This window comes from Ambystoma mexicanum, chromosome 8, assembly GCF_040938575.1.
Source record: "Ambystoma mexicanum isolate Mex_15411 chromosome 8, UKY_AmexF1_1, whole genome shotgun sequence".
NCBI classification, from domain to species: domain Eukaryota; kingdom Metazoa; phylum Chordata; class Amphibia; order Caudata; family Ambystomatidae; genus Ambystoma; species Ambystoma mexicanum.
The window spans coordinates 576,756,970-577,045,327 of record NC_090929.1 but is presented as its reverse complement, the minus strand read 5'-3'; positions in this window follow the sequence as shown (position 1 = coordinate 577,045,327).

Genomic DNA, 288,358 nt, shown 5'->3' with positions numbered 1-288,358 from the left:
CCGCTGCACGGAATTGTCTATAATTATGACCTGCTGTCTGCTGTCGGAAGAGGGCTGGATGCTGTAGACGCATCTAAATTGTCCGTCAATCTTACTCCAGGAATGAGATGAAGAGTTTGCTCAGGGAACGACTCTTGACACAGAGGAGAGACGCAGAGTCAGCTTGACTGTTGTCAGGCGCATTACTCATTTGTCTAATACGCATGCAGTCAGGCTGCCAAGCTAAGTGTTCTCAATTTGAGTCAGTGTGCAAATTAATTCCGCCTCACAACCCTAGCTGTTGCCACCTTTTGAGCATTGTGACAAATAAACCCGGTGAACATAAACACGATACAGTCACGCTATTGAGTACATCTGAAACTCCTCTTACCAGTGCTACTAAGGACGAGTTTTTGTGCTTCCTCGTAGTGTATTGACACAGGCAGAGCTAGCTGCATAATAAAAGACCTCCACGTACCAACTGCACAATTATCAAACAGAAGTAATCCAAATGTGGCAGACGTTCAGTTTTCCAAATAACCACTCGGGCAATTTCTTTTTTTTATCGGTTCATGATAAATTGAGTGCAGGATTGGAATTGATTTGAGCAGAATGAAGAAAGAAATCCCACCTGGAAAATAGCCCATCAACCAATTGTGTTCATCTGCAAATTACAGATTCGAAGACTCTGTCATTGGCCGAGCCATTTTGACTTCTTATTGGACCTGGGTGAAAGGCACACTTAGGCCTCCCCTGAAAGTCACAGGTCCATTGCAACCAACAAAACTAAGAGGTCTCATAAGATAATTTCACCTGTTCCCCCCTGCCTTCCCCTTTGCTCTCTCTCCATCTAGTCATGAGCCAGCTTTGCTTTCTGCAGGAGCAGCTTCAGATAAACTGGCACAACTTTTCTGTGCCTTTTGCCGTATATCGATTGCTAACATAGACCGATGTGTCTTCGCAACTCACGAAGCCCGTTTACATAACCTGTGTTATATATTTTTCATCCATCTGGTGAGATTAGTCGGTCGGCTGAGTGTCTGCCTATTGCAGAGTATCTGTGTGAACGTTTTATGACTCTTGTTTGAATACCAGTAATAGAGCTTGTGAGTTGTTTCACCTGTTGCAGCGATCTTTGTGTGCTGTGCAATAAAAGGCACATTTACAGAACAACTGTCACATTGCCTTTCTTAAGTGTTAACTTAAGTGTTATAACAAATTTAGCGATGCCCGTAAAGATGGGTTTCATTTAATCGATGTGCGAAAGAAATATTGGTCACTTAGATCCCTGAGCATACCTTCAGCCAGATCCCAGACCTAACATGCCATTTGAGGTAGCCTTTGGCTGGGCCCAGAGGACAAATTAACAATATTGTAAGTCTGTGAGCCATTAGCCATGGCAGCTCCTTGGTCCTTGTCAGGGGTATCAAGCATAAAGTAGCCACTGAGCCTGAACTGTGGCAGGGCCCAGTGGGCATTTGGCTCCATTTTAGATCTGTGGGCCATGGCATACAGCGATTGTTAGTGGCCACTTTGACCGGGCATTCCCTTCTTGCCATGGCCCAGGCATGCCAAGCAACAAAAAGCTGTCACTTTGCCTAAGAACATGACCTTTGGCCATGCCTCGGGCCCAGCCAAGCCACCCAAAGTAGTGACCGGGCCTGGCACGTGGCCACTTTGCCCCCATTTCAGGACAATGACCTTTGGGCATGCTCACAGTCTCACAAGCTCACCTAAACTGGCCACTGCATCTGGCCAGTGGTCAGACCCAATAACCACTTTCCCCCATTGCGGGTCTGTGGGCCACTGACCATGACTAGTTTATTCTATATCTCTTTATTGTATATTATGCATTTGATAAAGCACAGATCTGACCTGAGGTTATACGGCAAGCAGCACAATTATAATGTTCATTATCATCATCATCAACCAAGTTTATTTTGGAAATAGATACAATTCCATAAAAACACAAGTACATACAAAAGAGGGCATTACACAATAGGCAAGATTGATTTGCAATATCAAGTTCCCAAACAGCTATAATGGCTCTAAGGAGGAGGCCGTTAAAACGAGCTCTGGCAATCAAGATTCTCTGAGAGGGGTTTTCAGCCCATAGTAAATATTTTTGAATACCAAGAGCACATATAATTGGTTCCATGTGTTAATATCCCTGCAAAAATATCACAATACAAAAATATCACCATATTTTTGCTGCAATATTGACCCATGGACCCTGCGGGGTACACCCCTGCAACTCCTGCATTATTTTAAAATGTGCGGGGGACACCCCTGCAACCCCCACTCCCACAAATTATCCCCCCAAAAATATCACCTATGGCAAGACAAACACCTTTCTCATAGATAGGTTGAATTAAGGGAATGCCCATGAAGAGGGTACCTCACCCCTCAGAACTAATTGCATCAAAACCCATAGTCAAAATGGGTGCACATAGATCTACTTCAAGCTGGAAGAGGTTAGCCGATATATTTTCCAGGCCTGGTGCCCTTCTTCGACTGTGAGGAGAAGCTTGTTACCCATCTCTGCCCCCAAAGACTGATACATCATATGAGGTTCTGAAACTGGGGGAGGTCCGGAGAACTCAAGGGGTTCCCGAACTATATAGATGGGACAAATTCTCTAGCCAACCTTGGTCCGAGACTATGATATCCAAACCTTGGGACTTGTATCTGTCGAATGGTCCATGATTTACAATCTCCCAAAATACTGTGGAATCAAGATTTTCAGAAGCTGTCACCAGGTAGGACCAAGCTGCCACCTCTATCTACTCTTTCCTGTTGACTATAGTTTTCTTATAATATGCCCTTGCTTCAGTGAGTTCACCTCTAGAAGAAGAACTGTTCCTTAAGGTTGATAACAACCTAGATTTTGCCTTTGTGCAAGCCAAGCTTAACCAACCCGGATAATCCTTCCTTTTCCTACTGCTGCCAATGATGGTAAATACATTTGAAATATTAGGCCTAAGAGTAGAAAACCCAGCCAAATTGTCACTCTGAATACACAACCACTGTAAGAGAGTATCAATCACTTGACTATTTGTCAATATTATTCCCCTTGTTATTTCCCCCTGGTCAATCGAGTGCTATTTCAGCTTTCTCTTTTGGTTATCCACTGAAATGTCAGACAAAAGCGGGATATGGGGAGGCATATGCCTTAATGTTTTTTTTTATTTCTAGTATAATTTGGAAATGATCAATGACTATATCCCTGGCAATATAAAAGCCCAGCACCTGATCCCAAGATTTCACAGGAACACAGAGGTAATCTGTATTAGTACCCGCCAATGGTCAATGAGTTTGTTGCAAGCAAGCTCATTGGCCCTCGCCCAGGCCTTATCTTGCTGACCAGGCTCTGAAGCCTCTGCTTCTCTGCCACGGCATCCGGTGTGGCCGCCATGGAAAGGGAGAAGGAACTACGTGTGCTCCCTTTGCCCCTTCCATGGTGGCCATTTGTTTTGTTAACCTTTTTTTTTCATTGGTTTTAATGGCCGCCATGGAAAGGGAGAAGGGACTACACCTAGTCCCTTCTCCCCGATCCCTGACAGGAATTTGTTTTGCTTTTTTTTCTCGAGTCGAGAAACGGTTGCATCGCCATTTCTCCACTTGAGAAAAATTGCTATTAGTACCTCAGTACGATGTGCTGGGTTAGTAATGGCAATATGACCCTCGGAGATACAGCATTACCATTCGCTTAATGCCCCCAGGGCTCCATTAAAGCCCTTGCTTCACTCAGGCTTCTAACTATGGCCCCAGGGGCATTACCTGACCAGTAACCCCCCCCCTCTTCGGGTCATTTTGCCTAAGTAGGACATCCTTGGGCTGAAGAGAACGATTCCTTGCAGCCATTAACTGATAGCATACCCCAGTCATACAGGCTCTGCAGTAGCCTTAAGCCCTCTGCACAAATTCAGGGATACAACATGATCGGTTTAGGTACCCTCACCAGGCTATCTTCTGTTTCATCAAAAAGACCATTATCTGGCTTCTCCCCCATTTTCACATTAAAATCCCCATCCAATATAAGAACCTGTCAGCCCACCCGCATCGTTGTGCTGGGGCCGGCCGCCGTTGCGGCCGTAACGTAGTGACGTCCAGGACGTGACGTCAGGGGAAGGGGAGGGACGGGAAGGGAGTTTGGCAGTTGCCGCCATGTTAGAAAAAAGGAAGGTTATGCGCATACCTGGCTCCCGCGTGTTATTGCAGCAAGGCCTGCGCGCGCGGCGTAATCCTTGTGCTGCGGCTTGACAATGGCGACGAAGATGGGACGACCAGGCAAGAAAAGGGCGAATCCATAGACAATTTCGTTATGCGCCTGCGCATAAAACTAAAGCATTGTGAATTCCACAAATATTCAAACGAAGAAGCCCTCAGATCGCAAGTGATCGCGGGATGCCTCTTGCAACCTTTTTGCAAACAACTCCTGCAGAAACAAAGGTCACTTGAAGAAATTCTAGCACTGGCTCGCATGGAGGCCGCCGTAGATTCGCAACTGGACAATCTGGGGAAAGTCTCCATACAACAGCTAGGAGAACACACGAAATCTGTCAACAAACTCCACACAAACCCCAGTCAGGGAGGGAGGCGCACAGAGGCCACCTGCTACAAGTGCGGATACGAATATCTGCACGCCGGGGAGTGCCCAGCCCTGGGACAACAATGCGCGGCATGCGGCGGCATGGACCACTTTAGGGCCATGTGCAAGAACGCCCCAGTGCACGCACAAGGCAGACCCCGAATACAAGAGAGGCGCCGATACAGTCGACAGAGCCCGCCCAGGTCCAGAGGAGAGAGTGACCGGAAGCCGACGAAAAGAGAAGACAGCAGCAGATCCAGCCACTACTCCCGGGATGACAGACGCTCGTCGGAGGACACGCGGCGCTCCCACAGAAGACGTTACGTCCGATACATAGAAACGCGATCCCCCACCAGCAGCGACACCCCGTCCTCAGGAGATGACCAGAGGAAAAAGGGCTACGTGTGGGCCGTCAAGACCAACATGGCAGCCACACAGCACAGCCCTATACTCACGTTAAACGTAAACAACACGCCGGTGAAGTTTCTCATAGACACCGGGGCCACGGTGAATATCATTAACGAACAAACCTATGAAGCACTGACTCCACCTCCCAAAATCAAGAAAGCCGAGATAGACATTTACCCGTATGGATCCACGACTCCCCTACCGTGCAAAGGCACAATTACAGCGTGGTGCACCCACAAAGACCACTCCGCGAGAATCCCGCTACATATCCTCAAAATGGAAGCCGATAGCGGCTGCATCCTAAGCTTCAGGACAGCTGTGGAAATGGGCCTGGTACACATTCTCTATCAGCTGATGGCTCATAAGTACTTCGCCAAACCGGAGATTATTGAACAGACCTTCCCTAAACTATTCCACGGCCTAGGAAAGCTAACACACCGGAAAGTACACCTGCATATAGACCCACTCATCAAACCAGTAGCCCAACACTACCGTGGGATTCCATTTAACATTCAAAGACAAATGGAAGAAGAACTTGATAAACTGATCAAGATGGACGTTATTGATTCAGTATCGGGGCCCACCCCCTGGGTCTCACCCATCGTCCCTGTCCCCAAGAAGGCACCGGACGGGTCCATCCGTCTGTGCGTCGACATGCGCAGAGCAAACACCGCCATCGAGAGAGAGAGACACCAGGCGCCCAGGATCACAGATATGATCCATCTCTTACACGGATCAAGAGTTTTCTCAAAACTGGACCTGATGAAAGGATATCACCAGAACGAAATCGCCGCCGAATCCCGATATATCACCACTTTCGTTACCCACCTTGGGTTATTTAAATACAAAAGACTCAGTTTTGGCATTTCTTCAGCGGCTGAAATTTTCCAAGAAGAGATTCACAAAGTAATTCGGCACATCCCAAACTGTCTGAATTATTCAGATGACGTCCTGGTATATGGCAAAACGCAGGAAGAACACGACAGGGCGCTCCACAAAGTGTGTCAGGCGATGGAAGAGGCCGGCTTCACACTAAACAAGGTGAAGTGTGAATTCTCCAAGGGATCCCTGAGATTCTTCTGTCACATATTCTCAGGGAAGGGCATGAGGCCGGACCCAGAAAAAGTAGAAGCTCTGAACTCTGCCACCCCTTCTCCCGTGAACACAACGGATCTGCGCTCGTTCCTGGGCCTAGCTAGCTATTGCTCCAGATACCTAAAGGACCATGCCACAGTCAGCAACCCCCTTCGCTTACTCACGCGCAAGGACACACCGTTTGTCTGGTCGAAGGAGTGTCAAGAGGCGTTCGAAGCCATTCGGAGCGGCATTTCACAGGCATAGAACATGGCGTACTTTGTTGCCCGACGAGACACCGAGGTGATTGTAGACGCCAGCCCGGTAGGCCTTGGTGCCATCCTGACATAAAAAGATCCGGAAGAACCACGAAATGTCCACATAGTCGCATACGCCAGCAGGAGTCTAACAACCACAGAACAGGCATACTCCCAGGCGGAAAAGGAGAGCTTGGCTGTAGTATGGGCCTGTGAGTACTTTCACTTGTTCCTCTTCGGCAAGAGATTCACAATAGTCACGGATCACCAGGCTCTCCTAACCATCTACGGAAACCCTAAATCCATTATGCCACCAAGGATAGCCAGATGGGGCCTGAGGCTACAAGACTACCAATTCACGGTAAAACATCAGCCCGGAAAGGAGGACAATCCGGCCGACTATCTTTCCCGTCACCCCGCGACATCCACGGTGTCTCAACCCTCCATTGCAGACGCGTACATCAACTACGTCATTCACCACCTACAACCGCTGCCCATAGGATGGGCAGAAATAGCAGCTCATTCGGAATCGGATCCTGCACTACGCATCGTTAGACACTGCCTACTAACAGACAAAAGGGCCCTCATGAGGCAGCAAGCGAAGGCGGAAGCGGACGAAGTCAAGGAAGAGGTTAAAGGGCTGCATCTAGTCCGTGACGAATTGACAGTGGTGGAGGACAAGGTACTACTAAAAGGGTGCAAAGTCGTAATTCCAAGGACACTCCGGGAGAGGACGATACTCCTGGCCCATGAAGGACATCGTGGGGTAGTGGCCACGAAACGACTTCTCCAGCAGAAGGTGTGGTTCCCACAGCTCGACAGCCTAGTAGAAACCATCGTAGGGGGATGCCACATCTGCGCACAGGTAGCTCCGTCGCCACACCCGAATCCGCTATAAATGTCACCGCTTCCCACTAAAGTATGGGAGGAGCTAGCAGGGGACCTGTTCGGACCATTGAATGATGGCACGCACGTCGTGGTACTCATGGAGGAACATTTGAGATACCCCGACGCCCAGATCGTGGAAAGCAGTGCAACATCGAGTGTTATTCCCGCCCTCGACCGGATGCCATCAGCGTACGGGATCCCCAAAATCATAAAGTCAGACAACGGTCCCACTTTCAAAAGTTTGCACGAAACATGGGATTCCAACATCAAAGGATAACACCCCGATGGCCTCAGGCAAATGGCATGGTCGAAAGATTCATGACCAACGTCAAGAGAAAACTACAGATCGCCCACATCCAAAACAAACCCTTCGAGCAGGCCCTCAATCAACTGCTCAGGGAGTACCGCCACACAGCACCACAGGCATATGCCTGGCGGACCTGCTATTCCGGAGGCCGATCACCACAAGGCTACCCGAGGACCCAAGACCCGAGGGCGCGACAAGCCTTGAACGAGAAGCAAGAGTCAATGACGAAAGGAACAAAGCACAAATGAAGGAAGCAACAGACAGAAAGAGAAGGGCGCGAGAAAACCTCATGCAGCCAGGTGACGAAGTATGGGTCAGACAACCCAAACACAGAAAAGAAGAAGCAACCTTCGCACCCACCCCTCTCGTCGTCACCCATAAGAAAGGAACGATGGTCACAGCACAAAGAAGTGACTGTACGTCCATAACTCGAAACAGCTCACAGTTTAAGCGGGTAAGGCCCCACCACAGAGAGCGGTGGGAATGGGACAAAGACAGTGACGAGGGTGGTCCGTCAGAGGAACCCTACCATGGAGACGCCGAGGAGTCGGAGACAGAAAGGGACAGCGCAACCCCTGTCAGAGACTGTGCAACACCGTGCGGGGCGAGCCGTCCTCAGAGGAGCCGCATCAAGCCGCTTCGCCTCATAGAAGAAAAGGGGTAAGGAGACAGGAGCATCTCACATGTGAAAAAGGGGGGAGATGTCAGCCCACCCGCATCGTTGTGCTGGGGCCGGCCGCCGTTGCGGCCGTAACGTAGTGACGTCCAGGACGTGACGTCAGGGGAAGGGGAGGGACGGGAAGGGAGTTCGGCAGTTGCCGCCATGTTAGAATAAAGGAAGGTTATGCGCATACCTGGCTCCCGCGTGTTATTGCAGCTAGGCCTGCGTGCGCGGCGTAATCCTCATGCTGCGGCTTGACAGAACCAAATCCTGCAATCCCACCATAGGTAACAAACTGTCCACCATGCTCCCCTCAACTAACATACATCCATTATTGTATTGTTGAGGAGGACTATTGCAAACATTCACCAGCAAGATATAATTTGCCTGAGCCATCTTGATCCTAACCACAAGGATTTAGAAAACTCCACAGCGATCAGTTTGCTAGAGTGAACAGATCTGACCAATATGTGCATTCCACCAAAGCAGCAGCCCGTGCATTTTTCTGTGCTGGTATACAATGTGCAACAAAACCATCTCCTCCAATTACCATGTTGTCTGGAGGAGGATAACATCAGCCTGCCTCAGGAAAACCAGAACATCAGGCCTGGTCAGCCCCATTTGCGTCCCACCCATTTCATTAAATAAATACCAGTGTCTGGGCCGTGGAAGTGTCAGCTAAAGATGTCATACACCCTACTGGTTATGGATTGATCATTGGGAGGTAAAGAAGCCACATCACAAATAGGACCAGAAGTATGTGATGGGGTGTGGCCACTTTTAAGAGTAGACTGTGACAGTCAGTCAACGGCGTCCATCTCAGTAAGGCACTCAAAGCCTAAGTGCCAATAGACGATCATGCCTTAGCAATCCATCTGAGCCAGGGTACTACAAGCTCTTTCCCATTGACATCATGTTCAACGACTCCACATTAGCAGTTCCCTGTGCTGTCCAGTACATACGAGCAGTGGACCACGGAGTGCCGACCATATCCCCACTTCCATTATTTGTGCCCTAATCTGTATTCAAAATGTTTGAGAATACAAGCCAGGCACCTGTTCTGTTGTAGTGTTGCCCAAGATTAGAATTCACCACATATTCCATAATTCTTGGGTTTGCCAATGTCACCATGAATACATGTATTTGACAGACCCAGCCAGTACACACTTCTAGCCATAGGAATGATATGATGCGGATTAACAGTCCTCTGATAAATATTGGTGTTTATCCAATGGGCTGCTTTATCAATCAAGGACCTGCAGTCTTCGAATGAGTGCTCTCTTAGTGGGGGCGCGCTAACTATCAATGCAAGCAGGGGCTGAGCTTCTGGCAGGAGTTGCAGCATGTCTAAATTAGACCTCAGGCCCATTTTGGTAGCTGGAGCAATCTGGCACCAATCCTGGGCTTGAGCGGTTACAGGGGTTTATGAATATCCACTTGAATAACCTCTTTGACAGTGGTAGGCAGCACTTCCCCAGAAGGAACTTTTCCTGGTGATACACTCTCCACTATGGCATTGGTGTGATTACCCGCCACCTCTGTATGTGTGTAACTCAGATAACTATCCATTAAAAAAAAGATCTTTCTTGAATTACCTCATAAAATCATCCAAAATAGATAAAGCATACAAATATTTGTTTTAAAGTTAAACATAAAATACGTCAGAGACTGCACTTCAGACATTAGACCTTTATAATCCAATTTACCCTCGCCAGAGCAGAGTGCAATCGTACCATACCGCCCTGATCCACACTTGGATCCTCAAATAGATTGGCCACTCCTATTTGCGGGGCTGAATCCAAGGAGGTGAATTCATTACATCAGGGGTGTTGCTAGGTCTGGAAAAGATCTGGGGCTAAGCTAATGTCGGGACTGTCGGGACTGTAGGGACTTGGGGCTAGCTACCCTTTTGGTTGTAGTCGCTGAGCTTTTATCCGGGGCTACAACCAAGAGACCGGTGGCTATAGCCCCTCAGCCCCCCTAGCAACGCCTCTGCATAACATTCTTGCTGCACATGCTATCTGCATGTACAGTCAGCTAAGGGCCTGAGAAGCGGGAGAAGCAAATAAGTTATAGAATTATTTTTTCCCGAATCAGCAAGAGGAAGATCACAATTCGGTGCCCTATGTATAACAGATGCTTCTGGGTTGTTACCAATATTCTGAGTTGCCCCACCAGGATCTTCCATATTTCCCTCTGCAAGGGGGTACGATTGGGCTGGAGCCTCCACCAAAAACAGGTTTACAGTAGTGGAAATAGCTTTTTAGTTGCCTTTTTCTTTTTTTCAAACTGGCCAGCTACCTACGAGGTACATACCATGGGACCAATCCAGCGGCATGGTGGACAAGCAACAGCGTTAGGAATTCACCATGAGGCAGTCAAGGTCCTGTGCAATTGGACAAGTGAATGAGCGACTCAGACGGCTCAGAAGGAACAGCATGAACAGCCCCCTGCCAGCCCCGCTCTGCTCCGGTAAAGGAATGAGGATTTATGCACTCAGCCACATGTCAGCTGCTCCTCCCAGCCTGGGGCTGCAACACCTGAGCAGCATGAACAACCCAATTTAGTCGAGCGGCAGGCGGCGGCTCACTATGAGTCAGCGCCGGACGGCTTCTTGACACAGCGTTTTGTGGTATGTTACAAGAGCACGGGTCCGCTATGGCCACGGCAGTGCACAATGCACCGGCACAAGTTTAACTGTGTTGAATAGAATTAACTGAGTACTCGCAGAATAATGTTCGTTCTGAACACTTAAAGGACATTACTTTGTTATGTTTAATTAGGTGCACGAGTGTACTTGAACAAACGCTACAAGGATAGACAGTATAACAAATACAGAGCGTACTCGGAAAGGTCAGAAGCATGCATATTAGATAATCTCGCATGATTGGGACGTTAATAATAATGTTGGTACCCACAAATTAGGCACAACAAAATAGTTGTCAGACTAACACTCTGACAACATGCATGGTCACACTGAAGGTGCATAGACAGATTAAAAGACACATGTATCCTAATTGATTCATTTAAAGAGATTAAACATAATAATATTGGGTGAACATATGTAAACCAATGTAAACATGATGGCAATTTGCACGGTCAATGAAGAATGTTTATGTATTTTTCTTTTTTTTCCCTTTCTTCCCTTTTGTGTACATGTATGTTCTTTGTACGTGGGTACCCTGTTGATTTTACTGCATTTTTCTTTGCTCGAATATGGCACTTGATTTTGTTTCTGAACTGCACATTGTTGTTCACTTTGTGGCTATTTACTTTGATTGGGAAAGGCCCTGATGAAGGACTACATAGTCTGAAATGCATTGGCCACTTGATGATGTTGACTTATAAACAACGTCAACACGCTACACTTTTAGAATAAAATACATTACTTAAGAATTAAATATTTGTTCAACTTGGATCATTGGAAAATTGAAATATTTGATAAATCCCGTTGGGATTAAAGGATGTGCGGCCCACACCGCAGACAAGATTGTCGAGGGCATTTTTCAACCCAATGGCGGCCCCATTAAAATACACTTTATAAAATTTAGCGATGCATACTCATAGCAATATTAGTAAGACAGATACAGGAAACAAAACACAAAACCCACTAAAACTAAAAATTACATCTGATGATTCGACTCTGGAAAAAGTAATGTGGGCCATTCTCCATGGGGGCTACACCATTGCAAGGCTCAAGAATAAACTAGCATAAAAGAAAAAAAAAACAGGAAGCTTAACTTTTCTTGCTATGCTCCAGTCTACCAGAACACCACCCCAGTTGCAATCGTGATCACTCCAATGCTCCTGCAGGTTAGGACAGAACTGAAGACCCTGCACTTCAGGGAATAACTTGGGCTCTCTGAGGACCTGACATTCCAAGGTTTATATCAACTGTATAGTATGTGATATCTAAGCTACCATAACCTGTAATCTGCTCTCCCCTTCTACCAACGTTAGTCAAGACCAAATTACTTGTACATTGCTGCATTGCTTTGGATCTAGGTCAGCACAATTTAAAACCAAATACCACTTACAAGGCTTCAGTTCTTTCCAGAAGGAAACTGAGAAGGCACTAAATGTAGAGATATCAGCAGTAAGTTCCATAGCCCTCAAATAGCACAGGAAATACCTATTTAGATGTAGATCCTCCTTCCATTCATCGAATGACTAATTGAGATGGAGTTTTACTTGTTGTTTTGTGTGTACCTTCCAGGAAAATTAATTGGTAAGATAGCTGTGAAAACTGCATGTCCTTAAAGTCATCACAATTTAGACTAGATCCTCTTTTGAAGTAAAAGTCAGTGTAAAAAGGCCCCTCTAAGCCACCCAAAGTGGTCAATGGCAATGGCCTGCATCCCTGGCCAGTGGCCACTTTGCATGGCAAGCCACACAAAGTAACCTCTGGCTTGGTCTGTAGTCATACCTAATGAACACTTTCTCCCCATTTTGGCTCTGTGCATCACTGGCCATGGCTCGTGACCATGGGCAGTAGCCCCTTTGCCTGAAGCCATGGCCATTGTCCATGCCCCAGGAAGGGACAAGCCGACCAATAGGTCACAGGGCCTGCCATGTGTCCTCGCCCAGTGGCTCTTTGACCCCCATTGTGGGTTATGGTCAATTGCCATGGCCTTTAATCCTGACCAGTGGCCACCTTCTAATCATGGCCTTTGGCCACCTTGCCAGAGCAATGTCTTCTGGTCATACCATAGGCTCCTCCAAACAAATGATATCCACTGGGCTTGGGCACTTTACCACAGAGCTGTTATGTGGGCCCTGGGCCAATGAGCAGTGGCCTCTCAGCCTGTGGTTTGCCCTTCAAACTTGCCCCAAGCATTGCCAAGCCACCAAAAGCAACAATTGGCATGGCTCATAACCAGGACCAGTGTCCTTTTTGCACCCACTGTGAGCCTGTGGGTCACTGGAGGTGGCCTGAAGCTATGCTCTGTTGCATTTGGCCATTCCTCAGGCCCCAGCAAGCCACCCAAAATGACCATCGACCAGGTCACATTGGCAAATTTCCCCCATTGTGTGTCTGTGTCCATGGCCTGTTGCCATGACGTGTTCCCTCCCTGTCTAGGTTATGGCCATGAACCATGCTCCAGACCCCGCCAACCTACCTGAAGTAGTCACATGGCCTGGTCTGCAGTGAGGCTCATTGGCACTTTTCCCCTATTGTGGGCCTTTAGTCGAATCGAAATGGCATGTGATCATGACCAGTGACAACTGTGTCTGGTGCATGGCCTTTGGCCTTAATGTCTGCAGCCATGAAGCCACCAAAGTGGCCACTTCACCCCCATTGTGAGTCCTTGGGCCACTAGCCATTGACAGTGGTCACCTTTCCCCAGCCAAGACTAGTGGTCACTTTGACTGAGGAATGGCTGCAATGTGTCTGGCCAGCATCCAGGCCGTTTGGTTTTTAACGCAAATGTTTGGTCCGTGGTCCAATGAGTACAGCCAGACTCACTTGCCACTTTGTCTTTTTTGCAGGTTGCTGGGCCACTGGCCATGGCATCGGCCATATTGCCTAGGCCATGGACGCACTTTGCTGTCCTTCAGCTAAGCAAAATGGCTGCTTTACCTCCAATGTAGGTGTGCTGGTCAATGGCCCTGGCCTTACTGGCCACTCTGCCTGGGACATGAACTTCAGCCATGGCCCTACCTTGGCGAGTTAGAGGATCTCTCTATTCTTTATTATGAGGTGGGTGAGCCACAGGGGACTCAGGTGGTCCAGATGATACCTGAAAAGCCTTCCAGAGGGCTGGTGGAGTGGGATCCCCTATGCCTTGTCACCCACTCTGAGATGCAGTATCTACAATTCCACTTGGAAGGCACATGATTTACAATGGGGAGACGCAAATGAATGATACTGAGAGCTGAGGCCATGGAGAGCCGTAAAGGAAGAGGTTGTTCAGAAGAAGAACCCTTGTGGAAGACCGGAATTGCGACCTCTGGAAGGGACTTCCCATGGGATTTCCCAGGGGAGCATTTTATGTTTTGTTATAGACTAGGACTGAACATTTATTGGGAAGGTTTAGGAACATTTATGTTGGGCAGAATTGTAAATGTTTCTTTTAAAGCAAACGGTTAGCCAGGAGGTTGAAGGACCTGTTAAGAAAAGGTTTCGATTTTTTTTGCCCCATTATTTTTGGACTTTGTTTAGTAGAAAAGGGTGTCCGTGGAGGGACAATAACTCATAAGACTAGGTTTGAGATTTTTTATGTTTCAGATCTCGGTACTGTAAGGTGCTTTGAGCACCCGGAACCTCTCACTTTGAACTTCCCTATCATTTACCCTGGTTTACAGAGGTACTCCGTATTATTTCTAAATAATTCTCTAGTGCCATAAACCCACACATAGTTAATAAAGATACTTTAAACTTCATTTTCTGACTTTTTTGTATCTTTGTCCAACTTTCCTACACTATTACTACCGCCTCAGACCTGGGTCAGTTCATGTGCACAGCGAGTAGAGTGCTCGCTTTGACATTCGTGAAGAGTGTGCTGACATTGGTTCGAATCTTGGCAGGGCCAAACTCAGTCTTTCATCCTTCCAAGGTTGATAAATGAGCACCACACACAGTCGATAAATTAACAGCACACACCGTGGGTAATAATAAGGTTTGTAGCGCTATATACATGCTAAATTATTATTATTATGTGTGCCTGCGAGTACAGATCCACAATCTCAACCGTGGAACCACATTTCCAGATCTGTAGGCCCATGATTGGAGTAACAGGCTCTGTGGAAAGGACCGCCTTTGTTGCCTTTTATGTGCCATATCCCACCCCTTTTGGTACACCTCAGACCCTGCAGGATCAGTGGACACAGATGGAAGTGAAATGGCACAGACCTCTGCAAAAGTTAACAAACTACAATTGCAGATGTTTTAAATGTTTTTCCATCCCCCAACCAATCGGATTGCCTGGTTTTCAACTACCTAATTGGGCTGCCCTTAAGTAGGTCTGTAAAAAAAGATAAGGGGCATAGCAGGGCTTTTTACATATTAAAAACTTTTTTTAAAATCTTCTCATGCTTATCATTTACGCACAACTTTAGAGCAGAGGACAGTGCAAAGTGCAGGCGAATTGACAGAAATCAGAACACATCTTTTCATTTTTATCTGCGTGCAAAATACAGGCCATAGATGAACTGTTTGTAAACAGATATTTCTTCTCTGAATTGTGTGCACTGAGCCTATCAGAAAGAAGCAGCACACTCATAAGAAATGCTTTCCTTCTGTTCAGCTTCTATATGTAGATGCTCATGGGGACAACAGAAGCATTATTCACGCATATTTATTTTCCTAGCACTTTAGGACCTTATTAGAAATAAAATGGAAAACTGGTGATTACAATTGGAAAATGACCTCTGTCACAAACAGTTTTTTCTTCAAATGCATGCTTGCATTTCAAAAACGTATTGTTACAAATTCCTGTGCTGTGGGCATGTATAATTAAGAGGCAGCTATGTGGTGCATGCAATCAAATGAATGTGTAAGAGAACATTTTCCACAATGTGTTCCGTGATTTATTACATTGTTTGAAGCCAGATATCTAAGATATACAACTGTTTTGCTCCTAATTTATTCTATTCATTTTCAAGTGTAAGCATATTTTCACTGACTACCACATACATTTTAAAATCTTGGATAGGAGGTAAACCATTTTTCAGCTCTTAAAATAGGACTCAATGGGCCTCATTACGATCCTGGCGGTACGGTGACAACGGTGCCGGTAAACGGTACCGTTGTCACCATAACGCCATACTACGAGTTGTGCTTGCGGGTCTCACTCTGCCCGCGAGGTCCAAACTCGTCGCATGCACCGGCACCGTTATGAGTCCCTTATTACCGGCACCCAACAATGAGGACGGAGCGGGTCCGCCAATGTCGGAATCCCAACGTTCGTCCCCATTGCGGGGTGCCGGAAGAATCACGGGTTTGGCAGCAGCCGTGTCTGTGTTACAGGCACGGCTACTTCCAAACTCGTAATTAGGCCCAATATTGGGCCTCAATACTAGTTTGCCGGTCTCGAAAATAAGTGCCGGTAATAACGTATACCAGGACTATACATTTGCCGGTGGGGTGGCCTGAATTACCTCCAGCTAAAATCTGGATGTAAGTCAGACACCCCAACGGAAAATAGCAGCCAGTATTACTGGCACAGGTATTAATTGTTTAGGGGGATTGTCAAACCACCAATCACAGGAGTCACACAATATTTAAAATCTTCAAGACTACTATGGACAATTTGAATTCCGAGTCTCTGTCTAATGCACACGTTGTTACAAAACAAACATTATTTAATCATTTGTATAGTATTGATTGCAATTTTAAGGAATAACGTGTTATATATAATGATTATGATGTAGTGTTGTTTTGATAAATGTGTGTGCACAGTTTAATTTTAAACTGTTAACACACTTAAATAAAAATTTAAAAATACATTAATACAAATGAAATGCTTATCACTACACTGGCATACCAAAAAATAATACTGAATGTAGGAAATGAGGAGTTTCAATAATCGTACAAAATAGAATGTATTACCAAACCTCATAACACATAATACCTGTCAGTTTGACTTTACTGTGTAATTGTCCAGCTTTCTTTGTGTCTTAACTGACAAAAAATATATGGAAGAGAACAAATGCGGTGACCTTTGTAAAGGAATAGAAACATGTGTTTTGAGTGACTCATCTTCCCACACAATATTAACCTCCCATTCTGCAACATGCTGCAGGACGTGAAATGGCTCTAGAGTGGCTGTCAATTGGTACAGAACTTCCTTGTTTACCTTTGGTTGAACTCTTACTAAATACACATTATCTGATTGTGAGCATACTCTGTCTATAGTGCCGCTCTGTCTGCAGTGCTGCTATTTAACCTTAAACACTATTTCCCTTATTTCATTCTGGTAACATTAAATAAATGCTCTGCTCAGATGATATGGGTTGTAATGATGGCTTATTCAGCTCCTTCTATGAAGAGCTATTTCTGATTCCAGAAACAGAGTTAGCCTGCATAAGTCTAGGGGTTGCATCTGTGAGGAGCTTGGACTGCAGAGGACCATACTGATTCAGTTTTATGTGGGTGGTGCTCCCACTGCTGCAGGGATGCTGTCCTTTTGCTATATGAGGGACGCTGTCATTGCTGAGGCCCATGCTGGGCATGTTGCTTGTGAAGGAGTTTGGACTGCTGTATTGTATACTCTATGTGAGACTAGCTTGCAGTGCTGAAGTCCTTCATTTGCCTGTTCAATGTTGGGCAGCTTGCATTTCTTCATCGCATGCATTTCTGCTCTATGCAAGTGGAAATGTCAAAGCTGTGACCCACAACTTATTGGCTCTATGTGTGGTGATCATGCACTGTAAAGATTGCTGACAAACTTGGACTCTGTGAGGAAAGCATGTTTTACTAAGGTCCACGGCACACCTTTTCTGTATCAGGAAGGGGAATTGCACTCCTGCAGCACATGTTGTGCCTTTAGACTATACTTGCACTACTGAGACCCATTGCGTATTTGTTCAATGTGATGGAATCATCGATCCATGCTTTATCTGCTGCTCAGCCACCTTCTCTACATGATGAAAGCTTGCATTGCTGTTGCCCAGATTCGCCTTTTCTGTTTGTGTGAGGGAAGGATGCATTGCTCAAGCTGACCGGTTCTGCATGAGCAGAGCATTCAAAATCTTATACGACTGATGCGACAATTCTTCGGATGCAAGGGAAGCTCACGATCTTAATGCTCATTTATTCCATTTGTGAGGGGGCACTTGTGCTACTGCACTATGCGCTTTATCAGTTAATTACTAGAGATCCCGGTTCTTCCTCCTCAATTAGAAAAAACTGCCTCATGATAATAATTTTCATACCGTTTTAACAATGTGCTCGAATTGGCTGTATTCCACATATATTTTACTTTCTTGTGAATTAGAAAACCATTAAAAGTGCATTTACTCTCAAAGTATAACAATAGAGAGAGAAATGCTTGTATCTAGAGTACTGCCTAAACCAAAACCAAAAATAGCCAATCCGGGGCCAGTATGCTTATGTGTCTATACATGGACTTTACAGGGCATATCCAAATATTTCTAACTGCCTTTTGCCTTCTTTTGGTCACTTTTAAAGGAAACCACAATCTCAAAGGCATGAGCGCCTCACAAAGATGTAATGCAGATATGTCAGTTGTACACACTGGAGCTATGACAGAATAATTGTCTATGTGGAATGAATGAGAACACTTTCATTTTGGGACCTCACATAATCTTTCAAGTTTTATTAAAACCGCACAAATCTTTTTGAAAAACATGTTGGGTCTTTCTTTTTTTGGAACTTTTTTGTGGATACGTGAAACATTACCAAAGTACACTACAGGTGCTTTCCTTAAGGGGAGTCCATCTTAACCATAGAGAGTTTCAGCCGCCTCACTGACACTTTAATAAATAAATAAATATATATACGTGATGAAGCACTCAGTGCAGCGCGAAACGCGTTGTGTCTCAGGACTTGCCCCATGACGTTCTGCCGCTGTTGTTTTTTTGTTGCTATCCTTTTGCTTTTCTTACCATATGAATAAACTCATATCTATTTTGATGTGAGTTGTTTATTCATTGCCTTGGAGATGTCTGCTGGCCCACAGGGAGTGCCCTTTTTTTCTCTTTCCTTTGTTGATATTACATGGCCACTGTAGTGGCCATGTAGTTATGGTTAAGTTGCTGTTTCCATAGGCAGAGCACTTTTCTGGGCGGCTTATAACTTCGCTCCCCCTGGACGAATCCTCACCAAACTTTGCAAAAAAAGTATATGGCCCACTCTGAATTTTATTTGCAAAGTCTGGTGAGGATTCATCCAGGGGGGGCAAAGTTATAAGGGGGTCCCAAAACTTCTTTTTTTCCCATAGACTGAATGGGGGAAAAACTTTGCTCACGCCTACAGCCCGAACCGCTGGATGGATTTTCACCAAATTTGGACCAGGTGCAGCGGCTTGGTCCCGAAAGCGTGCTTTTGCAAATTTGGTGAAAATCTGTCCAGTATTATTTTTTAAAATTACCAAAAAGTAGGTTATAAAAAATTAGTGATATCTGTGTTCGGTCCGCGGACACACTTCCCTGTTCGCTCCGCAGACAGCGCTGTGAAACTTGGTTTAAAATTTGTATTTAGTAGAGTGTATTGGTGTGTAAGAGTGTTTGGGGAGGGTGGGAGAGTATGAGATAGGTTAAATGTTGTATTTTTTGTTATGTGGTAGACCCTCTTGTTGTGTTCGATTTATCTGCGGACAACACGGCTGTTCTGAAATGTTCTAAAAAAACTAAATGGAGGGGTGTTCTGAGGACGCAATATGTGTCTGTTTTGTTCGCAAGCAAGCTGAAACTGTTCTAAGAACACTCGCGGTGTCCTGAAATGTTCGTAAATTAAGAAAATGGGGATGATCTGAGGACGCTGTCCGTATTATTCGCTGGTAAGTTGAATGTGTTCTTAGAACCCTTGCGGTGCCTTGAAATGTTCGGAAATAAAAAAAATGGGGGTGTCCTGAGGACGCTGTCCGTATTGTTGTCTGGCAAATTGAATGTGTTCTAAGAACACTCGCGGTATCCAGAAATATTCGTAAATAAACAAAATGGGGGTGTTCTGAGGACGCTGTCCGTATTGTTCGCTGGCAAGTTGAATGTGTTCTAAGAACACTCGCAGTGTCCTGAAATGTTCATAAATTAAGAAAATGGGGATGTTCTGAGGACGCTGTCCATATTGTTCGCTGGTAAGTTGAATGTTTTCTTAGAACACTTGCGGTGTCCTGAAATGTTCGTAAATAAACAAAATGGGGGTGTTCTGAGGACGCTGTCCGTATTGTTCTCTGGCAAATTGAATGTGTTCTAAGAACACTCGCGGTGTGCTGAAATGTTCGTAAATAAACAAAATGGGGGTGTTCTGAGGACGCTGTCCGTATTGTTCGCTGGCAAGTTGAATGTGTTCTAAGAACACTTGTGGTGTCCTGAAATGTTCGAAAATAAGCAAAATGGGGGTGTCCTGAGGATGCTGTCCGTATTGTTCTCTGGCAAGTTGAATGTGTTCTAAGAACACTCGCGGTGTCCTGAAATGTTCATAAATAAACAAAATGGGGGTGTTCTGAGGACTCTGTCCGTATTGTTTTCTGGCAAGTTGAAAGTGTTCTAAGAACACTCGTGGTGTCCTGAAATGTTCGTAAATAAACAAAATGGGGTTGTCCTGAGAATGCTGTCCGTATTGTACTCTGGCAAGTTGAATGTGTTCTAAGAACACTCGCGGTGTCCTGAAATGTTCGTAAATAAACAAAATGGGGTGTTCTGAGGATGCTGTCCGTATTGTTCGCTGGCAAGTTGAATGTGTTCTAAGAACACTCGCGGTGTCCTGAAATGTCCGTAAATAAACAAAATGGGGTTGTCCTGAGGACGCTGTCCGTACTGTTCTCTGGCAAGTTGAATGTGTTCTAAGAACACTCGTGGAGTCCTGAAATGTTTGTAAATAAACAAAATGGGGGTGTTCTGAGGACGCTGTCCGTATTGTGCGCTGGCAAGTTGAATGTGTTCTAAGAACACTCGCGGTGTCCTGAAATGTTCGTAAATAAACAAAATGGGGGTGTTCTGAGGACGCTGTCCGTATTGTGCGCTGGCAAGTTGAATGTGTTCTAAGAACACTCGCGGTGTCCTGAAATATTCGTAAATAAACAAAATGGGGGTGTTCTGAGGACGCTGTCCGTATTGTTCGCTGGCAAGTTGAATGTGTTCTAAGAACATTCGCGGTGTACTGAAATGTTAGTAAATAAACAAAATGGGGGGGTGTTCTGAGGACGCTGTCCGTATTGTTCGCTGGCAAGTTGAATGTGTTCTAAGAACACTCGCGGTGTCCTGAAATATTCGTAAATAAACAAAATGGGGGTGTTCTGAGGACGCTGTCCGTATTGTTCGCTGGCAAGTTGAATGTGTCCTAAGAACACCCGCGGTGTCCTGAAATGTTCGTAAATAAACAAAATGGTGGTGTTCTGAGGACGCTGTCTGTATTGTTCTCTGGCAAGTTGAATGTGTTCTAAGAACACTCGCGGTGTCCTGAAATGTTCGTAAATAAACAAAATGGGGTGTTCTGAGGATGCTGTCCGTATTGTTCGCTGGCAAGTTGAATGTGTTCTAAGAACACTCGCGGTGTCCTGAAATGTCCGTAAATAAACAAAATGGGGTTGTCCTGAGGACGCTGTCCGTACTGTTCTCTGGCAAGTTGAATGTGTTCTAAGAACACTCGTGGAGTCCTGAAATGTTTGTAAATAAACAAAATGGGGGTGTTCTGAGGACGCTGTCCGTATTGTGCGCTGGCAAGTTGAATGTGTTCTAAGAACACTCGTGGTGTCCTGAAATGTTCATAAATAAACAAAATGGGGGTGTTCTGAGGACGCTGTCCGTATTGTGCGCTGGCAAGTTGAATGTGTTCTAAGAACATTCGCGGTGTACTGAAATGTTAGTAAATAAACAAAATGGGGGGGTGTTCTGAGGACGCTGTCCGTATTGTTTGCTGGCAAGTTGAATGTGTTCTAAGAACACTCGCGGTTTCCTGAAATATTCGTAAATAAACAAAATGGGGGTGTTCTGAGGACGCTGTCCGTATTGTTCGCTGGCAAGTTGAATGTGTCCTAAGAACACCCGCGGTGTCCTGAAATGTTCGTAAATAAACAAAATGGTGGTGTTCTGAGGACGCTGTCTGTATTGTTCTCTGGCAAGTTGAATGTGTTCTAAGAACACTCGCGGTGTCCTGAAATGTTTGTAAATAAACAAAATGGGAGTGTTCTGAGGACGCTGTCCGTATTGTTCTCTGGCAAGTTGAATGTGTTCTAAGAACTCTCGTGGTGTCCTGAAATGTTCGTAAATAAACAAAATGGGGGTGTTCTGAGGACGCGGTCCGTATTGTTCGCTGGCAAGTTGAATGTGTTATAAGAACACTCGCGGTGTCCTGAAATGTTCGTAAATAAACAAAATGGGGGTGTTCTGAGGACGCTGTCCGTATTGTTCGCTGGCAAGTTGAATGTGTTCTAAGAACACTCGCGGTGTCCTGAAATGTTCGTAAATAAACAAAATGGGCATGTCCTGAGGACGCTGTCCGTATTGTTCTCTGGCAAGTTGAATGTGTTCTAAGAACACTCGTGGTGTCCTGAAATGTTAGTAAATAAACAAAATGGGGGTGTTCGGAGGACGCTGTCCGTATTGTGCGCTGGCAAGTTGAATGTGTTCTAAAAACACTCGCGGTGTCCTGAAATGTTCATAAATAAACAAAATGGGGGTGTTCTGAGGACGCGGTCCGTATTGTTCGCTGGCAAGTTGAATGTGTTCTAAGAACACTCGCGGTGTCCTGAAATGTTCGTAAATAAACAAAATGGGGGTGTTCTGAGGACGCTGTCCGTATTGTGCGCTGGCAAGTTGAATGTGTTCTAAGAACACTCGCGGTGTCCTGAAATGTTCATAAATAAACAAAATGGGGGTGTTCTGAGGACGCTGTCCGTATTGTGCGCTGGCAAGTTGAATGTGTTCTAAGAACACTCGCGGTGTCCTGAAATGTTCATAAATAAACAAAATGGGGGTGTTCTGAGGACGCTGTCCGTATTGTTCGCTGGCAAGTTGAATGTGTTCTAAGAACATTCGCGGTGTCCTGAAATGTTAGTAAATAAACAAAATGGGGGTGTTCTGAGGACGCTGTCCGTATTGTTCGCTGGCAAGTTGACTGTGTTCTAAGAACACTCGCGGTGTCCTGAAATATTCGTAAATAAACAAAATGGGGGTGTTCTGAGGACGCTGTCCGTATTGTTTGCTGGCAAGTTGAATGTGTTCTAAGAACACTCGCGGTGTACTGAAATGTTCGTAAATAAACAAAATGGGGGTGTTCTGAGGACGCTGTCCGTATTGTTCGCTGGCAAGTTGAATGTGTTCTAAGAACACTCGCGGTGTCCTGAAATATTCGTAAATAAAGAAAATGGGGGTGTTCTGAGGACGCTGTCCGTATTGTTCGCTGGCAAGTTGAATGTGTCCTAAGAACACCCGCGGTGTCCTGAAATGTTCGTAAATAAACAAAATGGTGGTGTTCTGAGGACGCTGTCCGTATTGTTCTCTGGCAAGTTGAATGTGTTCTAAGAACACTCGCGGTGTCCTGAAATGTTCGTAAATAAACAAAATGGGGGTGTTCTGAGGACCCTGTCCATATTGTTTGCTGGCAAGTTGAATGTGTTCTAAGAACACTCGCGGTGTCCTGAAATGTTCGTAAATAAACAAAATGGGGGTGTTCTGAGTACCCTGTCCGTATTGTTTGCTGGCAAGTTGAATGTGTTCTAAGAACACTCGCGGTGTCCTGAAATGTTCGTAAATAAACAAAATGGGGGTGTTCTGAGGACGCTGTCCGTATTGTTCGCTGGCGAGTTGAATGTGTTCTCAGAACACTCGCGGTGTCCTGAAATATTCGTAAATAAAGAAAATGGGGGTGTTCTGAGGACGCTGTCCGTATTGTTCGCTGGCAAGTTGAATGTGTCCTAAGAACACCCGCGGTGTCCTGAAATGTTCGTAAATAAACAAAATGGTGGTGTTCTGAGGACGCTGTCCGTATTGTTCTCTGGCAAGTTGAATGTGTTCTAAGAACACTCGCGGTGTCCTGAAATGTTCGTAATTAAACAAAATGGGGGTGTTCTGAGGACCCTGTCCGTATTGTTCGCTGGCAAGTTGAATGTGTTCTAAGAACACTTGCGGTGTCCGGAAATGTTCGTAAATAAACAAAATGGGGGTGTTCTGAGGACGCTGTCCGTATTGTTCTCTGGCAAGTTGAATTTGTTCTAAGAACACTCGCGGTGTCCTGAAATGTTCATAAATAAACAAAATGGGGGAGTTCTGAGGACGCGGTCCGTATTGTTCGCTGGCAAGTTGAATGTGTTCTAAGAACACTCGCGGTGTCCTGAAATGTTCGTAAATAAACAAAATGGGGGTGTTCTGAGGATGCTGTCCGTATTGTTCGCTGGCAAGTTGAATGTGTTCTAAGAACACTCGTGGTGTCCTGAATTGTTCGTAAATAAACAAAATGGGGTTGTCCTGAGGACACTGTCCGTATTGTTCTCTGGCAAGTTGAATGTGTTCAAAGAACACTCGTGGTGTCCTGAAATGTTCGTAAATAAACAAAATGGGGTTGTCCTGAGGACACTGTCCGTATTGTTCTCTGGCAAGTTGAATGTGTTCAAAGAACACTCGTGTGTCCTGAAATGTTCGTAAATAAACAAAATGGGGGTGTTCGGAGGACGCTGTCCGTATTGTGCGCTGGCAAGTTGAATGTGTTCTAAGAACACTCGCGGTGTCCTGAAATGTTCATAAATAAACAAAATGGGGGTGTTCTGAGGACGCTGTCCGTATTGTTCGCTGGCAAGTTGAATGTGTTCTAAGAACATTTGCGGTGTCCTGAAATGTTAGTAAATAAACAAAATGGGGGTGTTCTGAGGACGCTGTCCGTATTGTTCGCTGGCAAGTTGAATGTGTTCTAAGAACACTCGCGGTGTCCTGAAATGTTCGTAAATAAACAAAATGGGGGTGTTCTGAGGACGCTGTCCGTATTGTTCGCTGGCAAGTTGAATGTGTTCTAAGAACACTTGCGGTGTCCGGAAATGTTCGTAAATAAACAAAATGGGGGTGTTCTGAGGACGCTGTTCGTATTGTTCTCTGGCAAGTTGAATGTGTTCTAAGAACATTCACGGTGTCCTGAAATGTTCGTAAATAAACAAAATGGGGGTGTTCTGAGGACGCTGTCCGTATTGTTCGATGGCAAGTTGAATGTGTTCTAAGAACACTCGCGGTGTCCTGAAATGTTCGTAAATAAACAAAATGGGGGTGTCTTGAGGACGCTGTCCGTATTGTTCGCTGGCAAGTTGAATGTGTTCTAAGAACATCCGCGGTGTCCTGAAATGTTCGTAAATAAACAAAATGGGGGTGTTCTGAGGATGCTGTCCGTATTGTTCGCTGGTAAGTTGAATGTGTTCTAAGAACACTCGTGGTGTCCTGAAATGTTCGTAAATAAACAAAATAGGGGTGTTCTGAGGACGCGGTCCGTATTGTTCGCTGGCAAGTTGAATGTGTTCTAAGAACACTCGCATTGTCCTGAAATGTTTGTAAATAAACAAAATGGGGGTGTCCTGACGATGCTGTCCGTATTGTTCGCTGGTGAGTTGAATGTGTTCTTAGAACACCCGCGGTGTCCTGAAATGTTCGTAAATAAACAAAATGGGGGTGTCCTGAGGACGCTGTCCGTATTGTTCTCTGGCAAGTTGAATGTGTTCTAAGAACACTTGCGGTGTCCTGATTTGTTCCTAAATTAACACAATGGGGGTGTTCTGAGGACGCTGTCCGTATTGTTCATTGTCAAGTTGAAAGTGTTCTAAGAACACTCATTATGTCCGCGGACATTAAAAGTTCCCATAGGCCATAGTTGAAATGTTTGACTCTATGGGTGTGATATGCTGCAGTGGTTGTGGCCAGGGCATAGAGTCTCGGGTGCATGGCCAGACTCTATGCCCTGGCCACAACCACCGCAGCATATCACACCCATAGAGTCAAACATTTCAACTTTGGCCTACGGGAACTTTTAATGTCACTTATAGTGGCTTATAACTTTGGGTCACAAACAAATTTATAAGGAAGAAAGTTATAAGGCACTATGGGTGTGATATGCTGCGATGGTTGTACTTATTATAATATACTTACTGTTTGGTTTAGTAACTGGAGTACATGTTTTTCTTGTTCATTTCTGTGATAAAAGAAAAGAGCATGTTAGTATTGGTATTTTGTAATGACTTATTACTTTGTATAATCAACATTTTTTTTTGACCCTCATATTTAGTAGATTACAAACCAGAGTACTGTGCAATTTGCTCAGTTTCTGTGTTTGTTGTTAAAATCATTGGGTCTGTGGGAGAAAAAAAAATCCATGTTGGATTAAAAAAAAACCTTTTTCTGTTATGCTACAGTTTATTTGTTTGTTTGTTTTCAGTGTTCACTTGTTGTTTCTGGCTATCGCTGTAAACATTGGCTTGTTGCAGTTTTTTGTAGCAGTAACATATTATTTATTTGTTTGGATATTGTAACATTTTGGAACAGTTAGATAGATACAAGTAGGCGTATTCTAACTGTCGATTTTTGGATATATTTTAGTGGTATTGATTTATCTGTTTGGATATTGTTAAATTTTGGGACAGTTAGATACCAATTGGCGTATTGTAACTGTCTATTTCTTGCTCTAATTTAGTGGTATTCATTTATCTGATTAGTTGTTGTAGAATGTTTGGGCAGTTAGATAGCTTTTGGAATATTCTAACAGTTTATATTTTTTTACTACAAGTTTACTTAAGGTTTAAGTACAGTTTAGTTATCAAATTTTGGTTTTAAGAACATTAAATAGGCGTTTGTAAGATTTGCGGTTAATCTGAGTTTAAGAGTAGTGGTACTATCATTACATTCAAACGATCCACATTTCTTTTTTATATATGCAGTGTGGTGCCCTGAATTGGTTGTGGCTCCTGCGTGGTAAATTATACCTATTGTTGTGAAGGTTTTCTTACCAAGTGATACTTGACCATGTGTGAATCCAGTCAGCTTGCAGTTGTTTTTGGTACCATCTGCATTGTAACGTAGAAGCATTAGTATTACGTATTTACTATGTGTTTTTATTAGTAACGTGGAGCGATTATCCGAATTGCAGGTAGTACATAATGTACCATGGTTTGCACTTTGTAGAAGATGCTGAAATGGAACAGATTCACAATTAGGTATTGATACATACACGAAGCACTCATTGGGGATTTGTTCTTGTGTCACATTGTTGCAGAGAGTGCATGTATGTTTCCACATGTATGAAATCTGAAAGATTTCATTTATCGGTATTTTTTTATTTTCCAGTACTTGTAGTAAGTACATTAGAAATTCTTTTGGATCTTCCTGTGAGTTTATAGTGAATTTAACCATTCCAGCACAGTAGTCCAATTGTTGTCTTATTCCATAAACACTACACGTGTTATCAGGATTGTTTGTTGCATTTTTGTGAAGTACTAACATTTGCAAACACAATTGGTCTGTACTGTGTAAGTAAATGTTGTCAACTATTGGTGGCAATTGAAATAGAATATTCATTGCTACATTTGCGTAGCAACTTACTCCAACTATATTTGAGAGTTTAAATGGACCAGGTAGTTCTGTATCTGATTGATTTTTTTTTAGTTTGTCTTCCTTCTTTGACGAAGTACCTGGTTTACTTTCCCTAATGGGTTCTTTTATGTTTGTGGTACTTGATGAAGTTTTAGTTTCTTTTACTCTCTTTGGAGGATTTGCAGTGACATCCTGTTGCATTTCTGTTTGATTTAGTTTTCTTTTACAACGTTTTACTTTTTGTGGTACAGAATATGTGTTTAGATGGGGGGTGTATAGTGAGCGAAGTCTAAAATGCAAGGAATATCAGCGTTTACTTTACTTGCATCAACGTTGATTAGAAATAGACCGTCAAGTGTACGTAAGCCTGATAGTGCTACGTAGCTCATGCCTTCTTTAAAGACTGTGTTACCAATGTCTATCATTGCTTTGTCTAGGGTAAGACCTTGTGATTTATGAATGGTGATTGCGTATGCAAGAATTAGAGAAAATTGTTCTCTGTGTACATACATGTCTTTGAAGAGAAGTAATCGAGCTGTTGAGCGTCCTATTCTTTTTACTTCTGAAAGTTTGTCAAAGAGAATATTGACAAACTGAATTTTGTTGTCACGTGGGTATGTTTGAAAGCCAACAACTGTACCCAGTGCTCCATTAACTAGTCCTTGGTCCACGTCAAGGTTACGTTCGAGCATTACTCTGCAATTTAAGGATAATTTTAATATCTTTTCCAAGCCTGCTGTGTTTGAGATTGATTTGTCTAAACTATTTTGTCTTGTTGTGGCTTGGTCACACATGGGTAGTGTCATACCATGTACATATAGTTTGTCTGTGGCGCTAATTTCCATTATTGGTTGCATTTCTTTAATTAACATTATTTCATTGAATTTGAAACAGCTTGCAAGAGTTGGCATTAAGGCCATACAATTGACATTTTTGTGGGCTAATTGTTCCATAACATCTGTAGCACATGCATTATCACCATAAAGTGCATGAATGTGCCGGGTTTTCAATATTGCTTCTGCTTCTTTAGAAAGTATACCAACTCTGATACTTTTTAAGATGTTGGCATAAGTGAGATATGCAGATTGCCGCATGTTTTCTGTTAATTCTCTGTATTGGAAATGTTGCCAAAGGTTGACATTTCCAATGCTGCCAACAGTTTTACGGCAGAGTTTGTGTCCTAATGTTTTAAAAATAGGCTCACCTTTTACTGGTGTCAATTGAAGAAGATCTCTGAAAACAATAATGTGTTTTCCTGCAAAGAGCTCTTCATAGTTTGATTTGAGTACTTCTTGTAATCTGAGGTGAATCAAAGCCAACATTAGGTTGGACACCATGCTCACTTCATCTATTAGTATCATTTTAATTTGTTTCAATACTCTGCGTAGTTCCATTGCAGCTTCTGTAGAAAGTTTGTAATAGTCTAATTTGTTTTGGTGTTCTACTGGCAGGAGTAGTAATCGGTGTAAAGTGACACCACCTTTGTTGTATGCAGCTAAACATGTGGGGGCAGTGAATACAGCTGACAGTTTGTTGTTTGTCAATTGTTGAAGTAACTTACTGATGATTTTGATTAGGAATGTTTTCCAGAACCAGCTTCACCACTGACGTACAGTAGTATAGGTTTGTAATTTTGGCAGGTGCATTCTTTGTTTTCATGTTGTACACCATATGCAATTTCTTTTGTTACTTCTTGAAAAATGCTACGTTGCTCATTGTTTAGTTTTGATTGCAGTATAGTTAAAGTGTAAAGTTTACCTCAGTTATAGCGCTTTCATTTGCTTTCAACGCGTCTTCATAGGAGTCATAGTTATCTAGTATTTATTCTTCTTTTCTCCATGGTTTAAAGAGTTGTAGCAGGGACATGTAATATACTTCTTTATGTTGAGGAGTGTTTAATGACAATTTGATATGATTAATTAAATTTGGTTTGGTGAGTTTTACTAAGCTGCCTTCACAGTTTGTCACTCTGTATTTACCATTTTTTTCATCAGGTTTTATATTATTTTTGTATGTGTAGTTTTGGGCTATGTGGTATAGACACATGGTTTCCAAAGTGGTACTCCTGTTTGGGTAGTATGTGTCCAATAAATTGTTTTTTAAAATATCTTGGCTGTTGGGATCATGTTTGGCTATTGTTTCTATATCTTCGTATGATTTTAGAACTCTTTTTCTAGATTTAGCTGGACCAAGACTTAGCCATACTATATTTTCAGATTTACCATACAATGCAGTACCAGTTAATCGATCAGCTGCTTCATAGGATCCACATTCTCTATGGGAGAGCATTTTTATGCCCAAGCTGTATAATTTCTGAGACACTGTTTTTTCTGATGACAGGTCATTCCAGAGGACTTGCAGCTCTGTCTTTTCTGCTTTGATTAAGTATGCTATGACATATCGTGCAACTGCAGTAGAATTGTCTGCAATGTACTGCACATCTATGTTTGCATTCCATAAGTGGGCAATGATAGCATTGTAATCATTGATATATTTTTCTTCTTCTTTTCTTTTTATGTAACATGTATTTTTAGGTGACTTACCTTTAACACTATGTCTAACTGAAGACATGAGGCTGTTCACTTGACCTGTATTTGTAACTGGTCTAGGGAAACCAAATCGGCATTTGGTGTAGTATTTCCCTTTGTTTTTGTATTTGTGACGACAATATTTGCCACATTTATGTCTTTGAAATTGTAAAATTTGTGCATGAAGATCACTATTTGTGGATTCTGATGGAATTTCACAAGCAACATATTTTTCAATAAACTGTAAAACAGTGGCATCACTATCTTGACCAAATTTAGGAGCATCTTTAATCCATAAAAGCATGTGGATATGTGGTGCTCCTCTGGCTTGGTATTCTTTTCTCCAAAAGAAGTGTTGCAGTTCTCCAAGGGGAGGAACAGTTTTATTACAAATAAAATGTAGCATAGTAATGAAGCAATGGTGAAAATATCTTGAAACATTAACAGGATCCAGAGAACAAAGTTCTCCAGGTGTTAGTATATCTATGTTTGTTTTGTTTTTGTTTGGTATGCGTAGGAAATCATGTAAATCTTCCCATGCATATTCTGCACAACTTAATGTAACAAACCAAGTGGGTGGGCCAAGATTTCTGATCATACAACGTACATCTCCATGACGTCGAAACCAGTACTCTTTAGTACCACGCATATTTGCTAATAGATTTGTAATATTTGATTGTAAAACCTCATCTTTTTGTTGAACTTTTTGTAATAATTGTGTAGCTGTCATATTTTGAAAGTGCGATCCTGATTTTAATATGTGTCCAACTCCGTAACATAAAGTTGCTAGTTCACTTTCAAAGAGTAGGAGGAATATGTATTCCACATTTTGTCTAATTCTGGGATCTTCAGAATACATCCGTAATGAGCGGTATTCTGAAGCTGATATTTGAATAGATCTATCATCGTACCTTCCTTCTTTGCCAGTAGGAAAGAGTAGAGGAAAAGCACGTGCTTCTATACTTTTTTCCCATATGCTGATTGGTGATCCTTTTGTTTGACGCACTTGCTACGTTTCCAGTGCATCTTCTATGGTGTCATTAGAGTGCAATGGATGAATTGTATAATGGTCTAAAGTATTTGATATTGTAGCAGGATCTAGGAGCTCAAATTGACCAGCTTCTTGTGTCTCTTGAATTATTCCAGTTGTATCCTTCAAGTTTTCTTCAATATTAATTTCTTTGTAATATTCATTATTCTCTTTAAGATATTGCAAGGCTTCTCTAACTTTATGTAAATCTACCAGCTGTTGCCAAATTTTTTTGTCTTTTGTAGGTACTCCATTTACTAAGATAATTAAAGATTGCTGCATTGGACGTTTCACTCCTAGAGTGTGCACATTTTCTTTTAGATCTTATGGTAAATTCAATACTTTTCCACGAATACCTTTCACTAATTCAGAGGGAGGTTATTTTGCAGTTTTTGGTTGAAGGCGTATTATTGCTTGAAATGGGTGCACTGTTTGAATTATGATACTCTCATATAAATTAAGTTGTTGAAGGGGTTTTGGTAGTGGATATAATTCCAAATTATTTGTGATAGCACGTGAAGGAGTTTGGTTGTTGTCAAGTTTTGTAGTGCAGTAACTGCAAAGTATTAAGGGGTCAGTTATTTCGTATTTGTTTTCTGCTATAAGGTAGAGAGCTAATTCAAACCCTTTAGAATCTTCATTGTCTTCTAAATTGTATGATAGGTCTACAGTTTTTGTTTTACTTTTATAAAAAGTTCTGCGGCAACATAAACACACATGGTTTGGTACTTCAGCTGATGTACTTTTACATTTTAGTATTTCTTTTTTGTATGTGTGTAGTAAAAGGTTGCCATGTGTAGAATTGTTACTAATTTGGTTTACAGCTATTTCATTCTGTAAGTGGCTTTCACTTCCAAAATATTTTTTCTGGATATAGTCGATTTCTTCTAGTAGGTCTTTTTCTGTACCATGTAGAAGAATGTTATTTAAATTGGCTAGTGCTAAAGCAGGACTTTTAGCATAGTACAGTTTATAAACTAGATTTCTTGTAGTTGAATGATGTGTTGATATCCTTTTGATATCATAGAAGGTGGTTTTGCAAGTAGGTCCTGTAATGCAGGCCAATGAATGTCCTTGTAGTCCTGTGTACTTGCGTACTGGACAGGTATCCATATTTTGCAGTAGTTTAAGTTTGATTTTGTCTTTGCTTTTCACATATTGATTGAGGAATTGGCATAAAGACTTGAATTTGTTTTTGGAATGTTACACATTGACGTGCATGGCAATTTATACACTAGACGTTCTGATTCAGTTGAATGGAGGGGTAATTCTAAGTTTTCAGGGCATATTTTTGTAAGGAGTCCTTCTTGTTCCATTATGGTTTTATTAACTTTTTCATAACCTCGACCACTGCTATGTATGGCAATTGTATTTGTTTGCTTTTGTTTGTATGCTTCTTCATTAAAGTATGGTTCTGTGCTCGTAGTGTGACTCCATTCACCTCCGCAGATACTTAAGAAGTTCTTTCTGTTGACATTTCGTTTATTGAGAAGTCTTTTTTGTAATTTAGTTATTAGTTTTGTTAGTGGTTTCATTTTGTTTAACACTAAAATAAATAACTTTCTTTTGAGAAGAATTGCAATGTCTATCAACGCTTCTAAGATTAATTTCCTACGATAGGTTTTAAGCGTTGGACCTGGTTTCTCTCCTGTTTTTATAAGATTTTTAAGGACTTTGTGACTGAACATTTTGGCTAAAATACTTTTCTTGGTATGCTTACTTTGCACTATATCAAGATTTAAAGAGGCAGTTTTATCTGTAGTGATAGCTGATTTTCTGTTAATTGTTTTCTGGTTTGTTTTACATTTTGATAGAGAAGGCAAAGATTTTGTACTTGAAACTTCTTTTATTTCACTAAATGACTGTATTAGCTGTTTTGTTTCAACTATTTTTTTTACAAATTCTGCTATAGATGGATGCTTATGTTGGACACTTTTATTTTCATTTGCTCTACTTCTGCGTTGCTTTCTACAGACTTGATTTTTGGTAGGCATTCTTTAGGGTCTGTTGAAAAAAATAAAGAAGGTATGGGTTGGTGTGTTCTGCAATGTATGTGTGCTGTGTGCATGAGTGTTTGAGTAAGTTGATAAAGATGTATGTAATGGTGTGTGATTGTGCATTGGGAAACTACAACTAGCAGGGATGGGTATTCTTGAATTAATGTGTTACTAAACTTCGGTTCAGATCATAGAAAAAAGTAAGCTAGTGGTGTGGAGAAGTACAAATAGTAAATCTAATGCTATACAATTAAAACAGTTGTTTGTTCTATAACATCAAAATTCTAGTGGCTGAATTGGGTAATTTGTGTGTTGAAAAATAGGAATTAGTGGGCCATTCTGGCTGTAAATCGCTGTTTAAGAAATGGGGATTTTTGGACAGAATGGTGCAGAATCACTATTTTTAGGCACAGAAATAGCATGCATTAATCTTACAGTTTGTTTGAGTAATAATAGAAATATTATGGTGGTATTCCACTTACTTTTTTTCTAAAATGAGCAGGTTACTTCTTAGTTGTTCTTTGTACTTCAAAATCGGCTGCTTCTTTTCAGGATAATGGTCTTCACTGCAATTGTAAAAGAAACAAATTAGTAATTTTGTTTGTATATAGCACTGTTTTTAATTTAGACACTGATTTTTTTAATTTTATTCACATAAGATACGTCACACCAGTTGAATACAAATCATATGTTGTTAATGAATAAACTGTATTGCAATGACTACTGTAGCAAACAAAATATCTTTAGTATGCCTTGTGAAGTTCATAATGTACCACTGAATACCACTATTCCTGTAACTAAGCTTTTGCAAGTAATAGGTCCTCAATGTCATGGGCTGCTTGTCCTATATAAATGCAAGTCATTAAATAAATAAAAAAACAAAAAAACATTTTAATGTAATTGTACAAGTATTATTGTTTGAGATTTGAACATAGAGTGTGCATGCTATATGTAGACGATATATTTTATTTCAAAAATGTTAGTTCAACATGATTTGAGTGTGTGTGTGTATAAAGAAATTAAATAGTATAAAGGTTTGTAAGTGAGAGTTGATTTTAGGAGCTTGAAAAAAGACAGTAGATTCAATTTACAGATTATACAAGCTAAAAGTCAGTTAGAAAATGTGTTCATGTACTTTACAGGAAATATGCATACCTGTAGTTTGTGTTCATGCATATGGATATGCATGGAGCTGCAAGTAGAAATCTTGGAGACTTGTGCAGTATTTCTTGTAGATGGTGCTTGCCAATGATATGATACTTGTACTCAGAGAGATTCACAGTACATTTGCAGTGCTGATCTATGATGATGCAGTTAGATGTAGAGGTCTTGGATGTGATTGATGGATAGTCATTTCTTAGCTACATCCAATGAGGGAATGGCAGAGAGAGTGAAGTGGAAATGGTAGAAGGGCTGTCCATGTTACAATATGTCCGCGGACATGGCGGTAGTTTGCGGACATCAGGTGTTACATCCGGGGATTTTTGGGTTGGGAAGCCATGCAAATGAGAATGAGCACAGAAAGGGGTTGGTCAGGAAAGTTTAGTGGGTGTGTTGTGCCAGGATAGAGTTTCTCAGATACTCTTTTTGCTGAGAGAAGAACAGATAGCTATGCTGTGTGTTTCAGAAAACAGATTGTTTTGATTTTGGGAGACTCGTGGATACATTGGTTGAAGGTGCAAGCAGAAAGCTGTGGAGTAGCTGTAGATCTTGGATTCCCACATGTGGAAGTACACTGGCATGGAGTACGTGGAATGAAGTGGTTGGACTTGCTACCTCTCTGTGCTACTTTGGAGACAGAGCAACATCCAGATATAATTATAATTCATTGTGGAGGGAACAGTTTAGGACATGTGTCTGGAATTTCTTTGCAATTTGCAATGAAAGAAGCACTTGGGAAGGTCAGGGTCATGTTTCCAAATTCTCAAGTAATTTTTTCACGGATTGCGCAGAGACAAATGTGGCTTCGTTCTTCTTCATTTGGTCCACAAATGGAGAAAGCAAGGTGCAATGTCAATAAGGCTGTTTGTGCCTTTCTAAGAGATTTTGGTATGTCTTCTTTTCCCAATGAAAATATTATGTTTCGTAGTACATACATTTTTCGCAGAGATGGAGTACATCTAACTTATGCTGGCAATCAGATTTTTCTAAGAAACATACAAAATGCATTGCAACCTTTTTTTAGAATTACAGCATCCATTTTGAAGTAGGTGTTGAGTATTTATAATTTTTCAAACACAAACACCCAAAGGCTCTTTTCAGAGCCATCACTTCCTCCCAGAGAAAATTGCAATGGTTATGATAGGATAGCACCCCAAACTTTTAGATGTCCGCGGACTGTCCGCGGACTTCTAAAAAATACAAAGGGTCTTGCTTCATTTATTTTCACTTCTATTTTTTAACTGTGAAAGGCGACTCTGAAAAGAGCCTTATTTTTTTTTATTTTTGTTGTTTTATATTTTTTTGTTTTTTTATACACGACACACTAGGAGAGGAGGGGAAATGAGGATAAAGGGGGGGGACACCAACCACAGGGATAACAAAAGGGCGAGCTGAGAGAGGAAGATGTAGAGTGGGTTTTATTTGGGTAGTGAGCAGGTATTCTCGTGCTCTGAGACGATAGTCTCAAAAGCACTGTGAAGTCGCTACCCCCTGCAGAGTACAGCGTCGCAGTACATACACACAACTGTGACCCTCGAAAGGTAAGGGTCATCAGCATTGTGTATGGACTGTGAGGCAGCTTGAGGAAGACGCTGTCTCACAGGAGTGTTCCTTGTGGTGACAGGATCAGAAACAGAGGATGAAGTAGAGGAAATCAACCTTCTATGCTCCTCGCAAGGTACAACCTTGCGAATGGCCCCAGTGTGGAATGACTTGAGGTGTCGCTTCATGGTATTGGACCCAAAGCTATACGAACCATGCCTCCCGTGACTGAGTACCATTTTGCACTCATTGCAGGTGACTCGGTTCGCACGAGCCTTAGGACCACTCCCATGAATGGTAAATAACCGCCACACCCAAGACTCACACCGAGTGCGGGTAGTAGGGATTTCCACTACCTCATTCTCGTCATCCTCCTCTGCATCCTCACTCCTGTTCCCCTCTTCAGCCCCTTGGGGAGGTGGTGGTCATGGAGGGAGCGGGGGTGGTGCTGAAGCAGGTGCAGCACCAGGTGGCAGTAGTGCAGCCATGGATGCCATCTTGATGAAGGTATAATCTGCAAGTGGCAGGACAAATCGCTGTGCTCTGAATATAGCCAGAAACACAATGAAAATAAGCTCTAGGGCGTTGTCTTTTATAGGGGTGCTTGTACGCGGTTCGCGGACATGCGCGCTGTCCGCGGACAGATCGAACACAAAAAATGTTTTCAAAAAGTTTCAAAAAGTATGTAGAAAGTCATGATTAGTATGTGGGACTTGTGCTATGGTGAGTTTTTATTGAGAAATATTGTGGATTACTTGAAAATGTACTTTTAAATTGTTCGGGGACATGAACAGTGTCCGCATTTTAGAACACGCGATCAGCGTGGGTGCGGTCACATGATCTCTTAGCAAACATGTCCGCGAAGGGGGCGGCTGTCCGCAGGACACCAAATGCATGGACATTGGTTTGCGCATGCGCTTCGATGTGCTACGGACACTGTTCGGGTCCTGAAGTAATTAAAAGTGCGTCACACATCAAACGAACAGTTACGGACAGTCGTTTGTTCTTAGAACAGTTTCAACTTGCTTGCGAACAATACGGAGAGAGATAGCGTCCTCAGGACACCTCCATTTTTGTTTATTTATGAACATTTCAGGACACCGCGGGTGTTCTTAGAACAATTTCAACTTGGTAGCGAACAGTACGAACAGGTATAGTGTTCTTCAGGACACCTCCATTTCCGTTTATTTACGAACATTTCAGGACACCGCTTTTGTTCTTAGAACAGTTTCAACTTGCTAGTGAACATTATGGACAGGTATAGTGTTCTTCAGGACACCTCCATTTCCGTTTATTTACGAACATTTCAGGACACCGCTTGTGTTCTTAGAACAGTTTCAACTTGCTAGTGAACATTATGGACAGGTATAGTGTTCTTCAGGACACCTCCATTTTTGTTTATTTATGAACATTTCAGGACACTGCGTGTGTTCTTAGAACAGTTTCAACTTGGTAGCGAACAGTACGGACAGGTATAGCGTTCTTCAGGACACCTCCATTTTTGTTTATTTACGCACATTTCAGGACACCGCGTGTGTTCTAGAACAGTTTCAACTTGCTAGCGAACAGTACGGACAGGTGTAGTGTTCTTCAGGACACCTCCATTTTGGTTTATTTACGGACATTTCAGAACACCTGCACTGTCCGCAGACACCTAAATTGTTTTTTTTTTTCATTAAATTAATTACAACACAATATAAAAATGTAACTTTATTTAACATATATTAACAATTTATGACAGAGAAGGTGAGGCAGAAACGGAAACAAAAACAGGAGAATTAGGGGTTTCAACAGGATTGGTATCAGGTGAAGAAGGGATGGAAGTCTCATCAAAAATGTTTTGGGTTATGGAGAGGGTTTGGGGATAATTGACTGGGATATGGTGAGGGGGGACAAGTACATGTGGGACGATGGTTCAACAATGAATCAATTTTTTCTTTTATGCTGTCAAGAGTGTTATCCATAACAGTTTCTTCAGAGGTATTTTTTATTTTGGTATGTTCTGTACAAAAAATATATATATGTTAAATGTATATACAATAATAATGAAATGGTTTATATTGTAAAGTGTCCACCATTAGTTTCACTATCTTCTGACATTTCCTCCAGAGTACTAGACATTTCTGTGAGAAAAAAAAAAAAAGATAATATCATTTTTTTTTCATCTAATACAGAAAGTTTATAAATATATGAGTAAAATGAAGTACACTTACTATTTTAGGTAAGGTATGTTCTGAGCACTCTGTAGGTTTAGTCTTGCTCTTTGTGGAGTGTCTGTGAGGTAATTATGTTGGAAGCCTATTTATCTTCTTTTGGTATATTCCATTTTAGAGCATAATGTATTTAAATGAATGGTTAGTGTTTTACATATAAGGGTTACACTTCTTATGTATTACTACATATAATGTGTATGTGTGCTGGTTTGTGAATTTGTAAAATGTTCATATGTTATGACATAACAATTAAACATACCCCCCAGAGTTTTTAGGTAGTGGTACTGTTGTCCGAACATGTCCGCAGACATTAAAAGAGTTTGCGGACATCAAATTCAGTAGAAGGGGTTCAGTATGTTCCATATTACATGTACATAAAGTCAGAGTTATTATTGTTAAGTTGTGCTACTAAAAACCTATGAAATTCAGTGAAGAAACTTTGTTAAAGGGACGTTATCGTTAAGTTGCGCTACTAAAAACCTATGAAATTCAGTGAAAAAAACTTTGTCAAAGGGACGTTATGGTTAAGTTGCACTACTAAAAACCTATGAAATTCAGTGAAAAAACTTTGTTAAAGGGAGGTTATGGTTACAAGTAAAACCGAAAAACCCCTGAAATTCGCCAGTTATGGTAAGCTAAGCAACCATAACTCGCGCCACTACCGTGCACTGCTAAAACTAACACCCACGACATCAAAGATGACATCACAAATGTCATTGATGACATCACTGATGACATCACATGTCTGGCTCACTCTTTTTTCTTTTGCTGACATATCTAGGCCACATGGTTTTCTTCAGTAACAGTCAGAAACTAAACATTTTATTTTATTTGTAGACATATCCTTCAAGTAGGTTCTTACAGTAATTCCCTTAGAGTCCAGTCACATCATATGAAACATATACATAGGGGAAGACACAAGGTTGAAAGACAGCAATCCTTTTTGTGCATAAAGATAATCAATAGAGTTATCAGCACTTTCTGATAGTTCTGTTGTTTTTTATGGCTGTACTTTCCCTGTATATGGTCATATTTGTATACATTGTACTCACACTACTTTCTTTAGGGTCCAATCACATCAAGTGATACATAAACATAGGGTAAATGGCAGCTTTGAAACAGAGCAATCATTTATTTGCGTGAAAATAATCAGTTAGGTTATGAATTGTTTCTGCGACTTCTTGTGCTTTTTTGCTAATTTCACTTTCCCTGTGTATACCCATATTGGTATGTGTTATTGTCTCTTTGTGTTTTGTCTATGGTAATGCAATTATGTAATACATGGGTTTTATTAGCTACTTGTTACATTTTTCACAGTACACAAAAATCTATTAAGAAAACAATTATCATTTCATTATTCAACCTATTAACATTACGAATATTATACCTCCATCTTGTACACTGCACACAATGCTATGTTTCTGCATGAGTAGCTTAGTATACTAGATAGAACCCCATAATAGAATGCTATTTATATCAAGGCATCGTTCAATGCACTAATTAGGGTATGATATTTATTGCAATGATCCTTGACACTTTTTTCGCAACATTATAATAAGAATCCCTTGTACACATATTTCATGAAAAGTACATACACATGTGATGTCATCAGTGATTTCATCAATGACATTTGTGATGTCATCTTTGATGTTGTGGGTGTTAGTCTTAGCAGTGCACGGTGGTGGCGTGAGTTATGGTTGCTTACCTTACGATAACTGGTGAATTTCAGGGGTTTTTCGGTTTTACTTGGAACCATAACGTCCCTTTAACAACGTTTTTTCACTGAATATATATATATATATATATATATATATATATATATATATATATATATATATATATATATATATATATATATATTAGGGATGTAACGGTATTATGGTATACCGTTAAAGATACCGTGAACCACTTAATTGAACAATAATAACCGTCACATTGTTTATACCGGTATACCGTTCATACCGTTAAGTGTGCTTTTCAATCTGATTTGGAAAGGCTGCAATAAGCAAGTGCTGCGCAGTCTTGGTAAGGCACTGTTGAATGTGCCGTCTGCCAAGTAGTTTCAGTTTGAGAAGTTTTTAATGCCATTCCATAAACCACACGTGCCTGACACAAAATCAGTATGTTAGCAATAGGAAGAATAAATACTGTGTCAAGAAGGAAAAGGGTTTACTTTTTTATTTTAAACCGCTCACACAGCCCGTGGGCATCGAGGCGCTGTTAAAGAAATTGTTTTTGTCTTAGTTGCGTATTTATAATGCGCTTAAACACCCAGAGGTATCTAAGCGCGGACCCGGGGATCGAACCTGTGTTGCTTCGTGTCGTCTTGCTTCCTATGCGCACACGTTGGCGCTGAGCTATCCTCCCAGGACTTTGACATGGCGGCTTTGGGGTTTATATATTTATAATGGATAAGGTTTTCTAAACATATGACAATGGGGGATTTCCCTGGTTCTATCATTGAATTTACAAATAATAAGTCACACTACGAAATGTACTCATCTCTGTGGGTATTCCCTGCACCAAAGGGTAACATGTCCGTGATTACTGAACACCTTTTGGCCCGGAAGTAAACTAAAGGCTGCAACGTAAAGAGAGAGTGCGTGCGTGTGTGCGTGCGTGTGTGTGTGTGTGTGTGTGTGTGCACACGCGTATACTACCATCAGACTCCATTGATCTGTGGCATGCAGGTTATCAAGATGGCAACATGTTCAACTTCACCAGTAGCCAGTGGGGGAGCTAAAAGCCTAAATGATAACCTAAGAAAAGCTATTCAGTTCGCTTTGCCAGTCGCAGCAGGGCTCTCCCCCCCCCCTCCTCTCCACACGTGTGTTTGTGTTTGGTGGAAGCAAGTGGTGGCATTTCAGTGGAAAGTATGTTGAAAAGCCCAATTCTGGCCCTGGGTGCCTGGTTTTGTTTGTGATGATAAATCTGACAATTTATGACCTTTTAGAAAATATTTGTTAAGATTAGTTAACTCCACTTGCTATACCATGATACCCATGATATACCGTCATTTGACACCCCTAATATATATATACCCTCAAAAGAATGTTTGGTCAGATTTTGAAGAATTTGGTAATACATGACCTATGACAGTATGAACGTTTTGAAATGTGTGGGAACACACATTGTCATATTGCACAATGCACTTTATAGATATGGGGATAATACATTAGCCCATGAATATCTGAGGGGCTACTTTTGCAACATTTTTAGAAGTAACACATTGGATGTAGGACATATATGTATATACCTTTTACCATTCCAAGATGTCACTCAGAGAAATATGCATTGGGTCTGAGAAGGAAACATAAGGGAAAGTAAAGAAGGACTTTTTTCTTGCATGCACGAGTGTTTAAATGGGAAGCCTGTCATTTATGTTTACAACCAGACGAAGCCCTTTCGGGTGAAACGCGTAGTTGTTGTTTTTGTTCTCTCCTGAACAACTTAACCACCATGCTTTACAAATAAAGGACGTTTGATGGAGATCCTTTTTTGACGTATTCTGGATGGTTTCTATGACTAAGGAAGAGTGCCGTCCAGGAAGCGATATTCCGCTTTCTTTTTTCCCTTCTTTTTTCTTCTTCTCTTCTTTTTTTGTTTATATATATATATATATATATATATATATATACATATACATATGTTTAGAATTTTGTTGATTCTTACATTCCAACAAATAGTGAGCAGCACTCTTCTCAGCGATCAAAAAGATAAGAAAGATCCGGTCACATTAGTGTGCCATGCCTCAAAAAGTGCATAGTGCATTTGCAGCATGGCAACATGTAGTACAGTGCATAGTGCATTTCCACATTAAGTGAGCTTCATAATTAGCTCATGGAACATCTCCAAATTAACAGCAAACATCATAACACAGTGTGCACAAATACATAGTGCAATATCACATTCAATGCAGTGCATGTTTGTAACAAGAGAGTTTCCATATTACCATCATTACATGGTCACATCAATGTGCCATGCCTCACAAGTTCCCTTGCTGTCTCTAAAATGCACAGTGTAATTAGGTACTCATGGCTTGTATTTCACTACATACTGTCATAACAACCTCATAGAAGTGCATCGTATGCTTGCCGATGATATCTGCAATAGGCATTTAAATCCCTGATTCATGTATCATTCTCAATATGCAAACTTGTTGACTCTACAATTCGCTGTATGGTAATCCTCTTGTATCATCGTAAACAATACTTAATGTAGTCATAACTTAGTCTATTGATGGCACTCTTTTCAGTTTCTCCACCATCAATAGACACATTTTATAAAGTGCTTAGTGCCTTTGTCATTATTTTTGACCTATTGATGACACTATAATGACACCAAATACGACAAAGCTAACATGGTCGCCAACACCATCTCAGAGCTAGGATTTACACACCGCATCTCACAACCAACCCATAAGAAAGGGAGAACCCTTGACTGGTTAGCGGACCTAAAATGTGATACCACAATTCTATCCAACATGCCTTGTGTCTGGACTGACCACCACCTCATCACTTTCACCACAACAAAGACAAACAAGTCTCACAACCCTCATCTAGCGCTCCACCTTCACTTACAAGAAATAGCAAAAATATCACAGCGGAGAAACTAATTCCACTGCTCTGACCCATCACAGACTTTACACCCACCAACACCAACCCCACAGACCTCGTCGACCTTTACAACACAACCATTCTCAAAGCAATCAACAATGTCGCACCACTTAAACTACGCAAAGCTAAACCACACAAACAACTAAATTCTTGGTTCACACCTGAACTAAAAATCCTTCGCAAAAACAAGAGACATGCTGAATCAGTATGGAAACACTCCCCCACAATCATCAACAAGTTATCATACACTTCAGCCTCCAACAACTACAAGTCTGCCATCATCCTAACCAAAAAAAACATGTATAATGAGAGAATTAGCAAAGCCAAATCCAATACGAGAGAGCTTTTTAATATTCTGAGAGATCTTGAATCCCCATCGCCCATACCTGACACGTGTACTAAAGATACTTCTTGGTGCAAAAATATCCAAAAAGCCTTACTCAGCAAAATCGCAATGCTTCAAGAAAAAATCGAGTCTAAAAAAGCAAACTTAGTCATTGCTGACAACACAACCTCGCCTTCACCTACCAAACAACCAGACAATAATTCCCTATTCGAATTCTCAACCGTTACCATCAAAGAGGTGGAAGAGATCATTTCCACCCTACCCTAAAACCCTCCAAATACCAAGGCGACATTTGCCCAGACACATTAATCAAAGACACGGCTAAACACTTAGCTCCTTTTATTACCACACTCATAAACACATCCTTCACATCGAGTATAGTTCCCAAAAACCTAAAGGACTCCTGGGTCTTACCACTGCTCAAGAAACCTACACTTGACCCTAACATCCCCACCAACTACAGACCCATCACAACAGTGCTGTTCCTTCTAGAAAATCCTGGATAGAGCAGCCTACCTGCCGTTCCAGAACCACCGAGAGAAAAATAACCTATTAGGACTAAGACAATCAAGCTTCCGCCCCAAACAAGGCACAGAGACCGCCTTGCTCAACCTCAAGAATCAAATGGACAACCTTAAAGGCAATGGCAAACTTGCCCTACTCCTCCTCCTTGACCTCTCGGTCGCTTTCTTCTTGGTAAACCACGATATTCTATGAAAACACTTAGCATCAGCTGCCAACTTTTCTGACAAAGCCAACGCCTGGATTCAGTCATTCTTGAATAACAGATCCATGAGGGTCTTCACACCCACCGCCTCTGCTGAACCAGCCCCCATTATCTGCAGCATCCCACGGGGCTCCTGCGTTTCGCCCACACTATACAATATTTTTAACAAACCCCTATTTGACATACTGGACCAATTGGGTGTCACCTACACAAATTACGCAGATGACACTCAAATACTCATTCCATTAACAGGTGACTATTCTACTGACAACAAAGTCATCAATGCCATTTACTCCATCATTCAAGAATGGATGGCCAAACACGGACTTTGCCTCAATGACGACAAGATGAAGCTCCTACTTCTAGGCTCACAATCCAGACTCAACTCCCTTGACAATCTATATCCAACATTCACCATTGACGGCAACATCTCAGTATCTAACCATGTTAAAACCTTAGGGATCTATCTTGACTCCTATCTCACCTTGCCTAGACAAATCAACGCTATCTCTTCCTCTACCGCCCACACCTGTAAACTCATCAACACCTGCAGACCATACCTATCTCCTTCCAATTGCACAACTTTAGCCAGAGCATTAGTACTCTCAGAAATCGACTACTGTAATGCTCTTTGCCTGGGCAATAGCCAAAAGAACATTAACAAGCTACAGGTAGTTCATAATAATGCCTTGAGAGCAGCCCTGAACATCCCCAAATCCGAACACATTTCAGACCTAAAACAAGCCACACAATGGCTATCTGTACCCCAAAGAATTGAATACAAAACACTCTCCCTCACCCACAAGTGCCTGACCAACCAAGCACTGAGATACCTCACAGACAATTTCACTCACAACACCTCATCATGGCCCACTAGATCAGCTCAAACCAATTGCTTAAATGTACCCAGATTCAAGCTTGAAAGAGCAGGCGGCATTAGCTTCCCAGTGCTTGCCACAAAACTCTGGAACTCCTTACCACTGGCTCTTAGAACCAAACCTTCCTTCCACCGATTCAGACTAAATGCCAAAACCTGGCTACTCGGCAATGAAGCCTAAACTGTCCACAACAGCTTGTATGATATTGCATAACCTGCATCAATAACTATGTAAATATTACAAAATGCCTGTAACATTGCCAAGCATTAAGATAAATATGTAAATACTTGTAACCATGACAACTATGTAAACTTCTTAAAATGTCTGTAACCATGCCATGTCAAGCGCCCAGATGCCCTCGGGCCAGGCCGCGCTATATAAATAATAAACTAAACTAAACTAAACTAAAGCCATCAAAGAACTCAGCTGTCACTTGTCCATTATTTATATTTGTTCACGTTTCTCTTTCACTTTGATACCTCAAAAAATACTTTTAAGATGTCCACTTGCCATCTTAACTCAACTCATCTCTTCCTGCTAAATTTTGTTCAATTCATTCATTAAACAAAATGCATTAGAAACAAAAACTAAGTTAAAAACAATGGATAAAAACATACCAAATAAAATACCTCATGATCATTGCATATCTACTAAATTACACAGAGGCAGATCTTTCAGATATTATTTTCTTTCCATTTCCTCTTTAATTGTGGTTCAATGTCCCAAAAACGTATAAAGTTCTTCGTCGATGTTGTGCCCATGGGGTGTTTACTTTCGAAATCAAGAATACAGCAAGTTTCTTTTTGTTGCAACAAGGTTTCTTTGTTTCCTCCCCTGGGACAAGTTTTTATTTTATAGATTCCGAAGAACCTGAAACTGTCTATATTGTTATTATGGCAATCAGTGAAATGTTTAGCCATGTTGTCATTCGCATCATTAAATATATATATATATATGCTATTGTGTGTTATATTACATGATATTTGGATAGCACTTTACTGCCATTATTACGGCTTTCAAGCACTGTTGGTTGATTGGGCCTTTGACAGACCATAGTCTGAGCAGACATGAAATCTAAAGAGCATCACATTGCATGCAAACAGTATTTATAATTTCAAGCAACTGTTGCATTATGAGCAAAGATGTCTAATTTAGTGACATTAGAACAGACACAGTATGAAGAGTGCTCAAGTATGGTGTAGATTGCTATGTCAGTGACTATGTGACAGCTGGACTGAATTTGTAGTGTGGGTCTCCACCATATTCTATGGGGTGGAGTACTAAAGGTGGAACCACACTAGTTTAAATTACTCTATCAACCCCAGAGACAACTGTCTACAGTGGAGCACTCTTCTATATTTTTCATGCAGAACAAATACACATTACAGGCACATTTGTCCGAAAAAATGTCAAACATCCATTCAATGCATGCCCACTTCTAAAGCTGTTATTTAAGAATTAGCAACCCTAAATGATATTCAGAGGTTTGATAAGTAGCATTGATCATATGTGAATAAAGTATGCCAAACTGTGCAAGAACACCATGTTTTAGAGTGCTGCTTCATGATAGGGGTTATCTTGCATTTAAGCGCTGTTAAAGTGAAATTTTAACGTTGCATTCTCGGAATGAATTACCACTCACAGTTACAGCCATACAGATAGGCTTAATGGGCGCCATTGCTAGTGTGGTGGTATTAGCAGTGCTTAATCTGTAAAAAAAAAAGTTCCAGGGCTTAAATTGTTGATTGAAACTGTCACATTCTATCATTGTGAGTGCAGCCCACTGTAACCTTGGGTGCCGCACAGTGTCAGCCTTGTCGCCATCTATTATCATTTGCTGTTGATGCCCTTTTCCATCGCCAAACAATACCACTGGCAGCCAAATTCGCACCACCACATACAGTGTCATCACTATTGATAAAAAGAATGGTGGGAGAATGAATATGGGAGATGGTAGGAATTTTGTAAGCTGGTACCTTCCCAAAGACCAGGTCCTTTAGCAGTGTTCGTTGTTGCAGAGAGGCGCCTATGACTTTTTTTTGATTGTTTACGGGACTTAGGTTTTCTAGGGTCACTCAGATTTGGTCCCCTTGCTCACTGTGCTCAGAGAGACACAGCTCTACCTCACTGATGAGGCCCAACAAGGCTGAAACACGTGTCTGAGGTTGCCATATGACTGTCCATGTGGGCGGGACAAAGACTGATATGTAAATGGACATTTCCCTGCTGTGAAAGGTACAGTGAGCTAAAGTGTGGCTGCGGACTCTCGGGTGGGTACCTTCTAAAAGAACAGGTCATTTAGCCACGTTCATTCTTGCAGAGGGGCACTTATGACTATTTTTTTTATTGTTTAAGGGTCTTAGGTTTAGTCACCCTACATTTCCTAGGGTCCTCCAGACGTGGAGCCCTTGATCACTGTGCTCACAGAGGCACAGCTCCACATCACTGATGAGGCCCAACAAGACTGAAATGCATGTCTGGAGTTGCTGTTGTTTCTCTTGTTTAGAAGAGAATTGCCATAGCATTTCGGTGCTGGACTGCCCATGTGGGATAAACAAAGAAACTTATGTCAACGGATATTTCCCTTCTGTGAAAGGTACCATGAGCTAAAGCGTGGCTGCGGACTCTCGAGTGGGTACCTTCCCAAAGGACAGGTCATTTAGCCCTCTTTGTTCTCGCAGATGGGCAGCCTATGACTATTTTTTCACTCGCATTCAGCACACAAAAGAGGTGAAGGATGGAAGGTTTAGAATATATGTTAACTCTGGCATCGCTCTGGGCAAGCCTCCAGATCATCGTTCTCCCCTGCCAAGCCATTACAGAAAGTGGAAAGACCATGTGAAAATCAGGCTTGGTCCCACCCCCACAGGGGGTCATACTTTTAATTTTAAAAATATTGCACAATTCAACACCCTAAGCCTGTTACCTATGGCCTAGTTCAAAATATCATGCAATGTACAGACTGAAAGATGATCTTGGAACTACATTATGCTTGTATTAAAAACGAACATTGTGACTCTTCTCTTTCTGAGGTGCACATTGCAGTCAATCTCAACTCAGTGTGTAATGCCAGTTTTAACAATATTATTTATTCTCTGACACATTTTTGTGGTTTTTAAAGGTGGAGTGAGGCCCTGGAAAGGGAGTTACATTTCTGCTTCTCTTGTTCACTGTGCCTCCAAAAATCACTAGGTTTTGCACCATCATGACATTTTCATGCTGGCATAAAACCAATCGATCCCTATGGAATCCACCTTCTTTTTACACCAGCAAAAAGAAGGCAGATTCCATCGGAATCCATTGTAAACACTACCTGCCATGCATACATGCCAGACATTGTTACTCTATATTCACTAGTTTTATTTAACACAATTGAAAAAGAATTGTGTACCATATCACTCAATTGACCCTGCTCCACGATTCTATTATTTAAAAAAAAAAACATATTTAATGCAGGCCTCATCTATTCTTATTAATAAATTAGGCATCAACAGACTTACTAGAACCAATGTTTATGCACTTCTGTAACCTCAGAGAGAGGAAAGGCTAATCCTGCTGTGACAGCATTTGAAACTGTGTTCTGACAAATGAACGCAGATTTCTATCACCAGTGATAAGCTATCTTCTGATCCCTAGCAGCACTGAGGCTTGTCAATACGCATTTGAACTTTAGCTAATGCATGTGATCAATGTATACTATTTCGCCCCAAAAGTTGCAAAGCTACAGAGGTTGTAAACGCACACTAAGTGTATGTACAACAGAGAACACAGAAAGCAGCACAGCATTCAGGCATTTGTTGCCACCAACAGCCAGGAAGCAGGCTCATACCTCCTGCAGCGCACTATACAATAGCATGAAGTGCTATTTATGTTTTGTAATCAATGTGCTCTGGGTAGTCGCCACCAGTGTCAGTGAGCACCAAATCCACGTATTAAGCCCAGTAGGAAGATAACAGACACTTGTGAGTCACCTGCACAAGCAGCGTGCTAATGAAAATAACTGTCTTTGCTCTCGGGAGGATAGCTCAGGGGCAACGCATTCGCCTTGGAAGCAAGATGACGCAGAGCAACACAGGTTCGATCCCCGGATCTGCACTTAGAAACCTCTGGGTATTAAGCGCGTTATAAATAACATATCATATCATTTCATCATTAATCCCAAAATTAAAGATAAAGAAAAAATGTCGGAGCAGGGCAACGATCACGAGGCTAAATAAATGACACCACCATATGGATTACTTCAATTTGCCACTGTTGCTACATGAGTGAAACTCTGAAGAACAAAGGCTTTGGCAGGCTGCGGCAGGCATGCAGGACTGGCCTTGCATGATTTTTGCTTTCAGTATAGCACGCTAAACCTCTGGGCCAATAGGTCAAGCTCTGCAGACATGCGTGGAAATAAACATGTGAATAATTACATAAGCAACAGGCATGGAGAGAATTTGAGCTCTCCCGAGTCAAAAACGGTGCGAGGATGACCAGATGATATCCATGTTTAGGGTGACCAGATCTAAAAAGTAAAACCGGGACAGGACAACTAACATAAAAGTAGGACTAACAATTGAAAGTGAGTGTACACTTCAGTAGAGGTTGGATAGGAAGAGGGTTTAAGTGTTACTTTTCAAATATAATCCTATTAAAATCAATGTGTCACAAACTAACACTATCTGAAGTTGTAAAATGCAGCATGTCTTCTGTGCGAGATTGTGCAGCTCTGAAGACCTACTACTAAAAACCAGGACCACTGCAGTTTCCAATGGGAACATAATCTTGAAAAAGGGGGACAGAGCAAAACCGGTACATCTGGTCACCCTATACATGTTCCTGTTTTACAAATGTCTGGGGAAGTCATTCGTTGCATGCAACCACTTGCAGGCTTGGACAAGGCAAGGGGGGTCCTTGGTAGCTGGTGCCCTTCTCCCCTTAACAATGGTTTACTGGACGTTGGCATTCTCTGGACAATGCACAGCCTAGTTAGGGTTTACGCATGGTCCACTGAAGCAGGCCTGAGTGTTTGGTAGGAGAACGTTCCATTTATACTACTGCCCCCAAATCCATGAGCAAGAGCCCCGAAGCTGCAGGAAATTCACGTGAATTATTTTAAATCCCACACGCTTTTTTGTATGCATTATTCCTTCCCAGTTTTACCCCACATGGCTGTGAGCTCAGAGCAATGACAGGCACGGTCCCCATCACTTCACTGGCACACAAAAGCAGCCATACATTGCTGCACGGACATCAGCAAAGTAGGACAGGAACCATTCCCCTCAAACACACATACGATATCTTCTTAAAAGTCGTTGCAGATGACCGCAGTGTGCACTTTGAAAGTTCATCCTGGTAGCGAACCCAGAAATGCAGTTAAACCATGACAGTGTACAGCTGTTTGGGGGCCCTCTCTAGCTACTGCAGTCTGACACTGAAAAGCAAAGCCTACAGACACGCACACAGACGGCACTTGGGACAGAAAACATATGCACACACCCAGATGCATGGACGGACAGCAGCAGAGCAGGCATCCTTAGTTAAACAGTTAAAAACTAAAACAGGCGCTCTTTGGCTGCACTAAACAGGATGGAAAGGACATCATTTGCCTGCACGAATACTTGAAAACATCATGCAGCTGGTATATTTTCATCAACTATGAGATCTGTATACACGGATTCTACACAACAACACTACTCATATCAGTTAAGGAGTACTCACCTCCTCATCACTCTCTTATCAAGACGATCACTTGCTACTAGTAGTAGCCAGCGATTGGGCCAGCACAGGTAAAATGGGTGAAGCAGACCCCTGAAGGAGATGCAGGCACCCTGTGGTTCCCTGCTAGGATCCAGGTCACTGACCAGTCACATCCAATAGTAGGAAGAAAGGTGGGCAAAAGTGTGAACCTCAGTTTGATTGGCTGACTGACATTTAATCTCAATTTGTGTGTATGCTGTTACCTGATTGGTTGATGTTTGTAAGGGGCAGAGCAACAGGCCAGCAGGGGTGGAAATCCATCAATCATTGTTTTTTCTTGTAAAGTTTCTTAAACTACTGGCTGCCACATGCTAGCGAGGAAGGGAGCACTGATTGGAGACTATATACAACAATCTTAATAATAGTTTTTTCTTCTCAATCTGCCGAGTGCCATGCTCATCTTCCCTTTGCCCACCAGCATCACATGTCACATTGTAGCAAACTGGTACAATTTAATACCATTTATCTTCGGGTCTGAATGTCCTGGGCTGTGCTGCAATTAAATTCAGCAAACCCAGGCAGACAGGTGGGTGGGGGATCCGTCCAAGGTGGGGGAAAGAGGGGAACAACATGCAGAGTGGATGTTCAGTCATCTCTTCAGAAGTAGACTACTTGGTGCTTGTTCAGTGCTCTGCTAGCTTTGATGGCTTAAACTGCCCAAAGGATTGACGGTGCTTAGCCCTGCCTCCAAAGTAAGTGCCAGGGCTGAACAAGCAACCACCAGAACAAATTAAGCACTTGGGTAAGTCATGTTCTGCATGGGTGATGTCCTTGAGTTGTGCTCAAGGGTTTCTAGGAGCTGTGGGATCTACTGGCCAGATAATATTCGATTACCTTTTGCTGATAGGTGAAGGGGGTTCTGGTAAAGAAGAGCTCACTGGTGGAGGTCTCAGAACAGCAGATTTTCTGTCTGTACAATGAGTGCTTGGAGGATTCAAAAACAGCCTTTAGACGAAAGGATATCCCCACCCCGAGCAATAATACATGGGCATTGGTTGGAGAAGTGAGAATGAGTGTTGCCCTTGCTTGTAAGAAATTAGTAAAATGGACACTGGAATGCAGTATGAGAAATTAAATCAGAGGTAAGGTTATCAAATAATGGGTTACATGCTACATAGGTCAAAGGAGACATTCAACCTTAAGGGCACCAATCTATGAGGGCAACATTTATTGTAAGACTCCTTTGCATTTTAAGGACAGGCTTGAAAGCGTTCTCGTACTACCCAAGTTTGTTCAGGTGATGCCCAAAGGAGCAGGAGAGCAAACACTCTTTCACTTATTCCCCTAGACCCTGAACAGCCACAGATGGATAGATTGTATGGGCAGGCTAGGTGGGTGGAACTGTGGGCATTCTGAAATCAGGATGTTCTTTGGTCCTTGCACTCCATCGGGTGCAAGGGCCTGGGCTGGGCTGCCTGGAAGTTCTTAGGGATTGCTAAGAGCTTGATGTGGACAGTGAAGGCGGTGTGGGTGGAATTCCACTTGGCCTCAGGCTCTTCTAGGAGTTCATCTGCATAATCCAGACTTGCCTACCCTTCTCAACCTGAGCTGCGGTTACCTTGACCTTGTACTAGAGGGCAGGAGAGTCATTTTAGTTTCAGAAGGGTTTTAGAGTCTGCTTTTGCAGGTCTGCAATGATCCTGTTCCTGAACTGAGATCTGCTAATGTGTGTTATTTAATTATTTTGTGTTATTTTTCAAGCGTTTTCTAGAGACAGCCAGGGAGAGCATTCAGCCTTCTGTGTGTTTGGTGGAGGGAGACGGCAGACAAAGGTTTAAATACCCCCACACCCCTACACACTCACACCACCAAATGCAAGATTTTCCTCCAGTCCAGTAGCAGAGGATAAACATGCCATTTCAATGTGCTATGCCCTGTTGTTAAGTGGATCATTTGAGAGGTCAATTTGTACTGCTAAGGTGAGGAAATCTAATTATGAAAGTGCACTGAGGGTAGCCAGTTTAACATGCTGATGGGAGGAGACAGAATCCTTTCTGAAAACAGAGAAAGGAAGCACATACTGTTAAATTGCATACTTTCATATCCCAAAAGGGTGCGTAGGCTGTCTCAAAGCACTGAAGGTGACTGAAGGGGAGGGTAAACAAGAGTTTACAGCAGCAGCAGAGTTATTTCTGTATGACATTTTATCTTTAGATGCCTTTAAAAGCACATTATTTATTTATTTGTTTTATACTGCACCAGTCACTACTGTACACAGAGGCTTGCCCAGAGAGTGGCATACTGTGATGCCTCTGTGGGGTATCCAGTTTACAGTTTTCCACATTGCAAACCACTGAAATAACAATTCAGGGGTTCCAATCCGGTGGGGCAGATGTGTCCCGAATAGACCAAGGAGCTAATTCTTGAGTTCCATTGTAATTGCAGTGAAGGGTCCTGCTGTGTTTAAACGTTTGTGTATGTAGGTTCCCGCCATGCACTCTGCGAAGCAAATGTTAAGAGCAAAAAGGAGGAGTACACGCTTGCACGTCACCCGTTTGCATTCTGCCGTGCAAAATTAGTAAATGCATTTACAAATGATGCCTACGGAGTCAACCTGCCTTTTGCTGGTGTAAAATCCAGGTGGACTCCATAGGAATGTATAGCAGTTGCGCCAGCGTGAAAGGAGATGCTGGTTCAAATGCGTGGAGTATTTATATGGCGGAGCGGAAGTGGGTGGCAGAATTGTAATTTACAATCCATGCTTCCTCTCCATCATACAAATGAATAAAACTGAGCTGTAATGTAAATTAAATGCATAAAAGCCTTACACAATGCTTTTACTCCTTTTGCTTACATTACGGCTCCTTTAAAATGAGCTCCTATGTGAAAAGGTGATTGTAGTTGGAGAACAAAATGGTGGGATAGGCTGCAATGGAATGTGGTTACATTCTTGATTGCGTTGAAAGCCCAGAACTCAGAAAGAGGAGGCAATAATGCCATTCTCAGATAACATATTGCCTGAGAGCACAGTTGCTGCACACCTCAGGGTTCAAGTGCTCTGGGGGTTTCATTGGTAACATGGCTGTACCACAAAGGTCTGTGGCACGAGTGTTGCTTGTATAGCGCCTTATGTCATAGGAAGACTCCCTCACAGCACTGAGGAGCTGGGTGGGACTCTGTAAATCAACAATGTAAACAGCTCAGTTTACTGGATAACCTTTTGTGTTTATGACAGCGGGAAGCTGCATGCATGGATGATTGGTGGGTGAATGTTTATGAATATGAATGTATGCATGTGAGGCTGGGCCCAAGGGGTCATTGGAGCATAGATGTTTTCTGACAGTTGTATGATATGTTTTACTGGCAATTTTGGGTAAAGCAAACTTAAATTGATGAGTGTTATCACGTGAAGGAGGGGTTGGGCTGGGGGAAGCGTTCTACACTGAGAGTGGCAGCCTGGATCTTTTTGTACTGTGGCATGATTTGTTTTACTACCATTCATGGCAAAGCTGGCATGATGAGTGTTCTTACATGGAGCAGGGGCGACAAAGTATAAAGCCAGTAAGGACATGCTGTCTTTATGTGGAATGAATTTTTTTAATGGTGCTAAGGACAAAGCTAACATGATAGTTGTTCTTACATTGGGGGTGGGTGGGTGCATTTGTGCAACCAACATGGAAGCACTTTCTTATGATGACATTGCATTTCTTACTTCTGTTAGGGGAAAATTCAATATGAGTGTTGCCATTTATCTAGCATGCAAGGACATGCTTTCTTACTGTGGCGTGGCTTTTTTTATACCTGCATTAAGGGAAAGCTGGGGATACTGGCATATGTTTGCAGAGCGGGCATGTACATGTTTTCTTATAGTACCATCACTTGCTTTGTGGGCAAAGTATACAGGAGTATTTGCTTATGGATGAATGCTGGCATGAATAATTGTATTTGCACTGGCATACATTGCAGGCAAAAGCATCATTAAAATAGATTGTAAAGTGCTCCTTTGCATTTTTGGTGAACTGACATCTAATGGATTTTTTTTTCATTACTTACCCTACAAAACAGATTAAAAACCGTGTCTTTTTAGCTACTTTTTCACAGAAAGTGTGATGAAAAATGCTCCATTATAACACATGGATGTTACGGTTCGGTGGGTTGGAAAGTCAAGCCAAATAATGTTTACATAATTTACCAGACCACAACATCACTAACACAGAGGTGCACAGGTCATGGGGCAATGGGTCTTACATCTTGATTCAGTACTTATTGAAATATATTGTATTGTTAAATAAAGAAATAGACAGGTAAAGTCATAGGAAGTTCAAATCATTTCTGACAAGTAACAGTTTTGAACTCTGCAGGCAGAAATTGTGTTTGAGGTCAGAGCTATAAAATGCAATTTTGTTCATAGTTCCTTTTTTGGCAAAATGTACTTAATAACAATGTGTGAACCCTTCCTTTAGACCATTCATTTTAATTTCCATAATTATTTTTGGAGCCCATATAAAACAAAAAATATCCATGGAGATGAACAATACACATTACAATTTAACTCTGCAGGAAATACTTTGAACTTGCAGGTTCACAGAAATACAACTTAGCTGGAATCTGTCAAAAGAGATGCTGAAGTGTAGGTAATTATATTACATTTGCATGTTTCCTTCTTTACTTCTAAAACATGGCATTGACTTGCTACAGTATATGAGCAGCTGCCACTAATATATCTTTAAAATAAATGTTCATCTTTATTGTTATTTGCGATCCACCAAAAGGAAACTTGTTTTGATTGACACCGCTAAAAAAGATGCTAAAAAAGGATGCTCACGAATAGAGCTCCTCTTTGCAGAGCAAGTCATAGCCACCATTGGCTGCAAACCAATCACTAAATAAAAGATTAGTAAAACTAGAACAAGCATTGGCAAAACCTTTAAACCTCGGCTGTCATATGTGAGGAGCTGCCTCAAATACCCAACAATTCCTTCATATGCCTGGTACAGTTACTCTATGTAAGGCATAGGGCCTCATTACACGGACGGCGGTGGACCAAGGTGCTATTAGCATCTTGGTCCATGCCGGTAAAATACCGGCACCGCCTTGGTGGAAAGGGGAATTACCACCCTATTCCAAGGTTGTTGGGGCGGTAATTCCCCCTTCCCCCATTGCCCTTCCCCATTCCCATTTTTGCCCCATAGGACATAATGGGAATGAGGAAGGTGCTAATTACGGCACCGCAAATTGCGGTACCGTAATTAGCTCCCCGGTCCCTTTGCGGGTTGGTTTTTAACGCCTGCAAAAAGCAGGCGTTAAAGTCTCACACCCGCAAAGGGACCTCGTAGTAAGGTGGTAAGGGTCACCGGTACCATTAACGGTGACCGCAACCCTTACCGCTGTCCGTGAAATGAGGCCCATAGACTCACTAGTGGTACCAACTGCAGCCCTAGATACCTCAGTAATGCCATCATATGTATGGTACTTCACCATCTGTATTGTAAGCTACAGCCCAGTGAGTGCTGACATACTATGCCAAGATCAGTCTGGGAGGGGCCCCTGGAAAGATGCTTACAGCCATGAAGAGCTTTCCATCCATCACAGGATGCTCAGAATATATGTACAAGTGCTGATAAAACTTGACTTTCGATTTTGCACATTCAGTGCTTTTTTAAAGGGCACTAAAAGCACAGGTCGAATAAACTAATGCAGCCATGAGACCCACACAGTCTCAACTTTATTTTTCCTGCAGCAGAAGTAAAGTTAATATTTCTCAGGTCACAGCAAGGTCAGCTGGGAGTAAAAGATCTGGGCTGTTGAAGAGAGCAGCAGTTGCAACTGCTCTTTCAAACATTGTGGTAAAGGCCACCGTTATTGTTAACTTTTTTTTAGAAGATGTCATGAAATGCCACTCCTACACGTGCCAGTAATTCCATTGTACATACTGCATCATGCCCATTTATCAGTTAAATTCAGATTTGATTTTTCTTACTGGCCATGGAAAGGGAAATTGTATGGGCACACAGCAGAGGGCACTTTGGAACAAGTCCATGGGATTACACATTCTAATCACCCTGTGGGTTACCTGTGTAACCAGGCAAGTTCCGCACCATACAGTCTACGTAGTCTTCTCTGCCACAATGACTTTTACATTACATATATATTGTACATTTATAACCAACCACATGTATGTGGATAGTTGGAATAAACAGATCCAGCTAGTCTACTCATGTCCATGCCTGATGTAAAGCCATGCATTTTCTTGTTAGTAGTTTTTGAATGATCATTTATTTGCCACTCAATGGATATGAAGGTTTCCAGCGATATACCAAAAGATGCACTGGTAAATAACTTTAATCTGCAGGGCAATGTTTTCTCTGCAAACTGGTCTAAATTCAGTGTTCTTTACACAATTAAAAACAAACATTGACTAGCTAAAATCCATAGCACTGTCAGCTGAGTTCAAATCACACTTTTGCAGCTAGTGAATAATAATTTGCAGGCCAGGTTACAAGCTGGAGGAAGGATAATTGCTGAGAAACCCTCTTAAATCTCACTTAACAGCGCATGCCATGGCAAAGGAACCATGAAATGAGTAATCAAAACCACTGGCATTGTTTGCAAAAAGATTTCATCTGTGTTATACCTATGTGAAAATCACAGCACATGTCAGAAAATGGCATGCAAGTGCTTCAAAGAAATCAGCTGCCTAAAAGTGTGCAGCCATAGGGAAGATGGCCAAAGCACTGATCTTATCTTCCAGTCCTAGCATCCCCTCTCCACACCCTATTTAATTATATTTGGCTTCACATGGTTGTGGCTTGTTGCCAGTTATGAACCCAATGATAAAAAGGATGCCCAAAGTAGGAGACAAACTAACATTTGTCTCAACAATTTAACACATCATACCTTATAGAAATTACAGACTTAGAGTAATACAATGACTTGATATCAAACCAGATTCCCGAACGTATTTCAATTTTAGCTTGATATTTGTTGGGAAAATGTTGAAAAACCCGGATGGGCAAGGTCTCACTGTATATTTATTGGCTTGTTTTCAAATTTCACATTCTTTATCCTGAAGGCAGGAGCAGTGTGTCATAAGGAACACATTATTTTCTGGTTCTACCTATAAGAATGTACAGATCCAAACTTCAATGCCTTTGAATTATTGACCACTGCATGTCGTTGTGTTGTGAGGCACAGTGCTGCACAACGATACACAAACTGCGTTAAAATCCAATTTCAGTGGAAGCACAGCAACACCCTAAAAAAGGCAGACATCTCCTTTTTTGGGGGGCTGAGAGCCACTAATAACCGACCTAGATGGGATAAACTGGCCAGCGCCATCTTTAAGAAAGAGACTAGTAGTCTGGATTATGTTTTTGTTATAGACCCTAGGCTGGCATCATGCCTTTGAAATGAAAAAATGATATCACAGGTTGACAGTGATCATGACCCACTGCCATTATTTTTGAAACCCTCCTATATCAGTAATCGCAAAGTATGTGCTCATGCTGGAAATGTTGATATTCTATTGTGCAACTGGAGACTAAGGGTTACAATGGCAAACCTAGATTTAGACAGTTGCCTGCCTAACATCTATAACAGCATAATACCTGCAACTACCACATTTTCCATGCAGATGGAGATATTGTATACAGGATTATATAATGTAATGGTTATATATGTATTTAAACCCAGTAGACAGATCAAGGCCCTAATCAGAAATAAATCTATTCTTGGGTTGACAGTGACTGTCAGAGATGACAACACTAATTTGATATAAGGCTTAAAATGATTTAGGAATAATGAATCAGTGAACATTACTAAACTTCTACTAATAATTTCTGAACAGTGACCAAAAAGATAGAACTATCGTTTCTGATATTGTATACAGTACGTTTTTGTGTAAGGTCTTTTCTAATACCGAGGTCCTAATAGACATAATACAGCTGTCAGATGATTATATCATCTATTCAGCTGTGGTCAGATGGTGAGATGATCTCCTCATTTCCAATTCCAAACGGCATTCGACAAGGGTGGGTTTTGGTCCCCTTGCTCTTGTATGTAAATGCAGATAGAATTTTAAACTTGGACGCTGACACCTGTAGAGGAGTATGAAAATACGGGAGAGTGCATTCAACATCCCAAACATGCACGAAAATACAAGCTGCAAAAGTCACAATGAAAGGCACGTGGCAAAGAAGTGAGCAGAACTTTGTAATGAAGAGTTTCCTAAATAGGCCCAATGAGGCTCCAGTACACATGCTTTACTTAGACCATAGCACGCATCTTGCAGCTGCCCATAACCATGTATCCTTAACTAGATCCAGCAGTATCTAACATAAATCAGAAAAATATAGAAAAAGTGTTCACAAAGACAAATACATGATCACCACTGTGTTGCATTATCTGAATGCACAATAGATGTATTCCAAAGGATTTAGTTAGATTTTCTTGCAGCATGCAAACTTCCCATCACCCCACAGCAGAGAAAATTAGCCATACCCTTCGTAGAAAGGCATTCCAAGTTGCAATAATCCACACAGCCAAAGGCTGAATGCAGTGAAATTATTGGTTAAAACAAGGAGGGCAAATGCTTTCCCTGGGGTTAGTTGCAGTAGTGAAGTCACATAAGAGCAAAAAGAAAGATACTAGACCGCTAGAGTTTAAGGACAAGACACTGTACACTGATTTGTCAAAACACATCAGTTCTGCCTAGTTCCCACAGCCATATTTCAGAGAGTTATAACAATTTATGTCCCTACGGAGAACATCCACATGTAACTTAATGAAGCTCACAAGTTGGCAGGAGTTGAGCAGCAAATCATGGAGAAGCATGGTCGTGGAGATAGAATAATCACAGCACCACACTGCACCCTGTAGGGTAAACTGCAAATACAAAAGTCTCCCTGTTAGAAAAGAAATCATGTAGAGCATAATTGCCCATACAATAGTACTACTTGAAATCCAGTGATCAGTACAGTATCTCACACCTAATTCACACCACATGAATGCAATAGTAAACAAAGACAATTTGATGACAATTTAAATTGCACAAACACATATGCATATACATACATATACACATCTGCACCATTGCAAAGAAGAAGAACACTTGCAAGTTGCTAAGCCACAGTGCATAAGGTTAGAAACAGGACAGCTTAACCTATGAGAGCAGGAAAAGCTTGCAAGTAATCTTTCCAGCAATGGAGTTGCAACATGGACTGATGGTAACCAGTTCGCAATGATGAGAGCAGCACGATGGTGTCAACCGCTGAGGTAAATAGGAAGAGAGCTGAAAGTTATGTTTTATATGTCGCACTCACATCTCACAATAATGATTGGTCACGCTGTATGTAATCGTTCACTCCACATCTACTCCTCCTGTAGCAACCAATAGTAAATTAGATCTGACTGTTTTTTTTCTCAAAAGGTTCTGTCCAATGGAAGCCTGCGAGAATGGACATGATTTCACTGCACATGAGCTAACCAGCAAGTACACCACTTTTATGAATAGGCCAATAGAGTTAGAAAATGTATAAAAGCACCTACATTGTTGATCACACCAGCCAATAACCAGTGAAGAAGTTTGAAACATTGTCTTTTCCTTTCTGTAATTGCTTTATAACTAGCCATTTTCACTAATCAAATGTGAATATCTGCTAGATGTTTCCCTGCCTTGGCAGTTATAATACATTTTAGTTTTTCTCATATCTCGTGCATCGCATTTTTTTCGCTCTTTGGATTAACTTTTATGGAAACAAAAGGTACTCGATTTACACACCTCAAAATCTGGGGGTGAAATGAGTATAAGAAGATGATTCTGCTATTGTGTCTAAAACACCATCAGGTCTAAAGAAGCAGAAGGCTGTCTTGCAAAATATTCAGACACAGTCAGGCTTAATATTAAATTCTATTAAAAGAGTGCATCAGTTATGCCACATTTCTAAAATTCAGTTTGAGCATGTGAGCAGAGTGTAATCATGAAGTTGATTGCTGACTACGAGGGAATTCAACTTCATAAATTGTTCCATAGTTGTTTTAAAGAGATATTCAGGTGAAACACTCTCTTTTGCTCTTTGTCATTCCAGTTATTGAAGCTTATAAGACACAAACATGATCAGACTTGGTTTATGAAGCCAGACTTTTGGGGCACACCTCAATTATTAAATTAGGCTAGAATTGTTTTCATAAGGAACTATTACAGTTTCCTTGAGGTTCCACCTTGGTTAATTGCATCTGGCAATATGTCTTTAACCCATTAGCTAAGCAGTTTATCATCAACATGTGCATCAGTGAAGAGCCAGTCTGATGCAGGAATGTCACACTGGAAGTTATCAACAACCCTGGAACCATGGATGGAAATTGCTTTAGGATGTAAGAAATACACTAGAAAATTTGGCTTCAAATATTCATTAACTAGAAATGTCCATGTGACTTGTCAAACATCGTTTGTGGTCAAGGGCAGGTGCAAAGAATGGGTACTTCAAGATATGTTATTTAGAACTAGAGATTTATACACACTGGGTCTTCCCCTTGCTTTTTTTGTTCACGGGGGGCCTCACTAGGAACACAGGGTTCTTATATTAAGTCCAACAACCAGGCTGTGGGCTACCCTTCCTCCATTGTGCAGCCCCAACAGCATGATAGCATGATTAGAAAGATGTGCAGTTAGAAAACAAGCCCTGCACTACACCTCTGGTTTGTATTTTTCATTAAACCAATTTATACAAAAACATGTATTTTTTACATGTATCAGATTCCACAGACATTGAAGACAAAAGGCCACCACCCTTGATGGTATACAGATTTAGTACCTACCATTTGTCTAACAAATAGCATCAGTGATCCACCCCTTCTTGGCTAAACAGCTTAAAATCAGGCCTTCATCAGGACATTTCTTTTAAATGTGAGCGACGCTTTAGGAGTCTTTGGTCTACCGCTTCATATTATCTTCTACAGTCTATGAGGTTACAAAAACATACAAACGACTCATGAGTAGGGTGATATGTGAGAGATTCTTTGTTCAGACATTAACTTCCATACAGGGCTACTGACCTGGGTTTAGTTCACATTTGGGGATGATTTAAAAATTAATTTTCTTTTCTTGATTGATTAGTCTTAGTTGCATGAAGAATCACAGAGCATCAAGCCGTTGAGCTTAAAACTTGACTATCTCACCTACAGGGATGACAATTTTGATTTATTTCTACCTAAATGTCTATGTACATCTTTTAGAAATATTCATAATTGCTTTTTCTGTTTTATTCAGATAAACATGCGATTGTCAGAAGTAGAGGCCACGCATTCGTGCAGGAATATTTTTCCCACAATGGAGCCTATAAAAAGGGAGTTATTATTTATTGAATACTGATTGAATATTATCCCGTTAGCTAGCCCCACAAGGCGCCTGGAGTAACGTTTTTTTTGGTAAATGTTCCCATTGGTTTTCTATCAACAAAACATATCACCCATATCACTCATTAGTGTATCCATTAAATGCATACATAAGAAGCACCTGCTTTGGCCTGCTCTCGAACAATGTAATGATAATAATCATTGTAGTGGCATTCGAAACTAGTAAAACTGCCATTTCACAGGTTGCAGTATTTGTTGTGTCACGTTATTTAAGTACAGCCTGTACTTGGCGACACAAAATTAGTTGAAAATTGCAGAGCGATTTGTAATAAGTTGCACACTGGCATAGTTATTACCATCTGTATTCATCAAACCTCGAATTAGCCTTCATATCTTAGTAAATATACTTATTTGTGTCTGTTAGAAACATATGATAGTATTTCCTTGGGCTCATTGAGTGAATTAATCCATCATCCTGTGTTCATTTAGTGAAAATTGATCACTCTTAATTCAGTTTTCAGACTATATTTTGAGATAGTAGTTCCCCAGTTTTGGTTGAACAAGGGTTTTTTTAACCCTTCCATTTCCTTTAGGATATATTATAGTGTGGCGGTCATCGCACTATGGTTAAGGTGAGTCTCAAGTTCCATAGGAAACCTGAAAATTTAATTGCTAATGCATTTTGACTTTCATGAAGGGTTGGCTGATATTTGGCAAGCAAAAGGTTTTCACAGGGTGCCCCACATTGGAAATTGTGGGAAACATTCATTGAAAAATGAAAAAGCCATTAAGAAAGCAACACAAATGTTCAGCCTACTCCCACTCATTTTCATAGAGAAAAAACCCATATTTCAGCACAGTGCACAGAAAAAACTGCTGGATGGAGTGCGACCAGGTAGGAAACAACGTGGGCATGAAGCATTGACTCGATTTCTGGGAGTGGTCTCGGGTTATTCCATCCAGTAGTTTTTAAAATATTTAATGGTGAAGAGGACCCCCTTCTCACAACAATTAGCTATATATGTGCCAAGAATGCATAAGAGAGGCTTTTCAGAAATGAAAAATGAAGCATTTTCCCCCAAAATTCTATTGCTAATACCTTTTGAGTTGCTGCATGGGTTCGGATGACATTTAAAAAAAAAAAAAAAACATTCACCAATGCCACCTCTCCCTATCCCTGCCCATGTAAAGTTTGGAAATAATACATTATAAAATGAAAAAGTTATTAGGAAAACAAAACACCACAGTGTCACAGTTTTCCCGTAGAGAAAAACTGATGTTTTTGAACAGCTGTTATGTGTATATGCTGCTGGGAAGATTTGGACCAAATAAGAAATAACTTGGGCACACATAGGTGGGTTACATTTTGTGATTGGTTTGGGGCAAATCCATCCAGTAGTTTTTAAAATAATTGCCAGAGAATGGTATGCCCCCTGCTCCTTAAAACCTTTATATTGGCCTTGGTGCTTTTAATAGGAGAGAGTCTAAGCAAGGCTAATTACCTTTGACTTGCTTTATGGATTTGCATGAACCCTTCCAAACAAATGTTTGTCAAGATCCCAACTAAGATAGAAATTCCAGGAGCAATTCATTAGAAAATGAAAAGGTTATTAAGAAAACATAAACATGCTATTTTCAGCCTTCTTGCATTCATTTTCTTATCATGAAAAAAGTGCAGTTTTAGAACAGCCTTAGGAATTAAACCACTGGGCAGATATGGGCCAAATAAGAAACAATTTGGGCACAAAGCATTGACTTAATGTCATTGACTGTTCATTTTCGAAACAATTGATAAAAAAATGAAAAAGTTATTAAGAAAACATACACGTGCAATTTTCCACCCACAAACGTTAATTTTCCCAGAGAAAAAAAGTGCAGTTTTTGAACAGCCAAAGGGCAAAAACCGTTGGGCAGATTTGGACCGAATAAGAAACAATTTGGGCACAAAGTATTGACTTAAATTCCTTGACTGATTTAGGGTTATTCCATGCTGTAGTTTTTAAAATATTTGACAGAGACATGGGGTGCCCCTGTTCCATAAAACCTTAACATATATCAGTCTTACTGCTTTGCAGCAGAAAGACTTGTTTGCTCAATGGAAGTGATTCCCGTAATATTACTGGGTGAAGCTGCAAATGCGATAGGCCCACAGAAACACTGGCCCAAACACAACAACACTCTAATCCACCATCACCCCCACGGATGCCGACAGAGCACACAGCGGCGAACCATGACACATTCTTGCCCTTCCATCACACGCCCTCACTGACAGACAATTGTACATAACCCCCCATCCCTCCTGGCCTCTCTCCCACTGACAGACTTTCATTACAGGAAGACCATGATTAGCGAGACCAACCATTCGCATTGGATTAGGAAAAACAACATTGAATCCAAAATCCATCTATGCTTACATTATGTATACCTTGCAGCATGTCTGTGGACACAGGTCACAGACATGGCCACCCATCCATGCACCCTAGAATACAGCTATGGCTATGCTATTCCGGTCTAGCAGCACACATGGCCATCCACACTGAAACCCCTGACGTACCTCAGCACCTCTGCAATTAGTATAGAGTGACAACCTACAAAATAACTTTGGTCTAGCTGGGCACACATCGAATCTCTGGCACTAGCATTCTATCCTAAACTACCAACAGCACTCGTCCAGGTGCCTGACCTCTGGGCTGCTTAATAGAGCCTAGGCAGTCATAACATTGCAAAATGCACATATGCATCTTTAATTTAACTCTTAGCACCTCCCATTTATGGGCTGCAGTCACTGAGGGCGTTCCAACCATAAAGTGCATTGAGGCCATACACATGGGGAAGGGTGCTATATAAATGACAAATACAATACAATAAAATACAATACAACAAGTACAGTGGCCATGGACAAAGGCAATGTCTGGAGGGTCCCAAAGAAACCTATTGGTGGAACATATACAACGTCCACGGCCAAAGCACATGGCAAGTGGGCTCAGAAAAAACCTATTAGTGCAACATTCAGCCGTGGCCTCTATCCACGACTTAAGGCCATGGATAGTGGGCCTCAAATAAACCTATTGGTGAAACATGTATATTGGTCATGGTCGAAGACCATGTCTAGTTAGCCTGAAGAAACCTATTGGTACAGCATGGATAGTGTCCACAGCTGAAGACCATGGCTAATGGGCCACAAAGAAACCTACTGGTGCAACATGTGCAGTGTCCACGGCCAAAGGCCATGACTAGTGATCCCCTAAGAATCCATAGTATAACAAGGCACTTGAAAATAAGTGAAAAAAAGTTATGTAGCAGCGAGCTAAGGTGATCAGATGTAATGTGAAAAATGTACACAGCAACAAAGCCTTTGGAATTCAGTGAAACATCCTTGGTTAGGAGAGAGTTAAGGTAATCAGAATTAATACAACAAAACCCCTGAAATTCAGCAGTCACATTTTGAGCAGGTACACCTTAACTATGCACCCCCTGTTGCAAAGCATATGACCACAATGATGACATCACTGATGATATCACTGATGACACTGCTGGTGACATCACTAATTACATCATATATATGAACACATGGAGTGATGTGTGTGGCATATGTGTTGTAAAAGCATGTGCCATTAGTGTGTGTGCATAAGGGCAGGTGGCATATGAGCCTCCTGTACATATGCAAACTCACATTAAGGTGAGGTTGGACTTTTTTGTGAGTTTCTATGTTTCTCACAAATATATACTTAGTGGGAAAACTTTAGTTAAGACTGAATGGAATTTGGTGGTTGTGTGAAGTGATGTCTACCATGATGTTACACCATTTCACTCACCTATTTCCGTGATGCAATTTGATTTCGGAGCACATTTTACCACACTTCTGCGGCAAACCTACAGCAAGCCGAAGAAGAGTTCTGTCACAAAATGGGCCCTTCAGCTTAGTCCAAGCACTTCCACTACAGATGTTGTCATCTTTCCTTTATAATCTAGTTCTGAACACCTTTTTTGTTTTCCCATGTAATTTTCACTGTAATTGCTCTCATGGAGCCAGAACTAAAATTGAAATGGTGGCTTTTTAATTCTAGTATTCTCACTGCTGCAATACATCATGCAAGATATATACACATTTCTTTGACTGGGGCACGCATTTCTCCATCCAATTGTTTTAAAAACTACTGGGCAGATTTATACCAAACTAAAAGCATCTGTGAGGCTGTACCCAACTTAGAACTTCTTTCCTATCTTGTGGAAAGTCAATACAAACAGGTTTTATCTTAACTATAGGGATGCAACAGCTGCCCTCTAATCTAAATATATATTTGTCAAAGTGTGTTTGTATGTTCGGGGTTGGCTACAGTCCCATAACTGTTGGTAGGCTGACATTTTGGCCCAAGGTTGGCATACCAGTCTGGGGTGTACTGGCAATGGTGAAATCTGACCAACCCCACCCATTCACCCTCCAGATGGTGGGATTCGGCCCTGTGCTATCAGTATAGAAGATTTTGGGAGAAACTTTAAAAAAAATAGGAAGTTAGAACACAAGGTCAGCATAGCAGTCTGGGTTGTACTGACGATAGTGGAATTTGACCAAACCCACCCATTCACCCTGCACAGGGGTGGAGCAGGGTCTGGCCCTGTGCTATCAGTATAGGTGATTTTGGGAGATTGACGATTTTGAAATTTAAAAAAAATAGTATGTTATGACACAATAAATTTGTATTTGTATGTGTTTTATTTGTATAACGCATCCGAGTCTGTGGGCATCTGGGCGCATAATATAATAGAAGGGGTTACATACATTACTAATATATATAGTAGTACAGTTGCATATTTTTCAACAAGGGCATACCTATGTTATTGGAGTATGCAGCAATGGAGTTATGTGTGTGCAGCAGCTAAATTCTGGTCAGAGAGCCAATTCTTGACTTTGTGCTTGAAGGAGTAGAAGGAAGGCACAGCTCTCAGTGCAGCAGGCAGGGTGTTCAATAACTTGGCTGCCAAGACTGGGAAGCTGGCCCCACCTGCTTTTTGCAATTTAAATCTGGGTATGCGCAGCAAGTGGATTTGGGTAGATCTCAAAGGTTGTGTAGAGGTGTGAGCCAGGAAGCGGTTTGATAGGTATTCAGGTGCGCAGATAGCTTGGCACTTATGAGTCAATGTAAGTATTGTCAGTGCTATTCTTTGGTCAATAGGTAGCCAGCACAGGTTGCAACTGGTGTCAGATATATGTGATTTCCTGGGGATGTTAAGGGCAGCCCTAATGGCGTTGTTTTGAGTTACCTGTAGTTTATTGATGTTCCTGAGGCTAGTTCCAAGATAAAGAGCATTACAATAGTCAATCTTAGACATTATAAGTGTTCTAGCAAGGGTAATGCATTTATTGGTAGAAAAGAAGAGTCTACAGGCTGTTATACATTTGCAGGTATAAGCAGCTGCTGAGGCCACAGCATTAGTTTGTCTATTGAAGGATAAGGTGGAATCAAGATAGATACCCAGGGTTTCGTATCAATGGACACATTAATGGTGTTCCCATCGATACTGAATGCTTTGAAGGTTGGGTCTAATTTGTTCAGTCCAAAGCGAGAGCCTAGAATAAGTAGCTCAGTTTTTTCGTTGTTCAAACAAACCCCATGGTGGGCCATCCAAGAATGGATAATTGCATAGACCTTGTTGAGCGCGATTGAGTCAGATACATGGTCACCTGAGATAGGGATGAGTATCTGGGTATCATCTGCATAATTTGTGTAAGTGACACCCAGATAGTCAAGAATATCAAAGAGTGGCTTAGTAAATATGTTGTAGAGGGTGGGTGAAACACAAGGTCCTTGCGGTACCCCACATAGTACAGGTGATGGTTCTGCAGATGCAGTGGGTGAGAAGACCCTTATGGTTCTGTTGGCCAAGAAGGATTTAATCCATGAGGTGGCTTCGTTTGAGAAATGAGCAGCAATTTTGAGGTGGTGGCAGAGGATTTGGTGGTCCACCAAATCAAAAGCTGCTGATAAGTCAAGCAGGAGCAGTAGTGCCAGTTTGCCCTTATCTTTTAGATCCTTGATTTTCTGTTTTTAAATTGATTAGGGCGGGTTCTGTTCCGTGTCTAGGACGGAAACCCAATTGGTGTAGACCCAGGAGATTATTCCCTTCTAGATAGGCCTTTATTTGGACATATGCTGCGCGGTCCAGAATTTTCAGTAAGAAGGGCACAGTTGTGATGGGTCTGTGGTTGGCAGGGTTGTTAGGGTCAAGGGTAGGTTTTTTGATTAGAGGAATGACCAAGGCGTCTTTAAGGTTGTCAGGGACCGACCCTGATCTAAAGGAAGCATTAATGAATGAAGTAATAAAGGGAGCTAGTTCGTGTGTGGCCTCTTTAATGATTGGGGCTGGACATGCATCGCCTTGGCAGTTGGATGGTTTGATCTTTCTGATAATGTTTTCCACTTCCCAGTTGAAAAGTGGGGAGAAGTTAAAAGGTTTGAACGTGTGTACATGAGTGGTGGGGTTGTTGGTGAGGGGTTTGTAGAGGTGGTCTGTCGGAAGGCTGCATTTTTTGGTGTTGATTTTAGTTTGTAAAGTGGACATTTTCTCTAGGAGCGCTTTTTGGATGTTAGTACACCATGTGGTGTCAGTAATACAATTGTCAATCGGGGCTATTGGAGATTCAAGTTCTTTAAGGATGTTGAAGAGCTCTTTGGTGTTAGATTCAGCCTGAGAAATGCACTTATTGCATATATCTTTTTTAGCTAGGAATATAGCATCTTTGTATGCAGTTGATGCCGTATTTAGGATATTTTTGTTAGTTTCTGTAGGGTGGCCTTTCCAGTGTGCCTCTGCGTTTCTCTTGGCTTTACGTAAATCTCTTAGTTGAGTGGTAAACCATGAGTTCAAATGGGTGCCTTCAGTATGGTTTGATTGTAGGTGTCTAATAGCCTTTAGGGTCAGAGTAGGTCACAGAGGCTTTGTTGAAAAGAGGAAGGATTAGGGGGAGAAGTTTCTCCTTGGAAATGTCCTTTTTATTTCTGGTGTGGACGGGAGGTGCAGGATTAGATTAGAGACTGTGAGGATTGGATTTGATGGTGAAAGTTATTTTATGATGATCAGACCAAGTAAATGGTGTGATAAATCCAAGATTGATGGAGCAATTCAAATCGACGAGCCAATCCAAGGTTCTTCCTTTGCTATGGGTCGGTTCATGGATGTGTTGGTTGAATCCTGAGTCTTCTAGTGAATTGGCTAAATCTTGAGCTGCTAAATCCTTAGGGTCTTGATAACCTATATTGAGGTCGCCAAGTAAAATGATTTGGGAGTTAGGCTTGGTATTAGCTGTGATGAGGGCTGATATATCTTCAGCAAAGGTGGTGATTGGGCCCGGTGGCCAGTAGATGAGGTGCATTGTGGCTGTTTGATTAGGAGATATCTTCAGTTCGACTGTTAATAGCTCAGCAGAGTCAATATGCTTATTTGGGATTTGTCTTAGATTAAGAGATGTTTTAAAGATAAAGGCTACGCCTCTGTCTTTGGAGAGGGGGGAGTCTCTGTCACATCTGATGATGGCATAATTCTCGTAAAACATACACAAGGCTGTAGCAGACCCCCACATGCATGACCCGTTCAACGCCACGTGGTTCAGCTAGCACATATATATATATATATATATTTTTTTTATTGTTGTATTGTTAGTTTACAAAAAACCTTATACAACATTTCACACAGAAAAAAAGTATTCATTTCATTTAATAAAACGAAAATACAAAGATGTACAATGAAGACAATGCTAAAATGCCATACAAATGGAAAAAAGAAAAGAGTTCATCAAAAGATTTCATCAAAGTCACAAACATTATCATAAAATCTTAAAAATATCTCTCCCAGCCTTATGTTCATTGCCGTTATTCCACTGTAAAGGCATTATACATTATGTTCTTTATTTTTTACCTCCAATTCCTCCGTTATATTATTGAGCAGTGAGTTTAATGCAAGAATTAAGGAAATATTTACGCCCCACATACAACGACTCAAAAACAAGTTGGTAGATATTTCAAAATCTCCATTTAATCTATCTTTGAGATAGAGAGCTCGTTTAGACCCAAAATGGGTACATGTTAATACAAGGTGCTTAAGAGCTTCTAGCATGTCAGTCTCTCCACAGAAACGACATGTAAGGCTAATTTGGTTTGAATATATATATTACACAGCCAAGGTAGTGGCTGTGTAGTTATGGTTAAGTTACTGTTTCCATAGGAAGAGCACATTTGAATCCACACCAAACTTTGCAAAAAAGTATATGGCCCACTCTGAATTTTTTTGCAAATTTGGTGAGCATTCGTCCAGGAAGGGGCAAAGTTATAGGGGGGTCCCAAAACTTTTTTTTTCCCCATAGACTGAATGGAAAAAACTTTGCTTGCGCCTTCAGCCCAAACCGCTGGACGGATTTTCACCAAATTTGGACCAGGAGTGTCGGTTTGGTCCCGAAAGAGTGCTTTTGCTTTTGCATATCTGTGTTCGGTCCGCGGACACACTTCCCTGTTCGCTCCGCGGACAGTGTCCTGATTGGCATCAGATTTTCGGTAGCGCCTGCCATCTTGGATGTGCGGACGTCCGCTGACAGCGCAGTGAAACTTGGTTTAAAATTTGGGTGTGTTGGTGTAAGAGTGTTTGGGAGGGTGGGAGAGTATGAGGTAGGTTAAATGTTGTATTTTTTTATGTTGTCGACGCTCTTGTTGTGTTCGATTTGTCTGCGGACAACACGGCTGTTCTGAAATGTTCTAAATAAACTAAATGGGGGGTGTTCTGAGGACGCAATATGTGTCCATTTTGTTCGCAAGTGAGCTGAAACTGTTCTAAGAACCCTCGCGGTGTCCTGAAATGTTTGTAAATAAACAAAATGGGGGTGTCCAGAGGATGCTGTCCGTATTGTTCTGTGGTAAGTTGAATTTGTTCTAAGAACACTCGTGGTGTCCTGGAATGTTTGTAAATAAACAAAATGGAAGTGTCCTGAGGACGCTGTCCGTACTGTTCGATGGCAAGTTGAATGTGTTCTAAGAACAGTCGCGGTGTCCAGAAATGTCCGTAAATAAACAAATGGGGGTGTCCTGAGGATGCTGTCCGTATTGTTCGCTAGCAAGTTGAATGTGTTCTTAGAACACTTGAGGTGTCCTGAAATGTCCGCAAATAAATCTAAGAACACTCGTGGTGTCCGCTAAATGTTGGTAAATAAACAAAATGAAGCTGTTCTGAGGACACTGTCCGTATTGTTCGCTGGCAAGTTGAATGTGTTCTTAGAACACTTGCGGTGTCCTGAAATGTTTGCAAATAAACAAAATGGGGGTGTTCTGAGAACGCTGTCCGTATTGTTCGTTGTCAAGTTTAAAGTGTTCCAAGAACACTTGCGGTGTCCTGAAATGTTCGTAGGGGGTGTCCTGAAGACGCTGTCCGTATTATTCTCTGTCAAGTTGAATGTGTTCTAAGAACACTCGTGGTGTCCTGAAATTTTCATAAGTAAACAAAATGGGGGTGTCCTGAGGATGCTGTTCGTATTGTTTGATGGCAAGTTGAATGTGTTCTAAGAACACTTGCGGTGTCCTGAAATGTTTGCAAAAAAACAAAATGGGGGTGTTCTGAGGACGATGTCCGTATTGTTCGTTGTCAAGTTGAAAGTGTTCTAAGAACACTCGCGGTGTCCTGAAATGTTCGCACGGGGTGTCCTGAAGACACTGTCCGTATTGTTCGCTGGCAAGTTGAATGTGTTCTAAGAACACTCGCGGTGTCCTAACATGTTTGCAAATAAACCAAATGGGGGTGTTCTTAGGACGCTGTTTGTATTGTTCATTGTCAAGTTTAAAGTGTTCTAAGAACGCTCGCGGTGTCCTGAAATGTTCGTAGGGGGTGTCCTGAATACACTGTCCATATTGTTCTCTGGCAAGTTGAATGTGTTCTAAGAACACTCGTGGTGTCCTGAAATGTTCGTAAATAAACAAAATGGGGGTGTCCTGAGGACGCTGTCTGTATTGTTCGATGAGAAGTTGAATGTGTTCTAAGAACACTCGTGGTGTCCTGAAATGTTGTAAATGAACAAAATGGGGTTGTCCTGAGGACGCTGTCCATATTGTTCGATGGCAAGTTGAATGTGTTTTAAGAACACTCGCGGTGTCCTGAAATGTTCGCAAATAAACAAAATGGGGGTGTTCTGAGGACGCTGTTCCTATTGTTCGTTGTCAAGTTTAATGTGTTCTAAGAACACTTGCGGTGTCCTGAAATGTTCGTACGGGGTGTCCTGAAGACGGTTTCTGTATTGATGGCTGGCAAGTTGAATGTGTTCTAAGAACACTCGCGGTGTCCTAACATGTTCGCAAATAAACAAAATGAGGGTGTTCTGAGGACGCTGTTCGTGTTGTTCATTGTCAAGTTTAAAGTGTTCTAGGAACACTTGCGGTGTCCTGAAATGTTCGTAGGAGGTGTCCTGAAGACGCTATCCGTATTGTTCTCTGGCAAGTTGAATGTGTTCTAAGAACACTCGTGGTGTCCTGAAATGTTCGCAAATAAACAAAATGGGGGTGTTCTGAGGACGCTGTTCGTATTGTTCATTGTCAAGTTTAAAGTGTTCTAAGAACACTCGCAGTGTCCTGAAATGTTCGTAGGGGGTGTCCTGAAGACGCTATCCGTATTGTTCTCTGGCAAGTTGAATGTGTTCTAAGAACACTCGTGGTGTCCTGAAATGTTCGCAAATAAACAAAATGGGGGTGTTCTGAGGACGCTGTTCGTATTGTTCCTTGTCAAGTTTAAAGTGTTCCAAGAATACTTGCGGTGTCCTGAAATGTTCGTAGGGGGTGTCCTGAAGACGCTGCCCGTATTGTTCTCTGGCAAGTTGAATATGTTCTAAGAACACTCGTGGTGTCCTGAAATGTTTGTAAATAAACAAAATAGGGGTGTCCTGAGGACGCTGTCTGTATTTTTCGATCAGAAGTTGAATGTGTTCTAAGAACACTCGTGGTGTCCTGAAATGTTCGTAAATAAACAAAATGGGGGTTTCCTGAGGACGCTGTCCGTATTGTTCGATGGCAAGTTGAATGTGTCCTAAGCACACTCTCTGTGTCCTGAAATGTTCGCAAAAAAACAAAATGGGGGTGTTCTGAGGACGCTGTCCGTATTGTAAGTTGTCAAGTTGAAAGTGTTCTAAGAACACTTGCGGTGTCCTGAATTGTTCGCAGTTGAATGTGTTTTAAGAACACTCGCGGTGTCCTGAAATGTTTGCAAATAAAAAAATGGGGGTGTTCTGAAGACGCTGTCCGTATTGTTCGTTGTCAAGTTGAAAGTGTTCTAAGAACATGCATGGTGTCCTGAAATGTTTGTCCTGAAATGTTCGTATGGGGTGTCCCGAGGACGCTGTCCGTATTGTTCTCTGGCAAGTTGAATGTGTTCTAAGAACACTTGCGCTGTCCTGAAATGTTCGTAAATAAACGAAATGGGGGTGTCCTGAGGAAGGTGTCCGTATTATTCACTGGCAAGTTGAAAGTGTTCTAAGAACATTCCTTATGTCCGCGGACATTAAAAGTTTCCATAGCCCATAGTTGAAATGTTTGACTCTATGGGTGTGATATGCTGCGGTGGTTGTGGCCAGGGCGTAGAGTTTTGGGTGCATGGCCAAATGGTGGCTTATAACTTTGGGTCAATATAATATACTTACTGTTTGGTTTAGTAACTGGAGTACATGTATTTCTTGTTCATTTCTGTGATAAAAGAAAAGAGCATGTTAGTATTAGTATTTTGTAGACTTATTACCTTGTATAATCAACATTTTATTTTTACCCTCATATTTAGTAGATTATAACCAGAGTACTGTGCAATTTGCTCAGTTTCTGTGTTTGTTGCAAAAATTATTGGGTCCGTGGGAGAAAAAAAAATCCATGTTGGATTAAAAAAAAAACTTTTTCTGTTATGCTACAGTTTATTTGTTTGTTTGTTTTCAGTGTTCACTTGTTGTTTCTGGCTAATGCTGTAAACATTGGCTTGTTGCAGTTTTTTGGAGCAGTAACCTATTATTTATTTGTTTGGCTATTGTAAAATTTTGGAGCAGTTAGATACCAGTAGGCGTATTCTAACTGTCTATTTTTTGATATATTTTAATGGTATTGATTTATCTGTTTGGATATTGTTAAATGTTGGGACAGTTAGATACCAATTGGAGTATTCTGTCTATTTTTTGCTCTAATTTAGTGGTATTCATTTATCTGATTAGTTTTTCTACAATCTTTGTCAGTTAGATAGCTTTTGGAATATTCTAACAGTTTCAATTTTTTTACTACAAGTTTACTTAAGGTTTAAGTACAGTTCAGTTATCAAATTTTGGTTTTAAGAACATTAAATAAGCGTTTGTAAGATTTGCTGGTAATCTCTGCTTTAGACTAAAGGTACTATCCTTACATTCAAACCATCCACATTTCTTTTTTATATATGCAGTGTAGTGCCCTGAATTGGTTGTGGCTCCTGCGTGGTAGATTATACCTATTGTTGTGAAGGTTTTCTTACCAAGTGATATTTGACCATGTGTGAATCCAGTCAGCATGCAGTTGTTTTTGGTACCATCTGCATTGTAACGTAGAAGCATTAGTATTACGTATTTACTATGTGTTTGTATTACTAGCGTGGAGCGATTATCCGAATTGCAGGTAGTACATAATCTACCATGGTTTCCATTTTGTACAAGTTGCTGAAATGGAATGGCTTCACAATTAGGTATTGATATATATATGAAGCGTTCATTGGGAATTTGTTCTTGTGTCACATTGTTGCAGAGAGTGCATGTATGTTTCCACATGTATGAAATCTGGAAGATTTCATTTATAGGCATGTTTTTATTTTCCATTAATTGTAGTAAGTACATTAGAAATTCTTGTGGATCTTCCTGTGAGTTTATAGTGAATTTAACCATTCCAGCACAGTAGTCCAATTGTTGTCTTATTCCATAAACACTATACATGTTATCAGGATTGTTTGTTGCATTTCTGTGAAGTACTAACATTTGCAAACACAATTGGTCTGTACTGTGTAAGTAAATGTTGTCAACTATTGGTGGCAATTGAAATAGAATATTCATTGCTACATTTGCGTAGCAACTTACTCCAACTATATTTGAGACTTTAAATGGACCAGGTAGTTATGTATCTGACTGCTTTTTTTCTAGTTTGTCTTACTTCTATGACGAAGTACCTGGCTTTCTTTCCCTAATGGGTTCTTTTATGTTTGTGTGCTTGATGAAGTTTAAATTTCTTTTACTCTCTTTGGAGGATTTGCAGTGACATCCTGTTTCATTTCTGTTTGATTTAGTTTTCTTTTAGAACGTTTTACTTTTTGTGGTACAGAATATGTGTTTAGATGGGGGTGTATAATGAGCGAAGTCTATTATATTCTAAAATGCAAGGAATATCAGAGTTTACTTTACTTGCATCAAAGTTGATTAGAAATAGACCGTCAAGTGTACGTAAGCATGATAGTGCTACGTAGCTCATGCCTTCTTTAAAGACTGTGTTACCAATGTCTATCATTGCTTTGTCGAGGGTAAGACCTTGTGATTTATGAATGGTGACAGCGTATGCAAGAGTTAGAGAAAATTGTTCTCTGCGTACATACATGTCTTTGAAGAGAAGGAATCGAGCTGTTGAGCGTCCTATCCTTTTTACTTCTGAAAGTTTGTCAAAGAGAATATTGACAAACTGAATTTTGTTGTCATGTGGGTATGTTTGAAAGCCAACAACTGTACCCAGTCCTCCATTAACTAGTCCTTGGTCCACGTCAAGGTTACGTTTAAGCATTACTCTGCAATTTAAGGATAATTTTAATATCTTTTCCAAGCCTGCTGTTTTTGAGATTGATTTGTCTAAACTATTTAGTCTTGTTCTGGCTTGGTCACACATGGGTAGTGTCATACAATGTACATCTAGTTTGTCTGTGGCGCTAATTTCCATTATTGGTTGCATTTCTTTACTTAACATTATTTCATTGAATTTGAAACAGCTTGCAAGAGTTGGCATTAAGGCAATACAATTGACAATTGTGTGGGCTAATTGTTCCATAACATCTGTAGCACATGCATTATCACCATAAAGTGCATGAATGTGCCGGGTTTTCAAAATTGCTTCTGCTTCTTTAGAAAGTATACCAACTGTGATATTTTTTAAGATGTTGGAATAAGTGAGACTTGCAGATTGCCGCATGTTTTCTGTTAATTCTCTGTATTGGAAATGTTGCCAAAGGTTGACATTTCCAATGCTGCCAACAGTTTTACGGCAGAGTTTGTGTCCCAATGTTTTAAAAATAGGCTCAACTTTTACTGGTGTCAATTAAAGAAGATCTCCGAAAACAATAATGTGTTTTCCTGCAAAGAGTTCTTCATAGTTTGTTTTGAGTACTTTTGTAATCTGAGGTGAATCAAAGCCAACATTAGGTTGGACACTATGCTCACTTCATCTATTAGTAGCATTTTCATTTGTTTCAATACTCTGCGTAGTTCCATTGCAGCTTCTGTACAAAGTTTGTAATAGTCTAATTTGTTTTGGTGTTCTAATGGCAGGAGTAGTAATCGGTGTAAAGTGACACCACCTATTTTGTAGGCAGCTAAACCTTTGGGGGCACTGACAACAGCTGACAGTTAGTTGTTTGTCAATTGTTGAAGCAACTTACTGATGATTTTGATTAGGAATGTTTTGCCAGAACCAGCTTCACCACTGACGTACAATAGTATAGGTTTGTAATATTGGCAGGTGCATTCTTTGTTTTCATGTTGTACACCATGCGCAATTTCTTTTGTTACTTGTTGAAAAATGCTACATTGCTCATTGTTTAGTTTTGATTGTAGTATAGTTAAGTCTTCTTTATCTTCATACTGACCCATAGTGTTTTCTCCTTCTATCATAGCTAATTCTGCCTCATTTGTTATTAGTGGTTCTCCCAGTGGTTCTTGGCTTCCTGTTACAGAAGGTTGACTACTGTCAGGAGTGTCCTTATCTAGTTGGGCTTGGAGTTCTTCTTCGTGTTGCTGTTCAATGTGCAACATTGTTTTGTACTGTGTAAAGTTTACATCAGTTATAGTGCTTTCATTTGCTTTGAAAGCATCTTCATATGAGTCATAATTATCTAGTATTTCTTCTTCTTTTCTCTATGGTTTAAAGAGTTGTAGCAGGGACATGTAATATACTTCTTCATTTTGAGGAGTCTTTAATGACAATTTGATATGATTAATTAAATTTGGTTTGGTGAGTTTTACTAAGCTGCCTTCACAGTTTGTCACTCTGTATTTACTGTTTTTTTCATCAGGTTTTATATTATTTTTGTATGTGTAGTTTTGGGCTATGTGGTATAGACACATGGTTTCCAAAGTGGTACTCCTGTTTGGTTAGTATGTGTCCAATAAATTGTTTTTTAAAATGTCTTGGCTGTTGGGATCATGTTTGGCTATTGTTTCTACATCTTCGTATGATTTTAGAACTCTTTTTCTAGATTTAGCTGGACCAAGACTTAGCCATACTATATTTTCAGATTTACCATACAATGCAGTACCAGTTAAAGGATCAGCTGCTTCATAGGATCCACATTCTCTATGGGAGAGCATTTTTATGCCCAAGATGTATAATTTCTGAGACACTGTTTTATCTGATGACAGGTCAGTCCAGAGGTCTTGCAGCTCTGTTTTTTCTGCTTTGGTTAAGTATGCTGTGACATAGAGGGCGCTAGAGAGCCATCCAAGATGGCCGCTTCCTAAGAGAGCTCTGTAGGGCTCTAATGAATCCTGTTCCATCGCTGCTCCCGCGGTTACCAAACTAGTCCAGTTTGCCGCTGGGTGCATTGGCAACACCCCGCAGATCATTTTGAACTAACTCTCAAGTCTGGCAAGCAACCTGATCACCGGCTGCGCCTCTTTGATCCTGAGGCCTACCAGCAGGCGCCCACGCTGCGCAACGAGGCGACGTTCGACGGAAGCGAACACTGAGCCGCTCAACAGCGCGGGTAGACGTAGGCGAGACGGCGCCATAGAGACCGAGCGGTCTCCGTCCCCGCAGCGGCCCGGTGGAAGTCCTACGACGGGAGGGCCGGCAACGCCGACGGCCCGCACGGGCCCAGGTAGGAGCGCGCGGAACTGCTGGGCTGCAGGGCAGAGCGGCACCACCTCCCCCGCCACGATCGAGCCCCCTCCCGAGCACAACCCAGAAGCCGAGACGCCGCGACGTGGGCACGAACCCTCTGCCTCGCAGATCTCCAACTACCACCAGCTCAAGAAACCGGCGGCCACAGCGCTCGGGCGGCCGATCCCGGGGACACGGCCCGCTGGGACGGCGGAAGCGAAGAACGGGGACCTGATCGCGAACACAGCTTTCCTCAAGATTGCCAGTTCCAAATCCTCTGAGTCTACGGCCACACTCCATCCACCCGGCGGCGTTCAGTCTCCTTGACCCCGAGGCGCCCATCCTTGCCCTACCCGAGCAAAACGCCAATCACAAACATCTACACAAGCCATCATGGGGAAAATGGACAAAACCCAAAAGAAACTGCACTTCGAACCTAACTCGCAGCATAGACCCACGACCAGCAGTGGACCTGAATCCCCTGTACAAGAGGCAGCATTATCGGAGGTACAGACACCTCATCAGGACATCAGAGAGATCCTGATGGAGCTGAAGGCAGGTATCAACAGCCTAGGGTGCAAGCTAGACACCTTGTCGACCAAAGTGGACCAGTTACAACACAGACTCGACAAACATGCGGACAGGCTCGACAGCGTGGAGCAGCGGGTATCCGACCTGGACGGCGGGTCGGCGGCATTGACCTCCCGAGTCTCACTACTTGAAACACAGATGAAGACTGCGATTGCCAAAAATGAAGACTTGGAGGGTGTTCTCGTAGAAACAACATCAGAATTATAGGAGTGAAAGAACGACAACTCCCGGGCAAAATGGAAGACTTTGTGGAACAAATGTGCGTCACGCTCTTTGGCAAAGAGTCACTGTCCCAGCTGTTCGTTGTAGAAAGAGCACACAGAATCCTGAATGCTAGACCAATACCAGGCGCACACCCAAGACCAATAATTGCCAGACTGCTAAATTATAAGGATCGCGATGCGATACTACATGCGGCCAGAACTAAGGGGGAACTACAGTATGATGGAGACCCGATCCAATTCTTCCCCGACTTTTCCCAAGCAGTACAGCTACAGAGAAGATCCTACACGTCTGTCAAGCGCCGCCTGCAGGACAATCAAATTGTATACTCCATGCTATACCCAGCGAAACTTCGCATTCAGCACGCAGGGAAAACACAATTCTTTAATTCCCCAGAGGAGGCCAGTGACTTTCTGGACCGGGCCGGATGTAGACCCAGCGGAAACAACCCGAGGCCCAGGCGCGAAGACCGGGCGAGACGTAACCTCCCACCATAAAACACCTCGAACAAGGGAGGCCGGAACCAACGTGTCTCACCCTCCGGGCAAGATGGCGACCGCGGGAACGAACTCATGTCGCCAAAGGAAGCCCGGCATCTTCTTGGTAGGCTACTAACGCCCCCAGCACAGCAATGTTTGCAGTTAAGTTTTCAAGGGAGGGAACTATGTGGGCCAGTTGGGGGTTGCCCATGCAAGGGAGGATCTTTGGTTCGACACGAGCACCCTGCTCGCCCCGCTCTAACTTCACATCGCCAGCGAAGCGCGGCCCCGAGGGCCAAAATCTCGAACTCCTGTCCAGCTCCAGTGGCCCCAGCCACCCGTCGCACCGCCACATCCCATCGAGAAGGAAACTCGCCTGGCCCCCCAAATGACAACACCAATGCTTAGAATAGCCACCTGGAACATACGAGGTGGCAACCAACCGGCGAAGAACAGAAGAATCTTCCAATATTTACGCAGACATAACGTCAATATCGTTATGCTCCAGGAAACACATCTCCTGCCCGCAGCAGAATCGCAATGGGCCAAAGCCTGGGGCTGCCATAGATACTTCTCATTGTATTCATCCTTTGCCAGAGGGGTCGCCATCTTAATTGATAGGAGGTCAAACTTCAGTTTCATTGAGACCCAGAAAGATTCCGAGGGTAGAGCCCTGTTAGTAAGGGGAATAGTTGCCGGGAGAGAAATCGTGCTGGTAAATTCATACGGCCCAAATACGGACAGCCACGACAACTTCAACTGGGTGATGTCCCAACTCGGGAAGATTAACGCTGAAACCATCATCTGGGGGGCGGATCTCAACACACCTATGGACCCAGCGCTAGACAAATCCCATAATACAACCAGAAACCCGTCCAAGGCAAGCACCCAAGTCCGCGAGATATGCCGATCATTCGGCTTGATCGACACATGGCGACTCCATAATCAAGATGCAAGAGACTACACGTTCCACTCATCAGTTCATAACACCAGCTCCCGAATTGATTACATCATGGCGTCCTCTCACTGCCCATTTTCATGGGGAACGAGCCAAATCTGGCCGCGTACATACTCAGATCACTCGATGGTAACACTGGATGTCTCGTTTACAGGGGCGACAGTCCCGGGCCTACACTGGAGGTTCAAGCCTGGGTCGTTGTCGGACACTATTTTTGCGGAAGAACTCAGGCAAGAAATTGCGTCGTTTATAGAGATAAACCAGGGCACAGTGAACTCGGCCGGCACCTTCTGGGAGGCGCTGAAATGCTTTGTGCGAGGAATCTGTCTCGCCAAAGAGAACGGTATGCTGAAGTCGATCCGTAGAGAGCTGTCGGACAGTGAGCGTCGACTCAAGGAGCTGGAACTCAGTGCCACCCCTATTCAGAACCCCCGGGTTCAAGCAGAGCTGAAGAAGGAACTTCAAAAATTCAGAGAGACAGCCGAAAGAGAACTGAAATTCCTGAGTCGCAAACACCAAACCCGACAATACGGAGAGGGCCAGAAACCGGGAGCACTGCTTGCTCGCCTCTTATCGATAGACAGAACCCCAACCCGCGTAGACTGCATCAAAAACACACACGGTCAGAGGGTTTACTCTGAAAAGGACATCGCCACGACTTTCCGTGACTTTTATCAAGATCTGTACAGTTCCAGGGGCGGATCAGACCCCGGCTCCATGCAGGAGTACCTGGACGATACTGAACTGTACTGGGTGGACCCAGCCCTGCGGGAACCTTTGAATGCCCCGATAACCGCAGAGGAAATTGTAGAGGCGATAAAATCCCTCCCGAATTCTAAAGCACCAGGTCCCGACGGTCTTACGGGGGAGTTTTACAAGGCACATGCAGTCACCCTCGCCCCCATTCTGTTAAGTGTTTATGAGGAATCGATCGAGAGAGGTTGCCTCCCCCCCACACTCCGCGAGGCTAACATAATAGTGCTACATAAAGACGGCAAACCAATCGATGAGTGTGCATCATACAGGCCAATTTCACTAATTAATCTCGACAATAAGATTCTTGCAAAAATTTTAGCCTCTAGACTCCTACCCCTCATGCCAGCCCTAGTAATAGGAGACCAGGCCGGATTCATCCCGGGCCGCAGCACCACATACGGAATCAGACGCCTGTTCGGTGTCATTGAGGCCTTAGATCCGACCCAGCAGGCGATAGCAGTATTTTTGGATGCCGAGAAAGCGTTTGACTCGGTGGAATGGCCATTTATGCTAGCGACACTGAGGCAGATGGGCTTCGGCAAGTTTTTCATCAGGCTGGTATCCCTACTGTACAACGACCCCCGGTCATATGTCATAATGGGTAACTCTAGGTCCCCCAGCCTAACGCTGGATCGTGGTACGAGACAGGGGTGTCCACTCTCCGCCCTGATTTTTGCACTAATTATGGAACCCCTGGCATCGAGACTGCGGGAATTCCAAATACATAGAGGTCTTAAACTGGGCCCCCATAAACTAATCGTCTCCCTTTACGCTGACGATGTCGCATTATTCATTAGGGATCCCAGGGAGAACCTGAACCCGATAATGAGGGAAGTTATACAATTTGGACATATATCCGGGCTGAAAATTAATCACTCCAAGTCAGTGATACTCCCGCTGACCCCCAACACAGTGGAATTCATTGACGACTATGGCTTCAAATGGGAAAATAGGGGGGTACGCTACTTGGGTATATACATGTCGCGGAATCACCACGAGATTTACAAAGATAACTACTTATCCACGCTCAGCTCCGTCCAAGACAGGGTACAGAGGTGGAAGACTCTACCGTTGACGCTCTGGGGCAGGGTCTCGTTGACTAAAATGGTTATCCTGCCCAAGCTATTATATCTGTTCGTGAATATCCCACTGCTGCACCCCAAATCCTTCCTATTGAAAGTGAAGTCCACGGTGCTAGACCTTCTATGGGCAGGGAAACCCGCACGAGTAGCATACAATACCCTGGTACTACCAACATCGCAGGGCGGCCTAGCGCTCCCGGACATTGAAAAGTACTACTGGGCGGCACAGGCACACTTTCTGAGCTATTGGTACATGACCCACTTCATTCGTCCACACGTACAGGTGGAACGCGCACTGGCGTCACCTGACTTGCTCAGCGCCGTAGTGATTAGCCAAATCCCGGTCCCGTATAACACATTGAACACGGTCCTGGCAACATACACGATTTGGAAAAAGATGGCCGCCAGGTACGGTGTGAGTATTAGATATTCTCCCCTGCTGCCGGTCAGGTTCATCCCGGGCATCCCACTCACGAATGAAAAAGTATTTTTAACGTGGGCCGACAAAATCAACGTCCATTCCTTTGGCGATATTTTTCCAGACGGTACCTTTCTTACCCCACAAATGGCCAAAGATAGAGGAGGCAATACTTCACTAGACACCTTCATATATTTTAGATTACGCCACACACTACAAAAATTGTTTCCCTCGTTCCCCCAGCAACCACCCACATGGGATCTGTTACATAACACTATTCGGGCGGAGGGAGAGGGGAGGTTGATCTCACTGCTATATAAATCCCTAGTGGTGGACACCATGTCACCCAACGTTAAAACAAGACAAAAATGGGAATCCGCCCTTCAGGAATCGATAAGCGATGAGGACTGGGCATACATACTGCGTCAAACTCAGAAGGTCGCAGTGAACACACGCTTCAAATTAATACATTTTAACTTTGTCCACCAAACATATTACACCCCTGTTAAAAAGAACCGACATCACCCGGAGGCCCCAACTCAGTGCGAACGCTGTTCAGCAAGACGAGCCGATTTCTTTCACCTAGCCTGGGATTGCCCGGGTGTTCGGCGCCTCTGGGTTTCGACGTTACAAATGATTGCTGACATAATTGGCGAACAGATAGCCCCGCAACCATTAGCACCTCTGCTCGGCCTCACCAAATACTTGCAACCGGCGTCACGCAAGTTGGCAGCTCTCCTGTTGACACTGGCCCGGAGGCGAGTCGCCATGGCCTGGAGCAGGGGGCCCCTACCCAGGTTCGAAGAGTGGAAAAGGGACGTAACGTTCTGTCAAGAAATAGAGAGTGACTTCATCAGAACCCTCCCGCTACATACGCGCCCTCCTGACATCTGGGGGCCTTACATCACATATCTGCTGAACTGTACAGTCCCGTCTGACCCGGAAGAATCCTAAACTCGGTGCAGGCTACTGGGGCGGGAGTGGAGCCACTATGCACTTTTTTTGTACTCGGTGCCATTCGGCATCAAACAAGGAACATTTTGAGGCCTGGAGATGCGGACACTGGGGCGGGGGGAGGGGAATTGTGGTCGAACCTGTTTAGGGGTAATGTTGAGTTCCTTTCTGTTCTTTCTTCCTCCTCTCCCCACCCCCTCTTCAGCTGACTTAATCCCTTTCCTACCTTGACTTGTTGTTATGTAGGTACGCCTGAATGGCACACCTGTAATTAGAAGTTATGAAAATCTCACAAAATAAAGTTTTTAAAAAAAGTATGCTGTGACATATCGTGCAACTGCAGTAAAATTGTCTGCAATGTACTGCACATCTATGTTTGCATTCCATAAGTGGGCAATGATTGCATTGTAATCATTGATATATTTTTCTTCTTCTTATTTTTTTATGTAATATGTATTTTTAGGTGACTTACCTTTAACACTATGTCTAACTGAAGACATGAGGTTGTTCACTTGACCAGTATTTGTAACTGGTCCAGGGAAACCAAATCGGCATTTGGTGTAGTATTTCTCTTTGTTTTTGTATTTGCGACGACAATATTTGCCACATTTGTGACTTTGAAATTGTAAAATTTGTGCATGAAGATCACTATTTGTGGATTCTAATGGAATTTCACAAGTGACGTATTTTTCAATAAACTGTAAAACAGCGGCATCACTGTCTTGACCAAATTTAGGAGCATCTTTAATCCAACAAAAGCATGTGGATATGTGGTGCTCCTCTGGCTTGGTATTCTTTTCTCCAAAAGAAGTGTTGCACTTCTCCAAGTGGAGGAACAGTTTTATTACAAATAAAATGTAGCATAGCAATGAAGCGATGGTGAAAATATCTTGAAACATTAACAAAATCCAGTGAACAAAGTTCTCCAGGTGTTAGTATATCTATGTTTGTTTTGTTTTTGTTTGATATGCGTAGGAAATCATGTAAATCTTCCCATGCATATTCTGCACAACTTAATGTAACAAACCAAGTGGGTGGGCCACGGTTTCTGATCATACAACGTACATCTCCATGACGTTGAAACCAGTACTCTTTAGTACCACACATATTTGCTAATAGATTTGTAATATTTGATTGTAAAACCTCATCTTTTTGTTGAAATTTTTGTAATAATTGTGTAGCTGTCATATTTGAAAGTGCGATCCTGATTTTTAATATGTGTGCAACTCCGTAACATAAAGTTGCTAGTTCACTTTCAAAGAGTAGGTGGAATATGTATTCCACATTTTGTCTAAATCTGGAATCTTCAGAATACATCCGTAATGAGCGGTATTCTGATGCTGATATTTGAATAGGTCTATCATTGTACCTTCCTCCTTTGCCAGTAGGAAAGAGTAGAGGAAAAGCACGTGCTTCTATACTTTTTTCCCATATGCTGATTGGTGATCCTTTTGTTTGACGCATTTGGTACGTTTCCAGTGCATCTTCTATGGTGTCATTAGAGTGCAATGGATGAATTGTATAATGGTCTAAAGTGTTTGATATTGTAGCAGGATCTAGGAGCTCAAATTGACCAGCTTCTTGTGTCTCTTGAATTATTTCAGTTATATCCTTCAAGTTTTCTTCAATATTAATGTCTTTGTAATATTCATTATTCTCTTTAAGATATTGCAAGGCTTCTCTAACTTTATGTAAATCTACCAGCTGTTGCCAAATTATTTTGTCTTTTGTAGGTACTCCATTTACCAAGATAATTATAGATTGTTGCATTGGACGTTGCACTCCTAGAGTGTGCACATTTTCTTTTAGATCTAGTGGTAAATACACTACTTTTCCATGAATACCTTTCACTAATTCAGAGGGAGGTAATTTTGCAGTTTTTGGTTGAAGGCGTATTATTGATTGAAATGGGTGCACTGTTTGAATTATGATGCTCTCATATAAATTAAGTTGTTGAAGGGGTTTTGGTAGTGGATATAATTCCAAATTATTTGTGATAGCACATGAAGGAGTTTGGTTGTTGTCAAGTTTTGTAGTGCAGTAACTGCAAAGTATTAGGGGTCAGTTATTTCGTTTTTGTTTTCTGCTATAAGGTAGAGAGCTAATTCAAACCATTTAGAATCTTCATTGTCTTCTATTTTGTATGATGGGTCTACAGTTTTTGTGTTACTTTTATAAAAAGTTCTGCGGCAACATACACACACATGGTTTGGTACTTCAGCTGATGTACTTTTAAATTTTAGTATTTCTTTTTTGTATGGGTGTAGTAAAAGGTTGCCATGTGTAAAATTGTTACTAATTTGGTTTACAGCTATTTCATTCTGTTACTTGCTCCCACTTCTAAAATATTTTTTCTGGATATAGTCGATTTCTTGTAATAGGTCTTTTGCTGTACCAGGTAGAAGAATGTTATTTAAATTGGCTAGTGCTAAAGCAGGACTTTTAGCATAGTACATTTCAGAAACTAGATTTCTTATGTTGAATGATGTGTTGATATCCTTTTTATATTATGGAAGGTGGTTTTGCAAGTAGGTCCTGTAATGCAGGCCAATTAATGTCCTTGTAGTCCTGTGTACTTGCGTACTGGAAAGGTATCCATATTTTGCAGTAGTTTAATTTTGATTTTGTCTTTGCTTTTCACATATTGATTGAGGAATTAGCGTAAAGACCTGAAATTTGTTTTGGGAATGTTACACATTGATGGGCATATTTTTGTAAGGAGTACTTCTTGTTCCATTATGGCATTATTAACTCTTTGAGAACCCCGACCACTGCTATGTATGCCAATTGTATTTGTTTGCTTTTGTTTGTATGCTTCTTCATTAAAGTATGGTTCTGTGCTCGTAGTGTGACTCCATTCACCTCCGCAGATACTTAAGAAGTTCTTTCTGTTGACATTTCGTTTATTGAGAAGTCTTTTTTGCAATTTAGTTCTTAGTTTTGTTAGTGGTTTCATTTTGTTTAACACTAAAATAAATAACTTTCTTTTGAGAAGAATTTCACTGTCTATCAACGCTTCTAAGATTAATTTCCTACGATAGGTTTTAAGCGTTGAACCTGGTTTCTCTCCTGTTTTTATAATATTTTGAAGGACTTTGTGACGGAACATCTTGGCTAAAATACTTTTCTTGGTTTGCTTACTTTGCACTATATCAAGATTTAAAGAAGCAGTTTTATCTGTAGTGAGAGCTGATTTTCTGTTAATTGTTTTTTGGTTTGTTTTACATTTTGATGGAGGAGGCAAAGTTTTTGAAGGACTTTGTGACGGAACATCTTGGCTAAAATACTTTTCTTGGTATGCTTACTTTGCATTATATTAAGATTTAAAGAAGCAGTTTTATCTGTAGTGATAGCTGATTTTCTGTTAATTGTTTTTTGGTTTGTTTTACATTTTGATGGAGGAGGCAAAGTTTTTGTACTTGAAACTTCTTTTGTTTCACTAAATGACTGTATAAGCTGTTTTGTTTCAACTTATTTTACAAATTCTGCTACAGATGGATGCTTATGTTGGACACTACTTCTGCATTGCTTTCTACAGACTTGATTTTTGGTAGGCCTTCTTTAGGGTCGGTTGAAAAAAATAAAGAAGGTATGGGTTGGGGTGTTCTGCACGGTATGTGTGCTGTGTGCATGAGTGTTTGAGTAAGATGATAAAGATGTATGTAATGGTGTGTGATTGTGCATTGGGCAACTACAACTAGTAGGGATGGGTATTCTTGAATTAATGTGTTACTAAACTGGGGTTCAGATGACAGTAAGCTAGTGGTGTGGAGAAGTATAAATGGTAAATCTAATGCTATACAATTAAAACAGTTGTTTGTTCTATAACATCTAAATTCTAGCGGCTGCGTTGGGTAATTTGTGTGTCGAATAATAGGAATTTGTGGGCCATTCTGGTTGTAAATCGCTGTTTAAGACATGGGGATTTTTTGACAGAATGGTGCAGAATCTCTATTTTTAGGCAGATAAATAGCATGAATTAACCTTGCAGTGTGTTTGAGTAATAATACAAATATTATGGTGGTATTCTACTTACTTTTTTTCTAAAATGAGCAGGTTACTTCTTAGTTGTTCTTTGTACTTCAAATTCGGTTGCTTCTTTTCAGGAGAATGGTCTTCACTGCAATTGTACAAGAAACAAATTAGTAATGTTGTTTGTATATAGCACTGTTTTTAATTTAGACATTGATTTTTTTAATTGAAATCCTCAGCACCTTCCTCAAAACCATTAAAACTATCTTATTCACATAAGATACGTCGCACCAGTTGAATACATATCATATGTTCTTAATGAATAAAATGAATAAATTGTATTGCAATGAATAACTGTAGCAAACAACATATCTTTAGTATGCCTTGTGAAATTCATAATGTACTACTGAATACCACTATTCCTGTAACTAAGCTCTTCCAAGTAATAGTGCCTCAATGTCATGGGCTGCTTGTCCTATGTAACCGTAAGTAATTAAATAAAAAAAATGATGTCATTGTACAAGTATTATTGTTTGAGATTTGAACATAGAGTGTGCATGCAATTTTGTTTGACTATATGTAGTCTGTATATTTTATTTCAAAAATGTTAGTTCAACATGATTTGAGTGTGTGTGTGTATAAAGAAATTAAATAGTATAAAGGTTTGTAAGTGACAGTTGATTTTAGGAGATTGAAAAAAGACAGTAGATTCATTTTACAGATTATACAAACTAAAAGTCAGTTAGAAAATGTGTTCATGTACTGTACAGATAAAATGCATACCTGTAGTTTGTGTTCATGCATATGGATATGCATGGAGCTGCAAGGAGAAATCTTGGAAACTTGTACAGTATTTCTTGTAGATGGTGCTTGCCAATGATATGACACTTGTACTCAGAGAGATTCACAGTACATTTGCAGTGCTGATCTATGATGATGCAGTTAGATGTAGAGGTCTTGGATGTGATTGGTGGATGGTCATGTGACTTCTTAGCTACATCTAATGAGGGAATTTCACAGAGAGTGTAGTGGAAATGGTAGAAGGGCTGTCCATGTTATGATATGTCCGCGGACATGGCGGTAGTTCGCGGACATCGGGTGTTACATCTGGGGATTTTTGGGCTGGGAAGCCATGCAAATGAGAATGAGCACAGAAAGGGATTGGTCAGGAAAAGTTTAGTGGGTGTGTTGTGCCAGGAGAGAGTTTCCAAGATACTCTTTTTGCTGAGAGAAGAACAGATAGCTGTGGCTGTGTGTTTCAGAAAACAGATTGTTTGGATTTTGAGAGACTCGTGGATACATTAGTTGAAGGTGCATGCAGAAACCTGTGGAGTAGCTGTAGATCTTGGATTCCCACATGTGGAAGTACACTGGCATGGAGTACGTGGAATGAAGTGGTAATTTTTTCACGGATTGCACAGAGAAAAATGTGGCTTTGTTCTTCTTCATTTGGTCCACAAATGGAGAAAGCAAGGTGCAATGTCAATAAGGCTGTTTGTGCCTTTCTAAGAGATTTTGGCATGTCCTCTTTTCACAATGAAATATTATGTTTCGTAGTACATACATTTTTCGCAGAGATGGAGTACATCTAACTTATGCTGGCAATCAGATTTTTCTAAGGAACATACAAAATGCATTGCGACCTTTTTTAGAATTACAGCATCCATTTTGAAGTAGGTGTTGAGCATTTATAATTTTTCAAACACAAACACCACTCAAAGGCTCTTTTCAGAGCCACCACTTCCTCCCAGAGAAAATTGCAATGGTTATTATAGGGCAGCACCCCAAAATTTTAGATGTCCGCGGACTGTCCGCTGACTTCTAAAAAATACAAAGGGTCCTATTTCATTTATTTTCACTTCTATTTTCTAACTGTGAAAGGCGGCTCTGAAAAGAGCCTTATTCTTTTTTGATTTTTGTTGTGTTATATTTTTTTTGTTTTTTTATACACGACACACTAGGAGAGGAGGGGAAAGGAGGGTAAGGGGGGACACCAACCACAGTGATAATTAAGGGCGAGCTGAGAGAGGAAGATGTAGAGTGGGTTTTATTTGGGTAGTGAGCAGGTCTTCTCGTGCTCTGAGATGATAGTCTCAAAAGCACTGTGAAGTCACTCCCCCTGCAGAGTACTGCGTCGCTGTAAATACACACAACTGTTACCCTTGAAAGGTAAGGGTCATCAGCATTGTGTATGGCCTGTGAGGCAGCTTGAGGAAGATGCTGTCCCACAGAAGTGTTCCTTGGGATCAGAAATGGAGGATGAAGTAGAGGAAATCAACCTACTACGCTCCTCGCAAAGTACAACCTTGTGAACGGCCCCAATGTGGAATGACTTGAGGTGTCGCTTCATGGTAGTGGTCCCAAAGCTATACGAACCATGCCTCCCGCGACTGAGTACCATTTTGCACTCATTGCAGGTGACTCAGTTCGCACAAGCCTTAGGACCATTCCCATGAATGGTAAATAGCCGCCACACGCAAGACTCACACCGAGTGCAGGTAGTAGGGATTTCTACTACCTAATTCTCGTCATCCTCTTCTTCCTCTTCTGCATCCTCACTCCTGTTCCCCTCTTCAGGCCCTTGGGGAGGTGGTAGTGGTGGAGGGGGTGGGGGTGGTGCTGAAGCAGGTGCAGCACCAGGTGGCAGTAGTGCAGCCATGGATCCCATCTCAATAATGGTATAATCTGCAAGTTTCAGGAAAAATAGCTGTGCTCTGAAGAATAGCCAGAAACACAATGAGAATAAGCTCTAGGGCATGGTCTTTTATAGGGGTGCTTGATGCGGTTCGCGGACATGCGCACTGTCCGCGGACAGATCGAACACAACAAAAGGTTAAAAAAGTTTCAAAAAGTATGTAGAAACTCAGGATTAGTATGTGGGACTTTTTCATTGAGAAATATTGTAGATTACTTGAAAATGTACTTTTAAATTGTTCGGGGACACGAACAGTGTCCGCATTCAGAACACGCGATCAGAGTGGGCGCGGTCAGATGATCGCTTCGCGAATATGTCCGCAAAGGAAGTGGCTGTCCACAGGACACCAAATGCACAGACATTGGTTTGCGCATGTGCGTTGATGTTCTACGGACACTGTTCGGGTACTGAAGTAATTAAAAGTGTGTCACACATCAAACGAACAGTTACGGACAGCCGTTTGTTCTTAGAACAGTTTCAACTTGCTAGCGAACAGTACGGGCAGGTATACTGTTCTTCAGGACACCTCCATTTATTTAGGAACATTTCAGGACACCGCTTGTGTTCTTAGAACAGTTTCAACTTGCTAGCGAACATTATGGACAGGTATAGTGTTCTTCAGAACACCTCCATTTTTGTTTACTTACAAACATTTCAGGACATTGCGTTTGTTCTTAGAACAGTTTCAACTTGGTAGCGAACAGTACAGACAGGTAAAGTGTTCTTCAGGACACCTCCATTTTTGTTTATTTACGCACATTTCAGGACACTGCGTGTGTTCTTAGAACAGTTTCAACTTGGTAGCGAACAGTACGGACAGGTGTAGTGTTCTTCAGGACACCTCCATTTTTGTTTATTTACGAACATTTTAGGACACCACTTGTGTTCTTAGAACAGTTTCAACTTGCTAGAGAACACTACGGACAGGTATAGTGTTCTTCAGGACACTTCCATTTTCGTTTCTTTACGAACATTTCAGATCACCCCTTGTGTTCTTAGAACAGTTTCAACTTGCTAGCGAACAGTACGGACAGGTATAGTGTTGTTCAGGACACCTCCATTTTCGTTTCTTTACGAACATTTCAGGACACCGCATGCGATCTAGAACAGTTTCAACTTGCTAGCGGACAGTACGGACAGGTATACTTTATTTAACATACATTAACAATTTATGACAGAGACGGTGAGGCAGAAACGGAAACAAAAAAAGGAGAATTAGGCGTTTCAACATGATTGGTATCAGGTCAAGAAGGGATGGAAGTCTCATCAAAACGTTTTTGGGTTATGGAAAGGGTTTGGGGATAATTGACTGGGTTATGGTGAGGGGGACAAGTACATGTGGGACAATGGTATGAGGTTTTTGTTTAAAATGATCTTCAACAAAAGTTTTCAAATTATTAAAATTGGTCAACAATAAATCCATTTTTTCTTTTATGCTGTCAACATAACAGTTTCTTCAAAGGTATTTTCTATTTTGGTATGCTCTGTACAAAAAAAATATATATATGTTAAATGTAAATAAAATAATAATTATTAAATGGTTTATATTGTAAAGTGTCTACCATTAGTTTCACTATCTTCTGACATTTCCTCATGCGGGAAATGCTCCTCTAGCCATTCCAGAGTACAAACATTTCTGTGAGAAAAAAAAGATAATATATTTTTTTTTATCTAATACAGAAAGTTTATAAATATATGAGTGAAATGAAGTACACTTACTATTTCGGGTAAGATATGTTCTGAGTACTCTGTAGGTCTGGTCTTGCTCTTAGTTGTGGAGTGTCTGTGAGGTAATTATGTTGGAAGACTATTTATCTTCTTTTGGTATATTCCATTTTAGAACATATTGTATTTAAATGAATGGTTAGTGTGTTACATATATGGGTTACACTTCTTATGTATTACTACATATAATGTGTATGTGTGCTGCTTTGTGAATTTGTAAAAAATGTTCCTATGTTATGATATAACAATTAAACATACCCCCCAGAGTTTTAGGTAGTGGTACTGTTGTCCGAACATGTCCGCAGACATTAAAAGAGTTCACAGACATCAAATTCAGTAGAAGGGGTTCAGTATGTTCCATATTACATGTACATAAAGTCAAAGTTATTATTGTTAAGTTGTGCTACTAAACACCTATGAAATTCAGTGAAAAAACTTTGTTAAAGGGACGTTATGGTTAAGTTGCGCTACTGAAATCCTATGAAATTCAGTGAAAAAAACTTTGTTAAAGGGACGTTATGGTTAAGTTGTGCTACTAAAAACCTATGAAATTCAGTGAAAAAACTTTGTTAAAGGGACGTTATGGTTCCAAGTAAAACCGAAAAACCCCTGAAATTCGCCAGTTATGGTAAGCTAAGCAACCATAACTCGCGCCACCACCGTGCAATGCTAAGACTAACACACACGACATCAAAGATGACATCACAAATGTCATTGATGACATCACTGATGACATCACATGTCTGGCTTACTCTTTTTTCCTTTACTGACATATCTAGGCCACATGGTTTTCTTCAGTAAGAGTCAGAAACTTAAAATTTTATTTTATTTGTACATCCTTCAAGTAGGTTTTTACAGTAATTCCCTTAGAGTCCAGTCACATCATATGAAACATATACATAGGGGAAGACACAAGCTTGAAAGACAGCAATCCTTTCTGTGCATAACAATAATCTATAGAGTTATCAGCACTTTCCGATAGTTATGTTGTTTTTTCATGGCTGTACTTTCCCTGTATATGCTCATATTTGTATACATTGTACTCACACTACTTTCCTTAGGGTCCAATCACATCATGTGATACATATACATAGGGTAAATAGCAGCTTTGAAACAGAGCAATCATTTATTTGCATGAAAATAATCAGTTAGGTTATAAATTGTTGCTGCTACTACTTCTGCTTTTTTGCTAACTTCACTTTCCCTGTATATACCCATATTTGTTTGTGTTCTTGTCTCTTTGTGTTTTGTTTGTAGTAAAGCAAGTATGTAATACATGGGTTTTATTAGGTACTTATTGCATATTTCACAGTACACACATTTCTATTAAGAAAACAATTATCATTTCATTATTCAACATATCAACGTTACAAATATTATACCTTCATCTTGTACGCTGCACACAATGCTATGTTTCTGCATGAGTAGCTTAGTATACTAGATAGAACCCCATAATAGAATGCTATTTATATCAATGCATCGTTCAATGCACTAATTAGGGTATGATATTTATTGCAATGATCCTTGACACTTTTTTCGCAACATTATAATAAGAATCCCTTGTACACATATTTTATGAAAAGTACATACACATGTGATGTCATCAGTGATGTCACCAATGACATTTGTGATGTCATCTTTGATGTTGTGGGTGTTAGTCTTAGCAGTTCACGGTGGTGGCGCGAGTTATGGTTGCTTAGCTTACCATAACTGACGAATTTCAGGGGTTTTTCGGTTTTACTTGGAACCATAACATCCCTTTAACAAAGTTTTTTCACTGAATTTCATAGGTTTGTAGTAGCACAACTTAACCATAACGTCCCTTTAACAACGTTTTTATATATATATTCTGTGAAAAAACTTTTGTTAAAGGGACGTTATGGTTGCAAGGTAAAATCAGAAAACCAAAGAAATTCACCAGTTATGTTGAACTATGCAACCATAACTCACGCCACTGCCATGCACTGCTAGGACTAACAACCAGGACATCAACGATGACATCACAAATGACATGATCAATTACATCACTGACGACATCACATATCCAGGCATTTGTTTTTGTTTAGTAACAGTACACATTTTAAGCAGAGGACTTGATCTGATCATATTGTATTGAAAACACAATACATATACTGTAAAGGTGCTGTATATGTAGACCTTAAACTTCTGCTATGTTCATTAGGTACTTTCCTTATGGTTGGGCCAGAATGCATGGTGCACGAACATAGGAAAAACAAGCACGCCCCAGACAGAAAATACAATTTTTAGTTTGGGCTATTAGGTGTTGCTTCCCCATTGGGCCCACTGGGCCAAATAGGGCATTTACAGTGCAAATACTGAAGGCTAATACAGCCGGCAGTAATTGCGCTGAAAACAGGGGGCTAAGGGCCTCATCACGAGTTTGGCGGTATCCCGACTCGGATACCGCCCAACTTTATTTGGTTACTCCCCAACCAATCCGGCGGTATTACCACCGGAACACGGGTTGGCGGTAAACGTTATTCCCCATTCCCCATTTCTGCTGCAATTACTGGCAGCGGTATTTTCGCATGTAATTGCACCAGAAATCTGCATTTTTCCAGGTAAGGGTAAACAGGCCATACTTGTGATTTGGCAGACCCTTTAAAGTGGCAGTAACCTGTTACCACCGCATTTAAGGGCTACTGTCCAATTCATGATGAGGCCCTAAATGGGGTTTTCACCTCCAGAAAAAACTGGAGGTAAAACAGCCCATTTAGCGCCCGCAACTTGTGATAGGGCCAGCTATTAAATTGCAGCGGTAATACCATTACCATCGCATTTAAGGGCTACAGCCCAACCCGTGATGAGGCCCACAGTGTTTGGATGGAGAAACGACAGCACGCTCATGAGCCATCTCAAGATCTGCAACATCAGAGTCAGCGCTTTCTCATCCTCCCACAGACGATGCAACACCTGCAAGGAGACAGGCCGACCGATTACAGGAAAGAGTAAAACCAACCACCTACCTGCAGTACAAGGTTTTCAGAGAATATACAAAGACCCTTACTCTATCGTGTGTGTGTGTGTGTGTGTGTGTGTGTGTTTTTATTTACCCATGGAGGTGCAATTTCATAGAGGAGAAATATCATTTGCATATCAGTCTTTGTCCCACCCTCTTGGACAGTCCAGCACCGAAATGCTAGGCAATTCTCCTCTGAACAACAGCAACCCCACACATGTGTTTCAACCTAAATTACCCAGGGTAATCTAGACGTGGACCCCTTGGTCACTGTGCTTAAAGGGGCACAGCTTCACCTCACTGATGAGACTGGAGTAGGACAAAACAAGTGTCTAGAATTGCTGTTGGTACTCTTGTTCAGAGGAGAATTGCCTAGCATTTTGGTGCTGGACTGCCCTTGTGGGTGGGACAAAGACTGATATGCAAATGCATATTTCTCCTCTGTGAAAGCTACAGTGACCTAAAACGTGGTTGTAGACCCTCCCGAGTGGGCATCTTCCAGTAGAACAGGTTATTTGACCTTGTTTGTTCTCAATAGAGGGACTCCCAGCCTTTCAGTGCATTTTTAAGAACTTTGGGTTTCACCCGGAGTTACCCAAGTTAATCCTGACGTGGAACCCTTGCTCACTGTGCTTATAGAGGCACAGCTTCACCTCACTGATGAGGCCCAACAATGCCGAAACACCTGTCTGGGGTTGCTGTTGGCACTCTTGTTCAGAGAAGAATTGCCTAGCATTTTGGTGGTGAACCTCCCTTGTGGGTGAGAAAAAGACTGATATGCAATGGATATTTCTCCTCTGTCAAAGGTACATTGAGCTAAAACGTGGTTGTCGACCCTCCGGAGTGGGCACCTTCCCATATAACAGGTTATGTGGCCGCGTTTGTTCTTGATAGAGGGGCTCGCAGACCTTTCTGTGCATTCTTCGGTGTTTGAGAGACTTTTTTTCATAAAGGGCAATTACTGTGCATTCATTATTGGGCCGTCTCCTTTAATATTATAGTGGTTGAAACTAAATATTATCTCACAGAAGCCCAGTACAACGCTGAAGAACGAAATAGGTTTTTAGAATGCCTTACCCTATCAGAACATTTATTCCATGGTTAGTTTTGGGCTAATAGGTGTAGCTTGCGACACCTATGAAAGCCCAAACTATTGCATTCATGTACAGATTAAAATACACCTAAGGAGGAAGGACATATGATAAGGGGCAAGGATGAAATGACATTTACGGAGGGATACGCTGTTGTTTGATTATGATGTTTTATTGATGTGTGCTATATTTAAATGTTGTCTGATGGCAAAACGTGAAATCAAGTTTTGATGATGCTAGATCAAAAGTATCTGCCAATGACATGCACAGGGTTTGCGTGTGCGCAATGCTCCTTTACAACATCACGGGAGCCGCAGCAGTGCCACGGATTGTGGCTATATTTTGGGTTTAGGTCGAGAGCACCTGGTTTGGTGGCAAAGTTGGAAGGAATATTTTGAAGTGAATTGTTTATACCGTGTGCACAATTTTGGTCAATATTTGGTGCAATCTATAATATCCTGTAATCATTTTGAAAATATTACTTAATTAAAAGTAATAATTGATATAAACCATGGCTGTACTGATTGTTTAGATTGTTGCTCTACACATAATTTTTCTACTAAAACAAAAATAAATGTTTTGTCCCCCTGTGATTTTGGTTAATATAGATGCTACCCATCCCAGATATGTATGCAGACTAGCAATACTGTCCTCAGACGTCATTGCTATTATGTGGCAGGGCAAAATGATTTTTAAGCGCAAAGTTTGTGAAGAGAAATTATGAAGTTGCTGGTAAATTAGGTTGCACTGCTAAAATCCTATGAAATTCATTGAAAAAAACATTTTTAAAGGGACGCTATGGTTAAGCTGCACTAATAAAAACCAATTAAATTCAGTAAAGAATCATTTATTAAAGGGACGTTACGGTTGCAAGGTCAAATCGAAAAACCAAAGAAATTCACCAGTTATGGTAAACTGTGCAACCATAATTTGCGCCATTGCCATGCACTGCTACGACTAACACCCATGACATCAAAGATGACATCACAAATGGCATCATCGATGACATCACTGAAGACATCACATATGACATACCTCCTATGTAACAATCCTTATGGAAAGTCCTACAAAGGGTTCTGTTTAGAGTGTTGCTAGCAACATATGAAGCCCAGTCAGTAGGACTCTCATGAACTACTACATGTATCACAAAATGTACTTATTGAAACAGAAACATCTACTACGGTGTTGGTCCAGCTTCAAGAACAGACCAGTCCACACCTATATCTTTCATCCAAGAGTGCATTCGTCTAGCACTCACAGAGAATTACTTCATGTACCAGGGACGGCATTACCAACAAATACGAGGCACGAGCATGGGGTCGACCTTTGCACCAGACATTGCCAACTTATACATGGACAATTTAGAAACAACATTCATCTACAATGACAACAACAGATACAAGAACCAACTGGTAGGATGAGTCCGGTACATCAATGACATCTTTACAGTTTGGAGAGGCACTAGTGCACTACTACAAGAATTCCACAGGTGGCTAAACAGTAGAGATCCATGCATAAAATTCACATTGCATCATGACTCTTCCCACATAGCTTTCCTAGATCTTAATGTTCAAATTGCAGAAAATGGAAAAATCACTACAACTCTGTATCGGAAACCAACAGATAAAAACACTTTGCTAAGCTTTACAAGTTTCCACCCCCAGGCACTTAAGGAAAATCTCCCGTTCGGTCAATTCCTGAGGATAAGGAGGAATTGCACCACACTACCTGAATTCGACTGCCACGGAAAAGATCTGGAAAACTGTCTGAAAGCACAAGGCTACCCATCACAAATCATCAGGAAGGCCTGAAAAACAGCAACAAACACCAACAGAACAAATTACCTCACCAAATACCAATGAGAAGAACATAAAGAAAAGATAATGTGTGTCACAACATTTACACCAGTTAGTAACGCCATAAGAAAAACAATCTTGAACAACTGGAATCTACTTCAAACAGACACCTTTATCCCAGACAAACCGAGATTCGCATTCAAAAGGTGCCAGAATTTGAGAGACTGATTGGTCCATACATACCCCATCACAAAAAAACAGAGGAGCAACCAAACAAATTTATGGCACCTCCCACAAGTTGTAGGACATTACAGATGCGGAAGATGTTCTGTATGCAACTTTACACAGGATCAAAAAGAAGTCCTACTGAATGGAACCATGTGGAAATACAAAATATTCACAAATGGCCTTACCAAATGGAGCATTTATGTGATAAAATGTTCTTGCAAATTACTGTACATAGGGAAGAGCAAACACCAGATTAGGCAGCAAATCTGCGAACACAGATCCTGTCTCAAGAACTCTATAGAAGATAAACCAATGGTGGCACATTTTGCCAAATTGAAACACAAACACACTGAATTATGCTGGTTCATCATCCGAACCATCAGTGTTGAAGCTAGAGGAGGAGACCAGGACCTAGAGCTAAGAAAACTCGAGCAAAAATTGATCTACTGTTTAAACACAGTCCAGAACGGACTCAACGTTCGTTTCCATAGAGTGGAACCTTTTCTTTTAAAATAGAATAGGTCACTCACCAAACTATCAGTAGATACACCAGACAGGACACAGACCACTCATATTCCTCAGGGACGATTACCTATGCACGAGCAGGCACAGTCAGAACCAATAGGCATGCCACACCACAACACCATTAGAGTTGTTTGCTGAAAAACAATACTGATAGGTTGAACATGTCATTGGGGAATTAGCTGTATTAATGCAACCACCAAGATTTTGAAAATATCCATGATGTATAACCATTGGTGCAGTACTTTTGAAATATAGACCACAACAGTGATTGGATTTGTTTAAATCAGAACTGGTGAACATTGAAATTTTGGTTATGATGTTTTAGCCATATCAATATACATAAGTATGATGTGTACAAGCGTCATTTTCAGTAATTAGACATGTGGCTGTGTCTTCGGCCCGTTTTGTGAGCCATGACATACAAGTAACAGCTTACATCCACACAGACTTAGCTGTAGCAATTCCAGCCCCTATTACACAGGGCAATTATCATAGGCACTAGTGGCATAGAAAAATGTTACAGAGAGACCCACATACCATTGAGAGGCTCACACTACAACGCGCATGCGCAAGAAATCAGCGCTCCGTTGCCCAGATACGAGTTTCACTGTAGTTATACACACAAGAGAGACCATACGGCCAGTATGCACGTGCACTGGCAGGGACACTACCACTCGGTATCCCACAGCTCTGTGAGGACACCGCGCTGCAGGTAAGCGAGTTTAGCAAGCATATACATTTTTGGAAAACTGCTAGGGGTTTTTTCCTTTTCTAAATAAGCCCAGATCTGCATAAAGCACCAGCAGGCAGGGGCCTGTTGCTTGGACAGAGCCCATTAATGATCACACAATTCAAAACGCATATTTCGCCATCACGGATCTATTTACTCAGCCATTACTGGTAACACATAGGTCTAGGGAACGTTGCCAAAATGGCTTCTTCTCTTAGAAAAGTATTAGTAAAATACAAATGCTTTAGCCATGACACAAAGCTGTCTGATAAAACTTACACAGATTTTCTAATCCCACATTATAATTTTGTCAGCTATTAAAGCCAGTAGCCACATGAGTCACCTATCTACTGAAAGTGTTTGAATTACTCACTGCGCAGAAGGCACCGCCAAAGAAAATAAGAAATTATCTTCCAACCTGAGGCACTGAAGCAATCAGTACAGGTAGGAAATTCACACACGCACCAAGCATTTAAAACCTTGCACAAAGACACCAATGTTCTAATTTTAAACTCTCCCATTTTTTAGATTCACTACCGACGATAGGCGTGGCCAAGCAAGATACACACCACATTCCTTTCCTACCGGTCCTGAAGACAGCATCAGAATGTCAACACCATTAGTTCAGGCTAGAAACACCAACAGTGTCGACTAGATAGATGTTTGGTCATGGGAACCATACTCTAAGTCATCACCAGTACTAACCTTTCACTGTGTAAAAAACACACTGCATTTTTGTGATATGAATGTTTAATATGACAAAATTTGTGGGCACCAGACAATGTATTTGGTTTAACATGGCAACACATGTATAACAGACTCAATTAGGTTTAATCCAGAAAAATAAAGATGTTATTTGTATAAATATTACATTGGTGATCTTTTCGCATGTACAGACAAAATTATATCATCTGTCAATTTGTGTTGTGAAAAACTACCAGCAAGTGCGAAAAAGGTGGGGTAGCCTGAGTCCTCTGTCATATTATCAAGTTCAATAACCTCATGACACAGGCCCCCTAGATCAAATAAGAGGGTCCCAATACACCCCACAGACACTCAAATCAAAATTCAAGGAGTCCAGAACAAAATGTCCTGTATCCAAAATCCTATTCTGGCCCTAACATTCTAAAAAGTAACTCTAAGGTTCTATGGGTAAGGTCTTTAGTCTTGAAAAGTGCCCACATGTCCAATTTCACAAAAGGGATAACTTCAAAAAAGGTTCCCACTCAAACTGTGTTCACAGTTCCTAGGACTGTCTTGGGAATGTCTCCCTTCCCTAGGTTTCTCTCCAGCCAAAATAAAGTTCAAAAGAATAAGGGAATACCTTACAACTCAAGAAGATCACTCCCTCTTGATGTTTGCAATTTACTTTACAAAACTCAACTTTGCTTGGTATACTTCCCTGTCAGGACTTTCTTACATAACTTCACTTAATTCACAATCCCAATGTCATGGATCTTTCTTAGAATACTTTCACACACTTAACTTTGTCTGTTATACTCTCCTGGCAGGACTTTATGGTAAGGTTTACTTGATTCACAAACTCAAAGGCATGGGTCTTCCTTAGGATTTGTTCACCTACTTGGCTTTGCTTGGTATATTCTCCTGCCAAGACTTTATGATAACGTTCACTTGATTCACTAACCCAAAGGCATGGGTCTTCCTTATGATTCTTTCACTAACTTGGCTTTGCCTGGTATACTCTCCTGCATGACTTTATGCCAAAGTTAATTTAATTCACAATCCCTAAGGGTATTGGTCTTCCTTAAGATTCTACAGTACAAAGTTTCACAAGTCTCATTCTGAAGGCTCTCAAATTTGCTGAATTGCAGGCCTCACATTTTGCCCTGCTTTTCTGCCTTCAATGGATAAGCAACTCCCTCTCATTCACTTCCTCTGGGCTATCTGCCCTCTCCCATATTATGCAGTACGTGCAGTGAAGCACCACAGTCATATGCGACCGCTTCAACTCCCCTTGTGTTCTTCTGTGGTTGCTGTATTTATTTGGGAGGTTGGGAAAGCGTCCCATCATTCCTTCGCTCTACATCTGGCTTCTTTGGTCTGGAGGCAGTGACCCTCCGATACTGCTCGTGTGACGTGAGGACTTTGGATCCCCTGCTTCACTTCCTTGGTGGGACCAACCGGCTTTCCGTGTTGAACAGCACTTAGTGTGCTACTCTCCTCTGCAGGTTTTGCTGGTAGCTGGGGTCTCACAGAGCCGTAACTTCAGCCACAGGAGCCGCTTGTTCCTGTCATCTTCTCTCTCGGTTTCCTCAGATAATGGGGATTCAAAGCTCCTACCACTGCATCACTCCTTCCAACATATAGAGCACAGTGTGAACTTCTGTGCTCTAGTGATCCTTTTAACTCAGTTCTTCCTCCCCATCCCAGTATCTTCAAAGGCTTTACATATATGGGATTGAAAATCTGTTCTTTCCATTCTATTTAAAGGATATTGTAGACTGTCATCGGTAGGTCTTGTGGTCTGCAGGAGGGGTTTACCAAAGTAGGACATTAAGGCATTAGGAATGGAGGGGACATCCCTATAAGGGAAAGTGGGATACAATGGGCCTCATTACGAGTATGGACGTAGCCATGCCCTTAGTAAGGGCATGGCTGTCTCCATACCGTGTTCCAGCATTGGAGGACCCGGTAATTCCTCCTTGAAGGAACCGATCCCCATTCCCATTTGAGCCCCCAAGGGTTAAATGGGAATGGGGATGGAGCTAATAATGGGCCTGTTAATAACGGGCCCGTTATTAACTCCTTGATCCCCTTGTGGGACCCGGAAAGGACGTCTAGTTTTACCAGACTTCAGTTCCGGGTCCCGCAAGGAAACCTCATAATTGCGCATCCCGTAATGAACGGTGCCGGTCTCCTACCAGCACTCTTCATTACGGGAGCGCAAGCCTTGTAATGAGGCCCCATGTCTCGTTTGTTGATGTCAGCCTCCCACCATGTGATCCTCCCGCAAATGGCCACCCCCAGGGTCAGGATCGGTAGCGGCTGTCGTCCCCTGGCCACATGAGGTGAGGCCAAAGGAGTGATGACATCATCAGATTCATCACAGGACCCACGCATTTATTTTAGTCATTCTCCTTCTGGCAGACCACTGGAGAGGAATCATTTTCAGGGGCTGCACTGTGGGAGCTGAAAACCTTTGGCAATGGCATCAGCCAAGGCCATCTCTCACTCTCCTGTGCCACCACCACCTCCATGACTACCTGGAGGATGTGAAGAAGGGAACCGGGGCACTGCAGCAGATGAGCTGTAGGAGGAAGTTGACAATGAGGATGAAGCAGAAGAAGTACCTTATATGTCTGGTGGACGGAGAGAGTTCTGGGTTTGGTGTTTGTTTTTCTTACCACCATTGCAGGAGTGTCTAAGGCTCAGGCTGCCTTTGTGAGCTGCACTGAATGTGCAGCCACACTCAGTCATGGCCAGAAAAGGCCATTACTGCTCTCAGAAAGGTAGTTACTTTCACAGGATGTAGAGGCACCTGATCTACTGCGCCCGTATCTTCCACTTCTGCCACCACTCATTCCATCTCAGTGGGGCATAGGATTCCTCGTGCTACATCACAGACCATACAGAAGGCAGTTGATTCGTACTTTCAACAGACAACTGTCTTTTGTATGTACTGTGATGCACTCATCTGCAGGGGGGAGAAAGCACCTTCATAGCTGCTGTGAAGGCCCATTGCTCAACATCTTCCATTCACTATTTGTTCCCACTTTATAGTGGGTGGTGCCCTTCCCCCAGCCTCTCTTCTTCCCTCCCTCTTTCTGCCAAAAAATCCAAAACAAAAACAAAAATAAAAAACCAAACACAAAACAAATAGGTTTCATGGGGATACATAAGTCTAAAAATAAAATACAAAATGTGTCCTGATGGACTCCATCTGCTTTATATTGATGCATAAAGCAGGTGGACTCCATAAGAATGTCCAGCATTTCTATAGACATTAAAATCAATGCCGGTGCAAATACATGAGAATTTGTATAGCATTGAGGAAAAAAGGTGACAGAAAAGAAATTCTGTTCCACCCCTCTTCTCTGCCATACAATTAACAATGCAGTGTGATGTGAATAGAAAGAGTTTAAGCTGTACTCAAGGCATTTACACCTCCCATTCACATTTCACTACCAAAGATCTTGAGCTCCCTTTCTGTGTTTTTTCACCCTTGAAGTCCACGGACGGGAGAATATGTCAGCGGACTAGATGATCAAAAAACTGAAAATGGAAGTTGTATGTACTTGACTCATTGTTTTTCGTTCTCTTGAATGCTGGCTCTTAAAAGAGCCTTTTTGTTCTTGTAAGACTGTGTTCATAATAGGTACACATACAATGTACGCTAATACATGTTTTCATTGCATATTCTTGTTCCATTTTAATTTCTTTCACAAAAATGTATCACTGCATTCTGAATATTGCGAAGAAAATGGTAATTTACAATACTGTAGATGTACTGCAGCTTTTATGAAAATGTTCACTGCATCCTGTTGTATATTATCATTTTCAAAATATGACATTCAGAAATCTTGCAAAAATGCACACACAACTTTATTTACATACTGCCTTGCTTTTTCTATTTGTGGACAAAACAACTCAATCTTTTCTTTTCCACACTTGTTTCTGACTAATGCATGAAGAAATAAACATTGTAGAAAAGTTCCATCAGACTTTTGAAAGTATCTTTCATGGCAAGCTTCAAAGATGCACCAGTTAAATACCCTAAACTATTAACTCCACAATGTACTACAGTCATTTCTGGATGTCTCAAATGCACTACATCTTCACACATGGCTAATACTTGACTCCATTTCATGTCACGAACTCCGTAACCATACAACCTCCAATGTTTCTAGGGCCAAGATTATGTGAGATGCCAAGCTGCTCTGCATATATCTGCACCAAATTAACCCACACATCTTCTATACTCCAAAGAGTATTCTTGTTGAGTTTCATGCTCTCAGTAATTCAAGCAAGAAATGAAGGACTTGCAGCCCTGTCCTCCTCTGCAGTTCAACTCCTCCTCCACAAAGAAAAGGCCTGAATGGTAGAGCCTCCCGATACCAGCCTTCTTGTAATCCTACCAATGTCTGCTGTCTCTGCAGTCATTTTTCCCTGCAGGGCATGGTAAAAGAGCTCAAATGACATGTGCATATGTCCACGGATGTCAGGGCACATAGAAGCCCTCCTTCCATTTTTTCTCTCATCTCTGTAACACCCCCTGATTGGCTACATTCAAACAGTCACACACCCATCAACAAATCACATCCAAAAACCCTACATCTAACCCTCTCACCTTAGTTTAACTGTTCAGATGCATCTTTAATTTCTGAGAGTACATTAGTAGTGTGATTCAGAGCCGTCTATCACAACCTAGGGGGTCATTACGACCCTGGCGTTAAGGGTTTAACGTCGCCGTAAAAGGTGTCGGCACCGTTAAACCCTTAACGCCTGATTACGAGGTCCCTTTGCGGGACCCAACCTTAACGGCTGCTTTTACCAGCCATTAAAGTAGGGTGCCGCAAAGGGATCTCGGTGCTAATTACGGTACCGCAATTTGCGGTACCGTACTTAGCACCTTCCCCAGTCCCATTGAGCCCTATGGGGCGAAAATGGAAATGAGGAAGGGCCATGGTGAAATGGGGAAATACCACCCCGCCAACCATGGAATGGGGCGGTATTTCCCCATTTCACCATGGCGGACTCGTTACAACACCGGCACCAACCATGGTACTAATAGCGCCATGGTTTAGCGCCGGGGTTGTAATGAGGGCCCTAGTGTACAAACCTTTACAGTTTTCTATTTCCAGATTCAACAGGATCTACATTCCACAATCTGCATCGAAAAAGATATACTACAGGTATTTTTTCATTTTCAAAAGTGATATTAAATGCCACCATTTTTTATAAAATAACTTGAAGTACAGTGAAGAACAACATTTTTCTGTGCTGCTATTCACACTTCACTACAGCACCGATCCAAATACCAGGTTAGTGCTTTTAAAAGTATGTTGAATACATAGTGACTCACATGTGCTACTACCTATATCCCTCCACAGCTCCATAGCTGCCAACATGACCCATTCTGATCTGTAGATGCTTATCCAATCCTGTTTATTTCCTTTGCATTCTGCAACTTCTAATTCTGTATTTCCCAGTATAAAGCTCAGACTACACCATGCAGAATGCAACACAAAACCAGTACTGCATATGCACATAGAGTGCGAAATAAATGATGTTAGCAACTATTCAATTCTATATTTAAAATGTACTCAATGATCAACCTACAGTACAACTAATTATGCCATCTTTGTTTTAAATGATATGGCTTTATTGCTCCTTCGTTTCATTCTGGTCTGCTTTCACTTAGAGTTCATTTGTTTTATCCACCAATTTTGGTCTTTTTTAAAGTGATTTTGATTCTGATTTCGACTTTGATTTTATTACTCACTACTCCATCTTTTCTTTTGTGAACAATAACTTTGCAATTTAAAATGTTGTTTATAAATTTGTATGTATGTCATTTTAGTGACAATGGGCCTCATTCCGAGATTGGAGGTAGTCATGGCGCTATTTGTGCCATGACTGCCTCCAATAACGGGTCCGGGACCGGTATGGTTCAATGGGGACTTACCGGTGTAGTCCGACCTTTGCGGGACCGGTAAGTCCCCATTGAAAAAGTCATTCCCCATTCCCATTTGAGCCTCCAAGTCACAAGACCTAACCCTCAGCCATGCATTTATAGACATTGGCAATAGAGTATTCAAAGAAGGTATGAGTTATATAGCCCTTTCACAACTTTGTACACTCACTGGTCTATTCTTTGTTAACTTTGATGCAAACAATGTAAACGCTGACATTTCTTGCATCCTAGAATACAACAGACTGCATGCACTGTACACTCCACATCTGGATATGTACCCTGTACCTCAAAAAGGAAAACCTTTACAAAGACAACTAGCACAAACTTAAACATAGCAGATCTCCGAATAATCCCTGTACAAAAAGAAAAATCAAATGCAGGACCTTCGAGCCAAACAAAGACCAAATTCTCTGGTCCTTTTCAATTCAGCAACACAACTGGAGTAAATTGCTTTGCAAATGTAGCAATCAATCTTCTATTCAAATTGCCACCAACTGTGGACAATATTTGCTAAAATGACTGGGGCTCATCCTGTACAGAAATGCCACTAACAAACTGAATACTATCTGCAGTGTCTCAGGAATAAGACAGGAATTAGACTGCTGTGTAGGAATTGTTAAATTCACCATAAAAACACAGGAGGATCATCAAGAATACCCAAAGTACTAGAAACACAGCACATACCTAAAAATGAAATCTTACACATTTCATATACTTGGAATCATACATGCAGTCTCTGCAACCATGTTTCACAAGAGCATATCCCTAATCAACAATTTGTGTATGTATCCATGTCAAACTTTAATTTAAATCCATTTCAACACCTTCTCCAGAATGCAAATCATGGCATATTAGGCTAATTTTGCAATTCAGACATTCATCGATATCGATATTGCCATTTGTCATGTCATCTTTGATGTCCATGGTGTTAGTCTTAGCAGTGCATTGTTGTGGCACTAGTTATGGTTGCAAATGTTCACTCCATCATGTTTTATATTCTCATTGTAAACAGATGCCATTCCTGCATCTCGTAAGAATGCACATGCAGCTTTATTGACATTCAGCCTTGCTTTTTCAATTTTTGGACAAAACAGGTCCACTCTCTTTCACATTTGTCTTTGAGTCATTCATGAAAAAATAAACTTTGGTGTGGACAAAATCCATTAGCCTTCTAAAAATATCTTTCATAGCAAACTGCAAACATACTCTAGTTACATACCCTAAACTATTGCCTCAGAATGTACTATAATCATTTCTGGATGTTTCAAATGCACTATATCTTGACACATGGGTAATAATTGACTCCATTTCATTCCACAAAGTCTATGCCATACCACCTTCACTTTCTCTAATCTAAGATTAGCAGAGATGCCAAGCTGCTCTGCATATATATGCACCCAATGAATCCACACATCTCCTAACATCCAGTCTTCTTGTTCAGGTCCTTGCTTTCAGAAATTGAAACAAAAAATGAAGCACTTCCTACCCTGTCATCCTCTGCCATTCAACTCCTCATCCAAAAAGACAATCCTGATTGGCTTTGCCTTCCAACATCCATGGACTTCTGTAGTGTCCACGGCCTCTGCATCCTATTTCCAAGCAGGGTTTAATGAAAGGCGTGGATAACATGTGCGATTTATCCGCGAACAGTCACAGACCTCTACGGACATCAATGCACAGGCCAACCCTTCGATCCTTTTTACCTTTATCTCTGTAGCACTACCTGATTGGCTACATTCAAACAGTCACACATCCATCCACTAACCACATCCGAAAATTCTACATGTAACTCTGTTACCACAAATCAAATGTACCTTTCAGCTCTAAGAGTGCATTTGTCCTGTGATTCAGAGCCTCCTCTATCACAAAGTACAGAACAAACATTATCATATTTCTATTTGCAGATTCCACAATCTGCATCTAAGACACATACTACAGGTATTATTTAATTTCAAAAGTATTTTTGTACCACCTTTTTTAATAAGATAACTTGAACAACAAATATTGTGTAGTGCTGCAACACATACTTCCCTGCAGCACCAATTACTACTTTAAACAAACAAGCATTGAAAATGCTAACAGTTTGGGCTTTTGTGTAGGCATGGGAACGGCACGTGCAAGGCATAGCATTAGTTGTGCTAACTGCCCATTGTTGGTAGCAGGTGTAACATGGTGCAAGTACCTAGGCATCTGATAGTAGTATCTGGCAAATGATTAAACGTATACACAAGCCAACATTGTTGGCTGTGTCAGTGCTTACTATAAACAGGATTTATGAGGCTTTGCCAATGCTTGTTTTTAACAGGACTTAAGTTAAGGACAAGCAGAGTGCTTATAAATCAAATGGTATTTTTATTACACCAGTAGCAGGTTTATAACTCCAATTAAGACATTCACTCTCAGAAGATTACTTTGATAAAACACTGTTAGACACTTTCAATGCAAAGCCTGATGGTAATGCTTGAGTAAGGTGAGGTCAAATAGTTCCTATTAGGAGGAGATGTGTGGAAATGGCCACAGGGATAAGGGATTAGCATAGCCATTGTCAGGCAATGGATGGGCACATAACCAAAAAACACCTACAGACTCTTTGCCCCTCCTTGTATGCCATTCGTCTCGATCTGCACTCCAATGCAATAGTTGTGGCTCATAGGTGCATTAACAGCGCCAACAATTTTACATGTTTTACAAAGAAGGAAATCACACTTACCAAACACTCCCATAGCACTATTAACTGACACTTAATGCCAATGCTGCAACATGTTGAAAGTACATGACCATCTGATGGCACTGCCTAGAAAATAGCAATCCTTATACATAAGCCACAACTGCTGCCTTGACCAATTCTACTTGTTAACAGCTCTTCACTAAAAGACACACATAGTTCTTTAAAGATTTACGTTCTGAAGGCAGACTGTCATATCCCCAGTATGCTTCAGTGAAGGAGGTAACTGTGAGAATGTTGAGTGAGTGGTTGGAATGTGTACTTGTGAACCTAATTCCACTCTAGGCAGTTAGATAATGTAAGCCTTTGTGGTGGTTGCCAGTGGATCCCCTCTGGGGCTCTGCCCCATTCTTGAGCTCCCACCTTGTTACATCTTAATAAAAGGAACGTGTATCAACCTTCATGATGTCTGGAAGATTCATCATTGCAACAATGGTGGTGAGATGGTCAGAAACTGGATACAAGGAGGGCAGGAGCTGTAGGGAAGTGCAAAGAAGATGTTGCCTGCTGCAGGGATTTCAGGCAGAAGTTGTGAGACCCACTGGCCCTGAAAATTGGAAACCCACCACCCAGGGCTGGTAAAGAGGGCTGTTGGAAATGACCCTGCTGCTCCAGAGCTGCCAAGTCATGGAGCACTCAGTGAGGCTACAGTGCAGTGATTTTTTTCCCAAGGACGTTGGAAAGGGCCTGGTTTCAGCTGTCAGAGACCACACAGGTCAAAGAAAGAGCCAGCAGGGTACTCTCACAGATTACTTCAAACAGCAAAGAGGACTGCTGATGAAGCCCCTGCTCCGGACACCCAATGTAGATTTGTTGGTGTAGTTGGGCAGGGAAGAGCCCTGCCACTGGCTTCCAGAAGACATCTAGGGCAGGTCTTAACTGCTGGCATCTGGAGCACCCCTACTGGTAAAAGCCAGTATCACAAGACTACCAGAACTACCTCTGCCCAGATAAGAAAGGCAGTGTTGGCGGGTGACCAAAGAGGATAACTGCAAAACCCTAGGAAGTTTTGCAATGGGCATAACTCTGAACGCGTAAGAGCACAAGCAGGCAAAATCCCTCCTCGAGTGCATGCAGACAGTGCACTTACCTATTGGCATCATGCTGCAGGATATGTTGGGGCCGTTGGACTGCAGGAGCTCCATCGATCTCCGAGGTTCGGCTCTCACTGGCCACATCATTGGGCCTGCCTAGGGAGATGGCGAAGGAGAGAACGCTGCTAGCACTACAGCGTGTATGGAATTGAAGGAAGTCATCTGAGTAAAGCACCCTCTTATGAAGTAGATTTGGTGGTAATAAAGCTGGGACTCGAGACACAGACCTGCTGAGTCATTGGGTTTGTTCCTGGATTGTCGTTGTAAATCCATATGTATCTCTAATTCACATTCACTTATCCTTCAGCTAGGCTTGACACAATCACAGCTGCCCCATGTTTCATTTTGATGCAAATTCTTGGAAATATCTGTTGGACAAGTTCTTCACCACTATGGAGCCCCTAGGGATTTTTCTGTTGGTGGAGGTCACCCTCCCAGAGTCCAAATGCCATTATTTTCCATTGTGCTGGCAAGGATGTTTTTAATTATGCATGGGGGAACAGTGGGTCTCACATTTAACAGCTGTTTCCCCCCTACAGCTCTCCTTACTGTCTTTTTTAGTTGCTGAAGCTCTTCATGCTGTCTCTCCGTCCTATTTCTTATTTCTTTTTCTTTATCTCTTGTTTCTCTTGATCCTGGGTTCTTTTAACCTCTTTGGCAATTGTTATGAAGTATATATGGTGGTAATAAAGCTGGGACTCGAGACACAGACCTGCTGTGGAGTCATTGGGTTTGTTCTAGGTAGCTTTATTTACATAAGCACAAATGTACATCAATCCAGTTTTTCTTGTAGGCATATACAGTGGCACAGTAGACAGGAGACAGGACATAGTTATAGAGCAGACCCACCGGCCATCCTTCACACTCCAGCTCAGGCCCCCAACTGAAACACTCAGAACATTCACTCACAGATCCACCCAACATTCTCCTGAGCTGCATTCATGCATCAACATTCTGACAGCAAGCACTCCAGGTCAGTGACATAACATGACAAGACTACATTACAACACACCCCCTCACACTAATCCCTGCTTCTACAGGTAATTAGGGAGTGCGGCTGAGAGACGATTGGGAGAGCTGGCATACTGTTTGCCTTTTCCATCTTGCACACCAATTGTTCAAAGGTACTGTGGCCAAAGGAATGCTGAGAGGGAGGGCTTCTTCATCCCTTGTATAAAAAAGAAAAAGGAAATGGTTTTTCGGCAGCGTTTGTACTTTATGAAGCAAACTATTTTGCAGCTCTGCTCTTCCTGGAGTAACAGGGTCCCGGCTAAAGCTGCCGCTCACAGCTACATTCTTAAAGGCATGGTCTAGTAAAAATGTTTATTGTCCCTACGGGTCGGCCATGTTTTTTTGAGCCTAAGTGGCTCGATTTTAGAAAACTTTCCTATGGACCTTACCCGAGTTTCCGTCCATTAAACGCACGTGAAAACAAGCACCAGGGAGCCGCCATTTTCTGATAATCCTATCTTTTCCCCCATCGCCCTGGCTGACCTGCTTTTGCGGCACTAAATCAATTCCCCCGCCCCTGAGCCTGTCATCAGCAGACTCGTACCGCCCATTTCCCAACGCCAAAGCACGTCTCGTGTCAACATTCGCTGCGCTTCAGCTAATGACGTGTCGCCATGGAAATGGCAGGACGCCTCTTTCCTCAATAAACAGACCGTTTCACAACACACAGCAGCAGATTTTCAATTCCATTCCTCTCTCTGTGTTACTTTGAGTATTCTGTGACTCTTTTCAGTGCTCTGGTCAGCTACCTTCGCCGCTTGTAGCCCGTGTGAACACCTGTACCATCTCGGTAAATTATTTCACTCTGTTTACCACACAATGGCTACAATAATGCCCTACATGTACGAGCCCGAGTATACCGAGGAGGAACTACTGGAAAGGGAAGCACGCGAAAATGATGGGGATTCGGACGGCAGTTGGCAGGACGAATCAACAGATGAAGAGCCTGGGCCTAGTCGAATGGACGGCGTCTCCACCTGGTGCACATGCAATCGGTGCGAGCTAATGCGAACTGAGGACGAGAACTGCTGCTGACGAGAAAACTTGGGATGCCTGGCCTACATTTCGGAAGGCGAGCCATGACCGCAATGCATCACCGAGCTGCCAGACTTCAGGGCAGCCTGCCTCACACGGGCCGTGTTGAGAATAATGATGGTGCTTATGCACGAACTTCGTGCAACTGTTCATCCTCGTAATCCGAGTAACGAGTAAGTATACTCTGCTTGTCATGCCACTCCTATTTCATGTTCTTCTACTATATCCAAAATTACATCTGCATATCATTGTAACGCATGTAAGTCGTTCAATAGTGTGCATTGTCTAGATAGCATTTGTCCGTGCAGAATGCCATTAGTTACAAGAATTGTCATTGACAACAAACGTTTATTAAACTTATCTTGGTCATTTAAAAAAAGTTTCTTTCATTCCTTTTCACAGGTGGTACAGGCTGGTGGCCTATCATTCCTTTACATGGTGGCTGCACGGGAGGCTTGGACGCCGTGTTTCAAGAGTGATACCCACCTGTGCCGTTCGTGCCATTAGAGAAACGTTCCCGAGTGACAGCGGTCAGTACAGGGGATTTTCTCTTGCTGTGTTGCAACCTGACCTGTATAAACTTTAAAGTCTTGTATTTTTGGGTCATGAAAATAAGATACAAAATAAAACACCACATATATTTTAAGAACGTTTGTTTCGATTTTTTAAATGAATCAAGTGTGCCTCCATTCAAGGATGGACGTCAGACATCTGTGCTCCGAATGGGTGAAGGTCTGGTCGCTGTGAAGCAGGGTGGTCACTATCTATCTAAGCTAACATAACATATTCTCGATAACGCATGCACTAAATAACACTTGTTCAAAGTCTTTCAGTAGGTTATGTCTCTATAAAAGTCACACATATATCTATACTAACAATTACCATTGGATTATACAGGCCTTAGGGTCTTGACCACTATAATACACCGGTTGAAGTGTGGGTCTGTGCTCACAAGAATCTCCGGTATGTGGCATTTGTTATTGATAAGCAACAATATACTATCATTGATATAAAGGCGATATACTATATATTGATATAAAGGCGGTTCGCGCCAGTGGATGAGCGCTGGCATGGGGGCTGTCAGGGGCGCGAAAGGCCAAGGTGCCAAACTACATGTACACTTCAAAAGGTGTCCCACGCCAAGGGGCCATCGGTCACATGGCCTCCTCAGACCCCGTGTCTCCAGCCAGGCCTCCCCTTGAAGCAGGCCGCCCCCTGCAATCCACATAAGTGTGTCTCCATTCAGCAGTCTTCCTGTGCCTTATCTGCACGCCCCAGGGCCATCCATCCCACCCCCCTGTATCAAAGGCGGTTCGCGCTGGTGGATGCGCGCTGGCATGGGGGGCTGTGATGGGCGCAAACGGCCAAGGTGCCAAACTACATGTACACTTCAAAAGGTGTCCCACGCCAAGGGGCCATCGGTCACATGGCCTCCTCAGACCCCGTGTCTCCATGCAGGCCTCCCCTTCAAGCAGGCCGCCCTCCTAATACCACGACATACATACGTCATTCATTCACAAACACACCCCAGTTTCTAATACTTTAAAAACCACTCGATATGTCTCATGAGAACATCTTTGTGCTTTGCAAGTCAACTCCTGAATGTGCTACCTGGGAACCACTGAGATCTATGCTAATCTGCTCGTCGTCGTGCTATCCGTGAACTTCTGTGACCGCTTCGAGCATACCCATCAGTGCGCTACCTGTGGCCATCCACCTATTCTCCCGCAACATACTGCTCTGCTTGCTGAATCCAACTGTTTGTTGGTTAAGGTAAGGCCATGTATCCTGGTCATATTTCGCAGATTTTTAAATTTCTATCTATTTGCGAGTAGAGTACCCAATAGTGCTATGTTCATTGGTCTCATTGCTATTGACTTGAATTTCCATTGCTATGCTATCAATAGATCTATTTATTTTCATCTGTGTCAATTGTCACCGAATTGCATCCTTCGGGGGTCCAGTCTATGATGTAAGCATGTTTCCTTCTCGTGCAATACAGAACATCCAAGGGATGAGTCACATGTTCAGTTTTTAGTCACATCATTTTTACATTTCTGCAACTTATGCAAATAGTAAGCCGCACATAATGAACTGGTATAGTTCCTGCGACCAAAACAAACCTTGCATTGATCATTGTATGATTCATTTACTTTTGTATCAAATCTTTATTCTTGAAGATTGTATAATAATGTCGATATTTACTTTTCAGATTTATCAACAATGCCTGCCTGTTCGATTAGCGGTTGCCCTTCGAAGACCCAATGCGAAATCTGAAGGCACTACAATGCATGCATTCCCGAAAACTGTTGATCGAAAAAGAGAATGGGTCAGACATTGCGGATATCCACTGGATGAGCTGCAAAGTAGAGTCCAACAAGTCTTACAGGACAAGAGGGGTGATCGATACCGTATCTGCAGCCGGCACTTTTCCTTGGACATGTACACAACATCTTGGGTAACAAAGAAGAATAAACGGCGAACGACACGGAAATTGCTCGAAAACGCTATTCCCACTCTATTCGTCCACATTCCGCCACCGGTGAGTCAAGTGTCCGGATTTAGCTTTAGGCCTTGCGGTAGTGTGTAGGTATCTGAACAGATTAATTGATATTGTAGGTGTTCTATCCCTTGTAATAATTTCGATATTGATACGATTGTATAGTTTTTTGAATAATGACATTTACCAATATATTCTTTTTCGATTTCATAACTCACAAATGCAATGTATATATATGGGAACAGGGAACTGTGCTGTATTGAGCATTTTACAAGTATTCTGTCGCCTTACATGGCTATTTTTAATAATGGCATTTCATTATCAATCATTAATGTACCTTTACAACTTCTTGACTATCCCTTGAATCTGAAGCAAGAACATTCTACATCCTTGACGTGGTCGCAGTTATCAACCACTTCTAGCGCGTATCAGGTAATCTTACGAGGCTAATCCGCTACAGACCTGTTTTATGCATGTCAAGTAATATTTTTATTTTATCGTGTAATCATTTTACCGAATGTTTGGTTAGTGCTTTCCAATTGATATACACCTTAGTTATCGTCCACTGGTGTTTGTTTTCGGTTATAATTAGTGTTAACCATACTAATGCACGTTCTGTCTTTCAGGGAGATGCTGAAGCGTCCGCCACATCTACAACATTTCTAGATGTTCTTCAACAGCAGGAGGTATGGATACTGACAGCTTCATCTAGCGTCATCATCAGAGCTGGAATTCTTGTCGTTTGATTGTTCTACACAATGTTTCATTCATGGTTAGCCGTTGATATGTACCTGTGCTGTCGACCCCAGGTGTGTGTTATGTTTTCACTATTGTAATCCTCACTAATGCAAGTACTATGTTTCAGGCAGTTGATGGAGCGTCAACCCCTGCACTTGATGCAGAGCCTGACATTCAAGTAATTCCAGGGGAAGTGGAAGCGGGACCATGCGTATACGAATCGGCGCAACAGCTTTCGGAAGTGCGCACTACATTTGCAACATCCATAGATATTCTTCAGCAGCACGAGGTATGGATAATGACAGCTCCATCATGCGTGATCATATAACGTGATTCCATTTGCTATACTTTCTTCCCTATTAACGCAAGTGCTGTGTTTCAGGGAGACGACGAAGCTTCCACTACAATCACAACATCCAATTTAGATGATGCAGATGTAATTAAATCAGAGAAATAAGTCGATGAAATGTGATCATATTTAGATTTTCCTTGATTCTTTTGGACAATGCATCATTTGCGGTTATCTCTTTATATGTACCTGTGCGTTCGATCCCAAGTGTGTGTTATGTTTCCAATATTGAAAACCATACTAATCCAAGTACTGTGTTTCAGGGAGACGACAGAGCTTCCACCACAATCACAACATCTCATTTAGATGATGCAGATGTGAAGGAATCGTTGAAATAAGTCGATGAAATGTGATCATATTTGGATTTTCCTTGATTCTTTTGGACAATGCATCATTTGTGGTTATCCCTTTATATGTACCTGTGCCGTCGACCCCAAGTGTGTGTTGTGTTTCCAATATTGAAAAGCATACTAATGCAAGTACTGTGTTTCAGAGAGATGCGGATGCCTCCTCTCCAATACAACCATTCATGGCAGTCCATGCAGAGCCAGAGGTATGGATACTGACAGTTCCATCGAAATAGATCATCACTGGTCGAATACTTGTCCTTTGATTGTTGCACACAATGTTTAAATCGTGTTTGGCTATTGAGATGTACCTGTGTGTTCGTCCTCACATGTTTTTTATGCTAACAATATTTTTATACATAGTAATGAAAGTACTATGTTTCATGGAGACGATGGAGCCTCATTCCGTGCTGTCTATGCGGATACAGAAAATATAGTCGTTGCAGCGCAAGAGGAAGGGAGGACATGCGGAAACGAATCAGAGCTACAGCATGCAGATGTTGAAGGTCGAGTCAAAAAAGTTGCAAAGAAAAAAAACCAAAAAAAGGTTAGTTACAAACAGTTCATAACTTTAAAAAAATGTTTGTGCTGGGGACTATTTTATGTTTTTTTCCAGTCAATTCTACTACACTCCATCTTGTGTTTAAACTGAACATCCCTTTTCCAATCTCTCCTCCAGTTACCCGTGGGTGTCAGAACTATACACACACAGACAGTGAAGCGAATGAGAGATGTGGCTTGCCAGACTGTGTACACTATGGAGGAACTATTAATTGAGGCGAGGCGTGTTCAGGCTCGAGATGCTCATGTCCAATGGCCAGAACATGAATTAACTGTGTTTGGAGAATACAGCAAAGTTGCATTGGACCATAGCTACAGTGCGACCGCACCACCACAAGAAGATGTTATTGAATGTATTGAAGATAGCTCTGAAGTAGTTGCAGATCAATTTACACAATCTACACCCGCCAAAAATTTGCCACCAAAAAACCTGTCGACATTGTTGTGTTCTCCCATCAATGTTGAAGTAATAGATGTCGAAATGACATAGAACGAACCAGCCGCAGCATCCATAGACGCATCAGAACTTGATATCAGCGATATTACTTTCCAATGTGTTGAAATCTCCACAACGTCACAGGCCGAAACAAGGTTGACGCAGGATGACAGTCTAATGAAAGAGAGCAAATACATTGTATTCGACAGTTGTTTGATGGAAATTATAAGTATGCTGAAATGTGTGCATTCCATTAGAGGGAAAGTATGTGGGAAGCCATTGATTAATGTGTCTCGTCAAATAAAAGGCAGTAACGTCAAAATTAATGCCGCCTGTAGATTAAATCATAGGTTCTCATGGTCTGCACAACCGATGCTGGGGAAACTGCCAGCAGGCAATCTACTGTGTGCAGCTGCATCACTTTTTAGTGGCTCCAGTTTTAGAAAGTTAGAGGCTTTCTTTCAGTTTGTGGGACTCCATTTAATTTCGAAAGCGCTGTACTACATAGACCAACGTGATTATATGTTTCCGGCCATTAGTGATGCTTGGAAAATTGAACAATTGTCTCTAGCAAGTACATTCGAAGGCAAACGATTCAGGCTAGCCGGCGATGGACAGTGCGACAGCCCTGGATTTTCTGCCAAGTACTGCACCTACCACTTTCAGGACATGGACAATAAGACAATTGTGAGTTCGGTGGTCGTGCAGGTAACACAATGTACATCGTCAGTGGCCATGGAGAAACTAGGATTTATAAAATCAGTGGAATATCTACAATCAAGGGGAATGCACATCGACCTCATAGCCACGGATAGACACGTTTCAATTGCCAAGACAATGAGAGAGCAGTTCCCACATATTAAACATCAATTTGACGTATGGCATCTTGCTAAATCAATCAATAAGAAAATCCCGGCTGCAGGGAAAAAAAAGGTTTTGAAAATATTTTGCAGTGGTCACATTCTATCACCAACCATCTTTGGTGGAGCTCAAAAACTTGTGAGGGGTCAGTGGAAATACTACTTAAAAAATGGCGGTCACTGATGCACCACTGTACCAACGTTCACCGCTGGACAGCAAATTAACATTTCCACCAATGTGAACATGGCCCTTTGTCCCCAGAGGAGGCACGGAAGAAGAAGTTGTTGATTCCATCTTCACCGACACACAAAGCCATTGAGAAGATTGTTTTTCGACAAAACTCTATCAAGAGATTTGAGAGGACTGACAGAATTATGTCACACAGGAGATTTTGAGGTGTTCCACAATATGTGCCTAAAGTACAGGCCAAAGCACTTGCATTTTAGCTTTCGGGGCATGAAACATCGCACTCTACTAGCGGTCTTGGCCCATAACAGCAATGTCGGACGTGAACAATCTAGGACTAGGGGTAAAGTAAGGATGCCTCGTTACACTAAGGTGTTTTCAAAATGAAGTAAGCAATGGGTGATCAAACCAGTCTATGATGAAATGCAGTTCGACTTTGTGAAAGGCCTTATTGTTGCTGTGTTAGAGAAGCACAGATATGGAATTTTGGACTTTTCTGTGCAGAGCAGTGATCCATTGTCACCGAACATTGCGACTGTGCCATGCCCACCCGAAGCACAGCTGATTGTGAAGTACAAATCCCGGTTTAAATAATTGCAATACGATTGTCTTTTTGTAAATAAATGTTATTGTACAGTGTACCTGTAAACCTAACCCCTACCTTCACCATCATGGGTGGCGAACAAGCTGGGTGTCATCTTTGAATTCTCTCTATTCACCTCACATATGTGTATGTATATATTTTTCTCATGTCTCATCTCATGTAAATGTAAATGCTGCGCACTGTTAACAGAGGGGAGGCTTGCGTATTGCAAATAATAAAACAAACAAACAAACAATAAATCTCACTTTTAACTCAACTCCTGTGGTACTTTATACTTTCCCTGACCTTCCGCAAAAAATTAAATGTCTCAATTTGGGCTGCAAAGCTCGCAGACAACGGGGACAAAATTGGGGCACTTAGAACGCGCCAGCCAAGCGGGCCGTGGCATTTGGGAGAGAAGCCAGTTCGCATTTGCACATTGAGGCGCACTACATAGACGGATTCTAAACTTCAAGTTCTCACAGATGCCTATACTACCTGATGTTGCAAATAAAGAATGCGAAGGACAGTGCCCAGATGAGGCCCACAAGTCGCACTGGAAGTATAAGGGTCTATTGTTTTTTGACCTTGAGACAGGGACCATGTCAAAAGAACTACATTTGAAGGGAGTGCGCAATAACGTAAGAGACGATAAGGCAGAAAATTCAGATACTAGACCAAGTTTCATTTTAGTTCAGTATACGAAAAATCGTTGTGAAGAGCACAGTCCGTTTTACAGACTGCATTACGAAGAGACACAATGGAAATTTCAAATATAATGTAAGTAAATCTTTACACGCTTTTATACCGGAATGAAGATTTAATGAATGGATGCATGAATAAATGAATGAATGAAGAGCTAGGAAAAGCAAGTAAAACGTGTTCGTAGTGGGCACATGGGCATGCAGGTCCACTGGTCTCACCGATCTCGGTCCTTGGCCCAGCCACTTTTCCCTGCACTGCCTACCTGCACTACGGGACTGTCTCTGTATCCTTCAGCCCCTTCTACCGGCATTTACCTTGCACTTGCCACCAGCTGGCCCTATTATTTAATTTGTATTCAACTAACCATGTACAGCCCTTCCCCATGCATGATCAGAAAGACACCTGGCCTAGTAGGATCGTTGTCTGTCTGCCCTTGTTCCCCACCTGCCTCGTCACGCCTAGAAACACTTGAGTATAGGCGCGTTACAAATGCCATATCATATATGATACCATTCCTCACGCATGTAGACTAACTGTCATTTATCATTGTGTGTTTGCCTCAATTTATCTCGTTACTTTTCGCATTGATTTTAGAGACGAACATACTCCATTGAACTATCCTTGCAAGCAAATAGTTTCTGATCGGCCGTAATAAATAAAATGAGTAATATTAATGAAGTTCGGCTAGCGAGACTAATTATAATTTTTTTGTTTTCATAACAGGTATTTGATCCCATTCTGCCACTGCCATCAGTTTCAGACACCGGCGGATGGATTCTTCAGCAGACACCTGCAGCTTCGTGTCAACAACTGGAGCACGATCACCATATTATGGGACGATCGCCAAGGGCCCACATGCCCTTACGCTGTACTAGTGGCTAGAAGCAACATATCAACCTTTAGGCTGGACTAGTGCCTAGTTGATGGAACAGCCTTGCGGTTCACCGTGCTTCCAAAGTGATTTTTTTTACAAAAATGAACACCCTGTGTACCATAAAGGAACAGCGCGTGACTCAAGATGAAACGGAACAGTTATTGCGGATACAGATAAAAGAAAATAAATGGCTTTCGGAGTTCATATGGCAATTGCTGAATATTATCTAAACATTGAATGTCAAATAAATGTACTTTACCAAATGTACCGTGTTGCTGTTTCATTTTAAAGTACAGTTTCATATTCCGAATTGTGGCGCGCTGTGTTGTGAGTTGATCTGTGTTGGTTTCCGGGTTCTGTGTGGAGTCGCGCAGAAGACGACTGGGCGCGTTTGCCTACGCAGCACAGTAACGTCACGGAGAGAGGCGGGGAATATGAATGTTTTGATAATGTCAGGCTCAGGGGCGGGGGAATTGATTTAGTGCCGCAAAAGCAGGTCAGCCAGGGCGATGGGGGAAAAGATAGGATTATCAGAAAATGGCGGCCCCCTGGTGCTTGTTTTCGCGTGCGTTTAATGGACGAAAACTCGGGTAAGGTCATAGGAAAGTTTTCTAAAATCGAGCCACTTAGGCTTAAAAAAACATGGCCGACCCGTAGGGACAATAACATTTTTTACTAGACCATGCCTTTAAATATGGAGGGAAAGTGGCATTGCAGCTCGGATCCATTCCATTTTTTTCTTTCTCCTTTCTCTTTAAAGGGAATGAAGCCTTGTGATTTCCAAATGCCAGCGCTGTGTTATTTTATTGAAATGTAATGGCATTTAGAAAGTGTTACTTTACGGCTTTGTCTAAAGTGGAGTTTCTAATGTGTGTACAGTTTTGGAAAATGCTGTTTACCTTTGAATTGTATCGCCGTTGGATGAATGTTTAAGGGATGGTTTGAATGCAGGGATGTTGTTTTACCATAGTGAGCAAGAACATACTTCCACATGCTTTGCACCCAGCAAGTGTGACTGCTCAGAGTAGCATGACAGTATCATTTATGGAATGGGTCTTCATTTTCAAATTATTTTGTTGAAGTCTAACGCTTGTAGGCTTTTCAGGAATATTACGTCAAACATTACAGGGACTTTCAACAATTACTCTACATTATTAGAGGAAAGTTATTGTGTAATACTAAAGAGTATAAAGGTTGTGTTTATCACTTAACTATACTAGCACGCATGCCTGTTGTATGCTTGCTTGTTAACTGCTTGGAGCAGAATGTTGAGTGTTTTGGCTAGATAATTAGTGAATGTTTTGCCGGCGTGAGTGGTAAGGTTTATTTCACTTGCAATTGATTTTTGACTGGTCTATTTTGGTAATTGGGATGCGTGAGTTAAGTAGTTGTTTGGTGTAGGTTGGGACTCCTCTCACACTCGTAGCCGTTTTGATTGTCTAATGTGTAACTTTTTATTTCAGTTGGAAAATGCATAAGGTTTTTCTGCATTTTATGCAGGTACTGCAGGCATGTTTTTTTATGCTGTATGCACGTTCACCTCTGTTTTTCTTGGATCTGGCCTGCAGGAGAAAGGTCCAGGGTCAGTTTAGTTTTCATAAAGTGTTTGGTGGGTCTACAGGACAGTGTGGTCCATTATATGATTGAATCGCTGAACATTGTCTAGAGCTGTACTTTGGTTTGAGCCCTGCTTGAAAAGATTAGTTTTTGATTGCTCGTTCCCAACCATTCTGCATCCCAGCGACTCTGTGTTTTGAGTTATAGGCCTGATATCACCAGTTAGTGAAAGTTGGTATGTCTGCTTCTTTGGATGGTGTAAGTGGGTTCTTCTGCTGTGGAAGGAACATTGAAAGTTGTGTGATGAGGTAGTCCGGGTTGTGGGAGAGCATTTACATACAGTGTGCCGACTTAGAGTATTGCTATGTTGGGTTGTTGTAGTCGTAGTCATTTACTATGACTCTGCTGGTTGCCAGGCTACATGGCCAGTAGTTTGGGATGTGCTTTTGTAGTTGGCGTTCACCCTGCAGATTCTTTCTGTGTAGTGGTACATCTCACCTGTATAACTGAGCTCGACTCAGTTATCCCCTTTTAGTATTTTCTTTTCCTCTGCTGCAATGTGTAGGGGAGGTGTTTGTCTCGTGTTGCTTGAGCTCTCTGTGTTGGTGATTGTGTTTCACATCTGTATATGTTGTAATCAAGTGGTTGATTGTGCTGATTTTCTGTGTTTTTCATTCTCTGCAGCTGACAGTTGGTGTTGTTGCCATTTACTACCATTTCAGTACGGCTTGTTAGGGTGTTTATGCCTTGATGTGTGGTTATGTGCTTGAGGGTGGCAGACTTGAGACCTGGGGTGACAGACCAGACACAGGTGTCCTGTGCTATTTATTGTGGTTCAATTTGTGGTTCCTGTAGCCCAATGATGCAGCGTGTAGTGCATGCCTTTGGGAGGCCTCAGGTCGGAGAGTGGCAGTCTCGGATGCAAGGTATTTTGTTTCCTTGAGGTGGTGAAGGGAGTTGGTTTGTTATTCAGGTACGCTGGTGTATGGTTTTAGGTCAGGAGACCTTCTTCGGTCCTTGCTTACGATAGTTTGTTGTTTGCTGAAAAGAGGGAGATGTGTTATATCCCCTTCTCTGTATGCTTCAGTGAATAAGGTCACTCTGAGAATGTTGAGTGGGTGTTTGGAATGTGTGCTTGTGAAGTTGGTTTCACTCCAGGCAGTTGGATAATGTTAGCCTGGGTGGTGGGTGCAAATGGGTCCCCTCTGCGGCTCTTCCATATCCCAAAGCTCCTACCTTGTTACATCTTAAAAAAAGGAACTTGTACCAACCTACATGATGTCTAGACGATTCATTGTTGCAACACAGATCTCTTTATAGCACCAATTAAAACAGTAACTCTGAAGAAAATGTTCTAAAAAAACACTAACATAAACTTAACAAGGAACTTTGATAGTAATGCTTGATTATAGCAAGCTAAAACAGTTCAAATTACATGGAGCTTTTGGCAGGTAGGGGCATGAACGTTGTGGCCGTTCCTATAATAATTACCATGGACAGACACATTCAATGGGTGGACAAATAACCAATCAACAGATAGTAGCTGAGTATATCTTCTCATATACAATGTATCCCTATGTGTACTCTAATACAACAGTTTTAGCTTACACATGTCTCTACGCAAACTCAATTTAAAATTCCTTCTCTCAAATCCAAACAACCCCATCCTATGGCACTATAGTATACATCCTTCCCTTTAACAAATTTCACTGCAGGAGCCATCACTCACATTTATTTAGTGCTTTATAATGACTTCTGCTACCAAAATAAATGCCACGCCCTAATACTTACACCAGTGTACAACTATTGCATGTACCAACTACCTTTCCTTTACATTTACAACAAAAAACATTACCGAACAAACCTACAGAAGAAAGAAAAGTCTTTCATTTCTACAAAGTAAGTATATTAATGTACCATGTATGTCACAAAAATTGTAATCATTGTTTCCCTATACAATATTGTATTACACAGTTACTCATTCCACTGCAGCAATTACACTGTTTTCCACCATAGCACTACATTCCTCCTTATTCAATAACACCATCACTCCCTTATTCACTAACACCACCACTCTGCAACTCATGCCACTACAAACACTTAATGACAGATTCCCCATCATGCACACATACTTATTCCACACAACACTTTTAATTGCAATCTATCATTTACCCAACACCCCACAGTTCAACAACATCTCACTCTACCAACCTTTCCTACCACACCTATCATATATACATCTCTCTGCCTCATGTTACTCCCACAACAACCTTCTTCCTCACCCCAGTACTGAACATTATTCTACATCTTCCATCCCACACTACTCTTTCTCTCGTACACTTCACTAGGAACAATTCATTCTTGTATTTCCCCATCCTTATAGCATTTCTCAAATCAATTTATTTTCAATTATCTCCACATCCCTCGTCCTCATACCACACCACACATCAACACATTCTTTCTGTACAGATATTTTACTAGATAATTCACATTGTCTATACATTCCTCTTCCACATATACCATCCAACTATAATCTACATTATCCAACTATACATTAATATTGTATAAAACCTTGTGCATAGATTGTACAATGCAAACATTCATGCTCCAGAGCTACAAACATGAAATGACGATCATCTAAATGGAACAGCCGAATTACTCCTCAGACAAATACAACAAATACAAAGTAAATATTGTGGAACTGAGGTAGACTTAGAAAAAACAGTTCATTTTGAAAACAGAAACCAACAACTTTACAAGAGTAACCACCTTACAAACACATAAAAAAAGAAATAGCAAAGTTTCAAAACATGCCTGCTGAAATTTTAGACAAAGTATGTGTCTATTGCTGCAGAACATTTTAATAGAAAAGTAAAAATAATTGTATATAGGGCCTATTCAATCATAGAAAATGAAGTATCACAATGGTTCCAATTAGCTTTTTTTAAAAACATTTTTTTATTAAAGTGAACAAAAACAATACAAACAAAACAGAGCATTTGTTATCAAAACCATTGTACAATTCACATCAATGCACTGCTCCCCCCGCCTCCCCCGTCCGAGCCCAACCGGCTTCTCATTCCGCATCTGCATCCTGTGGTAGGTGATCCATCCCCCTGGAGTCATTTGGGTCCAGAATTGACCCAAACAGTTCCGCTATTAGCGATTTCCAGGCCATCAGGGACTCTGTCCCCTCTAGACCCCCAACGCTGCTCGCATCCTGCCAAACCATAGTTTCTGCCTCTGCCCATTTCTGCAGGTCCTTCCACCACACCTCCACCCGTGGACTGTGACATGTCTTCCATCCCATGGCTATTCTTCTCTTTGCCAGCACATATGCTAAGTCTTTCAGCTTGCTCACATGTTTTAACTTCTTAGATCTCGGAAACACTCCCAACAAACAGGCCCATACCGTGTCTACAACAATCGTGACATCCATCTGGGCTAGTTTACATTCCACCTCCCTCCAAAAGCGTGCAATGACCGGACATGACCAGAACATGTGTACCATGTCCGCGTTCTCTTCGTCACACTTAGGGCATGCCTATCGGCCCGCACCCACAAACCTTGATATTTTCCGTAGCGTCATATACGCTCTGTGCATGACATATAGTTGTATCTGCTGCAACCTAGCCTGTCTAGACACCTTCTTATGGTACCCTTGCACCCGTTCCCACACCTCGTCTTCCATTGGGGTCCCCACTTCCGTCTCCCAATCCAATCTCAGTTGGGTGACCTCTTTCCCCACTCTGAGCATCAACATCTCATATAATCTAGATATCTCGTGCCCCCCCTCCGCTATGTCGTATATCATATCTACTACGGCATCTGGCTCACCCTCTAGCACAGTTTCCGGCCACATTTTCTTAACTTCTTTCACTATTCTATAATATGCAATATACTGACCTAGATGTAACCCAGACATATCCTGCAACTCCTCAAAGGTAACTATTGAGCCCTGCTGCCAAATGTCTCCCATGGTTGCCAGCCCCAACGGCTCCCAATGGTTTCTGATTATTTTCCGTAACTGTGCATCTGCCCCTGTCAGCGCGACCAATGGTATCTGGGAGAACATGGAGCTGCGTTTTCCAACATCCTGCACGCTCTGCGCCACATTTTCCAACCTAGCAACATCCTCTTGGGACGCCCCTTCAGTTCTGCCCTCGGTACCCACATCATTTCCTTTAAGTAAAAGGGTGCGCAATCCTGCCCAAGAAACCTAAATTCAGAGGTTTCCTCGTCAGAAAGCCATTTAGCGACGTACTGCAGTTGGCTGGCCACATAATATACCTCGTAGTTGGGCAATTTTATCCCCCCTTTTTCGTGGAAATTCTGTAACTTCCATAACGCCACTCTATTTCGCGTGCCATGCCACAAGAAATCTCTGCACATACTATTCAGTTTGGCAAAAAAATTATTCGGGATCAAATATGGGATATTCGCGAAATCATGTAAAAGCCTAGGCAGAACCACCATCTTAAGCATCGCTCCCCTCCCCATCATAGCCAAGGGTAACTTCGCCCAAAACCGCATGCAGTTTTCAATTTTAGCCAGGGCTGACTCAGTGTTATGTCTATGCTCTTCCTCCACTGTGTGGTAAATGTCTATCCCTAAGTATCGGAACGTACCCACTGCCCATGGCACCTGCAGCACAGACAACTTTTCCCCGGATATACCCGTATATCTGCCCAACGGGAACATGCTGGACTTTTGGGGGTTCACTGCTATACCAGAAAGACCCGCATATCTATCCATTACCTCCAGGATGTATTGGAGATTCTCTTCCGGGTACCTTAGATACAGTAACATGTCATCCGCATAGAGAGAAATCAAATGCTTTTCCCCTTTCACCTCTATGCCTATCGTGTCATACTGTTGCCTAAGGTATATCCCTAGAGGTTCCAGGGCCAGTATGTAAAGCATTGGGGACCATGGACACCCCTGTCTGGTGCCCCGGCCTAGCTGCCACCTGTCCGATATCACCGATCCTGTCTTGACCCTAGCTAGCGGTTCTATGTACAATATCTGCGACCACCGTAGGTATCCTGGACCCATTCCATACCCTTCCAAGGCCGACATCAGCCATGGCCACTTGACCGAATCAAAGGCCTTAATTGCGTCCAATGACACAATCACCATTTCCTCAGTCTGTCCGTTACTACTTTCAATAATTCGCTGAAGTCGCCTGTGGTTGTCCGAGATGTTCCTGCCTGGGACATATCCCGTTTGATCAGGGTGTATGAGACTGCCAATCACTCTCCTCAGTCTATTTGCCAACACAGCCATCAGTATTTTGTTGTCTTGGTTAAGCATCGACAAGGGCCGATACGAACTACAGCTGTGCCCGGGATTATTAGGTTTGAGAAGCGGTAATATAGTCGCTTCTCTCATGAACTCTGGTAAGTTTCCTGTCTCAAATGTCTCATTCAACACGTCCAGCAACGGGGGAGAAGCTCTTCCGCGTATGCCTTATAGAACTCACTCGGTAATCCATCTGTCCCCGGCGTCTTACTAGTTGGTAACTGTCGTACCACCTCCCCAAGTTCCTCTAGGGTAATTGGTGAGTCCAGCTCCTCTCTCTCCTCTTCGCTTATCTTAGGCAACCCTATATCCTCCAATGTTCCTGCTATCGTGTCCCAGCAGTGTTCACTGTGGTCCATGGTTCCAATTAGCTTTATATCTAACTGCAGAACATGAATACAGAATAACTGATCCCTTAATAGTTTGCACATGCTGCAATACTAAGCTTGATAATAACCAAATGCCATAATGGGCTATCAATAATAACTTAGTAATATTTCCACTTCTAAAAGGTCTCCAGCAACTTAAGCTGTAAGAGAGTATCATCATTCAAACCATACACCCATTTTAAACTATAATATATATCCAACCCAAAACTGACAAATTGCCTCCATCAGAATTACTCAAAGGCATCTGCGGCAAAGTAGTCTAACATTAGACCTTAATGAAAATGCAGAAACACTAGGAGTAGGAAGACCAGTACAACAATCTTTGTACTAGTTAAAGGTGTGCCAACAAAAGACAGAAAAAAATAATTTGGGAATAACTATTTGATTTAAACAAAGTTAAAGAAGCACTGGAATATCTTAAACACAACAATGAATACTACAAATATATAAACATAGAAGAAAAGAAAGGACCCAAATATATAAATATACACCACAAACTTGTCAATTTTAACGTGTTGATACAATCACTACGGACAACATTCTAGACCAATATGCAATTCACCAACTACATTCAAGAGACACGATGGAAGATACATTAGAAACATACAAAATGCTTCGAGCAAAAGGATTTCCATGGAGCATAGGGGGAAAAAGTTTAGGAGCACATTGCTTTCCACTACTCTTCCCTACAGGACAAGGAGTAAAAACATGATGAAATACCCATACAAACAAGTGCATCAGATTAACGTTCACTATGAATGTATTCTGAAGGTCCAGGATACCGGGAAAATGTAGAACACATTTTCCACCTTTTGTTTGAACACACACACTAAAAACAGGCACCCACTTCGCACCCACTTCTTAAACATGTCAGCTACTCAACTCCTTCAAATGATGATAGACAAAGATGAAGTGCTGCAGTTAAGTATTACAAATCTGTTGGCAAATATACATGATACAAAAGAATACTGGTACCGAAGTCATGCTGATGTACATTGTATGTTAAGGAAGCTAGGCCCAGTCACATGGTTTGTTACTTTAAGTTGTTCAAAATATGCATGGGATGACTTGCATGACTTTCTATGAACTGCAAACCAAATTAAAGAAACAATACATATAAAAAGTCCAGGAGAATTATGTTCTCTTGATTATGTCAGTATCTCAGGATACTTTCACCATAGTTCCTTTGCCATGTTACACTTCATCTGTGATGAAACCTGTCCTCTACTCGAAAAAGTACAAAATCCAGAGGAGCACCACACATCCACATGCTTTTGTGGATAAATAATGCTTCCAAAACTGATGACACTATTTTACAATTTATTGAAAACTACATTACCTGTCGCATCCATTCAAAAGACATTCATAATGTCCTTATGGACATAAATGTTATGTCTCCAAAGACAAATGTGCGGCAAATACTGCTAACATGAAAATAAAAAAAAGGAAAATACTTCACCAAATGTCGCAATCGATTCCATGGATCAGTTTGTACCAAAGTTCAAGTAAATAGTTTCATATCTTCAGTTAGGCACAGTGTCAGAGGAAAATCTCATACAACCTTAAAATAGATGAGGCATCCAAGTACATCAATGATTACAATCCTATCATTGCCTTCATGTGGAATGCTAATATAGACTTAAAATGCAGTGCAGACAATTAAACTGTGGTTGCAAGATATGTCACAGCTTATCCCAGCAAAGCTGAGAAAATTGAGCTAAAAGTCCTTTGGAATGACATATCATCCGACAAAATCCTTTAAAAAAAATGGTACAGCTTTGTTATCAAAATGTTGTCACATAGAGAATGCGTGTTGCTACAGATATTTCTTCGTGGTACCTTTTGGTGGTATTTTTGGTGCTATTTTTATAGTATAGTGGTGAGTCTAGAATATAGGGAACTGCGTGGTGATAGTTTTTATACCGGGGTCACTAACATTAAGCCAAGACTGGATTTAGTACACTCTAGAACGTAACTTCGTCCCGTTGCAGTATTTTACTTACAATACCATGCTATGCTCTTTTGCCGGTATCTCAGAATACATTCACTATGTAAACCCTATATGAACATTCATTCAGAGTCTCTTAGAAGAACACAATTTTCAGTGACCATCTCTGCTTTGAATTTTACCACATATGATACAGTGAAATACTGCCTGCCATACAATGCAATTACCACTTGCTTCACCTCTGTATGATAACACAAGGAACCTGGCCACATAGGTACATACCAGAGCTGACATGTTTCTTTTGCAAGCACTTTATACATAATTGAGATTCATGAATAAAACAAAACAGTACATGTAATGCACAAAAGGGATATGTGCCTTTGTTCACTTGCCCACGCTGATTTCACAATTTGTTAAAATTGTGCAATGCATTAACAATTCAAGCGGCAATATTTAGCACACTCCTCAGGCTATGATCCCTCTAGAAGTTCAGAGAATGACTGTAGCTCTCTCTCCCACCTCTAACTTGGCAGAGCACAGTATGCAACAACCTTGAGACACTTAGCCCTGAGAGCAGCCATTTCTATCCTTTGCAATTATACTTTTTTGGCAACTGATCTTGCAATGGGAAATTCACTTCACTTCAGTAGAATGGGGAATGAACAGACTTTGGGATGCCTGATTTGTAGAAACCCATGCAAAATCGATATTGATATTTTTGATTTTTAAACCACTCACAGACCTTAATTATACTTTTATGCTTACCTAGAGGATGCCTAGTTCAGTTTGTGCTCGGGCACAGCAAGGTTGGGATTTCCCCTCAGATTAGCTGTTGTGAAACACCCCCACGCAGCCCTCTGGACAGCGCTCGCACCGGGCCTTCCCTTATTTGCCTTCTTCCCTTCATGCTTAGGACAGCTCAGTCCACACTCTTCTGAGAGAAAGCATGCACACCACCAGTCAGTGCCCCCCACTCCAAACGACAGCCCAGGAAGAACATCCCCTTTGACATCAATGCACAACCCTTTTAAACCAATCCAGGAGATCTGCGGCCTGATGTATGTTCCCTTAAAGAAAATGTAATAAAAGCCTGCCTATGATAGTGATGTCATGTGCTCATCAAAAACCGCCTTCCTTTTGAAAGCTCCAAAGAAACACATGTTCTGTCTGCCACCTTTGACCGTGATCCAGGCTGTAGGAACTGATGCAAATAGCTACATCGCTTTTCTGTTTCCTGCTCTGAAAGTCTTTTAAACAATGTACTAGTTTTGAGCAAAAGGGATTTCACATTCCACAATTCTGACTTGTCACGTCTTCATTCAAACAGAGCGCAGCCTTATTTATGCACATTTTATTTATTATTTCCTGGCTAACCTTGCACAGTCCAAATGCCTTGCACATTCAATTTATCAATCTTCACCAAGTGTATATAAAAGTCATGAACTGACTTGCTCAGAACATTAGTAGGGGATATTAATGGTTAGGGGATGTTGGTATAACTTAGTGTATGTTAGTCTCATGTTTTTCAGTGCAAACTCAGCCCATAACTGTGGTGTAGTGGTACCCATTGATACCATTGTGCAATTAATAATTAACATTTAACATTTTTCACATATCTCTGAATGATATATATATATATTTTATTTTTTAAATTGATTTTTAATGTTTTTTTTCTTTTCATGTTCTATATTTAGCATCTTCTTTCTTTTTTCAGATCAATTCCTCCTGTTTTTCTTTTCTTTTTAGTGGTCTCTGAATTTATATCTTTTTTATATAGATATTCAGTGAAAAAACTTTGTTAAAGGGATGTTATGGTTAAGTTGCGCTACTACAAACCTATCAAATTCAGTGAAAAAACCTTGTTAAAGGGACGTTATGGTTCAGTTGCCCTAAGAAAAACCTAGCACAATCAGTGCAAAAACCTTGTTAAAGGGACGTTATACTTACTTTGCACTAACAACAACCTATCCATATTATGGGTACACGTAAAACCGGAAACCCCCATAAATTTGCCAAAAAGCCGACATTTGTGATGCCATCTTTGATGTCATGGGTGTTAGTCTTAGCAGAGCACATTGGTGGCGTGAGTTATGGTTGCTTAGCTTAACATAAATGGTGAATTTCTGGGGGTTTTTGTTTTTACGTGTACCCATAATATGGGTAGGTTGTTGTTAGGGCAAAGTAAGTATAACGTCCCTTTAACAAAGTTTTTGCACCTCAGACATTGTGAAAGTACACACTTACAAACATCCCACAGTGTGCCATTGCACATGTAACTATTTGTTAGAACAATTTAGGCCTCTTTTGCGGTTGCAAGGGCTCCACAGAAGCCCTACAAAAGCCCAAACCATAGAGCTGCTCCGCATTCTGTTTTTGGCTTTGCAGAGCAGAGTAGTGAGCCAAATTGCTTTGTGCTGGAATTGCTTTTGGAGCAATTTTGCTGTGCTATATTACCTTTGCAACTAATGGCAACCATGGATGCTGCCTCTATGCCAGCAGCACCCACATCCTCGCCACCACCACCTCCTTCCGAAGGGCCTGGACAAGGGAACAGGCGTGCTGATGTAGATAGGGATCAAGAGGAGAGCGAGGATGAAGTTGAGCAAATTCCCAATGTCTGTAGCCAGCATGACTGCTAGGTATGGATATAGTTTACCAGCGTAGGAGACGTGCCGAAATGTCATGCTAACCAGGTGAGATGCACTTACTCAGGTGCAGAAAACCAGGCTTGTAGAGCTACGGCACCACTTCCATGCGGCGTCACATCAACTCGAAACACAAGGCAGCAGTGCACAGGGTACTGCCCTTCCAACAATGTAGTAGGTTACTTTCCTCTACAGCATTCTCCGCATCTGCTCCTGCCAACACCAGGGACACTCCTCTAGGGCAATGGATCCCTAAAGCATCCTTGTAGACCATATGCTTTGCAGCAGATCGTTACCTGTCAAAGGTCATTGTATTGTGCATGTACTGCGATGCAGTACTCTTCAGGGGGGATCAACTTCGAAGTGCTTGCGAAGGTCGGTCTGGGAGCATGACAATGACTGCTGCCTACTTAAGTGAGGGCCACCTAATATCTTCCTCTCTCTGCACTTACCCTATCTTATCCCTATGGGCGATGCCCCTTCCGTACCCTTCCCTCCCTTCCTTTCCTTCTGTGTCGTGTGTTGCAAGACCAAGAAATATTCAAAACAACGGAAAAGTAAAAAAGTAAAAAAAGGGCTCCTTTCAGTTGTAAAAAATTGAATTGCCAAAGAGGGGTTGCAGGCCGCCGCACAGCCTGTATGCACCACAGATTGCGCGGTAAATAATGGGAGGTGTCACTCTATGGAAAACATTGCAGTCGGTTTGAGTAGAAAGGGCCGGCTGTAAAAAGAGGCTTTTTTCGTGTTTGTTTGCGCTTCAAAGGGTTGAAGTGCACAACACCTACTAGAAAAATGCTTGCTCTACTTCCAAAAAGTGCAGCAATCCATTTCAGATAGGTTACAGAAAAACCTGATTGCCAGGATCAGTAAGATGAACACCATTTGTGGGAAAAATTTTCGTGTTATTAATTGTAATATTTCCATTGTGGAAGTAGGACATGGCCACATGTCGGGAAAAGGCACAAATAGCCTTCTTGACAATGTGCCTCACTTTCTCCATTTGCGGACCAATTCATGAATAATGCAGCCACATCTGTGACTGTGTTATGTGACAAAAAGGTATGCAAGATTTCGGAAACATACACATGACCTGGCCAAGTGCCTTCTTCATCGCAAACTGCAGACAAATTCCGGTAACATGCCCTAAACATTTCCCTCCACAATGAAGAAAAATAATGTCTGGATGATCGCGTGTCACCAAAGTGGCACAAAGAGGAACCAAAATCAGCCACTTCATTGCACGTACTCCATACCAGTGCACATTCACATGATAGAATCCAAAATGAGCAGCCACTGCACAGTGTTTTGCATTCACTTTCAACCAATGTATCTAGGACTCCCCCAAAATCCATACACTCTGCCTCCTGAAACACACACCCATAACCATAGGCTTCTGCATTCCTGTCTACAAATACACCTTCTTCCACAGTCTCTGCGTACACACCACACACACAAACCTTATTGAGCAATCCCTTAGCCTCCAGAGTCCCATTTCCTTGTCCACATCCTCAAAAGCCCCATATGTGGCACGTGTAATCCTGGAACTACCGCAGTGTCCGCAACCTTATCGTGGTCAGTGCGGGAGTGGGGGAATACATTTCAACCAGGGTAGGGGATTTCGTCTTTAGTGGTGGCTCTGAAAAGAGCCATTATTTTATGTGCATCTAAACAAACTCCTTGGTTTTTCAGTTTTTATAGGGGTTTTTATTTTCTTCTCCTCCTCACATTCTTACAATAACCTCTTTAACACATCCTGTACATTGTAAAACAAAACACCATTTCCAATGGTGGACAGAAAAATGCCATTTGCATTGAAAAGGCACACATTTCGAGAATGAATTATGTCATTGTCACAGGAGAACATCCCAGCAGCACACACAAAATCCCACATGCTTCTGTTGATAAGACACCTTCCTACCTCTGGCTCGGACCAAAGTACATGTGGATAGACCCATACTCTTCTTGGTGGTATGGATGAGAGAACCACCATGGCAGTGGGAACAATCTGCTTCACTGCTTTCATCAACTTTTTAGTTGCCGGAACAAACATGAACAAGCCATGTAACCCAATGCAGGGCTCCATAATGCAGCATGACAACATTGACTGTAGCGAAAGTGGCCACTTATCTGCAAAGGTCAAGCACAATGCCGAAACTGCCTCCCCTCCTTCCAAATCGAAATTGCCATCAACGTCTCTTTCCAGGGCATACCTGTTCATATCTAGCACAAAGGCATTGTGGAAACTGCAACAAATCTACCTTTGGCCTAGCCCCACATGGGCAACCATTTTGTCATGGCTACAGACAAATCTCCTCTTAGGTGGGTGTGGATCACTATGCCCCCCCTGCTCTTGCACCTTTTATGCTTTTGGTGCAAATCTATTAGCAATGCAATAACTATAAGCCTTACAGGCTTCTAATGCAAGCAATCTAACAGCAACTCAAATCCACACCATTCCTCTCCATTCCACACCATACTCACACTCTCTCTCTAAGACAAACCCTGTCTGATTACCCCATCTATCAAGTCAGCCAAAGCTCTGTGCGAGTGTCTGTTCTAATTCCGCATGCACGTGTCTTATCAATACTCCCAATACTCCCCTTTTCCTCTGTGTTGCTCTGTCTCTCCTCTCCCGCTAACTCTGCAACCAGCCAGTCAGTCAGGGCCAGGCCTCACTCTGCCAGATCCCTGCCAGATCAATCTCATCAGCTCACAAAGAATGCTTTCCCTTCTGCATGTCAGCCAAAGCCATCGGATTCTGCTGCTTGCAAAACCGCTTCCCGAAGTACATCCAATCACTCCCAAACGCCTCTCCAAGTCATCTCATCTCTCTCAGAGTGTCAGTGTGTCATCTCCAACTCGAACTAGCATCTCAAACTACCAACTCCCTCTCTCTTTCAGAGAGCAGACCAGCAGAGAGCAGCAACTCAAATCTCAGAGCCTCACCTCTCATTATACTGTTCAATGACATATTCATATCCATGGTTACATGTCTCTGTAAGCTAAAAAGCCTCTATTTCTGTCTGTCAGCATTTCTATATTTGAGCAGTGCTTAAAAGGTCTGTGATGCATGTCTTGCACTTTTTCAATCACTGCGTGTTCTGGTCAATCACTGCGTGTTCTTGTCATCGTGACATTTTCTTCATATCTATACCATATCTTCTTCTGTCTGCGGAGCATCCTACCATCTCCTCATATTTCTCCATTCACTCCATCTCTCTTATTGCATTTCTCTCCATGCAAAATCTCTCCCTGCTGCCTGGCCCCCACCTTCTCTGTCTGCGAAGCACCAGCCCAGGGCCTGATAAGGCCTCCTTCTTCGTGTCTCTACTAAGGCAAAAGTCACGTCTGCTGCCTGCCAAGAAACTGTTTACGCATACTTTGTACACTGGAACTCATAACATCTTCCGCACTCCGTGGCTTCTCTGCGTCTCCATTCAGGATGGCTTCGGAGCCAGCTAAATGCATTCTCCATAGTGCTTAGCACATTCACTCACTCAAACCAAGCGCTATATAATGTGGACTCATTGCATATTCATGCGTGTCTCTCTATAATGCATACATATAACATAAGAACATACCTCTACATGTGTCTACATGCCTCTACAAATATAACATGTCTCATTCTACAGCAAATACAAATGCATACAAAGTGGCAGAATAATGTGGATAGTCTAATGATGTCACTACTTCATGTCACTACTAATCAGTACTAATCAGAATGAATGATGGATAACTGGATCCCTAAATGGGTAATGATTCTCTAACAATGGGCAATGATTCTGTAATGATAAAAAAACAGGCTTCTCCATACTATCAGGTTTCACAGCATCACCAACGATCAACACTGTGCGTCTCTCCATCTCTGCCAGCCTCACTACACAGAGTAATGAAAAAAAGTATTAGTGCCCCTTCCTGTGAAGCACACCTTCAGCACCTGATTGGATACTCCCCACAGTCACATTCCCATGCCCAGCATGCTGAGAAGGGCACGATGTGGCACGTGCGCTTCCCCAACTACCGCGAGGGCCGCGCCCCAGTAAAGCAGGAACATTGCTTCTTCCCTTTCCACTATTTCTTTTACAGCACTCCCTCAATGGGTACTGTAAAATAGTCACACACACATTAACCAATAACATCCAAGACCTCTCCATGTAACATATCAGTTCCGTACAACCCTCCATATGTAGTGTTAAAAATTCAGAGTGTAAGTCTTGTGTGATTTGAAAGCACCTCCAGTAGAAAGTTATGTGTGCCTCTGAGCAGGGTATGTGCCACTGAACCTCCATAACGTACTCCAAAAGCATACTCTCATTTCTCCCATCACCTACCTTCAAGTGTCACTTCAATGGTATGTGCTTTGAAACTTTTCATTTACCCATATCTGCCATTGTAATATCCAAACCGGAACGTTCTTCTTTCCTTCCGACAATGGTATGATTTTATTTCCACACTAGCGCATCTCCTACAAAATTCATAAAATTATCGCACTAAAACAGCACTGAATGTATCCTACCAACCTCAAACAAGTACATACATTGCATGCATGAGAACAGGGTGCCTGCCACTTACCTTGCACACTTCACGGAATGTAATATTAGTTAGAAAGGCAAAAATATGTATGCGTGCATTGACAACAGTACCAATCGTAAATGTGGATACATAAATCCAAGAAGTGTAATAATTGCTGTACTCGTGTAGGAAGCATATATGTGCAGAAAAGTGTATGGAACTTCACACACAAACACAATTTTGCTTTCCAAGCTGTACACCTTTCCCAACATTTTTCTCACCCTTCCACAACTAGGAATAATCCATTTGCAAAGTAAATTGACCTACTCCAATGCACATACTTGCTAAATGGCACGTCATACGGAACACTTACATATGAACCATGTACCCCCTTACCAACAATGCTGATGCTCCATAATCCCCATTCATATACAAAGCCATCCAATTAAAGACACACACTAAGTCTTCCTGCTAACACATTCCCCTACCCTTTTATATAATGCATTCTCCAAATGCAGTCAGTATTCCATTAACAAACAAATTGTCTTACAGTCTTCTTTAACAGTTGCAGAAAACACCTCTGTCCTAAAAGCCAGTGGCTTGTCAACTTCAAAATGCAACCCAGAGGAAGCCTACTCTTGACAGCCAACAAAGTAAGTGCAATGGTATCGTGGAGGTGCACCTCTTACTAAGACAGTGCACTGTTCTTGTCTATTAAGGTACACAATTGCATCAGCCCACTGGTATTTCCTTCATGCTTACTAAGTGCACCTCAGCAGTTGCGCACTTTGTGTTATCATGTCGCCAGCATTATAGTAACTCCCAAAATAGCAATATAGCTTTCCCACCATACACTAACAAATCATTACATAATCACACACCTCTATCTGTATTCCAACCCTCATATTCCTCCATTCATGCACAGATGCACACATATACATCACAAAATGTGCAGATCTACACTTTTCTTTTTTTCACCAGCAGCTGCCACAGAATGCCTAGCAAAAGGGAACTCTGTAGAAAACAACGCAGACATAGCCCAGCTCTAACTAAAAGCATAGAAAGTAGCCATGCTCCCCAAGCACATTTTGTACAGAAACTTGAAAGAGAACAGCTAATATGGGCACAAAGGAAATTGCAACCACCTACCAGTAAGGAGAATGTAGTGCTTCTATCAAAATGTAGAAATGAAAATAAAGGTAGTGAAAGGTACTGAAAAGAGTGCAACTGTCACTACTGGTAATGGAGTATGTGCAAATGCTAATGACACCACAAGGAAGCATTCCAAAAAAGTATTTTTACAAAAACAAATCCACTACGGTGTGCTTCAGAACCTTATAAGTAGAGGGGGGAAATCACCCTCAACCCTTAAACCTTACCGCACAAATGTAATCGTGGAAACTGTTGTAGACAGTTGAATGCTCTTAAAATGAAAATTCTTTCAATTAAATTTAATGAGAATGAAGACACTAAAAACATTAAACTCTGTAAACAACCACCACTGCTTAGAAGCAAACGCAATATCAGCATAGATACCTTCACAACATCAATACAGCTCAGTGGAGGCACACTACCAGCACAGAGGCATACTTCAATGATAAATCATAGAAACAAGACCGAAGAAACCAAATTGCCATACACAGCACTGTACAAGGGTATCAAAAGGTACACAATAGCATAATGGAAGAAGAAACACTGCTTTCACAAATATCCCCAACGACCTTACATGCCACTGTATATGTTCCCGAACCAATGTGGTGCATCTACAAATCACCTCCCACATCAATTTGTAACGGTCGCCACAACTCGATGAAGTCGTTGCAGCAGTTCCTCAAGCACCATGTAAAAGTCAGCAACAACAGAAAAAATAAAATACAACAAACTGTGAACTCCTGTCGAATGTGCAAATGCACAGGAGAACAAGGACATTTGTTAGCCTCCCTTTCTGGACCTGCTTGCATAAGCACCTTCACCATGTCCAAATGTTAGCGACACACCATTATACTGTAAGAAATCTTGTTTACAAAGTTTAGTGAGCAACAAGTAAACAGACACAAAACTGCCTGGTCCATTCAAATGTTGCTACACAAGTGGATTAAATTAGTATGCAAATGTTGCAGGCAATGGTGTATTGCAAATTGTACTGATTGTTTAAAACATTTATTAAAACGGCTCACACCAGTTGTGTTTACAAATAATAGACCTGCACAGAAATGCTGCACACAATCCTGGAAACAGTTACAGGGGCTCAGGAATAAGACAGGAATTGGATTACTGTGCTTGAATGGTAAATGCACGTTAGAAAGACAAGTAAATCCACAGGAAGTGGTAATGTACTTACTGCAGGTATTGGAAAGCAAAAACATAACCGTAACTGAAATCTTTCAGATCTCCTACTTGTGGAAACATACAAGCACTCTCTTCAATCATGTCATTCAGGAAGAAGTAACTAACGAACACTTTCTCTTTGTATGTATACCTAACTGTGATTCCATTCCATTTCAGCAGGTGGTACAAAATGCAAACCATAGTATATTGTGTAGGCCTTCCAATTCCGATAATCATTCGCCTTACGTATACAATTCTATAGGAAATACATAATATGAATGCTTTTAACGTACAATGAAGATGGGAAAAAAACTTAACTGCAAGCTTACTACCTTCACACACCCAAAGGTGTCATTTGGCATCAAAACGTTCACACCAATAGGAGTAATGTACCACACAGATGCCACAACCAGGTCAGGTTACAATGCTTCGTACATTAGAAAGCATGTACAATCTTTGAAGAAGTTGTAAAGATATTTGTTTCCTTTCATGAAGGAGAGGCCTAAAAATCTCCTTCCCCAAAGGCACTAAAGTGCATAAGATGGCCCTGCCACCCACATATGCGCAGCCATTGCACACAGAGTCTGCCAACATACAGCGTTGATTCGTAAGTCACTGCACATATATATAGTAGATAGGGGCGGTAAATGTACATGTATGTATTGTGTCAGCTGTACATTCATTGCACCATGTATAAAGTACCAACATGTCTCCATATACGTAAAAAGAACTTCTACCTAACTTGAGTACTTAGCATTGGAAATGCACAATGAAATGGTAACAGGTTGCCACCTGTTTTTATTTTTGTAGCCTCATGGAGGCCGGAAATGGAAACCTGTCATACATCTCTATCAACAGGGGAAAAACTCATTGTAAAATAGGCTTCAGTCGGATGCATGAATTGCGCAAAATGTAGAGGTTCTATGTAATTGAAAAAGAAAATCCATATACCAGTATCAAAGTGTTGGCATGCATGGCTGCATAACGTTGTGGTGGTTTTGGTCAAGGCCTACCGTCTTTGGTGCATGGCCTACGGCCTACAGCCTTTGGCCATGTACCCAAGAGCGTAGGCCTTGGCAACACCCACTGCAATGTTATGCAGCCATGTATGCGAACATGTGGCAGTACCATAACCCACAAATGTAATGCAGCCACCAGCACTCCTACGGCCTTTGGCCATGCACCCAAGAGCCTAGTCCTTGGCCACACCCACCGCAATGTTATGCAGCCATGCATGCAAACATATGGCCAGGTACCAAAACCCACAAACGTAATACAGCCACCTGCACTCCTACCCAACCCCTGCACCATAATATAGCCATGCATGCAAACATGTAGGCAGTTAGAATCCGCAAACATAACACAGCCTCTGCCATCTCTACCCACTTCCACTCACATCGTTTTTTAGTACGGCCAACCAAACCACAAAATCTTCAGAACATTGCCCATGCTCCCAGCATTCTATTAAGTACACAGAACCAATACAGCATAGTACAGTGCAGTACTCAGTAATGTGCGCTATGGCCACAACACAACCACATAAAGCATCCACTGTAACCCTATGAACTTCTATACACACAGTATTCCAACAAATCAACCACTGGACACACTACAGGACTGTTGACTCCATCATGGCCAGCCATGCAACCAAAACTGTAGGATGTGCTAACAATCACCACACCCAATCCACCAACAATATGTACAATGCTGACACACCACACATACAAGGAAACAATGTGAAACCTATTTACAACTAGTGGACATATTTTTTGGTGCAAGGCCTCCAGCCAAACATCCAAGGTGCTAGGGGCTTACCACACACAACACAGCCTAGTACACCCTATGCAATAATGCTCATGTCATGTGGCCTCTTTTGCGGTTGCAAGGGCTCCACAGAAGCCCTACAAAAGCCCAAACCATAGAGCTGCTCCGCATTCTGTTTTTGGCTTTGCAGAGCAGAGTAGTGAGCCACATTGCTTTGTGCTGGAATTGCTTTTGGAGCAATTTTGCTGTGCTATATTACCTTTGCAACTAATGGCAACCATGGATGCTGCCTCTATGCCAGCAGCACCCACATCCTCGCCACCACCACCTCCTTCGAAGGGCCTGGACAAGGGAACAGGCGTGCTGATGTAGATAGGGATCAAGAGGAGAGCGAGGATGAAGTTGAGCAAATTCCCAATGTCTGTAGCCAGCATGACTGCTAGGTATGGATATAGTTTACCAGCGTAGGAGACGTGCCGAAATGTCATGCTAACCAGGTGAGATGCACTTACTCAGGTGCAGAAAACCAGGCTTGTAGAGCTACGGCACCACTTCCATGCGGCGACACATCAACTCGAAACACAAGGCAGCAGTGCACAGGGTACTGCCCTTCCAACAATGTAGTAGGTTACTTTCCTCTACAGCATTCTCCGCATCTGCTCCTGCCAACACCAGGGACACTCCTCTAGAGCAATGGATCCCTAAAGCATCCTTGTAGACCATATGCTTTGCAGCAGATCGTTACCTGTCAAAGGTCATTGTATTGTGCATGTACTGCGATGCAGTACTCTTCAGGGGGGATCAACTTCGAAGTGCTTGCGAAGGTCGGTCTGGGAGCATGACAATGACTGCTGCCTACTTAAGTGAGGGCCACCTAATATCTTCCTCTCTCTGCACTTACCCTATCTTATCCCTATGGGCGATGCCCCTTCCGTACCCTTCCCTCCCTTCCTTTCCTTCTGTGTCGTGTGTTGCAAGACCAAGAAATATTCAAAACAACGGAAAAGTAAAAAAGTAAAAAAAGGGCTCCTTTCAGTTGTAAAAAATTGAATTGCCAAAGAGGGGTTGCAGGCCGCCGCACAGCCTGTATGCACCACAGATTGCGCGGTAAATAATGGGAGGTGTCACTCTATGGAAAACATTGCAGTCGGTTTGAGTAGAAAGGGCCGGCTGTAAAAAGAGGCTTTTTTCGTGTTTGTTTGCGCTTCAAAGGGTTGAAGTGCACAACACCTACTAGAAAAATGCTTGCTCTACTTCCAAAAAGTGCAGCAATCCATTTCAGATAGGTTACAGAAAAACCTGATTGCCAGGATCAGTAAGATGAACACCATTTGTGGGAAAAATTTTCGTGTTATTAATTGTAATATTTCCATTGTGGAAGTAGGACATGGCCACATGTCGGGAAAAGGCACAAATAGCCTTCTTGACAATGTGCCTCACTTTCTCCATTTGCGGACCAATTCATGAATAATGCAGCCACATCTGTGACTGTGTTATGTGACAAAAAGGTATGCAAGATTTCGGAAACATACACATGACCTGGCCAAGTGCCTTCTTCATCGCAAACTGCAGACAAATTCCGGTAACATGCCCTAAACATTTCCCTCCACAATGAAGAAAAATAATGTCTGGATGATCGCGTGTCACCAAAGTGGCACAAAGAGGAACCAAAATCAGCCACTTCATTGCACGTACTCCATACCAGTGCACATTCACATGATAGAATCCAAAATGAGCAGCCACTGCACAGTGTTTTGCATTCACTTTCAACCAATGTATCTAGGACTCCCCCAAAATCCATACACTCTGCCTCCTGAAACACACACCCATAACCATAGGCTTCTGCATTCCTGTCTACAAATACACCTTCTTCCACAGTCTCTGCGTACACACCACACACACAAACCTTATTGAGCAATCCCTTAGCCTCCAGAGTCCCATTTCCTTGTCCACATCCTCAAAAGCCCCATATGTGGCACGTGTAATCCTGGAACTACCGCAGTGTCCGCAACCTTATCGTGGTCAGTGCGGGAGTGGGGGAATACATTTCAACCAGGGTAGGGGATTTCGTCTTTAGTGGTGGCTCTGAAAAGAGCCATTATTTTATGTGCATCTAAACAAACTCCTTGGTTTTTCAGTTTTTATAGGGGTTTTTATTTTCTTCTCCTCCTCACATTCTTACAATAACCTCTTTAACACATCCTGTACATTGTAAAACAAAACACCATTTCCAATGGTGGACAGAAAAATGCCATTTGCATTGAAAAGGCACACATTTCGAGAATGAATTATGTCATTGTCACAGGAGAACATCCCAGCAGCACACACAAAATCCCACATGCTTCTGTTGATAAGACACCTTCCTACCTCTGGCTCGGACCAAAGTACATGTGGATAGACCCATACTCTTCTTGGTGGTATGGATGAGAGAACCACCATGGCAGTGGGAACAATCTGCTTCACTGCTTTCATCAACTTTTTAGTTGCCGGAACAAACATGAACAAGCCATGTAACCCAATGCAGGGCTCCATAATGCAGCATGACAACATTGACTGTAGCGAAAGTGGCCACTTATCTGCAAAGGTCAAGCACAATGCCGAAACTGCCTCCCCTCCTTCCAAATCGAAATTGCCATCAACGTCTCTTTCCAGGGCATACCTGTTCATATCTAGCACAAAGGCATTGTGGAAACTGCAACAAATCTACCTTTGGCCTAGCCCCACATGGGCAACCATTTTGTCATGGCTACAGACAAATCTCCTCTTAGGTGGGTGTGGATCACTATGCCCCCCCTGCTCTTGCACCTTTTATGCTTTTGGTGCAAATCTATTAGCAATGCAATAACTATAAGCCTTACAGGCTTCTAATGCAAGCAATCTAACAGCAACTCAAATCCACACCATTCCTCTCCATTCCACACCATACTCACACTCTCTCTCTAAGACAAACCCTGTCTGATTACCCCATCTATCAAGTCAGCCAAAGCTCTGTGCGAGTGTCTGTTCTAATTCTGCATGCACGTGTCTTATCAATACTCCCAATACTCCCCTTTTCCTCTGTGTTGCTCTGTCTCTCCTCTCCCGCTAACTCTGCAACCAGCCAGTCAGTCAGGGCCAGGCCTCACTCTGCCAGATCCCTGCCAGATCAATCTCATCAGCTCACAAAGAATGCTTTCCCTTCTGCATGTCAGCCAAAGCCATCGGATTCTGCTGCTTGCAAAACCGCTTCCCGAAGTACATCCAATCACTCCCAAACGCCTCTCCAAGTCATCTCATCTCTCTCAGAGTGTCAGTGTGTCATCTCCAACTCGAACTAGCATCTCAAACTACCAACTCCCTCTCTCTTTCAGAGAGCAGACCAGCAGAGAGCAGCAACTCAAATCTCAGAGCCTCACCTCTCATTATACTGTTCAATGACATATTCATATCCATGGTTACATGTCTCTGTAAGCTAAAAAGCCTCTATTTCTGTCTGTCAGCATTTCTATATTTGAGCAGTGCTTAAAAGGTCTGTGATGCATGTCTTGCACTTTTTCAATCACTGCGTGTTCTGGTCAATCACTGCGTGTTCTTGTCATCGTGACATTTTCTTCATATCTATACCATATCTTCTTCTGTCTGCGGAGCATCCTACCATCTCCTCATATTTCTCCATTCACTCCATCTCTCTTATTGCATTTCTCTCCATGCAAAATCTCTCCCTGCTGCCTGGCCCCCACCTTCTCTGTCTGCGAAGCACCAGCCCAGGGCCTGATAAGGCCTCCTTCTTCGTGTCTCTACTAAGGCAAAAGTCACGTCTGCTGCCTGCCAAGAAACTGTTTACGCATACTTTGTACACTGGAACGCATAACATCTTCCGCACTCCGTGGCTTCTCTGCGTCTCCATTCAGGATGGCTTCGGAGCCAGCTAAATGCATTCTCCATAGTGCTTAGCACATTCACTCACTCAAACCAAGCGCTATATAATGTGGACTCATTGCATATTCATGCGTGTCTCTCTATAATGCATACATATAACATAAGAACATACCTCTACATGTGTCTACATGCCTCTACAAATATAACATGTCTCATTCTACAGCAAATACAAATGCATACAAAGTGGCAGAATAATGTGGATAGTCTAATGATGTCACTACTTCATGTCACTACTAATCAGTACTAATCAGAATGAATGATGGATAACTGGATCCCTAAATGGGTAATGATTCTCTAACAATGGGCAATGATTCTGTAATGATAAAAAAACAGGCTTCTCCATACTATCAGGTTTCACAGCATCACCAACGATCAACACTGTGCGTCTCTCCATCTCTGCCAGCCTCACTACACAGAGTAATGAAAAAAAGTATTACTGCCCCTTCCTGTGAAGCACACCTTCAGCACCTGATTGGATACTCCCCACAGTCACATTCCCATGCCCAGCATGCTGAGAAGGGCACGATGTGGCACGTGCGCTTCCCCAACTACCGCGAGGGCCGCGCCCCAGTAAAGCAGGAACATTGCTTCTTCCCTTTCCACTATTTCTTTTACAGCACTCCCTCAATGGGTACTGTAAAATAGTCACACACACATTAACCAATAACATCCAAGACCTCTCCATGTAACATATCAGTTCCGTACAACCCTCCATATGTAGTGTTAAAAATTCAGAGTGTAAGTCTTGTGTGATTTGAAAGCACCTCCAGTAGAAAGTTATGTGTGCCTCTGAGCAGGGTATGTGCCACTGAACCTCCATAACGTACTCCAAAAGCATACTCTCATTTCTCCCATCACCTACCTTCAAGTGTCACTTCAATGGTATGTGCTTTGAAACTTTTCATTTACCCATATCTGCCATTGTAATATCCAAACCGGAACGTTCTTCTTTCCTTCCGACAATGGTATGATTTTATTTCCACACTAGCGCATCTCCTACAAAATTCATAAAATTATCGCACTAAAACAGCACTGAATGTATCCTACCAACCTCAAACAAGTACATACATTGCATGCATGAGAACAGGGTGCCTGCCACTTACCTTGCACACTTCACGGAATGTAATATTAGTTAGAAAGGCAAAAATATGTATGCGTGCATTGACAACAGTACCAATCGTAAATGTGGATACATAAATCCAAGAAGTGTAATAATTGCTGTACTCGTGTAGGAAGCATATATGTGCAGAAAAGTGTATGGAACTTCACACACAAACACAATTTTGCTTTCCAAGCTGTACACCTTTCCCAACATTTTTCTCACCCTTCCACAACTAGGAATAATCCATTTGCAAAGTAAATTGACCTACTCCAATGCACATACTTGCTAAATGGCACGTCATACGGAACACTTACATATGAACCATGTACCCCCTTACCAACAATGCTGATGCTCCATAATCCCCATTCATATACAAATCCATCCAATTAAAGACACACACTAAGTCTCCCTGCTAACACATTCCCCTACCCTTTTATATAATGCATTCTCCAAATGCAGTCAGTATTCCATTAACAAACAAATTGTCTTACAGTCTTCTTTAACAGTTGCAGAAAACACCTCTGTCCTAAAAGCCAGTGGCTTGTCAACTTCAAAATGCAACCCAGAGGAAGCCTACTCTTGACAGCCAACAAAGTAAGTGCAATGGTATCGTGGAGGTGCACCTCTTACTAAGACAGTGCACTGTTCTTGTCTATTAAGGTACACAATTGCATCAGCCCACTGGTATTTCCTTCATGCTTACTAAGTGCACCTCAGCAGTTGCGCACTTTGTGTTATCATGTCGCCAGCATTATAGTAACTCCCAAAATAGCAATATAGCTTTCCCACCATACACTAACAAATCATTACATAATCACACACCTCTATCTGTATTCCAACCCTCATATTCCTCCATTCATGCACAGATGCACACATATACATCACAAAATGTGCAGATCTACACTTTTCTTTTTTTCACCAGCAGCTGCCACAGAATGCCTAGCAAAAGGGAACTCTGTAGAAAACAACGCAGACATAGCCCAGCTCTAACTAAAAGCATAGAAAGTAGCCATGCTCCCCAAGCACATTTTGTACAGAAACTTGAAAGAGAACAGCTAATATGGGCACAAAGGAAATTGCAACCACCTACCAGTAAGGAGAATGTAGTGCTTCTATCAAAATGTAGAAATGAAAATAAAGGTAGTGAAAGGTACTGAAAAGAGTGCAACTGTCACTACTGGTAATGGAGTATGTGCAAATGCTAATGACACCACAAGGAAGCATTCCAAAAAAGTATTTTTACAAAAACAAATCCACTACGGTGTGCTTCAGAACCTTATAAGTAGAGGGGGGAAATCACCCTCAACCCTTAAACCTTACCGCACAAATGTAATCGTGGAAACTGTTGTAGACAGTTGAATGCTCTTAAAATGAAAATTCTTTCAATTAAATTTAATGAGAATGAAGACACTAAAAACATTAAACTCTGTAAACAACCACCACTGCTTAGAAGCAAACGCAATATCAGCATAGATACCTTCACAACATCAATACAGCTCAGTGGAGGCACACTACCAGCACAGAGGCATACTTCAATGATAAATCATAGAAACAAGACCGAAGAAACCAAATTGCCATACACAGCACTGTACAAGGGTATCAAAAGGTACACAATAGCATAATGGAAGAAGAAACACTGCTTTCACAAATATCCCCAACGACCTTACATGCCACTGTATATGTTCCCGAACCAATGTGGTGCATCTACAAATCACCTCCCACATCAATTTGTAACGGTCGCCACAACTCGATGAAGTCGTTGCAGCAGTTCCTCAAGCACCATGTAAAAGTCAGCAACAACAGAAAAAATAAAATACAACAAACTGTGAACTCCTGTCGAATGTGCAAATGCACAGGAGAACAAGGACATTTGTTAGCCTCCCTTTCTGGACCTGCTTGCATAAGCACCTTCACCATGTCCAAATGTTAGCGACACACCATTATACTGTAAGAAATCTTGTTTACAAAGTTTAGTGAGCAACAAGTAAACAGACACAAAACTGCCTGGTCCATTCAAATGTTGCTACACAAGTGGATTAAATTAGTATGCAAATGTAGCAGGCAATGGTGTATTGCAAATTGTACTGATTGTTTAAAACATTTATTAAAACGGCTCACACCAGTTGTGTTTACAAATAATAGACCTGCACAGAAATGCTGCACACAATCCTGGAAACAGTTACAGGGGCTCAGGAATAAGACAGGAATTGGATTACTGTGCTTGAATGGTAAATGCACGTTAGAAAGACAAGTAAATCCACAGGAAGTGGTAATGTACTTACTGCAGGTATTGGAAAGCAAAAACATAACCGTAACTGAAATCTTTCAGATCTCCTACTTGTGGAAACATACAAGCACTCTCTTCAATCATGTCATTCAGGAAGAAGTAACTAACGAACACTTTCTCTTTGTATGTATACCTAACTCTGATTCCATTCCATTTCAGCGGTGGTACAAAATGCAAACCATAGTATATTGTGTAGGCCTTCCAATTCCGATAATCATTCGCCTTACGTATACAATTCTATAGGAAATACATAATATGAATGCTTTTAACGTACAATGAAGATGGGAAAAAAACTTAACTGCAAGCTTACTACCTTCACACACCCACAGGTGTCATTTGGCATCAAAACGTTCACACCAATAGGAGTAATGTACCACACAGATGCCACAACCAGGTCAGGTTACAATGCTTCGTACATTAGAAAGCATGTACAATCTTTGAAGAAGTTGTAAAGATATTTGTTTCCTTTCATGAAGGAGAGGCCTAAAAATCTCCTTCCCCAAAGGCACTAAAGTGCATAAGATGGCCCTGCCACCCACATATGCGCAGCCATTGCACACAGAGTCTGCCAACATACAGCGTTGATTCGTAAGTCACTGCACATATATATAGTAGATAGGGGCGGTAAATGTACATGTATGTATTGTGTCAGCTGTACATTCATTGCACCATGTATAAAGTACCAACATGTCTCCATATACGTAAAAGGAACTTCTACCTAACTTGAGTACTTAGCATTGGAAATGCACAATGAAATGGTAACATGTTGCCACCTGTTTTTATTTTTGTAGCCTCATGGAGGCCGGAAATGGAAACCTGTCATACATCTCTATCAACAGGGGAAAAACTCATTGTAAAATAGGCTTCAGTCGGATGCATGAATTGCGCAAAATGTAGAGGTTCTATGTAATTGAAAAAGAAAATCCATATACCAGTATCAAAGTGTTGGCATGCATGGCTGCATAACGTTGTGGTGGTTTTGGTCAAGGCCTACCGTCTTTGGTGCATGGCCTACGGCCTACAGCCTTTGGCCATGTACCCAAGAGCGTAGGCCTTGGCAACACCCACTGCAATGTTATGCAGCCATGTATGCGAACATGTGGCAGTACCATAACCCACAAATGTAATGCAGCCACCAGCACTCCTACGGCCTTTGGCCATGCACCCAAGAGCCTAGTCCTTGGCCACACCCACCGCAATGTTATGCAGCCATGCATGCAAACATATGGCCAGGTACCAAAACCCACAAACGTAATACAGCCACCTGCACTCCTACCCAACCCCTGCACCATAATATAGCCATGCATGCAAACATGTAGGCAGTTAGAATCCGCAAACATAACACAGCCTCTGCCATCTCTACCCACTTCCACTCACATCGTTTTTTAGTACGGCCAACCAAACCACAAAATCTTCAGAACATTGCCCATGCTCCCAGCATTCTATTAAGTACACAGAACCAATACAGCATAGTACAGTGCAGTACTCAGTAATGTGCGCTATGGCCACAACACAACCACATAAAGCATCCACTGTAACCCTATGAACTTCTATACACACAGTATTCCAACAAATCAACCACTGGACACACTACAGGACTGTTGACTCCATCATGGCCAGCCATGCAACCAAAACTGTAGGATGTGCTAACAATCACCACACCCAATCCACCAACAATATGTACAATGCTGACACACCACACATACAAGGAAACAATGTGAAACCTATTTACAACTAGTGGACATATTTTTTGGTGCAAGGCCTCCAGCCAAACATCCAAGGTGCTAGGGGCTTACCACACACAACACAGCCTAGTACACCCTATGCAATAATGCTCATGTCATGTGGCCTCTTTTGCGGTTGCAAGGGCTCCACAGAAGCCCTACAAAAGCCCAAACCATAGAGCTGCTCCGCATTCTGTTTTTGGCTTTGCAGAGCAGAGTAGTGAGCCACATTGCTTTGTGCTGGAATTGCTTTTGGAGCAATTTTGCTGTGCTATATTACCTTTGCAACTAATGGCAACCATGGATGCTGCCTCTATGCCAGCAGCACCCACATCCTCGCCACCACCACCTCCTTCCGAAGGGCCTGGACAAGGGAACAGGCGTGCTGATGTAGATAGGGATCAAGAGGAGAGCGAGGATGAAGTTGAGCAAATTCCCAATGTCTGTAGCCAGCATGACTGCTAGGTATGGATATAGTTTACCAGCGTAGGAGACGTGCCGAAATGTCATGCTAACCAGGTGAGATGCACTTACTCAGGTGCAGAAAACCAGGCTTGTAGAGCTACGGCACCACTTCCATGCGGCGACACATCAACTCGAAACACAAGGCAGCAGTGCACAGGGTACTGCCCTTCCAACAATGTAGTAGGTTACTTTCCTCTACAGCATTCTCCGCATCTGCTCCTGCCAACACCAGGGACACTCCTCTAGGGCAATGGATCCCTAAAGCATCCTTGTAGACCATATGCTTTGCAGCAGATCGTTACCTGTCAAAGGTCATTGTATTGTGCATGTACTGCGATGCAGTACTCTTCAGGGGGGATCAACTTCGAAGTGCTTGCGAAGGTCGGTCTGGGAGCATGACAATGACTGCTGCCTACTTAAGTGAGGGCCACCTAATATCTTCCTCTCTCTGCACTTACCCTATCTTATCCCTATGGGCGATGCCCCTTCCGTACCCTTCCCTCCCTTCCTTTCCTTCTGTGTCGTGTGTTGCAAGACCAAGAAATATTCAAAACAACGGAAAAGTAAAAAAGTAAAAAAAGGGCTCCTTTCAGTTGTAAAGAATTGAATTGCCAAAGAGGGGTTGCAGGCCGCCGCACAGCCTGTATGCACCACAGATTGCGCGGTAAATAATGGGAGGTGTCACTCTATGGAAAACATTGCAGTCGGTTTGAGTAGAAAGGGCCGGCTGTAAAAAGAGGCTTTTTTCGTGTTTGTTTGCGCTTCAAAGGGTTGAAGTGCACAACACCTACTAGAAAAATGCTTGCTCTACTTCCAAAAAGTGCAGCAATCCATTTCAGATAGGTTACAGAAAAACCTGATTGCCAGGATCAGTAAGATGAACACCATTTGTGGGAAAAATTTTCGTGTTATTAATTGTAATATTTCCATTGTGGAAGTAGGACATGGCCACATGTCGGGAAAAGGCACAAATAGCCTTCTTGACAATGTGCCTCACTTTCTCCATTTGCGGACCAATTCATGAATAATGCAGCCACATCTGTGACTGTGTTATGTGACAAAAAGGTATGCAAGATTTCGGAAACATACACATGACCTGGCCAAGTGCCTTCTTCATCGCAAACTGCAGACAAATTCCGGTAACATGCCCTAAACATTTCCCTCCACAATGAAGAAAAATAATGTCTGGATGATCGCGTGTCACCAAAGTGGCACAAAGAGGAACCAAAATCAGCCACTTCATTGCACGTACTCCATACCAGTGCACATTCACATGATAGAATCCAAAATGAGCAGCCACTGCACAGTGTTTTGCATTCACTTTCAACCAATGTATCTAGGACTCCCCCAAAATCCATACACTCTGCCTCCTGAAACACACACCCATAACCATAGGCTTCTGCATTCCTGTCTACAAATACACCTTCTTCCACAGTCTCTGCGTACACACCACACACACAAACCTTATTGAGCAATCCCTTAGCCTCCAGAGTCCCATTTCCTTGTCCACATCCTCAAAAGCCCCATATGTGGCACGTGTAATCCTGGAACTACCGCAGTGTCCGCAACCTTATCGTGGTCAGTGCGGGAGTGGGGGAATACATTTCAACCAGGGTAGGGGATTTCGTCTTTAGTGGTGGCTCTGAAAAGAGCCATTATTTTATGTGCATCTAAACAAACTCCTTGGTTTTTCAGTTTTTATAGGGGTTTTTATTTTCTTCTCCTCCTCACATTCTTACAATAACCTCTTTAACACATCCTGTACATTGTAAAACAAAACACCATTTCCAATGGTGGACAGAAAAATGCCATTTGCATTGAAAAGGCACACATTTCGAGAATGAATTATGTCATTGTCACAGGAGAACATCCCAGCAGCACACACAAAATCCCACATGCTTCTGTTGATAAGACACCTTCCTACCTCTGGCTCGGACCAAAGTACATGTGGATAGACCCATACTCTTCTTGGTGGTATGGATGAGAGAACCACCATGGCAGTGGGAACAATCTGCTTCACTGCTTTCATCAACTTTTTAGTTGCCGGAACAAACATGAACAAGCCATGTAACCCAATGCAGGGCTCCATAATGCAGCATGACAACATTGACTGTAGCGAAAGTGGCCACTTATCTGCAAAGGTCAAGCACAATGCCGAAACTGCCTCCCCTCCTTCCAAATCGAAATTGCCATCAACGTCTCTTTCCAGGGCATACCTGTTCATATCTAGCACAAAGGCATTGTGGAAACTGCAACAAATCTACCTTTGGCCTAGCCCCACATGGGCAACCATTTTGTCATGGCTACAGACAAATCTCCTCTTAGGTGGGTGTGGATCACTATGCCCCCCCTGCTCTTGCACCTTTTATGCTTTTGGTGCAAATCTATTAGCAATGCAATAACTATAAGCCTTACAGGCTTCTAATGCAAGCAATCTAACAGCAACTCAAATCCACACCATTCCTCTCCATTCCACACCATACTCACACTCTCTCTCTAAGACAAACCCTGTCTGATTACCCCATCTATCAAGTCAGCCAAAGCTCTGTGCGAGTGTCTGTTCTAATTCCGCATGCACGTGTCTTATCAATACTCCCAATACTCCCCTTTTCCTCTGTGTTGCTCTGTCTCTCCTCTCCCGCTAACTCTGCAACCAGCCAGTCAGTCAGGGCCAGGCCTCACTCTGCCAGATCCCTGCCAGATCAATCTCATCAGCTCACAAAGAATGCTTTCCCTTCTGCATGTCAGCCAAAGCCATCGGATTCTGCTGCTTGCAAAACCGCTTCCCGAAGTACATCCAATCACTCCCAAACGCCTCTCCAAGTCATCTCATCTCTCTCAGAGTGTCAGTGTGTCATCTCCAACTCGAACTAGCATCTCAAACTACCAACTCCCTCTCTCTTTCAGAGAGCAGACCAGCAGAGAGCAGCAACTCAAATCTCAGAGCCTCACCTCTCATTATACTGTTCAATGACATATTCATATCCATGGTTACATGTCTCTGTAAGCTAAAAAGCCTCTATTTCTGTCTGTCAGCATTTCTATATTTGAGCAGTGCTTAAAAGGTCTGTGATGCATGTCTTGCACTTTTTCAATCACTGCGTGTTCTGGTCAATCACTGCGTGTTCTTGTCATCGTGACATTTTCTTCATATCTATACCATATCTTCTTCTGTCTGCGGAGCATCCTACCATCTCCTCATATTTCTCCATTCACTCCATCTCTCTTATTGCATTTCTCTCCATGCAAAATCTCTCCCTGCTGCCTGGCCCCCACCTTCTCTGTCTGCGAAGCACCAGCCCAGGGCCTGATAAGGCCTCCTTCTTCGTGTCTCTACTAAGGCAAAAGTCACGTCTGCTGCCTGCCAAGAAACTGTTTACGCATACTTTGTACACTGGAACGCATAACATCTTCCGCACTCCGTGGCTTCTCTGCGTCTCCATTCAGGATGGCTTCGGAGCCAGCTAAATGCATTCTCCATAGTGCTTAGCACATTCACTCACTCAAACCAAGCGCTATATAATGTGGACTCATTGCATATTCATGCGTGTCTCTCTATAATGCATACATATAACATAAGAACATACCTCTACATGTGTCTACATGCCTCTACAAATATAACATGTCTCATTCTACAGCAAATACAAATGCATACAAAGTGGCAGAATAATGTGGATAGTCTAATGATGTCACTACTTCATGTCACTACTAATCAGTACTAATCAGAATGAATGATGGATAACTGGATCCCTAAATGGGTAATGATTCTCTAACAATGGGCAATGATTCTGTAATGATAAAAAAACAGGCTTCTCCATACTATCAGGTTTCACAGCATCACCAACGATCAACACTGTGCGTCTCTCCATCTCTGCCAGCCTCACTACACAGAGTAATGAAAAAAAGTATTACTGCCCCTTCCTGTGAAGCACACCTTCAGCACCTGATTGGATACTCCCCACAGTCACATTCCCATGCCCAGCATGCTGAGAAGGGCACGATGTGGCACGTGCGCTTCCCCAACTACCGCGAGGGCCGCGCCCCAGTAAAGCAGGAACATTGCTTCTTCCCTTTCCACTATTTCTTTTACAGCACTCCCTCAATGGGTACTGTAAAATAGTCACACACACATTAACCAATAACATCCAAGACCTCTCCATGTAACATATCAGTTCCGTACAACCCTCCATATGTAGTGTTAAAAATTCAGAGTGTAAGTCTTGTGTGATTTGAAAGCACCTCCAGTAGAAAGTTATGTGTGCCTCTGAGCAGGGTATGTGCCACTGAACCTCCATAACGTACTCCAAAAGCATACTCTCATTTCTCCCATCACCTACCTTCAAGTGTCACTTCAATGGTATGTGCTTTGAAACTTTTCATTTACCCATATCTGCCATTGTAATATCCAAACCGGAACGTTCTTCTTTCCTTCCGACAATGGTATGATTTTATTTCCACACTAGCGCATCTCCTACAAAATTCATAAAATTATCGCACTAAAACAGCACTGAATGTATCCTACCAACCTCAAACAAGTACATACATTGCATGCATGAGAACAGGGTGCCTGCCACTTACCTTGCACACTTCACGGAATGTAATATTAGTTAGAAAGGCAAAAATATGTATGCGTGCATTGACAACAGTACCAATCGTAAATGTGGATACATAAATCCAAGAAGTGTAATAATTGCTGTACTCGTGTAGGAAGCATATATGTGCAGAAAAGTGTATGGAACTTCACACACAAACACAATTTTGCTTTCCAAGCTGTACACCTTTCCCAACATTTTTCTCACCCTTCCACAACTAGGAATAATCCATTTGCAAAGTAAATTGACCTACTCCAATGCACATACTTGCTAAATGGCACGTCATACGGAACACTTACATATGAACCATGTACCCCCTTACCAACAATGCTGATGCTCCATAATCCCCATTCATATACAAATCCATCCAATTAAAGACACACACTAAGTCTCCCTGCTAACACATTCCCCTACCCTTTTATATAATGCATTCTCCAAATGCAGTCAGTATTCCATTAACAAACAAATTGTCTTACAGTCTTCTTTAACAGTTGCAGAAAACACCTCTGTCCTAAAAGCCAGTGGCTTGTCAACTTCAAAATGCAACCCAGAGGAAGCCTACTCTTGACAGCCAACAAAGTAAGTGCAATGGTATCGTGGAGGTGCACCTCTTACTAAGACAGTGCACTGTTCTTGTCTATTAAGGTACACAATTGCATCAGCCCACTGGTATTTCCTTCATGCTTACTAAGTGCACCTCAGCAGTTGCGCACTTTGTGTTATCATGTCGCCAGCATTATAGTAACTCCCAAAATAGCAATATAGCTTTCCCACCATACACTAACAAATCATTACATAATCACACACCTCTATCTGTATTCCAACCCTCATATTCCTCCATTCATGCACAGATGCACACATATACATCACAAAATGTGCAGATCTACACTTTTCTTTTTTTCACCAGCAGCTGCCACAGAATGCCTAGCAAAAGGGAACTCTGTAGAAAACAACGCAGACATAGCCCAGCTCTAACTAAAAGCATAGAAAGTAGCCATGCTCCCCAAGCACATTTTGTACAGAAACTTGAAAGAGAACAGCTAATATGGGCACAAAGGAAATTGCAACCACCTACCAGTAAGGAGAATGTAGTGCTTCTATCAAAATGTAGAAATGAAAATAAAGGTAGTGAAAGGTACTGAAAAGAGTGCAACTGTCACTACTGGTAATGGAGTATGTGCAAATGCTAATGACACCACAAGGAAGCATTCCAAAAAAGTATTTTTACAAAAACAAATCCACTACGGTGTGCTTCAGAACCTTATAAGTAGAGGGGGGAAATCACCCTCAACCCTTAAACCTTACCGCACAAATGTAATCGTGGAAACTGTTGTAGACAGTTGAATGCTCTTAAAATGAAAATTCTTTCAATTAAATTTAATGAGAATGAAGACACTAAAAACATTAAACTCTGTAAACAACCACCACTGCTTAGAAGCAAACGCAATATCAGCATAGATACCTTCACAACATCAATACAGCTCAGTGGAGGCACACTACCAGCACAGAGGCATACTTCAATGATAAATCATAGAAACAAGACCGAAGAAACCAAATTGCCATACACAGCACTGTACAAGGGTATCAAAAGGTACACAATAGCATAATGGAAGAAGAAACACTGCTTTCACAAATATCCCCAACGACCTTACATGCCACTGTATATGTTCCCGAACCAATGTGGTGCATCTACAAATCACCTCCCACATCAATTTGTAACGGTCGCCACAACTCGATGAAGTCGTTGCAGCAGTTCCTCAAGCACCATGTAAAAGTCAGCAACAACAGAAAAAATAAAATACAACAAACTGTGAACTCCTGTCGAATGTGCAAATGCACAGGAGAACAAGGACATTTGTTAGCCTCCCTTTCTGGACCTGCTTGCATAAGCACCTTCACCATGTCCAAATGTTAGCGACACACCATTATACTGTAAGAAATCTTGTTTACAAAGTTTAGTGAGCAACAAGTAAACAGACACAAAACTGCCTGGTCCATTCAAATGTTGCTACACAAGTGGATTAAATTAGTATGCAAATGTAGCAGGCAATGGTGTATTGCAAATTGTACTGATTGTTTAAAACATTTATTAAAACGGCTCACACCAGTTGTGTTTACAAATAATAGACCTGCACAGAAATGCTGCACACAATCCTGGAAACAGTTACAGGGGCTCAGGAATAAGACAGGAATTGGATTACTGTGCTTGAATGGTAAATGCACGTTAGAAAGACAAGTAAATCCACAGGAAGTGGTAATGTACTTACTGCAGGTATTGGAAAGCAAAAACATAACCGTAACTGAAATCTTTCAGATCTCCTACTTGTGGAAACATACAAGCACTCTCTTCAATCATGTCATTCAGGAAGAAGTAACTAACGAACACTTTCTCTTTGTATGTATACCTAACTCTGATTCCATTCCATTTCAGCAGGTGGTACAAAATGCAAACCATAGTATATTGTGTAGGCCTTCCAATTCCGATAATCATTCGCCTTACGTATACAATTCTATAGGAAATACATAATATGAATGCTTTTAACGTACAATGAAGATGGGAAAAAAACTTAACTGCAAGCTTACTACCTTCACACACCCACAGGTGTCATTTGGCATCAAAACGTTCACACCAATAGGAGTAATGTACCACACAGATGCCACAACCAGGTCAGGTTACAATGCTTCGTACATTAGAAAGCATGTACAATCTTTGAAGAAGTTGTAAAGATATTTGTTTCCTTTCATGAAGGAGAGGCCTAAAAATCTCCTTCCCCAAAGGCACTAAAGTGCATAAGATGGCCCTGCCACCCACATATGCGCAGCCATTGCACACAGAGTCTGCCAACATACAGCGTTGATTCGTAAGTCACTGCACATATATATAGTAGATAGGGGCGGTAAATGTACATGTATGTATTGTGTCAGCTGTACATTCATTGCACCATGTATAAAGTACCAACATGTCTCCATATACGTAAAAGGAACTTCTACCTAACTTGAGTACTTAGCATTGGAAATGCACAATGAAATGGTAACATGTTGCCACCTGTTTTTATTTTTGTAGCCTCATGGAGGCCGGAAATGGAAACCTGTCATACATCTCTATCAACAGGGGAAAAACTCATTGTAAAATAGGCTTCAGTCGGATGCATGAATTGCGCAAAATGTAGAGGTTCTATGTAATTGAAAAAGAAAATCCATATACCAGTATCAAAGTGTTGGCATGCATGGCTGCATAACGTTGTGGTGGTTTTGGTCAAGGCCTACCGTCTTTGGTGCATGGCCTACGGCCTACAGCCTTTGGCCATGTACCCAAGAGCGTAGGCCTTGGCAACACCCACTGCAATGTTATGCAGCCATGTATGCGAACATGTGGCAGTACCATAACCCACAAATGTAATGCAGCCACCAGCACTCCTACGGCCTTTGGCCATGCACCCAAGAGCCTAGTCCTTGGCCACACCCACCGCAATGTTATGCAGCCATGCATGCAAACATATGGCCAGGTACCAAAACCCACAAACGTAATACAGCCACCTGCACTCCTACCCAACCCCTGCACCATAATATAGCCATGCATGCAAACATGTAGGCAGTTAGAATCCGCAAACATAACACAGCCTCTGCCATCTCTACCCACTTCCACTCACATCGTTTTTTAGTACGGCCAACCAAACCACAAAATCTTCAGAACATTGCCCATGCTCCCAGCATTCTATTAAGTACACAGAACCAATACAGCATAGTACAGTGCAGTACTCAGTAATGTGCGCTATGGCCACAACACAACCACATAAAGCATCCACTGTAACCCTATGAACTTCTATACACACAGTATTCCAACAAATCAACCACTGGACACACTACAGGACTGTTGACTCCATCATGGCCAGCCATGCAACCAAAACTGTAGGATGTGCTAACAATCACCACACCCAATCCACCAACAATATGTACAATGCTGACACACCACACATACAAGGAAACAATGTGAAACCTATTTACAACTAGTGGACATATTTTTTGGTGCAAGGCCTCCAGCCAAACATCCAAGGTGCTAGGGGCTTACCACACACAACACAGCCTAGTACACCCTATGCAATAATGCTCATGTCATGTGGCCTCTTTTGCGGTTGCAAGGGCTCCACAGAAGCCCTACAAAAGCCCAAACCATAGAGCTGCTCCGCATTCTGTTTTTGGCTTTGCAGAGCAGAGTAGTGAGCCACATTGCTTTGTGCTGGAATTGCTTTTGGAGCAATTTTGCTGTGCTATATTACCTTTGCAACTAATGGCAACCATGGATGCTGCCTCTATGCCAGCAGCACCCACATCCTCGCCACCACCACCTCCTTCCGAAGGGCCTGGACAAGGGAACAGGCGTGCTGATGTAGATAGGGATCAAGAGGAGAGCGAGGATGAAGTTGAGCAAATTCCCAATGTCTGTAGCCAGCATGACTGCTAGGTATGGATATAGTTTACCAGCGTAGGAGACGTGCCGAAATGTCATGCTAACCAGGTGAGATGCACTTACTCAGGTGCAGAAAACCAGGCTTGTAGAGCTACGGCACCACTTCCATGCGGCGACACATCAACTCGAAACACAAGGCAGCAGTGCACAGGGTACTGCCCTTCCAACAATGTAGTAGGTTACTTTCCTCTACAGCATTCTCCGCATCTGCTCCTGCCAACACCAGGGACACTCCTCTAGGGCAATGGATCCCTAAAGCATCCTTGTAGACCATATGCTTTGCAGCAGATCGTTACCTGTCAAAGGTCATTGTATTGTGCATGTACTGCGATGCAGTACTCTTCAGGGGGGATCAACTTCGAAGTGCTTGCGAAGGTCGGTCTGGGAGCATGACAATGACTGCTGCCTACTTAAGTGAGGGCCACCTAATATCTTCCTCTCTCTGCACTTACCCTATCTTATCCCTATGGGCGATGCCCCTTCCGTACCCTTCCCTCCCTTCCTTTCCTTCTGTGTCGTGTGTTGCAAGACCAAGAAATATTCAAAACAACGGAAAAGTAAAAAAGTAAAAAAAGGGCTCCTTTCAGTTGTAAAAAATTGAATTGCCAAAGAGGGGTTGCAGGCCGCCGCACAGCCTGTATGCACCACAGATTGCGCGGTAAATAATGGGAGGTGTCACTCTATGGAAAACATTGCAGTCGGTTTGAGTAGAAAGGGCCGGCTGTAAAAAGAGGCTTTTTTCGTGTTTGTTTGCGCTTCAAAGGGTTGAAGTGCACAACACCTACTAGAAAAATGCTTGCTCTACTTCCAAAAAGTGCAGCAATCCATTTCAGATAGGTTACAGAAAAACCTGATTGCCAGGATCAGTAAGATGAACACCATTTGTGGGAAAAATTTTCGTGTTATTAATTGTAATATTTCCATTGTGGAAGTAGGACATGGCCACATGTCGGGAAAAGGCACAAATAGCCTTCTTGACAATGTGCCTCACTTTCTCCATTTGCGGACCAATTCATGAATAATGCAGCCACATCTGTGACTGTGTTATGTGACAAAAAGGTATGCAAGATTTCGGAAACATACACATGACCTGGCCAAGTGCCTTCTTCATCGCAAACTGCAGACAAATTCCGGTAACATGCCCTAAACATTTCCCTCCACAATGAAGAAAAATAATGTCTGGATGATCGCGTGTCACCAAAGTGGCACAAAGAGGAACCAAAATCAGCCACTTCATTGCACGTACTCCATACCAGTGCACATTCACATGATAGAATCCAAAATGAGCAGCCACTGCACAGTGTTTTGCATTCACTTTCAACCAATGTATCTAGGACTCCCCCAAAATCCATACACTCTGCCTCCTGAAACACACACCCATAACCATAGGCTTCTGCATTCCTGTCTACAAATACACCTTCTTCCACAGTCTCTGCGTACACACCACACACACAAACCTTATTGAGCAATCCCTTAGCCTCCAGAGTCCCATTTCCTTGTCCACATCCTCAAAAGCCCCATATGTGGCACGTGTAATCCTGGAACTACCGCAGTGTCCGCAACCTTATCGTGGTCAGTGCGGGAGTGGGGGAATACATTTCAACCAGGGTAGGGGATTTCGTCTTTAGTGGTGGCTCTGAAAAGAGCCATTATTTTATGTGCATCTAAACAAACTCCTTGGTTTTTCAGTTTTTATAGGGGTTTTTATTTTCTTCTCCTCCTCACATTCTTACAATAACCTCTTTAACACATCCTGTACATTGTAAAACAAAACACCATTTCCAATGGTGGACAGAAAAATGCCATTTGCATTGAAAAGGCACACATTTCGAGAATGAATTATGTCATTGTCACAGGAGAACATCCCAGCAGCACACACAAAATCCCACATGCTTCTGTTGATAAGACACCTTCCTACCTCTGGCTCGGACCAAAGTACATGTGGATAGACCCATACTCTTCTTGGTGGTATGGATGAGAGAACCACCATGGCAGTGGGAACAATCTGCTTCACTGCTTTCATCAACTTTTTAGTTGCCGGAACAAACATGAACAAGCCATGTAACCCAATGCAGGGCTCCATAATGCAGCATGACAACATTGACTGTAGCGAAAGTGGCCACTTATCTGCAAAGGTCAAGCACAATGCCGAAACTGCCTCCCCTCCTTCCAAATCGAAATTGCCATCAACGTCTCTTTCCAGGGCATACCTGTTCATATCTAGCACAAAGGCATTGTGGAAACTGCAACAAATCTACCTTTGGCCTAGCCCCACATGGGCAACCATTTTGTCATGGCTACAGACAAATCTCCTCTTAGGTGGGTGTGGATCACTATGCCCCCCCTGCTCTTGCACCTTTTATGCTTTTGGTGCAAATCTATTAGCAATGCAATAACTATAAGCCTTACAGGCTTCTAATGCAAGCAATCTAACAGCAACTCAAATCCACACCATTCCTCTCCATTCCACACCATACTCACACTCTCTCTCTAAGACAAACCCTGTCTGATTACCCCATCTATCAAGTCAGCCAAAGCTCTGTGCGAGTGTCTGTTCTAATTCCGCATGCACGTGTCTTATCAATACTCCCAATACTCCCCTTTTCCTCTGTGTTGCTCTGTCTCTCCTCTCCCACTAACTCTGCAACCAGCCAGTCAGTCAGGGCCAGGCCTCACTCTGCCAGATCCCTGCCAGATCAATCTCATCAGCTCACAAAGAATGCTTTCCCTTCTGCATGTCAGCCAAAGCCATCGGATTCTGCTGCTTGCAAAACCGCTTCCCGAAGTACATCCAATCACTCCCAAACGCCTCTCCAAGTCATCTCATCTCTCTCAGAGTGTCAGTGTGTCATCTCCAACTCGAACTAGCATCTCAAACTACCAACTCCCTCTCTCTTTCAGAGAGCAGACCAGCAGAGAGCAGCAACTCAAATCTCAGAGCCTCACCTCTCATTATACTGTTCAATGACATATTCATATCCATGGTTACATGTCTCTGTAAGCTAAAAAGCCTCTATTTCTGTCTGTCAGCATTTCTATATTTGAGCAGTGCTTAAAAGGTCTGTGATGCATGTCTTGCACTTTTTCAATCACTGCGTGTTCTGGTCAATCACTGCGTGTTCTTGTCATCGTGACATTTTCTTCATATCTATACCATATCTTCTTCTGTCTGCGGAGCATCCTACCATCTCCTCATATTTCTCCATTCACTCCATCTCTCTTATTGCATTTCTCTCCATGCAAAATCTCTCCCTGCTGCCTGGCCCCCACCTTCTCTGTCTGCGAAGCACCAGCCCAGGGCCTGATAAGGCCTCCTTCTTCGTGTCTCTACTAAGGCAAAAGTCACGTCTGCTGCCTGCCAAGAAACTGTTTACGCATACTTTGTACACTGGAACGCATAACATCTTCCGCACTCCGTGGCTTCTCTGCGTCTCCATTCAGGATGGCTTCGGAGCCAGCTAAATGCATTCTCCATAGTGCTTAGCACATTCACTCACTCAAACCAAGCGCTATATAATGTGGACTCATTGCATATTCATGCGTGTCTCTCTATAATGCATACATATAACATAAGAACATACCTCTACATGTGTCTACATGCCTCTACAAATATAACATGTCTCATTCTACAGCAAATACAAATGCATACAAAGTGGCAGAATAATGTGGATAGTCTAATGATGTCACTACTTCATGTCACTACTAATCAGTACTAATCAGAATGAATGATGGATAACTGGATCCCTAAATGGGTAATGATTCTCTAACAATGGGCAATGATTCTGTAATGATAAAAAAACAGGCTTCTCCATACTATCAGGTTTCACAGCATCACCAACGATCAACACTGTGCGTCTCTCCATCTCTGCCAGCCTCACTACACAGAGTAATGAAAAAAAGTATTACTGCCCCTTCCTGTGAAGCACACCTTCAGCACCTGATTGGATACTCCCCACAGTCACATTCCCATGCCCAGCATGCTGAGAAGGGCACGATGTGGCACGTGCGCTTCCCCAACTACCGCGAGGGCCGCGCCCCAGTAAAGCAGGAACATTGCTTCTTCCCTTTCCACTATTTCTTTTACAGCACTCCCTCAATGGGTACTGTAAAATAGTCACACACACATTAACCAATAACATCCAAGACCTCTCCATGTAACATATCAGTTCCGTACAACCCTCCATATGTAGTGTTAAAAATTCAGAGTGTAAGTCTTGTGTGATTTGAAAGCACCTCCAGTAGAAAGTTATGTGTGCCTCTGAGCAGGGTATGTGCCACTGAACCTCCATAACGTACTCCAAAAGCATACTCTCATTTCTCCCATCACCTACCTTCAAGTGTCACTTCAATGGTATGTGCTTTGAAACTTTTCATTTACCCATATCTGCCATTGTAATATCCAAACCGGAACGTTCTTCTTTCCTTCCGACAATGGTATGATTTTATTTCCACACTAGCGCATCTCCTACAAAATTCATAAAATTATCGCACTAAAACAGCACTGAATGTATCCTACCAACCTCAAACAAGTACATACATTGCATGCATGAGAACAGGGTGCCTGCCACTTACCTTGCACACTTCACGGAATGTAATATTAGTTAGAAAGGCAAAAATATGTATGCGTGCATTGACAACAGTACCAATCGTAAATGTGGATACATAAATCCAAGAAGTGTAATAATTGCTGTACTCGTGTAGGAAGCATATATGTGCAGAAAAGTGTATGGAACTTCACACACAAACACAATTTTGCTTTCCAAGCTGTACACCTTTCCCAACATTTTTCTCACCCTTCCACAACTAGGAATAATCCATTTGCAAAGTAAATTGACCTACTCCAATGCACATACTTGCTAAATGGCACGTCATACGGAACACTTACATATGAACCATGTACCCCCTTACCAACAATGCTGATGCTCCATAATCCCCATTCATATACAAATCCATCCAATTAAAGACACACACTAAGTCTCCCTGCTAACACATTCCCCTACCCTTTTATATAATGCATTCTCCAAATGCAGTCAGTATTCCATTAACAAACAAATTGTCTTACAGTCTTCTTTAACAGTTGCAGAAAACACCTCTGTCCTAAAAGCCAGTGGCTTGTCAACTTCAAAATGCAACCCAGAGGAAGCCTACTCTTGACAGCCAACAAAGTAAGTGCAATGGTATCGTGGAGGTGCACCTCTTACTAAGACAGTGCACTGTTCTTGTCTATTAAGGTACACAATTGCATCAGCCCACTGGTATTTCCTTCATGCTTACTAAGTGCACCTCAGCAGTTGCGCACTTTGTGTTATCATGTCGCCAGCATTATAGTAACTCCCAAAATAGCAATATAGCTTTCCCACCATACACTAACAAATCATTACATAATCACACACCTCTATCTGTATTCCAACCCTCATATTCCTCCATTCATGCACAGATGCACACATATACATCACAAAATGTGCAGATCTACACTTTTCTTTTTTTCACCAGCAGCTGCCACAGAATGCCTAGCAAAAGGGAACTCTGTAGAAAACAACGCAGACATAGCCCAGCTCTAACTAAAAGCATAGAAAGTAGCCATGCTCCCCAAGCACATTTTGTACAGAAACTTGAAAGAGAACAGCTAATATGGGCACAAAGGAAATTGCAACCACCTACCAGTAAGGAGAATGTAGTGCTTCTATCAAAATGTAGAAATGAAAATAAAGGTAGTGAAAGGTACTGAAAAGAGTGCAACTGTCACTACTGGTAATGGAGTATGTGCAAATGCTAATGACACCACAAGGAAGCATTCCAAAAAAGTATTTTTACAAAAACAAATCCACTACGGTGTGCTTCAGAACCTTATAAGTAGAGGGGGGAAATCACCCTCAACCCTTAAACCTTACCGCACAAATGTAATCGTGGAAACTGTTGTAGACAGTTGAATGCTCTTAAAATGAAAATTCTTTCAATTAAATTTAATGAGAATGAAGACACTAAAAACATTAAACTCTGTAAACAACCACCACTGCTTAGAAGCAAACGCAATATCAGCATAGATACCTTCACAACATCAATACAGCTCAGTGGAGGCACACTACCAGCACAGAGGCATACTTCAATGATAAATCATAGAAACAAGACCGAAGAAACCAAATTGCCATACACAGCACTGTACAAGGGTATCAAAAGGTACACAATAGCATAATGGAAGAAGAAACACTGCTTTCACAAATATCCCCAACGACCTTACATGCCACTGTATATGTTCCCGAACCAATGTGGTGCATCTACAAATCACCTCCCACATCAATTTGTAACGGTCGCCACAACTCGATGAAGTCGTTGCAGCAGTTCCTCAAGCACCATGTAAAAGTCAGCAACAACAGAAAAAATAAAATACAACAAACTGTGAACTCCTGTCGAATGTGCAAATGCACAGGAGAACAAGGACATTTGTTAGCCTCCCTTTCTGGACCTGCTTGCATAAGCACCTTCACCATGTCCAAATGTTAGCGACACACCATTATACTGTAAGAAATCTTGTTTACAAAGTTTAGTGAGCAACAAGTAAACAGACACAAAACTGCCTGGTCCATTCAAATGTTGCTACACAAGTGGATTAAATTAGTATGCAAATGTAGCAGGCAATGGTGTATTGCAAATTGTACTGATTGTTTAAAACATTTATTAAAACGGCTCACACCAGTTGTGTTTACAAATAATAGACCTGCACAGAAATGCTGCACACAATCCTGGAAACAGTTACAGGGGCTCAGGAATAAGACAGGAATTGGATTACTGTGCTTGAATGGTAAATGCACGTTAGAAAGACAAGTAAATCCACAGGAAGTGGTAATGTACTTACTGCAGGTATTGGAAAGCAAAAACATAACCGTAACTGAAATCTTTCAGATCTCCTACTTGTGGAAACATACAAGCACTCTCTTCAATCATGTCATTCAGGAAGAAGTAACTAACGAACACTTTCTCTTTGTATGTATACCTAACTCTGATTCCATTCCATTTCAGCAGGTGGTACAAAATGCAAACCATAGTATATTGTGTAGGCCTTCCAATTCCGATAATCATTCGCCTTACGTATACAATTCTATAGGAAATACATAATATGAATGCTTTTAACGTACAATGAAGATGGGAAAAAAACTTAACTGCAAGCTTACTACCTTCACACACCCACAGGTGTCATTTGGCATCAAAACGTTCACACCAATAGGAGTAATGTACCACACAGATGCCACAACCAGGTCAGGTTACAATGCTTCGTACATTAGAAAGCATGTACAATCTTTGAAGAAGTTGTAAAGATATTTGTTTCCTTTCATGAAGGAGAGGCCTAAAAATCTCCTTCCCCAAAGGCACTAAAGTGCATAAGATGGCCCTGCCACCCACATATGCGCAGCCATTGCACACAGAGTCTGCCAACATACAGCGTTGATTCGTAAGTCACTGCACATATATATAGTAGATAGGGGCGGTAAATGTACATGTATGTATTGTGTCAGCTGTACATTCATTGCACCATGTATAAAGTACCAACATGTCTCCATATACGTAAAAGGAACTTCTACCTAACTTGAGTACTTAGCATTGGAAATGCACAATGAAATGGTAACATGTTGCCACCTGTTTTTATTTTTGTAGCCTCATGGAGGCCGGAAATGGAAACCTGTCATACATCTCTATCAACAGGGGAAAAACTCATTGTAAAATAGGCTTCAGTCGGATGCATGAATTGCGCAAAATGTAGAGGTTCTATGTAATTGAAAAAGAAAATCCATATACCAGTATCAAAGTGTTGGCATGCATGGCTGCATAACGTTGTGGTGGTTTTGGTCAAGGCCTACCTACTTTGGTGCATGGCCTACGGCCTACAGCCTTTGGCCATGTACCCAAGAGCGTAGGCCTTGGCAACACCCACTGCAATGTTATGCAGCCATGTATGCGAACATGTGGCAGTACCATAACCCACAAATGTAATGCAGCCACCAGCACTCCTACGGCCTTTGGCCATGCACCCAAGAGCCTAGTCCTTGGCCACACCCACCGCAATGTTATGCAGCCATGCATGCAAACATATGGCCAGGTACCAAAACCCACAAACGTAATACAGCCACCTGCACTCCTACCCAACCCCTGCACCATAATATAGCCATGCATGCAAACATGTAGGCAGTTAGAATCCGCAAACATAACACAGCCTCTGCCATCTCTACCCACTTCCACTCACATCGTTTTTTAGTACGGCCAACCAAACCACAAAATCTTCAGAACATTGCCCATGCTCCCAGCATTCTATTAAGTACACAGAACCAATACAGCATAGTACAGTGCAGTACTCAGTAATGTGCGCTATGGCCACAACACAACCACATAAAGCATCCACTGTAACCCTATGAACTTCTATACACACAGTATTCCAACAAATCAACCACTGGACACACTACAGGACTGTTGACTCCATCATGGCCAGCCATGCAACCAAAACTGTAGGATGTGCTAACAATCACCACACCCAATCCACCAACAATATGTACAATGCTGACACACCACACATACAAGGAAACAATGTGAAACCTATTTACAACTAGTGGACATATTTTTTGGTGCAAGGCCTCCAGCCAAACATCCAAGGTGCTAGGGGCTTACCACACACAACACAGCCTAGTACACCCTATGCAATAATGCTCATGTCATGTGGCCTCTTTTGCGGTTGCAAGGGCTCCACAGAAGCCCTACAAAAGCCCAAACCATAGAGCTGCTCCGCATTCTGTTTTTGGCTTTGCAGAGCAGAGTAGTGAGCCACATTGCTTTGTGCTGGAATTGCTTTTGGAGCAATTTTGCTGTGCTATATTACCTTTGCAACTAATGGCAACCATGGATGCTGCCTCTATGCCAGCAGCACCCACATCCTCGCCACCACCACCTCCTTCCGAAGGGCCTGGACAAGGGAACAGGCGTGCTGATGTAGATAGGGATCAAGAGGAGAGCGAGGATGAAGTTGAGCAAATTCCCAATGTCTGTAGCCAGCATGACTGCTAGGTATGGATATAGTTTACCAGCGTAGGAGACGTGCCGAAATGTCATGCTAACCAGGTGAGATGCACTTACTCAGGTGCAGAAAACCAGGCTTGTAGAGCTACGGCACCACTTCCATGCGGCGACACATCAACTCGAAACACAAGGCAGCAGTGCACAGGGTACTGCCCTTCCAACAATGTAGTAGGTTACTTTCCTCTACAGCATTCTCCGCATCTGCTCCTGCCAACACCAGGGACACTCCTCTAGGGCAATGGATCCCTAAAGCATCCTTGTAGACCATATGCTTTGCAGCAGATCGTTACCTGTCAAAGGTCATTGTATTGTGCATGTACTGCGATGCAGTACTCTTCAGGGGGGATCAACTTCGAAGTGCTTGCGAAGGTCGGTCTGGGAGCATGACAATGACTGCTGCCTACTTAAGTGAGGGCCACCTAATATCTTCCTCTCTCTGCACTTACCCTATCTTATCCCTATGGGCGATGCCCCTTCCGTACCCTTCCCTCCCTTCCTTTCCTTCTGTGTCGTGTGTTGCAAGACCAAGAAATATTCAAAACAACGGAAAAGTAAAAAAGTAAAAAAAGGGCTCCTTTCAGTTGTAAAAAATTGAATTGCCAAAGAGGGGTTGCAGGCCGCCGCACAGCCTGTATGCACCACAGATTGCGCGGTAAATAATGGGAGGTGTCACTCTATGGAAAACATTGCAGTCGGTTTGAGTAGAAAGGGCCGGCTGTAAAAAGAGGCTTTTTTCGTGTTTGTTTGCGCTTCAAAGGGTTGAAGTGCACAACACCTACTAGAAAAATGCTTGCTCTACTTCCAAAAAGTGCAGCAATCCATTTCAGATAGGTTACAGAAAAACCTGATTGCCAGGATCAGTAAGATGAACACCATTTGTGGGAAAAATTTTCGTGTTATTAATTGTAATATTTCCATTGTGGAAGTAGGACATGGCCACATGTCGGGAAAAGGCACAAATAGCCTTCTTGACAATGTGCCTCACTTTCTCCATTTGCGGACCAATTCATGAATAATGCAGCCACATCTGTGACTGTGTTATGTGACAAAAAGGTATGCAAGATTTCGGAAACATACACATGACCTGGCCAAGTGCCTTCTTCATCGCAAACTGCAGACAAATTCCGGTAACATGCCCTAAACATTTCCCTCCACAATGAAGAAAAATAATGTCTGGATGATCGCGTGTCACCAAAGTGGCACAAAGAGGAACCAAAATCAGCCACTTCATTGCACGTACTCCATACCAGTGCACATTCACATGATAGAATCCAAAATGAGCAGCCACTGCACAGTGTTTTGCATTCACTTTCAACCAATGTATCTAGGACTCCCCCAAAATCCATACACTCTGCCTCCTGAAACACACACCCATAACCATAGGCTTCTGCATTCCTGTCTACAAATACACCTTCTTCCACAGTCTCTGCGTACACACCACACACACAAACCTTATTGAGCAATCCCTTAGCCTCCAGAGTCCCATTTCCTTGTCCACATCCTCAAAAGCCCCATATGTGGCACGTGTAATCCTGGAACTACCGCAGTGTCCGCAACCTTATCGTGGTCAGTGCGGGAGTGGGGGAATACATTTCAACCAGGGTAGGGGATTTCGTCTTTAGTGGTGGCTCTGAAAAGAGCCATTATTTTATGTGCATCTAAACAAACTCCTTGGTTTTTCAGTTTTTATAGGGGTTTTTATTTTCTTCTCCTCCTCACATTCTTACAATAACCTCTTTAACACATCCTGTACATTGTAAAACAAAACACCATTTCCAATGGTGGACAGAAAAATGCCATTTGCATTGAAAAGGCACACATTTCGAGAATGAATTATGTCATTGTCACAGGAGAACATCCCAGCAGCACACACAAAATCCCACATGCTTCTGTTGATAAGACACCTTCCTACCTCTGGCTCGGACCAAAGTACATGTGGATAGACCCATACTCTTCTTGGTGGTATGGATGAGAGAACCACCATGGCAGTGGGAACAATCTGCTTCACTGCTTTCATCAACTTTTTAGTTGCCGGAACAAACATGAACAAGCCATGTAACCCAATGCAGGGCTCCATAATGCAGCATGACAACATTGACTGTAGCGAAAGTGGCCACTTATCTGCAAAGGTCAAGCACAATGCCGAAACTGCCTCCCCTCCTTCCAAATCGAAATTGCCATCAACGTCTCTTTCCAGGGCATACCTGTTCATATCTAGCACAAAGGCATTGTGGAAACTGCAACAAATCTACCTTTGGCCTAGCCCCACATGGGCAACCATTTTGTCATGGCTACAGACAAATCTCCTCTTAGGTGGGTGTGGATCACTATGCCCCCCCTGCTCTTGCACCTTTTATGCTTTTGGTGCAAATCTATTAGCAATGCAATAACTATAAGCCTTACAGGCTTCTAATGCAAGCAATCTAACAGCAACTCAAATCCACACCATTCCTCTCCATTCCACACCATACTCACACTCTCTCTCTAAGACAAACCCTGTCTGATTACCCCATCTATCAAGTCAGCCAAAGCTCTGTGCGAGTGTCTGTTCTAATTCCGCATGCACGTGTCTTATCAATACTCCCAATACTCCCCTTTTCCTCTGTGTTGCTCTGTCTCTCCTCTCCCACTAACTCTGCAACCAGCCAGTCAGTCAGGGCCAGGCCTCACTCTGCCAGATCCCTGCCAGATCAATCTCATCAGCTCACAAAGAATGCTTTCCCTTCTGCATGTCAGCCAAAGCCATCGGATTCTGCTGCTTGCAAAACCGCTTCCCGAAGTACATCCAATCACTCCCAAACGCCTCTCCAAGTCATCTCATCTCTCTCAGAGTGTCAGTGTGTCATCTCCAACTCGAACTAGCATCTCAAACTACCAACTCCCTCTCTCTTTCAGAGAGCAGACCAGCAGAGAGCAGCAACTCAAATCTCAGAGCCTCACCTCTCATTATACTGTTCAATGACATATTCATATCCATGGTTACATGTCTCTGTAAGCTAAAAAGCCTCTATTTCTGTCTGTCAGCATTTCTATATTTGAGCAGTGCTTAAAAGGTCTGTGATGCATGTCTTGCACTTTTTCAATCACTGCGTGTTCTGGTCAATCACTGCGTGTTCTTGTCATCGTGACATTTTCTTCATATCTATACCATATCTTCTTCTGTCTGCGGAGCATCCTACCATCTCCTCATATTTCTCCATTCACTCCATCTCTCTTATTGCATTTCTCTCCATGCAAAATCTCTCCCTGCTGCCTGGCCCCCACCTTCTCTGTCTGCGAAGCACCAGCCCAGGGCCTGATAAGGCCTCCTTCTTCGTGTCTCTACTAAGGCAAAAGTCACGTCTGCTGCCTGCCAAGAAACTGTTTACGCATACTTTGTACACTGGAACGCATAACATCTTCCGCACTCCGTGGCTTCTCTGCGTCTCCATTCAGGATGGCTTCGGAGCCAGCTAAATGCATTCTCCATAGTGCTTAGCACATTCACTCACTCAAACCAAGCGCTATATAATGTGGACTCATTGCATATTCATGCGTGTCTCTCTATAATGCATACATATAACATAAGAACATACCTCTACATGTGTCTACATGCCTCTACAAATATAACATGTCTCATTCTACAGCAAATACAAATGCATACAAAGTGGCAGAATAATGTGGATAGTCTAATGATGTCACTACTTCATGTCACTACTAATCAGTACTAATCAGAATGAATGATGGATAACTGGATCCCTAAATGGGTAATGATTCTCTAACAATGGGCAATGATTCTGTAATGATAAAAAAACAGGCTTCTCCATACTATCAGGTTTCACAGCATCACCAACGATCAACACTGTGCGTCTCTCCATCTCTGCCAGCCTCACTACACAGAGTAATGAAAAAAAGTATTACTGCCCCTTCCTGTGAAGCACACCTTCAGCACCTGATTGGATACTCCCCACAGTCACATTCCCATGCCCAGCATGCTGAGAAGGGCACGATGTGGCACGTGCGCTTCCCCAACTACCGCGAGGGCCGCGCCCCAGTAAAGCAGGAACATTGCTTCTTCCCTTTCCACTATTTCTTTTACAGCACTCCCTCAATGGGTACTGTAAAATAGTCACACACACATTAACCAATAACATCCAAGACCTCTCCATGTAACATATCAGTTCCGTACAACCCTCCATATGTAGTGTTAAAAATTCAGAGTGTAAGTCTTGTGTGATTTGAAAGCACCTCCAGTAGAAAGTTATGTGTGCCTCTGAGCAGGGTATGTGCCACTGAACCTCCATAACGTACTCCAAAAGCATACTCTCATTTCTCCCATCACCTACCTTCAAGTGTCACTTCAATGGTATGTGCTTTGAAACTTTTCATTTACCCATATCTGCCATTGTAATATCCAAACCGGAACGTTCTTCTTTCCTTCCGACAATGGTATGATTTTATTTCCACACTAGCGCATCTCCTACAAAATTCATAAAATTATCGCACTAAAACAGCACTGAATGTATCCTACCAACCTCAAACAAGTACATACATTGCATGCATGAGAACAGGGTGCCTGCCACTTACCTTGCACACTTCACGGAATGTAATATTAGTTAGAAAGGCAAAAATATGTATGCGTGCATTGACAACAGTACCAATCGTAAATGTGGATACATAAATCCAAGAAGTGTAATAATTGCTGTACTCGTGTAGGAAGCATATATGTGCAGAAAAGTGTATGGAACTTCACACACAAACACAATTTTGCTTTCCAAGCTGTACACCTTTCCCAACATTTTTCTCACCCTTCCACAACTAGGAATAATCCATTTGCAAAGTAAATTGACCTACTCCAATGCACATACTTGCTAAATGGCACGTCATACGGAACACTTACATATGAACCATGTACCCCCTTACCAACAATGCTGATGCTCCATAATCCCCATTCATATACAAATCCATCCAATTAAAGACACACACTAAGTCTCCCTGCTAACACATTCCCCTACCCTTTTATATAATGCATTCTCCAAATGCAGTCAGTATTCCATTAACAAACAAATTGTCTTACAGTCTTCTTTAACAGTTGCAGAAAACACCTCTGTCCTAAAAGCCAGTGGCTTGTCAACTTCAAAATGCAACCCAGAGGAAGCCTACTCTTGACAGCCAACAAAGTAAGTGCAATGGTATCGTGGAGGTGCACCTCTTACTAAGACAGTGCACTGTTCTTGTCTATTAAGGTACACAATTGCATCAGCCCACTGGTATTTCCTTCATGCTTACTAAGTGCACCTCAGCAGTTGCGCACTTTGTGTTATCATGTCGCCAGCATTATAGTAACTCCCAAAATAGCAATATAGCTTTCCCACCATACACTAACAAATCATTACATAATCACACACCTCTATCTGTATTCCAACCCTCATATTCCTCCATTCATGCACAGATGCACACATATACATCACAAAATGTGCAGATCTACACTTTTCTTTTTTTCACCAGCAGCTGCCACAGAATGCCTAGCAAAAGGGAACTCTGTAGAAAACAACGCAGACATAGCCCAGCTCTAACTAAAAGCATAGAAAGTAGCCATGCTCCCCAAGCACATTTTGTACAGAAACTTGAAAGAGAACAGCTAATATGGGCACAAAGGAAATTGCAACCACCTACCAGTAAGGAGAATGTAGTGCTTCTATCAAAATGTAGAAATGAAAATAAAGGTAGTGAAAGGTACTGAAAAGAGTGCAACTGTCACTACTGGTAATGGAGTATGTGCAAATGCTAATGACACCACAAGGAAGCATTCCAAAAAAGTATTTTTACAAAAACAAATCCACTACGGTGTGCTTCAGAACCTTATAAGTAGAGGGGGGAAATCACCCTCAACCCTTAAACCTTACCGCACAAATGTAATCGTGGAAACTGTTGTAGACAGTTGAATGCTCTTAAAATGAAAATTCTTTCAATTAAATTTAATGAGAATGAAGACACTAAAAACATTAAACTCTGTAAACAACCACCACTGCTTAGAAGCAAACGCAATATCAGCATAGATACCTTCACAACATCAATACAGCTCAGTGGAGGCACACTACCAGCACAGAGGCATACTTCAATGATAAATCATAGAAACAAGACCGAAGAAACCAAATTGCCATACACAGCACTGTACAAGGGTATCAAAAGGTACACAATAGCATAATGGAAGAAGAAACACTGCTTTCACAAATATCCCCAACGACCTTACATGCCACTGTATATGTTCCCGAACCAATGTGGTGCATCTACAAATCACCTCCCACATCAATTTGTAACGGTCGCCACAACTCGATGAAGTCGTTGCAGCAGTTCCTCAAGCACCATGTAAAAGTCAGCAACAACAGAAAAAATAAAATACAACAAACTGTGAACTCCTGTCGAATGTGCAAATGCACAGGAGAACAAGGACATTTGTTAGCCTCCCTTTCTGGACCTGCTTGCATAAGCACCTTCACCATGTCCAAATGTTAGCGACACACCATTATACTGTAAGAAATCTTGTTTACAAAGTTTAGTGAGCAACAAGTAAACAGACACAAAACTGCCTGGTCCATTCAAATGTTGCTACACAAGTGGATTAAATTAGTATGCAAATGTAGCAGGCAATGGTGTATTGCAAATTGTACTGATTGTTTAAAACATTTATTAAAACGGCTCACACCAGTTGTGTTTACAAATAATAGACCTGCACAGAAATGCTGCACACAATCCTGGAAACAGTTACAGGGGCTCAGGAATAAGACAGGAATTGGATTACTGTGCTTGAATGGTAAATGCACGTTAGAAAGACAAGTAAATCCACAGGAAGTGGTAATGTACTTACTGCAGGTATTGGAAAGCAAAAACATAACCGTAACTGAAATCTTTCAGATCTCCTACTTGTGGAAACATACAAGCACTCTCTTCAATCATGTCATTCAGGAAGAAGTAACTAACGAACACTTTCTCTTTGTATGTATACCTAACTCTGATTCCATTCCATTTCAGCAGGTGGTACAAAATGCAAACCATAGTATATTGTGTAGGCCTTCCAATTCCGATAATCATTCGCCTTACGTATACAATTCTATAGGAAATACATAATATGAATGCTTTTAACGTACAATGAAGATGGGAAAAAAACTTAACTGCAAGCTTACTACCTTCACACACCCACAGGTGTCATTTGGCATCAAAACGTTCACACCAATAGGAGTAATGTACCACACAGATGCCACAACCAGGTCAGGTTACAATGCTTCGTACATTAGAAAGCATGTACAATCTTTGAAGAAGTTGTAAAGATATTTGTTTCCTTTCATGAAGGAGAGGCCTAAAAATCTCCTTCCCCAAAGGCACTAAAGTGCATAAGATGGCCCTGCCACCCACATATGCGCAGCCATTGCACACAGAGTCTGCCAACATACAGCGTTGATTCGTAAGTCACTGCACATATATATAGTAGATAGGGGCGGTAAATGTACATGTATGTATTGTGTCAGCTGTACATTCATTGCACCATGTATAAAGTACCAACATGTCTCCATATACGTAAAAGGAACTTCTACCTAACTTGAGTACTTAGCATTGGAAATGCACAATGAAATGGTAACATGTTGCCACCTGTTTTTATTTTTGTAGCCTCATGGAGGCCGGAAATGGAAACCTGTCATACATCTCTATCAACAGGGGAAAAACTCATTGTAAAATAGGCTTCAGTCGGATGCATGAATTGCGCAAAATGTAGAGGTTCTATGTAATTGAAAAAGAAAATCCATATACCAGTATCAAAGTGTTGGCATGCATGGCTGCATAACGTTGTGGTGGTTTTGGTCAAGGCCTACCTACTTTGGTGCATGGCCTACGGCCTACAGCCTTTGGCCATGTACCCAAGAGCGTAGGCCTTGGCAACACCCACTGCAATGTTATGCAGCCATGTATGCGAACATGTGGCAGTACCATAACCCACAAATGTAATGCAGCCACCAGCACTCCTACGGCCTTTGGCCATGCACCCAAGAGCCTAGTCCTTGGCCACACCCACCGCAATGTTATGCAGCCATGCATGCAAACATATGGCCAGGTACCAAAACCCACAAACGTAATACAGCCACCTGCACTCCTACCCAACCCCTGCACCATAATATAGCCATGCATGCAAACATGTAGGCAGTTAGAATCCGCAAACATAACACAGCCTCTGCCATCTCTACCCACTTCCACTCACATCGTTTTTTAGTACGGCCAACCAAACCACAAAATCTTCAGAACATTGCCCATGCTCCCAGCATTCTATTAAGTACACAGAACCAATACAGCATAGTACAGTGCAGTACTCAGTAATGTGCGCTATGGCCACAACACAACCACATAAAGCATCCACTGTAACCCTATGAACTTCTATACACACAGTATTCCAACAAATCAACCACTGGACACACTACAGGACTGTTGACTCCATCATGGCCAGCCATGCAACCAAAACTGTAGGATGTGCTAACAATCACCACACCCAATCCACCAACAATATGTACAATGCTGACACACCACACATACAAGGAAACAATGTGAAACCTATTTACAACTAGTGGACATATTTTTTGGTGCAAGGCCTCCAGCCAAACATCCAAGGTGCTAGGGGCTTACCACACACAACACAGCCTAGTACACCCTATGCAATAATGCTCATGTCATGTGCAATCCACTCCCCATCTGCAATTGAGCCTGCCAGCACTCACCACAGAAAGAGGTCGCCTCAGGATTTATCGTGCCGTAACGAAGGCTGCCTGCAGCCACCATACAAGCTAGTCACCTGAGAAGACCTGCAAATTGACACAGTATGCACGGATACATTCACCCACAATTTCCATCCCCTCTTACCACCACCATGTGCCGGAACGCATGTTTTCCTGCCCCTTTCGGTGCTGCACTACCATCGGCTACAGTATGGTGGCGTTACCCAAACTTATGACGCACATCACGCTTCCCTCCAGCCAACCACCGGGCGTGTCTAATCTCTGCCGACAGCACACTACACTCCAAGCCAATCAGACTTTTGACCGCGGAGCGAACAGGGAAATGGGACTGTGGAGTGGAGCCAGATATCAGTAATTATTTTAGATGTACATTTTACCTGATTTAAAAAAAAATACAGCACTAATTATCACACAATTTACAAAAGCACGCTTTCGGGACCAAGACGCCACTCCTGCCACAAATTTCTTGAAAATCCATCCAACGGTTTCTGCTGTATGCGTGCGCAAAGTTTGTGCCAATTCAGTCTATGAAAAAAAATAATTGGGACCCCCGCTATACCTTTTTTTGCAAAGTGTCATGCAAATTCGTCCAGGGGAGCAAAGTTATGAGCCGGCCAAAAAGTGGTCTTCCTATGAGATGAGCAACTTAACCATAACTACACGGCGGCTACGGCGGGCCTGTGTAATATATATGTATATATATTACACTGCCACGATAGTGGCAGTGTAGTTATGGTTAAGTTGGTGTTTCCAAAGTTTAGTCAGGATTCGTCCAGGGGAGGAAAAGTTATAGGGGGGGTCCCAAAATTTCTGTTTTTTCCCACAGACTGAATTGGAAAAAAAATGTGCTCATGCCTACAGCCCAAACCGCTGGACGGATTTTCATCAAATTTGGACCAGGAGCAGCGGCTTGGTCCCGAAAGCGTGATGTTGCAAATTTGGTGAAAATTCGTCCAGTAGTTTTTTTAAAAATGACCAAAAAGTAGGTTAAAAAAAATAGTGATATCTGTGTTCGCCTCGCGGACACACTTCCCTGTTCGCTCCGCGGACAGGACGGTGATTGGGCAAGCAGCTTGCGTGATGTCCGCGGACATCTGACATGCTCTCTCATTGGATGCGGTGAAAGCGTGCAGTGCGTCTGGCTTCAGAGACGCCCGCCATCATTCTTTCCCGCATGAGAGGCTTTGTCAGGTCAGCAGGAGCGTGTCTGTCTCCTGTTCCTCCCACCCCCGCTCATGCCCCGTGTGTCCTTTCTGACCCCCCCACCCCCGCTCATGCCCCGTGTGTCTTCCTGTCCACCCCACCCCCGCTCATGCTCCATGTCTCCCCTGTTCCTCCAGCCCCCTGCTCACGCCATCGCACACGGTGGCCAGCGGAGGGCCGAGGAGCGGGATCTGCCGCACAAACTCATGTCCGGGTTTTTGTTTGTCTCCTGACATACAAACCCCCCCACCCCCCGCTCATGCCCTGTGTGTCTCTTCCCTCCCCCCAACCCCCCGCTCATGCCCCGTGTGTCTCTTCCCTCCCCACACCCCCCGCTCATGCCCTGTGTGTCTCTCTCCCTCCCCCCACCCCCCGCTCATGCCCCGTGTGTCTCTCTCCCACCCCCCGCTCATGCCTTGTGTGTCTCTTCCCTCCCCCCAACCCCCCGCTCATGCCCCGTGTGTCTCTTCCCTCCCCACACCCCCGCTCATGCCCTGTGTGTCTCTCTCCCTCCCCCCACCCCCCGCTCATGCCCCGTGTGTCTCTCTCCCTCCCCCCACCCCTCACTCATGCCCAGTGTGTCTATCTCCTTCCCCCACCCCCGCTCATGCCCCGTGTGTCTCTCCCCCTCCCCCCCACCCCCTGGCTCATGCCCCGTGTGTCTCTCTCCCTCCCCACCACCCCCCGCTCATTCCCCGTGTGTCTCTCTCCTTTCCCCCACCCCCCGCTCATACCCCGTGTGTCTCTCGCCCTCCCCCTTACCCCCCGCTCATGCCCTGTGTCTGTCTTCTGTTCCCCCCAACCCCCGCTTATGCCCCGTGTCTTCCCCTGTTCTCCCCACCCCCCGCTCATGCCCCGTGTCTGTCTCCTGTTCCTCCCACACCCCGCTCATGCCCTGTGTCTGTCTCCTGTTCCCCCCACCCGCTCATGCCCCGTGTCTCTCTCCTGTTGCCCCCATCCCCCGCTCATGCCCCGTGTCTGTCTCCTGTACCTCCCACCCCCCGCTCATGCCCCGTGTCTCTCTCCTGTTGCCCCCCACCCCCTGCTCCTCATGCCCCGTATCTGTCTCCTGTTGCCCCCCACCCCCCGCTCATACCCCGTGTCTGTCTCCTGTACCCCCCACTCCCCGTTCATGCCCCGTGTCTGTCTCCTGTTCCCCCCACCCGCTCATGCCCCGTGTCTCTCTCCTGTTGCCCCCATCCCCCGCTCATGCCCCGTGTCTGTCTCCTGTACCCCCCACCCCCCGCTCATGCCCCGTGTCTCTCTCCTGTTGCCCCCCACCCCCTGCTCCTCATGCCCCGTATCTGTCTCCTGTACCCCCCACCCCCTGCTCATGCCCCGTGTCTCTCTCCTGTTGCCCCCCACCCCCTGCTCATGCCCCGTATCTGTCTCCTGTACACCCCCACCCCCCGCTCATGCCCCGTGTCTCTCTCCTGTTGCCCCCCACCCTCCTGCTCATGCCCCGTGTCTGTCTTCTGTTCCCCCACCCCCCGCTCATACCCCGTGTCTGTCTCCTGTACCCCCCACTCCCCGTTCATGCCCCGTGTCTGTCTCCTGTTCCCCCCACCCGCTCATGCCCCGTGTCTCTCTCCTGTTGCCCCCATCCCCCGCTCATGCCCCGTGTCTGTCTCCTGTACCCCCCACCCCCCGCTCATGCCCCGTGTCTCTCTCCTGTTGCCCCCCACCCCCTGCTCCTCATGCCCCGTATCTGTCTCCTGTACCCCCCACCCCCCGCTCATGCCCCGTGTCTCTCTCCTGTTGCCCCCCACCCCCTGCTCATGCCCCGTATCTGTCTCCTGTACACCCCCACCCCCCGCTCATGCCCCGTGTCTCTCTCCTGTTGCCCCCACCCTCCTGCTCATGCCCCGTGTCTGTCTTCTGTTCCCCCACCCCCCGCTCATGCCCCGTGTCTGTCTCCTGTTCCCCCCACCCCCGCTCATGCCCCTTTTCTGTCTCCTGTCGCCCCCCACCCATGCCCCGTGTCTGTCTCCTGTACCCCCCCACCCCCCGCTCATGCCCCGTGTCTGTCTCCTGTTGCCCCCCACCCCCCGCTCATGCCCCGTGTGTCTCTTCCCCCCCAACCCCACTCATGCCCCATGTGTCTCTCTCCCTCCTCCCCACCCCCCGCTCATGCCCCGTGTGTCTCTCTCCCTCCCCACCACCCCCCGCTCATGCCCCATGTCTCTCTCTCCCTCCCCCCACCCCCCGCTCATGCCCTGTGTGTCTCTCCCCCTCCCCCCTACCCCCCGCTCATGCCCCGTGTCTGTCTTCTGTTCCCCCGACCCCCCGCTCATGCCCCGTGTCTGTCTCCTGTTCCCCCCACCCCCCCCTCATGCCCCGTGTCTGTATCCTGTTCCTCCCACCCGATCATGCCCTGTGTCTCTCTCTTGTTGGCCCCCGCTCATGCCTCGTGTCTTCTCCTGTTCTAACCACCCCCTGCTCATGCCCCATGTCTGTCTCCTGTCCCTCCCACCCCCGCTCATGCCCCGTGGCTGTCTCCTATTGCCCCCACCCACCCCGCTCATTCCCTGTGTCCGTCTCCTGTTCTCCCCCCGCTCATGCCCCATGTCTGTTGTTCCCCCCACCCCCCGCTCATGCCCCGTGTCTGTCTCCTGTTGCCCCCGCTCATGCCCCGTGTCTGTCTCCTGTTCTCCCCACCCCCGCTCATGCCCTGTGTCTCTCCTGTTGCCTCCCACCCCCCGCTCATGCCCCATGTCTGTCTCCTGTTGCCCCCCACCCCTGCTCATGCCCCGTGTCTGTCTCCTGTCGCCCCCACCCCCCGCTCATGCCCCGTGTGTCTCTCTCCCTCCCCACCACCCCCCGCTCATGCCCTGTGTGTCTCTCTCCCGCCCCCCACCCCCTGCTCATGCCCCGTCTGTCTCTCTCCCTCCCCCCCACCCCCTGCTCATGCCCTGTGTGTCTCTCTCCCTCCCCTCCACCCCCGCTCATGCCCTGTGTGTCTCTCTCCTTCCCCCCACCCCCCCTCATACTCTGTGTGTCTCTCCGCCTCCCCCCTACCCCCGCTCATGCCCCGTGTCTGTCTTCTGTTCCCCCACCCCCCGCTCATGCCCCATGTCTTTCTCCTGTTCCCCCACCCCCCGCTCATGCCCCATGTCTTTCTCCTGTTCCCCCACCCCCCGCTCATGCCCCGTGTCTGTCTCCTGTTCCCCCCACCCGCTCATGCCCTGTGTCTCTCTCTTGTTGCCCCCCACCCCCTCGCTCATGCCTCGTGTCTTCTCCTGTTCTAACCACCCCCCGCTCATGCCCTGTGTCTGTCTCCTGTTCCTCCTACCCCCCCGCTCATGCCCCGTGTGTCTGTCTCCTGTTGCCCCCACGCACCCCGCTCATGCTCCGTGTCTGTCTCCTGTTCTCCCCACCCCCTCTCATGCCCCGTGTCTGTTGTTCCCCCCACCCCACGCTCATGCCTCGTGTCTGTCTCCTGTTCTCCCCCACCCCCACTTATGCCCCGTGTCTTTCTCCTGTTCCCCCAACCCCTGCTCATGCCCCGTGTCTCTCCTGTTGCCCCCGACCCCCCGCTCATGCCCCATGTCTGTCTCCTGTTGCCCCCGCTCATGCCCCGTGTCTGTCTCCTGTTCTCCCCACCCCCCGCTCATGCCCCGTGTCTCTCCTGTTGCCCCCACCCCCCACTCATGCCCCGTGTCTGTCTCCTTTTCCCCCCACCCCCGCTCATGCCCCATGTCTCTCCTGTTGCCCCCCACCCCCGCTCATGCCCAGTGTCTGTCTCCTGTTGCCCCCGCTCATGCCCCGTGTCTGTCTCCTGTTCTCCCCACCCCCCGCTCATGCCCCGTGTCTCTACTGTTGCCTCCCACCCCTGCTCATGCCCCGTGTGTGTCTCCTGTTGCCCCCCACCCCCCGCTCATGCCCTGTGTCTGTCTCCTGTTGCCCCCCACCCCCGCTCATGCCCTGTGTCTGTCTCTGTTGTTCCCCCCACCCCCGCTCATGCCCTGTGTCTGTCTCTGTTGTTCCCCCCACCCCCGCTCATGCCCTGTGTCTGTCTCCTGTTGTGCCCCACCCCCCGCTCATGCCCCGTGCCTGTCTCCTGTACCACCCACCCCCCGCTCATGCCCGTGTATATCTCCTGTTCCCCCACCTGCTCATGCCCCCTGTCTTTCTCCTTTTGCCCCCTGCTCATGCCCCGTGTCTGTCTCCTGTACTCCCCCACCCCCCGCTCATGCCCTGTGTCTCTCTCCTGTTGCCCCCCACCCCTGCTCATGCCCCGTGTCTGTCTCCTCTTGCCCCCACCCCCCGCTCATGCCCCGTGCCTCTCTCCTGTTGCCCCCCACCCCCCGCTCATACCCTGTGTCTGTCTCCTGTACCCCCCACTCCCCGTTCATGCCCCATGTCTGTCTCCTGTTCCTCCCACCCGCTCATGCCCCGTGTCTCTCTCCTGTTGCCCCCATCCCCCGCTCATGCCCCGTGTCTGTCTCCTGTACCCCCCACCCCCCGCTCATGCCCTGTGTCTCTCTCCTGTTGCCCCCCACCCCCTGCTCATGCCCTGTATCTGTCTCCTGTACCCCCCACCCCCCGCTCATGCCCCGTGTCTCTCTCCTGTTGCCCCCCACCCCCCTGCTCATGCCCTGTGTCTGTCTTCTGTTCCCCCATCCCCCGCTCATGCCCCGTGTCTGTCTCCTGTTCCCCCCACCCCCGCTCATGCCCCGTGTCTGTCTCCTGTTGCCCCCACCCATGCCCTGTGTCTGTCTCCTGTACCCCCCACCCCCCGCTCATGCCCTGTGTCTCTCTCTTGTTGCCCCCCACCCCCCGATCATGCCTCGTGTCTTCTCCTGTTCTAACCACCCCCCGCTCATGCCCCATGTCTGTCTCCTGTCCCTCCCACCCCGCTCATGCCCCGTGTCTGTCTCCTATTGCCCCCACCCACCCCGCTCATGCCCCGTGTCCGTCTCCTGTTCTCCCCCCCGCTCATGCCCCATGTCTGTTGTTCCCCGCACCCCCCGCTCACGCCCCGTGTCTGTCGCCTTTTCCCCCCACCCCCCGCTCATGCCCCGTGTCTGTCTCCTGTTTCCCCCACCCCCCGCTCATGCCCCGTGTCTGTCTCCTGTTGCCCCCGCTCATGCCCCGTGTCTGTCTCCTGTTCTCCCCACCCCCGCTCATGCCCTGTGTCTCTCCTGTTGCCTCCCACCCCCCGCTCATGCCCCGTGTGTCTCTCTCCCTCCCCCACCCCCCGCTCATGCCCTGTGTTTCTCTCTCCCTCCCCACCACCCCCCGCTCATGCCCTGTGTGCCTCTCTCCCACCCCCCACCCCCCGCTCATGCCCCGTGTGTCTCTCTCCCTCCCCCCACCCCCGCTCATGCCCCGTGTGTCTCTCTCCCTCCCCTCCACCCCCGCTCATGCCCCGTGTGTCTCTCTCCTTCCCCCCACCCCTCGCTCATACCCCGTGTGTCTCTCCCCCTCCCCCGTACCCCCGCTCATGCCCTGTGTCTCTCTCTTGTTGCCCCCCACCCCCTCGCTCATGCCTCGTGTCTTCTCCTGTTCTAACCACCCCCTGCTCATGCCCTGTGTCTGTCTCCTGTTCCTCCCATCCCCCCGCTCATGCCCCATGTGTGTCTCCTGTTGCCCCCACCTACCCCGCTCATGCCCCGTGTCTGTCTCCTGTTCTCCCCACCCCCTTCTCATGCCCGGTGTCTGTTGTTCCCCCCACCCCCGCTCATGCCTCGTGTCTGTCTCCTGTTCCCCCCACCCCCGCTCATGCATCGTGTCTGTCTCCTTTTCCCCCAACCCCTGCTCATGCCCCGTGTCTCTCCTGTTGCCCCCGACCCCCCGCTCATGCCCCATGTCTGTCTCCTGTTGCCCCCGCTCATGCCCTGTGTCTGTCTCCTGTTCTCCCCACCCCCCGCTCATGCCCCGTGTCTTTCCTGTTGCCCCCCACCCCACACTCATGCCCTGTGTCTGTCTCCTGTTGCCCCCCACCCCCCGCTCATGCCCCGTGTCTGTCTCTGTTGTTCCCCCACCCCCCCCTCATGCCCCATGTCTGTCTCTGTTGTTCCCCCCACCCCCCGCTCATGCCCCGTGTCTGTCTCCTGTTGTGCCCCACCCCCCCGCTCATGCCCTGTCTGGTGTCTGTCTCCTGTAGCCCCCCCACCCCCCGCTCATGCCCGTGTCTGTCTCCTGTTCCCCCCACCCGCTCATGCCCTGTGTCTCTCTCCTGTTGCCCCCCGCTCATGCCCCGTGTCTGTCTCCTGTACCCCTCCACCCCCCACTCATACCCCGTGTCTCTCTCCTGTTGCCCCCACCCCCTCTCATGCCCTGTGTATGTCTCTGTTGTTCCCCCCACCCCCGCTCATGCCCCATGTCTGTCTCCTGTCACCCCACCCCCTGCTCATGCCCCGTGCCTCTCTCCTGTTGCCCCCCACCCCCCACTCATACCATGTGTCTGTCTCCTGTACCCCCCCACCCACTGCCCATGCCCCGTGTCTGTCTCCTTTTCCCCCCACCCCCGCTCATGCCTCATGTCTCTCTCCTTTTGCTCCCCCACCCCCTGCTCATGCTCCGTGTCTGTCTCCTGTTCCCCCCCACCCCCTGCTCATGCCCCGTGTCTCTCTCCTGTTGCCCCCATCCCCTGCTCATGCCCCTGTCTGTCTCCTGTACCCCCCACCCCCGCTCATGCCCCATGTCTTTCTCCTGTTGCCCCCACCACCGCTCATGCCCCATGTCTTCCTCTTGTGCCCCCCTCCTATGATGCCCCTTGTTGACCTCTTGTTCCCCCTACCCCCGCTCATGCCCCGTGTCTTCCTCCTGTCCCCCCACTCCTCGCTGATGCCCTGTGTCTTCCTCCTGTTCCCTCCCACCCACTGCTCATGCCCTGTGTCTTCCTCTTGTCCCCCCTCCTATGATGCCCCTTGTTGACCTCTTGTTCCACCCACCCCCCGCTCATGCCCCGTGTCTCCCTTCTTCCCCCCACCCCCCACTCATGCCCTGTGTCTTCCTTTCCCCCCCACTTCCCGCTCATGCTCTGTGTCTCCCTTCTTTCCCCCCCACCCCCCGCTTATGCCCCGTGTCTGCACTGTTGGAACAGGGCAGACACGGGGCATGAGCGGGGGTGGGGGCCCCACCTTGCCCTACTCCCGCTCATGCCCTGTGTCTCTCCTGTTCACCCCCACACCCGCTCATGCTCCGTGTCTGTCTCCCTCCTTTTCCCCCCGCTCATGACCCGTGTCTCCCCGGTTCACCCCCACCCCCCGCTCATGCCCCGTGTCTCCCTTCTTCCCCCCCACCCCCCACTCATGCCCTGTGTCTCCCTTCATTCCCGCTCATGCCCCGTGTCTCCCTTCTTCCCCCCCACCCCCCGCTCATGCCCCGTGTCTCCCTTCTTTCCCACTCATGCCCCGTGTCTCCCTTCTTTCCACCCCCTGCTCATGCCCTGTGTCTCTCTCCAGGTTTCCCGACCCCCTGCTGATGCCCTGCTGTGTTCTCTTTATACACCCTGCCTTCCCTTTCCCTGGTGTCCATCTTGGTAAAAGATTTTCCTTCCTACACCGGGACGCCTGCCTGCGGCGTCCTGGTTTGGGAAGAAAAATATTTTTTTTACCACCCCGGGTTCCCACTTTGAGAACCTAGGATGCTAGTGGTCTTCCTCCATTGAAAAGGACGTTATGGTTACGTTGCACTAATAAAAAACTATGAAATTGAGTAAAAAAAAAATGTGTTAAAGTGACTTTATGGTTAAGTTGCACTAATAAAAACCTATGAAATTCAGTAAAAAAACTTTGTTAAAGGGACGTTATGGATAAATTGCGCTACTAAAAATCTATGAAATTCAGTAAAAAAACTTTGTTAAAGGGACGTTATGGTTAAGTTGCGCTACTAAAAACCTATGAAATTCAGTAAAAAATCTTTGTTAAAGGGACGTTATGGTTAAGTTTTGCTACTAAAAACCTATGAAATTCAGTAAAAAAACTTTGTTAAAGGGACGTTATGGTTAAGTTGCGCTACTAAAAACCTACGAAATTCAGTAAAAAAACTTTGTTAAAGGGACGTTATGGTTAAGTTGCGCTACTAAAAACCTATGAAATTCAGTGATGTCATCAATGACATTTGTGATGTCATATTTGATGTCCTGGGTGTTAGTGTTAGCAGTGCACGGTGGCACGAGTTATGGTTGCTTATCTTACCATAACTGCCGAATTTCAGGGGTTTTTCAGTTTTACTTTGAACCATAATGTCCCTATAACAAGGTTTTTTCACTCAATATATATATATATATATATATATATATATATATATATATATATATATATATACATATATATATTTAAATAAATCATTATAATATACACAATATCAACATTAAAATATCAAAAATAAAAATGTTCATCTCATGCGGCAGCATCAGTGCCAGGTAGCTGCATCAGTGCCAGAATGTCAATGTTTGTAAAAATATGAAGCAAAAAAAACAAAACAAAACAAAACAAATGTCTTATTTCCAAAATGGATGTTTATAAATAGTAAGTAGGTGGTGATCATCAGGCTCTTGTCCACAAAACACTTTTCTAAGTGAAGTAGGCCTCCATCCTCTGCAAGTGGGGTTTCCTTCTGGGGTCACCATCTTCTGTCCCCTTTTTCTGCACAGGTGTTTTTTGGTCCCGGGGTCTCTGGTTCCTCCAGGGAAATCTTCCAGAGATCCAAGAAACTCCAACTCCCTTAGAGCTGGGGGGAGAATCAGTTAGTGTCTAGAGCAAAGAGAAAAAAACAAATTAAGAATCAAGTACATCAATTCATTTATTTTTCCCTTTTCTATGAACCTCCCTTGCATATAATCTAAAATGAAGAGGATTATGCATATGAAATATACAATATACAATAATGATCTTTGACTTAAAGATGTCTACACACTCTCCTGTAAATAACACCCAATTTAAGCACAGAAACACAATACAGCCCTTTTAACTTGACCATAAATAAGCATGTATGTCAATACAACCAAGCTCAACACAGCATCTAGTGGAAAAAATAATACACATTAATTAAACTTTGCTACAAAATTCGCTTTCATTCAAAATCCCAACTAATCTATTCATACTCACTGTGTGATACTTCTTTCCACCTTTCTCATCTCCTAGGAATACATCTTACTTACCTGCTATACCCCATTTCTTAATTATCTATTTACTTCCTGAACAATTTATGCTCATATTTCCATGTGTGCACTCACCTATTGTATCTCTCCTTTTGACCCATTTATACTCAAAATTGATATTTTTCAAAATATTCAGACTTACTTACCTGCTATGTTGAATCTGTTTTTATATACAAGCGCTTTATTTCCAGAATATAATTATATTTCTCACTCCCTGGTTTCTCCAATGTGTTAAATCCTTTTTATTTTGTGTTTTGGCTGGAAGGGCTTAATCTGGTTAACATCGACACATTTTTCCACTGTTAACTCTCCCTCCTTTTTGGCGATTCTTTAGAATACAGGTGAAACCCTATCTACAATCTCAAATGGGCTGCACCATGACACAGGAATTTGGAGTTTTTATGTTTACCTTTTCCAAAATTCAACTTGTATACCATAGTATTATTTTTTACTGTCAGAGGCCTTTTACAAATTTTGCTGCACAAATGCAAAAGCATATTGCAAGTGCTTTCTCAGTTCTTTCACATATTCATGGATTGTGGATGTATTTACAAGGACCTGTTCATTTGCTCTCTAATGTAGGTGTTGTGGCAAAACCATATTCCTACCAGTCAAAAATTCATGTGGGCTGACATTTGACGATCAAGATGGTTTTGACCTGATAGCCATTAACACCAAAGTAAGTCACAGATCCCAGCTAGATCCTGCTTCAGCTGCAAACTTTTTTAACATGTCAACTATTGATCTATTACATTGTTCCAATCCCCTTGAAGAGGAGAGCTGGTATGAAATGTGCAACTTCCTCTTCACGCCCAAGATTCTCCACATTTTTGTCATTACTACACTAGTGAAATGGCTTCCACAGTCTGACTCTATTCTCAGAGGCAAACCAAATCTTCAAAAGATATGATTAGCCAAGAAAGTGGCTGCAGTTTGGGCACTGCAGTCTGGGGCTGGAATACATTCCACTGATTTGGACATTAAACAAATAACCATCAACATAAACCTGTTTCCCTTTCCTGATCTTTGCACAGGCCCTACAAGTTTGATTTGCAGATCAGACCATGGGAGTGCCAAACCTCTTTCATTAATGGTGTTCGGTGAGTCAGGAAGCAGGCTGAAATTGCGCACACACTAAACATCCCCTGGATTACAGTTCTACATCATGTGAAATGTGCGGCAACAGTGTGCCATTCTTTTATGCTGTTGCTTTGGGTCATTATTGTCTTAGGTTTCAGTGTTTGTCTGGCTAATGACCAATATACGCCATTTACCCTATAAATGAGAGGCGACAGCCTCCTGAGGCAATTTGTCCCTATGAGGAAGGGTATTTCATTAATGGTTATGACCAATACTTCCTGTCTCATCCTATTCTTCCCTATATTTATGTCAACCTCAGTGACACCTTCGATAGGTATTTCTTCACCATTGAAATGAGCACAGGGCCTTCACTTTGCCTCACCTTTACATAGTTTTGTGGGGATCTCTCCTCATTGATACTTTGCATCAGTTCCCTTGACATGATTGTTGCTTGGCACCTGTTACATTTCTCTTCAACAGTGATGGGAGCATAGTATCTGTCCCCAACTTCTTCCAGTATGCATAGAAAGTGTAAATTATTATGGATCCCATGACTTACTTTTCTCAGATCAGCCTGGCTTTTTGCTCTGCAAAGGGGCACATGAAATGACATTTTACCCTCCTTTTTGCCCATTGCGTTTTGAATTTAGTTGTCTATTTTCCTGGACTCAGAACCCATATGGCGTTTAGCCACTGACTGCCCCTCTGACTTGGGACCACAAGTGTTCACACCACAAATTCTCATTGTTCCTTCCCCATTGTCTGGGTCCTCTCTGCTTACCTCCACTCTGGAACCTATTGGCTGTGTATTTTCACAAGTGTTATGATACAGCATGTCATTTTCTGGTGTGTGGTGCTTATCTGCATTTTGCACAGTACCTGTCATTTCTGTCTCTTGGAATATCTGTGGTTCAAAATACTCCTCCGGTGACTGACCTGCATCTGCCTTTTGGGGAAGTTTTACTTCTCTGGGGGTATTAACAGTATTTTGTTTATCAGGTAGGGGTAAACTATCTGTTGATTCCGACTCTTCATTTTGTGTTTCATTTTCACACTGCATATTCTTTTTAAATCTACCTCTCTGTTCTTTGGGTTTTTCTTGTTCATTTTCTTCCTTTTGATCATCATTTTCACACACCTGAATGGTCTGGTTCAAATCCAAGCAAAACCACACTCACTTTTGTGTGTGCGTTATTGTTCCCTGTCTCACTCTCATTCGTTTGTTTTCTTAGTTTTAAATCGGCAAACAAGTCAGTGTCTTTATTCAACAATGATCCATGGGCATCTGTGTTCTCATCATGGCAGAGCTGACTAACTGGTCACTTGTTGTCGCTAAGTGCAAGATCACTCCTATGACCTTCTGCACCTTCACTTAGTTGTTGCTTTTGAACTTCAGAATGTCCTTATTTGCTCAGACAACATTATAAGGGCCTCCAAGCACTGAATCCTGTCCATGCCTCTGAATTCTTCTCTTTGTAGTCTGGGCCGGTAAAGGTTAAATTCACCCTAATTAGACCTGTTCTGTTGCCTTTCAGGAGATTGATTTCTGTTTGTGTTTCCCCTGAATTCTCGTGACACAGGAGGTGGAGAACACGGTGTGACCATCCTCTGACCATGGTCAACCGTGGTGGGGATTGACCATATCGGCTAGGACATCATTCATATTTTGTCTTTCATTTGGTGGGAACTGTTCCATATGCTGATTTCCATTTTCAATGAATCTATCCACATACTTTGATCTTTCTTGATGGCTACACACCATTGTGTTTGGGTCAATCCGACTCTGGGCCAATACTATCTGGTATGGACCATTGTACATCTGATTTGGATTGTTATTTAGGCCTGGCATATCATGGCAAAACCCCACTCTGGGTGAAATACCAAGTTTACAAGGACTAATGTAAGAATTCCTGTCGATGGGTTCAATGGATTGGAACATAGGAGCCTGGGGTGTTGTTCTCTGTGGAGCCACACCCCTTTGATTATGTGTCATGTCATTCTTCACCTGAGTTTGGGCTGCTTCTAGCGGCATCTTTAGAGACTTTACCTCCAAAATTGCTGGTGTGGATTCCTTAGACTTGGATTTTGTCTCTATATTTTTAGGCCCCTCCTCTTTTTGATTAAATATTACCACATACAGCCTGGTTGCCTGTTCAATTATCCATTCTAATGCTTTTTCCCTATCAAATTCATGGATTAACTGGGATACAATCTCTTTTTGGAGCCCAAAGAAATACGCAATTTTTTACTGAGTTATGGTTAAAGGTCACATCAAATTGGTGTATAATTTCATTCTCAAAATCTGCCCATGGCAAATGTTCCTGTTCATTCAGACTCCGGATAACACTGGCAGAAACCACATCTAAAGTGAGGTGAAAATACTGGCCATATTGTTCCCTAGGAATCTGAAGGGTTTTAAATATATCATGGACCACCTCCAAATGAACTTCTATGCAATCACCTCCTTTTTTGAATGGTCTAATCAAGGTTTTGATAGATTTTGTAATTTTTAAAGCACTAAATGGTGCATTCTGGCATGTGCCATTTTGTCCCTCACTCCTGTTCTCTTGTGGCTGTGAATGTGTGTGAGCAATTGTGGGTAATTCAGACCCCAATACTGATCATAACCAGTTCTGGCCATGTGGACAGCTGCTGGTAAATTTCCCTGGCTTGGGCTGTGACCAAATTCAGCGTCAGTGAACATGGTGCATTGGCGCTTTTCTTGAGACTTAAGATCAAAGATTTGCTGTTTCAAATCTCTGCAGTGCGCATAAAGCTGCTGTGCTTCTTGGCAAAAATTAGAGTTCTCATCCTGACTTAAGTGATTATCTCTTGCAACTCTTTAATCTGTGTCTGACAATGGTCAACTGCTTTAGATCTGTCTTCGTTCTCCACAACTAATTTAAATATTTCTTGTTCCATCAAACATAATTCCTTATCTTTATCTTTTCTAAGGGACTACATTTCTGAGCAACATCTTTGTCCTGTCTTACATAATCTAATATTGTTTTTAAATGCTCACTTTCAGAACATTGTGTGTATCTCAGAGCCATCCAGCCATTACATTTGCTACATTTGTCCTGCAATTGCATGTCTTACTCTCCATGTTTTTCAATGTGTAGCAATCGCTATCGTTCCGCTTCTAAATAGCATTGCAACTTGCTAATTACCTCACAGTCGTTCCCTCGCAGCTTTATGGATCTGTGTAACAGAAACCAAAGCTAAGCACACGCTCGCAATAGTCTAAGGAGACACGTTTGCACAATGCTTCCTTTATCAAAAATACTTTCAGATCCTCTTTTGGAATTTCAGTTCTGATCCTATTTTTCCATGTTATCAGATTTTCAGAAGACCAGGATTCATAAGCATATAGTTTGGCCGTGAGGCAATCTGAAAATTCAGCCTCAATCTGAGACTTGGTAACAAAAGTCACAGTGCACACAGCATAATGGCTACCAGTTTCCTCCCAGCCCTATATCAGAGAATAGGCACACAATATGGTTATGCTTTATGATGCAAGGCCATGCCCAGTAATTACTTTAATGCTTCCTGGCCAACGCAGCATAAATCTATTTCAGATATTTCTTGGTGGTAAGTTTTGGTGGTATTTTTGGTGGTATTTTTGTAGTATAGTGCTGAGTCTAGAATATAGGGAACTGCCTTGTGATTGTTTTTTATACCGGCTAAGCCAAGACTGGACTAAGTACACTCTAGAACATAACTTCATCCCCTTGCAGTATTTTATTTACAATACCATGTCCCTTTTGGCAGTATCTCAGAATACATTTACCATGTAAACCAAATATGAACATTCATTCAGACCTCTTAGAAGAACACAATTTACAGTACCCATCTTTTCTTTGCATTTTACCACATGTGATACAGTGAAATACTTCCTGCAGTAAAATTAAATTACCACTTCCTTCAGCTCTGTATGATAACACAAGGAACCAGGGCACATAAATAAGTACCAGAACTGGCTTGTTTCTTTTGAAAGCACTTTATAACTAATTGAGATTCATGAATAAAACAAAACAGTACATGTAAAGCACAGAAGAGATATGCGCCTTTGTTCGCTTGCCCATGCTGATTTAACAATTTGTTATTTACAATTCCAGCAGCAATATTTAGCACACGTTTTGCTGTGTCCTGCCCCAGGCAATGATCCCTCCAGAAGTTCAGAAAATTACTCTAGCTCTCTCTCCCACCTCTAACTTGGCAGAGAACACTATGCAAGAACCTTGAGACACTTAGCCGTGAGAGCAGTAATTTCTATCATTTGCAATTATTCATTTTTGGCAACTGATAACACATTGGGAAATACACTTCACTTCAGTAGAATGGGGAACAAACAGACTTTGGGATGCCTGATATTTAGATACCCATCCAAAATCGATATCTACATTAGTGATTTTAAAACTACACACACACTTCAATTATACTTTTATGCTCACTTAGAGAATACTGAGTTCAGCATGTGCCCAGGCACGGCAAGGTTGGGATTCCCCCTCAGATCTGCTGTTGTATAACACCCTCACGGCAGCCCTCTAGACCACACTCAAACTGGGTCTTCCTTTATCTGCCTTTTTCCCTTCTTGCTTAAGACAGCTCATCCCACACTCTTCTGAGAGAAAGCCTTCACACCACCAGCAAGTGCCCCATCCTCCAAATGACAGCCCAGGTAGAACAGCCCCTTTGACATCACTACACAACCCTTCTAAATCAACCCCGGAGATCTGCCTCCGGACTTATGCTCCTTTCAATGAAAATGTAATAAAGGCCTGCCTATGATAGTGACATTATTTGCTCATCAACAACTACCTCCTTTAGGAAATTTCCAAAGAAACACGTGTTCTGCCTGCCACCTTTGACTTTGATCCAGGCTGTAGCAACAAATGCAAATAGCAACATGTCTGTCCTGTTTCCTGCTCTGAAAGTCTTTTAAACAATAAACTAATTCTGAGCCAAATGGATTTCACATTCCACAATTCTGACTTATCACGTCTTCATACAAATACAGTGCAGCCTTAATTCTGCACGTTTTATTTATTGCATTTCCAAGCTAACCTTGCACAGCCCAAATGCCTTGCACTCCATTTATCAATCTGCACCAAGTTTATATAAAAGTCATGAACTGACTTGTGATGACTGTGGGACACGCTGTCAAGGGATATAAGTAGGGGATAATAGTGGGTAGGGGATATTAGTATAACTTAGTGTATGTTAGTCTCATGTTTTTCAGTGCAACTCAGCCCATAACTGTCGTGTAGTGGTACAAAGTGATAACATCTTGTTTTGCAATGCCACATTCAAAACCTTCATTTTTCTGGCACATGCTCTGTGCATTCACAATGCTGATATCTACTAGATTCAGCCTGAGACTCACACATGAGTCTCACACTCTTTCTCCCTACTGGGATAAATTTTGTATTCGTGTTGAAATGTGGAGTCTTAGCTAAAATGCAGAGTCTTTTCTCCCTACAGGGACAGCTCGGTACAGTTTTATATGGGAAATCTGAAAATATTCTCTGGCTCAATCTTGGCCCAGCTTCATCAAGAAAAGGAGTACTAAAATCCTATCAAGAAATTGAATTGATAGCCACAGTCAATACTTTTTGAAAAACATGCATACAATCCAAACAGAAGTACTGCTTTGGAAAACATGTGCCTATATGATATAGCCCAAAAATATACCTACACAAAATAATGTTATGCCAGATGCATCACCTGGCAAATACTCAGTCTTGAAATGTGAAGAAAGCCTAAAAAGTGTTGGGAAGGGGGTGACCCCGTCCTACCCCCTGAGCACTTTAGAGCAAGGCAAGTAGCATTCAAATCACTATGATGCGGGATCAAGGGGATGAGGCACACTGGTACAACTCCACCCCAATATAATCAACCCACATAGTGTAACACAAGGCGTGAGCAAGACTGCCATTTTGTATAGATGTTAGTGCATTCTGTGTAGATGTTAGTAACCATAGTTTGAAGACAAGGCCTGTGCGGCGAACGTGGCATTTCATGCAATAGGCCCTAATTGCAAGACAAGGGAAATCTCCAGCCATACCCGAGCTCCCATAAGGACAACCCAGACCCTTAACTGCCATTAAGCTCATTCATTGTTCTAACAGTGTTGGAAAGATGTTTTTCTATCCGCAAGGAATGTGCCCAACAAGGCCGCAATCATAGACCGACGCCTGGTGTGCATGCTATCTCACACTGGCCAAAGCATGACCCAGGCCATCCCCAGGCGACCACGAGTTATAGCCCATATAACTGACTAAACCTCAAGATCCCTTAATTCCATGGCACCAGGTGCCCTTTGACGGCAACCCCAAAGTAACAAGTCCTGAAATGTTGAAAGAGGATGAATATTGCAAGTCTTTCAGCTGCAATGATATGATTTGTATTGAGAGGTGCTGGGAGGGATACATCATAGCTCAAAACGAGGTTGGAGACCTTGGAGCCAGATGGCGTGGAAGACAGTGAGTGGAGTGTGTGGGGATGAGAGTGCCCCAGAACCTCCTTTGTGCAAATCTTAAAGCCTGCCGGGTGCACAGTATAATGATAACGTAGCATTGTGTTAGGAGTGTAGTTAGTTTGTTCTTTGACCTTCATTGGTGAGAAGAAGATGAAGATGAACTCCACAGCATCCATGTGATAGACGATGGATGGACTGGGCAGGAACCAATGACCTGCCATCCCTTATGCGGCAGTCGGATCCTGTATAGGCGCACACCAACCTGCCGCGTGGGTTTTTACTGTATGTATTGAATCATGATCACAATGTGTCTCCTCTTAAGCCTCTACTTGTACCCTTTTTCGGCAGAACATTCTTAGCAGCAGAGTTATTTGCTTTTTCTCTCATCTGTGTGTGAGATTAAAACTTGTTTTCCTTACAAGATCGACTTGGACCTTTCTTCCCTAGTGAGTTGTATTCTCTCTGGTGTTAGCGTTCAGAGGCTTGCCTTCATAAGGCTTTCAAAACCCAGCGTAATTAACCATGTACAGTTATCATTTAATTCTACAGACCATAGAGCACTTTATTACATGGCCCTACTGCAACTATTTCAAACCTTGGAGAAAAGAGGAAGAATTGTTAGGTGACCATGACACATTTGAAACTGCATTCAAGGCAAATGAAAGCAGTATAACAAATGAACATTTGAAACAGTACACAGAATTGTTGGACAATGAACGCCAACAAGAAGAAGAAATAGAAACATTACAGGATAAAGACACTCCTGAAAGGAGACAACCATCTCTTACAAGAAGTCAAGAATCACTTAGAGAACCACTCATTCAAAATGAAGCAGAAATATCAATGAATGAGGCAGAACAGACCATGTATCAATCCAAACAATCTACAGAAGATTTGCCAGTGGTCAAATCATAGCTAAATTATGAATTCAACATTTACCTAGAAGTCACTATAGAAACTGAACATGGAATTAAACATGAAAATAAAACTTGCAGTTGTAAAACATACAAACCTCTGTTCTTGTATGTAAATGGTGAAGCTGATTCTGGCAAAACCTTCTTAATTAAAACAAACAGAAAATGTGTAGGAAAGAAACCAAACAACAAACTGTCTGCTGTTGTAACAGCTCCCATAGATCTAGCTGCCTACAACATAGGGGGTGAAACTTTACACTGTGTACTCCTATTTCCAGTAGAACACCGAAACTAATTAGACTATTACAAATTGTCAGTAGAAACTGTGACTGAAGTATGCAGAATTTTACGACAAATGAAATTCTTCCTTGTAGATAAAGTAAGCATGGTTTCCAACCTCTTGCTCGCTTTAATTCATTTAAGAATGCTGGAAATCCTAAAAACGTGGTACGAAGAGGAAAACATGTTACTTTTTTTGGAGACCTCCTTACAGTTGACACCAGTCAAAGGCCAACTCATTCTCAAAACATTACGACACAAATAATGTCATATTACACTCTGCAGCATTGGCAACACACATCTGTGGCATCATTTTCGCTACATGTGTCAGTCTGCAGATCTAACATATAATTACATTTTAAAAAGTATTAGTCTTCTTACTGAATGATAATGATAATGATGTGTTATTTATATAGCGCTTTAATCCAAAGCGCTTTACAGAGCACATATTTACATACAATTTACTGAAGACACAACATCCTCCATAAATCCTTAAAAAGTAGACTTATACATGAGCTCTATGGACAAAACACATAGGCCCCAAATGTAATGGAATTAAGTCAACAAAAAACAAAAATGCATGTGCTTAATGCTAACCCTTAAAAGCTGTAACAAATTTAATGAAATGATACTGAAAAAAGAGATGGAACCCATAGTTCAAGACAGCTCCATGGGCAAGCTAGAAGTGTGTGTCATGACAATCCCTATGTGTCAACAAGCAACCGTATGACTGATTAGTCCATTAGATTATAAAAACGATTAACTCTGTGACAACAGAGTGCTATTGAAATGTAACCTTGATGTAGAACAAGGATTAGTCAATGGAGCAATTAGAACAGTTGTTGACTTCCAAACATATGCAAAAGAAAACAAAAATCCAGTTTGTCAACATCCATTTTGACAAACCTGCAGAAACTAATAAATTCCCTTGAAGAACAGCAGGTTCCTTTCTTTTGAAGCATATGTGTGTATGCACAGACCAATTCGCTCTGTCTCTTGCATATGCTGTCACTATTCACAAGTCACAAGGTCTAACCCTTGTCCACGCACTTGATGACATTGGCATTACAATCTTCAAAGAAGATAGGACATATGGACTACTTTCACATCTTCGTACACTCGATAGTATATTCTTAGTTAAGTTTGATGCAAACAAATTGAAAATATGACATCAGGTTATAATTACTTAGTACACTCATATTAACACTATAATACTTTTACAATACTATACAGTTATAATACACCAATGGGTATCTATTTCAGATAAAAGCAAAAACACAGAACTAATGTTCCTTAAATACATTACCCCTAAAACACACTATCAACTATTAGTTTACTCAGTTCACCCATACTACTACTACTACTACTACTACTACTACTACTAATGTACTGCTTTCTACACATACAAAATGTGTCTCCCTTTCATAAATGTAGCAGTCAGAGTTTGGGACAATGTACATTTCAGAAACAGTAAACATGTTTTTCCCAATGACCCAATGATTACTATATGTTAATACAACAACAGTGTATCACACAAAATGTTGTTCAAAGGATAGTACATACAATGTACTACTTATGAGGGTCAAAAAAGTTAATATATATGTAAAACCGTAATTATTTATATTTTGAAAACTATGTTCTATAGCTGACTATATTTTCTGTTCTTTACAGACATAGAAGCAGAGATTATAGCCTCCTTACCATGTCAAACTAACTGCACTATTTTACCCATAACCAGCAGCCACACTGTTGCTTCCGTTAAACCCAACATAAACACATTACTATACGTATGCCCAATAGCATCCATTACAACATTACTGTGTCCATGCCCAGTGCCAAACTTATTACAATACGTAAACCCAATAACCAGATTATTAATTTCACAATATTCACATCCATTACATAATTACTGTGGCCATGGCCAGTGTCCAGATTGTTTGGGGCATGCCTATGCCCCCAAGAATCTGGACACTGGACGTCGCCGCAACAATTTACTTCAACTATGTCACAATCATTCTAGCCATGAAAATTGTATTGTTATTACAAATACACTTACATATTAGTCACACTCAGTAGTTTCATTACATAACTATACAATCACAAGTAATCACTGGTGTAACATATCACATCACACCTTTAAGCCCCAAAAGAATCAGCAGATTGATGCACAGCCATTTTTCACCTCTAGCAAAGCTTCCATTTTGCCATTTCTTCACTCGCCCAACCTCCCCTCTTTCATCCTCAAAATAATCCCACATTTATGTTACAACGTTGTTACATCGCCAGCAATTGTTTGATGCGTTGTTTTGCAGAAGATTTTTGGCCAGAAAAAAAATGAGAATAGGAGGGCTAGGGGTGTGTGGTGAATATGGACTAGATAATAGCAAAGGGGCAGTTTACGCAGGAACCACCCTAAATACATAAAATAGATGATGATTTTTTTTGGGCAAAAATGTTCAGCAAAAAACTCCACAAAAAAATACCTAGCCATGTATGAACATAGAAGCACATTTATTATCCAGACAAATGTTGTGGTTCACGGATCCAATATGGTGACTGTTTCAAAGATTTTGGTGCCTCATACTTTTAATCAACCAATCAGCGGCTGCGTATGATGTCCGTGAACATTTACACAGGCTATCATTGATCCAAACATGTCCACGAACGCCGAACCAGAAAGTGAGTCTGTGGACCGGATGTTGATATCACTATTTTTGTACCTACTTATTCACCATTTAAAAAAAGCTACTGGACGGATTAACACCAAATTTGCAAAATCGCGATTGCAAGATCAGGCTGCCACTCCTCACACAAGTTTGGTGCAAATCCGTCCAGCGCTTTGGGCTGTAGCCACAAGCAAAATTGTTTTCCATTCATGTCTATCCTGATTTAAAACATGTGTAGACCCACTTGAGGAAATCTTGCGGAACTTTGCAAAATACTTCTGAAGTGGCTGTATACTTTTTTCTGCAAAGTTTCATGAACGGTGCCAAATGTATAAGCCACCTAAAAACTGCTCTTCCTATAGGTCAAGCAATGTAACCATAACTACACGATCACTACCGCAGACCCTGTAATTATGTCTGCTACGGTGGTAGTGACAAATACCCTTTACTCGGAATCCCCCATGTTGATGTCACCATGATTTTATTTATTGTATTACATTTTTCCTCCCAGCTGTGATCCCATGTCTGTACTCATGAGAGTGTATGCCACCACACAATAATATATATATATATATATATATATATATATATATATATATATATATATATTCAAGGACAAATCTTTAGTTGCAGGGGCATTAAGGTGAGAACTTAACGCAACGAAACCCCTGAAATTCTGTAAGTTATTGAAGGAGGAGGTACGTAGTGTAGAATCAGATATTGGGAAAAAATAGTAAAATATGTTTTTTTCATCTGGGGAAAGTGAGAATAAGGGGCTGGAGAGGAGTGATGTCTACCTGCCCCCACCACTTTCAAAGTCTAAAGGTAGCCCAATATATTAAAGGAATAATGGGACTGTGTGGCAAGCCCCTCCCTTCAGCTGCATGGAAAGTCTTGTTTGCCCTGGCTCACGTGCAATGGAAGACACATAACTATTATTAACCCATTGGTAGTGCAGCTCAGAAGACCTTCTTCAAATCATGCAGTGATTGGGTGAACGATTCCATGAAGGAGGCCACATGGATTAAAGGCATGCCTGTTAGAATACATAGTCCAGAATACTGAGTGTTTACCAAAAAAGTATTGATCCCTGGTCTGCCAGAGTTCAACATTCAGACCAGCATTCAACCTCTATGTCACAATGGCTTAATGCTTCAATGTGCATACATTTCATACTTAGCCTATCATTGAATTTGTCCAATTGTAAAAGGCTAAGTATGAAACTTGTGAAAATTCAAGTAATAATGTAATTATAGTATAGTGGTTAAGTGCTGCGTCACAAACTCATGCAAGTCCCGGTTCTCGGAGGCAGCGTTCAGCATAGATATGTTTTTATTTCGTTTTTTCAGTTTTATAATGTTTCCCAGAGACAGTGTAATACATGTTCCATTCTGTTTTATAATGTTGTAGTGAATAAATGTGTTTCATGCTTAATATGTGTTCATTTCTGTAACGACGGTGTAATACATGTCCCATCCTGTTTAATACTGTTGCAGCAAATAAATGTTTTCCACGCTTAATTCATATTACAAAATGCAAAGTGCCTGCAAGTTCGCGCCAATTGCAACCTCTCGTGCCAAAGCATTCTTGCGCAGAGAGTTACAAAATGCAAAGTGCCTGCAGGTTCATGCCAATTGCAACCTCTCATGCCAAAACATCCTTGCGCTGACAGGTCCCTGCGCCCAACTGGCTGCATCTCACTGGGCATGCCGAAACGGGACCTGCGGTAAAATGGTTGAGCCATAACGGGCTGCGCCTAACTGGCTGTGCAGAAATGTCCTGCCCCGTGCTCCAAGCCCCTTGTTTTATGGCTGGTCTCTTGCTGATTGTTGTGATACATTGCACAACCCATGTTAACCACATTTATGCAGCACGGAAATGGGAAAAAAGGACCAGCTGCAAGAATAACATATGCCCACATACTTTCTACACCCATAGCAAAAATCAAAAGCTTGCACCCATGAATATACACACAGTGAGTGCTTAGCTTCAAAGTCAGGAAGGGGCCAGCCCCCTCAGTCCATGTTGCTCTAAGTGATCTTGTAAAGGTGTGCCACTTGTTAGGAACCGTGGCCTTAGGCGACTGGCCTTTCTTCACTTTGAAGCTAAGCAGGGTCAGTCCTTGTTACTGCATGGATGGGAGACCAAGGTTACCAGTGATTTTTCAACCTCTATGTCACTGTAGCTGTAAAAAAAATGTTTTTTTATTATGTATAAAAGATTGCAGGCTTTGAGAAATCCCAATCTTTTTAGTTAGTTTACCTGTATAATTAAATTCACACACTTTGGTTAAGCAGCATGCTACTAGCCCCTTGTTTTATCAGCAGTCTCTTGTTGACTATTGTGATACATTGCATGACTGTAACTAACCGCATTTAAGCAGCACAGAAAAGGGTAAAAAATGATCAGCTGCAAGAATAACATATGCCAAGGTACTTTTGCCCCCATAGCGAAAATCAAAAGATGGCACCCATGAGTATACGCAAAGTAAGTGACCATATATTTTAAAGTGAGATACACAAATGTAGTTCAATTGACCGTCTCCTTAGAAGAAAGTGCACAAGACAAAATAGCATTGGACTTGAACAACAGAAAAATAACCTGAGAGAGGAAATCTTCCAATAAATATGCTGGCAAAGTATAAAAGGTGCGCACCTGCAATCTGCACCAGCAATCTGTAGTGAAATATTCCATTGAAAACAAAATCCCAATATGAAGCAAGTGCTTGTGGTCTTGTGGGTAAGCGTCTGCGCTGGGAACATGACGACCTGAGGAAAATCCTGGTAGCCAAATATTTGAGCAAGCTTACTAACCTAAAAAAAGAAAACAAGCGGTTGAATCTGCCCTCTGAAATTAAGTTACCCTGTCCACCCAGGTGAGTCCTTTACTGGTGCCCTTAAAAGCAGCCACAATCAGGGAAAAATAACTGCACCAGTGTCCAGGATTGCAAACTCTCTTGCCATATCGTGGGCAAATACTCATGACTTACTTGCAGTCTCATAATTTCCCCTCCTCACCCCAATGTCTGACTTTCAACAATAATCTGCTTTATAAAGCTAACTTGAAAAGTACACATACCATAGTGTCACTCAAATGTATACATCCTTATAGAACTATGTAAGGCAAAAGTGTACAAATGTGGCATTATCCTCCCATCTTCACTGTGAGACTACACATACCAGAATGCAATTCAACATAAGGCAAATAAATTGTCTCTGAGTGCAAAACTTCCAAGGACTGACAGTAGCACAGCCTAAAAATAAATAATGCGGATGCTATGTGTTATGAGATATTCAAAACTTAGAAAATACACAGCATTCAGGACTGTGGACTCTCTGCCATCTATGCAGTAACCAGGACCAACCCTGCTTAGTTTAAAAGGAGGAAGGATTAAGCCCCCTCAGGTCATCTTCCTCTAAGTGTTCTTGCAAGGTATGCTGACATATTAGGCAACGTAGCCTTAAGAGGGGGATAACCCCTTCCTCACTTTAAAACTAAGCAGCGATCGTCCCAGTTACTGCAGGGGTGGGAAACCCAATGTGGCTGTAACAATATCTATTTTTTAAATTATTATTGACTGGGAGACTACAAATACCAGAATGCAACGTGGCAAAAGGCACAAAATGCTCTCTGAGTGCAAACCTTTAAAGGACTGACTGTAGCATGGGGTAAAAAAATAATCAGATGGCCATTCAGTCACCCATACATGCAGTAAAAGGGACTGACCCAGCTTAGCTTCAAAGCAAGGCTGTCCCTGCGTAGCTTAAAGGCAAGGAAAGGGCCGGCCCATTCCTCTAAGTGGTCTTGTAATTTTGGCTTGATTCTCTGGCTACATAGCACAAGGAGGCTGGCCCCTTCCTCACTATGAAGCTATGCAGAGTCTGTCCTGTCCTAGTTACTGCATGGATGGGACACCTAGCTGGCAATTGCATCACTGGCCATGGCCATAGCCAGTAATTTTTCAACCCCAACGTCACTATAGCTGTAAAAAGATCTTTTAAACAATGTAACCGCGGATACTGAACTACACATACCCACAGTTATCTGTAGTCCTTTTTTAGCTGCAAATATCGGCAAAACAGGTAGAAAAAAATGCTTAGCCCCCCCAGCACCTCACCAAGTGCCCCCCTCATCTGTGCCAGCTCCCCACTCCCCGGATAGCCTCCTCACCTCCCCTGCCCTCTCCCTTTCAGCCCACCACACACTGTTTCTGTGATGCAGTTTGCTTTCAGATGTCGGCTATTTGCGGCTATAGCCGAGGCTACGGAAAGCTTTGTGCTGCAAACTCAATCCCTAGACCCCCTTCAATTCCAAAATTTCACTTGGTACCCTCTGGCCTCCCCCCACCTCTAGCCTGATGGCATTTCCATGTTTTTTTTTACCTGAAAATAGCGTTTTTACCTGCCCTATAATATATATATATATATATATATATATATATATATATATATATATATATATATATATATATATATATATATATATTCAAGGAAAAAACATTAGCTGCAGGGACATTAAGGTGAAAACTTAATGCAATGAAACCTGTTAAATTCAACTAAATCCACCTTACCTTCGCGTCCCCTGTTGCGCAGCCTTTGACCACAATGATGACATCACAGATGACATCACTCATCTTATCTCTTCTAAATTTTCAAGGACTGACATTAGCACATAAAAAAATAATGTAGATGCTGTGTAATTTCTTTTTGTGTTATGAGTTATTTAAAACTAAGAAAACACATGGCATCCGGAACTGTGGATTGTGGCCGATCCATTTAGTAACCGGGACCAATACGGTTTAGCTTCAAAACGAGGAGAGTGCCTGCCCGTCCAGGGTATGTTGGTCTAAGTTGTCTTTTAACTTGTGCTCATTTGTTAGAACAAAAAATAAACGCTTTGCCTGCTACAAGGTAGACATATTAATATACTATCTATGTCACCAAATTGTAAGATAATTAAGTCAGTACAGAACCCTAATTTTTCTACATAGACATCCACATAATCCTTCTTTAGCTTTAAAATAGCTTTAAAATACACACCTTATTTTTTGTAACAGATACAACAGAATGCTTACTAAAACTTAACTCCATAGAAAACAAAGAAAAGCTAGAGCAGATGAAAATAAGAAGTCATATAGTCACCCTCCAATAAAAGAATGTATAGAAAACATTCAAACAGTAGTAGAAGAAGCATATAAACAGGAATAACTAAACCCACTTGCCATAGACAGTAATGGAAGAGGCTATGAAGTGCTAGCAGACACCATTATGGCAAAGGAAACCTTAACAGAAAAATCCTCTACAACAATTTTCAAACAAATGTTGCTTTTGTCCAAACAACTCGTCCAGTATACAAGTGGACAAGCAGCTCCATATGCAATGTGCATAAACAGTCCATCGAATCTTTACGATAATTCCTCAATCAGTATGTAAAACTAAAAGACAAAAATAAAATGAAACTTTACAAACCATGGACTCCTGACCAGTGTGTATCCACACTGAACTACAAGGACATTCATTAGCATGCACTTCATGACCTTCCTGTAAAAGCAGATTTGATCATATAAAAAATATTAGCAACACACCATCTCTGGAGGAAAGCTCAGGGGCAACATGCTTGCCTTGAAAGCAAGACGACACAGAGCAACACAGGCTCGATCCCCGGGTCTGCGCTTAGAAACCTGTGGGTATTAAGCACGTTATAATTAAGCAATTACAGTTACATTCTGAAATCCGAAACCTTGGCCATAGATTGCACTATGCAAAAAGTCTGGCTTTAGAACTCCAACAATTAAATAACGATCTTCTAAATGGAACAGCCAAAGAACTACTTAGACACATACAAATTAAATATTTTGGAAATGAAGTAGAGTTAGAAAATACAGTTAGTTTAGAAAACATCAACAACTTACCAACAGTAACCTGCCTACAAACACATACACTAAAGAAATAACAAAGTTTCTAAATACACATGGAGAGATTCCAGACAAAGTATGTATCTGTTGTCGCAGAACCTTTTATAAAAATAGTACAACATTAATAGAAATGGCCTACAAAATAGAACACATTGAAGAATCCCAATGGTTCCAATTAGGTTTATATCTAACAGCAGAAAATAAAGACAAAACTACTGATCCCTTAATACTATGCACATACTACAATACTAATCTTGATAATAACCAAATGCCATCACAGGTTATCAATAATACCTTTGAAATATTTCCTTTTCCACAAGCACTGCAAAACATAACCTGTATGAGAGCATCCTAAGTCACACATTACAATCATTTCAAGCTATAATATGTCCCCAACCCAAAACCGCCAAATTTCCACCATCAGAATTACTGAAAGGCATTTGTGGAAAAGTAGTGATGTTACTATTAGATCTTAATGCAAATATAGAAACTCTAGGTGCAGGTCAACAACTACAACAATCTATCATTGTAATAATGAATGGTGTGCCAACAAAAGACAACATACATTTTACAACATCTAGTTTACTTAAACCAAGTTAAACAAGCCCTGAAATGTCTTAAGAAAAACAGTGAATACTAATGAGATATAAAAATCGAGGAAAATGTAAAAGAAAGCACCCAAATATTTGAGGATGCACCACAAACTGGCCAATTTCAATGTGTTGATCCTATTGCTGCAGACTACATTTTACACCAGTCACAATTCACCCTCTACATTACGGAGACACCATGGAAGATGCATTAGAAACATATCAAATGCGTTAAGCCAAAGGGTCTTCAATGAGCATATTGGAAAAACTGTAGAAGCATGTTGTTTTCCATTACTCTTTCCCACCAGAAAGGGAGGAAGATGTGATAACAGACCAACACTGATCAGTGCATCTGAACATCGTTCTTCATTAATGTATTCTGGAGACCCAAGATACCAGCAAAATGTTGACATCCCTATTTCTAATCCAGACACCGCCAACCTCTCCTGGTCTGACCACTCTCTTCTTTCCTACCAGCTTGGGCTTTTGGCCACCTATCTGAGCCAACCCCAGCACTGCCAGCCTCCTTCTCCATCATCTGACCTATGAAGTGAGTGTCAGTTGCTGCTTTTGCCTCCACCGTCATCCCCCCACTTCTGACTCTCTCTCTGACTCTGTCCTTGCTAACCTGCACCTCTCCATCTCTAATACCCTTGATATCTTTGCTCCTGTCACGAGGATCCACCTAAAACCTGCCTCCAAGAACAACAGCTTGTCCGACTCTGATCTAGCATCTCTGAAACGTTAGTGCAGAGTTGCTGAACGGAAGTGGCAGACCTTGGGTTTACCCTCTGACAAACTGGCCTACCGCCACCTCCAAAGGCAATATCGCTTCTCTATCTGCTCCAAGAAGCAGCCAACATTCAAACCCGCATCTCTGGCACCACTAACAATGTGGCCAAACTTTTCAAAATCTGCAAGGAACTCGCCTATCCAGTTGCAGTCTCCACCTCTCTCCTTCCTTCCCAGGCTCTCTGCACCGCTTTGGCCTCCCATTTCACATACAAACTCAGGATATCTTATCCTCACTCTCTTCCACCCTCATCTCCTCTCCAGCGCTTGCTCCTCAGCATTCCTTGACCCCTTTCCTTCACCCTCTTCACTCTCCTCCATCCTGCCCATAGCACTAGATGAGGCCTCTAAAGCTGTCAGCTCTATGTTAAATGTTAATGTTAAATGTTAAAGGTATTTGTACCGCGCACCGTCACCAACGGAATTGGTCCCCAGGCGCTCAGGCGGATCTGCAAACGATAAAGGTGGGATGGGTTAGTAGGTTGAATAAGGGAGTAGGATAGTGAGAGAAGTGGTGTGCTGTTGGCAGCTTCAACTCAGTATACACCGGGTGCTGAGCTTTGGTGCAGGTATCGGATTGGAGTCAGTCCACGTGTGCTGTTAATCCAGTTTATGTGTTGTTGCAGTGTTGTGAAGTGCGTGCGGTTTGTTGTGCGAGAGATGGTTGTGTGAGTTTTTGAGTGAGATAAGTATGCAGAGTTTGAGCTTATTGGTTAGTGGGTTACCTGACCTTTACCAATGCTAGTACTCGCGGTTCTGGGGAGAGTGGCACTTGTTGGCCCTCGCATTCCCATCTAGGCGCGGTGCAGGCCAATGATTGGGGCTACATACTGGTGTGATCATGCCAACATTCACACTTTTATCTGGTCACGGCGCAGGCTAGTGTTTAGAGATCGGTCCAGGAGTGGGCAAGCTAGCGTTCACAACTCCATCCGAACGCCACGCAGGTTGGTGTTCACGGCTTTGATTGTGGCATAAGCTAGTATTCACAACATATGAAGATCTCCTCTAAACAGGTGCTCCCCTACTCTTCCAGAAACATTAAGGACAACATCTCCTCTCTCTGCCCTGCTCTTGCTGACTTTTGTAACCACTCCTTCGCCACTGGCTCTTTCCCTCTATCCCTCAATCACTCCCTTGTGCACCCTCTCTTAAAAAGCCATCTGCTGACACCTCCTGCCAGCTAACTATCACCCTATTTCCACTAGCCCCTTCCTGGGTAAACTCTTGGCGAAACTGGTACTCCCCCAACTGACCCTTGTTGGTTGCCTTCATGACCATCAATCTGGATTCTGGGCATCCAAAGGCACGGAAACTGCTCTCCTGAACACCCTTGAAACCCTCCTCGCAAATCTCAACTCCAACTCTCCTGCTGTTCCCACCCTACTTGATCTCTCCTCTGCCTTTGACACGGTCAACCATTCTATCCTCATGAAATGACTCTGCGACACCCTCGGCATCACTGACCGGGACTGGTTTGGCTGACCTCTTTCCTCACTAGCCACCCTTCCCAGTTGCAACTGGGCCCTTTCTCCTCCACCACCTCCCTCTCTACTTGTGGCAACCCCCAGGGCTCTGTCCAATAGCCATGCCTCTTTAAAATCTATCTTGGACCTCTTGCTCACCTGATTTCCTCCTTCTCTCCTCATTTGCAGTGTTATGCCGATGGCACATAGCTTTCCTGCAAACTTTCTTCTACTACCTCCTTTTCCTCCTCTCTGATCCCTGTCTGTTCACCATTCAGGCATGGTGTGCAGCTAACGATATCTGTCTTAATGCCACTAAGACGGAGATCCTTCTCATTGGGAGTCCTGCGTCCTCTTATCCTCCTACCCTTTGGCCATCCTCTTTGGGCCCCTACCCCCACCATCCTGTGAGGCCAAAAACCTTGGGATCATCTTCGATTCTGCTCTCTTCTTTACCCCTCATATCATGGATCTTACTAAGAAGTCCCACCTCCAGCTCCACCTCATGGGAGGCATTCTTCCTTTCCTCACCTTGCCCCAGAAGCTCAATGTCTCCAGAGCTCTTCTTGAAATTGACATACCTGTTCTTCAAATAAATACAAATACAAATCATGCACTCTGGTGCCACACACATATGCAGCACACACATATTTCACATGTTCTTAACTAACGCATTCTTATTCCAGTCCCCAGTGCTACACACACTAATGTCACATGTTTTAAAATCTGATATGCAGTTATGCCATGTGCTCTTATGTAACACACTCATATGGCACACGTGATTATGGTGCATACTCTTATGGCACATGCTCTTACACCAGCCGCTTATGCCACAAACAGGCACACTTACGCCACATCTTCTTATGGTACACACCCTTATGGCACATGTTCTATTGCCAAATGCTCTTAGTCCATACGCATACACCATGTGCTCTTATGCACAAACTCTTTTGCCACCCACTGTTATGCTATACACCTTCACGACATGTAGACTAATGCATTCTATAATAATGCCTGCCACACCTATACCACACACTTACACCACTTACTCTTACACCACACAATTGTATGCCCCACACTCTTGCACCACACACTCTTGTGCCACATGCTCTTACATTGCACTTTCTTATGCCACTTTTCTCACATTACAAAATCTTACACCACAGACACTTCTTATATCACACACCTTCACATATGCTCTTACACCTCATATTTATGCCACCTACACACTTATGTAACACCATACACATTCATGTGATCTTATGCCACACTCTAACACTACATGCTCTTAGGCCACATACTCCTACACCACATGATCTTATTCAATGCGCTGTTACGCCATACCCACTCACACCATGCACATTTACAGGTGGTTTTGTTCACTGACAGTCAGAATACTAAAATGAAAAAGATGCTATATATCTAGACGTTAACCTTGTTATATGTTCTTTAAGTAATTTCTGGGGTTTTTCGGTTTTACTTGTAACCATAACGTCCCCTTAACAACGTTTTTTCATTGAATTTCATAGATTTTTATTAGTCCAACTTAACAATAACGTCCCCTTGCCAATGTTTTTTCAGTGAATTTCATGGGTTTTTACCAGTGAATGCTATTTTCCTACAACTTACTATTATCAATATATCAATATTTGTGTCCAATTTACAAAGTGTCACATTAAAACTCATTTCTCACCTTCTAGAATAATTTTTAACACTTCTATACACTTTTTGCAACTATTTCAACTAGTTTTGCATCCATAGACGTCTACGAACATCTTACTTCATTGCAGACCTTCCGGACAGTGCCACATGATCATACGCTGGCGCGCATCATGATGACGTGTCCGAGAACCCGTCCGCACTTCACGATAAGATACGTGCTTCGCGGACTGTTCAGAACTGCATTTTCTACTGATCTAGGAACTTTCAACTTAAAAATGTCCATTGCACAGCTCCAACACCTATTCCTACTCATTATTCATTAATAATCTAGTACACAGTACAAACTTTTAGCAAAACTGCTATTTATCTTAAAATGGCATTAGCTAATGCCATCCCTCCTTCCCGAGAGCCACTACCACTGCTGTAATCAAGGAGCATGAGAAACACTGCCCCTACCTTAGAAATAACACACCTACCCCTCCATATTAGTGTTTGGTGCCTCTTCCCTCATTTCCCTCCCCAGCTTTCTTTCTTAGCTGTCCTGCAAAAAAAAAAATACATCCAAAAACAACAAAAGAAATGTTCCTTTAGGAACCACCTTTCACAGTTAAAAAATAGAATGAAAAAGAAACGTATAGACTCCATCTACTTTATATTTCTCAGTAAAGTACATACACTCAATAAGATTTTCCAACATTTCCATTTGCATTTTGTGTTATGCTAATGGGAATTTTGTGGCGTTCATCCTCCGTTCCTGGGACTGGAACAGTGGATAACGGCCCGGCAGCCCAAGTTATCAGCCCAAGTGAAGCGAGGGTGGATAACAAGGTCTCTGGACCATTATCCCCCCATTCCAGCCCCTGTAATGGGGGATGAAGGTCATTAGCACCCTAGGTTCCCAAAGCAGGAACCAGAAGGAAAATCCTTTTCCAAGATGGCCACCATGGAAAGGGAAGGTGGGGTTCCATACATGGCCCCTCTTCGCTTTCCATGGCAGCCTGCAGGAGGCAAAAAGAGAACTCTATGACCATATTACCACAAGCACATTTTTCTTCCTTTTCAAATCTATCCCAATTTCGAATAACTTTACCACAAAGCCAGACCCAGGTGGACATGGACACTTTAACCCCATTTTTTGTCCCTTGTGGTCATGGCCAGTAGCCAGATTGTCCAGATCATGACCTTATTAAATGACCCGGACAATCTGGCCAATGCCCATGGCCACAGGCTACACCTCAGTCACCAAAGGTATATCACTATTTGTTGTACCTACATTATGACACAGGCACATTTGCAAAACCATGCTTTCAGGTCCTTCTCAATGCTCCTTACACAAGTTTGTTGGAAATCCACCCATGTTTTATTTTTTCAAAAGTGTCAAATATATGCACATACAATCGGCATATAACCTAGCCCCCACTTGACAAAATCCATTCAGACTTTACGAAAACATTTATATCTAGATCTATAATCTTTTTGCAAACCTTTCTGTAGATTTGTCAAATGGCACCACAATTATAAGCCTTACAATATTTTAAGACCCCCCTCTAATTCTGCCCCATCTTGACAAAATCCCAACAAACTTCACAAAAACATTTATATCTAGATCTATTATCATTTTGCCAAATTGAGAGTAGATTTGTCAAATGGAAGCTCATTTATAAGCCTTTACATTATTTTGGGAACCCCTCCCCTCGCAAAAACATTTATATCCATATGTATTATCAGTTTGCCAAATTAAGTGTAGATTCGTCAAATGTCATCTCATTTATAAGCCTTTACATTATTTTGGGACCCACCCTCTAATTTTGCCCCCTCTTGACAAAATCCCACCAAACTTTGCATAAACATTTATATCTATATTCAATAAAAACACTTTGTTAAGGGGACATTATGGTTAAGTTGGACTAATAAAAACCTATGCAATTCAATGAAAAATCTTTGTTAAAGGGACCTTATAGTTAAGTTGCACTAATAAAAACCTATGAAATTCTGTAAAAAAAAGTTGTTAAAAGGACGTCATGGTTACAAGTAAAATCGAAAACCCCCTGAAATTCGCCAGTTATGGTAAACTAAGCAACCATAACTCGCGCCACCACAGTGCACCGCTAAGACTAACACCCAGGACATCAAAGATGACATCACAAATAACATTGATGACATCATTGATGACATCACATGTCTAGCCCCTTCTTTTTTGTTCACTGCCATATCTAGGCCAGGTGGTTTTATTTACTGACAGTCAGAAACTTAACTTTCAAAAGGTATTACATTTATAGATATTGCTATTCTCACATGTTCTTACACTACTTTCCTTAGAATTTAATCAGATCTTATGATGTACATATGTAGAGGAAAAAGCAGGCCTGAAACACAGCAATACATTTTGTGCGTGACTACAATCATGTAGATTATACACAGTTGCTAATGATACTGCCTCTTGTTTGCTTACTTTACTCTCCATATATAAGGCCCATATTTGTATGCATTGTAGTCTATTTATGTTTTGTGTGTATTAGTAGAAATATGTAGTAAGTGATGCATTATTAGCTACTTAGCGCATGTTTTACAGTACGGAAAAGTCTGATACAGAACATTCACCGTTTTATTATATAACTTTGGAAAATAACAAATATAGCACCTCGTTGGTGTATGCTGCAGCCAATACCTACATTTCTGTATGAGTAGGTTCCTGGACTAGAACTAACACTGCAATGGAATATTCTTTAGAACACTACATTGCGTAATGAAGTATGTAGTTTATTACACATTTCCCGATAATCCCTGATACTTTTTTGCCAACATTACAATCACAACCCCTTGTATGAAAAGTAAATGCACATGTGATGTCATCAGTGATATCTACTTCTAGCACCAGGATCGAATCATGGGTGTGCCATTTCTTTCCAGCTGTTGGGAGTGTTTCAAAGGCTAAAGCTACCAAAGTGAAATGCACTGAGTGCACTCAGTCGCAGACTACCTGGCCAGTACTCCTAGGGGACCACCTCCATGCGCCGCCACACCAAATCCAATGACTGCAATGCTCTCAGAAAGGTTGTTCCTTTCTCAGCAAGTAGTAAGTTGTCTTCCTCCACCTCATCTTCCTCAACAAATACTGTAATGACACAGCCTGATGTCTGAGGGCATTGGTGCATTATAAATAAATAAATAAATAAATAAATAAATAAATAAAGAGGGCTACGGACCATTATCGTCCATTGCAGCCCCTGAAATGGGGATAAAGGCCATTAGCACCCCTGGTTCCCAAAGCGGGAACCCACGGTGCTAAAACATAGATTTTTCTTCCTATAGCGGGACGCCGGAGGCATCCCGCTGTATTAAGGGAAATCCTTTTCCAAGACAGCCAACATGGAAAGAGAAGGCGGGGCTCCGTACACAGCCCCTCTTCTCTTGCCATGGAAGACGGCAAAACCCTATGAACATATAAATACAAGCACTTTTTTTCCCTTTCAAACCTATCCTACCTTTGAATAACTTTACAACATAGCCGGTCCCAGGTAGACAAAGCCACTTTAACACAATTTTTCGTCCCTAGTGGTCATGGCCAGTAGCCAGATTGTTCGCGTCACGACCTTATGCCATGACCCAGACAATCTGGCTACTGCCGATGGCCACAGGCTATACCTCAGCTACCAAAGGTATATGACTATTTTTTGTACCTACATTGTTACACTTGTAAAAAAAATAAAACACAGGCACATTTGCAAAACCATGCTTTAATGTCCTTGCCAATGCTCCTCACGAGTTTGCTCAAAATCCACCCATGTTTTATTTTTTTAAAAGTGTCAAAATGTATGTACATACAATAGTCATATAACTTAGCCCCCACTTGACAAAATCCATTCAGTCTTTACACAAACAAATAAGGCTGGGTCTATAATCTTTCTCAAAACTTTTGTCCACATTCGTTAAATAGCAACAAAGTTATAAGCCATCTAAAAATGTTAAAACCCCCCCTCTAATTTCGCCCCCTCTTGAGAAAATTGCACCAAACGATAGAAAACCATTTATTTCTAGATCCTAAATCGTTTTTCCAAATGTTTTGCAGATTCGTCAAATGACACCACATTTATATGCCTTTACAATATTTTGGGAACCCCCCTCTAATTTTGCCCCCTCTTGACAGAATCCCACAAAACTTTGCAAAACAATTCAGGATTAGTTCTAGAATAAAATTGCAAAATTACATGCAGTTTCATTGGATGGCGCAAAAGTTATAAGCCATCCAATAACTGCTTTTCCCCACCCCTGTAATGCAGAAATAGGTACAGATGTCCTAGGTCATCTGAAGTGTCTGCGAACACGACAGCACTGCCCTAGGACATCTGGAGTATTCGCAGACTTTTGGGGGTGAAACAACCCGCTTTTTTGTCTTCTTATGGCCATATCCAATCCAATCCTCACCCCCCCTAGGTCCCCAGAGATTGTTTGTTGAGTTTGACAAGTGAAATGCTGCTTTTTAAAAAATGTCTTCACAGCGCTCTCCGTGGACCCCAAATAAAGTCAGCAAATCCGAGATGGCGGGGGCTTCAGGAAAACCGACACATTTCACGTTTTCCCACTAGCCAATCAGCGAGCGTGTCCCGATGTCCGCAGACCACGCAAAAGTCAGCCAATCAGAGGCCAGTCCGCGGACCGAACAGGGAAGTGAGTCAGCGGAGGGACATAGATATCACTCATTTTTTGCCTCTCATTTTGGTCATTTAAAAAGAAACTACTGGACGGATTTACACTAAATTTACAAAAACCCGCTTTTGAGACCAAGCCGCCGCTGCTGCCCCAAATTTGCTCAAAATCAGTCCAGCGGTTTGGGCTGTAGGCGTGAGGAAAGTTTGTTCCCATTATGTCTATGGGAAAAAAAAATGTTGGGACCCCCCTATAACTTTTCCCCCTCTAGACCAAACCCCACCAAACTTTGCAAAACACATTCAGAGTGGCCCATATGCTTTTTTTTGCAAAGTTTGGCGAGGATTCGTCCAGGGGGAGCGAAGTTATAAGCCATCCAGTGCCATCCAGTGCTCTTCCTATGGGTTTAGCAATTTAACCATAACTACATGGCCGCTACCGCAGGCCATGTAATATATATATCTATATATATATATATATATATATATAGATATATATATTACACATCCTGCGGTAGCGGCTGTGTAGTTATGGTTAAGTTGCTCAACTCCTCAACTCATGGGAAGAGCACTTTTTGGGCGGCTTATAACTTTGCTCCCCTTGGACAAATCCTTACCAAACTTTGCAAAATAAGTATATGGCCGGTCTGATTTTTTTGGGCAAGTTTGGTGAGGTTTCGTCAAGGGGACAGGGGGCAAAGTTATAGGGGGGGTCCCAATTTTTTTTTGTTCATAGACATAATGGAAACATTTTTGCTGACGCCTATAGCCCTAACGGCTGGTGTAAATCCGAATCCGTCCAGTCGTTTTTTTTTAAAATGACCAAAAAGTAGGTCCAAAAACATGAATGATATCTGGGTTCGGTCTGTGGACCCATTTCCCTGTTCGGTCCATGAACAGGCATCTAATTGTCCTAGAGGGTGCTGTGATGTCCGCGGACATTGGACGCACCCACTGATTGGATGGTGAAAAGCGTGAAGTGCGTCAGATTTTTGTAAACGCCTGCCATATTGGATTCGCAGACATCCACCGGTGTCCGTGGACATGTGGTAGATACTTTTAGAAAACACAACATTGCACTTGTCAAACTTATCAGACAATCTCTGGGGAGGTGAGGAGTGGTGAGGATGGGATATGGCCGTAAGTAGCCAACAAACAGGTGTTTTTCACCCCCGATGTCCGCAAACAGTCTGGATGTTCCAGGACAGTCCTGTGATGTTTGCAAACACTTCAGATGTTCGGGGACATCTATGCCTATTTCTACATTACATGGTTGATGAAAAGCAGTTCTTGGATGGCTTATAACTTTGGCGCCACTCAATGAAACTGCATGAATTTTATTCTAGACTTGATTATGAATGGTCTTGAAAAGTGTGGAGCTGTTTTGTCAAGAGGGACCAAATTTAGAGGGGGGGTCCCAAAATATTGTAAAGGCTTAAACATGTGGTGCCATTTGACAAATCTGCACAGAAGTTTGCAAAATTATTTTAAATCCAGATATAAATGTTTTTGTAAAGTTTGGTGGGATTTTCTCAAGAGGGGGCTAAATGAGAGGGGGGATCGCAACATTTTTAGATGGCTTATAACTTTGATGCCATTTGACGAATGTGGAAGTTTTCAGAAAGATTATAGACCCAACCTTCAATGTTTGGGTAAAGAATGAATGGATTTTGTCATGTGGGGGCTATGTTATATGACTATTGTATGTACATACATTTTGACACTTTTGAAAAAATAAAAAACAAGGGTGGATTTCAAGCAAATTCTTATAAGGAGCATTGGCAAGGACCTTAAAGCATATTTTGCAAATGTGGCTGTGTTTTATTTTTTGACAAGTGTCATAATGTGGGTACACAAAATAATGATATACCTTTGGTGACTGAGGTATAGTCTGTGGCCATGGGAAGTTGCCAGATTGTGCGGATCATGGTATAAGGTCATTATCCGGACGATCTGGCTACTGGCCATGACCCCGAGGGATGAAACATTTTTTTTGGCTTGTGTGTAATTGGTGTACCAGCTAAGCTGTTGATCCCAAAACCCAGGTTCTACTTTCTTGTCTTGTTTATATGTGTCAGTGCTTGGCAAAAAGGGTCATCAAGATAGAGTGGTTGTTACTCAACAGAGATCGCTTGTCATCAATGCTCGACGTGTTCTGTGTTGGAATTTGCAGGTGAGCGGAGACACTTGCACCTCACAGAGCTCACGCTGCATCCCTGTGGAAAGCATACTAGGATGCATAGGCCTGCAGTAGACAAATAAGGACACGGTGCAAGGGGCAGCCTGATAAATGCATGCCATAGGCATAGGGTTGGGAAATAGGAGATGGGGGATTGTGGGCTTGGGAGATCGCCCCAAAAAGCACAAAAAACAATGCTACATGTTGGGGATGGGTGACAAGTGAATTTGAACTTGACTGAGATACCGGGGGGCAGGAAAGGGGCTGGGGGACATAGTGGAGCATTAGAAGGGGTTTGGGGCCAACCCTCCCACCTGACAAAGGAAAGGAAAGTATGGGTAGTATTATTGCATTGTTCGAGGGGGGAGTGTAGGGCACATTATATGCTAAGGGTGTGGGATAAAGGGATGGTGCAGTAATGAATGTGGACCATTTGCAAGGTGAGGTACACCAGAGAAAAACGTTCTCAGCTTTACAGAAACAACATTTGTTTTGTATACATTCAGTTAGATAGACTCAAAGGAGGGTTGGTTTCAACAGAGAGACACTTCCCAATTTTAAAGACACACAGTTTTTGGAGACGTTGCATATTGTCGAACACTAGGTGGTGACTAGTCAGTTATTTTCTGTGTTAATTAGTATAATAGCATAGTCTCCATTGAAGAACAGCTAGCAACAAGCAGCCGGTATGTCAAGTTTTTGTTTAGACCTCTAGAGATGCAGCCAAACCTAGCCTAATATGCCATCTGATACTAGTATAACCTATTATCACATGCATGTCTGCCCTTCATCTGCTCTACTTTTTCCCTCCAAAATGATCTCCAAAAGACAGAAAGGGGGTAAATGGTGGATATTGGTGGGTTTAAATCTATATTACCTCTCCTCTACCTACAGCACAATCACTGCAGCAACTGATCATCCTGCTTGCAATCTCCTTCCTCCTACTATTCACTTTACTCACTACTTTCTCTCCCTCTTCCTTCCTTCCCCACCCCTTCCTCTCCTTTCCCCTTTTCTCATGCAAATTGTTCTACATGCCAATTTTCTGGTTTGATTCATGTTTACTGTTATTGCTTCTACTGTTCCATGTCCATGTGTTCTTGTTGTTAACTGTAAAGCGCCTTGCATTAAGGCACTATATAGAACAATAAATACAAATACTGTAACCTTTCAGACTGAGCTGAACCTCCCTTTGTACATTAATATGGGTAATGTGATGCATATTACCTTAAACAGCGTGTCATTTTCTACCAAAACCCTTCCCATCGTCAAAGAGATAAGACTCCTTTTAAAATGCCATATTTGCATGTTGCTTACGGCTCTGGCAGGATGGGCAAGCATGACCAGTGCATCACCAGAACAGGAAAACAACTTTGTTCTAGAATTTAAACAATGTACATATAGCATTAAAAAAGACACAATGGGGCAATCACTTTTACTGCAGCACCAAATTACAAGAAAAGAACAACTGCGGTAATGCCACCAGCGCTAATTCCTGAAGAGATGTGTATTGTGGAGGCCACCCATATCAAGTGTCTGTCCGTCCCGCTGTGCTCTGACTGATGACTAATTGGTCCTGCTGTATCACCTGGACAGGAACACCATAGGAGAGCTGCTGACCCTCATAGAGGCAGATCTCCAGAGCATTCTACACATCAGAAATGCAATCCCACCACTGCATAAGCTGGTCTCTGTCCTCCACTTCTGTGCCGTGCTGTGCCGTGCATTCCAGCAGACTGTGGGGATGCTGCATAGCATGTCCCAACCACCATTCTCAATATTACTGACTCAAGTGTTGTACACGCTGATGGAGCATGCCCATCGATACATCTTGCTGCCCACCTCCCAGACCTAGGTGTATGCAGCACAGGCAAGATTCTACGACATCGCCCATTTCCCCAATGTCATTGCAGCACTCGACAGCACACATGTGGCTTTGGTTCCCCCGCAGGCAGTGGAGCCTCAATACTAGAAACATAAACAATACCATTCTATGAACATCCAGATGTCTTACCATCAGTCACTGCTGCACTCGTTTCGCAGGTTCCACACATGATGCCATGGTCCTGAGGAACAGCACCCTCCCTCCATACATGGACACACACTGACAACAGCGTACCTGGCTCTAGGGTAAGTATGAAATCTGATGATGATGTAGAACAGAGGCACACATGAAGACATTCATGAGATCATATTTGAGGAAAAATTAAGTCCCATATTCCATTTACCATGTAGCACTAAATAGGCCAGGGCCCATAATCCAACTAACGCTGGCCACAGAGCCACCTGAGAACACACTGCTGTCTCCTGCCTGCAGCCACTCACGTTGAATACAACCCCTCCACTCCTGTGCAGGAAAAGGTGTCATCATTACACACATATGAGCACACTAATGTACACAACTGTTAAAGTGAGTAAGATTGTCGTCACTTGCGCTATGCTACCCATCATGTGCATACAGCAGAATATACCCATGCCTCCAGATGAGGACATAGCACGCCCTTACTCAGATGATGACGAAGATACAGGTGACAACGGGACTCTCATGATAGACATGATGAATTGAGAAAAGGGCATATTGTCCTGTAGGATATCGTGGAGAACTATTTCTGAAAGTTCATATTGACACCTCTCACTGTATATATACACTGTATATATGACTGCCACTGTATTCACATGTATAACTGTAATGAAATGAGCACAAGATCCACTGGCTGTAGTCAAAGTAATGTATTGAATATATGTGCACCCCACATCCCCAGCTGTCCCTTGCCCACCCACCATCCACATCCCCATAACAATGCCTGTGGCATTGTCCATTCTATTTCTTTTGGCTCTTGCCACATCAAAGTGTCACAGTTGGTGAGGGGGGCTGTCTCCTCCTCGATCCATACATTAGATCTTGTGTTTTGACTTCTCCATTACTGCACACACAGCACGAGCGTTCATTTTTAGTCTGGGCCCAGTTCAGAATGACATATTTTTCTTAATGCTGACCTGGTCACGATTTATAAAAAATTGTTTCCAATAATATTATGTTACCAGTGCAGTTCTTGTAACTGCACTCGTTTTATATATACATGTAACAGATGAGGGACCAGGTGTACAAACAAGCTACATTACAGTGCAAAGTTTGCACATCTTTGTCTCCGGTAAATTACGATTCCTTAGCTTGCATATACAAAAATAAAGCATTGGGATTGGAATCTCTATTAAGAATTCACAATGAATGATGCACTTTAATGCAATGTGCAGCGCAGAATACATTTCTACCTTTTATGATTCAGACTAGCCCACACAACAATAACATGTCTATTACAAAAATGAAGTATATTTCACAATCTATTGCCGGGAAAGGTTATTGGAAATGACATTCATCACTAAGTGCCCTTGATTGCTCCTGTCAACATACTTACAATTGGCAGATCAACATTTCAGTTTGAACTCTTTCACAGGATACATGCCAGGATCACAGAGGAATCTCTGAGCTTAGCTTGAATCACAGCTGAATATAAATGACAGCAGTAGAGACATTGAGAAAAACGAGTTTAAAATAATCACTGAACTTTTTTTTAAACATGGCATACGCTGTTTGTGAAAAATTCTTAGACGGTCACGGAGACCTCCCAAAAATCATCATGTGTCTATTGAAAGCTTTTTTTCGGGTGGGTGTACCTTCTTTGCACCCACCACCTTTTATGCATTGATATGCAAATTGCACATTTTTGACCATATGTTTTGTAGATCTCTAAATGAGATTCCTTACCTTTACACTGCAAATCCTAAATGTTTTCAAAATAAAACACTACATTTGTGATTTCTTTGTCAGGGTCCTTTCTAAACAACCAACACACTCACTTCCCAGCTGTAGGGTCTGTCTTAACAGGGTTGGCTATACTGGATTTTAGTTTAGTGCCACAACGGAGGTGTCAGTTGATGCAAACCTCCACCACTCTACGTTCGATTTTTGGATTTGGCATAACTCATAAAGTGGTGCGTTTAATAACCCTTCTCTTAGGTTACAGTCGCTTTTCTTTTGCAGAGCTCAGACATATTTCATTTACTATGCATATAGTAATGACCAGTTACAACCTCATACTCCGTGGGGAGGATGGAAGAGTATGATCTGCATCTTCTCCAGCTTCTGGGCCATCATTAAGAACATTCCTTGCAGGAGATTCTAGCAACCTGCACAGAAAGTTGGTCCACAGGGATGACTATTTAAATTCTATGGAGTGGCTGTATTTCTGTGGACTTTGCCTTTGTGAATCCAGGAAAAGTTGATGCAGTGCACAGAAGTTAATAGGCAATTATGGCTGCCATCATTTGACATGGCCAGTGCCATTCATGATCTCTCTTGTACACATGCGCACACAGCATAGATCCTGCCTCACTTACCACATGCCAGGTTCTCATTTCTTTCACTGCATGTATGTGGCGGCTAATTGAGCTGCCTCCACCTTTGTGCAGAAATTAGTCAAATTAAGGTTGCAACCAACATATTTAGGTGACGTCAAAGTCAATACTCTATAGTCATCACATTTTTGCCATATGTTAATGTTTTACCAGATCATTAATCATCATCCGGTCTTTCTCTACTTTTCTTGAGAGACATAAATGTACCCTTCATTCAGTTTCCTGATTCTTTCATTGGAAATTGGTTGTTTTCATACTCTCAAAACGTGTGCATGCTTGTTCGAGTATAAACAGATGATACTGAATGAAAATGTTCTTACTGGATTTCACATAAAATGTAAATATCAGTTTGCATATTAAATATTACATACATTACTGTGCATGCATGTGCTTGATGATCACCTGGTTGCTGTCTCTAAACCCAGTGAGAGCGTTCTTCATCCCCACCTTCTCTCAATGACTTTCACACATGTAGTAGGGTGGGTTACCTTTCATCAAGTGTTTCAGTTGACAGGTGCCCCCCCCCTTAGTACACCCCTTAACCCCGATACATTTGATTGAGCCCCTATACATGTAATGGCCCCAAAAAATGTTATTTACATTTTATACAAACGTGATAAGAACCCAGCTTTAGTGTAAATAAAAATTGATAGAGATGTATCTGAACCCCTATACATGTGATTGAACACCAATACATGTTATGCCCCCCCCAAAAATAATATGCATTTTATATAAATTTGATAGGAATTCCAGTAAGATTCATATCAAAATGTGATGTAGATTTACCTGAACCCCAACAAATGTAATTGAACCAGCAATAAATGTGACGACTCCCAAACATTTTTATATAAATTCTATATACATTTGATGGAACCCCAATACATTTGATAAACCCCAAAAATGTTTATATACATTTTAGATGCATTTGATTAAACCCCAATAAATGTGAAGACCCCCAAAATGTTAAAATACATGTCATATAGATTTGATTGAACCCCAATACATTTGATGACCTCCAAAAATGTTGATAGAAATTCAATATAAATCTGATTGAACCCCAATACATTTGATGACCCGGCAAAAATGGTTATATTGTGATTGAACCCCAATACATTTGATGACTCCCTCCAATCAGTTTGATCCCCCCTCAAATCAACAAGACTGGTGAGTTCTTCCTTCTCCATCCAAGCCCCTGTAATTTGGAACACAATTCCAATCAGCTTGCGCTGCTTAGAGGATCCCCTTACCTTCTAGAAGGCCCTCAAGAACTGCCACCCACACCCTAACAAACCCATTGCATACCCTGGGTCTCCATAGTTCCCTAGCAGATAGGCTGAGGTAGCATTTAAACCCTCATAGAACATACTGAGCGGAGAGAACAAACTCCAGGACAGAATAGGCTTCATGTCAACGAAACCAAGAAACCAGCAAGAACACATGGGAACGTATCACACTCCATGTCAATGGAAGATAGCCACATGCACAACCACCCAGCCGCACACATCTGCTATCATTCACTGCTCGAAGACACATTGCACAACTCCTCTGCCATGAGAATGCAACTATGTCCCACAGCAAAAGTTTGGTCTCGCTGGACATATAATCAGTCTCCTACACTTTGCATACTCTCCTGACAACCTCACAGAACCCATCCACAAGCCAGCTCGACATTAAATGATGATTGGGACTTGGCCACCCCTACCTACATTTGTGTTGGCTAAAATGCACACATGCATTCTAAACTTCTGACAGATCTCCCATTCCTTGGACTTCGTTCCCCAGGGGATGTTCATCTACAGAGCTTTGAGGCCATAGCAATGGGAAAAGGCGCTATACAAATGACAAATTACATCACATTGCATTACATTTTCTCTTGTTTATCTCTTTGCCCAGGCCTAAAGACATATGCTGAGGTGGCATGTTGGGGAAATAATGTTATACTACCCGTTCCTGGCATGACATATGCCATTCTAGCATATCTTCAAGGTCAATATAGGTCGGTAATTCATAGGGTCATTTCTGTCCCCCGTCATAAATATCGGAATTACCACTGATTGCTTCCAGGAGGGGGCATAGGTCCCTGTGATTTATTGATGGTCATTGAAAAGGCTAAACGTATAGGTAACTGTCTTCTTTTGAATTTGAAAGACATATTTGTATCGAATGGAATGAGAGATATGCGCGGAATAAGAACAGTATCTAAGTTTCATCGATACATGGGCCTCTATGATTTGTCTTTGTATACACGTAATTGTCAACCTTGTTCCACTGCAGGGTCCCTGTGATGGCATAAGATTGCATTGTAGCATGATTACAGCACCTACTTTCAGTTTTAGCTTGTGAGGAGGCATTCGTTCTACAGTGTTTCGCTCTTTAGAGATTTCAATGATGAGCCACTAATTAACTGTTCATCAATGCAGGAGCGACCATGCCCTGTGTGAAGAGAAGTGGGGGTGGAAAGAAGCAACTTGAAATTATGACAAATGTTTGCAATAGGGGAAGGTGGATGTGACCACGTAGAAATGTGCTCATTATGTTTGTTTAAATGATAGCTGTTGTTGGAGTGAAAGGTTACACAGAGGTGCACTTTGCCATTTGGACAGCAGAGGGCAACCTAACACTGATGAATTGCATCAGCTGAGTAGGGAAACATGTCCAAGTGTTTTATATATAGAAACATTTGCCAGATCATTAAACTGCTTCTCATCGTTTAATGAAAGGTAGCAAAGCCTATACAGTGTGGAACATCCCACAGAGGCTTCTGGGAACTGGTTGAGCAGGGTGCTTAACAGAGATTTCAGGATGCCAATAGAAAGACCATGATCACATCCCAGTAATTGTGTCATTTCTGTTTGAAAGGCTATAAACCCCAAAAGAAAGACCCTGTTTTCTGAAGAGTGTTGTAAGAAGGGTACATCAAACACTATAGGATAGAGGAGGGGACACTCAAAAAGTGACTACTGGGGCCGTTATAGATAGCCTTTTAGATAACTTCAGTACATCAAATGAAAACATATCTTAGTGTAGTGCAGGAAACAGCAATCTGTAGCTTGCGAGAGAATTTGGACTATGACTAAAGGGAGTTGAAGTCCAGAAACACCAAAAAAAATCAAAACTTGCAGAATTCTGTGCTTGTGCGGTCCTATGTGCCTCAATGTGTACCACATCCCCTATACATATATCCTCAACATGATGATCTATTCAACACATAACCATTAACACATAAACATTAACCACCTCATTTGCTTATATATGCAAAGAAATAGCCATATTTGGCAAAATTATTATTTCTTTTTTTTTATTTTTTATTACGTTATGATTTACAATTAAAACCTTTCACAATTCCAAACAGATTTAGCAAAACACAATGATATTACACATTGTAGTTTAACAAATAAATAATATTGCATTAATGCACACTTTGAACGATAAAGGTTTTAAATCTTAAGAACATGATTTTATCAAAATACTTAAAAACAAAATGATCAGCAAAATCAATCATTATAATACCCATTCATCTAATATTGCAGACACATAAAAAACACAAGGAGGATTCTTCAATAAAAGAAACATAAGTCAAGAAGTTTATATCTTACAAAAAATGGAAGTTGATAGTTATGCTTAATATTCAGACACTAGAGGAGGAGCCAAATGCCTCTACCGGAAGTCCCGCCCCCATTCTTCCTATAGGTTGGAAGCCAGAAATTGCAACATGCACAACGCCAGTATTTGTATCTATTCCACGAAGGATCCTTGAAACAAGATATCCATTACGAAAGCCCTACATACCGTACCCAAGAAGAAATGACAGCCTCTTAAAGGAGGTTCTTGAAGAAGTGTGAAGTGACAAAGGCCTGCGACTGGTTATGTCACATGAAGCAGAGATGGCGCACCAGGAAGAGATGCCAAAGAAGAAAGTATATAGACCTTATAGATTCTGATGACAAAGTAAGGAGTCGAGCACATGTCATGTGTGAGAATGAAGATTGCACGAACTAAGGCACTGAAGAAAATGCAAACCGCTTTATAACTGTATAGATCCTGTAATGCAAATGGACTAAGTAATCATAAGGCTGGCTATACGTAGTGAATAGACTGCAGGCGGTGCCACCAATATATATATATATGTGTGTATAGAATCTGAATGTTCCACGTTGTGTTTAAGCAAACTAGGACCCAATGAGCAAAAAGGCCTGAAAGTGTGGCGCAGTAGAAGAAAACAGCTGACGATGGAGGAAGAATCAAGAAGGCTTGTGTGGCCCATTGTCAAGGGTTGAGGCAGCAAAGAAACTGCTTATCTATTCGAGAACATACAATGAATGTGAGAAGCCAGGCAAGCTCCTGTTGTGGTGTAAAGGAAAAATACTATGAGTGCCAGATTCTATTCATTTAATAGGATACAATACGAAGAAGGAGCTAAGAACACGGTCTCCTGTCACATGATCTAGATGAAAATAGACTTTGGCAAGCTACATCAAGACTGAAGATAAGAATGTGCTCACACTCGCTTTTATTCCCAGAGGCAAGAGGCTATTGCAAGGCTAAGTTCAAAGACGATTCGAATGGCAGACAACAGGAGTGATGATGGATGATGGCTTAATTATGTGGGAAGGCATGGTCAAGTCCACCCACAAGCACCTGGGGTACCAGCTTGCATGCTGCTAGCGAGTGGAATATTCTAGAAGGGTACAAGCATGCCAACCAATGGTAGAGGGCCACGTAGCAAAGAGCCCTATAGTTTGAAAGCCAATGAAACGTTGTGTATTTTATGACAGCAAAGATGACTTGCACTAGGGGTGGGCATAGGTTATCCATCTGACTCTAGAGATCCAATCATAATCCTATCCCCCATAGAAAGTATACCTATATATTCCCCATAGACCAATCACAACTTTAAATAGGTTTTCTTATTTTGTCACGTAGTATGATGTCGAGGATGACAAATTTTCATTATATAAATGTAATTTTTTATGAAATGCTTTGAAACTCTTGAGAGAGATTTGAGCTAACGTCCGTTGATGTCCATTGTACTCCCTGTTTTAGATAGTTGCAAATAAAACAGCTAAAGTTTTGCTAACTTCCTGAGTCGGTCTTATTATTGGTGTCAGAGTAAATTCTGCATCCCCATCCATCTGATAAATTGTTACCTCGCTTAAAGGGCCTACGGGTTCAGGACAGTAGGCTCAGAATGAAGGACTTGAATATTTCAGGCTGAAGGTCACTGTTCACATTTCATCTACAAATTCAATGGCACAGGTGCCAGAATACATACTCAATATCAAGATACTATAGCCACAGAGCCTATAAAATAGTTAAAGTGCATCTGTGCAAGTTACGGAATCCTATATCAATTCTGTAAGCTCAATAAAAGGTCGCTAACCTAGGAATGTGCCCTAAATGGGAGAAGATTGCCTTTAAAAATGAAACTGATGCAATTGTGAGGGATAGCTGCTTGCCGTTCATCAATCTCCCCTGAAGATTTTGTGCAATAGCGAAGTAAAATGAATGAAACAATATTCTCTGTAATAGTTGAGGACATTGCAGGATCAGATGGTGAAGCATTTCCAATTTCTCTGATTTGCAATTTCTGCATGTATGCCTTTCAGCAGATAGTCTGAATCGTGGTGCAACAACCTCAAGATCATGGAGACAATTGCATCTGAATCTTGGAAACGACATTGTATGGCTACGAGAAGGAGATTTGTAAACATATGCCATCAGCGACTTGATACCTTGAAAAGTACTGATATATTCTTCATAGAGTTTCAAGTTTGTGAGACGTTCTCTTACCTTCTGCTTGATCAATGAGGGGTTAGACTATGGATCCACGCCCGCCTCACATAAAAAGCTCTCAGATATCCTCATTAACTCATTCACAGAGAAGTCACCATCGAAAAGAAAAATGATTCAGTTTGTGGCCTTTATCCCTGTATTTAGCACGTTTGATTTCTTGATAACTACCATGGAACAGTACATTTATTGTGCCCGCAATTGACCTAATATTAAGTCGATCAAACGTTTTTTTGAATGGATTATGAACCACAATCTCTTCATACCCTAGGATTATTTATCTGTACCCATCTGTTCCTCCCCAGAAATAGTCCTTCTTGAGAACCCCAACCACAAAACAGCAAGAACTGAGAGCTTGCCTAGCATGTAAAATAGCTCAGCAGGCTAGGCCGTTCAGTATCAAACGATCACCTGATACTTTATACGGGGGGGGCAAGAAATGAGAACGGAAAGATGGAATTATAATGTCAAAAAGGGGATTCAAGGGACTGGTAGGCTGAATTGGGAGAACAACAAATGCTCACATACTGCCGATACAACAATGATATCCTCATAAACTCTGTCGTAACATTCCAAAAAAGATTTCCAAATGTCATTGAATTCAAGCACACTGTTATCTGCTCTTTGAGACAATTTTTGAAATTAGCTAGGTTCATCAGATACTCCAACCAAATGTCTATTGCTGTTTTGCCTTTAGTTATCCATTTTGCAAAATGGATCATTTTGCACAAGCAATTTTTCTCATATACCACACTTTCTTGTTTTCTAGCAAAGAAGTCATACATATGTGGTTCTTACTACACTGGAAAATCGCTGCCTAGCGTCTTTAGATGGCTTTGTGGCATCCTTCAGAGTTTTATAGGCAGCAGTCTTCTTTTTCCTGAATTTCTCTCTAGAAGTCTGCATGAATGCCTACCATTGCAGCAGTGCATTTTCAGTGCATAAACAGTAGTAGAGACCGAGCAGCGTTGTCTATCTCCAGAATTTGGCCAGGGTCTTTGGAAGTAGGTTGTCATCTTCCCCCCTTTTCCTGGATGAGTCTTTTTCTCAGGTGTAACTTGTTAGCTCTTCTTCACAGGTGAACCAGGACAAAAAACTCTCCATAGCTGGAACTAGTTTTTGCTTATTCCTTCTTTTATAGGATGTAGTTTGGGCATTTTTCATCAGGAGCTTCCTATTGTCTACATCTGTTAACGTGACTGTCCTATCTACTGCAATGTCCCGTTTCTATACTCCAGGTTCTAGTGGCACTGTGGGTGGCAGGTGGTTGCTATACATTCTACTATGTCCTCCCAACAAGTGCATGACACTGCATAAGGGAATGAGGACTGAAGGGACCTGTGCTTCCAACCAATGCAGCAGGTCACAGGACCATGGCTGGTGACATGTAAGAGAAGTGGTAGTAGAGAAATGCATGAAGTATCACTTCCCACCTGATGGAGGAACTCTGCTGAGCTCAGTAACATGCCTGGTATCACAGGAGACTGCGACTACTGCCAGTGTAGGCCTTACATTGATGTCCTTTTATCATTTCCCACCTCTTAAGAAGCCACAAAACCTTAGGTATCTCTACAGTGCAGTCCCTACGCTCAGCTTCTCTCCCCAGACTGACTTGGCAATTTCCAGGGGAAAGTGCAGCCAGTGTTCCTTTACCTGGCAAAGTACTGAATTCAAGTCCGTCCAATTTCAGTTGCTATCAAACATTCACCCCTAGTGTCTATTTCTCTTCACTCTGGAGGATGAGGCGCATTAATCGCAAGAATGTATCTTTTACATAACAATCGCTTAGTGTATCTGTTCCTTGCATCCTCTGTCAGGATGCCTGGCTCCTGCTCCTTCCATCAAACCAATGCTGTTTTATTTTTCACATGCTTTTTGACCCTACGTTGTGGCCATGCCCAGGAGTACATTTAAGACCCAGTGCTCAGCCCTAAATGATCCATTTGAGAAACAGTGTTCTGCGTCTGCCTACATAGTTCACTTCAGGTTCTTTCTAAGCTCTTAAGGACTAACCTCAAGCGCATGCCAAACTCCACCCTATCTGAATGTGTGGACACAGTCTTGGTCCAAGTCCTAATCCATCACTGTCCTTTATCTTCTCCTCTGGTTCCTTCCAACCTGCTGTCAAGGTGACAGACTCAGTGTCAGTCTGCTAAAATTGTACTACACTTAGTGGGACCATGCTGGATTCTGAGGTGATCCATGGCAATGACAATGCATGGACTTGAGTGGTGGGACAGTCTCCTGACTACACATTATGTGTCGGAAAAGAAGGGATCAAAATTCAATTCCATGCCAACTATAGCTGGGGAACCGGAAACTCTTGCGTCAATCTCTGCCTTTTCTGCACTCTCAGGGCCTGATTTACCAAGCCTTTTTTCAATGGGGTTTCCCAATAATGGGGTTTCCCTATTTCAATGGGTTTTTGTAAATCAGGCCATGCAGCACAACTGCATAACACTCCTGCTATTCTGCATGTTCTTCTATATAATCGGAATGCTGCACCAGGGAGTGGCCCCCCGTCCCCGAGCAGCTTGCCTCCCTTTAATAGAGTGAAGTAATATAATGTAACTACTGTAACTGATTAGCACCTGTTCCCTATTGGCTCTGGAAAGATGTCCACCTGAGGAATCATTCAGCATGTAAAATGGTGTCAAGGCAGATTGTATTGTAGAACCCAAGTGTTAGTTATGTTATGTTATGCTATGAGGTACTTATAACGTGCCGGAGCCCGCATACATCAGGGCGCACATGAAACAAAGGACAGGGACTATCAGGGCCAAACAATTCATGTGTAAGGATCAGGCAAAGAGAAGAGAGAAGGGGGAAAGAAATCATAAAAACAGGAGAATCCATTATTCGAAAAGGCACGTCTTGAACTTTTTCCGAAATATTTTGTGTTCTTCTCTAGACGCATTTCTACTGGGAGGTCATTCCAGGCTAGGGTGGCAAGAACCGATAAGGAGCAGCCTCTACCACGGCTCCTTTTGATCCTAGGACAGATAAGATGAAATGTATCTGGTCGATTTACGCAAAAATTGGGGGGTGAGGCAATTTTTCAAATAGGTAGGAGCCAGTCCATGTAGACATTTGTGTGCCACGGTCAGGATCTTAAAAGAGATCCTGCGAATGACCGGGAGCCAATGAAAGTGTAGAGGAGGTCCCAAACACGACTCACACTCCAACCATCCATTTTCAAGTACCAGGAACGTTCACACCGAAATATGTGACGTATGATGAGCAAATAAACCAGCAGAGAGCTGCAGTTGGGCTCGGTCCAGTACCTATCAGAAGATCAGGACCTGTTGAAGTACCAACACCTAAGAAAACCTGGACAGTAAGGTACCCATTGAGAAAACCATATCGACAAATGAAACAGAATGAAGATTGTCAGAATGCAATCCCTGAAGAAGCTAAAAGGTTACTAAAGGAAGACGAATGGTGATGTCACGAGAACCCGGACTGACTCAAATATAGAAGATATGATGACCAAAGAGAATGATGAAAAGAGACGAAACACCATGGACAAGTGACATCCTGAGCCTAAAGTGAAATAATCGAAGTCAAAGATGTCAGAAATGATGCCACATGCGCAATGAAGATATTCAGTTAGTTTAAACGTGTACATATGCAAGGAAAAGCAAGAAGCAAGAATTTGTGAGGCTTGCTTATGCTTAGTAGGAAAATAGATTGCGGCAAGCGCCACCTATACATATCTACCTCAAAAGGTGTATTTTATATAAGTACACTTCCACTATGCACAAGAGCAGAATCAACCAAAGGTTACTAAAGGTCTCAAGAGGAGCGCTCTGCAGCCACCAAATCGAGAATTAAAGACAGATAGAAACTCAGACGAGGACAAATCATGCCAAGAAGCCAAGGTCGTATCGGCTGAAATAGCCCAACAGTGGATACAATTTATGAAAAGAAGAACAGAGTATCCTGTTCAGAAAGGTCAAGATAAGCCACAGAAGGCTGAAGGCTGGCTGAATTAAATCAAATACACAAATTGCATGAAGAATAAGACGATTTGACGGTGTCGGAATCACGTGACCAGCCAAGCGAGAAAGGATGATACTTTCAAACCTACACATGGACTTGTACCATGCACAGATGTCTTAACTTTTCCAGACCAAGAAGCAGTCTCGAGGCCAATCACAAAGAAATAATTGGCACATGACAACTGAGATGATGATTGATTGTAGCAATAATTGAAGGGAAGCTGGGGGTGCAGACAAACTCCCTCCACCTGGCAGGCTATTCTGCACGCTGCTAGGCAAGTGGGGCTGTTGCCAACCCAATCATAGTGGACAAAGTAATCTAGGGTCCTATATTTAGTAGAACCAATGAGACGTTGTACTTTTAGTGACGTTTACAGTAGCCATTTAGAAGGAAGGGGTTAGATGCTCCACCTGACAGTGTTTATCCAATCCCCACTCCCCGTTACCATATACAGATATAGCACCTATATTAAAGTTACCTTCCTAGAACCAATAGAATTTCATGCGAGATTTTAAGCGTTAGACATCAGTGATGATGAGTTTTAAGTATAAATTATGTGTTTTATGAGTTGTAGCGAGAAGGAAGATCGAGCGATTGCTGATATTCACAACACCCCCATTTTTTGTACTTGTTATTAAACAGACTCATTTTGCCAAAATATGGAGTTGTCAGTAGTGATTTGATGCAAGAGTATTAATCTGCATCCCCATCCATCTCACGGGTGCTGCTGCTCATCTCAAAGTGCTGTTGGGACACCCCCAGTTCTATGGGCCGGCTGGGGTCCCAGTGCACAAAGTTCCCTCCTGGTCATAGTAATATGGTCTTGTCTTGACACACCTTTAACAATACGAATTGCATCGATTTGGAAAGCTTGAAGTTTTTGTATTCAGTTTTTGCTGGATCCCCCAACAAGGCGTTACAGTAATCAATTCTAGGTATAACTATGCCTGTAACCAAAGTTTCACAGTTCTTACTCATAACATAAGGCTTTACCAATCTTAGTAATCTTAGATGGTATTGTGACTTTCTGATAACGCTTGCTACATGAGAGTCAGTACTGAGGGACTTATCTATTATCACTCCAAAAGTTCTGACCTGATCTGAGACTGCTGTAGAGTGGCCATCAATTGTGAATTCAACATATGCCGGCCCCGGTTTTAGCCTAGCTTGGGGAGATCCAAAAATCAGCAGCTAAGTGATTCCAGTATTGAGACACAGCCAATGTTGAGTCATCCAATTTTTTATGGTGACATATATATTCTGTACTGGTTTTTAAGTCTTCAGTGTAATTTCCACTCAGTTCAACCAACAGCTGGGCATCATCAGCATAATTGGTGAACTTGACTCCTGCTTTATCAAGAATGTTACACAAGAGGTGTAGATACAGATTGAACAGAACAGGGGACAAACATGCTCCCTGCGGCATACCACAAGTGGACAGTATGGATCCAAAGGATGCTTGACCCCAACAGACTATTGACATTCTGCCTGACAGGAAGGAATCCCGTCATTTCACTGCTAATGAAGAGCATCGGCCTACATTAGATAATGTAACTAAAAGTTTCTCATGGTCCAGGAGATCAAAGTCCGCCGATAAGTCGACAAGTATCAGTAGGCCTGCCTTGCTCCTGTCCATGCAATCTATCATCTGGCTTTGATCAACTTTCCATTCCGTGATGTTCTCTGAAGCCGGATTGACGTGGATGGAAGATGTTAGTCTCTTCTAAGTGTTCTTGCAACTGAATCGTAGCTACACGATCCACGACTTTCAGAAGGAAAGGAACATTGGTAATATGTCTATAGTTTATCATGTTTTTGGAGGCCAAACCTCCCTTCTTCAGCAATTGGGGAGACTACAACCTTCTTGACCTCTTTAGGAATAATACCATAATGAAAAGTTGCATTAGTAAAACGGGTCAAGAAGGGCGAAAAGATATTAATGTTTTTGAGGATAATTTTACCTGCTAGTAAGTCCCCATTGCAAGAAGTGGGCACATCTTTTTGAGAATTCCCTCCATAGTCTGAACAGGGATGGTAGAGAATTCAAATAGCATGACATCTTCTCGAGGGGAAGTCTCGGTCATATTATGGTCAAGAGCTGAGACACGGTCAGCCATCATTTTCACATGTGCGGTCGTAATTCTATCAGAGAATACTTGGACTTTGCAGCAGTTTTCAGATTTGGGAGAAGACAGATCTGATTTCAGATGTGATTTTCCATAGTTTTTACGATTTCAAAGAGTTTCCTAGTACTGTGACGGGATTCTTCCATTTTGCATTGAAAACATTTTTTTTTAGCACTGAACATTTTTTCCCAATACTTTTTTTCAATATTTTTCCAGTTTGTTTTGTGTTCATCTGAGGGGGGTTTAATCCATTGATATTCTGTTAATCTTTTTTTCTTGTTTCAACAAATTAAGTTGCTGGGAAAACCAACTATGATGATTTTGTCTGTTCCTAAGAGTTCTAGTTTTCACAGGGGCAATACTGTTGAGCATGTCCGTCATAATTGAATCATGTATGGAAAACAAAGTATGCGGTGAATTGAAATCAGAGGTATGTGCCATGACTTTGTAACATTTGCGTAAATCAGCTGTTTCAATTTTATTGGTGTTCCCAGAGGTAATCATTTTAGAAGGTTTCCTCTTTGGGGTAGGTTTCCCGGGAAGGATTAGTTCAAAAAATACAGAGAAATGGTCCAACCAGACACAAAGGGTAGTGCTGACAGGGCCAATCTGTATATTATTTGCTGCCATCCAGTCAAGGATATTACCTTTGACATTTGTTGCTTCATTATTGTAAACCAGGATATGAATATTTTTTAAATCACGTTCCAGAGACATAGCTTCTTTATCAGTGTGGTTTCCCTTCCACCTGTTAAGGTCGCCCAGAAGCAGAATGAATGTATTAAGGGTGTAAAAATTGGCTAAAATAGCCAAGAGGACCTCATTAAAATTCAGCATCTCATTGGTGGGAGGGGGGCGATAAATCACAAAAAATGTGTACAATGAGTAGGAGAGGAATTAATTTTTAAGTGCAACAGCTCACAGCCTTCACATAAGGTGGGGGTGCGGAAGAAAATAAGTTCTTCTCTGGAGATAAGTGCTACCCCTCCACAAATGCCTGATTCCCTATTCCGTCTGCGATACGTAAAGCCCCTGGTGGTAGCAGCCTGAATGATAGGACCACTGTGATCCTGGAACCAAGTTTTGGTTAAGGTCAAAAAATCAATATCATTGTCCAGAATGAAATCATGGACGTCTATTGCTGAATTTACTAGCGATCTAGTATTCAAAAGACCAGCTTTAAGGGTAACCCCATTGAGAGATATAACCCTCACAGGACCCTTAATCTGTTTAGGAATCTGCGTATCGTTAGATAGTGTTAAGACGTGATCATAATTTGACACATTCAACAGGGTTTCAACAATAGTTGTAGAAAGTCCCATGTTCAAAGATTTCCCATGGAGTAGGTGTTTAACAGAGATGTAAGTTTCTCCAAAGCCCGATTGCGGCTGAGAAACCTCCACAGTAGAGTTTGCTTGACAAACATAATCCAAACAAGCAGGCATGTGTAATTCCATACCTGCGAGAGGGACGTACAACGAGCAGATCCGACTCCGGACAGTGGGGCAGTCAGCACTGGCAGTGTCAGCACGGACTAGCACAGACTCGATAGACCCTTACTTGCCGGTGTTGATGCACCTGAAGTCAGTTATTTAAGTGTATGGACTACAATTCCACTGGGAATTGTAGTTTGCTGCACAGAAACGTTTCACAGACAACAGCTACAGTAAGACCAGTGGGCTGCACTGGGTGAAAGGAGATTCTTGATTCAGAGAAACCAAGCAGATAATTAAATAATAGAACAGTCAAAAAACACAATCTAAAGACTTTCAGATGCTACAAATGTTTTTTTTAAAGTTACTTAAAACTTGCTTTAAAAAGAACGATCAACTCGATAAAAAGGTGATAGGAAAAAGCAGTGTGCAAAGACAGTATCTAAACTACAGTTACAATTAACACAGCATTAAACTGCAACACAAATTGACTATAGAGACATATACACAGACATATAACCACATCATTCAATAACCATCAAATGTGCATACTCTCATCTTCTGACATCTTCTGGGCACAGACATTTTATGCAATGGAACTGGCTATAACTCACCCCTGTACAGCGCCCTTAAGCCACTTTAGGTAGACTTGTTTGGCATAACTGTAGGGAAAAAGAGGGGTCATTAGTGGGACACTGCAAGAGGCTCTCTCTCTCTCACTCTCTCTTACTTTGTTTCAAAGAGATACATTATATCGCACGGACAACAAAACAAGCATCTGCAAGTTGTCAGATCAAGGAAAGGGGCGCAGTGTGGAAGTGAAATCATTAACATATACACCCAACTCATCTCTTAATAGCACTCTCTGGTGGTGTTCAAAGGTTTTGTTTATTTTTCACTGGATATACACCTTTACTGGAGCGAGAAGATGCACTTTCTCTAAGCAAATGCTTTCGTCGGCTGAGCCCACTTAATTGTTGCTGTCTCGGGAGGCTAGCTCAGGAGGTCTCGGGAGGATAGCTCACGGCCAATGAGCTCGTTTTGGTAGCAAAATGACTCAGAGTAGCACAGGTTCAATTCTCCGGCCAGAGCTTAGAAACCTCTCGGTGTTATAAATAACCCATTACAATTGCAATTGCTCATCATTGGCTGGGCCCCAAGAATAGACACAAGAAAGTGAGTACTCTTTGAGTCTGAATTACAAAACGATTTTTTTAATCGGATTGTGCCATTGTAAAACATTTTGTAAATCAACCCCCTTGCCTTTACCCCCCATTGATTTCTGGTGCCTTGTAATTTGTTTTGTTGAAGCATCGACATTGGCCCTTTAACTTTTAATACACTAACTGTACAAGTATACTTTTAAAATGCATTTAGAAAAAGGTATCGTTGCTGGTTGAAAATACACATATTATTATTTCCCACACAAGGCTAAGGTTCACTGGATAGCACACATTTTAATCCCAACATGAACTACTAGGTTTAGAATTTTTTTTGTATTTGTTAATTTTGAATGCACCTTGTCTATCAGTTGCAATGCATTAACCAACACCCGCTGACGTGTTAATATTGGATTCTGCCATCTGCTTTCACTTTTCTTTACAGGTGTTATTTGTAACATCTTTTCTCATCCTAATCAACACTCAGCAGATGCCAGGGATTAGAGTAATCTTCTGTAGCAAGCGGGTACAGATGGACTCGGGTTCAGCAGCGAGGATATTAAACATTATGCGGGATGGTTTAAAGGCACAGATGAAAGAAGAAGGCTAAACTCGCAGACGTGCTCAGCGCGGTTTGTTCAGGGTATGTTTACAACCTAATGGTTGCAAACATGATTTAAAAAAAAAATAATAATCAGTGAAACCATGAAGTCGAAAAATTAATGGATGATCGAGAGAGAGAATGTGCATGGTTAATATTAAAGAAGTTTTGAATGACAGAAACAGCAAGAACACAAGATGCACTCAGGGTAAATAGGAGCCTAGCTACAGCATTTACATAGGGCTCTATCATGACATTGGCGCTATCCCGGCACTAATAGCACCAGGATACCACCCACGCAAATAATGTTGCTGATACTCGGTCCGGCGCAATTTGCACTGGATCACGAGTAGTGGTAAGGCTGTAATTCCCCATTTTTAAATGTCCATAGGACTCTAACCATTACAGTGGTTTGTGTTCGCTTTGACATCGGAGGTCACCTGAAGAAGTGTGGGTGGGCTGTTGCTATGGTCCATTTCTCGGATGGGAACTAGTCACTACCCCACTAATATTGGCTAAGGATGGCACTGTTCCCGGCTTTTTCAGAGCCCACAAGTGAAGTGCAAAACGGCGCAAGAAAAGATTTACCCTACCATTGAGAGTCTTTGTCAGTGTGTCAGAGTGTCCGGTGTGCCGTGGAGTTTGTATAACTACTTTTGGATTGCTGCCTGAAATTGCTGCTGGAAGACGTTTTTGCAGCAAAAAACTACGTGGAGTCTGCTTTCACTTTGCTTTCACTTGCCTTCTCACCTGCCTGACGCTCCACCTCCCTACGCCCGCTTGCTTGAAAAACTGGAAGCTAAGAGAAGCATAGCGGAGTGTGTCAGAGTGTCTGGTGTCAGGTGGCGGGTGGAGTGTGGAGTACCAGACCCCAGTGCCGTCAAAGAACTGCAGAATACAAAAAGAAAGTAAGCCTTATCTGCACAGGCTATTGGGACTAACTGAAGGGAGCAAGGATATAAAATGCTCTTAAGGAGAGACAATGAACAGTCTGGAGGGGCAGAGGGCATAGTGGGGGATATGGACGTGACGTGTTCCACCCCCTCCTGGGCTGGGGAGGCAGAACTACAGCCTGCGGCCCCTGACCCCTTATTAAACCAAAATTTTTGCCCCATTAACATACAAGTAAAAATTGGAGCAAGCACTGCGCTATACATAGACAACGGGTAGGGGGCCCCGAACATCAAAGAAACAGCAAAAGCCATGGGAGCCGCCACAGATGAAATTGAAATTGTAGCAGGAAGCCCACAGATGGCAGCAGAGCAAAATCTGGTCAGTTCTCCAAATCTAACAACATTGAATGTCTCTACTATTGAGCCCTGGGTAAGCCCAAAGGAGGCAAGAACTGGTCACAATGCAAGCCAAGCGCCTGTATCTAGTTGGATAGAAAAACCGAAGCTACCAACAACAGGGGAATGCCATACGCTGAACAACCTGAAAAGAAAGATCTCAAACTCCGAGGCAGAGGACGAAAGGCCATGGAAGGAGTCAGCACAGTCGGAAGGCCGTGAGGGGGCCAACCCAAGAACTCAGTTTAGCCCCCCATCTAGATACATAGTTAAGAGGACGAAATACCCAAACAACCAAAAGAAGGGTGCACCCAGAAGCATCAAATGGAAACCATTTACGGCAGGACCATTGCCAACAAACTTAACAACAGGGGTTCCCAAAACTCCAAATACCATAAACGAAGGAACCACAGTAACCCCAGTAGACGCTAGGGAGACACTAAGCTTCAGCTTTGGCAGACGGAGCCCCGCCTGCATTAATCAAATAAAGAAAACGACAGGAGTCGAAATATCAGACGCAGTCTTGTTGGAGATGTCAATGGACATGGAGAACGCACTAAGAGATAAGATCATAGGCACCAAAAACGTCGACAAAGAAAGAGGATCATCTGACAAAGTTGACATCGAAGACAAATCGATGCAAACGTTGCTATCAAACCAAGTGGGAAATGAAGACCAGGTTAAACCAGGTCAAACAACGGAAGATAATTTCCTAATGGTAGCAACTTTGACAGGAATCCTAGCACCTTTCATGAAACTGTATGAGGACATTGCGGACACACTAAGAGACCATTCTAAAATACTTGCAATGGTTCATACCAAAACAATATTTGTAGAGGGTTTCATCTCAGCAATCCAAAACAATTTGGACAACAGCACCGCCAATGTCACCCAACTGCAACACGACATAATCGAACCTATATTAAAAGAAAGAAAATTAGGGAGGCCAAATCCAAAAGGCAAGGACTCTATAAGAAAAGACTCAGGAACAATGACCGTACATGAGGTTATTTCAGGTGTAGAAAATCAAAACAATGCTGGATCCAACGAGCAAGAAAATAAAGGAGAAAGGATCACGGTAACACCAGCAAACTTAGAAGAGGCCTCAGAAACCCAAAGCGTAACCGTTATGGGATCGCGAGCAGCTCAAAGTGAAGAGAAGGGGGAAGTAAAACAAAACAAAGATAGACCCCCCCCCCGACTGAGGACATCACCAGTAAAATTCTTTTGAGAGAAAACCCAAATAGCACATCGTCTCAACCAGGAACAAGAAATGAGTCAATGAAACCATCAGAGATCGAGGTGGAAGAAAGTCCCCTAAACAGAAGCGCTAGGGAAGGGCTAAACAACTCAATAGAAACAGTGGAGGCTAATTCTAGTAAAAGACTGGCAACAAGGCCGGGAGACTCCATCACTACGAACAAGTGTCTGGAGAAAGGAAAGAAAAAAAGGAATGTATGCTAGATCTTTAAAACAAGAGACATAAAATCAGAAGACAAAAAACCAGATAGCCAAACAAAAATGAAGAACAATGGGACCGTAAACAATAAACCAGGGGGGCACCACAAGAACACAGGACCCTCTAAAAAACAAAAAAATCAGCCACCAGCAAAAGCCCCAGGCAGAAGTAAATGCCGGGCATTCATCAAAAATTTGACAATACCAAAAGAACAACCGAGTATAATTGACCAGCTAAGAAACAACAAGAAAAAGGTTAGACCAGATCAAAAGATTGAAGAACAAAAGATCTTAGAAATCGAAGAAGACGATTGTTCTGACGACGACCTACTGGAACTTTCCACATACCCGGTCTCAGATGACGAAGATAAACAGGGCATAAGAGGCAACGACGAGGTAAGCACAGGGGCTGATGATTCCGCGAGTGAGGAGCAACCAGACTATAGCGAGAGTGACACCTCATCTGTAATGTCAACACAAACTGGTTATGAGACACAGAGAGAAAACAAAAGAGTACCAAATACTCATACAGAAAAGGATGGATCGAGGAAAAAACAGAAATCAAGTGAAAGAGTTCAGAAGAGCGAACGTCAAGGTCGAGAAAGGTTTGTGGGATGGTCTGAGACCCGAAACCACGGAACCAGTCAGGAAAGTGAATCAAGATACAGCAACAAGCGAATCGAGATGGAGGAAAGAAGAGACCGGCAGTACACAAAAGACGGGGTAAGAGATCTACAGCACAGACCCACACGCAAAACAAGCGCTGCTGACAGTTCCAAGCAACCAGGGCTTGTTCTGGAACGTATCCTTCACTACGAGGACCGACTAATCCTCAATAGAACCAACGTAATAAGACTCCTCCACCACATACCGGCCCTAAGATTAATTACAACAGATGACCTGGCGATCGTGGAATTCGTCGAGGAAGATCGCACTGACAAGGTAATCTTGCATACAAGATAAAATCTGGTTAGACAACTACTACTGGAAGAAGCTCCACAATTAAGACCAATGGGTTTCGACCTACAAGAAAGTGATGGAGTCCTAAAAACCCAGGAGAGAGTAAAAAAACATTCAGTGAGACAGATCAACAGAAAAGATAGAGAGACCAGTAGTGTTACGACAAACAGAACAACATTAGCGAGAAGGGGCGATCAGAACACACAAAGCTCAAACAATAGAATTCAACAACAAGGAGAAGAAAACGAAGCAGCAAGGTGGAAATGGTTGAAAAACATGATTGGTGACAAAACAAACACCCAATAACATAAAATAGTAAAAAGTGTGGGTTCATGGAGCCTGGGAAGTTGGAACACCAGAGGCTCTAACCACCTTTTTACTAATGGAGCGCTTCAAAAAGAGTGTGTTCTGCCTACAAGAAACATGGCTGTTGCAACCACCGACATTGGTCGGTGGTTCTACAAATGTAGAACTATGTCAGGCCTATTGATAGCCATCAAAAATGACCTGGACTGGCAAGTGCTGGAGGAGAGAAACCCAAACTTACTCATCCAGATGATAGTGTTACAGCTGGATAAAAAAGCCAGTAAAGTACTAATACTGATCAACATATACTGGAATCCGGCAAACTCACTACACGAAAACCTGCCAGACGAAATAGCAGAATTAATCGATGAACAGAGAGAAAAGTGGATTGATCCAATGTTCATACTGGTAGGAGACTTAAATTGTTCGTGCCTGAACAAGGACGACCAATCAGAGCATGACATAATAACAGCTTCAACAAAAGAAAAAAGAGGAACAATGTGGAACCGTATGGTACAATCAAGGGATTGTGTAGTACTGAACGGAAAGGTGAAGGGGGACCAATCAGCAAAACCAATCTGGAAGGGAACACAAGCCGTAGAGATCCTGGACTATATTTGCATCTCAAGCAATTTGTCAGATAACATCCAGACCTTGGAAGTAATCCCAACAGTAGAAAGTGACCACAACTTGTTAAAACTGACGTGTAAAAACATCAGCAATAACAAGACCGGAACTTACAACCAGAAGTTGGTCACAGACCAAAAAGGTACTAAACTAAGGATCAGACCAGAGAAAACAAAAGAACTAAACCATAATTTAAAACACGCTTGAAAATGAACAAGGCCAAAAAAGGATTGACTACACCCCGCTTTTCAGATCATTTGTTACAGAAAGGAAGCTCGGAAGTAACCATCAAACAACACCCCACCAACACCAGTATGAAAGTCATATACAAGAAAAGAAAAAAGCATTAAGGAGAGACATCAGACGACTAAACAAAAGTAAATACGACAACTGGAGTAAAGAGATACATAAGCTAAAACAAAAATACAGAAACTGGTTACATTTACATAAGAAGACCTTGCTAAACCAGGACGCAGAAAGAATGCTGGGAAAAATAAGAACTAAAAATACAGCTGAAATCTGGGCAATCATCAACGAAGTGGAGAAGCCTCAAGCAATAAGTCAAATGAACCCAATTAGTGCTTCATCATGGATTAAGCACTACACAGAGCTGCAAGGAGAAAGTTACACTGACCCAAAGCGGAAAGCAACGACAAACAAAAATGAGGCAAAAATAGATATCAGTATTGAGGCAATTGAGAACATCCTAAAAAAACTGAAAGACTCGAGAGCCCCTGGACCCGACGGGCTGACGAATGTAATACTGAAAAGTAACAAAGGCGAATGGGCTAAATTTCTCCACCTTCTATTTAATTACATATTAACAACAGAAAAAATTCCAGATTCCTGGCGAAAGGCAGTAGTGGTGCCCATTTTTAAAAAGGGTCCCAGAACATCAGCAGACAATTACAGACCAATCGCATTACTAGACGTGGTGGGGAAGGTCTTTGGGTCTACACTACTGAAAGCATCAGACCATTGGGTACAGCAAAGTGGACGACGTGATCCTTGGCAATCAGGTTTTGTGAAAGGGAGAGGCACAGCACTTAACATCTTTCTGATTAACTTAATGAAAGCCAGAACACAAAGGAATAAAAACCAAGGAATCTACATTGCGTTTGTAGATTTGTCAAAGGCTTAAGATACCATAAAAAGAGCTAAACTATGGAAGAAAATGGAAAGCTGGGAATGTCTACAGTTACTGGTGGAGAACATCAAAGACTTGTACACGGATACAAGCATTAGAGTCAGATTGGACACAGCGGGTACATTAACAGACGAAATTCAGATAAAAATGGCCTTAAAACAAGGATGCCCGCTGGCTCCGGAACTGTATAACCTGTTCACATCGGACCTGGAGGAGTCATTTGAGTCCACTCGCTGTTTTCCACCAAAAATAGCAGGAACGCCGATTGGGAGACTGCTTTACGCAGATGACATCGTCCTGATAGACCAAACCCAAATCGGCTTGCAAAGACAACTCACAACATTACAATCGTACGTGGACTCAAATGATCTGGTAATAAATCCAGAAAAATCGAGAATTCTGAAGTTATGCCCAGGAGGTAACAAAAACAGAGGGAAAAAACTTGGATGGTCTCTGAAAAACAAAAAAATCTTGGAAGTTGAAGCGTTCATGTACTTGGGAGCCTGTATAGACAATACGAAAAACAACACGCCAAGAATAGCGGGGCTAAAAAGGAAAGCAACCAACCTAGCTGCCCAAGGGAGAATTCTGCGTAAAAGATACTTCAGATTCACCTTATCACCTCTAATATCCTTTTATAGGATGAAAGTGGTGCCAATATTAACATATGGGGTAGAATCACCAACCGCCCCTACAAGCTCAAACATGGTCAATCCTGGAGGGCCTGTTTTGGAGGAAAACTTTACAGCTGCCCAAATCAGACCCAATACAGCAAATAAGGAGAGAGCTGGCATTGACATCACTCAAAACAATAGCGGTATGGAAGATGTTAAGCTTCTACCGAAAATGTCTTGAGGAAAATACCACGGGAGGATTTGGGATGCTGAAAAAAGCCCTAAAAGACCAATCTGACACAATCTTAACAGACTGGCAAAAGAAATGTTGAGGGATCCTAGTGAACCTCAGTGGGTCAGAGGACGACTTATGGATCAACCCAGACAAAACTAAAAAGAAACTATACATAGCAGACTGGATTGAAACCCAAGAAGACAACCGCAAATACAAAGGTTACGAAAACTTCTGGGCTCAACCACGAAAACTGAGCCAGATCCCGAGCTATCTGACTCTATTCCCTAACTTGTACTTCCGAGACCTTTTTCTGAGATTCAGATTGAACATTTTACCAATGGGAGAAATACTACAAAGAAGAAAAAGGTTGGACATCCGGGAGAGCTGCAGAATGTGTAAAATAAAAGGAGAGACAGAATCTCTGAAACATCTCACACTTCAGTGTACCGGTTTAAGGAAAGAGCAAGAGCAGTGCTTAGGGGACATCATTAGAAGTCACATGACAAGGAATGTCGATGAGTGGTGGAGGACTCTTGTAGAAGGAGAAAAAATGAAAATAACACTAGCACTCTTAAGGCTAGTGATTCTAATTCTCAAGAAGAAACTACAGGCGATCAACAACATGACCCAGATACAATAAGGTGTTACCAAGCTCTGCTATCAGGATACTGCACATCAAACTGAAGACATATCATGGAAGAATGGACATGTTCAGGTTAAAGGTTTCAAATATGGAAACCATATAATCTGTTTAAATAAAAAAAATAAAAAAAATGTAAAAAAAATAGGACTATGGGGATTTTTGGCACCAATAACGTCGAAAACAGCCAAAAACGGGCATAAAGCTGGATTTTTACCTCCAGCAAAAAACTGGAGGTAAAACTCCAACTTACCGCCCAACTCCTGATTGGCCCAGCACTTAAATACCACTGTATTAGCGTTACCACCACATTTAAGGGCTGAAGCCCAACTCGTGTTTATTTGTTTACATTTATAAAGCACACAGAGGCCCTGGGGCATTGTGGGGCTGTTACAGAATTCTTGCTTGGTTGAAATTGATTCAGTTAAATTACAGTGCAGACCGTAGTGAACAAAGGAGAAATGACAGTACAGGTTCCTTGGTTACAGTGGACCAGAATAACAAGACTGGTCAATTGATGCAGGTTACAGACAGGTGGCGGAGAGTCAGCAGGCATAGTTAATTGAAGAGTTTGGTTTTCAGTGCTGTGGGAAGGGAGTTCCAATTTATGGTTGCTAGTTGTTGGAAGCTAGAGCCTCCTGCTTTGGATCTTTTGAAGGCTAGAACGTAGATCTGATTGGCGAGGTGTGATCTAGTGGGTCTGGGTGATGTGAAGAGTGTGATCCTTTCAAATAGGTAGGGGGCGGCATTGCGTGAAAGGCACTTGTTTGTGATAGCCATGGTCTTAAAAAGGATGCGCTCTTTGACTGGCAGCCAGTGTGCATCCCTCCTTGCTTGGCACATGTGCTCTCTTTTAGGGATACTCAGTGCTATCCCGAGGCCATTGTTTTGTGTGACTTGTAGCTTATTAAGGCTTTTGGAGGAAGTGCCCAGGAAGAGGGCATTACAGTAGTCGAGTTTGGTGCCGACTAGCCCTGGCAATAGATAGGCAATTTTTGGTTGATAAGAAGGGTTTGACCGCGTTGATAATTTTTGTGGTGAGTGCAGCCGAGGAGGCTATGGCACTGACCTGGTGTGTCATGGACAAGGAGGAGTCGGGGTATACCCCTGGTGTTTTGACTGATGGTGGTACAGTGATTGGTGTATTGTCAATGTAGAAGGTACTGTATTGTGGGGAGAGTTTATTGACTGTCTCTTTGGTGCCTACCAAGAGGATCTTTGTTTTATCTCCATTTAGATAAAGACCATTAGCTGCCATCCATGTCTGGATGGCTGCGTAGATGTTGGCTAAGGCAGAAAAGTCTTGTTCGTAGGAGCCGGTTATGGGGATAAAGACTTGAGTGTCGTTGGCATAGTTTGTGTAGGCTGTGCCACAATGCTGCAAGTCATTGAAGAGTGGGAGGGTGAAGATGTTATATTGAGTGGGTTTTGCTGTGACTATAGCTTTCTTGTATTGAGTGGCTAGGGTTTTGTAGGCAGTTAGCGTGGAGTCCTGTGGGGATCCTTGCCATTTGCTCAGGGCTTTGCGCTTGTGTTTTCTTTCTTTTGCTTTTTTGTTCTCTAGTGGTGCAATGATATCCACGACTGTTTTGAGCGCTGTGTTGTAGATATCCGCCAGCACAAAGGGGTCTGATGAAGATGGGTGGATGAGCCCTGGAGTGTCTAGGTAGCGGAGGATCCTTTGTTTAGTAAGGTTCTGTGCACATCTAGCTAAAGCTAGAGGGCTGAGTGTTTTCGGTGTGTTGGATCTGGTTGGGATGAGGAAGTGTATAAGGTTGTGGTCAGTCCAGGGGGTGGGGGTAATGGAGCTGATGTCAACACCGCAGTTGTCATCTACTACCCAGTCTAGGGTGCACCCTTTGCAGTTAGTGGGAGTAAAGATTGGTTGGTGGATACGGAGTTCCTGTAGTGCTTTGTCTAGGGCTTTATATAGTTTATCTTTCTGGTGATTTAGGCCCAGATTGAAATCACCTAAAATAACAGTTTTTGAGGAGGTTTTCAGAGAGGAGATGGATGAGGTTATCATGGATGTCCGCTATTGGTACTGTAAGGATATTTGGCGTGTTACAGCACAGAGTACAGCACTACTGCACAGGTAGCAATTTTTTTATGCAGCACCACCACATGGGTGCGGTGCATTGCTATATGTGTTACCAGATTAACATGGAAAGACAGGCTATTCAGTCAAAAACGATTTTGACATATAAGATGCAAATCTATTTTTACAGTTCAAAGCACACGTGCACATTCAAAAATGCACACTATTTTTCACCTGAAATGCCTATGGTGCAAGAGACACATTTGAAAATTAATAACTAACATTATTCATAACTAACCTGACTAATAAAACTGAATTTAACATAACCCACTAATAAAAATGTGTCTCCACTGCAGAAATAGGTTTACTCTGAAAGTGAACTTTTAAGCGCACATTCATTTTTTTTTCTTTTTCTCTGCTGCTCTGTCCACATAACTTAGGAAGCCAAGGGCCCGAAGATACAGGAAATCAGTTGGTTACAAATGGTTACTGTAAAAAGGAGCCATTGTGTAGAGAGGGAGGATGTGGCATGATTAATTTCTGATTGGAGCAGCGTCATAGTAAGTATCATGCTAGAGGCAGTGATGAGGTTTTTGCTGGGGGGAGTTTGAAGAGTGAGGGAGGACAGTCGGGATTTGGAGAGCTGGGAGAAGGACCTGTTTTCCTGGTTGGAGCATTTCTGATGAAAAAGCTGAGAGCTCCAGGCAATAACCCCGGTTTGAGAACGAAAGACGCTTGTTTTCACCGGGGTTAATCTTCAAGGGAGCCACATTCAGAAAGAGAACAGCTGAAGAAAACTCGGGCTGAACAGATAAGGTAATTACAGAAGTGTGGGGGCTGAGTGTGTACGAGAATATTCAGTCAGAGTAGGAAAGGAGATTCCTGTGCCTTAATCACATGTTAATGTTGCAAATTGAGTTCTTTTCTCCGCCACTCTCTTTTCGGTGTATCACAGACAATGCTGTTACTGTGCTATTTTATTTATTTCTGTAAAGAGTGAGATCGTGTTTAAATGCAACTTTTATAATACAGAAAAATATTTGAAAGCAGACGGGTGGTGTGTTTTATATTTACCAATACAGTGCTGATGATGTGGGGAGATTTTTAAACAGTGCAATTGTCATTTTAAGACAGATGTGTGCATGATCATATTCAGTATGGACAGTTGTGAGTGACTGTTTGTAGCATAGCTCGTTGGAGGTACATGAGCCAACGGGAAGAGAGACTCTCTGGACATAGTTCCCTACCGTATATAAGGTAGTGGAAATTACCACAAAATTACCACATGTAGCTCTCTGTCGTAAATAAGTCAGTGAGATCGCCCATGGTGGCACACTAACACTAACACTGAAAATGTGGTATTCCTGAAATGTAGGCCTGAGGTCTCTCTAGTGATTACACGAAAAATCTAAGCAAAGATAAGGGATTCTGGACATTGGGGCCACAAATAAAACAAGGGAATTATGCTCACCAAAATACCACCAACCACGCATACCAACCACGCATACCAAATATGCATGTCTGGGTGCTGAAATAATGCATGTCCACTGTATTATTGTTGTACATGGCCCAATCTGAATACAAGGAGTGATTGTTGCTAAGTTATTTTTCAGCGGTAAGAAAATACCGTCAGGCCCCAAATCTCCACAAAATACCCTACAGTACTGGAGGGCGGTAAGCTATGTGAATGGTAATGGTGGTATTGCATATATGTCCACATCCCATTATCCCCATCTACACACGGGGAGTTTGTGGAGATGGCGACAGGGTGACACTGAACATGTGCATGTGCATACCTGAGCACACGCCACAAAATATGCACATCCTGCTGTGGAACAGTTGCAGTGACAAAGCACCCCCCCCCAGTGACCAACATGCTAGGTGAAACAGCATACACACATAGATGCTCAAGCCCCATGATGCTTCTTGTAAGGTACATGCAAGTGCAGCAAGAAGACTCACACCTATACCATCAGATGGTGCAGGACCAATGTGCGTCCTGTCACTTGACATGCAGGCACTGACACCATAGGAAAGAAGGATGGGCTCCAGAAGCAACATATCACACATACCCAGTTGCACGCAACTTGCATGTGAGTACATACAGCCCAGTACAACAGTTCACTGAACACATGAGCGAACATGTCATGTACCACAGTCACCCCACCCCACGTGCCACACCCAATCCCATGACACCAGAATGCACTGCGGAATGTGAATGGAAATGTGAAAAGAGAGTAAGACAATGCAGTAATGCCATGCCAACATTTATCAGCATAATACTCATCTATCCGCAATGCAGCACGCATAAGGTGATAGCTCCACACAGCCATAGAATGCACTTCCTCACACATGGCCTGTGGTAAATGCCTGCAGCACCCACTCAACACCATGCCCACACACAAATGAACAGACAGCTTGATGACAAAGAGCTGAGATAGGTGGTAGAGGACGGGGACATGTAGGGGAGGTCGTCATCATTTTCCGGCATACATGACTGCGTACACCCATGTTAGATAAGACAAAGGCAAATGTCATGAGAGTGCACTCCAGAGTATACAAATGTGAAATTGGGGATTGCTACCATGTGATGGGAGCAGCAGTAATACTACCTACCCACTCCTGTCATCCCTTAACTATAGACATATGGAATAGCACGAAATGCCTAGGGCATTAACAACAGGGCAGATACAGGAATCTGAGGCATATCCCCACTATTGCAACATATGGCACATACAAACTTGGTTCAACAATGGGCAGCAACATAGTGTCAGGGACATGATTGTGCATTGTGATGTTGCATATGGGCAACTCACATCGTTTGATATGCACATTACTGTGTGTACTCATTACTCTATTAAAATGACTACTCAGAGGCCCCTTTTCAATGGTGCATAACATGAGAAACATGCATAAAAGCCTGAGGTAAGAATGTTATGAATGTTTCTTACATCACATCCCATTTTCTTGAATGTGTATGGCAAGAGGAGGAGCAGAACGCAACTTGTGTTTCCCCCACTCCCTCTTTGGCATACAAATACTCCCAGCATTTGTGCCGGAATGGATTTTCATGCCAGTGCAAATTCTGGAGATCCCTATGGAGTCCGATGCTATTTTGCAACATCAAAAAGTAGGCAGACTCCATAGGGATCCATCGTAAACACTTCCTGTCATGCGTACATGGCAGGCAGCGTTTATTCAATTTGCAGGTGGAGTGCAAAAGGGGAGGGAAAAAGGCACTGTTCATGCTTGTACTCACCCTTTTGTCATCAGTTTATGCACTCCACCATGCAAATGAGGAAGAGTTTGTTGCAGGACCTGGCTATGTGCAACTCTACACGTAACGGGTGCTGCCGTCAAATTACATGGGGACTGGAAAATGACCCCCTGTGTAGGCAGCACATTTCTGTATGTGTGTATGTTGCCCATATTCCCAGATGTTGCCTTCTCATTCCCAGGGAATGGAGATGGAATGGAGGAGAAGAATGTGGAAGAGGATGATGGCGACGATACAATGGAATGGGCAAGCCAACCTGGCCAATATGAGACAGTGGCGAGTGACCCTCCAGACATCCTTGCCACGTCCACATGACACCATCAAGCCTGGGGCCCTCAGCCTATGGTACAGCACTCACATATGGCCACAGTGACCAGGACACTGTCATCACTGTCTGCACCATGGACACTATCACTTTGGCCGTATGTGACATCCCCCTATTGAGGCCTGGGAGCACCGTTGTGGTGGTGGAAGACATCACCTCCCTTCCTATAGAGCTATCTTTCCCAAGGCCGGGTTGGTAGAGTGTTGCACATCTTCCAGGGAATTTCCGGTAATCTGCCAACTGCAGTCCATGCATCCAGAATTTCTGACCCACATCCTGTTCCCATGAAACCTGCCCCTGTGGCTGCCGGTCTCTTGGGAGACATCATTGAGAGATTGACAGTAATGGAGGCAGCCTAGCACAGTTAGAGGCCATTGGGAAGGACATTCTGGAGGCCCAATTATCATTTGGGCCAATGTTGGGGGACCACCAGCAGTTCCTGGAGGATGTACACCATAAGCTTGTAGCTGCCAGCAGGCTGAGGGAAGACCAGCAGGTGGAGGCACTGACATCAAGGAGAGACAAGGGAGGATACTGGGCTTGCTAGGGAGAAGACGGCTGCACTGGCCTCAGAATGCTATGCTGGGGCCTGGGAGGATGCCCGGCTTTTCAAGGAACAAGAGGGTGCGCTGGCATCAGAGGGCTACGTTGGTACCAGGAAGGATGCTCGGCTTGCCGGCGAGCGGGTGGCTATGCTGCCATCTGAGGGCTATGCTGTAGCGAGAGAGGATGCTTGGCTTGCTAGGGAGCAGGCAGACGTGCTGGCAATTGAGAGCTGGGACAGGGAGGATGCCCGATTGGCTCGGGAGTAGGCATCCAACAGACACAGCCAGCCTCTTGCAATGCTGCCAGTGCCTCATTAGAAGCAATGCGCCATTTGACCTGATGTATGGGTACCCTATGCCACCAGATCGATGCCAGCCTGCAGCATACACAGTTCCATACTGGCAGCTTTTTTTTTTTTTTCTTCAAGTACTTCAGGAGCCACCAGTTGAACTGATGCACGAGTACATGGGCAGGGATTCATCCCTTTCCACCGCTGTCCCATCCTCGGCACAGCAGTCACCTGCAAGGCCTGCCCCTACATGGCACCTCCACCATCTTCGAGTTCCCCAGCCACCTACTCCTACCAGACAGGACCTGCAGGAAAAGCAGTCACACCAAGGTAAGTGACCCACACCCAAGTTTGGTGCCATACACTCATTTCCTTTTCCCTTTCCATATTGGAATTGCATTTGTCTTGTTTATGATGCCCGTCTTTCCCCTGTTGTGTTTTTCATCACTGGGTGTGACCTGCACATCTCATCCTTGGATTTTTCCTGTGACTTTTCTTTGTGACTTTGTACTCTTTTGGAAGGGCCTTAGACTTTAAGTTCAGCTTTCTGTAACTGCATGGCACAGGATGCCTCTTGTTCACGCCCCACATTTTATTTTTTGTCCAATAAATGGTGTTGCTTGGAAATGTTGTGTTTAAATGGAGCTTTGTTTGAAGGTGTGGGATGGTCGAACAGTGGTATGTGCCATTATTTGCACAGATAAACTCACCTTTACCGGAAGATGTTTTGTACTAGTTCATCACACAGCATCAATATTGTCCTGCTGCTTCCCGTGTCCTCGTGGCTGTCTCTGGATACCATTGTCCTCATCATCAGACTCATCATCTATAATAGCATCATCGGCAAGGAGATGTTATGTCGGATAGCCACATTATTCAAGAAGCAGCACATGCCTATGATCTGGAACATCTTTACTAGGGTTTACATAAATGCGCCACCAGATTGGTGCAGGCAGTGGTTCTTCAATGCACCAAAGGCCTTTTGAATGATGGTCCTGGTGTGGGCATTTTTGTAATGGTGATTGCTGCTGATTGTTGGGATTGCGCAGTGGCATCATCAATTGGGGGCGGATTAGGTATCTGGCATCACCTGGGGAGGGCAATGGACAGACCACAGTCTATTGCATCCTTATGTTTTTATACATGCATATTTGACAGTGCAGCCAAGTTGCTTGTGTGTTGGCATCTGCAGTCACCCCCCACAACCATGTGAATGGCCTATGGGCCCTTCCTATCTGGGTGACATTCAAGGTGTGTTGTCCTCTTGTCACATGCAGTGGCAAGTATGATTGCATGCATTGGTATGGTGGTGTGTTGTCTTGTACATTCCCAGCAGCTATGCCCGGGCTTGATGTAGGTTGCTCTAGTCCACCATCATGGAGCGATGCGTGGACCCTGGAAATCTGACACAGACGTGTGTGAAGCGCATGTCTTCATCACAGACCATTTGCACATTGATTGAATGCTGCCAAATGACAATTGGCAGTGAAAGTCAGTAATATCCACAGCGATAGTACGTTAACTTTTGGTTAGCAAAAAAGGCAGCGGGTGTCTAGGGGGTGTGGGTGGACTGCCAATCCACTAGCACATTAATTGGATACAGACAAAGAAATGCCAAGACACACTGCGCCAAAGATGCAAAATTGTTGAAGAATACAAAAATGTATTTATTGATGTAGAATGGTGAGCCTGACACGTGTTTCAAGCCAAACCCTGCTCTTCAGCTGAGACTTATTGAAGGAGGATGGGTACAAAACGTAGAGGCATAAATTGCCAAAGTACTCTAAAGCTTCACAATTGCGGCAAAGAAAACTGGCCGTATACAGGAGGACAAGCCATTTTTTCTTGTCCTCCTGTATACGGCCAATTTTCTTTGCCGCAATTGCGAAGCTTTGGAGTACATTGGCAATTTATGCCTCTACATTTTGTACCCATCCTCCTTGATTGAATGCTGCATGTGTCTATTGATGTAGATAAGAGCTTGTGCTCTGGGTGGTATGATGGCCACATGCATGCAGTCCAAGGCTCCAACACATTGGAGAAGCCTGAAATGGCCTACAAGATGGCCTTGATTGGGATGAGCACTGTAGGGTCTATGGGGCAGGCAATGTGGTTCTGTATCCGTTTCATCATGGCAGATGAGACCTGTGAGAGGATGCACAAGATGCAGGACTCAGTGATGCCATGTGCCAGGGCACCAGTAGCCTGGAAACTGACGGAGGTGCAGAAACTGAGAACAGTGTGTAGCTTCAACAGGGGGAATGGAGGTGACTGCACCCCTGTGTGGCTTTATGTACTGCTTGATATCTGCCAGGAACCTGAAGATGGTAGACATGTCCAGCAGGTAGGCAGTGAGGACCGGCTGTTCTGTGAGGTCATGGTACCAAATGCCAGTCCCAAACATCCTCTGTGGGGAATGCCTTTGGGACCTCCTACCCTTCTTCCTGTTCTGACGCTGCTGCTGGGCTGGGGGCTGTCCTGCAGGCTGATGGGCTGTCTGAGCTGGGGGCTGTTGGGCTGCCTGGGCTGGGAACTGAGGGGCTGCTTGGGCTGCGGCATGCCCTGTATGCTGATGGTTTGCCTGGGCTGGCGGCTCATGGGCTGCCTGGGGCGGGGGCTGCCCTGCCGGCATGGGCTGTTTTACTCTTGTGATTTGCACCTGCTCTGAGCAGGTGCATTTTATTGGTGTAAATGTAGCAGCGAAAGGCAGTGCAATGTTTCAATAGCATTGCCATTAACGTAAAGTCATGGTGTAAATGTTATGCCTAAAACCATGGCGTAATTTGCATTGCATAAAATAAGCCATGGTTTTACACTTTACGCTCAAGGTTGTTACACTTGTTTTTCTGGCGTAAAGTCAGAGGGCATTTGGGTCCATGACCAGCAAGTAAAATCATGACATAAATGGTTTACGGAACAGTTTTGCGCCAGGACTTCACATTCCGCTATCATCGATAATCAGCTCCATAACACTCCCATTTTCTCAGAAACAATCCATTGCCGGATGCCATTGTCATAGTCTAATCTGCAGCTGACCCATGTGGGGAAATTGGCAATCAAAAAATGGGTCAAAAGGTGTGCACTTGGCAGAAACATCCTTCGGGAATCATTTTTAAACTGAGGCTATTTTGCAATGTCAGTAGCCTCACTCCTACATAGCACTCTAAGATCATCTTGTTCCTTTTACCCCATATTTTCTTTTGACATGCATGGGGGGAGGGGTTCAAACAGATAATGTTTAGTTTTCACCTGGAGCTATATTCTCACTCTTATCATCATTTAGCTTCTGCTGATTGATGCACGTGCAGGAATACATACCTTGAGCAGACAGCATGTCTGAATAGGATGAGTGGCATTTGTACGCACTCACTTTGATGTGCCACTGTAAGTGTCCATTTGTCAAGATCTTTCCTGAAGACTGCCCAGGCAACAGCTGAGACCTGCTGCAAATACCAGTTTCAAACCTACTGAATACATATGCGGATGGCGTGTGCAAGTGTTTTCACCGATTTAGTGGGGAGTTATATGTGTTGCCCCTTCCAACTTCTACCGTTTGTACAAGAGCGGTGTAGGTCTTTTTCAGCAGCCCAGCTATCCAGGAAAAAATGAATCATTCTCAGCGTGCATCTGTCTGTACTGCACATACTACATGTTGAAGGGTACTTGTTTATCTAAAGTGCGTATAGAGAGTTCTTGTGACACAATCACTGTATTCCCTTATAACCCAGTACGGTTTAAAGTGATTTTTTCGACAGGCAAAGTTTCTAAATACAAATGTTTGGACACAAAAGCATCAACAAAAAAAAGTTTCGATGCATTTTTTTTAAAAATAATGAATTAAGGGGGGGTTCCCCCTCAACCTCCCGTTGTCTTTTTAAAACAAACTTTTTTTCTATACGAAACTAAAATAAAACCTGTAACATGAAAAACAATGCATTTGAATTTTTGTTTTTTCGAAACTTTGATTTCAAAACTTTTGTATATAGAAACTATTTTCCCGAAAATATAACAGGATACCCCCAGTACTTTACAGGTGTGGGTTTATCAATCAACTTGTATCCTCACATAGACTTTGCAACTCATATTTGGCTGCTCACTATCATTTGTCTTTAAGAACTGAAATCTCCTGCTCATTAGACACAAAATGAGACTGGCCTTCTGACTTTAAATGCCCATAGGAATTACTGTTGATTACTACTGCCACAGTTCTAATCAGAGCCTCAATATTACATGACCATGTTTTATAGTTTGGTAGAAACACTTTCAATGTGTGTGTCCTAAATGTGGACAACATCTTTTATTACTTTTAAGTGATATTATTTGAGGTTACTTCTATGCATTTTATAGGTCTGCCTGGTTCCTGGGAACATCTCTAAAATGAAATCCTCTGATGAATTTGGGAATTCAGCAACTAGAAATTCAAGCCAGGCATAATATAAACTAGCTATGCAGGTGTACCATACACCGATATAGCACTTTGTGCCCCTCTCTCTCTCCCTCTCCCTCTCTCTCTCTCTCTCTCTCTCTGTCTTGCACTCTCTCTCTCTCTCTCTGGCTATCTCACTCTCTTTACTTTCTTTTCTGTTACCCACTCTCTCTGTCTCATGATATGCATATGTCTCTTTCCATGTTAGGTGGTAGTTATCTTGTCACTTGTCCATTTGTTAGAGTCCCTGCAGTCTTTGCTGACAGGTGTATGACCAGAGAAAAATAAAGAGAGACCCTGGGGCAGAGGTTACTTTCTTACAAATATAGAGGTGATTAGGGGGGAATTCTCGCTGAGAAAAAATGAAAAGATCATAATAAGAAGGAAAGTTAAATATTTCGCTCATTTATCAGATACATGCAACCATCTCATCATTCTAAGAAAGACAGTTTAGTACACTTGTATTGCGCTCTTTAAAATTCCCCCAAAGATAGTAGGTAATGGGACGAATAGCACCATTTAGGCTCCCAGCTGCTATGGAAAAAATCAAAGAATATTTTGGGAGCATAGAAATGAGCACAAAGCTTAACATGTTATAAACATGTCTATAATACAAAGCTGTATGCTTGAATGACCAAGTTCATTTATTTAGCTGGGGATGCTCGCTTCCAGGGCTTTGCTGACAACAATTAAGAAAGTAAATGACACATGTGAACTTTCTGACTTGTTCAGCTGGTGCTCAAAAAGTATTTCACAAAGGTTCGGTTTCAACACCTATCTAGTTGGGAAGGCCTCTTGGTGGTTTAACCCCAAAACTAAAGTGAATAAGAAAACATTGTATTGGCCTCACTGGCGTTTTATAGGGGTTGACAAGATAGAAGCTTTGTTTGTGGATGACAAGTGGTCATCTTTTGGTATGCTAAAAGGGAGGAAAGATGTGAATGGTTGTTCATTTAGTGAATATAACTTCTGAAGAGTGTTATTTTTAAGGCAAATGAAGCTCTGAATGTAGAGGTGGGGAAGACGGATGTAGGGAATGTCTTATTAAGAGTTTTTGAAGAAGGACATGCTGCCTCAGCAGTGTATTCCTTACTCCAAAACACAGGTCAACACAACCCGGCTCTCTTAGCAATATGGTCTGAGGCACTGGGTCAGGATATATCTGAAGCTGATGAATTGTATTTGTGAATATTTCATTTTCATTGTTTGAATCACAGAAAGTTATGTGAGATTGCTGTGCATTTCATGTCTTGTTTTGATATTTTGCATAATTCTAATCTTCATTAAAGAACTAAAGAGAAAGATGAATTAGCCTCAGTGTACATATTATGTGTTCTGATTTCTTGGGTTGGCATACAGATTGTTGCAGCACAGATTGTAAACTCATTTTACCATAGGCTGTAGTTCACTTTATCACATGTGGTAAAATACAGAACAAAACTGGTCACTGTGAAGTGGGTCCTTCTCAGGCATTGTCTATATGAATGACAGTATTCTGTTTACATCGTCTGTTCTGAGATACCGCCAAAAGGACATAACGTGTTATTGTAAATAAAATACCACAGGAAGATGAAAATATGAGTTAGAATATATAAGTTCTGGTCTTGGCTTATGATTTACTATCCCGATAATAGAAAATATATAAGGCAGTTCTGTATTTGCAGCTCACCACCATACCACAAAATGCCCCAAAAAACTCACAAATAAATACTGCAAAATACCTCCACAGGTTGTAGGCACAGGAAACGTTCCATAGAACATATATTGTGTGCATGTTCTAAAATTCTGCTCTGATGTAGTGACTTCTATTAATACAATACTGCAAATGAATCTCAAATTCTCATTTGACAAATCATTTTGGGCAAAGATAGTCAGTTGGAAGAGGTATCCTTTGCTCAGAAGTGTTTTTGTGTTCGGATCAGCTTCAATGGGCAATAAACACATTTTTAAGGGTTAGAAGGCTGTACATTCTAAGATGGACTGGGTGCTGAATTGCACAGGATGTCGTTAATTGAAAGAGTCCTTTGGAAGATTCGCAAGAAGATTACCCTGTATGAAGATATATGGTCTAGCTTTCTTGATATGGAATATTAATGTGTCCCGTAGGGGTGGAATTTGGGAGCGCTTTATGTTGTAAATATTATACTTCTTAATGACTAAAGAATCACTTTTTGGATTTGAGCATCTATAACGATAGTGGTAAACTTAAGTGCAGTTTGTACAGAAAGAATACAGACATCATAGAGGGGCAGATGAATAACGTCATTGATTTAGATTAAGACATTAGCAAGAAAAGGGGTTTCAAAGTTAATAGAACACACAGTAAATCAATTTCCATTTGATTGTTTCAATACAAGGTCCAGCCAAGGTCCTGACAAAGGTGGTGGATCAGGAAATCCGCCGAAACGTCTAGCCAGTAGGAGTACAAATTGATAACTCACTTATGAGGTGACGATGACCCTATAGCAAAGGACCCTACTTTATTGTCTAGAGGTTCAGCAGAAACACAACGCCACTACCGAAACCAATGGGGAAGTCCAGTACAGTTGAATAAATATAGGAATGTTTCATGTTGTCTGCACACTTCCGTATGGTATAAAAAAAATAGAAGAACAAGAAATTAATATTTCAGAAGGCATTACAATGTTAAAAGCACATAGGCACCTTATTTTTAGACTCATTTTGTAATAATGTTATATGCAATGTTTTGTGTTGTACATATAAACATGAAGCTAAAATAACTGAGGCATGTTAAAATGAAAATGAAAATGATATTTTATGTATATCGCGCTCATACACAAGTGTTTTAGAGTGCAACCAGACTATGGGAGGGGAACAGTGGAGAACAAACAACGATCTTACTAGGCCCAGGGACATTAAGATCGCGCAAGTGCATGGGAAAGGGAAAAGGGGAAAGTGCATGGAAGGAGAGAGAAGTGGAAAGTACGGAACACAGAAGAGACAGAATAAATAATAAGTGAAATAAATAAATAAAGGTGATAAACATTGGTAGTGCAGCCGACAAGTGCTTGGTTAAGTGGATACAGTAAATTTGATAAGTGCAGAAGAAAGGTGGCGGTGAGACTGTATGGGTACAGATACAGACCCTGGTGCAAAGGGTGGCCCGGAGGCAGTGCAGGAGGGTGGCAGGGTGAGCAGGTACCTGGGCCCGAAGGACAGAGGGTGGCCAGGTGCACAGTGCCTGAGAGAGAAGACAGATCAGCAGGGGAGAAGAGGGGCAAAGGCAGAAGCGAAGAGGAAGGTCTTGAGGTGCTTCCAGAACCAGAGATGGTAAACAATGATCATGAAGAAATGAAATGATTGTGAAAAAAATACAAACGTAAGAAAAATAAATAATATCAATAAATAATATACATCTTATCCAGACTGCCTGAGAAATCAAATCAGCATTGAACTGCCAAATTCTTGTTTTGGAGTAAATGTGAAAACAGAGTTATGCCAGGAAAATACTTTGTGCTATATACAGGTCTGACCTCAGTTCCTGATATTAGGGGCTTTCCCTTTAGAGTATTAGTGATATATTGCATTTTTCACCATACTTGGGAACAATGTGTTAGTATTCAGGTACCATACCCATTTGAGACCATACACTATTCATTATGCCCTTCCGAGGCCAGCCCAGCACACTAGACAATAATAAGAATGATACTCAGAGTAAGGGTGAATTTTCCTCTATGAACTATGGCGGAGAACAGCACACTTAGACAAAGGAACAAATAACTGAGGTAATGAGGGGGCTGTCAATGTTTACCCTATGGGCACAGAACAACTATTGCCAAATAAACCTTCAGGGGAAGACTTACTTAAAACTAAGAACATTATTTTATTTATTTATTTATTGAACATTTGTATGGCGCCTATACAGGGGAAAGGGGAACAGGGAGGATAATTACCAATAAACATTCCTACTAGACTTGTGATATTCAGATCGTTTAAGGGCAACAAAGGAATTCCAGGAGGGGCAGATCAGGAGGAAGGGGAGGGGGGAGGGAGAAGAAGGAGTGATAAGAACTAGGGGGGGCCTGTAGGGCAAGTGCTAGGTGGGGTCTGGAAAGCAAGTGCAATGGGTATGGGATGAGGGTCAAGTAGTACAAACAGATCTCCACTGACACTTTCTGAGAGAGGGCAAATATTATCTCGACAGGGCTCATTGTTAAGAATTAACCCATGCTGTTTCTGGATGACATGGATTACAGGACAGGATTCAGTCACATCACAATAAAGTGCAGTTGCGACTTCATGATATTAACCATTATGATTGCACAAAACGCTTACGACAGAATACAGCAAGAATTAGACGCAGACGGAAGAAGGTTTTGTGAAAATGCAGCCATAACAAATGCAAGGGACATGTTAAAAGGGGCTAGTACACAACAGGATCAATTTAAAGCAGCTACACTTAATAATAAGACAAAAGAACTCACCAGGGACATATGGGAATGTAAGATTGCATCAGTGTTTCCTTATTTAGCAGAAAGCTATTTGGAACAAAGTAACTCCGAAGGAGAATAATCCAAATTTGATAGGCAACAACCTCACAGAAGATGTGGGATGTTTTAAGATCCCTCAATGTCTGACTAAACCAGTGGGATTTCCAGGATTACAATGATTACTCCATGGGATACAACAGAGTCCAACCATGTCCTTTTTTAAGATAAGGAGACCCCAGAGGGTGTCCCTGGGGTCCCTTTCAAACAGAATCAGCAGGAGGTTCCACCAACGGAGGAGACGTCCGCGGTGGTAGACTCGCAAATTGTGGCAGTGTTCAATATGTCAAGGACAGACCTCTCAGCAGATGAATACTCCATCCTAGCCAAAGATTGAACATTTGTACTCACCAATCCCACAAATTGGTCTTGGTTGAATCAGAGATGAAATACTTTTTTCAAACCATCAGATTAAAAGCGTACTTCATGAATTTGGTATGATAGATGAGGTTGAAGACACTGGTCTAAGGGCAAAATCCAGCTTCAACCCTGCGGAGAGCTAAATAGGCAAAGAAATGATGAGCCAGTGTGGGTGGGGGCATCCCATAACTTGGAGGCTCATAACACAATGTCTGAGCTCAGCTGTGCTGAGTCTGCCCCAATTCCAGCTTTACAAGTGCCTTTCTGGCCTCTAAATCCTGCCCATACTCTTGGCGTTGTAGAGATGAGGCCCTGCTCAAACCAACTTTCCAGTCTTGAAATGTTGTTTGGCAGGCAGAGGCCTGATAATTTTCTGTGCTATATGCAGAGCCAGAAACATGTTGTGGGGTCCCATGACAGATGTCAGTTCTTGGGGGACCCCACCTGACCAAAGTTACTTTCTTCTTACAAGACTACCCAACCACAGGGTAGTGGATTTAAGGAGTCTGGATTCCCTCTACTGTCTTAGCAGTTGCTTGTCAAGACTGGACGGCGCACCCTTTTTCTGACATTATTACATCAACCAGTGGCCAGTAAAAATGTATCTGACAAGATGTCAGATGTTGCAATCACCTCTAAGTGACGTGTAAGTCCCAGTCACTTCGATGTGTGTCAGTAGCCAGGAAGCTCCTGTGGGCTGGCTGCACAACCAACTACTGGATATACCCTGCCTCAGAAAAGAATTCTTGGGCTCACTCTCTGTGAAGAGCGCCAGGCTTTGACCTTGCACCTATTGCATGTTTTGCAATAGGCCCGGGCTCTCGCCCTGTGGCTGTTCCCCTTCTTGGAGAAGATCATGGCTTCTGCCCTTCACCTGCCTGTTTGCCTGCTTCAACAGACCTAGCTTAGTGGCACAATCCCTCTGTAACTGTCAAAAGTTAACCTGACCTGGGACTCCAGCTGAAGACACTTAGTTCTGGCAAGTCCTTTAGGTCTTAAAGTACCCTGCCCACCATCCCAGGTTACTTTCCTACACTAGTAGGTAACCCTGAGATAACTGAATCAGTGGCCACTCAGCCCTCTCCCACATGAGTAAGCACCAGAGGGGACTTCATGTCTGTACTGGGAATTACTGTGAGGATGTCCTCTTGCACTCTCCAGCTGAGGAGGCCCCAGCTCCTAAGCCCACAAATGCCCCCTTCACTTCTCCCAGAGCTTGCACACTAGCTATGACCTGGACTACGGGCCTCATCAGGACCTTGGCGGCCACGTAATGAATGGTGCTGGTAAGAGACAGGCACCATTCATTACGGGCCGCCATATTATGAGGACTGCTGCGGGTCCCACTAAGGAACGCCTGGTCAGACCAGGTGTCCTTAGCAGGACCCGCTAGCAGTCCAGGTTGCTAACAATGGGCCCGTCATTAACAAGCCCTTTGTTAGCATCCTCCCCATTCCCATTGAGCCCTATGGGGGCTCAATGGGAATGGGGATGTGCCGGGTCCGGTTCCGGCAAAAGGGATTTACCCGGCCCTCCAAGATTGGAATGGCCCAGTAAGTCCCCTTTTCGGGACCCGGACCTGGTACCCGGTATGGGGGTAGCCCTGCCACTTTTAGTGACATGGCTACCTCCATACTCGTAATGAGGCCCTATGACTGGGTGAGAGAGATCATTATCCAAAAGACACCCTACTGGAATGGAGTCTTTACTTGCAACACAGTGCAGGGAAATATTAGCTCCCAAACTGAGCTCTACTGTTGCCTTGTGGCAGGATCTAACACCATCAAATCCCTTACCAGCCGTTTTTGTCCTGGGGTGTACGGTCCATCCTTCTACCATTGTCATCTGACAGTGATGACACTAGCAGCAGTGTCACGTAAAGCAGGAGACATGCTCCAAAAAACCTGAGTACTGGTAGGAACTGGAACCCCTTCCAGTGATCTGGTACTGTTCTCACTCAGACTTAGGGAACTCATGGACATTACGTGGCCTAGTGCAAGGGTCAGAAAACTGTGGCTTTCCAGAAGTTTTTGACTACGACTCCCATGATTACCCACCATTCACCTTGCTGGCTAGGTTTGATCAGTATTGTAGTCCTAAACATTTGGAGAGCCAAACTTTGAGAACCCCTTGGCTTAGTGGGACTTCATCTGTTGAGATGCACACACTGACTATGGCCACCTCTGTGAGACTAGCATCCACAATGGCCTGTTTTGGTTTGGTTTTATTCCATTGTCTTGTAAGAAAATGGGCTGCATCCTATTCTAACCCTGCAAACACAGTCAACCCGTACCACTTGCTAACTCAGCTTCCCTTATACCCCTCCAGACACTCAACTCCACTATCACATTAGCCTGCCGGTCCATCAATTCCTTCTTCCATAAAACAGTAGGCTCCTCAAAGAAGTCCATCATCTACATCTACTTCCAGCATTCTTCAGGTACCATGTGGCGAAATAGTTAAGATCTAGATCAGTCCGTGCGTTGTCTTCCAGTCTCACCTTCCCTCAGGATAGAGGGAAGTAGGTCCACCTCCCATTATGTACTTATCCTCTGGAAGAAAGTCTGAAGCTAGATAATAGCAGTTCACTCTAAGCATGACAGCTAGGTGTCCTTCACCCAGTGCCCCTAAACACCTGGAAAAGGCTGAGCAGCGCATGCTCTGTTAACTATCATGTGCAAGCATGCTCTGTTAACTATCATGTGCAAGCATTGTCAAGTGCAATATGCCCAGTGGACAAATCCTAACCACAGCCTGCTAAGATTTAAATCAAAATGATAATCACTCGGCCCATAGTATCATAGGCAACGCAAATATCCCTCCCAATATATTAATTTGCTCTCCTGCACTCTATTATGGATCCATGATGATGTCATATCATTTTATATATTTATATATTCAGAGGAGGAGATTGTTACTGCTGACAGATTTCCCATTGCAGGCCAGGCCTTCACTTCTGTGTGTCGAATCCCCACACAGAAACAACCTCTGGGCGTTGAGGGTGTGGGTGTCTCAGTGCTAGAGGTGCCCTCACTCTTCCTTTATGTGGGTGATGACAAACCATGGAATAGGGATTTCTCTTTACGTTTTGGGGTGCCTTTCTAGTGTTTACTATTATCCGATGTCCTGTCATCTACTTTGGATATAGTCACCTGAATCGTTTTCTGGCTCACATATCTGTCTTCTACCTTTGAAATCTCCTGAAGGTCTGTAACACTCTTGTCCAATTAATGCTGGTGCCACTCCACCCCACAATTTTCAAGGATATTCACATATGCAACTCAATTATACATGTCCTTAAAATTGTCAATGTTATCAAATGTAACTCATACACTCACAAATTTCAAGGACCAATGTGCAAACTCTTCAAAGTTTTTGTTGAGCTGTCTAAAGCTCCTGAGGCAATGGTGTTTTACAGAACTTCCTGAGGACAAAGCTTTTATTTTCTCATAAATGGATCTATCTGCAGGATGAACAGAATGGAAACATCGATTACCATCAACACTGTTGGTAGATGGCTTGTAGTGGCTGCTCCCCACAACTCCTCTTCCACCTCGAGGAGGTGAATAAAGAACTCAAGTGCTGCATAACAGTCAATGATATCCTTACCCACCTAACATGGCTGGACTCCGTCCTTGGGGATGCATTGTCTAGGTTGTCCTTGAGACAGCCACTGGAGGTAATTCACTGCCCAATAGAAGTTTGCTTGTGGGCCTTCGTTTGATACCCAATTGCCAGCTTGTGCAGAGGTACATTGTCTCTTTGTTTCTGCTCTGCTAAAGCACTGTCTCCCCCTGTTTCCACTTCATATCCCTCTTCTTCTGCTCTCGTAATGCCATCCTCCATTCCTCTACATGGACCTTTCTAGTTGCCAGGTCCTTCCCAGTGAGATTCACTTGGGACCTAGCGGCAGGATTGGACCTCAGTGAATAATGGGACCCAACTGAGGCCTGAGACAGGTGCAATATTTGAGAACTATGGGAAACCACACCACATGCTTTATGGTTTCCCCAAAAGCTTGGAGGATGCTGAGCAGTTCAGCATTCTTAACCTTACTACCACAGGGGATGCCCCTTTCTTGACATACCTCACACATGATGCTTTACCTCAAGCCCTGTGTGGAGCAGATGTTGAATTACATTGTAGCAATAAAAAATGCCTGTCAGTGTTTCTAAGGTCAACTGCACACTTTATTATTTTGGATGACTATCCACTAGACATATCAAAACAAAAGGGAGGATGGCTGGAAGGTTTAGAATAAATCTTAATCTCTGGCATTGCTCTGGGCAACACCGCAGACCATCGTTCTTCGACTGCCAAGCCATCACAAAAGGGGAACAATCAAATGCAGATAAGGTTTGGTCCCACCACAAAAGGGCCAGTCCAGCCTGAACTGCTTGGTCACATCCCTTCTGCACGAGACCACAAGCATCCCCAAACATGTTTCGGGCTTGTTGGGCTTCATCAGTGAGGAGTAGCTTGGGTCTCTAGGCTCAGCAGGCACGAGATCCACATCTAGACATACCCGACAACTCAGGGTGACTACAGCAAAACAAAAGGGGTGATGGCTGGAAGGTTTAGAATACATCTTAACCACTGGCATTGCTCTGGGCAACCCTCCATACCATCGTTCTACACCTGCCAAGCCATTGCAAAATGGGAAAGACCATATGCAAATCAGGCTTTGGGTTGCTTTTGTGTCCATGCACATGGTACCTGGCCTACCAGTTCGAGCAGTGCTGCTCCCATTGGTGGCAGTACCTGACTGATTTGCATATGGCTGATTCCCTTTTGCAGTGGTGCAGATAGGCTAATAAACAGTGGCGTGGAAGGTTGCCCAGAGCAATGCCAGTGCTTCAGATGAATTCAAAACCTTACACTCATCACTTGTTTGGTTTAAGCTGTAGGCATATTCTATTTTAAATCCCAAACACTGCCCACCAGTGTGATGAAATTTCTACTGTTCTGCAGGATTACAGGGATGCGTAGTGTCTTAACCACCTAATCAGCCCTCTCACTACTACAAACCAACAGTGCTCCCAATCATAAACGTGAAACAAGCACAGTCAAGAGATAGACCTCCTTCACCTTTCGAAGTAGCGTGGGTCGGGGGTATGCTATACTCTTAAGAGGGGTGTGCATGCGATAATGGTAACGACCCAACAAGCAATAATACTGCAGCTCATCAAGTTTCTATAAAAATATATATACTTAAACACACCATATGCAATATAAATGTACTAGAAAATCACTAACAAAAACTCACCCCTGTTCAAAGAACACAGAATATGTAGAATGTAGATGATGCAGCCGTGCTGGGTAAATAGCAGGAGGCAAGGCAAGAAATTGCACACAATATCACCAAAAGAATATGCTTTGCTGAAAAAGGTGCAAATGTGTGGCTTAGTTGACTATAGAGGCCCAAATGTGGACCAAGGGTGCTGCAGACTCTCAACCTTTCTCAGTTCTTGGTGGTTCGCCAGCATCAAACCAAAGGCAAGCTGGTTGCTTGAAATTAAGAGGTGATGTGCTCTGCTTGGTACAATATAGCAATTCGAAGAAGGTTCAAAGACGTGCAAAAAGCAGTATTGCCAGCCCTGGTGGTTCGAAGCTGCTCAACACAGTTCGAAACTGTACAATGCAGGATACTAGCTGCTTTTCTTCTTTGGGTGCTGTGAGTCTCAATCCAGGGACTCAGGGTCAAGTTTTGGTTTTGTTGTTTTCACTCCCACCCATAGCACGAGAGATAGCACCTGCAGGAGTCTGTTAACTCCCGTGAGGGGCCAGTGCTGCTGGCACAGTGTGCAGTTCTAGGTCCAACAGCAGTTCATCCCCAATGCACCCTGTGGATGGGCAGGGAGCAGAGCTTGCCTCTACCTTGGAACACCTGCCTACTCCTCACAACTGGGGGACTTTGGAAAGTACTGCTCTACCAACCGGGCCCAAGCAAATTCTTCTCTTCTACTTGTAGAGGCCCAAATGGATCAAGGAAGGAGTGGGAGATCCCTTCATTACAAGCAGTAAATGCATCCCAGGATTGGATAAAAGCAAGCCTGCTTTAAGGGGTCTGATCCCTCTAAAAGTAACAAGTTGGTTTTGCCTTCTTGCATCATACCCAAAGTGCTTTGTTCTGTATGAAATGTAGGAGACAAGACGGAAACAGAACCCCATGAAAATCAGAAGGAAGGCATCAATTAGTCATTCTGCTCTGTCTCACTGTCCTAACCTTGTCCCCTTCCTAGTCATGCAGCTTTAAAGGCCCTTGGGATGCAAAACCATGATGTAAGGATGGCCCTTTTGCTATAGGTGCCCACTATGAGTTTCTGCTCCTAGGAAGCCTCTGCCTGGGGTTTCCTGGACTGTAGAGGTGTTACCCAACCTCCCAAAGGCCTAAAAGAGATACAGTCTCCATTCCCACAGTACTGCTGGCTCAGCAGAGAGAGGCCATCTGGTTAGAATCACCATAACCGTTTCATGACTGGCCTGGATTCACAAAGTTGGCTGGCATGTGTGTGATACAAATTAGATGTGGCTTTAATAATTGTTGACACTATCAGTCCTCATACCAAAACGCATGTGTGGCTTATTATTAGAGAGTACCCTGCCACAAGACTAATAGTTCAGCAGTATTATTATGGTTTTGTGCCAGAGGTACAGATTTAAATGCAACCTCTGCCTGCACACTATTCCTCTGGCATGGAGCTTTCTGAAAGGGTGGTCTGATTAGCAGACCACACGTTCTGAGATGGAATGCAAATTTAAAAAATCTAGGGCATACGCACTGTTACCAGATGGCAATTCCTCGCACATATATGAAAAGATAGAGGCTTAATTGGTTGTGTCTCAAAAAATCAAGAACCAAGCTGTTGATACTTGCTTATGGAAACATAATCCATGAGTCCTTATTCTGGTGCCATCATCAGATGCACAAATTACAACCTGAGACTGTTGTTCCAGTTATCTGTCAGTGGACAGTTGCACAACCATTGTACGTGCCTTCATAGCGACCAAGGATAATTTCTACAACATGCTATTCCTTAAAGCTTTCCTAACAGTCCTAATCCTCCTCCAACTCCTTCTCAATTCTGCTGCCATAATTATTACTAACCCCACCATATATAAACACATCTTGCCAATTCTGAGAAGGTCTCAGTGAATTCTGATCAAATCTAGAGTAATGTTTAAGGCACTTACTTTGACTCAAAAGTCCATACATACCCTGATGTTGTTGTAGAATACAAACAGGTCCACATGACTGGTATGAACAACATGATTGATTGGCATAATATATGCTAAATACAACTCAAGATGTCCAACAATAACTATTCTGGCATGTTGGCATGATTGACTGGCATAATATATGCTAATGCAATTTGTAGATGTTTAAGATTAACTATTTGCTTTTTACATTTGGAGCAATTAAAGTCACTAACACCTATGACATCAAAGATGACATCACAAATGTCATTGATGACCTATCAATGTGTGTAGGAACGGACGTTTGTGCGTAGTGCAAGTACATGCATGTGTATCTGTTCATCTGTGTCCTGGTAACATCGCCACTGTGTAGCATATGCAAAGGAATGTTAATTAGGTTGGAGCGTCCCACCCACGTCCTACAGGTAGCTATACAGATAAACATCCCACCTGCTGTACCCTATAAATAGCCAGCATCTCCCTAAATGGTTGGCACACATGTGGCACACTTTTAGTCAGTAGAGAAGAGGCAATGGTGTGCATAGGACACCATGCACGTGTGCACAATGTATTCTGCTCAAAACGTGTCCAGTGGACAGCCGTCCCAAAGGAGAACAGTAGTGACGTCACCATGCGACCGCACCTGTGCTGCGCATGAGCCCTTATCTCGGGGACAGGAGCCGGACCCGCAAACAGTAGTAAAGTGCAGGGTTTGCAATGTACAGAGTGTTGTATGGAAAGTACACGCTTACAAACACACCACAATGTGCCGTTGCACATGTATGTATGTTTAGGAACAATGTTAGGCCTGCTTTCCGGGTGAAAGTTGTCCACAGCAACCCTACAAAAGGGCACACCCCAGAGGTGCTGTGCAATCTCTTTGCAGCTTTTCAGAACAGTGTAGCAGGCCACATAGGTTTGGCCTGTAAGTAATGGTGCACCAAATCTGCTGTGCTACAGTGTGTCTGCAACTAATAGCAACCATGTTATTCCGGCTGAGTACACACAGTAATGGAGAAAATGATGAACAGGCCTTGCTGTGACCCCCACACGCAGCTGTGATAGCCATTGTCCCAATCTCATGGGTAGCTAGCGGCAAAGGGCAGTATGCGCACATGCGTTTCCCCAAGGACTGCGAGGGCTGTGTCCCAATGAAGCAGAAACATTCCTTCTTCCCTTTCTAGTTTCTTCTTTGCATCACGCTGTCATTGCGCACTGTTAAAAAGTCCCACACGCTTCCACCAATGACATTGAAGAGCTCTCCATGTAACAGTATCCGTTCTGTACACACCACACCCAGAAACATTGTTGCGTAACCACTGTGGCTCCACAGTCCCATTTCCATTGCCGCCATCCTGAAGATCCCCGAATGTGGCTGCAAACAGGTTAGGGGGAGTTTGTTGTAAGGGGCGGCTCTTAAAGGAGCTTTGTTTTTAGATGCTTCTAGAGGAACACCTTTTTTCACTTTTTTTTATTTTGTGTTTTCTTGTGGGGATATTGTTACAGTAAACCAGTAAACTCTTCACTGCATCTAGACGGGCAAAAAAAAACAGTACCAATGGGCGACAAAGAAATGCCATTTGCTTGGAAAAATTCTGCTTTTCCACAACTAAGGAGGTAATTGTTGCAGAAGAACATCCGAGCAGCGGACAAAAAAGTATACATGCTTCTGTTGATGAGACACCTTCCTGGTTCTGGCTTGGGGCAACTTCCTGGAGCAATGTCCCATACTCTTTGTGGTGTTATGGATGAAAAAAGTATCTTGGCAGTGGGAAAAAGCCTCTTCACTAGATTTAGCAACCTCTTCAGTCAACGGAACAAGCCTAAACAAACCTACACAAGACATGTAAACCAAATGCATGCGGCCATAGTGGACGATGATAACATCGGCTCTAGCAAAAGTGGCCAGGTCTTTGCAAAGTGCATCCATGTCGGCGAAACTGCACTCGTAAAAACCGTTCCACAATGCGACCACTTTTCCAACCCAAAATTGACATCAAAGTTTCTTTCTGGGGCATACTTGTGCAGATCTAGAAGAAAGACATCACCTATAGGCAACACAATGGGTTTCGCCATGTCAGCCATCCTCACTACGCAGAGTATAATGTACAGCAGTTTGACCGCCCCTTCCTGTGAACCACACCCACAGTACCTGATTGGATAATCCTGAAAGTCCCATGTCCATTGGACAGCAACCTAAGAAGCACAGATTGTGGCACGTGTAGTGCCCAAAGTACTGTGAGGGCCGCACCCCAGTAAAGCAGGAGCATTCCTTCTTCCCTTTCCACTACCTTTTGTCCAGCACTACCTCATTGGGTACGAGTAAATGAGCACACACAATTCCACCAATGTCATCCAAGATGTTACCATCTAACACTGTCAGTTACAAATTCAGCCTGCTAGTGTACTGTCACTGGACAGCACGTCCAGTAGAAAGTTCAGTAAATGATTGCATCCACATTCATCCACTTGCGCACCCATCACCACAAAATGGAGGTACAGAAACTTTTTCTGAACTATGTGTATGACTATGTTATAAGTGCCTCTGCGCATGGTATCTGCCACTGAGCGGCCATTACGTTCTTTAAAAGCATACTGTTTTTTTCCCCATCCCCTACCATGAAGTGGCACTTCAGTGATATGTGCTTGCAACATTCTCATTTACCCATATCGTACAGTGTAATATCGACACAGGAACTCCCTGCTTTTCTTCTGACAATCCTACAAAGTATTTTCCCCACCAACCTATCTCCTACATAAATCGTAAAATTATGCCACCAATAGCAGCATTGAATGTATCGTACCAAGCGACAGCAAATTACCAAAAGATCACTGTTTGCACAGCTGTACTTCTGTGTAGGTTGCACTATTGCAACAGGCTCTTTTACAATCTGCCCCCTTCTATTCTACGCCCTATGGAACGCATCCGGAAGAGGAGTGTGCGACTTGGGTTTGTATCTCTCCTGCACTGAAATGTCAGCAATAGCTCCCAGGGGCTGCAAGGAATAAAGTGAGAAGATTCTGAATTATGCAGAAGGCCTTCTAGCCCCTGGGACCTCAATACCTTCAACTCTGACTCCCTATATCTGCATGCGCAAGCTCTTCCGTCCAACTCCCTCAGGGTCAGGCGCTACTGCAAACAACCAGTTGGTGGTAGGTGTGCTTTTTCACCTGGGGCCTCTCTCCGCAACAGCCTTCCTGCCTCCCTGACACTTGAAGGGAACCACTGCTGGTTCCGTTAGCACCTCAAAGCCTTTCTCTTAGCGTCTGCTGTTTCTGCTCCTCTTCCCAGCTAACTGCCTGACATAAACTGATTCTGCACTACTTACCTGGTGACTCTGTGATGTTGGACCCAAGTTACCTCCCCATGCCAGGCAAACCCCTACACTGGCTTTCTAGCACACCACACACTTGAGGACTGTTTTCTGTATGCCTAATAGTGCATCCACCACCTGTTGTGTGCACTTATCCATGCACTTGGCACAATTGGCCCGTATTTTTACTTATTGGCCCTCATTACGACCCTGGCGGATTTTTTCCGCCATCGGCGGACTTTTCCGCCATGGCGCAAAGTCCCTTTACGCCATGGCGGATGGCGGACTTACCGCCCCATTCCGAGGTCGGCGGGGCGGTAAGTCCCCATTGACCCATTTACCCTTCCCCATTCCCATTTCGGCCCCATAGGGCTCAATGGGAGTGGGGAAGGAGTTAATTACGCCACCGTAAAGTACGGTGGCGTAATTAACACCAAGGTCCCAGAGCGCCATGGATTTTTCCGCCCGCAAAAAGCGGGCGGAAAAATGACCATGGCGCTCCGGGAACTCGTAGTTGGCGGTAAGGGGTCCGCGCAGCTAACGCTGGCGCAGACCCCTTAGCGCCAGGGTCGTAATGAGGACCATTGTCATTTGTTCTTCTTCCCATGCACTGTACCTTCTCCTCCCTCCACCCATGTACTTGGGCGATCTAAGTCACACCTGGCCTAGTAGGGTCATTGTCTCTGTCTCCCCTCTGTTTCCCCTCCCTTGCCTCGTTGTGCTTTGCTAGACGTGTGTGTAGGTGCATTAGGAATGCCGTAGCATACAATTGCACATCATATGATATCATACACACAGTGCATGCACACCAGTAGGATGCCTGCCACTTACTGTGTACACTGCAAAGGTGTGTTTTGTTTTCTGCAGTACCCCATTTACAGCACACTTTTAAAAATATTGCACACTTGCAGCTCAGCTTGCATGTTACTAACTGCAAACAAATACATACAGTTCATGCATACACCCAGGATGCCTGCCCCTTACCTTGCACACCTCCACCATAGCCGTCTGCACTTCTTTGTGCAAAGAGACCTTCTGGCACAGTGTTTTCGTACACACCAGACCCACCAACCTTATAGGTCAATGTCTTTTGCTCCACAGTTTCCTTTCCATGGCTCCCATCCAGACAATGGCTGGATGTGGCATGTGGAAGTGTGAAAGTACAGCGTAATCCGCTGAGTTTTCATGCTAGGGAGGGAGGGAGACTGGGGGGGGGGGGGTAAATGTAAAATAGGATAGGGGTTTGGGTCTATAGTACTGTCTCAAAAAACAAAAGCTTTTTTAGTTTTTTTGTTTTTGTCCTATGTTTGTTATGTACGTGCTTGCATACAAATTGTTTTTAATCTCTTCCAATGAGTTTCTGTTTGCTTCTCCTCCTGACATTTGTATGGACTGAAAGTCAATGCTTCTCTTACAGTTCTACAGGATTGTATGCAATGCTGCGTGCAGAGTGGCAAACAAGACAACATTGCCAATGGAGGTAAAAAAATGACATTTCATTGGAACCACTGCAAATCTTGCTCGTTAATGCTGTCATAGTCAGTGCAAAACATCCCAGCACTGCACATAAAGTCACACACCTCCCGACCTCTGGCTGTGGGCAAATTACACCGGCATGGTCCCATGCACCCCTTGGTGGAGGAGAAAATCACCTTGGCAGTGGGAAACATCTGCGTCACTGCTGTCATCAACTTCTTGAGGTGACGGAGCACACATGAGCATGACATGTACCTCAAATGTAGTGCCCCATAATGCACAACCACATCATCCACACTACCACCAGAGGCCACACATCTACAAACAGAACCATTGCTCTGAAACCCCACTCATTCACTGTGCCCCAAAAAGCCTCCACTCCTTCCAACTGAAAGTTAGTATCAACACCTCTTTCCACGGCATACCTGTGCAGATCTTGCACAAAGGTAACACCCACAATGAGCCCTCTGCATCTGTTCATCTCTGTGAACCTCACTGCATCGAGGTTTGGGGAAATATATCACTGCCCCTTCCTGTAAACCACACCCTCAACAACTGATTGGATAATCCCCACAGTTCCATTTGCAAAGGCGCATTGCTCAGAAGGGCAGATTGTAGCATGTGCACCTTCCCAGCTACAGTGAGGGCCACCCCCCAGTAAAGCACAGGCACTGCTTATTCCATTTCCACTATTGTGTATGCAACACTCCCGCATTAGGTAGTATTCAATAGTCGCACACGCATGTACCGTTCACATCCAAGCCTATGGGCTACAGCCTTTTGCCATACACCCAACAGTGTAGGCCTTGGCCACACCCAGGACAACATAACAGAGTCATGCAGATGAACAAGTGGCCAGGTACATGCAGGCCACTCCTAGACACTTCTAAGCATCCACTACCTCACTACTGCACCCACAGGACACACTAGAGGAGTCATCACTCCATCAGATCCAGACATTTACTACACAGTGTAAGAATTGCAACCAATCCCCACAACCATGGAAGCAACATTTTATGCAATGATTACAAACCGCACACCAAAGTCAACATTGTAAAACCTACTTCACCCTATGGCACATATTTGGCGGTGCAAGGTGGTCACTCATTCATTGAAGAGGCTACGGGCTTAGCACACGCAACACACTGTACTGCAGTGTACGTTTCAAGTTTCATGTGGTCTTCATTGTACTCCTCTCCTGCCATTGCTCTACCATCACTGACCGCTAGGGCCTCACCACACACAGCAAACCCTAGTACAACCCATGTTTACTTCTCATGGCATGTGTAATGCACTCCCCATCTGCAATTGCGCCTGCTAACTTTCACCCTGCCCACACATTTACATGCATGGCTCCATGACGTTGTGTTGCCTGTGCTGAACCGTATGTGAGTGGCTGTGTACATTGTCCATATTCCAACTTTCTGATGCTGATGACTTCCTTTCATGGTGCAATATGTTCAAACACTTTCTCAAGCAAGCGTCTTATAACAGGCTAATCATAGCAAATGCAAATGGTGACATCAGGCTCCGTATTGTGCAACAGGGGTAATGATGAATACCATAAGCTAATGTACGCATAGCAACTCGCTTCTGCTGTTCCACCAAGTGTACAATGTACTCCGCACTCACCACAACATAACAGAGCCATGCAGGTGACCATGTACGCATGTGCCAAAAATCACAAAGGCAATATACGCATCAGCACTTCCACCCAACCGCCGCACTATAAAGCAGGGAGGCAAGGACACGTGTTCCACTTACCGTAATTTAGAAACATATCGCTGTGTTTGGCACCGCTACCCACTTCCAATCACAAAGCATTATAAGCATGCCAACTTAGCTCAAAGTTGGGGCAGTGCAGGATGAGGTGAATCTTCTCCGGCAAGATGTAAGGTCACTAGCTGAGCGTACGTGTGACCTGGAAAAAGAGGTGGCCCCGAACACGGTGGACTGTGCAGCCCATAAATTGGAACTTCACGCCCTAGTGTAACGCGTGGGCAACCTGGAGAGCAGGGCAGAGGAGGCAGAGGGACGCACCCGAAGAAACAATATTCGTATCGTTGGATTGCCGGAAGGTGCCGAGGGAACCAACCCCACAGAATTCATTGAGTTTATGCTGTTGCAAGAGATAACTGGGGAGCCTTGTCCCAGGGGTTTGCTGTGAAGAGGGCACATAGGGCCCTGATGAGGAGGCCCCCGCCGGGAAACCCACCAAGGCGGTTATTGCTAAGATCGTGAACTACCGAGATCGTGAGAAAATCCTTGAGCACTTTCAGAAGGGTGGTACAAAACAAAGGGGGTCGGCAAACATAACGGCATACCCGGATTATACCTTGCAGGTGCAGTGCAGTTGCACAAACTTTGGATCTGTGAAAAGAAGATTGCAGGAAGCAGGCCACAGGTACATGTTGATCTATCCAGCAAAATTGAAGGTGTTCCACAAGAGCAGGGTTGGAGTGCAGTGGTTTGAAATTGGGGAATGGGGGGGAGGGGAGTTTGTTTGGAGGGGAGCGAGCAAACTTTGTGTCATCAGGGGTTGGAGGGGAGACTGGGAGAGAAGGCGGGATATCAGATATATGGCGTCGGGTAGCCTCAGAGTGGTGACCAGGAATGTGAGGGGCCTCAATAGTTACCTAAAGCGCAATAAAGTAATGATGTACTTAAGAAGGATGAGGATTGATATAACATTATTACAGGAAACCCATCTCACTAGAGAGAAACTGGAAGTGGTCAAGAGGAAATGGAGGGGGGGCATCACGCGAGCTACATTTTCAGTTTACGCTAGGGGAGTCATCATATGGGTGGCACCGCATGTACCGTTTCAGCTGACTCGGGCGACGGTGGACCCGAAAGGCAGAATGATTGTAGCGCCGGGGATGCTGGAAAACCGAGAAGTGAGCATTGTAAACTTATACACCCCTAATCATGATACAGCGGCTTACTTTATGACTTTATATGGCAAAATCAGCCCCCTGGTGGGTGAAGCGATCCTATGGGGAGGGGACTTCAATTGTACATTGAACCCCAAGATGGACAGATCAGATGGTAAGCTAGACAACCCCACCCCGGCTGCAAAGGAGTTACAGGCCCTGCTGACGGACTTTAAGCTCGAAGATGTCTGGAGGCGGCTGCACCCAGTAGACAGGCAGTATTCACACTATGCAGCGCCACATGGTCTGCACACGAGGCTGGATTATGTGTTTGCCGCGGCAGAGATAGCGGGAGAAATGGTGGGCGCGGATTATAAGGCCAGGGTGCTTTCGGACCATTCACCTTTGGTCCTGGAGTGGCGATACCAACCCCCTAGGGCGCGGATCCCGACGCGGAAGCTAAGAGCGGAGGCTCTGCAGGACTCGGGATTCCGGGAGGACCTGAGGGAGGCGATCACTGAGTACTTTGATATTAACACTGGTAGCGTGCAATCGGTGGGGACAGTGTGGGAGGCATTCAAGGTGGTGGTGCGTGGTGTAGCCATATCAAAATCCAGAGGGCTCCAAGGAGGCATAGCACAGAAGTTACGAGAGCTGGAAAGGGACCATGATGCATAAGGGCAGTGACTCTCGGGAGGAGGGGGAGAGGATGACACTGCTGCAGCAAACTAGCAGTGAGCTTTGGGATAGATTATGTAAACTGAACTATAAGAAATATGTGGAAAGGCAGCATGCAGGAGGTGACAAGCCGGGCAGATTGCTGGCCTGGTTATACAATAACGAAACACCACAACCTGTGATTAGAGAAGTTAGAGGCGAGGAGGGCCAGATCTGGGATACTCAAAGGAAATAAATGAGGATTCTGTAGATACTATAAATGCCTGTATGAGGAGGGGGGGGAAATAGGGACCAGGAGATCCAGGAAACACTTGAGGGCATAGGCTTGCCCTCTCTAGACGACTTGGAACAGGCTTACCTGGATGCCCCAATCACCTCAGATGAACTGGAGACAGTGATCCAGCACCTGCCCACGTGCAGAGCTCTGGGATTGGATGGGCTCCCCAGTGAATTCTATAAAACATATAAACAAGAGTTGCTCCCGCCTCTAATGGACATGCTTAATGAGGCTTATGAAAGTGGGGGGCTGCCAGAATCCCTACGGGAAGTTGTCCGCCCCTGAAACCAGGCAAGCCAAGCACAGACTGTGGGTCATATAGGCCCCTATCAATGCTCAATCTGGACAGCAAAATCCTTACAGCTGTGCTGGCTAACAGGCTTAAGAGAGTCATTGGCAAATTGATACACCCTGACCAAACGGGCTACGTTCCGGGTAGGAATATAACAATCATAGGAGATTACATCACATTATGGACCAAACAGAGAAAGACCCCAGCGAGCTGGCAATTGTCTCGCTGGATGCGGTCAAGGCCTTTGATTCAGTGAGGTGGCCTTGGTTGCTAGCGACCTTGAAAGGTTATGGGATGGGGCCGGGGTATCTGAGATGGGTTAAGATGTTGTACAGCTCCCCCATTGCAAGGGTTAAAAGGGGTGCCATAATTTCAGACAAATGGCAACTTAGCACGGGTACTAGACAGGGATGCCCCTGGTCGCCCATGTTGTATATCCTAGCATTAGAGATGCTAGCAGTGTGCCTTAGACAACAATACGGGGAGATAGGGATCCGCACTGTGGGTGGTACTCACCTTATATCACTGTATGCCGATGACATGCTTTTGTATCTGCGCTTCCCGGAGGAGAACCTTCAATATGTCTTGGAGGTGATGGAACGTTATGCTATCCTCTCGGGCATAGCAGTGAATCCCAGGAAGTCTAGTGTATTCCCTCTGGGGAGGTATAAAAGCACCCCACAGAGAAACCTGCCCGCCTTGCCAATACCATGGCGAACCGAGACGTTTCGATACCTAGGTATCGATATATACCACTTGACTGGGGCAGAACATAAATACAATACAGAGAAGACAGTTGATGGTATTAAAAATAGCATGGGATTCTGGTCCAGATTGCCCCTGGCCATGATGAGGAGGGCGGCTTTGCTTAAAATGGTAGTCCTGCCTAGATTCCTACACTTTTTTGTAAACATCCCGTATGTGATCCCTAAACGCTTTTTTGTCAAACTCCACAGCCTGTCCAGGGGTTTCATCTGGCATAATTCCAGAAACAGGGTTGCCCTCTGGAAATTACAAAACTCGTGCGACGGGGGGGGCATAAACCTGCTGAACTTCGAGTTATAATTCATGGCGGGTCAGCTGCAATATGTGGCGAGGTGGTTGTCTGAAGAGGAAACGGCCAAAGCTCGACTGTTGCATAGGGATCCAGCTCCCTACTTCCTCAGAGGGACAGTGTGGCTGCCTAAATCAAAGGTATCAGGAATGGCGGGGCTGTTGGTGCTTGGATGGGAGGTATGGCGTAGAGCATGGCAGAATGGGAGAGACCCTGCCCCGTTTTCCCTGCAGGTGCCGTTGGTGGCGTTGTGTGGGGAAGACTCCCAACTGATAAAAGTGGTCCGTAGGTACTGGGTACCCTTGGCGATATATGGCAAGAGGGGGCGTTAGTGGACTTTCCGAATTTAGTGGAGGACACCGGGGTGCACAAGGGCCAACCCATCACTTATTCTAGAATTATTAAATTTGTGAGAGAAAGATGGCCTAGGCAGTGCTTGCGGAACAACCTGATGCCACCATAGAGATGATGTATGATGTCTCAGAGGGTGGGCACGAAATATCCCGCATACATGAGCTGTTGAGCACCAGGGTGGGGAGGGAGTTGCTCCAACTAAGGCGAGATTGGGAGGAGGAGGAGGGCGCACCCATGATGGATGGACAATGGGAAAGAGCCCAAAGATATCATAAGAAGGTGTCCCGAAACGCTAGACTTCAGCAGATCCAACTATATGTCACTCATAGGGCATACCTAACCCCCAGCAAAATAGCCAGGTTTGGCAGCCCGGAGACACAGAAATGACCTAGGTGTGGGGAGGTAGAGGCTGGGCTGCTGCACATGTTTTGGGCTTGCCCGGAGGTGAGTAGGTTTTGGACAGAACTGAAAACACGATTAGCAGACAAACGGGTCACGCTGAATGTGGAGTCGGCCTGGGCATGCATGCTTGGGGGTTTCACCAGCCTCATAACCTGAGACACATTAGCAAGATGAAGGACCTGGCCTACATCTTAGCCAAACGGAGAATTGCAATGTGCTGAAAAGTGGCCCATCGGCCCAGAATTGAGATGTGGTGGGCGGACCTCTTAAAGTGGGCAGAAGCTGAAACGGCCACCTGGTATGAAGCTGTTACCGGGGGGGGAAGAGGTGGCCCCCCTAATAGCATGGAGACAACTGGTGGCCTCAATGGTGGGTCCCTCCCAGGCTAACCACAGTGATGATGGCATGGAAGAGAAAGTGATAGTGGATACGCCCGAAGAAGTATAGGTGGATGGCATGGATATCATGGCTCAAGTTCGTGGGGTGGGTGGGAGGAGGACCGAAGAGTGCATTCTGCAATATAATGTTTGAAGCTTAATCATGAAAGTCCTATTTGTTTGTAATATTTGAAGTGTTGTTTATAAAATAATATAAACTATTCAACAAAAAAGAAAGCATGCCAACCAAACAAGACAATTTTCACAACATTGGGTCTGCTCCCAACACTCTAGTACGTGCATAGAACCAATGGTGCGTAGTGCACTGCAACACTTACTAATCTGCGCAATGCACACTACACAAGCACATATAAGAACCAGTTGCACCGTGACCTCTTACATATATACACTATTCCGTACACACTGGATGACTGGTCACTGCACAGTCTCCACCCTTACACTGACAACTGTAGGTTGTTCTACCAATCACCACACCCATGCAACCAACATTGTGTGCACTGCAGCCAAACCACACACAATAAGCAACAATGTGGCACCTACTTTCAACCAGTGGACATATCTTTTCAACCAGTGGACATACTTTTCTGTGCTAGGGCTGCAGCCATGCATCGAAGGGGCTACGGACTTACCTCACACAACACTCCATAGTACATGCTATGTTTAAATCCTCATGTCTCGTGGAATGCACTCCCATTCTGCAAATGCGCCTGCCACCATTCATCACAGAAAGACATCGCTGCTGCTGCTCACAGGCCATAATGAAGGCTGCCTGCAATGACCAGATAAGATTGTTGCCTGTTGAGGTATCCGTGCATCGGCGGAGCATGCACGGATAGTGCTGGCACACCACTGTCTTCTTCTAATGAGATATATCACTTGAAGCACTTCTCACTCCTTCACCCTTTCCATCCCTTCTTCCCACCACCAGATGCCATTCACTATGTTTTTCATACCCTTTCGCCGCTGCATTGTCCTCCGATACAACATACCGCTGCCATGTAACACTTTTGACACACATCCCATTACCGCACACTGCAGTGCAATAAAAATGTTGACCGCTCAGCGAACAGGGAAATGGGATGGCGGAACAGAGCCAGATATGACTAATTTTAGTGTGCACACTGTTATGTACAAGAGGCCCAGCCATGCACACAATAGCTTAGAGCCGTGCCACACACACCACAACACTATCCTCCCATACACCATGGCAGCGTTTCCCAAAACCTTTGACACACAGCACACTTCCCTCCAGCCAACCACCGGCTGCGCCTAATGTTCACCGACATCACGGTGTACTGAAGGCCAATGAGACTTTTGTCCACGGAGCGAACAGGGAAATGGACGTACATTTCAGTTCTTTGGAACTAAAGTACTGGTTGGATTTCCACCAAATACACAAAAGCACGCTTTCTGACCCAACCCCCTGCTCCTCCCAAAAATTTGGTGAAAATCCATACATCTGTTCAGCCTGTAGCAGTGCACACATTTTTTCCACATTCAGTCTTTGGAGAACAAAAAATGTTTGGGACCCTCCTATAACTTTGCCCCACCTGCATGAAACCGCACCCAACTGTGGTAAACACATTCAGAGCCTTCCATATAATTTTTTTGCAAAGTTAGGTGACGATTCCTCCAGGGGGAGCAAAGTTATAAGCCGCCGAAAAAGTGGTTGTCCTATGAGTTTAGCAACTTAACCATACCACTTACTGCGGAACATGTAATAACGAATATGGTCACCTTGAATTTCATCATAAAGCAATTTGGTTTGGGTCTCTGCTGTTAGTGGTTACCATGGAAATGGCCTTTGGAATTACAATGCAGTTCGTTTTTCATCCTGTTCTAAAATGGCTGATATTATGTACGTGGTTCTACCCTGCATAACTAAACGCACCTATTTTGATCGCGGCGCGGAACTGTGATGGGTGTGCTGCAGGCGTAATACTAACATGAGTGATAGCATGCGTGACGAGTGACTTAAGCTGACGATTAAGTACATTTTTCTGCATGCATTTCTGTTCCGATTAGGTTTCATCCCATCAGAAGACGAATGTGTCAGTAACACATACACATTGCTTCATAAGCTCCGGGATTTAGACAGACGTATGTCCTTTTTCTGTTGTCCTGTTGACAACCCGTATGCCGTCTCAGCATTAATTATTCATTCAGAAGACAGATTGGATTGAAACAATTGCTTGCTCGATGCCGTTTGTGCTACCTACATTTCCCACTTCCCATAAGATTGGACAGACAAGCGTACAACACGCGTACAAGTGAGTACGCCTAGCTTTCTACCTTGTATATTATTCAAAACCTTGAGTATAATCGTACATCAGGCTCTTCACAATTTTGATCATTAACATGTGTGTGAATTGACTAGTAGTTGTACTACAGTCTATTTCGACAACCAGTCACTGGAATACTGCATTCTATTAAAGATTGTATGTGATACGGATGATCTGAAGTGAGCAATAGGTGTACCAAAACGATCCATACTGAAAAATTCACTATCCACACCACGAGTATCCTTCCAGACTCAACACAATATTCAAGTAAGTTCAAATGGGTGTGTGCATGCCACCTTTATGCACCAGTTAGGTGACTGTTGGAGAATAACCTGCAGGTTGAGAGTTGTTTAAAAATAGTGTATAAAACTAGTGATCAGTGGTCACTCATTTTTGGTCCATATCTCTATGCATCTTTAGGTAGGAAGCTGTATGGAGGATTGAGACCCACAGTTGCACTACCATTGAAAGTTGTCAAAATAGGTGAGTGAGTGCTGAGTTTAGTGAATAAGACGCTTATGCGTATAGCACTCAACTTTATCGAATAATTTTAATTCAACCAGTAATAAGTTGCTTTTATTTCTGTTCATATTACAGAGTATCACAAATTAAGTAAGAGCAAGATACACAGTTCATAAAGATCGGTGGTGACAAAGAAACCTAGCAGAAACCCCTGAAGAATTTCCCACAATTGTACATACTAATGACTGTTTGGGAATGAAATACGTTGGGTGATTTTAAGCCATATTGATTATGCCCTATGAATTCGGCAATCTTGTTAGCGTTTTTGAGTTTGTGTTAAAAGGTTTTAATGATTAACGTGCTGTTTTTTTCATTATTGTGAGTGTTGTTAAATATATTGTTTTTTTGTGTTTTGATAGGTAGACTGTGTTTAAATACCACAAGAGTGCAAACAACCAATTGACATATCTTATCAGTGTTTGTTCTATGTTTTCTCAAATTGTGTGTTCTTAAAATATGAATTTTTGAAATTATATTATTCAATTAAAATTCACTATGTTTTTCATAAAACCACAGATAAAAACTCACTCCTGATTTATCATAGTTTGCACTCTAGACATGTGCGGGAAAATGTACCAGTTGGACAATTCTTAAGGTTAAAACGGAACAGTACAAATAGAGAAGAGTTTCAAAAAGAAGATAAAGTACTAAGCACAAATTTGAAGGAAAGAGGGCATTCTACGAACATTGTTAAAAGAGCCTTCAAAAGAGCTTCAAATAACATCCGGGAAGGCTTACTGGAATATAGACTGAAAAATGAGGACAAGACTGCATTGTTTTTGTGAGTACATTTAATGCCTTGTCGAATCAGATCAAAAGAATAGTGTCGAAGGGAACTAAACCTGTCACTATTCCATGATGTGCTTTCAAAAGAAGTAGGAATTTGAAAGAACTAATTGCCAGGAATGATATATACGAACCTACCAACAGACAGACTACCCTAACAGAGACATGGGGCCTAACCAAATTAACGGCCATAGTGCTTGTGGGAACTGTAGATGTTTTAGTTCTACAACCAGAACCACAACGGTAGACGTTGGTCTAAATAGTCCTTGGCCTCAACGACAATTTAAAAATTGCAATACCCCATGAGTTATCTATATGGTTTGGTGCCCATGTAGCAAGATCTACATTAGAAAAACAGAACAGCCAATTAAAGTACGGATTGGTGAACATAAAATCTGCATCACAAATAGACTATTAACAGCTCCAATGGTAGGACATTTCCTGATTGCGAGACACTCTTGTGATGACGTCAAGTGCTCAATACTAACTAAATTACACCAGAGCCACACTATACAAAGAGAGAAGCAAAGGGTAATAAGAAAAGAGACACGTATGATCTTTTTAACAAAGAGTCACATGACCGATATGAACAACATGATTTATTGGCATAATATATACTAAATGCAACTCAAGATGTCCAAGAATAACTATTCCAGCATGTTTGGCATGATTGACTGTCATAATATATGCTAATGCAATTCGTAGATGTATAAGATTAACTATTCGCTGTTTACATTTAGAGCATTTAAGGTCATATAATGAATATAATGAATGTGGGCACCCTAAGGGGCCGATTCATGGAACAAAGGTGCGCCGAAAATCTTCGCGCAAGCATGCGCAAGCGGAAAAAAACAGGCGCACGCGCACGCGTGCGATTCATGGAAGTCCCTGCGCGTGTTCACCGCGGGATGTGCGCCAAACCCATGCATGGCGCACAAGTCACTGCAACATCGCGAAAGGCGTGCGCGACGCGCACAGTGAAAGCGCACAACCTCAGCGCACACACCAGAAAGTGGGCGGGACATGGGGCGTAACGCGCGGAATGGGGAACAACACGGGAAAATAAGGGCGTAACTGGGGATGTACTGCAGGGAAGCAGACGGAACGCCCACACGCACTCGAACCACACGTATTCATGGAATCGAATAGGGCAAAGCCACGCACAGCCAAAGACACGCACAAGCTGAAACACGGCCGCCACACGAAGGCAGGCGGTAGAGTCCCAGCGCATCAAAAAAGTGGCGCGCGGGAAGTCAAATACGCGATTGAGCGGGGTACGTGGATTTCAGGGGTGCGCGAGAAATTCTACACGCGATTGGCCTGGGTACGTGTATTACAGGGGTGCGCGAGAAAATCTACATGCGATTGGTCTGGGTATGTGGAATACAGGGGTGCGCGAGAAATTCTACACGCGATTGGGCTGGGTACGTGTATTACAGGGGTGCGCGAGAAATTCTACATGCGATTGGCCTGGGTACGTGTATTACAGGGGTGCGCGAGAAATTCTACACGCGATTGGCCTGGGTACGTGTATTACAGGGGTGCGCGAGAAAATCTACACGAGAATGTGCTGGGTACGTGTATTACAGGGGTGCGCGAGAAATTCTACACGCGATTGGCCTGGGTACGTGTATTACAGGGGTGCGCGAGAAATTCTACACGCGATTGGCCTGGGTACGTGTATTACAGGGGTGCGCGAGAAAATCTACACGCGAATGGGCTGGGTACGTGGATTTCAGGGGTGCGCGAGAAATGCTACACGCGATTGGCCTGGGTACGTGTATTACAGGGGTGCGCGAGAAATCCTACACGCGATTGGGCCTGTGCGAGTGGGGCAGTGTATTACGTGGGTGTGCGGGAAGTTGAAGAGGTGAATTGCCAGTGTGGGTCCTCCCAGGTCTCCCCTCTACCCCCTCCACGACCTCTGCAGGCAGCCCACACCACAGGGGACTACCCTGCACCCCTGGTCATGTCCCGCAGGCAGCACATCCACCATGGGCATGCCCCCCAGCCAAGCCACATGTCCCCTTGCACCCCCACCCCCCAGCACTGTGGGGCACCTGCCAGCAGGCCCCCAACCATGTCCCCTTGCACCCCCACCCCCCAGCAGGCCCCCACTCATGTCCCCTTGCACCCCCACCCCCCAGCACTGTGGGGCACCTGCCAGCAGGCCCCCAACCATGTCCCACTCATGTCCCCCTGCACCCCCACCCCCCAGCAGGCCCCCACTCATGTCCCCTTGCACCCCCACCCCCCAGCACTGTGGGGCACCTGCCAGCAGGCCCCCAACCATATCCCCTTGCACCCCCACCCCCCAGCAGGCCCCCACTCATGTCCCCCTGCACCCCCACCCCCCAGCACTGTGGGGCACCTGCCAGCAGGCCCCCAACCATATCCCCTTGCACCCCCACCCCCCAGCAGGCCCCCACTCATGTCCCCCTGCCCCCAGGTCCTGACGAAACGCAATCATGGCAGTAATGGGCAGCATACCCAGCACAAACACCCAGCCAAGGATTGCATCCACCCACATAGTAGATGCAATTACATGATACAACCCCAATGGCAAGTATGTAAATGAACACATGTCCGTCACACACACATACACAATGGGTGCAAGTGAATGTCAAAACCCATATCATGACATGCATGAAACCAATGAGAAAATACCACAAATGTAAGTAATAAATATATGTATTAAAGATGAAAATGAAGTAAAGAAAAAAAACACACAACAATGGGGATGACAAATGGTCCATGTCCGAGAACTAATAGAAAAAATCAAAAAACAAAGGAATCCAAAAACTAATGTAGTCCAAAGCAAAATAATGGGGGGAAAAAATAAGGAAAAACCATTGCCTCATGGTGAACGGAAATATAAATCCAACAAATGTTTTCCAAACATCAAACTATGTACAAGAAGATCCCAGGGTCCATGAGCCCAACACCATAAATGAAACCTACTACTACTAACTAATGAAAAAAATATATACAGAAAAGTGGCCATTGTCCGAGCGGTCCAAAAAAAACATAAAAAATAAAGGAAACCTAACACTAACTAACTAAAGAACTATATACAATGGCAGCAGGCAAGTCCTGCGGCTCACTCTGTGATGTTGCCGGCCAGGGCATCATCGAACTCCATGTCGATGTCCCGGAGGCGGGACTCTGTCCTGGCCCCGAGGTCTCGCAGGGACAACCCTGTGTCCACCTCAAACTCCCTGCGAGCTTCCTCGAGGCACTCAGCCCGCCTCAACACCCGACGCATGGAGAACTGCGCCCTGACCATGGTGAGCCGCTCCTCTTCCGCCCGCTGCCGCTCCGCACCTATCCGCTGGACCAACTGCTCCCACACGGAAGACACTGCCATCCCAGGGTTCTCCTGCCCTCCGGCCGATGCCTGCCCCTCTGATCTTGATGGCCCCGAGCCATGATGCCTCCCACGTCGAGCCTGCTGCTGCCTCCGACGCCACTGCCTCTGCCAGCACGACGGCATCCAGGCTGATGGAATCCACCGATGCCGTCGTGCACGTGCCCTGCCAGATGATGCCGGCACATCCTCCATCTGCAGGGGGACAGTTGCTGGTGTGTCCACCCCTGCTGGACCTTCGACTCCCGACTGTGGCAGGGATGGGGTCCCCACCGAGCTGGCTGCGTTGGTCGGGGCAGGTCCACAGGGGGCCCTGGTGGCACCTGGGCCGGTAGACGGCATGGAGCACGACTGGCGCATAGCCCCCACAGAGGAGGAGAGGGTCGCCAGAAGGCCACACACATGTAGGAAACCCCCGACCATGGCGGCTCCCAAATGGTTCACGTACGCACGGTGCTCTTCGTGATGATGTGCATGCTCCTCCCGGGAAGCATGCACCTCATCACGAATGCCAGCCGTGCGCAACGCGACACCAATCAGGACCCTCTCCACACGGCCAGGGGTCCCCTCGTCCGCAGGTAGAGGAGTGTCAGATGACATGGAAATCTCCCCTACCTGCGGACGGGCCTGGGATGGGGCATCCCTGCTGGTGCATGGTGGTGCAGTCACAGTGTCAGGGACAGTGACATGCACAGGCACCTCCACGGCGACCTGTGCTGCCTCCTGCCCCTGGCCCTGGACTGCACCACTTGCACCAGCGGGGATGCCCCCACCAGGCCCCATGTGTGGCTCAGTAGCGGCCTCCTCCCCCTCTGTGGAAACCACCAACCTGGATGTCTCCACGCCGTCTTCCGCCGGTGCAAGCCCCTGTGGGGGCTCACCCACCCCTTCCGCTGCAGCCGTGGCGGCATCCCCGCCGCTCTGCTCCACAGCGCCTTCTCCGCCCTCTTCTTCACTTGCCACTGTGTAGAGGGAGACATAGAACACAAGCATCAGGGTACTGTACAATGGTCCCCTAGACAGGAAGCAACAGCAGATGAGTGGCACTGTCATACATCACTTCCATCATGTCCCTCCACAACACATGGGTCAGTGCAGGCAAAACACATACAGTAACAGGCATGGGGCAGGCCATGGACATTGGCATACATGACCAAGGGCCTCATGATTTATACAATGTTGGTTTCAAACTCACATGCATCATGGGTCTTTCCATCACATGCACACACCTCACCGTAGTTCCATCCATCTGGCCTCGTGCACCACAGACGCAGTGGATACAAGGATGACTAGGCTGCATCAGTGAATCTGAACATTGTCACAGACATGTGTCATGCATCCATGGCGGTGACAAGTCACAGACACGCAGGTCAGACACACACACATGGACACCATACGTGTACATGGGACCAGCACCCATCCCTCACCCCCACCCATGTCCAGGAACAGAGACTGCCATGCTTCCATGTGTCCATTCCGCACAGAGCCCCCCATGTTGCAATAGAACACATCACTGTACTCACATGCCTGACCATGATGTCCCTGCACACACACATACGTACATGGCCTATGTCACACATACAGGCAGGTATCAGACAACCAGCACACTGCAACATGCCCTGTCTCACACAGCAATGCTTGGCCACTTACCGGCCAACTCCAGATGGGTCTGCCTCCGAAGGATCTGGGCGTGGAGCGCTGGGTCTACGCGTTCCAGGACCCTCATCTGGATGTCACTCAGGCGTGCCCGGCCCCCCTCCGCGAGGCGCCGGGCCTTATTGAGGGTCCTGGCCCTCAAGTCCTCCCAGCGCTTCTTGATGTGCTTGATGTCGCGGGTTGCCACCCCCTCCGCGTTGATGGCAACCACTACATCGTCACAGATCCTCTCCCGTCCTTCCTTGTTGGCGCGTGGTCTTCCGAAGAGGGCATCATAATGCCCCAGGACATGCTCCACCAGGACACCAACTTCCTTCTCACTGAAGCTGGTGGCCCTCTGCCTCTCTGGCTGGGGGTCGCCACTGGTCTCAGATGGTGCTTGCCCCGACATGGCGACCCCCGAGGCAGGCGTGGGTGGGCAACTGGGTCCTGGGGCTGGGCTGTGGAGCGATGGTATCCCAGTCGGGAGTCTACTGTTCCAGCAGGGGTGGACACAGCAACTGGACCCCTGCAGATGGCTGATGTGCAGGCACCAAATGGCAGGGCACGGTGGCAGCAGGCAGGCAGGCAGGCAGGCAGCAGCAGATGGCACGTGGGAGGCTGCTCGGGGCACTGGGGGGGCAGTGATTCGGCCTTCTGGGCAGGAGCGTGGTCTTCCGTGTGTATTCGCGTGGCCAGCTTGATACGGAGTGATTTGGCACGTGAAAAATCTGCACGTCAGCGTGTAATTCGAGGAAAGGCCCTTAGCGCGTAAGCGCGTCTGCACGCATACGCATTTTCATTGGACCAAAGGCCCTCAGCGCGTGAGCGCGTCTGTGACGTCACGTGCGAGGGTGTATCCCTCATTGCACGTGATGACAGAACACACGTGGATTTCAACCAATCGCGTGTGAAAGTTCACGGCACCCCGGAACACACGTACCCAGGCTAATCGCGTGTAGGATTTCTCGCGCACCCCTGTAATACACGTACCCAGGCCAATCGCGTGTAGAATTTCTCGCGCACCCCTGTAATACACGTACCCAGGCCAATCGCGTGTAGAATTTCTCGCGCACCCCTGTAATACACGTACCCAGGCCAATCGCGTGTAGAATTTCTCGCGCACCCCTGTAATACACGTACCCAGCCCAATCGCGTGTAGAATTTCTCGCGCACCCCTGAAATACACGCGCCCAGGCTATTCGCGTGTAGAATTTCTCGCGCACCCCTGAAATCCACGTACCCAGGCCAATCGCGTGTAGAATTTCTCGCGCACCCCTGTAATACACGTACCCAGCCCAATCGCATGTAGAATTTCTCGCGCACCCCTGTAATACACGTACCCAGCCCAATCGCGTGTAGAATTTCTCGCGCACCCCTGAAATACACGCGCCCAGGCTATTCGCGTGTAGAATTTCTCGCGCACCCCTGAAATCCACGTACCCAGGCCAATCGCGTGTAGAATTTCTCGCGCACCCCTGTAATACACGTACCCAGCCCAATCGCGTGTAGAATTTCTCGCGCACCCCTGAAATACACGCGCCCAGGCTATTCGCGTGTAGAATTTCTCGCGCACCCCTGAAATCCACGTACCCAGGCCAATCGCATGTAGAATTTCTCGCGCACCCCTGTAATACACGTACCCAGCCCAATCGCGTGTAGAATTTCTCGCGCACCCCTGAAATACACGCGCCCAGGCTATTCGCGTGTAGAATTTCTCGCGCACCCCTGAAATCCACGTACCCAGGCCAATCGCGTGTAGAATTTCTCGCGCACCCCTGAAATACACGTACCCTGCTGAAATCGTGTGTAGAATTTCTCGCGCACCCCTGAAATACACGCGCCCAGGCTATTCGCGTGTAGAATTTCTCGCGCACCCCTGAAATACACGTACCCTGCTGGAATCGCGTGTGGAACTTCACGCGCACCCCTGAAATACACGCGCCCAGGCTATTCGCGTGTGGAACTTCACGCGAACCCCTGAAATGCACGTAGCACGCTCCCCCAGGCCCGATCGCGTGAAAAAGTTCACGCGAACCCCTGAAATACACGTAGCCCGCTCCCCCAGGCCCGATCGCGTGAATAAGTTCACGCAAACCCCTGAAATACACGTAGCCCGCTCCCCCAGGCCCGATCGCGTGAAAAAGTTCACGCGAACCCCTGAAATACACGTAGCACGCTCCCCCAGGCCCGATCGCGTGAAAAAGTTCACGCGAACCCCTGAAATACACGTAGCCCGCTCCCCCAGGCCCGATCGCGTGAGTGACTTCACGTGAACCCCTGGAATACACGTAGCCCGCTTGCCGTGCTGGTACAGGGTTAGCGCAGCTCTTTGCGCTGGATTGGGGATTTTGATGGCTTTTCCCTGCGCGGAAGGCGTTCTTGGGGGCGTAACTGGCGCTGCTGCAAGGTCGCTGCGCCACTATGCGCCACGGCTGGTTTTGGTAGCTGGAATCCATGAATACGCTGTGCGCAGAAATGGGTTTTGGCGCACGCGGCTGGCGCAGGGATTCGCACGCGCACACTGTGCGCCAGCCGCGTGCGCCACTTGTGCGCCGAATTCTATGAATTGGCCCCTAAATGTCATTATAAAGCAATTTGGTTTTGGTCTCCGCTGTTAGTGGTTACCAGGTCAATGGCCTTTGGAATTACAATGCGGTTCATTTTTCATCCTGTCATAAAATGGCCGCCATTATGTACATCAGGCTGCATAGTAACGTGGTTTAGATCACAGCGCAGAACTATGATGGGTGTGCTGCTGTAGGAAAACTAATATGAGGGGAAGGATGCTGGACGAGTGACTTACACTGGCGATTAAGTAAGTATTCCCACGTGCATTTCTGTTCCGATAAGGATCCATCCCATTAGAAGACAAATGTGTTAGTAACACATACACAGTGCTTTATAAGCCCCGGAATTAAGATAGAGGCATGTCTCTAGTCTGTTTTCCAGTTCACATCCCATCTGCCATCTTGCATTAATAATTAATTCAGAAGACGGACCAGATTGAAACAATAGTTTGCTTGTTGCCGTTTGGGCTACCTTATATTTCCCACTTCCCATAAGATTGGACAGACACGTGTACAACACACGGACAGGTGTGTACGCGTAGCATTCTACCTTGTATATTATTTGAAACCTTGAGTACAATTGAACATCGGGCTCTACACGATTTTGATCATTAACATGGGTGTGAATACCGATGCTCTGAAATGCACAATAGGTGTACGAAGACGATCCGTAGTGAATCATCCACTATCCATACCAAAAGTTTCTTTCCAGACTCAAAACAGTATTCAAGTATGTTTAAATAGGTGTATGCATGCCATCTTTGTGCACCAATTAGGTGACTGTGGTTGAATAACTTACAGGTTGAGCGTTCTTTACAAATAGTGTATAAAACTAGTGACCAGTGGCCACTAATTTTTGGTCCGTATTTCTATGTCTCTCTAGGTAGGAAGCCGTATGGAGGATTGAGAACTCCAGTTGCACTACCCTTGAAAGTGATTACAATAGGTAAGTGAGGGAGTGCTGGGCTTAGTGAATAAGACGCTTATGCGTTTAGCACTCAACTTTGTCGAGTAATTTGAATTCAACCAACAGCAACCAGTAATATGTTGCTTTTATTTCTGTTCATATTACAGATTATCACAAATTAAGTAAGAGCAAGGTACATCGTTCATAAAGACCGGTGGCG